The sequence below is a fragment of the Lutra lutra genome, chromosome 1, assembly GCF_902655055.1.
Source record: "Lutra lutra chromosome 1, mLutLut1.2, whole genome shotgun sequence".
NCBI classification, from domain to species: Eukaryota; Metazoa; Chordata; class Mammalia; order Carnivora; family Mustelidae; genus Lutra; species Lutra lutra.
Window position 1 is genome coordinate 148,932,705 of NC_062278.1, and position 288,358 is coordinate 149,221,062.

Consider the following 288,358-nt stretch of genomic DNA (forward strand, 5'->3'; position numbering starts at 1 on the left):
TTACTACTATAAAGAAAGGGAAAGTTTTATTCTTTTATGGAACACTTCAGCAGTACTCATGTATTAAAATAGGAATGTGAATGCTATATACTCTTCTTATATCAAATGTCTCAAGCACTTATTTTCATTCTATGCATTGTTTGTCTTTTATATAAATAAAATGTTTATTAGATGGAATAAAGCAAAAATACTCAGGTCAGCTTCCTGCCTCCTGATCCTATTTATCATAATTAAGCCATTTAAACTCACTTGGTTATTCTACAGTTTATGCTGGAAAAGTCACAGGACAGATTGTCTCCACATTTCCCATATTCATTGTCTCCATCAGCTGACAGTCTTGAGTCTTTAAAAAAAAAAAATTTGCAAAAGATCCATAATATGAGATGTACTAGTTGTCATTGGTGGCCTGGGCATGGAGTCTGTATGTCTTGTAGCCACCATCTTTCCTGTCCCAGGAACTGTTTCCATCCACATGACTGGCACAGCCAACGCTCACTGTTGCTCCTTCTTATATCTTCTTCTTCCCTCACATAGCAGGCCGATAACTGTATCTTTTTTACTTCTGTTGTGTGTCATGGTTCCTCCCTCTTCCTTTCAGTTAATCTGCATCATACATGAATGTGCCTTAGGCTGTGGGTTCCAGGTCATTGCTTTAAGGGTTTCTGGTTAAGAATGTATATGATTTGCTGCCCAAACTTCAGGCTACCTGTTTTGTAATCCTGCTTCTTCTAAGTAATCAACTGAGTTCTAAATAGTTAAGATTATACATATTTAATGTAATAATGTGGAGGTTTAGAAACAGCACTGCTGACATTCTGGATTGGATAATTCTTTGTTTGGGGAAGTGGACTTGTCCCATGCATTGCAGACAATGTTCCTGGTACCCACCCCATAGCTGTGACAACCAAAAATGTTGCCAAACACCCCCAATGTCCCCCAGGGAACAAAATCCCTCCCAAATAAGAATCACTGAACTAGAGGATATCCTATACTACTGTGGGCATGAGTTATAGTCCTTTCTTAACTAGTAGCTTGGCAATTTTAGTGGTTACCTGCTCCTCCATTTACCAGCTACATGAACTGGATAAATTTCTTATGCTCTCCATGCCTCAGTTTAATTATATATAAAATAGGATTTTACAGGCCTCAATCTATACAAGATACCATTGTGATGGGAATACATGCAAAGGTTTTTGGAATTGTCTTGAACATGGAAAGCCTGCAATGCATATTGGCCAAGACTAAGTTGGTTTAGTATGCCAATGGCTGCTTTCACAAAGAGGGAGATTTTTTTTCCAATTTGTTATTTTTTTTTCAGTGTTCCAGCATTCCTTGTTTATGCGCCACACCCAGTGCTCCATGCAACACGTGCCCTCCATAATACGCACCACCAGGTTCACCCAACCTCCCACCTCCCTCCCCTCCAAAACCCTGTTTTTTTCTCAGAGTCTCTCATCGTTTGTCTCCCCCTCCAGTTTCCCCCAACTCACTTCTCTGCTCCATCTCCCAATGTCCACAAAGAGGGAGATTTTGAGACAGACCCTAGAAAGCATTCACAACACGGAAGAGATCTGGGAACACGCTACAGACCAGTAAAACAGGAACGTTTCTGTCTCTGTGCGTTGACAGTCTAAGGGGAACTCTCTTTCACTACCTGCTGTGTCATCACATTTAATCCCCCACTAGCTCCCTGAGGTAGAACTGTGCTCATTTTGCAGGTGAGAAGTCATGCTGAGAGAACTCAAGAAAGAAGCCTAGGGTCTCACAGATATAGAATCCGTGTACAAGGCCAAATTGTCCTAGAATTTAGAATAATTTGGAATCATGCTTGGTGCTTTTCTCCACCTCATACTGTTTCCTGAGGGAACTGGCCCACCCAGTGAAATGAGAGGCCACACCATGAAGAAACGTTCTACTCCATCTACACAGGGCGTGGTCATTGTTCCCATCTCCCCACCATGGATCTGCTGGCTCAGGGGAGGTATTTCTATTGCCCACTTGCTCTCCACTCACATGATAAATGTTGTCCATAGCCTTGATGAGAATGATTGGAAGATGAATGAATGTATGTGGACAGCATTGCCTAATGGGCAAAATGTACCTTAGGACTTCAGATGACTTCAGATTACGCCAACCCTTAAAAAAAGGGTTTTAGTGGGGCTATTTTTATTTTAACATGCAATAGAGGAAGACAAAAACCCTTAAGCACGGGGTTTCACAAATATGAATCCGTATTAATCACTAACGTGTATTGAGTATTCAGAAGCATCAAACACTATTCACTGTTTTACTTTATCTGCTTTAATCTTCACCACAAACCTGCGACAGAGCCTTTTCTCCATGTTAGCGATGAGGACCCCAAGGCAGAGAGTGAGCTTTTCCCAAGAGTCCCACAGTTAACGATCTCTAGGCCAGGAGTTGAGCTGAAGCAATGAGATTCCAGAGCCCATCTTCCCACCTTGAACACGAGATAAAATCTGGTGTTAAGAGGGCACAGCCAGAGGCTCCTGAGCCTGATTCCTCAGCTTAAACTAGGGAAGAGGAAAATGTAGTGTGCACTGGAGGGGAGGAAGTCGGCCATAAGGGAGCCCAGGGAGAGAAAGTCATTCCTCAAAGGCACTTGGACTCTGGGCTCCAGCCCAAGCGCTTCAGCCAAAACAGGAGCCAAGGTCTCCTGACCCCCGTCACAGGCTCCGTTTTGCCGGGGCTATTTCAGTGCTGGCTACTGCAAGGTCAGGAGCGTTCCCTGTTGGCACTAAGTCTCCAAGTGCCCTCAGCAGGGATTCTTATACCAGTCACCAGCTTTTCGATGCAGACTTTGTTTGTGCCCAGGAGGTTCTGTGTCCAAGAGGCAACTTCTGTTTTAAGCTCCCTTTGCGGATGACACGCTAACGGTGCGGTGCTGAAGGAAATCTCTCCGCAAGGTGACAGACAGGAGGGAAACTTCATTTCAACTAGCGTGCCCATCCTTGCTCACAAAAGTCTCGACAGTTGGTATCTGCTGATGCTGTTCACTTTCTTCCTGAAATAGGCCTTCTAATCGTCGCTTATCACATTTCCAATTACTTTTCTTTTTTTTTTTTAACTTGAATAATTATAGCTCCAGACTATGGGTTTGGGGCCACAGCTCCCAGGCATTTTGCGAACTCTGCTGATAAAGATGAGATTATGAACTTTCTCACATGACATGGCCTGCCAATCAGCCTCACACAGCAGAATTTCATTCTGGTGCCCCTCCTGATCTTTGCTGCATTTCAAAATAACTTGTTAATAGTCTTGCCATCCTAATTAAGCTAAAATTGCACACTGTGAAATGCTCGCTCCCTTTCACTCAGTATGCAGGCGTGCCTGTGTGTGTGCCACATACACGCACATACTCACACAAACACACGTGGTCCTTAAAAATCACTTCTGTAGGGGTGCCTGGGTCATTAAGCATCTGCCTTCAGCTCAAGTCATGATCCCGGGGTCCTGGGATGGAGCCCCAAATCAGGCTACCTGCTCAGTAGGAAGCCTGCTTCTCCCTCTCCCACTCCCCCTGCTAGTGTTCCCTCTTTGTCTGTGTCTTTCTCTGTCAAACAAATAAAATCTTAAAAAAAAAATCACTTCTGTATGCAGTCACACAGTAAGCAACAGAATAACTATAGCCTGTATGCCATCGGGTCATCAAAAAGATGAAATGCCTTTGAATTTTCATGTTTTGTCTAGCCATTCATAACAAGATCATTAAAATCGGGACCTCTAGAGCCAGACCCTCTTGGTTCAAATCCCAGTTCTGCCACCAACTACCTATGTGACTGTGCAAGCTTCTTAACCGTTTTACTCCTTTGGCTTCCTAATGCATAAAAAGGAGGGGAGTGTTGGACCTCCCTAGAATGGTAAGAACTGCTACAAGAACAGAATTCCTATTTTAAAAGGAGTTAGAAGGGACGCCTGGGTGGCTCAGTTGGTTGGACGACTGCCTTCGGCTCAGGTCATGATCCTGGAGTCCCGGGATCGAGTCCCACATCGGGCTCCCAGCTCCACGGGGAGTCTGCTTCTCCCTCTGACCTTCTCCTCGCCCATACTCTCTCTCACTGTCTCTCTCTCAAATAAATAAATAAAAATCTTTAAAAAAAAAATAAAAAAAAATAAAAGGAGTTAGAACAGAGATTGGTGCACATTAGCACTAGTTGTTAGGATGATAATGGTCATGTTTTCCATCCTACTCGAAAATGAAGCTCTGTTGTAATATTTTGCAGACATAAGTTTTCCCCAAATTTGGGGGCAAAATAGACTATAGGGGAAAATTTGTCTGTAACTGTAAGCAGACCACCCCATATCCTGGAAGAGACTGTTTTCACTCAGTGTGCCTGTCATGGCTGTGGTGGTGAATACAGGGCTCTGGGAGACAGGCAACCTTGGGATTTAGTCTTGCTTCCCACCCATACTCTGTTCTTCCATGACTTTAGTCTCTCGCCCGTGTGCCTCACCTGAGACCTCTCCCTGTCCTACCTACATTAGGAAGCTGGAGAAAAATCAAATGACACACTAAATTAAAATGCCTGGGAAAAGTTCTAGATATCATTGATGCAAGATAGGATGTATTTTGGTGGGTGGGGGGCAATGGATAGATATGCTGAAACTTGGCTGGAACATGAGCTTCTCATTCATTAATAACATAATATATGTATATGGTAATCATCCTGGCAACCCTATGGGGTAGAGATTATTTTCTCCATTTTGCAGTTAAGAAAATTAAAATAAGTGTCTTATGCCAGTTTACAGTGTGCACCAGGATCTCTCAGTACAAACCATCCACCCCTCCAAGCTGTTGTGTCCATATTTCTTCCCTTCCTTTAGCATACGTTCATTGAATGCAAGGTGGTGTACTACCCAAGGTCTACCTGCACCTTGAAAATAGGAACTATGTGTTAACTGGTATTTTATATGGGAAGTTAGCACAGAGTGGAGCACGTAACAGTTGTCCTCTGAGGGAAGAAAAGAAGGCTCTTGACTTTGAGAATACCTATAGGAATAATATAGCCTGAGGCCAAAAATGCCTAGGTTCTGCAGAGAAATTCCATTGAGAACCTGACTGCTATCCCATACCTGCCCCTGTGGAAGTTAATGTTTCTGCCACCATGGTTACCCCTGACAGGATGGCCTTGCTCTGTCAATTTCCCCTAGAACTCTCTCCCATGGAACTTATGTTTGTTCCCTAAGGCTGCTGTGTAATTAAATAATCCTAGTGTAAATTATCACTATTTGAGCCAACAGAAATTTATCCTTTCACAGTTCTGGAGTCTAGAAGTCCAAAAAACAAGGTGTCAGCAGGACCTCATTCCCTCTGAAGTCTCCAGGGAATCATCGGGACTAGATCTTGATGTGTCCAGATCCCATTGGCTCCAGGCATTTCGTGGCAGTTCTTGGCGTCTAGCCACAACACTCCAATCTCTACCTCCATCTTCACATTACCTTCTTCTTTTCTTCTCTCTGTATGTCTTACAAGGATATTTGTCTTTTGAGTTAGGGCCCACCTGGATGACCGAGGATGATCGCATCTCGAGATTCTTAACTAAATCCCTTCTGCAAAGAGCATTTCTCCCAATAAGGTCACATTCATAGGTCTGACGATCAGGACATGGATATAACTTTTTGGGGACCATCATTCAACCCAATACAGAGCATTAGCCAATTCCTCTGGTATAAATTCTTTCAAGATGAAATGATCGCAAGTCTAAGACTCTCTCCTTTGGTCACTTGAGGCATCTGCAAAGAAGACTCTGACTTTGAAGATTTTATTTGGTTTCATTTTCTATCTTAACACACACACACACACACACACACAAGTGGTATGTCTATACTATACAAATAAAATATCATTTAGGGATTACCATTTATGTCAATAACTTCACGTTCTTTTCGTACACCTATTATTTTTCCAGCACCACATGTCCTTCAAAAATATGGGAATGCGATGAAGCTGGCATGTCTTTCCCACCCACTACACCTTCCTTGGATGCCATCCTGTGTTTAACAGCTCCTGATACCATGTCGGGAGCAGTTCATGGTACTCCAACAATATTAGGGAATTTCACACCGGTACCAAGCTTAGCAATAAACTATGACTATGTGAAAATATACATGTACCTTATTCCAGTGTCCCATCTCATTCTTTTGGAACCCAGGAAGGGTGAGAATGAGAAGTTAGATTCTAGCCTACATTCTATTTCTCAATCACTTAGTTCTATGAACTTGGGGATTCTAGTAATCATTCTAACATAGCAAATGACTGTAAAACCTAATGGCTTAAAGCAACCATTTTATCTTCCTCAAATTTTGTGAGTCAGGAATTTGGGAAAGGCTTGGACTGGACAGATCACTTGGGGGTCTCTTCTGCTATTGAACTTCCATATTGACTGGGGTTAGAATCATCTAATGGCTCTGCTGACCTGGATGACCAAGATGCCACACTTGGCAGTTCATGCTGGTTGTTGGTTGGGAGCTCAGTTGGGACAATCATCTAGAACACCAAGAACACCTACACATGGCTTTTCCAGCTGGCAGTGTCAGAGGACCAGAGTTCTTAATGGCAGCTGGCTTCCTCTAGGCAGATGTGCCAAGAGAACCAGGCAGAAACTGCATGGACATTTATGATATTTTCTTGTTAGTCTTAGAACATCACTTCTCCCACACTCTTGAACCAAACAGTTGTAAGTCACTCAAATTCACAACAAGGACACAGGGCCTTGGATCTCCCAATGGGAGAACTGATGAAGACTTTGAGGCAATGCCTAAAAACTGCCACAGGTACTTTGCAGTATGTGGGTCCCAGTCTCTCATCTGTAAAATGGAACTATATTCTCTCTAAGACTCCCCTAATACTTAGAACCTATGAAGTACTTTCCTTTCATTATCTTAATGTGCTCACATTAATATTTATTTTTTTAATTAAAGATTTTATTTATTTGACAGAGAGAGAGCTAACAACAGAGAGAGGGAGCACAAGCAGGGGGAGCAACAGGCCGAGGGAGAGGGAGGAGCATATTCCCCACTGAGCAAGGAGCACGACATGGGGCTTGATCCCAGGACTCTGGGATCATGAACTGAGCCGAAGGCAAATGCTTAACCCACTGAGCCACCCAGGTGCCCCTAATATTTATTTCATTTCCTTTCTTTTCTATTAGAAAACACCCATATTATAGAAAATTGGGGGGGGGGGAGAGAAAAGATTCCATAAACTCCTTAGACTTGTATGAATTTTTAGAGTTGTTTTCTATGTGTGTGTTTTTGTGTCTGTGTGTGAGTGTGATAAACTCACCAGTTCACCAATTTGGAATCTTTTTCTCAGAATTAAACCAGGAGGACATTCTGGAATCCTACTTTTAAGAGAAACCAGTTACCATTGTAACTAAACATGTTTCGTAGCAGGAAAAATTAATATCCCAATTCAATTATAGTGGTTATTAACCTCAGATTACAAATTCAGGCGTGTAAGAAATGTCACATGTCTTGTTTTTCTATAAATCTACTTAATTTTGATTCTGAGCCCCTATCCTGCTGGACTGGTGGGAAATTCAGCCTTTATTCTGGTGGGTTCTTTCCCTGCTAACCTCTTGAAGTTTTACCATTGTTTTGGGTTTCCTGCAATAAGAACAAGGAGTGTGGGGGACAGTTCTGGTTCCCAGATTTTCCCCTGGTGTGCCCACTATCCCACTTGCTGGCTTTGCTCAGGTCTGCCTCCTCTCCGGTCCCTTGACTTGCTGGGGACTTGGTATTTTTCTTGGGAGAAATTGGATGCCACGGCTCCAGATTTGCTTCCTGGTGCACCTGGACTATTCCCTTAAAACCTATCATATCCTCAAGTCCCTACCCAGGAGCAATATTTACAGTCACAGTCTATGATGTGTGACATTTAATTATATATGAATTAACCATCCTTGGAATATTTATTGAGATTGGAGCAGCTATCTATCTGAGGAATGTATATAAAAGTTATTTTATATAATATATGTATCTCAAATGTATGTGCTGAAGTATTGGAAAGTAAAGTGCAGACTACAATTCACTATCTGAGGTTCTTTGTGGGTAATTCCCTTTCAATTTCCCAGGGCACTCAGGAGCCCTTCAAGTTAGAGCGTGGAACTTTATACCTAGGAATATAATGGTGGTGGTATTTAGCTGAAATCCTTCCAGCTTCTCAGCCTCCACACTTGAACTTGTTTGGACTGAATGGAATCAGCTGAAAATCTTGCAAAACCAGGAAGCAGTATATTTTCTTCAGCTTTTCCTGGTTGGGGGTAGTAGACCTTATTTCTGAAACAGAACTGGTTTTGCTGGAATGCCTCCTCACTCTACCTCCCCTTTGGACCATGCTGAGTCATGATTACTGGAAGGAATGTCTCTGCCGTTGGCACAGAACAGGACAGGAAAAAAGCTGTTAATGTAAGCAATACCTTGTGGTTTTGTTTTATGAGACAAGTATTTTGTTAACAATAAAGATACTGTGTTAGGAAATTAAATCATTCATACACTAGCACTGTGTAAAGATATTAAATCACTCACAAGTTATAAATCTTCAGTAATTGATACTAAATGTGATTTCTTAAAATGCTAATACTCAGTTTAAATTCAAACATTGAACATTCAAAAATTTAACAGTCAATATTATGAAAGTGATTGAGTAAATTACAGTCAGAGGATAATCATGTAGATAAGTTCTGTAGACTGCTATGCATAACCTAATATGAAGTTGAGAAGAATCATGGAAAACAAACAACTTTTTAAAAAAAAAAGATTTTATTTACTTATTTATTTGACAGAAAGAGAGTGAGAGAGCACAAGCAGGGGGAGCAGCAGAGGGAGAGGGAGAAACAGATTCCCTGCTGAGCTAAGAGTCAGCCTTGAGGCTGGATCCCAGGACCCCAGAATCATGACCTGAGCTGAAGGCAGACCCTTAACTGACCAAGCCACCTAGAAACCCCCAAACAAACAACTTTTATCCCGTTTAATTTTTTTGTCTTCCACATATATCTATGCTTATTAATTTATCATTCTCGCATTGTTATCTGTTAAATTATTTCTCATTTTCCATTTTCCACCATTAGGAATATTGGCTTGATGAACATCTTTACATACATTAACATTTATATATTTTTCATTTCCTTAAGATAAATTACAAGAAGTTATGAATGTTTTCATGGTTCTTGTCATCTCTGTCCAAATTATTTCCCAGAATAATTGTGTCTATACATGAGAACACCAGCACTTTCACCAGCTTTACAGATTATCCCTTTTTTTAAAATTTAATATTCCGTGATTAAACATCACTGTTGATATTGTTTTTCTTCCATAAAAGGTTGAACTTTATGTTTGTTTAGAGATTGTAGTTTTATTCCTGAGAATTATCTGTCATGTCCTTTACATATTTATCTATTAGAGCTAAATGATCTTATAAGTTATAATAGTTGCCACACTTTCCCCGTTTCTTTCTCCCTTTTCATTTTGCTAATATGTATGTATGTATGTATTTAATATATCCAAAATTTAAAACATGTATGGAACTAAATCCTCACTCTATTTTCTTATGAATTCTCCAGCATTCAGATTTAGAAAATAACTGTCGTTCCAAAAATCCAAACAAATACATCCAATGCTCTTTTCTTAAAGATTTTCTGTGATACTCTCTTTTAATAATTATTTATTTACTCTAGAATGTAGTTAGGTGTATGGCATGGGCTTGAGGGAAGATCATTTATATTTTTCTAATTGCCAGATAGATATCCCAACGTCATGTAATGTGGGGTGAGGATAAGGAACTCATTAATGATTAATTTGTATTATTTCCTTCAGGACACAGTAGATTTGTCCTTGCAATAGAAACTACTTCTGGACTATTTTGCTTCATTATCCAAATTTCAGTGCAAGGCAGCTATAGATAATGTCACTTCTAATCAGTGTTTCTACTTTTCAATTCTTGGAATTTTCTTGAACACTATGGCTTTTTATTTGTTGTTGTTCATGCTTTTTTTGGTTTTCATTCATTTTTTATTAGGAAAAAAAAATTCAGCACATACCCAGGCCTATACCATATATCTAGACTTCATAAATGTACTTTGTCATATTTGATGCAGAATTTAACCTTTCATTTAGGAAGAAACAAAATATTATAAATATTTCACCACCATTTGGGTAACTATCCTTAGTTCCTAATTCCTGTTCCTACTGAGCTTCCCAGACCCCATTCCTGTTATGGATTAAACGTGGATCCTTCCATCAATGTGTGTATCTACAATCTGGAGTGTTATCCTCTGTGTACAATTTTTTTTTTAATTTATGTAAGTGTAACTCTATATGTATTGTTCTACCACCTTTTTCCTTTATTTATGATTATGTTTTTGAAATCCATCTATGTTGATACATATCTTACTCATTTTAACTGCCATGTAGTGTTTAATCCCATGTTAAACTAATCAAACAAAGATGCCAGTAGAATGATGCGGCTCAGATGCCTTGGTAGCCTAGTAAGCAAACCAAAACTCAACCCAGGGTTAATTTCTATGAAAGCCTCAAGGTTAAGAAGAACAACCAATCACAAACAGCAAACTAGTCTTTCCCAAATAATGCAATCACTTAAGTTATAGCAAATCAAATAATTTCTTTGCTCTGCTGCTGTGTCTTCTCTACCTCTAGGTCCTATTGGTAGAATACTCCTAACAACTTTTTGTTTTGTGCTGCCCAGTTCAAAATGATAGTTGTTCAAATAAACTTCAAGTTTAGCTTTTAATACACATAAATATACCAAATATACCATAAATAAATATACCACAGTCTTTTTGTTTACTTTGCTCCAAGACACTGGGGTTGTTTCTATTTTTTTTTTAAACAATTACAAAGTGTTAAGTGGACAGTATTGATCTATTTTATTAGAAAAGGAAATGATATCAAATTTAATTAAAAGAAGTCAAACAATTTCACATCATCAGAAAGTATACAGACTGAGCATAACTAGCAAAGAAATAGGATATGGAGAAATTAAATAATTATTACCTCCCCCCCACAAAGGGAGAAAAGTTCTGCCAGTTTAAATTCTAACAAAATGGGTGCAGGATCTGTATGCTAACAACTATACCAAACTAATAAAAGGAATATAAAAGACTGTTGAAGAGGAAAACATTTTACTCTGTCCTTCGAGGTTTTTTTTTTTGTTTTTTTTTTTTTTAAGATTTTATTTATTTTATTTGACAGATAGAGATCACAAGTAGGCAGAGAGGCAGGCAGAGAGAGAGAGGAGGAAGCAGGCTCCCTGCCGAGCAGAGAGCCTGATGTGGGGCTCGATCCCAGGACCCTGGGATCATGACCTGAGCCAAAGGCAGAGGCTTTAATCCACTGAGCCACCCAGGCGCCCCATGTCCTTTGAGGTTCTTCTAGCAGGTCTAAGAATCAGATGGACATGAGACAGATTAACAGGTGAAAATCAAACAAAATTTAATAACATGTATGTCTCCTGTATACATGGAAAAGACCCAGGAAAACTGAGTAACTCCCCCAAATGGCTGAAACAATCACCTTAAATACCATCTCCAGCTAAAGACAAAAGCTGGTGTTGGGGATGCAGAGTCGGCTATGGAAAGTCACCAAGACAAGCAAGGCAAACACAGGGAAGACTGTTATGTAGATCAAGTCCTTGCCTTCTCCAGAGATAAAGGTTTTGAGATTTAGAGTCATCCCGCTCTTCCTGGTACAGAGGGAGACAGGCTTACACAGCTTAGGTTCACCTGGGTGGCTCAGTCAGTTAAGCATCTGCCTTCGGCTCAGGTCATGATCTCAGGGTCCTGGAATCGAGCCCCACATTGGGCTCCCTGCTCAGTGGTGAGTCTGCTTCTCCCTCTTCTTCTGTCCCTTCCCTCCCACCTTGTAATCTCTCTCTCATTCAAACAAATAAATGAAATATTAAAACAAAACTTAATATATCAAAGAGGCATACTTTAAAATGCAAAAATGTTTCCCACAAGACCAAAATAATTGGAACACTACACTGTGATCATGAATTGGAAGACTCTGTTGTTAAGACATCATTATTCCCCAATTTGAATTGCAGATTCAACACAATCCCATAACAATCCTAGCCCCATACCTTCTTTTGTAAACATCAGCAGAAAGATTCTAAAATTTATATATAAATCCAAAGGAACTAGGACAACTCAAACAACTCTGAAAACAAACCAAGTTGAAGGGCAGACTATCTAGTTTGAAGACAGACTATAAAGCTATAGTTGTCAGAATCAGCAGCCCAGAAACAGACTATACAAATATAACTAACTGATTCTTGATAATTAATGAGGGAATCTAGTAATATAAATAAAATCTATTGCTAACCCACAAAAATTTTTCCACAGAGGCAGAAAAGAAAAAAAGAACAATTTTATTATTGAATAAGCATTAAATCAGAATATGAGGTACATCTAAGGAGATTATAAAGACAGAAAGAAATGACACCATTTTACACAGCAAAGCAGATACAATCCATTACATACATGTTAATTTTATTTTCAAAAAGGAAAAATAAAGCTTCTCACAACTTTATACCAAACAGAAAGTTACAATTTAGAGTCAAACACTGAAGCTAAAACTCCCACAGAGGCAGAAAGACAAGGTCATGCTTCTTGATCTTTGCATTTCAAAGACATGGCCCATCATTCTCAAGAAAGAAACCTCTGGAATGTAAAACTGGCAAGAGGCTCATTTAGCTCTTAAGAGGACTAAAATGCATTAAAAACAAACAAAGAGAGCATTTACATTTTCATATTTTCTAAAGGAAATGCTAAAGGGAAAGGAGATCAACAACTTTTCTTCCTCTTTTGGTATGAAGGAGAATTTATTTAAATATCTTAAAAAATATTTTAATAGAGAGCATGAGAAGTGGGAGGGTCAGAGGGAGAAGGAGACTCCCTGCCAAGCAGGGAGCCCAATGCGAGACTGGATCCCAGGACTCCAGGATCATGACCTGAGCCGAAGACTGTCGCTTAACCAACTGAGCCACCCAGGCATCCCGAGAATTTATTTATATTTGTGTTTTCCCTAACACAGTGTACAAAGTCAATTCAATGGAGAAATGACAGTCCTTTCAACAACTGGTGTTAAGAGAAACTGGGAGTAATTATGCAACATAAATGAACCTCAATATACACCACACATTTTATATAAAAATTAACACAAAATGGATCATAAATATAAATGTGAAATTGTAAAACTTCTAGAAGAACACAGTAGAAAAATCTGGGTAACTTTAAGTTTGACAATGAGTTTCTTTAAAAGTGACACCAAAGGCATGACCCATAGAAGAAAAATTGACAAACTGCCTTTGGTCAGAATTTAAACTTCTGTTTTGTGGAAGAACTGGTAAGGGAATGCAAAGATAAATCAAGCATTGGAAGAAAATATATTTTTTAAAGATTTTATTTATTTATTTATTTATTTGAGAGAGAGAGAAAGAGAGAGCACAAGTGCAGGGGAAGCAGAGAGAGGGAGAAGGAGGGAGAAAGAATCTCTAGACGACTGCATTCAGCACAGAGCCTGACTCAGGGCTCAGTCTCAGGCCCCTGAGATCATGACCCGCGCAGAAACCACGTTGGACACTCAACTGACTGAGCCACCCAGAGACCCCTGGAAGAAAATATTTTTTAAAAATCATATAATCATATTTTTTAAAGAATATTTGTATTCAGGACATATAAAGAGCACTTAACACTCAACAATAAGAAAACAAACAAAAACCTGCTCTAAAAAATGGGCAAAAAACTGAATAGCAAATTCACCAAATAAAATAGAGGGATGATAAACAAGTATATACAAAAACTTAACTTATGAATCATTAGGGAAATGCAAATCAAAACCACAAAGACACATGACTATACAAGCACCAGAATGGCTAATTGAAAAGATCAGAATATGTCACCCTAAAATATGCCACTTTGACATCAGGGTAATTTTGAGCTGAAAGCAATTAAGAAATAGCAAAGCCAGGAGGATCTCTCTACCCTTTTCCTTTCTGTCAGAAGCAGGGCATGATTTTCCCTTTTGTAAAGGAAATAGATCACCTGAAATGACTTGCGCTGTATAACAAAACTTACTGAACAATCCTTATTTACTGTATACTTCCTAGTCACCTTCCCACCAGTTACCTTCCTCCCCAAAGAGTCCAAACTCTCTTTTCCTTTGTCTAATCTCTCCCCCACAATTTATCATCCTTTGAAATATAGGCCTCTGGGTCTAACAGCCCAGCCTCTTTGGGTTTTTACTTCTTTTCTATGAAGTCCTCACAAGCAGGCAAAATAAACCTTTCTCCTGTTAATGTCTTTTTTTTTTTTTCTTTCCCCAATTAATTCACAGGTTCCCATACTGAACACAAGAGGATAAGGGAAACTTTTTTACCTCTCCCTATACACACACAAAAGCCAAACTCACTAAGTGGTAGTGAGAATATTGAGCAACAAAAAACGTTGCATACATTGCTAATTCTAACTGGGGTGTCATTGCATCTAGGACATCTCAGAAGACAGAGCTAGGAAATATATGCATATACCCTAGTCCAAGGACACACACACACACACACAGTTTATGTATATTACACACACACATGTAATGTGAATGCATTATACATTTGTGTATGATGTGTATGAACATTAATTCACATCATACACATTAATTAATTCATATTCACACTGATATCACCATTTCTAATCCAAAACTACAGGATTCTTTCTAGCATTCCCTGCCCTGCTTATCCTAATGGGATGTGAAGTGGTATAGTCATTTTGGACAACAATTTAGAAGTTTCTTGTAAAGCTAAATATATACTTAGTGTATTACCTAGCAATCCCCTCGTAAGCATTTACTTGAGAGAACTGAAAATTTATGCTCACCCAAAAGCCTGTATACAAATACTTATAGAAGCCTTATCCGTAATTGATCCCAAGTGGAAATAATCCAGATATCTTTCAACAGATAAATGCATCAACCAACTATGGTACATGCATCCAAAGGATTACTATTCAGCAATAAAAATGCATGAACTATTGGTTAACATAACAATGTGGGTGAATCTGAAGTACATTTCACCAAATGAAAGTTGCTAGACTCTGCATGCGACATTCATATGATTCCATTCATACAACATTATGGAAAAGGGAATAATATGAGATCCTTGGTTGCCAAGATTTGAATATAGAGGAACTGATGACAAAGGGAACACATAAGGAATCTTTTAGGGTGATGGAACTCTTCTCTACTACAGTTTCGGATACCTGACATATGCATTTTTTTCAAAAGCCACAGAAAAGTACACCACAAAGAGTGAATTTTACTATATACAAGTTTTAAAAACCCAAGTAGGATGACAGGACAATATTAAAGAAAAAACAATTCTGGCCCTGTTAACATGGTAAGGAAGACTTTATTTAAGACTATGGCAATAAAAATATTCAAAAGGGGAGCAATTAGGCTCAAATTTGAATTCAGAGACAGCTGTGCATTTATAGCCAATGAGCAGAGTGAGAGGAGTCAGTTCGTAGGAAGTTACTGAGAAAATCAAGGGTAGCAGCGTTCTTGCCTAGCTGACTTGGCAAAATTCGTGCTAATGGCAAGTCAAGACAGATACCAAAGGTGGGGAATGGAGAACTTGGTCATAGCAAGTCAGGGGATTCTCTGTGAACTACTTAGTGGGATTCTTACTGAAACTAGTCTTGGTAAGGATAAACACAGAAGTCCAGAGTCAAAGCCTAGTAGAGAAGAAGGCTCAGAAGTGTCTATCTAAAGTCTGCATGGAAAGAGATTCTTCGCCAGCAACCAGACAAGAACGTAGACTAGGAGAAATAAACCAAGTAGTGTTGCAAATATGTGACAATTTCACTGAAGGGGATGGGGGGAAAAGGTACTAACCTAAATGACTTTGGAGAATACATTTTTGGCTGGATAATGTAAAGCTAAGGGGAAAAAGAGCTATTCATAAATACCATACTCTAGTTGGTAAATTTGTTTCTTTCAGGGGCACTGTAATGCAGGTTAACAATTCTGAAATTAATTTATGTGTATAATACAATTGAACAAATAAGCAAATATAACTAAAGAGAGCCAGATTTCTTACTGTTAGAGAAGTTATACATAAGCAGGGCAGGGAATGCTAGAAAGAATCCTGTAGTTTTGGATTAGAAATGGTGATATCAGTGTGAATATGAATTAATTAATGTGTATGATGTGAATTAATGTTCATACACATCATACACAAATGTATAATGCATTCACATTACATGTGTGTGTGTAATATACATAAACTGTGTGTGTGTGTGTGTCCTTGGACTAGGGTATATGCATATATTTCCTAGCTCTGTCTTCTGAGATGTCCTAGATGCAATGACACCCCAGTTAGAAACAGCACCCTTAGTGTCTACATATTGGCCTCTAATGGAAAGAGCCAGGGCTCCATGGAGGAGTGGCTAACTCTAGAGCTGAGTAATGAAAGATGAGCCTAGAGTGTCTCTTTGTGCCGATGGGTAGGTAGGAGCTTTCAAGAGAGAGATAAGAACATGTCAACAAGACAGAGGAATCAACCTATGAAAGATCCCAATGGTCAAAGCTGGGACAATTTGAGCACAAGATAAATAGCAGTGGTACTAGGTTATGACTAAGAGAATACAATGAATCTCTGTGAGTCCAGACTGACATAAGTAAATGACTAAATAAATAAATGGGTGGCGGGGAGACAAACCTTTCTTACGAAAGAATTCCACTTAATAAATATGGAAAGTGTGAAGGAAATAGAAAATCATCATTAGAACTCCCAAGTAGGGGCACCTGGGTGGCTCAGTGGGTTAAGCCTCTGCCTTCGGCTCAGATTATGATCTCAGGGTCCTGGGATCCAGCGCTGCATCGGGCTCTCTGCTTAGCGGGGAGCCTGCTTCTCCCTCTCTCTCTTTCTGCCTACTTGCGATTGCTATCTCTCAAATAAATAAATAAAATCTTAAAAAAAAGAACTCCCAAGTAATAATTCTTAAAAGCAACAAGCACTGATGAATGATAAAATCAGTGTGTAAAACTTTAAGGAGAAACAGGATAGGTGCATAAACCTTAATGTATCTCCTCCCAAATATTTAGTAATCGCTGTTGGTGGTTTTAACATATGTCTACAAATTCTTTGACATTCTTTTATCCAGAAAACAGTGTTTAATTCTCTTTCATTTGAGTGGGGCCTGGAGTAAGTAACTTACTTTTAAGGACTAGTATATGAAAAGGAAGAAAAGAGACAGTCTGCATTGGGAAAGCCTGGTAGACCCCACTGTAACCAAATAATCAAGGTTAATATTACTTGGAATAAAACAGGAAACAACCCATATGTCTGGGTCTAGGACTAATTCTGTCCTATCAATGAAGCAAAGCCCTTCTGAGTATTCTACTCAGTGTCCTGTGAATCATAAGGTTTTCCAGTCTAGCTGATAGGAGGAGGCAGACTCTGTAGAAACCCTGAGTACTGTTTCCTCTAGTCCCTTAAGAGGGTCTTTCTCCAGCAACAGGCAGTTTCTTCACATGCACATCCTGATCAGTCCTCTGTCAAAATCCTCAAAGGAAAAATTTCATGGATCGCGGATCTCCAGAATTTTCTGAAGCTTTTTTCTTATCCAATGTGTTTGACCCTTGAACAACACAGGGGTTAGGGCTGCTGAATCCTGCATAGTTGAAAATCCCTTTATTACTTCTGATTCCCCAACAATCTAACTACTCATAGCCTACTGTTGACCAGAAGTCTTACCCATAACATAGTCAACTAACCTATTTTGTATATGTTTTATAGACTGTATTCTTACAATAAAGTAAGCTGGAGAAAAGAAAATGTTAACAAAATCCCAAGAGAAAATAGGTTTACAGTACTGGACTGTAAAAAAAAAAAAAAAAAAAAAAAGTCTGCATATGAGCAGTGTTCCCAGTGGTCCCATGGATCTGCCTCTTGCTTCAACAGTCTTTGGACAATTGACTGATGAATGGATGAAGACGATGTGGTGTGTGTGTAAGCATATATATATATATATATATATATATATATATATATGGAATATTAATCAACCATCAAAAAAATGAAATCTTGCCATTTTCAATGATGTGGATAGAACTAGAGTGTGTTATGCTAATCGGAATAAGGCAGTCAGAGAAAGACAAATACCATATGATCTCACTCATCTGCAGAATTTAAGAAAGAAAACAGATGAACATATAGGAAGGGGGAGAAAAAGGAGAGAGGGAAACAAACCATAAGAGACTCTTAACAATAGAGAACAAACTAGAGTTGATAGAGAGAGGTGAGTAAGTCAAATGGGTGAAGGGTGTTAAGGGGGCACTTGTGATGGGCACTGGGTGCTGTCTGTAAGTGATGAATCACTGAATTCTATTCTAGAAAACAATATTACACTGGGTATTAACTCAAATTTAAATAAAAAAGGAAAAAATTCCTCCTGAATCTGGAAAACAAATAAATATTCTAATATTTTCTTTTTAAAAAAATAGAAAACAGTGTTTAGACAGCACAGACCCTGGGACGCCCCTTCTTCCAGCATCTGACCACTCTCCAACCTCTCTTCCAGTCATAACCTCTGGGAACCATCTTCTGAGCCATCCTCTACCTTCTGGACCAGACAATACAATTTTTGAGCTTAGCTCTTTATTGCCAATCAACACTGAGTTCCTAGATTGCTCAGAACTAATGCACTGAGGTGGAGGCCACCCCTATTACCTGCTTGGTCAACCTCCATCTGCAAGACTAGGAGCCTCTGAAGCCCAGTGGCCCTGGAGGGGTCCCTCTCATGAACCCCTGGTGTCAGGGCTTCTGTTGAGCCTCTCCCTGCAGCCGTTAGGCAGCTATCTAACCACCCTGGAACCTTCTCCCAAGCCATGCACCAAATAGAAACAATAAAACTTTTTCAGAAAAACAACAACAACAACAAAAACCCCTGCTAAGTGGACCCACATAATTCAAACCCACATTGCTCAACAGTCAGCTGTAGTCTTTCCACACCTTCTAGCTCCCCACCTCTCCCTTCTCCCAAATTGGCCTTCTTTTTTTTTTTTAAAGATTTTATTTATTTATTTCTCAGAGAGAGAGAGAGAAGAGAGAGAGCACACAAGCAGGCAAAGGCAGAGAGAGAAACAGGCTCCCTGCTGAGCAAGGAGCCCGACACGGGACTCGATCCCAGGACCCCGAGATCATGACCTGAGCTGAAGGCAGCGGCTTAACCCACTGAGCCACCCAGGCGTCCCCAAATTGGCCTTCTTAACTAAGGAGTTAGCTAACTGAGCTCCACCTGGGATCCCCTTACCTGGGCTGCACTCTAAAAACTTACAGTAAGCTGAAGCAGTCTGTTGGTTGCCTGTTTCACAGGGATCCTGTCCTCCATCACCTCATTCCAGCATCTTCAAAACTGTTGTTTGGTACATTCCGTCCGGTTGTTTCGTTGTTCCATACAGAAGAGATTTACTGAATCAGTGATCCTGATGCTCCACTTCACCACTGAAACTGACTGGGCTCAACTTCTCACCAAGTGGGAAACTGATCTGTAATCTAACTCAATCTGGAGTATGCTTGAGTCCTGTCATCCAGAGCAACTATGACAGAGTTTGGTTTGATTTTCGGGATTTAATGGTGATGTTAGACAGCAAAGACAGAGAAGGGGTTTCAAGGACAATTACTCTTCAAATTAGGAAAGTCACCCACGCTCAAGCTCACAATGGGGTTCAAAGTCACCCACGCATACATCTCCTGTCCTGAATTCAGCAAAACCTTTGATGAATATACATTGGATTTTTCTTATTTTGAAAATAAGAACCAAAGGCAATCCACGTAGGTAGGATGAGGCCCAAGACTGCAAGCCATTCAATTATCATTACAGCCGACAGCATCACACAACACTCGGCATGAAATTGGAGATGGGCCACAACTGCACAAATGCCAGTCCTTGATTTCTAATTGCCAGACACTTTTTAGAAGATGGTTTGGCACCAGGGCTGGTAACCCAGTTTTCCTTCAATCTTCACAAATAATGGCAATTTGATCATTAGCTTCTTCTTTCCATTTTCTCAGTTGTATCACATTGCTCTTACTGCAAGCTACATGCTTATCCAAAATCAGATTCACCCACTTGTCAGCCAAACGAGCTCCCCTTCAAAATTCGTTGGCACTAACAACCTTTTTTTTTTTTTCATCTTCCCAGAATTGAAGACTTGCATCAATCTTCCACAAATGTCTTCATTCATAATAGTGCAGCCTGACTTTGGCCCGTTAGGATAGTACAATCCACACACACACACACATCACATACATTAAACTGCTGACTTGGAAAGGTAAAATTCAAATATCAGCTAGCATTCAGTCAGGAACATTGGTACCAATTTGATCTCATTTAGAAGTCAGGCCTTCACAGCTCTAACTATCAGTTAACTCTGCCTTCTTTTACATCGTTGGTGTCTGAGTTTTGTTATTTAGGCTTGATCTTTTCAGGATTCCATGCATGCTTTTCCCAAGGTGAAGAGGGTGTTGATGTTACCAAATCACTGCATTCCAGGTAAAATCTCCTATTCCCTTCCTGGCTTTAGAGAACCCAGTCCTGCTGCTAGCACATGACAAGCATCCTGGCCAAGGCAACCCCGGTCCTATAACCACATGCCTTCAACCTATAACCATAGAGAGAGAGAGAGAGAGAGACTAGAGGTAGAACCTTTTCCTTAAATACACTATTGAGATCTCATTTCCACGTTCCTATAACACTGACCTATACAAGTAGAAGACACTATTGCTACAGCATAAATATGCAGGATTAGGCACATGGTTGAGCTGGCCACAGGAAAGATAGAACAGACCCAAGTGCCATCTAATCTTCTTATGTGTAATTCCCAGGATCTGTTTTTCACCCTAGATTATTCCCATAAGGAGATGTGATGCAGAAATTCCCACATAGACTCTAGCATGTGGCTACAACTGTAATGGCCACATCCGGAGCCTGCAGATAGTGAAGAATCCCAAACGTATTTTTCCAATTCACACACTAAAATTAAGAGGAACCCGTGTGCTCTTGCTTGGCAGACAAGCAAGTCTCTACAATACAAATGTGAGGCCTCCCTAAAAGCCATGCAAATTGGGTTGTATAGTTCTTCCCTAGAGATGTGAGAATTACCAGAATCGATCCACAGACTCCAGGGCAACAGCCTATAAACACTACATTGAGGCTGTTGGTCTCAGGTTGAGAAAGTTCCTCTCCAGTGGAGAGAACTAGTAAACCCAAGTCTGGGAGGCCTTAACTTAGGGAAACATGTGTTTGGGTTTTTGAACACTTGACCTAATCATTCAACCAAAAGTAAAACTCATGTTGATTTCAGAATGACGTGAAAGACGTATTTTTATACTTAGCATGGGTTCTTCAGTGGGACATTATGGTCCTGTCCTAATGTCCTGCTCCCTAAGAGCAGTGAGATGAAGAGGTCATGAAGGGCCTTCAAAGTTTGCATTGCTTATCTCCTTCCTCACCCAGCCTGCTAGCGGTAGGGAACCCCACCTGCAGAGAGAGCAGCTGTGTTTCCATAATGGCGGCATAACAACCTTCTCACCCCTTGGTCTCCTGAAGAATATGGTCTGCCTCAAGAAACCTTAAAGCTTTCAACTAACAGAATAAAAATGGTTTAGGGCTCACCATTCACTTGAGCGACAGTTTTTGATTCTTTGTGTTGTACATTGTTATCAGCGATCAGGCAGCATTGTGGAATATTGCAAATACAAGCTTCTATTAGGCAGTGTCAGTGAAATGTTAACCAAGCCATAACTTGTGATGCCCTAAGGTAGATGTGATTTAGTCTCACTCTCTCGCAAGGAAATATTTAGAAATCAAAATTGTAAATTCCGGTAAGAACATTGGTCTGAGATAAGTCTAAATTCATGTTTAAGTGGAAACTTTGCTCTCTCTCTGCAGGAGCACACATACTAACACGAACACTTGACATTTTGGCTCGTAGCTTGTGTTTTAAGATTAATGGTGACTCGAGAGTTTTCTCTTAGGCACAGGTTAGTTGTTTTACATTTATGTACCCAAATGTCCCCTAAATAAAAACGCTATCTCTGAAGGCACATTGAAGCCCTTCCCTGCCCACCTTCCTTACTGCCACAATTATTTATTGAGCAATTACTATGTCCTAAGCCCCCTACGTATATCAGTCTAATTTTTAAAGCTCACAGAGATATATAATTACAAATCCATACAGTTTAAGAAAATTGTAGATTTTTTTTTTATATTGATGCAGAAAGGGAAGACATCCTTAAGAAGCTGAGAATCAAGCTGAGATTTGTATTGTGTGAAGAAATTTAGTTAGGAGGGGAACAGCATTCTGGGAAGAGAAAGAAACATCCAAAAGTTTTGACATGTGGGGTAGCATTTTAGGAAAAGAAAGTACTACTTCCAAAAGTTTTGACATGCAGGATCTGGAAGGATACTGACTTTTCTGGCTCTCAGCAGGAGGGAGGTAACACAACATAAAGCTGAAACTGTATCTGAGTTGGAAGGAGGCAGAGCCTTGGCAGCCGCTGGCAGAATTTGATCTTTATCCCGAGAATTGAAATCACTCGCCTCCGCCTCCGTGTAGCTTAACCACCAGGACAGAGAACTAAGATGACTATCATCAACATGATTTAAATGTTCATTTTAGGAGATTCTCGCTCAGAAAGTTAAGGTCATAAATCAGTCAAATACTTGGTCAAATAATAAAGTCAAAACTTTACTGTTTGCTCTAGGAAATTCCTGCCAACTAATTTATCTAGACAAACGTTTGACTCATCTCTCCCATCATGACTAAATAGTGCTCACCTGCAGAAACAGCTTGCTTATCACACTACAGTTTATTTATCAGGACTTACATCAAGACTCTCACCTTGCTGCATCCACCAATCCTAAACTGTTCCGTGATAAATGACGTCCCAATTAGTTTGCCTTGGAAGACCCGCCTTAAGCCACCTGAGCACAGACCAGAAGCTGGTAAATATCCTCCTCCAACTTCCTCCTTCTGAAACACCATTAATACCCTTTCAAGGCAGGGTTTCCTGTACTCAGCAGAGCTAAGAAACTTAGCTTTGCTTGACCAACAGGTTTTCTGAAGGTCTTTTTGCAGAGTTGGCAGTTGCCAATCCTGAGAGCAAACAAAATGAGAGATAGGATCAGTTTCATGTTCTAATCTGGTTGCAGTTTAGTTAATTAGATCAGACAAAGCCCAGAGCCCATGTGTGGTTGCAGCAAGGTGGTTATTACTATAGTCCAGAGGAGACGTGAAAGAAATTTGGAATTTGGACAAAACAATGAGATGGGATAAATGGGGGGATCAGAGACATATCTTGGAGGTATTCCCAACAAGGTTTGCTAATAGATTGGACAGAGGGTTGGGGGAGAGAGGGAGACAAGGTATCAGGCATGAATTACACACTTAGGTTTGCTACACTAGATAGGAAGTGATGTCATTCCTTGAGATGGAAACACAGGCAAAGAAACAGGTTTGAAAAGGAATGTAAGCTTGAGGTAGGAAATCATGAGTCAGTTTTGGTCACGCTGAGTTTGAGTGAGACACAGAGGGGAGATGTCAATTAGGCATTAATTAGCACAGTAGTCCTGGATCTCACAAATGTCTGAAAACAAAGTAAGGACCAAATACTCAGAAAATATTTATTTTCACCTCCGCTGTGGTCCCTGTAAAAAATTTTTTAATATTTCTTAGTATTCCAAGCCAAAATACCTTCTCTACAGCCCTCCAAGTTCAAGACAAGAAGCAGACAGGAAAATTCCTATATTCTGATCTGAGAAAGGCACCAAGACAATATGATATAATTATTGCCCTCTGAGACCAAGCTGGTTCTTGATGCTTTTGCTTGCCAAGTAGCTGTGGGATGCCAGGCCCAGTCAGATTGCTAGGACCCATCCAAGATGACTCTTTCCTCTCCGCCGTAGCTAGAGCAAAATGAAGAAAGTTTATAGCCTGGGCTCTGGGGTGAGGTAGATTTATATTTGACTGTTGGATCAGCTACTCACAGTTCGGTAATCTCAGGGAATTTTCTTACACTATTTGAGTCCAGGGTTCCTCACCTGAAAATGAGCCTAACAATAATTCCCACCACGATGACACTTCATGAGGACCGTGTGATGTACTAGCTGATATAGCCCTTGGAAGGTGGTATGGACTAAACGAATGTTAGATATTGGTGAAATCATCCTTTGTTGTCTGCATGAGGGGTTTCTCACACTTGTGGAATCTAGCCACAAGAAACACCACACCTGTAGAACTAGGACGTTAAAGAAACAGGACATCTGCGTTATTTTTTCTAATTTTTACATACACTCTTCCCTCCATGAGCCTTTATTTTCAGGGTCTGGGTAACCAGTGCTTCATTTAACCAGTCTCATCTCAATAAAGAAAGAAGTGGAACACAGAATGGAAGATAGAGAACCCTCACTTTTCCCCACATGTGACCCCAATTGAGCCTGGGGTTGTCTTTTGTGCTGTTAGGTGATTTTTCTCTGTCAAGTGTTCCTTTACTGCTATTTGAATGGGCTCCCTAAAGCCAGGAATTTCCTAAAAAGGAAGTCTTTTTATGCATCCAGTTGGATGAAGCGAGTGTAATCCAATTTTTCTTGAACTAAACCATACACGATAAATCTAAGACAAATTTGAAAAAAAAAATCTAACCACTTTTAATTTGTTAGAATGAGTCCCCACAAGATCAAGTTTACTCCAATGGAGTGTGATGGAGGTAGGGAGACATAAAATTGCTTCAGACTGGAATCAGGCTGATTTATTATTTATGTTATGTTAGGTGAGTTCTGACCAGTTTGGATTAAGAGCAATGAAGCCAGTCCTGAAGAGGTTAAATGGAATCTAAAAATTAAAAAAAAAAAAAAAAATGGTTTTCCAAGCTCAAAATTGGCTCTAATTGAGTTAAGGGGATTAAGACATTTCAGGTTGTATCAACCCCTTTGCAGCTGGATTAGATAAATGTGAATGGGGCCGAGCTACCTTGCTCAGCTACAACCAGCCAGTCCAGATTCCAGTGTGAACGGAATTAAACTTTACTAACTTAATTTCTGACCTGTCTGGAAAAATCATGTTTTCAGAACTGGTGTCACTCAACGCATGTGCCACAGTGGCAAAAGCTACAAGTTGCCTGCCAGTATGCATTCTCCTTTTTTCTTTACCATGAGCAGAACTACTTGTATGATTGTGGGCAGCAACATATCTTGCTTTGAAAAAAACCTACAAAAGGGCCACCTGGGTGGCTCAGTCGGTTAAGCATCTTCCTTTGGCTCAGGTCATGATCCCAGGGTCCTGGGGATGGAGCCCCACTTCGGGCTTCCTGTTCAGCAGAGAGCCAGCTTCTCTCTCTCTCCCCTGCTCATGTTCTCTCTGTCTCTCCAATAAGTAAGTAAAATCTTCTATAAATGAAAAATCCCAGAAAAACAGACAGACAAAAAAAAAAAAATACTAAATTTCCCTTTCTTTCCTGAAGAGAAAGTATGGCCAATGAAGGGGTGGTAGGTAGCTTCTGGGAAAGTTCCTTTTTATTTCTCGCTGCCTAAAATGCAGAGGAGATGCCAAGAGCCACTGTGCTCAGATGACACCCATGAGTAAGGTTTGATGATTGAATCCATTTTTAAGGATGGCAGAGCAAGAATATGGAAGGATCTGGGATCCCTGACAATAGTGGGGAAGTACCACGGTCTGTTACAAAAGCCGTCAGCACCTTCCCAAATCTCCTCAACATTTACCAATCCTGCTCTAGGCTTTGGTCACAAGCACCTGTATTCTCTGCTTGAGACCCTCTCCTAAGGCCGTGGAAGCATGATTAAGATGGTCAGGGAACTAATGCTCCTGGGATCAGCTCTCATCCAATTAATTCACCAATGTGCCAAATACGCCTCCTCCTTATCCCTTAGATGGGACATCTCTGAAGTATGTTCTACATTCTTTCCCAGAGGTCATGGGCAGGGTTGAGCCTCAGTTGTCACAGTATTAATTTACTCACTAATGTTCACTATTCTGGTTTTCTTCCCTTCTGTCACTCCACTACCTCCCGAACAGTTTTCCTGGGACTACCAAGTGAACAGGCTGCTTGCTCTCAAATCCTAGTCCATGTCTGCTCTTGTGGTAACCAAATATAAGACACCGTCTCCAGAATTTCTATGTTGGTAACTCTTTAGAACAGAAAAAAATAACCCCCTGCAAAGAAACCACAGTTAATTGGGTTTTCTGTTATATGTTGCTACATCTCATCTTCTTTGATGAAGTTCGCAATGTGATAATTCTTTAAGTTCAAATCCTTTCATGTTATAGATCTTTTTCTAATAAAGAACTGCTGTTAAAAATCAAAAGCCAAAAGAAGAATTTAAAAGTATTTTGATTGAATAAAGTTCTGCTGACTGCTAGAAGAAATATTGAAAATTATATTTTAAATGCCTATATTTGGCAAATAAAATTTCAGTGAATAAATGGCCTCTACATTGCCAACTTCAGAGGGAATCTCATTTTTCACTAGACCCATCCCCAACATTTGATATGGTTGGTCACTCCCTCCTTCTCCAAAACTGTTTTTTTTACTTAGTCTGTGGGTGACCACTCTCTTGGTTCTTTCTCTGCCTAATTGGCTGATTCTTTGAAGTCTTCATTGCCAGTCCTCTCCATCTTGAGCTGAAGTCCCAGGGCTCAGTCCTTGTCCTGCTTCTCCTTTATATCCATGGAACTCTCTGGATGATCTCATCCAATCCCATAATTTGAAATAACATCCCTATGTTGATGGCTGTCAAATTAATAACTTCAGCTTCAACTTCCCCCCTGAAATCAAGATTCAAACATAATTACTTACATCTAATCTGGTTGGCTGGTGGAGACAATTCAAATTTTACAGAGCCAAACTGAGTAAAACTACTTTTTGCAGTCCTTACCTCAGTGGATGGAATTCCTTTCTTATGGTTGCCCAGGACAAAATTATATGACATTCTCCTGAATTCCTCATTTCCTGGAGCACTCTGCTTCTTCAGGCAATCCTGTCAACTCTGCATTTATTTATTTATTTATTTATTTAGAGAGAACATAAGTTGGGGCAAGGGGAGGAATTGGGGAGAGGAAGAGAGAGAGAGAGAATTGTAAGCAAGCTCCATGTCAAGTATGTGAGCCCAATGTAGGGTTCTATCTTACAACCCTGAGATCATGACCTGAGTTGAAATCAAGAGTTGGAATCACAACCAGCTGAGCCACTCAGGTGCCCCTCAATTCTACATTGAAGTGCTTCTACAATTGGACCTCTTTTCATCACTTCCCTCACTGGGACTTCAGTATAAACAAACTGTCACCATTTTCTGCTTGAACTATTGCAGTTGCCTCCCATTTGGTATCCCTGAATCCATGATCACTCATGGACACTCTAATCTCCAAAGAGTAATCAGAATGATCCTTCTAAAATATAAGTTGAATCACATCTATATCCTGTTCAGGTTCTCCAGTGTATTTTTGTCTAAACCCAAGTCTCCACCCACAAGGCCCAGTGTACAGACTTCCAGATACTTCTGACTTCATCATCTGCCCCTTATCCTGAGATTCCCTCTGTTCCAGCCTTGCTTGCCTCCATTTTGGGCCTTGAACATACCATGGATGCAGCTCCTCAACCCTTTCATTTACCATACCCTCTATCAGGAACGCCCTTCCCCCAGAAGCCCACATGGTTCCCCACCCCCCACTGGCCTCCTTAATCTCCCCTCAAATATCATCTCATTCAAAAGGCTTCACCCCAACCAACTTTTCTCCAATGGCCCACCCCTCTCTCCTTTCCATCTTCTTTCCCTTTATTCTCCTTGATTTTTCTTCAAAATACTTATTGCCACATGACTTGTTACCTACTTACTTGTGGATTGCCTACCTCAACTAGACTGAAAGCTTCCGAAGAGCAGGGACTTTGTCTCATTCACTGCACTTCCCTGGCACCTGGGTAACTGCCTAGGACATGGTAGGGACACCATCAATATGTTCAATGTGAGAATGAATTACGATTAACTTTTTATCAAAAAGCTATTCTTGACCATCCAAATACCTGATTGGGTGTGGTATAACTGGACATCTGAAGGAAAAAAGAAAGGAATCTTCAAAGTGTCTGTTAATAGTTGTTCTCTTCATTCATTAAGAACTATCATCTCTCAAGAAGAGGCCCAACAGAAGCTGATATGCGTCTATTGGTTTCCCGAGGCTTTGCCAAGTGGAGGACGAAAAACTAAATAAGGCAAATCCCTCCTTTGCTAAAACTGTTTTTTCCAGTTTTTTCAAGGTGTTACCTCAAAAATAGATAACTCCCAACATGCTCCCTCGATTATTTAGCTAAAATGCCAAAGGAACTCAATTGCTTCTAAAATGTCTTGAGACAACCCGGTAATGAGGAGATGATGGGAAAAGAAAAGTCAGTAACACGAATCGTGTGCCAATGTTGCTTTTTATTTCATGAAACCAGAATTGTTACAAACATCAATTTCAGGCACATTTTATGTAGACATTAAAACAAAAAGCAACAAAGTATGTAAAACAAATGCCCGCACAAACATTTATAACCAGAGAAGAAAGTAATTAAGAAAAAGATTAAAATATTCTTTGACCAATAGAGATACTGAGAAACCACATACCCTAAGGTGAAAATATGGAATAAAAGCAAAGAGTACACATGGGCTTTTTACTCTTCAAATTTTAATCAACAGAAGTTAGTGATATCGTATGAAAGATTGTTGAATATGCTAGTCTAACACTTAAACACTCTTCCATCATTTGCCTTCCAAATCAGAGTTCTAATTAGATTCACAATCTTACCCTGTTGAACTCTGCATCCACACCTCTGAATTCTGTTTATTTCTTAGTCAAATAGAGTTCTCCAGAACTTCGGTAGTTCAGAGCTCTCCAGAGTTCTCCAGAAATCCAGGACCAGGATCAGAGTTAGAATTACAATCATCCACTCCCAGGAGAAATGGAGGAGGTGTTCACACTGAAAGACCTCTAATTCTCAGATTCTCTGCCTAATATGAACCACTTAATTGTCTACACTGACGTTTCAAAGCTTGAGAAAGGGAATGTTGTATAACCCTGGACTTCATTCTGGTTATTTCCTGTAAGCAGAGAACAAGATAAGAAATGGGCCCCTCATGCTGAAACAGGTACACAGCGACATCTACATCTACTGTCTACACCAAGCTATGACAAAAGTGCTTTGGGAAGTGAATTAGGACTATTGCTTTGATTGAAAGGACCATGCTACAAAGTGTTTGCTTTTATCCTCACCTCTATTTTAGGTAATTTAGAATAGATAATAGTTAATTTTATCTTCTTTGAGAATAAATACTCAGCTGCATAAAAGATATATCTTTATAAAGTAAACATCTTAAATAGTTCCTCCTTTTAAAAATCGTTTTTGATGGACTTCTGCTGCCCCTAAACATTCATGCTTCAGGTGCCACAGCCATATTTTCAGACACTGGCTCAGGGACTGCTGAAATAGTGGATATCTCTTTGCTGGTAAATATCAGAGCTATTACTCAGTCTTTGTAAGATTTCACTAAACCACCAGTTCTCAGATTTTACCTTGCCTCTGAATGACCTGGAAAGCGATTTAAAATATGTTGAATGGCGCACGCAGTGTGTCTGATTCGGTAGGTCTGGGGCTGGGCTGAGAATTCATTTTTTAATGAATTCCCAGGCAATGTTGATGCTGCTTGTCTAGGGACTGCCATTTTGAGAATCACTGCTTTCAGCTATTAATTTATACGTTCTTTAGAGAGCAACGGAAGCTTAGAATCCAGGCCCTGTCTGGTACTTACTAAACTCTCTTCAAGTCTGTGTCCTAAAGACAGTTCTTACGAAAATCCACTTTTCACTTCCTCCTTGAATAGCAAACAGTAATGCCCAGGCAGCTAACGAGTCCTACCCACTATTTGCTTAGCATTTCCCTTTAGCCACACCAGGCCAAGGCGTCTTTCCTATTTTTCCCCAGAAGGGCTGCAGTCTCTTCTGTGTCCCCAGATGCCCTGGATCTGGAAGCCTCCTCAGGGTAGGACTCATGCCTCTGGGGAACCAAAAGCCACAGCTACATGTCTCTCCCCAGGAGGTCTATCTCATCCAGGAGGAAGTCCATGTCCTCCCGGCTCACTTGAGGGCTGATCACCACCTGGCGGAAGAAGTTGACCTTCCCCCGATGGGGCTGGTAGCCCAGCATCAGGCTTCCCTTCTTCATCATCCGCTCCTTAATGGCTGGGGCCACCTGCACCGGGCGAGAAGAGGGAAACAGTGAAAGACCAGAGCACATTCTGGCAGCGTTCCAGCCAGTCACGTGATACCCACTGGCCTCCAATGGGATCCCACTCCCTTGCACACATCAAGGTCAATATTAAGCATAATCTACTGAGAAGTCACAGCATATGAAGACTGATCCAAGGGCTTTAGATAAATGTAATTCATCTAATCTTCACAGTGACCTCAGAAAAGAGACAGAGATATCCCTATTCGTGGATGAAGAAATTGAAGTGCAAGTTGGAGATCAGACAGTCTGAGGTCCCATGCTTGGGAAAGGTGAGTGAGAAGAGCCGGCAGCCTTGCCAAGCACACACTCTGAAACCTAAACCATTATGTGGTGCTGTCTCCTTCAAAACAAATCAGGTGTCCTCGGGGGGCACAGTCGTGAAAGTGTCAAATGGTACATTCCCCAACTTTGAACTAAAAAATGCTCCAGTTCAGGCATCTTAAGTAAAGAAAATTAGTTTGGGTGAGACAAAAACACAGACACAAAATAACAGCCTTCCATTGATAGTCTAACAAGGAAAACACTCATACAGATATTATGCGCAGTTCTGTTTTGAAGACTAATAGTTTATTAGTTTATTAATAGGACACATGAAACAAAAATACTCTTTCATGAAGAGGTATAAAGGTTGGAATAAAATAAGAAGCCCCGTATTTTAAAGATCTGCAGATAACCTGGGGAGATGGGACCTGATCATCCAAATGCACAAATTTTTCTAGAAGTTCGATGTTTGAAGAAATTAGTCCAACTTAGGAACCACCTGGGAACATCAGTCTGTTTTCCTATTGGGAGCGTGACCACCCAAGAACTGGGTTATAAACTTTTAAAATAGTGAAGCTGATCTTTGAAACACCAAGTTAAAAAAATAGAGTGCAATCTTACTGGCTCAGAAAGGTGAGCCAAGATTTTCCATTTTCTTTTTAGTTTAACTCTTCCAAAATTTCTGAGCGTGTCCTATGTGAACATAAGATGAGAATATCATGTATTTCTGTCCTCATCTTCTCAGAAAGATGAGACTTGGTTAATCCAGAAGGGAAGAATGCCTACATAAATAACATCAAGCATGGTGTGCTTTGAAATTCCTTAGGTGGGTGCCTGGGTGGCTCAGTGGGTTAAGCCTCTGTCTTCGGCTCAGGTCATGATCCCAGGATCCTGGGATCGAGCCCCACATCGGGCTCTCTGCTCAGCAGGGAACCTACTTCCCTCTCTCTCTCTGCCTGCCTCTCTGCCTACTTGTATCTCTGTCAAATAAATAAACAAAATCTTAAAAAAAAAAAAAAAAAGAAAGAAAAGAAAGAAAGAAAGAAATTCCTTAGGTGAGGGGAATACATCTCGGTTTCCACGAGCCTGTCTTGGGGTGTGACCTCTTCAGCCTTTAAGCATACCTATGTCTTGCCAGATACCCCCCTGAAAACAAGCCAAACTACTTCATCAGACACTCAACATAATCTTAATCAGTGGCAAAGCTTATGGGAAAACTGGGTGCTTCAGACTTCTAGACGTTTGATGTGCTGGATTCAGCCACAGAGCCTGATTCTCAAGGGACATGCGAGAATGATTTTAACTATGTACTTTTTTCCTTATGTGCTAATTTTAGAACCTAAATTTTGCATAACACTGACTACACTGTGCCTACAACAGCAACGACAAACATCCATTAAGCTCAACCACATTGCCGTTCTAGCAAAATATTGGAGTTCTTGCAGGGTATAATTAAACGTAGAAAAGAAAATTCATGAGCATAAAAAAAATATGTAGAAAAAGAAGATGAAGTTAGAAGTCAAGTTAATGAAAAAATACAGACCATCGCATTCTACAGATTTCTGGAAGCATGTTACAAATTTTGTTCTGAGCTCTTTAGAGATGAGAAAAGCAAGGTTAAATAATTATCTCCAATCTGCTAGCAAGATTTAGTGATAAGTGGTCCGTGGAAGCAAAAAGGAAGCAAATAGGTGAGTCTCTACATACCTAAGCTCCAGGAATATCTGTCTGTAACCCTTACATTTGAAGGTTCCAAGCATCTACTAAGTTTTCTTCCAAAGCTCTTTAATTAGGTATCATTTGTTATAGGAATCATAAAAATCGAGTGAAATGATACACGAGCAAATGAAAGGTGAGTGTAAAAAGAGAATGCTTTTCATAAAAATGAAGCTGAATTCTTGAAAAGACTGGATAGACGGGGACTGCTAAACATGGCTGCAAGTTGGGTGTGGGAAGAGAACTGGAAAAACTTCAGGCAGAATCTAGAGTCCAGACTGGTTCTTCACGCAGATGGCCACAGAAGCCCTCAGCTTACAGAAACCCGGCGGGACAGGACAGATGATTCTGGAAGAGAGTAGTTACCGCAAGCACAGGAGAGGCCCTTTGATCATCAGACCCCTACTCAAGAAAAACCTCACTTACTTTGGGAAAGCGTTTAGAAGTCCTCCCTTGGTGGGGCAAGAAAAACAACAACTTTCCACCGAGAGATGGGGAAATAAATGCGCGTAGATATATTTTAAGTTAAAATGTTTCAGTTACGTGTTTGTTCCATTTTTTCTAGGGCTGTTTGCTTTAACTGACCTCTCCTCATCACTGTGGGTGGGAGGTTCTGCTGTGACTGGATGTGAAGGGCACATGTGCACTTACGTATGTGTATATGTACAATTTATATACATGTAATATACATGTAAAATACACACGTAATTTAAACTTTTAAGGCACCATTTGTTATGCACTGCTCTTAAAATGTTCCTTTTTAAAAAAATTTTTAAGGATTTTTAAAATTTATTTGATAGACAGAGATCACAAGTAGGCAGAGAGGCAGGCAGAGAGAGAGGGAGAAGCAGGCTCCCCGCTGAACAGAGAGCCCCATGTGGGGCTTGATCCCAATACCCTGGGAGCATGACCTGAGTCAAATGCAGACACTTAACCAACTGAGCCACCTAGGTGCCTGTAAAATCTTCCTATTTAGTGACAAAGCAACGTGGAACCATGTTTGACTTAGGCTCGTGACAAAAGCACATTTAATTCTAATTCAAAGAAAAGTGCACTCTTGAAGGTAAACTGAAGATCTGAGAGAAAGACAGAAGAGTGCCATTGCCGATACATATAGGAAAACCCGGTTTGCGTAAGACAAATGTCTGGCCAGGAGAGTCGAAAACTATCAATTGTAAAGCTCACAGATTGAGGGTCTACAAACTTTTTTTTTTAAATAAAAATTCCTTTCATATTTATCTCCATCTTCCTCTAGGTATGCAGGGTATAACCAGCTCTGGATTATAGTCAAATTTAAATTTAAAACAGGCAGATGCTTGGCTCAAGCCTAATTTGCATTGTCTATTCCTGTTTCCTTTTCAATAACCTTATTTCCCCCTCCCCAAATGATATTTTCTGCCTTACCTTTGGAGACCATTAGAATCTTGATTCCGGCTCATTAAGTGTCAGAGGCTCACATGAGGCAGTTATCAAAATCAAACTGTCAGCTTTGCATTTCTTGTAAGTAAACCAAAAATATGTTCTAATGGGAGCGAGAAAGGTAAAAGAGGACCCCTCGGACATTTTAATATAAAGATATTTGTGATCTCTAAAATCCTTGCTGCTGTAGAATGTGCTTCCATGGCAAACACGTGTCATGGGAACCAAACTTCTAAGCCAAAATTCTGCCACTGACTTTCAAAAATTATAAGTAAATGACCACATATCTATGGGACTCAGAGAACAAACTAAGCAAGGGTTTAGCAGGACAATACACATTTTATTTATGTATCCATGAATATATAATTCATTGGTAGAGGTAATTATTCCTAGGCAAGAGAGGAAGACCTCTTTAATCCGTAAATCCTCCAGGGGAAAACCAAGCCATAATCACACCAGGGCTGGTAGTCATTAAATCTCCATCACAAATTACAACTGTTGTAGTTGTACTGGTTCTTCTTGTTGACAAATATGTTACCAACCCTTTACAATTTGCAGTGAACTTTCACATAGCCAATTCCCACGAACTCAGGTTAAAGCTTGTTTATGAAAGGAACCCACGCTTGCAACTTAGGGACCAAGAACGTTCTCATTAACAGCCAGCTTATCACATCTGCATCTAAAAAAATCAAGCATTTTCTATTTCTAAAACTCCAGGCACAGTCCAGTGCTGGGCAACCTGGTTATTCTCTTTTGCTGATCGAAGCAGAGAAACAGTCCTAATCCGACAGGATGGAACATTCACAGGGGACAGAAAATATGCACAAGCTAAATGTATGTATCTGAATATCACCCCTAAATGGAGCATGCATGGAGGAAAGCAATTTGGCAGGAGTGAGATTGCTTTCCAACTCTCAATTATTTTACTGCTGGTTTTCCTTCAAATTGTAAATCAAATTCTTTTTGCATGCCTCAGTGCCCTGGTCCCTGCATCTTAAGTGGGGGAAGATCCTGACATTTCTATTTGGTTGCACAGAAACTTAATTGACACGTTTCTGTAGGATTGCTTTCCCCCCACCTTAAATTATGTTCCAGCGATGATTTAGTCATTTAAACAGAATTGTTGTCACACTCCTGCAGCATAAAATAGCATTTGATACTTACAAGTTGCTTAAACGCAACGGAAAAACAAAACAAAATAAAACTGTCTCATTCTGGCCAAGTACGGTGATTTGATAACAAGTAACTGACCGGACACCAGCATAACCTTTTCTGAAAACAAAATTTTAACATCCATCAAATGAAATTTCTTTTTAAATATGTGTAAACATATTTAAGGTTGACAACAACACATTTGTTTTCAATATGCAGACTGTTTCTCGAACTCTCTGAGAGGAAGTGTATTTTTACCAGTGCATTACAGAAATATTTTTGTGAACTACAATAAAAGTGAACTATTGATTGAAAAGGAATTACTGAATAAAAATTAAACTAAAAAGAATAATTATAAGCCTATTTTTAGAAAACGTTAAATTTAGCAGTAAAGTTAATCTGTTAAATTGTCGTAAAAGTTTCTAAACAGTAGCTCTTGAGTTCCATGTTTTTCTTATTGCAGAATGGTAATAATCAGTTTATGGGTCTGGAGACCACATTTCGAAGACCGCTGCTCTATTTTAACTCCCATGGCTCCTTATGGGTGCATATCATTTTAATTATGAATCTTGATGTTCTTGCATATTTTTTCATGCTTCTTGCCAAGGTCTCCATACCACTTTGAATGGTGTCTTGTATTCCATCATAGCACACTACCTTAGTTTACCTAAATCATTTCCCCATTGTTAAAGCTTAGACCTTCTACAGTTACAATGACATGTCAGTGAAACCATGGACCCAATCACGAAACCTCTAAATTAGTCCTTCAAAAGTTAGTCCAGAGATGATAACAGTAAATGGTTCAAAATGGTCTAGACTTTAAGATCTATTTGCAACTTTTCCCATTATTTGCTGTGCAGGTGAAATCAAGTCCCATTTTTTTTACCTGTCAAATATGGAACATCACAACACCTACGGGGTTGTGAAGACAAACCCATAACTAAAAGAGGGGATCCTTTTGCAACAAATTTGAGGGACAAACCCTGTATAAGCATCTACTCTCACTCTAGCCTGCAATACCATTCAGAGCTTCTAATAAATCCAGACGGACTCATATTTTGCTAAATTATCCCATAAATCATGAACAAATCAATGCTCCTCCAACTCCAGATTTTAGAGTTATCATCTCAATTTCAATTGAATTAATCTGCATTTCATTTTCTCCAAGGAAGCAAAGATTCTTTGGGGGTAGGAGGCCAAACTCATAATAATTTGCAGATATTGTGGGTAGAGCATAGAGTGGGCAGGCAGGCTAATAAGCTGAAGAGTAAATTATGAGAGTTATATTGTAATTAGCATCTTGTTCTAAGATTATCTTGCTTAAGAGAAACTTATATCAAATGTAGAAAATAATCTATGATATTTTTTCTCTCTATGAAAAGTACTTTGAAAGAGTTTTAAATTTCCCTATATCGACACTCCACTCATACTCCTTCAGTATTCTCCAGAATAGTTTATAGACATAGGAAGACTATACATTTCCATGACTGGTCAAGCAAATAAACACTGAAAAAGGAATAAAATGGGGCTCAATGCAGCTGCTATACTTTACTGTTACTCTAGATCTGAGGGACAAAGCTCTCTTCTTAAAGAGTCATATAATAACTCTTTCAGGTTTTGTAAGCCAACGATCTCTGTTGCCAATACTCACCTCTGTCATCGTAGCATGAAAGCAGCCCTAGACAATATGTACACAAACGAGCAAGGCTGTGTTCTAATAAAACTTTATTTAAGGACTGTGACATTTAATATGTGATTTTCACATATCAAGAAATACTAAGCTGTTCTTGATCATTTTTCAACCACTGAAAAATGGCAAGCCCATTTAGAGCTCCTAGGCTATAAATAAGTAGGTAATAAGTTAGATTTTGTTTTGGGCATATGTATGGACTCCCTGGTTAAAGCAGACAGATACATTACAACATGTAGAATCTACCCCTTCAAGGGAAAAAGCACATAGAGAGTTATGTTCATTGGCTTTTTTCAGAAATTCTACATCGAGTCAGGAGATGCTCACAGTCTTCTTGACCCTCCTTTGCCAGCCGAGCGAGAAACCAGGACACAGACTGGCAGACAGTCACTGTGACTTTCTTCTAGCCGTCGTTTTTGAGGAATCACAAACAATACTTTGCTTTATACTTTCTTCTAAGTAATCTGGGTTCCAAATAATGTGGGTTCAAGTGTAAAGCTTTGCCAGTACTAATGTTATGCACTTATCAAAACTGATAGAACTATATACCTTAAGAGGTGAATTTTACCTGTGTGTAAATTTTGAAGTGAATAAACAAAGTCATTGAAAAAATAAAGGCAGGTCCAAGAGGATATGTAGCTACAAGAGATCAGGCAAATGCCTTTCATTCCCAGAGCCCCCGTCCCCTCATCTTTAGGCAGGAGATGATAATAGTATGGTACCCCTTCATACAATTAAATAAAACATGGACTATGATATTACAGATGCAGCCTGTAATGCTGTGAACAGATAATACACAATGGAAATGAATATTCTCATTCAGGAAAAGTTGAGAGCACAAACTCCCGAAAGGAAATGGAACTCTAAATTAGGATGTTTCCTCCCAGTTCTATTACTCACTTCATGTCCTACAGCAAATCACTTCATTTCTCTGTAGGCCTGAAATAAGAAAGTTCATGGTAACCACTTTTAGGTGCAAAAGATAGAAAGCTATTTTGGACATAGTGGCACTTGAATCTTTTCTTCACGGTGTGGGTTTTTTTGAAGGCTCATTTGATCAAACATTTAAATGTACCCACCATCCTTGGGGTGCCTGGATGGCACATTCGGTTAAGCATCTGACTCTTGGGCTCAGCTCAGGTCATGATCTCAGGGTCCTGGGGTCCAATACCTAGTCAGCATTTCTGTGCTCAGTGAGGAACCTGCTTGTGGATTCTCTGTCTCTGCCCCTCCCCAAGCTAGTGCTTGCTCTCTCGCTCTCTCTCTTTCAAATAAATAAATAAATCCTAAAAAAATAAAATGAATGTACCCACCATGCTTATTAAGTGTAATTCACATATGATTACGGATGATTTCAGGTGAGTTGTGGGTGACTAAGCTAACATCATCTCTCGAGTTTGTACTTCTTTTGTGTTTTTAGGCCATTTTTATATGGCCACCAAATAGTTTTATATGTCCCTATTCAGTTCCTCTGTCCCTCATGCTGATTTTGTCTGAGGGCTAAATAAACTAGCTCTGTTTACTAGAGGAATCAATTATCCAGTTTCCTCACAACAGATCAATTTAAACCTGTAATTATCAGCAGCATCCCTTTCATTGTTACAAGTGAGTCTAGATGTTAATTTACAGGTTTAGAATAACCATTCAGAGACCAACAGACTAGTTTAGACTGACCTGAGACCCAATTCATGAAATTCTATGTGAGTTTGAACAAATATTTAACTGCTCTGGGACTCATCAAGACCTGATATCCCTTAGGATTGTTATGTGGACTAAATGAAATAATATATATGAATGCACCAAGCACAGAATTTGGCATTCACTGGACACTCAATAATATGAACTAGTCTTATTAATATCTTAGAATGAATTTGTTTTTAATCAATTTATATTCATACCTGGTCTTTTATTACACTATTTCATGACTCTCTCTTGAGAGATGAGCATTTGAAAGTTCTGTGAAAACATGATTTGTAATTTATTCTTTCTCCCCAAAGCAACTAAACTGTATTTAAATAATTCGGAGAGGTGGCGAGTTAGCAGTTTTAGAAATTAAATCTTATACCTCATGTATGCCACTTCTATATTAATTACTATTTAAGGTCCAATTTTTTTTTTTTCTAACATAGGCAAAGTAAACTCTTTTTTCCTTTAAAAAGTGAGACAGTGGTTGATCATCTCGAGTTTGGTGGTGGGGTGGGAGGCAGGGAAAGAAGCTTCCCACTGAAATGTACTGTGGGCAGGGATGAGCTCCTGTTGTATGTTAGCAATGTCTCTGTGTCGTGTAAGTAAAGGTCATATACTGAAAAGGTCATTTGTCCCCATATTCCCGAGCTCGTGTCCAAAATTAAACAGTCTCTTCGTGCTATCCCGCCGCTTATATTTTTATCAAAGGAAGACTGAAGAGTAGTATTAGGAGCTCCCCAAATATGCCTGAAGATACAAATCACCAGGACTGGGCGGAGGGGAGGGGGGGAGGGGAGGCGGGGGGGGGGGGGGGGGAAGCACCAATCCAGAGCACCTGGCTTTGAATCTCAGGGTTAGACCTGGTAACCTGGTGGTCTTCACATTTACCAGGCACTTCAAACACTTGTTTTTTGGTTTTGTTTTCTTCTAAAGATTTTATTTATTTATTTGAGAGAAAGAGAGAGAATGAGTGGGAGGGAGGGGCAGACGGAGAGGGAGACGAAGACTCCCCACTGAGCAAGGAGCCAGACAAGGGGCTCGATCCCAGGACCCCAAGATCATGACCGGAGCTGAAGACAGATGCTTCACTGACCGAGCCACCCAGGCGTCCCACTTCAAATGCTTGTTATCACCATGCAAGTATGGGAACATGGCCAGTGACAGTCCTTTAAGCAGGACCTCAGGAGAGATAAAGGTAGGGTGAGAGGTGAGAGATGTTTTGGACCGGGAAAGACAGTTTGGAAAGAGAAGGGGAGAGGAGATTAGGAATCTTCCCTTCTTGAATTTCTTATGTCAATTCCGTAGTAAAGTAAGACTTAGCTGATTGTGAAAAAATGAAAAATAAAAAAATAAGAAATAGACCAGTGACCTTCAAAGAAATTGCTGCCCAACTTTTCTATTAATCATAAAACCTGATAAAGTGTTGAAAACACTGAACCATGGCCCAGGAAACAATAAAGCTCTTTCTTTTGATTGCTTGGAGAATCAATTTGCCTCTTTCCATATATTTTCTGCCATTCCTTACCTGTCCAATTCTCTTCTTATGTCTGTGCACAACGCTCACTCATTCCCCTGGTATTTGCCCCCCTATAATTTGGAGCTGAGCCGCATTGGTATAAGTCTCCTGAGCTTAAATTATGTAAAATTGGTGGTCTATAGCCCATGAAATCAGATGCATCTAAAAGATCATTTCAGCTTGGCAGAACATGGAGAAATAGGCCATACTTAGACTGGACATACCTCTTTTCAAATATGGATTTTTTTTTTACCCTGATTTTCCTCCAGAGTATCTCTCAAAATCAGACATGCACAAAATAAAAAAAGGATCTCAACTTAAAAGAACTGTCCAGTTTATGCCCTTTCCTATACAGAGGAGCTAAGCCACAAAAACAGAGGTCAGCATCGCGGAAAGAATGAAGAACACAGTCAGCTTCACATTTGGTGTTTACAACGTGGAAATGACAATGACAGCAATTCCAATAAACCTAATGTCAGTCATATATTCAAGGCAGCTGAAATGAACAGTCATAAAAATAAACCAAACTGAACTGAAAGCATTAGCTGAAGAATGGACACAATAAACATTTTACACACTCTATAAAGCAAAAACTTAATCCTCGATGTGTCACAGCCGTCATCTGAGCTAATAGGTGCTCAGTAACTGTTGTGGGCCAGCTCCAAAGTTTTCGCCCATTTGGGGAGGTCCCTATAGTGTTCCTTCATTTGACAAGCTGTTCGGGAATTCTTTCCTTAAAATGACAACCACCCTGGGGTGGTCCCACCTGTCTAGGAGCATCCGTGTCTAAGGTTTTGGGTTATGGCAAAGACTATTTGTGTTTAATGTCTGAAGGTCAAGGGCGCTGAATGCTTCACAGAGCTTCGACTAGACCTGCCCAAGGAAGAGTCACGGTGCCCAAAATGCTAGCAATGCCTCTCCTGAGAAACATGGATCGTGAGCCCCATGTGCTCCAGGGATCCCTCCCACCCTCTGTCTTGACTCCTCTGGATTCTCCCAGTTTCTCTCAAGACCTAGGAACCTTCCTTTGGTCCAAAACAGAGGACTCAGTTGATAGGTCAGCAAAGTGAATCCCCACCAAATGGGATCTTCAAAAGACAACAGTCCCTTTGGTCGTTGCCTTTAGATTCTCTCCTTGTTTTAAGTTTTTCTGGCTTGATCGAGGTATAATTGACAACTAAAAATGGGGGATAATTACAGTGTACAATATGATGTCTTGATACACACGTACATTGAGAAGTGATGGCTCCCGGATTCTTTACATATTCCAAGAGTTTCACTCCACATGAGAGGAGAAAAGGAGTACAGTCCAGGTTTCTCTCCGGGTCCTCCGGGCAGTGGTGCCTATTTCTAAATACTGCCTCTGGTTCTCTGAGCAGGGACACAGCTTAAAGACTGCCTTCTCCAGTAGGTGACTCAGACTCCCTGGGTTTTAGCCCCAGGGAGGCTCATTCTCATCTCTCCTACACACTCAAGCCAGGTAAGGAGTACCGGTTAAGCATTCCAAAGCCAATCAGAGACTGGTTCCTTTTCCCCAGGGTAACTTTCCCCAAGAATTCTTTTCCCTTTAGACATTTGGCAAAGGGCAATTAGCAGCTGACATTCTGTCTTTTGATTCAGCCCTGCCAACAAGACACAAAGAGCCCATGGGGCTGTCTGGGGCTTAACCGCCAAAGCCCTACCTGGGGGTCCCGGCACAGGTGTGGCAGGTGGGGCTGTGTTGGCACAGCAATATTTTTAAGGTGCAGAACCTGCATTTAGGCTTGGGAGGCTTAGCTTCCTGAATAGCAAAATTATTGGTTTTTATCGCAGATTCTGGGCCTGACAGATGGAGTAAAATAGGAAGCGATCCCATGATGTTACGCTGCTCTGAACCGAGAGACATCTTACTCTGCCCAGCCTGCCAATGCGTGCGAATTATGCCTCAGTGAGTGCCCACTGGCCTCAATCACCCATCTGCAACCACTCACCAGCATCCTTATCTGGTTTATAGATTGGGGGAGGGTTTGGTGGGTTGTTTTTTTTTTTTTTGGGGTATGTGTGTGTTTTGCTTTTGTTTTTGATTTTGCACTGCTATTCGCTTCCAGAGTAAACTGAAATCCAAATTGTCTTTTTTTTTTTTTTAAAGATTTTTATTTATTTATTTGACAGAGAGAGATCACAAGCAGGCAGAGAGGCAGGTAGAGAGAGAGGAGGAAGCAGGCTCCCCGCTGAGCAGAGAGCCCGATGCGGGGCTCGATCCCAAGACCCTGAGATCATGACCTGAGCCGAAGGCAGCGGCTTAACCCACTGAGCCACCCAGGTGCCCCCAAATTGTCTTTTTGATCTTTTTTTGGGATCCGGTGGAGTACAGATGGCCATTGTCCATCCTGAAGTTAGTAGCACACACAAGACACACCCCCACCTCTTCCCAGGTCTTTTCTTTGCAGGTCTATTTATAAGTGGTTTTTGCAGGATTTCACTGTACTTCATTAATTAAGCTCAAGTGCATCCTAAAATTCTTGGTGTTTCAACCTCAGAGGCAAAACCTCAACTTTTAAAGACAGGTGTTTTATGTACCTTACTTTTCTTCTTTTCCTTTTTCTCTCTTTTTTCTTTTTTTTACTAAATCAAAGAGAGGTACCATGAGGAGATTTAAAAATAATTATTGTTCCTGTATTACTCATAAAAATATTTAGAAAATAAGTGTTAGGTGTTCTTCACTGAAGTCTTTCTAAATGCTCCTAGAGGATTTCTTTTTTTACAATTAATGCTGTAAATATTAAGCAATAGCTTTTCACAGCAACCCAGACAGTTTTCTTAAGTAACAAAATGCTCTAGGTTTGTGTATTTTGTGTAAATTGACGGAAGTGATTATCCATTCTTCTCTATGGAGCTCACTCAACACTCTTTAATTAGCGCTTAACATTGGAATTGCCCTTTCCTTAAAGTCATGGAGGTCCAGGAATTCCTGGGGGCTCCAGGCTACAAAGTAATGCAGAGAGGGGAGCGGGGCTGCTCCAGGGGCCAGAATGAAGTAGAGCAAAAAGGGCCCTTTGTGTCCTAAACCGACCTCCACTTGACATGTCTCATATATTGGAGTTTTGTGCAAGAATCTGTTTGACAAGAATGCTTCACCATTAAAAAAAGACCAAGTCTGAATCTGACTGGCAATGTATTTATTATTATTATTCAAGATCAATTATTTTGAGATATCTGAAAAATACCCCTCTGGATGTTGGCTAAGGGAATTCTTCCTATGTGCTGAATCTAAGAGGAGAGGGGATTTCTTGGTCTGACATTCATGACCAAGTCGGGGAGATGGAGGGAAGTCACAGAGAAACAGGTTGCTTTGCCCAAACCAAGCTTCTTTTGCTTGAGAGTTAAGGTTAAGTCATACATGGTCAAGCTTTGTTAGAATAAAGTCATACTGCATAAAAACTGGGCATTTCGTATAACTGAACCTCAAGTATGTCCTAGCATGGCTGCGTAACAAAGCCGTATCACCTTCCCATCCAAGAGCTGTTTTGCTTCTCGAAGGTGATCGTTATTCCATTCCTGTGTTTTTATTCTCCCATCATCACCCTGGAGTTTCAACGTATCCATTTGCCATTTGAATGGCTTTTTTTGGAAAACTGCTTGTTCACATTCCTTGATCATTTTGGGTGATCATCTTTACCTTACTGATTTAGAAGAACACTTTGTTACTAGGAACATTGGCTATCTGATTGCTTGACATGTTGCAAGTTATTTACCTTCTTTTAATTTTATTTTAGTTATTTCATGTACAGTCTTTTAACTTATATAATCAGACTGATCAGCTATATATGTATGTATTCCAACATTGGTTTTGTACTTAGAAAACGTTCTACACCAGTTAAATAAGTATTTTTTTTCTGATTTGATTTTGACACTTAAAACCTTTAATCCACTTGAACATTCCATTGGTACCTTGCATAAATTAGAGAAACACTCCCTGTGTTTAACCAGGAGTCTCCACACCGCTAATAGGATAAGTCTGCCTTTTCCCAGCATACACTGGGAATGCCTATGATGCATTTTCCTATGAATACTCGGGTCTGAGCTTTCTGTTCTGCAAGATTGATATGTCTATTCTTAGAGTAATCAAGCTGTTTTATTTATTGCAGTCTATAAAATATTGAACTCCCCTTTCAGTATTCACGCTTCTCAAAACATTCTTACCTATTACCACCTACTTGGTCTCTTAGGTGGTATCAAAAAACACCATGACAAGTTAAAATAAAAAGAAAAAAAAAAGCTTTCCGTTAACACGATTAGACTTATATTCATCTTGCATATTATTTAGGGAAGATTAATCTTATTTAGAATTTTGGTGTTTTTCAATTTTGAAAAATATGGCTGCCTATTCTTTGGCATTCTTTTCAAAGAGATTTCCTGAGTTGGAAAGGATTTGTGGCAGGCTGGTTACTTACCAATAGGAGGCAGTAGATGCAGCATGGCCTCCAAGGTGAGATTAGGAGAGGTAGAACAGTGTCCAGCTGGTTCTCAGGGACACCCACTTCTTTAAGTCCAACTATCCTGAGCCCACCACCCTATTATAAATCCCAGGCCACCTGGAGAGGCCTCAGGTAGGTGCTCTGGTTGATAGCCCAAATGAAGTCCCAGCCAAGGGCTAGCATTAACTTTCAAATAGTGAGTGAAGATGCTTCCAGAATATTCCATGGAATCACCCTCAGCTATTTCAGCCTTTCTGGATGAGGGTCCAGACATCCCACTCCCTCTGTGCTCTGTCTGAATTCTTAACCCACAAAAGCCATAAGCATAATAAAATGGCTCTTTAAAGCTGTTGCATTTGGAATAATTTATAAAACAGAAATTGTTACTGGAACATTGAGGTTTTTTGGAGGGGGTCCCTAAAGTTTTACAGTTTTCTTCCATAAGTACTATAATTCATTTAACTCTCAGTTATTAAATGTATTTTATGCTATTGTGGTTGATAAAATTATTCTGACTAAAATGGTGCCTGGGTGGCTCAGTCGGTTAAGCATCCACCTTTGGCTCAGGTCAGGATCCCAGAGTCCCTGGATAAAGCCCCACATCGGGCTCCCTGCTCAGAGGGGGGTTTGCTTCTCCCTCTCCCTCTGCCCCCCACCTCGTGCTCTCTTTTACACTCTCTCCTTCACGTAAATAAATAAAATATTTATTTTTAAAAAGAATAAAATTAAATAAAATGCTGTCTTCTGATAAAAATTTCAATTTTCCAGGTCGTAGATTCTTACTCTTTGTGTAAGAAAAAGCTTTTTTTTTTTTTGGATATTTAACTTTATATACCTACTATAGCCATTTCTAAAAGCTTTTTATGTGATGCCCTTGGGTTTTGTAGATGTATAATCACACAATCTAAAATGAACACATTTGGGGCTCATCTCTGAAATATTTTAAAGCCCAAGTCTTTGTCTGGACATCGCGTTGGTTAGCACTCCCAGAACAACATTAATGTACAACAGTGAGGCAGATGTTCCTCATTCACTACTGAGTTTAATGAGAAGGCCTTTCATGTTGAGGATATATTAATCTAATACATCATATAAGCAAACAAAGGATATCACCGTGAGCTAACCTGTCAGACTCAATATTAATTTTGGTCATTCAACCTACATATTTTTTTTTTCAATTTCTAAGGATTCTTTTCCTGCTTCATTTTAAGTGGGAGAAATAATTTTGGAATGCTTTCTTGATTTACTAGTTCAGAGATAGGTAGAAAATGATGAAATTGCTTTTTTAAAGGCTGCTTTTGCTTAGCTTTTGAAATAATGGAGTTCTGCTGAATGGAGCAGTAAAAACGGGACGTGTGCGGCATCCCGGCGTGCAACGCTGGCTGCCTAATCCATCTCCTCAGACAGTTTTTGGGGATCCAAAAAACACGACATAAATTAAGTTTTTCAACCTGTGTGAGTGGATTATTGTATAGCTCCCTGAAATAATCCTCTCATCTTTTAACACTGTTCTGACCCAGTTTGGGGAAGTATCTTTAATATCTTGTTCTACTTCACTGACCTCCAGGCAGAATAGCCAGAAATATCTGCATTTAACAGGCAACTTTCATCTTCAGGCTCACAAAAGGGTCAGCTTTCTTTAAAAAGGAAATTGAAACTTATATCACAAGGCAGGTTTTGAGGTGATTTTACTCTCTCTTTTATAACCCCAACAAATAGAAGGCAGGGCTGTGGAATAACCGAAGGGCTTCAGAAGAGCGCATACCTCTGGATGGAAATAAATCAAAATCTGTTGACCGGACCGGCTTGTACCTCACCATTGATTATTTGTCAAGTCACGGGCACTCACCCCAGAAAGGGAAGCAGAAGCACATGTGGGGAAGAAGAGATAAGGCTGGGTTGCTAGAACAAAACCCAGAACAATAACCCACCCACCCGGACGAGGAGTGGGAGAGTGAAGGGCTCCCAGGAAGCAGTAAGTCTGAGGTTTCACCGTGCACTCTGGTTACCTAAGCGATGGCTGGGAGAATGGACGCGCTTCGGATGGCCAATGGGGGATTGACTGGTGGGGTCTGTGGTAGATTTTATTATTGTTCTTAATTATTCACACGCCCTGCCCTGCTCAGAGAGGAGGCGTCCTTGCCTCTGCCTAGAAACCTGCAGTGTCTCCCCATAACAGAAGTATTGGTCGCTATTCCATTATTATCTGGTCAAGTCGGAGCTGAAACTTTAAGAATGCATAAGTGTTTCCACCAGCCCTCGCCTCCTTTCCCTTTGCTGTGAGGAGAAGGGAGCTCCTCTTCCGGCATGGGTGCAGAGATCAAGACCATGGGGCAGAACAGAACTGCCACTGACCCACAGCAGACATGATATGTGATCAAGAAATGAGTCTTAGTTACTAGAACCCCTGAGATTGGAGGTGGGGGCTCCTTTGTTGCAGTTGTATGATCAAGTTAAACCATATTAACACAGCTCACAGTAGATGTATTAGGTTAGATCCAGGATAAATCCCTCTTTAGACGAAGCGAGGTACCTCTTCTCTGGCTCTAATTTTCCCTGCGTTAGACATGGCTGACTTAAAGCCCTCGAACCCTGAGAATACCACACATTTAGATTTCCATAGGCAAAGTCAAGGCAACAACTGGATGATTCTAAACTACTGTTCAATGAGTATCCGCCATCCTAAAAGTGATTTAGACATATGGAGAGGCAGTATCTATTTATAGCGTGGAGGTTGGCAAACGTTTTCTTTCTTTCTTTTTTTTTAAGATTTTACTTCTTTATTTGAGAGAGAGGGTGCCTATAAGCAGGGCAGAGGGGCAGAGTGAGAAGGAGAAACAGACTCCCCTGCAGGGACCCAGACATGGGGCTCAATACCAGGACTTAGGGATCATGACCTGAGCCAAAGGCAGACGCCCAGCTGAGGAGAATGTTTTTTTTTTTTTTTTTATTAAAGATTTTATTTATTTACTTGACAGACAAGTAGGCAAAGAGGCAGGCAGAGACAGAGAGAGGAGGAAGCAGGCTCCCCACTGAGCAGAGAGCCTGATGTGGGGCTTGATCCCAGGACCCTGGGATCATGACCTGAGCTGAAGGCAGAGTCTTTAACCCACTGAGCCACTCAGGCGCCCCGAGAATGTTTTATGTGAAGAGCCAGAGAGTAAAACTGTCGGTTTTGTAGGCCATGCAGTTTCTGTCAGTTACTCAGGTTGTAGGTGAAAGCAGCCACAGGTAACAGAAAACACACGAGTGTGGTTGTTCCAATGAAACTTAGTTTACAAAACCGGGCCTTGGGCTGGATTTGGTCTGTAGGCTGACCCTGCTATAGCATAAGAAAACTTCAAAGGACACATAAGGAAGCAAAAGCATCTTAAAGCAAAACTAATGTTTCACAGTCATGTTTATATTGGTTAATATTAAAAGCTACCCAGTGATCACTAAAGGACATGGATAAATCCTTGGCTTTCCCACATTTACAATAGAGATGATATAAGGCACTTCACAAAGTTTTTATGGAAATTAATTGAGATAACATAAAGTGCCAGTGAATAGGCACTCAATGAATTTCAGTTTTTTTCATCTTTCATTTCTTTTTTTCACCTTTGTCCATGCAGAGTGGATTCTCATTGAAGGCCTATTTACTGCATGCCGGGTTAAAGAAAGAAATCAAACAGTAATGAGGTGAAGCAGAGAATCTTTAAGTCGACATCTGCATTTGGTTTCATAAGATAAAGGTATGATAAAGAAGAGTAAGTATTGGGGCACCTGGGTGGCTCAGTGGGTTGGGCCACTGCCTTCGGCTCAGGTCATGATCTCAGAGTCCTGGGATCGAGCCCCGCATTGGGCTCTCTGCTCTGCAGGGACCCTGCTTTCCCTTTTCTCTCTCTCTGCCTGCCTCTCTGCCTATTTGTGATCTCTCTCTCTGTGTCAAATAAATAAATAAAATCTTAAAAAAAAAAAAAGGAAAAGTAAGTATTAATACATGTCATAATTGCATGTTCATTAATTAGGCTTCTAATGATATTGACCTGACATGAAAATGCTTTCTTCTCAATTCAGGAATATATTTTGAATGACAGATAATAATTCTGTGTTTTGTACCAAGGTCATGCAATTCTGAAAGCCTTGCATTAGAGCTCTGCCCTACATGGACAAGGGTAGAAAACAAAATCTCAGTGCTATCTGCTCAATTAAACACAAGTCAGTTTTGCGATTTCTCAAACTCAGACTAGGGGGTCAAGTTTTCTTTTTAAAAAGCAATGAATCTTGGGGTGCCTGGATGGCTCAGTGGGTTAAAGCATCCAACTTTTAATTTCAGCTCACATCATGACCTCAGGGTTGTGAGATCGAGCCCCAGTTTGTGCTCTACCCTGAGCATGGAGCCTGCTTAAGATTCTCTCTCCCTTTCCCTCTGCCCCTTCCCCCCTTAAAAAAGAGCAATGAATCTTAATATGTTGCTCTATGATCTGTTCAATACCCTTGATCATAAATAATTAGGGTCAAATGTGCTCAGGAGCCCATGGCCAATATCCACTATCTTTGGCGCATGGGCTACAATGACAACTGTGAGATAGTCGAACCACACTTTTCTCCCTGTAAATTTAAATGCCATCAGAGGAAAGTATATTAATTTCTCCAATACATTTTCTGCCTGACTTAACATTTTAAATTTATCTTCCAATCCTCTTGGCATTCACCCTGTTTCCAAATAAAATCCCTTTTCCTTCTTTCTTTGTACCTCTTCTGCTGCCAAAATAATGACCAACATCATTAACAACTATACTGCATCTGTTCTACCCATGAGATAGATAATCTGACATGCCTCTTATCTGTCACAGCTGCCTCCCAAGACACCAAGGCTGGTATGAATACCTTCCTCCTCAAATGGTATAAAACAAAAGGTGGAAATATTCTTCTGTAAAATGTGAGTATATGTTTAAGGAGACTTCTACCTTATTCATAGAGGAGATTTTGAAGGTAAGTGAAATTGCTCTGAACCGACAATATGATTCCATGCTTGAATAAGCATGGGACAGGGAGTATCGTACATGAAAATAGCTTAATATTCATTTACTCCTGATGTTAACATAATTCAAGTACAGAGATGGGTGGAGAGAGTAGCATCTGTACCAGGCCTTACATCACCCTTCTTCATATGTCTAAGATGTGCAGAAATTGCCTTAGAATCATCTGGAGATGCTTGTTCAAAATAGAGACTTTAGGGCACCCCTCACTGTAGACCTCATAAACCTCCATTCTTTAAGAAATTGAGCCTGGAAAACTGACTTTTGCCAAAACTTCCCTATGATTTCCATGTAAAGCCAAGTAAAGGGACAGGTAGATCATGAGAAATGCAAAAAGTCATCACCATCAGTGAAAATAGCACCAGGGCATTTCCCACTGGGCAATAAGGTGAAGGGTGGGCTATCATTCCCCCTGAGAAGCTTCTTTCTCTCCCTACTTTGTGCTTCTCTCTCAGCTGACAATAATATCAAAGCCTGCATCATTGGTCATCTCAAACTGAGGAACATCAATCCAAAAAACCAGGTTTATTTGGGAGATACAAGACAGAAAACTGTCATCCAAATAATTGTCAATAAAAATCGCCATTAGAGTATTTGAAAAAAATGAGCCAGCTCTATCATGGAACAAAAATCATTTTCTACAAATTCAGTGTTGTGTTTCGGTGTTTCTGTGGGTCACTGATGCAGAGGAATAAAACTGAAATAGTGTGGAGTTTGGGTGTTTAAGGGCAGAAGAGTCCAGAAAATTCCCTCAGTGCAAGAAGGCAATTTAAGTCAGGAGTTCTCTCCATCCTTCACCCCCACAGGCCCTTTCCGGTACCTCGTGACACTGTAGCAGCTATGTAAGGAAGTCTCTACAACATGGCACCTTTCAGGTTCTGACCCTGTTCTCTTTGTCCCTCACGTGATTTTCATTACCATTGGCCCGAGCCAAGCCTTCCACATGAAGCATCTCATCAGACCAATCAGTCAGAATCCAGCTCTGCTGCTTGTATTGACAGCCAGCTGATCCCACGTGGAGCCCAGCCATTGTCCCCTCCCAGGGATTTCAGGATCCAATTCACTGGCTTGTCTAAAAGTTCTTTTTTTCCACAAATCTGGCTCCAGACCTCAAAACATATCATGAAAAAATTCAGTCTCCTTGACTACTGACAACAATGAATCGACTGCTATCTAGCTGTCAGAATGATGGTGTGTTTAGCTATCTGAATAATCGAGCAGGGAGAGAAGGGGGAGGGGGCGCTGTGGAGCTAAGTAGAATCTGAAACTAACCACACTTAATAATTCTGGAAACGGTGGATTCCTATCTACGAATACAACCCATTGGGCAGTTTTTACAGAATCCTCAAATCCAGTTGCTTTTTGAAAGATAGTCTCCACTGTCTTCAGTGAATCAAATGAATGATCCAGTCTTTAAAAAAACAAAACAAAAGAAAAACAAAACAAAAACAAAAAACAGTAATTTATCATTTCCTTTGAAGTGAAGGTTCTAGACATGGCCCTATCTCAGGGAACATGGACTGAAGACTTACATACAAGGGCACTGGGATTATGAGTTTCCACTGGCCTATCACAGTCTATATTTTCTCTTCATTATCTATCTGTCCACCCACTCTCCAAACTTGGATTTCAGCTCTGTCAGGATTGTGGCCTGTGGTTTGACCTGTCTTCACCAGGGAGTTAAAATGAGTTTGCTCCTGATTCACCGGACCAGCTAGATCCCTGGGGCCACTAATGATGGAGCCGGCAAAGCTTCCTGCCAATCACGAAAAATGCTTCCTGTCAGAACCACCCCCAAAATATTGACAGGTGTGGCCTGCAAAAGGACCTCATCACTTATCAGATAATGGGGAAAGTTGCAGTTATCCTTGAAGCCAGAGGAAGGCGGTTAGGTTAGTCGCAGAAGGCTTTGTGTACTTCCCTTTCCTCCGGGACTGAAGAAAAGGTGTGGAGACTATGGATTGATTTGGGACACCATCTAGTGAGGGATTTGAGGAAGTGCAGGAACACAGGAAGAAAAACTCCCAAGCCAAATTATGTTTCAATTGCTTAAGTGTTTTCTTTCAGACTACTTTAAGTGGTCCCACAGTGAACTATGCTGTGATTTTTTTTTCTAAATTAGGGCAAAAACAAAACAGAATGACCAGTGACTCCAGCACAGACCGGATTTGTCTGATTATCCCCCCTGCCTCTTGAGAAAGAAGGGACAATATCCCCTCTTAGCCCTTGCCCACCGTCCATGGTAAGGACATAAGAAATGCTCCCGCAGAATCCGTTCAATCGATAGTCTACTTCTGCCAGGAAGTCAGCATCTGGGAATGGCACCAGAGGGTCTGGGAAGAATGATGCCGGGGCCCCAGATTTTCAAACACACATCTATCCACTGCAGTGTTTTTCAGTTAAGCTGTATATATGTCAGAGGCTTTAGCGATCAAAAAATTAAGTTTTTTTCTAGAACTCAATAGCTTTTATCACCAGAAAATCAGTACCAACAGTACCTATTTCACAGTGCGCTGCACACCAAAAGCTCTCCATAAATATAACATTGTTCAATAACTAAAATTGGCAGCTAGGATTTTTAACTGGTGAAGAAAGCTGAATATAATTCAAGTATTACATTCTGAAGTCTTCTATATAACACCGTGCTCTTGGTGTGGAACAAATGTTCTGTGATTGCCTCTAAATTTCCCATGGGTCTCGGGGAGGAGAAATAAAGCAAAATGTCGGCAAACCTCCCCAGTTCAATATTGTGGTCCTTTTTACTATAACTAGCAACTGTTTCTAGCAAATCCTCACCCATCTTACTCTGCCTTTCAGAGAACCCCACTTTACCATTCTCGATTGGGTGCATGTTCTGTCGTTTTTCTAGCTGTTGCTCTGAAGCTCCATGGTCAGATTGCCATTGGGACATCACTGTTTCTGAGTAACCAACTGTAGCTGCTCTCCGTGGAAACAAATGCTGCACTTATGCTCCTCGTGTTGCTGGGTTTTCCTTTCTAGCTGAAGAAGGCATGCCTCCAAGAGGTCTCTGAGCCTCAATGGGAGGCCACACCGAACCTTGGTCTTGGTCTTCCCTCTCCAATCAGAAGAAAAGAAGAGTGTCCCTCTCACTTTCCCCTTTCCAAATCGTCCACTGTTTGACAAATGGCTAAGTAGCTATTAGTATCTGAATCCAGCCAAGCATTGCCTAAACCATGCTTATTTTCAGCAACAGGTGACTCTTGGGACATTTCTTCAAGAAGTCAACATTTGCAGTCAATTAGTATTAACTTTGAACTTGGAGAATAGAGGAGTTTTCCAACACTGCAACTGGGCTTCCCTTGTATTTATTTGTGGTCCTTTAACTAATGGGAGGGAGCTTTTTTTTTTTTTTTTTTAACTTGGCAATAAATTCTCAATCTGTAAGACAATACTGGAAAAGCACATGTGGGCAGGCAGAATGGGGGAAACACTGGCACAGTGGTTTAGAACTACAAGGCTCACTATCACTGGGTCTAGGTCAGCACCCCACAAAGACAAGCCACTGAGGGACTCTTATAAGGAATGGCTAGAATAACACATCCCCTCTCAGGGATGGGTCAGAAAACGTGAAAATGACTATCATGAGAAACAAAATGGGTTGAATAGCATGAACTGGGATGGAGAGGTAAGTCAAAGTGTTTTCTAGCCAGCGATCAAGGATGGGGGAGGGTAAAGCTTTGGGTAGGAGATTTGTGTACTTTTGACAAGGGTCTAGAGCTATTACTAGCACTCAGCTGGGTGATGTGTGGGCAATTTAATATTAATTGGGATAGAGTACAAGGGTCCTACTCTTTCTTCAAAGCCAGTTAAGAGCATTTCAGATTATTTCATATACCATGCATCTCACTCTTGCTCTGATGTGCTTTCATGAATGAGAAGAGTGAAAATTACAATCAAAAGAGCATACAACTAGGGTTGCTGGTTTGCTCAGGACTAGAGGAGTCCTGATTTATGTATGTTCTTCCTGGTATAATTATTAATAGTATCCACTTCACTTTCAAAGGTGTCCTGAGTTGGGCAATGCATTCTCTGGTCACCAGACACATACCAACTGTCTATCTCATAAAGGTTGCATAAGTGGATGGGGGGAGGGCGAGAGGGCTCATACATTATCAGCGTGCCCTGGCTTAGGCTTCCAAAATGCTATGTCTACTGAGATCCGAGAATGACATTCCAAAGGTGAGGCAACAAGAAATGGCCATGTGGCCATGGAATGGTTCCTAATGTGTTTTCAAATGATGGAAACACCCATTGGAGATAAATTCCCATCTCCCTCCCTTTTACCCCTGAGGCCAATTATTGGCCACAATTTCCACAACCAGTTGTCAATATTAGCAACACATACACACACACACAAAATATACAGATGCATATTTGTAATTCTTTCTGTGGTTTCTTATTGCTTGATTTAAATTAGCATGTTCTTCAAGCTAATTTATTTTCAGCTGACTCAAAATAAGTGCTAATTCATTTCCCTGACTTAGAAGCTCTTTTTTTTTTTTTTTTTTTAATTTACAATGAACATCAGGACCTGGTAGAGCCTATAATAAACAGGACATTATATATTTTGCATATTTTTGGAAGACACAGGACATCATCTCCAAAACAATGTGGAAATGTAAAAAATGTAAAATGTAAAAATGTATTTGCCAGGTAGAATGGCAAAAATTGACAAGGCAAGAAACAACAAATGTTAGAGAAGTCGTGGAGAAAGGAGAAACCTCTTACACTGTTGGTGAGAATACAAGGTGATATAGCCACTTTGGAAAACAGTGTAGAGTTTCCTCAAAAAGTTAAAAAACAGGGGCGCCTGGGTGGCTCAGTGGTTAAGCCGCTGCCTTCGGCTCAGCTCAGGTCATGATCTCAGGGTCCTGGGATTGAGCCCCGAATCGGGCTCTCTGCTCTGCGGGGAGCCTGCTTCCTCCCCTCTCTCTGCCTGCCTCTCTGCCTGCTTGTGATCTCTCTCTCTCTGTCAAATAAATAAATAAAATCTTTAAAAAAAAAAAAAGTTAAAAAACAGAGCTACCCTATGACCCAGCAATTGCATTACTGGGTATTTACCCCAAAGATACAGATGTGAAAAGAAGGGCCATATGCACCCCAATGTTCTAGCAGCAATGTCCACAATAGCCAAACTGTGGAAAGAGCCAAGATTCCCTTCAACAGACGAACGGATAAAGAAGATATGGTCCATACATACAATGGAGTATTACTCAGTCATCAGAAAGGATGAATATCCAACTTTTGAATCAACATGGACAGAACTGGACATTATGCTAAGTGAAATAAGTCAAGCAGAGAGAGTCAATTACCACATGGTTTCACTTATTTGTGGAATATAAGGAATAGCATGGAGGACATTAAGAAAAGGAAGGGGAAAATGAAGGGGGAGGAAATCAGAGGAAAAGAAGAACCATGAGAGACTGTGGACTCAGGGAAACAAACTGAGAGTTTTAGAGGGGAGGGCGGTGGGGGGATGGGTGAGCCTGGTGGTGGGTATTAAGGAGGGCACATATTGCATGGAGCACTGGGTGTTATACACAAACAATGAATCTGGAACACTACATCAGAAATTAATGATGTACTGTATGGGGACTAACATAACATAATTTAAAAAAAAAAAAGAACATGTATTTGGTAGAGAAGGAAGTAAAAAGCTCTTTCTTAGGCAAACCAAATATACCAAGCAGAACAGGGGGAAAAAAAAAATCCCTCCAGATTTACAATGGAGGTATCTATGGAAAATGGGCTAGTAGGAAAATTTTAAAAGAAATGGTATAAAAAATTATCTTCTGCCCCTCCCCAATCTATTTTATTACAGTTGTGTCCCACGGACAATGAGAGATGGACTGAGAAACTCAAATAGATTTCTGCTGCACTGGCGCCCCCCAATGGTCTTACCATTTCACCGTTCATAGTTTCAGAGGACCGCCCCACGGAGACTTTTCACAGGTTTTTTTGTCAAAGGCTGGAGGAGGACTAAGTGGCAGGGCTAAATCCAGCTTTCCTCTTTATCCCCAACCAATTTTGTTCCCCTCTCTTTCCAACAAGTCAATGGCAAAGGGTAATGAGGCCAAGGATAAAAAGGTGGGGGGCGGGGGAGGCTTCCCAGTGGCCGTGGGAATAAGAGAGGCTGAGATTCTGAAATTAAACCCAGCAGGCAGAAGGATTTCCAAAGGCCGCCCAGCCTGTCTGCTGAAACCCATTTCATTAAAGCGCTGTTATGGTTTCTCACTCGACACGCAAAAAGGGACCTGACTGAGTACTTCTCTGAGAAGCTTGAGCAAAGATAGAGTACTGATGTGGCACTGCTCACTGGGTTTTCTCACGTAATTTCGGGGTTATTACCACTGGCTTTTTTTCCTCATTTCCATTTAATGGAGGCAGATTCACAAACCGAGTACTAGCCCAGGCTGGCATGAGACAAAGCTTTACTTTCTTTCATTTCAGACACTGTGGGCCCACCTCTGCCTAGCTAACAGTCAGGAGCTGCCGTTTAAGCACAAAATCCATTCAAGTGGAGCACTCTGCATGGAGGCGTAGAAATTTATGGTTAAAGATGACGGGAATAACAGTGGACTCTGTGTCCCAGCCAACCTCGGCTTTTAGATAATGCGCTGCATCTAATAGCTACAATAGCTCCCATAAATTTACCATAGCCCTGGAGGTGAGGATGACAAGGGACACTATTTGCTTCTTTAAATCACCAGAACCACTCAGAAACCCAGTCTCAAGGAGTCATAAGTGACTCTTTCCCTGCCCCCTTTTCTCTCAACTTCTTCCCCCTGAAACATCTGACACTTGCAGGGAAGCAATCCTTGAAGCCCACACCACAGCAGGATGACAGAAGTGAAAAGGCAGCGTGGATCGTTCTAGAAGAAACTACCTCCATCTCTCAGTTCATTTGTGGGCTTCTAGAGAGTATTGGAGTCCAAAGATGGGTTTGTTAATGCTTAAAAGATGGTAATTATGAGGGAAGGCAGAATATGTCACCCCAAAATATGTCTCTTTGGCATAGGAATTGGTTTAGGCTGAGTATTAAATAAAACAAAATAAAACAAAACAAAAAACAGCCAACATAGGAAAAGCTCTGAGAACCAGTAGGCAGTTAGAAGTTGCCTTGCATAAAAAATACTTAAGCTTAAAGGGAAATCTCCATTTGTAAAGATGTCTTCCTCTCTGTATCAGGAAAAGAAAGGTGACTCTAAATCTCTAGAATTCTTATCAATAGAGAAGCGAGGACTTAACTCTGTAACAACCTTACCCTTGTTTACTGTGCTTTTCCTGGTAATTTCCCATAACTGGCCTCCCTGACCCCTAAACATCTTTGGTCTTTCACCAAAGATAGTACTTAAGATGATGGTTTGGGCCATTTCAGAGAGTTACTTGGTTTTGGGCCTCTCTCATATATACAAGAAGTATATATGAGAGAATCACATGTATCACAACATGTGATTACAGTTCTACTTGCTTTTGTCCTACTAATGTCTTTATGTCAAGGGTGTCTCAACCAAGAACCCAGAAGGTAGAGGGAAAATTATTTTCCCCCTTCACAATGATATGTTACAGTGATCCAATGATTCGGAGATTAGTCTTTGTTCTATTTAACTTTTAATAGGATAATTATTTCTTAAAGTATCAGAACAAATGACTGCTAAAAAAGGTAGATGGGAATCAAACCAGTGGAAGTGGGTCACAACAAACTGGGAGAAACTCCTAGTTTGAACTGAACTTGAACTCAGTTGAAAATTAAGAATCTTAATTTGTCACCAACTTCGATCAGTTAAGAAGTCCCCATTAATGGCAGGTATTAATTAAGTATTAAATTTTAGGCACATTCAGATTTCTAAAGGAAAGCGCAATAAGCATCTTCTAAAATCAACTTCCCTTTAAAAACCACTGTTACTGCCAACAGACAAATGCAATGTTTTCTCTTATTGGTGAGATGGTGATTTATTGCCTGTGGGATATCGATCTGCTAAGTTACCTTCTGAAATATTAATCAGATCCCAAAGATCCCACCCATGACTGCATGTGAGAGAAGACAATTGTCTTCAGACTGTGTGAATGGAGACAGTCCAATTTACGTTACATGCCTATACACAGCAGCATTTCTTTCTTTGACATTCCTTCGATTCAGAAGTCCTTCCTCAAAGCAGCCTTCTTAGTTCCAATACATCTTTAAAAACACCAGTGACAGGTTTGCATACAGTACTTTGCATATTTATCTTGGTTACTTGGGAGGTTTTATTATTATTTTAAAATTTCCTTAATTTTAGTTTTTAGGGGAAAAAAATATAATACTCTCTCAGGTAGTCATTTTTACAAAGAAACCAAACAACTGTTAAGGAAGGATGATTTCTTACAGAAGGGTGATTAACCAGACATGTTTTTGCCTATCCACCACCACAGAGCTTGTCTAACAGAACAACCAAAGACCAACAGACCTTAAAGGACAACATGTTCACCCTTTTCTTTGGCAATACTTAAATGCACCCTGTTAACCTGTGGGATGAGGCTTACAAAAGTTTCCAACTGACATGTGGTTAATAATATGAGGGAACCAATGTGAATCTAGTAGCCCAAATATAAACTACCCCTCATTTGCTTCTTAACAATCAAAACTGTAAGGGCTTTGGCTAATTCATCAACTGGAAGACAGGCCGGTTTCCTTATACATTCTAGTCCACTTATGAGGTTCCTTACCCAGCACCTAATTTTATCTGACCCCATGAAAAAGGTAAGTAGAACCTTGACTAATTAATGAAGAGGGAGCAATTGTTTAAAATGACATTATTACACTGATAGGAACACACTAAAGTCATGGCCACCTGCAGAATTTCTCCAGGGGAACTGAGGGACACTTACATCACTAATTTTGTTCTGTACCTTAACCTTCAAGTAACAAACTCAATTATTGACCCAGAGGTCCTTGTAAATAATCAGGCTGATATGTGGACTTCAGATAGGCAAAGATCCTTTATTTATTTATTTATTTTTATTTATTTTTTTAAAAAGATTTTATTTATTTATTTGACAAACAAAGATCATAAGTAGGCAGAGAGGCAGCAGAGAGAGAGAATGGAGGAAGCAGGCTCCCTGCAGAGCAGAGAGCCCAATGCAGGGCTCAGGACCCCGAGATCATGACCTGACCTGAAGGCAGAGGCTTAAACCACTGAGCCACCCAGATGCCCCAAGATCCTTTAAAAAAAAAAAAAAAAAAAAAAAAGATTTTATTTATTTAGTTGACAGAGAGAGAAAGAGCACAAGTGTGGGGGGTGGGGGGGGGGGGCAGGAGAGGGAGAAGCAAGACTCCTTGCCGAACAGGGAGCCTGATCCGGGGTTCAATTCCAGGACCTTGGGGTCATGACCTGAACTGAAGGCAGACGCTTAACTGACTGTGCCACCCAGCCGCCCCTGTAAAGATCCTTTTAATAAAAAGATAAAAAGGGTATCCTAGTTTGCTTTTAAAGGATGACTCCAACTTTTTTTGCTTTGTCCATGGGTGACAATTTCAGTATAGGATAACAGGCAGGAAGTCCACCATTAATTTCTATCAAGAGGGACCCACATGCAAGCCTCTTGGGGAACAAATGATAATTTTGTCTAACGGATGAAACGGAAGATATCGAGTAATATTATCTGACAGATTCCTTTAGGAAAGAAAAATGGATTAAGTTGTGACTATATTTTGAGAATAGATTCAGCCACAACGAGAAGCATAATAAAGCCTAAATCCTAGAGGGATATGGAAAAGGATAGCTCCACAGGAATGCCAATGACAAACTTTTGATTCTACAGGAGCCCGGGAGCATCAAGAATATGAAGGCCAGTTTCTACAGCTAAGCTGACAGATGATAAAGAGTGTATTACCTCAACGGCTAAATATTTAAGCTTCATGGAGTGGAAGATAGTTGACTGTAAATGAGCCAAGAATACAAAATTGGGGGGTGAGGAGGAAGAGAAAAAACTGGCCTGTGAAATTATACTGCAGACATAAAATCTCAACTGCGTGAGAGCTCCAATTTTTTTTTTTTTTAAAGCCGTGGTTGACAGAGCAAATTAAGCAGTGAGATGTTTACTATGTTTAACAGAGATAAACTGGCAAATGTAGGAGACGTAATTACCAGCGTGTTTTTCTAAAAATGAAGCTTCGCTCTGTGCTGTGAGGGGGTAAGAGTGCGGGGCACTGGGTTCTCTTCTTTTCTTTTTTCTTTTCTTTCTTTCTTTCTTTCTTTCTTTCTTTCTCTTTCTTTCTTTCTTTCTTTCTTTCTTTCTTTCTTTTTTCTAAAAACAGAAAGTCTCTCCCATGCTTGGGAAGGATTAAAAAAATGTCTTCAGTAGCGAATAAGATGGTCAAAAAAGCCCGGAGAAAGCAGACAAAAGGGGAAGCACTTCCACATTCCAGCATCTCTGAAGAGCATTTCCTGCCGGAAGAATACAGTTTGATCTGGCAAGACGGCTCAAGGATTCCTGTTGGTACCAAGAAAGAACCCTCACCTTACTGTAAATTTTATCCCAACTAGATTTGTCTTGTATAGAATAGGAGATAATGATTATTTATTAGCCTGAAAGCAGTAGATAGAGACATTCCCATGCTGAAACCACCAGCCTGATTTATTAAAAAATCTGGATGTTTCTTCTTGTTGTTGAATAGTAACAATAAAAGAGGACAGTCCCAATCCAGCCCTTCGAAGGAGATAACCACTATAAATAATTCTACAGGGTAAAACTTTAAATCAGTCAAAAATGTCTTTAAGCCACCACTGGAATAAACACGAAGATGATTATTCACACATTAAAAAAATATGTTAAGCTGAAAGATAGGTTAAGATTCTTGCTCTCTTTAGGGCGGTTCTTGGGCCTGTCCTGGGAGGGCAATCTTAACAATACTGTTCGGCCGGACATCGTCAGGGATTTTGTTTTTGTTAGGGCATGGCAGTTCCTGAGAATATATGCCTGCAGAATGATGGTAATGTTAGAGTTACTTACATGTTTAACTGTATACTTCTATGCATTTATAGGTGCATATTATATATACAAATGAGGAATTGAAAGAAAAGCTGAATGTTCAGACATAGATGTTGTCCCAGAAAATGATTTAAATGTATGCCAAAACACTCTTTTCCTACTAAAAGACAGAGGTGATCATCTGAAAACCCAACATTCATACACATAATCCCAAGTCAGCCTGAAGTGGTCAACAGCTTTGTATGAGTCAGTGCTATATCACAGGTAGACTTCCACAAGACTTCTCCTGTCTGTGTTGAAGACCTCAGCTTCTAGATCACTCCGGGTGGCCTCACCAAGGCCTGCCAGCAAGGACTTGAAACCATTTGCAAGGCACTTGCAAGTCCTCCTGCCCCACCCCCCGCCCAACCTCTGCCGCCAACTCACTGAGCAAGAAGGAGCTTTACCAACTGCCTTTGGCTCAGGTCATGAACCTGGAGTCCCAGGATTGAGTCCACATTGGGCTCCCTGCTCAGTGGGAAGCCTGCTTCTTCCTCTGACTTTTCCCTTTTCATCCTCTTTTATTTTTCTCTCTCAAATAAAATTTAAAAAACAAAACAAAACAAAAACAACAACAACAAAATCTTTCTTTTCACTTCACCCTTTGATATAACCATCTTTATGGGGGCCATGAAAACAATATGGGGCTTGGTGATCGTAAGAATTACAGTGAAGTCCTGATTCCACTGAAACTCTACCTAATGAACTGAACTGAGCCTCCTTTTTTCTTAAAATGCGGATGGTCATAAGAATAAACTTGACCTTGGAGGAGGGATTCTTCGGCAAGTCAGGTGAAACTGTGATTGTGGAAACACTTATCAAGCCTTAAGACACTCTGTGATGTATGTTACAGTGAGGAGTATCTTTGTGGGAAGATGGCAAATAGAGGACTCATTCTCTGTACTGCTACAAGTCTTTGCAAATGTGACTTTGAAGTTCTTCCGGTCCAAAGTCTATTGCTCCACCATGCCTCCTCTCCAGTCTGGCTGGTCTTGCAATTTGCTCTGGTCTACAAGAAACAGCAGAAGGGATGGTGGCCTACTTTTGAGCCTAGGCCTCAAATAGTCTTTCATACTTTGTTTGCTGTCTTGGAACCCCAGCCCTGCCATGAGAATGAGCACAGAACAACCTGGTGGAGAACTGGAGACCATGTAGAATGTTGCTCAGTTGCCCCACCTGGGCTATCCCAGTCTAGTCTATGACAGCAAACATGACCATGATCAGCAGAGCTGCCTACCTGATCCAAAGATGACTGCAGGTTTAAGACTGAGCTCATTCAGGACCAGCAGAACCACCCAGGTAATCTGTAGATTCATGAGGTTTGGGGAAGAGGGGCGGTTGTTATGTAGCAATAGCTAACTGACACAGCACGATAGCCTCCTACTGGAGTCCTTGGGGGAAATGTCCAGAAAGAAGAGCTACCAGAGCCAGACAATATGAGATCTTCTTGTAAATTGATGACAATTCTATCCTTCAGCTTTTCCCTTCAACTTCCTTCAGCATTTCCAAAATAGTTTTAACCACAATTCCTAGCTGACTACAAGACTGAGGCTGAGAGCTTCTGCTCTTAGCAAAAAGGCTGCCCTTAATTCACAGAACACCATGTGAATGTCTGTGTTTCTGCTTCCAAGACATGATCTAAAAGGAAAATAAGAAATGGCTTCCTGGAGCCTATCAAATCCCTCTTTACGTCTGCCATTCCAATAAAGAGCCAAATATACAGGCAGGTCTCTTTTTAAATATAGCTTCTGAAATCAACCTACCCAGTCTGACATTTAAAAATCAGCTGATACAAGAAAGCAGAAAGGGATTAGTTAGCAAAAGTGGAAAAGGGAATAGATCAGAGGCTAGATCACCAGAAGTCTATAAAAACCATAAATGCTCAGGAAAAACTGCATGGAAAGCAGAAAGATAATTTACAAAGACATGAAAAGGTAACCCATCAAAGTCTTCTTTGTGACCAAGTAGTCTTTGATCACAGGGCTCTGGCCATGTACAACTAAGACTATGTTATACTAGTACTGAATATTCTGAGGGTAATTAAACAGCCCATGAATTAATGTTTCCCTTTATTTCTGCTTTGTGGTTTCCATTTTGCATAGTTCTCAGGGCTTAACCCCTCCCACAGAGTGGCAGAGGATGATGCCATAGACTCCACAATCATCCAAATATTTTTCATGACGAATAGATCAGATTCACAACATTATGAGAACTTGAAGGAATTCACAACTCCTACAAATATACTCCCACCCTTGCTCAAAGGGTTCTCTGTTTATAGCATACCTTCTGGAAGCCCAGCCTTCTTCTTCAGTCCTATTAACAGAATACACAGCAGCAAAGCTGCCCAAACTATCAGCAGATCAGCAGAAACCAAGAAAAAGCATCTGAGCTTCAGATGGGAAGGCCAAGTGTGCATCCATAATGACCACAATAACATTGATCGAGCCCTTAATTCCATACTGTGCACCCTGGTATTTATTCATGATCTCAAGTTTGTCCTCTCAACAATGCCATGAGTCAGGTGTTATGGAACCCATTCTGCACACGAGGTTGGGCAGGATGCAGGAATTTGTCCTCAAAGCTCATCATGGCTGGTTACTGGCAGAGCCAGGAGCAAAACTAAGTCTGGATAATACCAGAGAACTTCGGTCTCCACAACCACTGGAACCTAAGCTTTGGCTCCACCGCCACATTCTTTGTTTTTGAAGGTAATGCTTGTACCACATGTCACAATCTGCCAAGTGCTGTCACACGTACAATTGCATAAACCAGATGTCTCCCACCTTTCTAAGTCCTTTTTCTTGGCACGGCTTGGTCCTTCCTTCTGTGGCATCCATCCTAGGCTGACGGTATTTCTCCTGGCCACTCTCTGCAGCCTCTCCGGGCTCTGCCCTGTGTCAGCTCTCCATTACCTACACTATTCCTTTCATCCTTTCTCCTTCCTTCCCCTTACAGAGAACCACAATGCCTGGGCTCTGCCACTAACTGACTAGTAATTAATATGAAATGTTGGGCAACTAATTTACCCTCTCTGAGGGTAATAATAGAATCTGCTTCATAGAGAGAACTAAATAAGATTATGTATGTACTGGGCTTAGCATAGAGCCAGGTAATATAGTAAATGCTCAAAATGTTTTATGAGAAAATAAATACAGTCCCTTCCATGAACATATGGATTTGGCGAAGGGAAAAAGTTGAAACCATTCGGAGATTCTCATTACTGAGAAAAAGGTCTCCATGATGACCCTAGTCAGGAGGACTCCATCGAATGTCCATAAAGTAAGACTTTATATTCGTTTTCTGCTTTACGATTTATAAAACATTTTCATAAACAGAATCCTATGCCATCCTTGCCCTAAGGCAACTCACTCCCTTTTCCTTCCTTCCTACCTTCCTAGCTTCCTTCCTTCCTTCCTTTATTTACAAGATTTAATGGTTTATTTTGAGAGAAAGAGAGAGCACACAGGGGGAGGAGAAGAGGGAAAGAATCTCAAGCAGACTCCCCGCTGAGCACAGAGCCTGATGCAGGGCTCTATCTCAAGACCCTGAGATCATGACCTGAGCCGAACTCAAGAGTCAGATGCTCAACTGACTGAGCCACCCAGGCACCCCAAAGGCATCACTTTCTAAGACCTGGTGCAAATGTCTGCCTTTTTAAAAAAGATTTATTTATTTATTTATTTGACAGAGAAAGAGATCACAAATAGTCAGAAAGGCAGGCAGAGAGAGGGGGAAGCAGGCTCCCTGCCCAGCAGATCAAGCAGATTGAGTCGGGCTTGATCCCAGGGCCCTGAGACCAAGACCTGAGCCGAAGGCAGAGGCTTAACTCACTGAGCCACCCAGGCACCCCAAATGTCTGCCTCTTGAGGGAAGTCTTCCTTGGGTTTCTACAGAAGACAGTAGGGATTGATTCAACATCAGTCCAACCCTTCTAAATATAGCCCCTTCCTATATTGCAGAGGCTAATGCATTTCCAAGGCTCCCTTGCAGCTAAGATGTCTGATGTGACTGAGAGTTAACAGGTTTAATGCACCTGAATGAGTTATGATTTCAGAGCTGAGGTCAGTGGGAGAAGTGGTTTAGTGACGGAATCCATTTTTGCCGGGCAGATTGTGGTAGAGGCAGCCGATTCTAGTGTGGGCATCTCTTAGGTCAGATTCACAATTAGACAGGCTACATCAGACAGGGGCAGGGGCAGCAGCACCCTGGGCAGCTCTGTCCTGGGGCAATGGCTTTGAAACATCTGTCTTTTTAGCCCTACAGTGAGTATTCTCCATAAATTCTTTTCTTCTTAAATTAGCCACAGCATATTCTATGTCCTCCACTTGACCCCCAAGCAGTCACTTAGAAGAGGAATTCTTCCTGCCCTTCTTTCTATACCCAACATACTTTGCCCTGCCCTAATTCTTGTTACACTTGACTTTTCATTGTCAGTAACTTTTAGATGTTTCTCTCTTCTTCAGATTGAAAACCGCTTGGTGGAAGATGTGATGTCATTTTCATCTTTGATTTTTCCCACAGTGCTTTGCAAAATATGTGCTGAACTGAACTGAGACAGGTTCCCATAGTAACACTGTGGCAGGTGAAAGACTGATTTTGAATTATCACTGGATTTTATTATTCTATATTCTCTCTTTTGTTACATTACCTCTAAATTGCTAGATTCCAAGTAACCATCAGTGTTTGTGATAGATCAGGTAGCTCTTCAGGAACAGGTATGCTCACCTTTTCACTTCCACAGGAGTAGTATATTTTCCTGCCCCACTGGTCTTGATTTTGGCCATATGGCTTGATTTGGATTTGCAGTGGGGTGGAGGATTGTCTCCACCATTGTTAACATTGGGTTCAGTTCTGCGATCTGCTTTGGCCAATCCTATGTTAGCAAACATAGTGTGATAGAGACTCCTAAAATGTTCTCGCACACTTGAGCTTGTGCTCTTGGGTCTCTGTCATTGTCATAAGAACATGCCTCAGGTAATCCATGGTTCAAGGGAGAGAACAAGAGACTGGAGCAGAGCCCACCCTAACTGAGTTCAGCCTAAATTAACCACCCAACAGCTCCCCCTTCCCCGGCTGACTCCCAGATGCGCAAACAGTAAATGTCTAATGTTTTATATCACTAAGGTTTGTGATTATTTGTTACACAGTATTATTGTAGCAATAAATCATGTCCCTGGAAAGGCAAAAAGGAAATTCTCCCTTTCAGAGAAAATTGGATATATAAGAAAAGGCAGATGCATCTTGAATGAAGTTTAATACCTCCGGAACACATTCCCCATCCCCTGAAAGCCCTCTTGAAGGCTCCTTTCCTTCCTTTCCATATCAGTATACATTGCTAGGACTCTAGCTACTTTCTGACTGCAGCTTGCCACCCCACCTTGTGTCTTCTCAATAGACATTACTCAAAATGGTGCTTCTCTTCATGAAGTCCTCTTCTCTCCTATAAATATCATATTCAAGGACTTGTATCTCTCTCTGTGGGAAATGCCCACACTCTACCCCCAATTGTGAAATTCTCCTTGGATCATAGCCACTGAGTTCTAGCTGCCCATGGAGTGTGTCTGGTGGGCATTCCCCAAATACCTCTCACACAGGACTCCCAAAACAATGGCCAGCAACTTCTTCAAACTTACTCTGCTCTTTCTTCTCTCTTTTCTTAACCATCTTCTGGGCCATCCATACTCAAAAATCTCAGGCTTAGGGCACCTAAGGCTTAGGTGACTTGGGGGTTAAAGCTTCTGCCTTCGCCTCGGGTCATGATCTCGGGGTCCTGGGATCGAGCCCCACATCGGGTTCTCTGCTCAGTGGGGAGCCTGCTTCCCGTTCTCTCTCTCTGCTTGCCTCTCTGACTACTTGTGATCTCTCTCTCTGTCAAATAAATAGATAAAATCTTTTTTTAAAAAATCCCAGGCTTAAATAATTATCTTTCTCTCATCATAGCATACTCCAGATTTAATAACGCCGAATACTTGCAGGTGAAATAGACATGGCTTGGATAAGCACTCAAAGAGAGTTATTTAGGGTCATGGAGCTTCTAATTTAAAGGGATACTACCTGGAATAATTTTGTAAAGGAAAGAGTGACTTTGATAATGTGACTTTGCCCTGAACGTGTCCCCTAATTTCAGAATTTTTTAAAGGTCTCAGTTATTTATTTATTTATTTATTTGAGAGAGAGAGAGCGCTCATGAATAAGGGGAGGGGCAGGGAAAGGGGGAGAGAGAGAATCTTAAGCTGACTCCCTGCTGAGCGCAGAGTCCACTAGGACCTCAATTTCACAACCCTGACATCATGAGCTGAGCTGAACTCAAGGGCTGGACACTTTACCCACTAAGCCACCCAGGCGCCCCTCTAATTTCAGAATTTTTAGTATACATATTTTTCTTGAATTGGGAGCAGGGCAGTGATGGACAGAAGGTGGAGCCTCGGTTACATAAAGATTAAGGGAATCAGGGAGGGTTTTGTGGAGGGAAAAGCACATAGGAAAACTGCAGTCATTCCCGCTTTGATTATCAAAATTAAAGGCTATCTGCTATCCTGTGCCACCATTCAAAAATCAATGACTAATAAAAAATAAAAGCAGTATCAATGCAGACTCGCAAAACAAGTATTAAAATTTACCATGCAGAACACAGCCCATAAAATTGTTGCAATTAGATTTCTTTCTCTCCTTAAAAAGGGGTCACACACAACCAGTTTTCATATAGGCATTTAATGAAGGCCCTTCGAAGAGACCCTGGGTGTCACTCTTGTACTCGGTGCTTTATTTACTTATTTAATAAAATTCCAGGTTTCCTTCAAATCCCAGTGAATTTCTGTCACATTGTACGTTATTGAGAAATGTTCTATCATGGATGGCAATGAAAATTCTGAGCACCGCCTCCAGGGAGAAGGCAGCTAGAACCTATCAGAGCCCCTAACCAAGGTCTCGAGTTAAAATTGACTCAGAATATTTATTTGGTAAATTCTAGAAATGAGTGGTGACTATGTTTACAGAGTGTGTGGAGGGTTTATTGACAGAACAAGCAGCGAAGTCTTCTTCCAGGCACCCAGTGGCAGCAGCGCACACACATTTTCACATTCCATTAACTGCAGAATCTGGGGTTTTATATGTTTATTTTTACTGCGTGGTATATTTTAGCTCCTACGCTAGCCAAGTCTTTTGTGCAAATGGAAATTGGTTAAGCTTTCTTCCTGACTCTTCTCCCAACGGGTTGCCTCTGGTTTGTTACCCAAAAAAAGTCTTTGAGTCTAGACCGAACTTTATTTATTCAAACATACCAATATTTATCTGACATTAATACTGATGGGGAATGGTAGGCGATGTTCAGAAGTGTATATGGGGGAATGGGCAGAGGGAAAATGACTTGAAATGAGAAGCATTAAGTTGAAAAATCATAGTGGAACCATTACTCTCTACACATAATAGAGCACCCTCCCTCACATACCAACTGGGGTCAGACCTAAGGCCAATATTTTTAAGACAGTATTGAAACTGTACATGACACCAATTATCTCATATTTTACATTATAAATAATATGAAATTTATATATGTGTATATACACACACATATATATGTATACCTGTGTAATATTGGGAAAGGCAGAGCCAGGAGAAGAGAGAGATTCTAAGAAAAGAGAGCACCTGGAACTAAGGTACAAAGGAGAGGGATGAGACTGAGCACTGGGCTCTTGGGGATCTGAAGGAAGCTTCTATGGCCTGGACACTTGAGAGGTATAGGTGCAGAAGGAGGCACACCGCGAGTTGCCAGGTGCCTTGACTGTCCTGCTGGGGAACCCGCATTTTGTAGAGAAGGTAATGAGAAGCTCTTTACACGGTGGAACAAAACGACCCAAGGGCTGTTTCTATGGGGCCCTCAAACGTGTGAAGAGAAAGACTGGATGTATGCACAATGCTAGAAACAAGCAGATCAGTCTGAGACATCTGTGGCAGGCATCTAGGTAAGAAAAGAAGAATGATCCGGGAATTCCATCTGGGTGTTTACCCAGAGAACATGAAAACACTTGTTGGAATAGATGTATGCCCACTTTTGTTTGTTGCATATTTGCAATAGCCAAGTTATGGAAGCAACCTAATTGTCCATCAGCAGATGCATGGATAAAGATGATGTATGCTTACAGGGGACTCTTACTCAGCCACGAAAAGGAGATCTTGCCATTTGTGACAACATGGATGGGAATTATGCTATGTGAAATAAGTCAGACAGAGAAAGACAAATGCCATATGATTTGGCTTATGTGTGGAACCTAAAGAACAGAACAAACAAACAAAAAGCAGAAAGGACCAATAAACACAGAGAACAAACTAGAGGCTGCCGGAGAGGAGGGGTTGGGGCTGGTCAAAATGGGTGAAGGAGAGTGGGAGGTACTGGGAGGCAAGGTAGGGAACAGGGAATCTAGTCAATGGTATTGTAATAGAGCTTTATGGTGACAGATGGGAGCTACCCTTGTGATGAGTTGAACATATAGAGCCATGGAATCACCATGTTGTGTCCTTAAAACAAAAGTAACATTGTATGCCAACTATAGCTCAATCAAAAAAAAAAAAAAAAAAAGCTGACTGGTTGATTATTTGTGGGAGGGATACAATGTACCAATTCCAGTTGGTTTTATTTTCCTGTGATTTAATATATTTAAGATTTTTATTATTTTTATTATGTTATGTTAGTCACCATACAGTACATCATAAGACTTAAAAAAAAAAAAAAAAACTTCCCTTTTCTACCCAGTATTTCAAGACAAGTTTCCTTTGGAAAGCTATATTTAAAGGTTTCATGTGATTCTACTGAATTGCCATTACATAAAAAAATACATGAAGTATATGGGAGTCCTTTACAACCTCTGACTTATATTAAAAATCTCCCTATATATCTGTGTGTATATGTGTGTGTGTGTGTGTGTGTATACATATATATATATGTGTGTGTGTATATATATATATATATATATATGCGTATGTAAGCATAGATGTCTATGTGTGTGCTTAAATGTGTGTATACATATAAGATCTTTAATCAGCTTTTGACCAGAAATTTTTAAATTATGTGATAAAAGTTAATATACCTATGAAATGAAGAAAAGTACACGTGTGAGAAAATACCTTTTTTGAAATGATGTAGAATGTGGCTATCTATAGAATAAATGAAACAAGATGGGATTGGGAGGGAGACAAACCATAAGTGACTCTTAATCTCACAAAACAAACTGAGGGTTGATGGGGGGAGGGGGGTTGGGAGAGGCGGGGTGGGGTTATGGATATTGGGGAGGGTATGTGCTATGGGGAGTGCTGTGAAGTGTGTAAACCTGGTGATTCGCAGACCTGTACCCCTGGGGATAAAAATATATGTTTATAGAATGTGGCTATCTATAGTTGGAAAATATAGCTTCATAAATAAGTTCAATATGAAAGACAGTATCCGTCCATCGTTGTTGGTTTTTTTTTTTGGTTATAAAAAGAACAAAAATTTTATAGGGTATTCCTATTAAATTAATTTTAAACCTTGAAGGAGAGTATTAGGCAATAAATATTTTATTTAATATTACTTTATGATAATAGCATAGACCACTTTATTATATGAAATATTTTGCAAAGTTGGAAATTTCTATATAACATATGCATTTATATTTTATATTTATATTTAATATATTCATATTTGTCTTTAATAAAATAACTAGTAAAGCCATCTTATATTTAACTTCATACCAAAAAATAAATTAAAAAAATAAACTGCTTAAAGAAATTCTCAAAATTTAATTCTCTTAAATAACTGAGGATGTGAAGGAGGGCAAATCTCTTAATAGAGTTATAGATGAGATTTGAGATCCAAGGCATTTTCTCTGTTCAAATCAGAAGAAGATACACAGTAGAAGCTAGTTGCCAAGACATGGTCTGATAGATTCTAGTGTTTAGAGTACAACAGAATCATAACTCAGTTTTGCAACATAGATTACACTTACAATGTAGGAGTGTAAGAAAAATAAAACCGCAGGACCATAGCATTGCAAATTAAAGACAGAGCAGAGCTTCTTCTGTACAAACTGAGAAGCGATTCCCGGTTAGTCATTGCTTAATCTTTCCTGTTCTCTTTCATAAAAACCCCAGTCTCTAATTGCCATTTCTCTAAGCCCCTTGGTCAACACATTAACTAGGGAAATAAAAAAGAAGCACCTTGAGCACCCAGGTGACTGTTGGGCACATAGTAGGTGATCCATATACATTTTTAAATGAATGAGCAAATTCAAATGAGAATTCTGGCTCCCCTCTTCTCCAACTACAATATTCTGATGCACCTTGGTACCACCTGGCCATCGTCTCCCCCCGGGGTGGCAGACGGAAGACAAGTCTCCATCCTGAGTTAGGCAGGTGATACTACAATCCACTGAAGCCAGTTCTGCTGCCTTACTTCCAGCATTTGAATGATTCTGGCCCGTCCCTCCCCCACTTCCCGGAACAGCAGGATGCTATCATTTCTATGATATCCTAGATAGGGAGACACTTGCCTAAGAACCAGAGCCTGAGTCAAAGATAAACAGTAGGAAAAGTTGCAATGAAACCAAGAGAGGTTTTGCCATCTGGATTCAGACCTGTAAATGTTGACTTTACATTTTTTTTCTGCCTTCTGAATTGATGATGATTTGGCCGACAGAACACAATTAGACAACACCAGCTCTGCTAGACTTACACAGAGACAGAGGAGGTGGCCTCCTCCAGGACAAAGCTAGAAGAGCAATTAAAATGTCCATCTTCCCTAAAATGTCTTCCTTAACAAGATGCCCTCATCCTGAGAAAACCCCATAGGGATCGTCACTCATGGATGTGATGACTCTCCGTCCCTCCTATACATCAGAAGTCAGATAAGAAAGACGGTCCCAGAGTGACTGCGTGGCTTAGTCAGTTTAACATCTGCCTTCTGCTCTGCTCAGGTTTTGATCACAGGGTCCTGGGATCAAGTCCTGTATCAGGCTACCTGCACAGCGGGGAGTCTGCTTCTCCCTCCAATCCCCCCCGCAACTTGTGTGCTCACTCTTTCTCACAAGCATGTGCAAAAATAAGTAAAATCTAAAACAAAACAAAACAAAACAAAACAAAAAACACCAGATGATCCAAGACATCACTCTAGACAAGCCCAATCAAACACTCAGGGAGAGCAGTTATTTAAAAAAACTTCTGTGGGTGTGTTGATGGGTAAAGCAGGTAAGAACAACTATGTCTTTAGGAAACCACTCTAAGTGTGGAAGTAAGTCACCCAAGAGGGTAACACATTAGTTCACACCTTTATTCTCTGATCCATTCATTCAGCAAACATTTATTTGCATCTACTATGTGGTAGTAGCAATGTGAGAAGATGCAAAGAAATAAGGATATTAACAATCGCCCTCTCCCCCTCATTTAACATCCAGCAGAGTACCAGGGCTGGCTTGGTGGGTAGGCAACCTGTGCAGGTACATGGGGGCCCTGAGCTTCGAAGAGCCTCACACTTGGCTTTATACTGTGCCATCACCACCCTGAAATTCTTGACAATTTCTGAACAAAGGGATTATCATTTTTATTTCATATTGGGCTCTCCACTAGCCAGGCCTGGGATATCAAAGCTCAAATATGGCTGACCCCAATGGAACACCCTGCCTCATTTTGTGCTTCTCCCCATCCACCAACAGCACCATTAACACGAGAGAGGGAATCTTAGGTGATAACAGGGAGTTTCAGTGTATCATGCCTGTGCTAAAATTCATCAGCTGTTTCTTCCTATGGGGAAATTCTCTTACCTGCTCCTCTCTTCCCAAGATTGCCACCATCTTTTCCACCCTCAAAAAAGTCACTACCTTATAGCAGTGGCCAAGGTGGGGGGAGGTGGATGGGCTGGGGGATGGGGCAAAGGTGTCATAAGAGTATTTGGGAAGTATTCCCATACTCATGTGCCAGGAAATGCTTCCTGGGCAAGCTGAGGGGCTGACAGGCCTAATTTTAAGATGGGTTCATACACAAAATTCCCTATATCTTAAGCCAAAAAGCTAGAAGTGGCTAGAGAAGACTAGATCCTAGCCATAGTCCTTCAAAGGAGGAAACAAGCATATACCTCTGGGGCTTCCGGGATGAGACTGAGCATGAGGTAAGCTACAGAGGAGGAAGGACGTAAGAGCAAGATACCAGAGACAGAGGGAGCAGTGTGAGAAAATGCAAGAAATCAGAATACTGAAGTTTAGCTCCATTATCAAACACGGAGTCCTGGGGCTGGCTTCAAGAAGTCACACAGGGCCCCACACTTGAGAAGGGCCTCATACTTAGTTTAATGCTCTACTGTTACTGTCTTGAAATTCTTAATAATTCTGAACAAGGGAGCCCCGTATTTTCATTTGCACTGGGATCAGCGCTGTGCAAAATGGCTTGCATGCGCTCTTTCATTTAATCCACGAAAATCCATAATATATTATTTTAGTGTGATTCTTGAAAGCAGAGTACCTGAGGAAGATGAGCAGCAGACAGAACAATAAGGTTGAAATAAATTGGACCACTGCAGTCCCTGAATGATTATGGGCTCTTTTCCTTTGGGACAAAGAAAATGTGAAGGAGTAACAGGATGATCAGGGTTGTATTTTGGAAAGTTTATTATTATAAGAGCATATAAGCTCATTTGGAGAGGGGCAAACAGGCATTAAGAAGACATTTAAGGTTCATACTTCAAACATGGGGTAACAGGATTAATAACGGAAATCAACGTTTAACAAGCACTTATTATGGTAAGTGGTATAATCCAGGTATTATACTATCCAATCCCTGTCAAAACCTTTTAAGGGAGATATTTTTATTATCCCTATGCTGTTGATGAAAGAGAAGAGGCAAGGGGACCAGGCACTTTCAGTAACTTGTCCATGGTCACACAGCCAATGAGCAGTAAGGCATTGTTTATTTAGCTCCAGATCTAGTGACATAAGTGACAATAAAAATCTTAACAAAGATGTCTTTTTAACTTAAAAAAAAAGTTCTGAAATACATTTGGAAAAATTTCAAATATAGTATTAAAAAAATGGCGTTTTAAAGAAAAATCAAAAGGGGGGGCGTTTTAGCCACTTTGGGAGAGCATTATGAAGCAACGCCTCTTGACACCTTTGTTCCTGGCTCAAAAACAGATATACAGTCAATACAAACGACTGAAAAATCCAGCAGTAGAAGAAAGTGTTTTTTTTTTTTTTTTTTTTAAGATTTTATTTGTTATTTGATAGAGAGATCACAAGTAGACAGAGAGGCAGGCACAGAGAGAGAGAGAGAGAGAGAGAGAAGCAGGCTCCCCGCCGAGCAGAGAGCCCAATGTGGGACTCGATCCCAGGACCCTGAGATCATGACCTGAGCTGAAGGCAGCGGCTTAACCCACTGAGCCACCCAGGCGCCCCGAAGAAAGTGTTTTTAAAAATGTAACATATGACAACATGAGCTTTCTGTAATAAAAAGTGGTAAGAAAAATTACTTAATAAATCAAATGAGAAGAATTATATAATAATTTGGGGAACTGTCCAGGTTAGAGTCGTAGTTTACACTGTATACAAAATAACCTCCACCTGGGTTAAGGAGTTAAATACAAAAAAAAAAAAAAAAAAAAAAAAAAAAAGAATGACAGAAAAACCAGCAGGAGATGGAATGGAATATTTATCAGATTTGTGAAAGACAGTAACTTTAGTTTTGAAGAAGTGGAATAAATCATGAAGGAAAAGACTGACAGATTTGAATACATAAAAAATTTAAAACTTCTGTACAATGAAAAAAAACAGCAAGACTAAATAAAAAGGACATTATACCAAAGACAATATTTGTATTCTATCTGACAAAAAGGGTCTTAAAACTCAAACTATATAAACCCTCATTCAAATTCATAAGGAAAACATCAGACCTCGAAATATAAATATGGAAGATATGGGGGAGGGGAGGAAACAATGAATACAACGAGAAGTAGAATCCGTAAGGAAAAAAAAATTAGAACATCTTCAGCCCACCAACAATTAATACAATAAAGGTAAGCAAATTTAAGATAGGATTTAAGCAAATTTAAGATACCTTCTCCGAATAGCATTCTCCACCCTCTCCCCACCCCCCGCCCATTAGCTGGAAACCTGTGAACTCATTCCTTGCTGGTGGCACTGTAAATGGTTACAACCTTCTTTAAAAGACAGTATCACAACACACAGCCAGAATCAGGCTGAAAACCACATTGATTTTTATCATCAGCAATGACATACTGAGCACTCTGTCTCCTGACATAATAAAAGCAAGAGTGAGTTTGACCCTGGACATGTTCATCCATTACCATTCACGATGACAAAAACACTATAAGCAACCTGAACGCCCAAAATTATGGGAATGGTTTTATAAACTGTGACACAGCATGCTGACCAGAGTCAGCCCCTTTATGCTTTTCTTCTCAGAAGTTTAGACCAGAGGGATGGAGAAAGAGACAGGAAGTTGTGTGAGGGGAAGCGATGCTCTATGAAAATCATAAAATGATTTCCTTCAAGGTTGTCAGAGCTTGTACGTGTTTTTTGATTGAGGGCAGCAATAGCTGAGAGAAAATGAATGCAAATCTGAGAAGGAGGGAGAGTGAGGAGAGAGGGGAGAGGGTAGAAGAGAAGGGAAGTATAGGGGTAGAGAGATTGCCCATTGGATGAAATCCAGGATGGGAGCCCCAAAGGTAAACATGGAAGAGTTTGCTCTGGAAAGAGGAACTCCTTCCTCTGGAGTAAAGATGAAAATAGGACCAGAAACGCATTTAAAGTGAAGACAATGGCCAATTTGATTTCTTACTCAGGTGAGCCTTTCTGGGTCTGGCAGAATCTAGAAGCACGGAGGCTGAAATTCTAACCATGTTGCAACAGCCTTTCCTAGGTCCGTGTTCACTGGAGCTCTTCCCAGCTCTGAACGGGGAAAATGAGCAAAAAGGCCACCAGGGGGCAGGTTTGGTTCTGGCAAAGGACTTCAAAGATCCTTTGCAAAAAAAAAAAAAATAATAATAATAATAATTATTAAAATAATAATAATAATTTCTTTCAGCTCTGGGTCCACTCTTTGTTTTGCATCAAAAACTACAGCATCAAGTCCAGAGCAATTTCCTTAATGGTTGTGTTGTGGGTATGAATTTTGCTCCATAAACTCCGGTGTGCACAAAATGTCACCGTACTTTATAGCCTTTGAATAAAATTAAATCGCGCCTCAAGCCAAGGTCCTACCAGGCTGGACTGAAACTCAGTCTCTGCCATTATTACAGCTCCCACAGTCCCCAAGGGTCCTGGAGAGGTTCAGTGTCCGCGTCTAGGTGACTGCTCCAGTATATGATATGCTTAGAATCTGAACCAGCATGATCCCTTGTTCCGTGGTATCTGTGCCATGTCCCTTACCTTTAAGAATGAGCAGACATTCCAATATCAGGAAAACACACACACACACACACACACACATGCACCTCCTTAGGATGCTCACAGAGGGGAGCGGGAAGTCATCCCTACTTGGGGAACTCACTCTTAGTACCCCTCCTTCAGCCTCTTACTCTCCTGGGCCTGCCCCCCTGCTTCCAAACTCCTTGCCTCCTCTCTGGGTCTCTTCACCGGCCAGCTGAAGCTTTCAGAAAACCTAGGAAGACAGACACCTCATGGCTCCACAAGTCTCAAGAGAGGCCCCCATCTAGTTCTCAGGATGGGGAACAGAGAAGACACAACAGAACTCACCCATATATCCTAAGTATGCTTGTCACATTTGCCTCAAGATTGCCATACCAAAAACCTTCTTGTTGATACATCCAAAAGCACAACGGCCATGAGATTTCTTTTTCTGGTAGATGACACAGAACTTGGGCATCCCTCATAGTTCATGGCGGGCTGAGGACTGACCATCATACTAGCTGCTGTGAAAGGACAAAGACCAGGATGGGACATGGCCTCATCCAAGGAGCTTCCAGGGACACTCACACAGAAACAGGTAGCTAAGGCCTGACGAATGTAGGTAAGATTTTCAGACGAAAAGCCAGAAGGCCAGAACACAGACAGGTACATTGCAAATTTTTAAATCATGTGCCAACACACAAACCATCAAAGCAAAGGAGGGTTCAAGGAAGGATCTGTGGATCTAGCATCTGTTGAACAATGAGACGTGGGGCCCAGCTCTGCATTCCCGCCCCGGCCATCATCATTAGAAGCTGAGTAGACACTGCCGTCTTTACCTGAGGCCGCTGCTCCCTCCTCCGTCACACCTGCCCTATCGGATTATGGCCAGTCTACCTCCCTTACTTGGGCTACTTGTCTAGCTTCTGGGGGTGCTTGAGTGGCCACCTCTGACCCCAGTAATGAAATAAAATTATACTCAGGACATAGCGATGCGTCCTGGACTGATGAAGCTTCTGCATTTCCTCAGTGCGCACCCCTGACCTAGTCGGAAATTCAGAATATTTCAGGTGCCTTAGGATTTGAGCAGAGACTAAAGAAACTGGCATGTTTCAGCTACCGAACTGGTTCATACGCAGTTGCTGTAGACAAGGCCCGTGCTGCTGCCAGGACACAGCAGAGTACACCGTGCTTGTGTGCTGAACCGGAAACCCAAGCTACCAAAAGATGTTTGGAAATGCAGCTTTCACTCTTTCGTTTGGCTTCAGTCTCCATCACTGTTATCGAGATTGCCAAAAAAATAAAATAAATTCCCAGTGGATCGGCCAGTCCCAAGGAGCCACACATACGCCCATTCTTCTTTCAGAACCCGTCTTGTCCTGACCGCAGGCACGTGAGCTCAGCCTCGGCCCGCAGAGACACCTAGCTTCATTTTGCTCAATTTTAATTTTCAACAGATAGGCCCAGCTCCAAGTTTCTTCCACAGTAACTGAGAAGAGTCCATGAAAAGAAGAGTAAATGAGAAGAAACAAGAGAGCGGAGCCTCATAAACTTAGGAGAGGAAACTAAAAGGAAAGAAAAAATATTTTTTTTAATGAGGACATCTGTACGTGTCAAGCTTTCCTGGGGAGTTTAGATCACTAGCCTTAAAAATTCTGCTGCATGCATCTAAAAATAATGCTTAAAGTCCCAAAGACCAAAAAGCAATATAAGTAAATAAATTAATAAGAACAATAATCTAAAAATATGTGTTTGTGTGTTGAAATATGTTATTGAATACAAGGGAAAGCTCACTGGGAACTCGCCCATTGAGCATGCATAGCCAACAAGAATGCTGTTAGGATCTTTTGTTGGTTGAAATTGTTTAAATACAAAGGGGTAGAGCTATCTAGAAAGACTATGACTTAAACTAGGGAAGAGCAATGAGCATAAACCCATGAAACATTCAGAGTATCCCATGCCTTTTAGCAGAACAAACACCCCAAATTCCCCAGCTGATTTATTGTTTTGTTTTGTTTTTTAAATATTTACCTGTTTATTTAAGAGAGAGAGAGAGAGAGCAGGAACAGAAGGAAGAGGCAGAGGAAGAGGGAGGAGCAGGCTCTACACTGAGCAGGGAGCCTGATGCAGGACTCGATCCCAGGATGCCAGGATCATGACCCAAGTGGAAAGCAGATCGCTTAACCCACTGAGCCACCAAGGTGCGCCCACAAGCTGATTTTTGAAGAAGGCCATGCTTACACCTGATGCCCCCAAGTGGTTCCTTGGCCCTGAGCCACAGAATGACACAACCAAGAACAAACGACTACAACTAGTAGGGTATCAGACAAATTGTAGATAACACAGCTCTGTCTGGGAGGACACTTAAAAGGACAGCATTTCACCTCAGTCTTTAACCCACTGAGCCACCCAGGCCCCCCATCCCCTCAGTCTTAATAGTTTGGGAGAAGAAAATACAGTATCTACTAGACATAGGAAATTCATTAGTGAAGCATTTTTAAAATCTACATTCCAGCCACTATCAGAGCAAGAGTCTCCCAAGTCGCATTCAGAAATACTTCATGTAAAGGGCACGTCTATATTAGATTCTCCTTAAATATAAATTTTAAAGAAAGCGCAGCTTTAAAATGAGTTCCATCCACAAGGAAACAAGACTTTTTTTTTAATAATAGACGAATCTATTATAAATGTCGTATCACATTGTTAAAAGAGAGACTCATCCTTGAAAATTAAAAACAAAACACTGTTGTATCTTTAAAGAAAGCTGTTTTTAGTTCGAAATCCAAAATGAGTTGGCTATACAAACATCACAGATGGTGATGGAAAGAAAATTAGAATCAGAATCCTCAAAAATATACAGAAGCTCTCAAAATGCGTATGAACTCTGATGTGAATACACGAACACACGTGCAGGAAATAAATGGAGCAGAGCGGTGGGGGGGGGACTGAAGCCCCACCAGCACCCCCAGAAAGTGGCCTCTTGGGTGTCTTCCCCATGAGGCTCCCAAGGAAGCCCAACACCCACCCAGATTATGCAGTCTCATCTTCAAGTGCTGTTAATCAGAAACCTGCCAGGGAGAATAGTAAATTCCCTCTAAAGATATCTGGAATAGCCTATCAAGCTATATCACCAAATAAGCAAAACAACACACCCATCAAGTAGGTTCTAAAAGATTTATTTTTTCTCCTGTTGAGGAGAAAGGCGCCTGTAATAAATGACTAACATTAGTCAAATCTGCAGGTCAGCAAACAACCACAACAAAATAAAGTTGAAATGACCACATATGAGTACAACAAGACAACTTGTTAATTACTGTTAAGGATGTAAATTCGTTTGGCGCAATGCAGAATTATTTATGAAATGTTGACCAAGGAGGAAATCTGCATCAGAATATTGAGTAAAGATGAGACAAAGCAAACTAATGGAATGTTCAAGTACATTCTCTGGGCCTTACCCTTCCGGGTTTGTCTCTGCAGAATCTCCCTAACTCCTTCACCCTCCATGTCTAATCACTGACATGAGGCTTCTGAAGAAACACACAGACAGAAACTTATTTGGGGCAGTCACTTTAGAGAGCAAAGCAGAATCTACCATGATGCTGGGAGCCCTGGAATCCTGTTGAAGATCTCAACATAGACCACCAGTGGCAATGCCTCTGAGCCTAAAATCAGTGCAGATAGTGTGGGTGTTTTCGTAAGTAAAGAAAGAGAGATGGGAAGGGAAGACAAATTATATACTGCATCTGGAAACAAGTCATGAGAGAAAATAGTTTGCGAACTAATTGAAAATATGGTATAATCATCATCTCCAAACAAGGCAATCCCCTGGGGTGTAAGAAGAAGAGATTAGAACAACTCTAAATAATTAAAATTTCAAAACTCATCCTTAAAAGTGAGTATGTGCATTTTTAAATGTACGTATTATATTTAAAAGTAATACATGTAGACAATTTCAAAACAATAAACACATATTGGGGTGAATGCTCAATTATTTTTTAAATTTATTTTTTTAACTGTTAGCAGATTGTAGTTGATACCTGGGTAGCCTCTGCGGAGGTAAACACTCAAGGAACCCAATGGTTTCATGAGGTCAATAACTCCATACTTCACTTTATTATTATTGTCATTGCTGTTACTAGTATTTTGACGAAAGCAATACATGTTAATTGTAGAGAATCAAGAGGTTGAGGAAGAATACTAAAGAAAGGAAAAGTCTATCTCTAGAATCTAAAATAAATCTATCTCTAAAATATTTTGACGTCTGTTGTCTGCCCCTTATCGAACCATATAAACCATAGTTCATATGTACATAAGCATCTGTGCACATAAAAACACATAATTTTTTCAAAATTGGCATTATACTATAGTGGCTGTTTGTATAACTCATTTTTTCAATTAATAATAACTTATGAATATGTTATTTTGGAATAGAATTGTCTAGGCCATAGAAATTTGCATATAAATTATGTACTATAATTTAACCAATTTTCTATAGTTGCATACTTAGATTCTTTTCAATCTCTTGCTATTTTAATATTTGATGATCAGACATGAAGGCCCTTGGATGCCAAGAAGAATGGACTCGATTTTATCCCGTGGACCAGTCACCCTCCAGGGAGGAACTGTGGGCAGATGTTTTAGTTTTCAGGGTGTGTGTGGATTGCTATTGGCATTTAGTGGGGACACAGAGATGTCACCTGCCTTGGAATGTGTAGAGTAGTCCTAAGCAATTAAGCCTTGTCCTGTGTCTTGCCCAACTTTTCAATATCCTACTGGAAATGAATGACGTGAGAAGCCTGATTTGTCATTATCCAAGCCCATTTTCTAACCCCATTTTACCTACACATGCAAAATATTCTGCACCCATTTTTAACAAACACTAGGTTTTCTACTACCCTGTAAATCAAAGAGAAAAATTGTTTTCTTCAAAGCTTTGCCAAGAGTTGTGTGTCCCTTCTGAAAATGGTATCGCTAATAGCACTCCACGCCTGTTACTTGAAACAGCAACATCACTGACAAAACACGGTGCTGTGGGCAGGTTACACTCCCTGTGGTTCTGAGGGCATGTGTGAGAATCTTACCACTCGCTTCCTCATGTCTTCCAGGGCCGTCCTGCCCACGCATGGTGTAGAGAAATGCAAATCCGTATTACAAAGATCAGTTCTCCTTCATGTTTTATGCAAGGACTTGTATTGCCTTTTACAAAATTAGGTGGACTTAGGTCACCTTTCTTATTGGTCTCATTGGGGGAGAGTAAAGGAACGTCAAGGATGTGTATTATGAACAACGGTCGTTGGGTGCAGGGGGTTGGAAACTGCTCCTGAAAAGAGCAGGAGGCCATCAGAGGCTTCCAGAAGAGCGACGTGAGGAAGCAGAGCTGGAGGTATGGAAATGCAGAGAGCAAAGAAAACACATGGGGCAATGGGGATGGCATCAGGCAAGGAAACCAGAAAGGAAGCAAACGCGATGTGGGCAGGGAACGCTGGCAGACCTAGAATATCCGAAGCTTGCGAACATCAAAAGAAAGCGCATCTTAAACAGAGAAGTGTGGAACTCGGTGACCGAATGTAGTCTCGCCGAGCGACTGCAGAGGGGCTGTGCTCGCAAAAGTAGTTTCACACACGTGCACATACATTGGCCAGCACACACACTGACACACTCACATGCTCTGACACTCCGCATTTGTTATCAAGGAATCCCTCTCCCTTCCCACTGCCAAAGGGAAGACTCAGCGCCACTGATCCTGCCATCTGACAGCTCAGCCTGATGCTAGCCTGAATCAGAGGGGCAAACCCTTATTCGGTTTATTTATTTGTTTGTGATTCTCCATCCAGGATAAACCCCAAAATAAATTTTTTTTTAAGATTTTATTCATTTATTTGACAGAGAGAGATCACAAGTAGATGGAGAGGCAGGCAGAGAGAGAGAGAGGGAAGCAGGCTTCTCGCTGAGCAGAGAGCCCGATGCGGGACTCGATCCTAGGACCCTGAGATCATGACCTGAGCCGAAGGCAGCAGCTTAACCCACTGAGCCACCCAGGCGCCCCCGAAATAAATTTTAAGTGTGCTTCAAGAGCACTCTGGGTTATAAATCACATACTTACATTCCCATATAAAGTAAGCAGGAAAGCACAAGAATCAGATATATATATATATGTGTGTGTGTGTGTACATATATATATGTACACACATATTGTCTCCACACACCTTCCTTCCTTGTCAAATCCATGCATACACCCCACACAAAGACAATAAAAGGAAACTAAGAATCTGTGAACCGATGATTATGTGTTAGCAGCATACATGCTTACTAATCAGAAGTGACCCTAACAATTAAAATAGTATGACGTTAGACGGGACAAGGAGACCATGGTTCTAAATGACAGCAAAACATTCCAAAAGGAAGGCATAGAGAGTCATGGATATTCATCATAAGAGAATCAGTGCTGGAAAATATTGGGGATAGAACAGAATGTCCTGATTCACACTCAATTTCAGTTAAGATGAAAAGGTTATTATCCGATTAATAATCTGATTTAGCATGTATATCTGCCTTCAAGTTCAAACTTTTTTGAGAATGGGTAATAGAACTATTTCTTCACATAAAGGAAGAGTGAGTCAAGAAGAAGCCCAAATATACTGGGACTGTTTAGTTTTCCTGACGCATATCCACACGACAGTACTCAGTCAGTAAAACACAAAGAACACATTCTTGGTTGCTTCTTAACAATGAAAAGTGAGAAGAAATGGCAACCAGATCTTCCTCAACCCTGAGCAATTATTCCTCCATGTCACACACACACACAAAAAGTCAGTTGTAGACCATCAAAGTACACAATGTCCCTAGAAGCCTCACCATTACATTTCACACTGTCCTTTTTTTCCCTCTTTTTCTCTTTTATGGGTTACTTACCATCTGAAATGCATTCTTTAGCACTGTTCGTTGCTTAGTATGACAAAAATGCAAGACAAAGCCCAAGACAAGCCAGGACTATTAACTGCCTGGCATGGGTAATGAAGGGTTTTTCTAGGCAAAGGAACAGATAGCAGCACCTCTCTTCCCTCCTCTGCTGCCGGATCTCGGGTTTGACAATGGGTAGAATATGTATATATTGGGTATATTATGCTACAGTGTAGGAGGTTTAATGAGCCATGAAGAAACAGAAAATGACTTGAAGCTAAGAGGAGATGCTGCAGGTGAGGTTAGAGCTGGTTAGGGCTTCAAGGCCATGGTCTTCCATCTTTCTCTTAATTAGCCACAAATTCCAAGCTCTTTGTCATGAAAGACAAGGACCCCGTGACTGCCCCATAGCACCCCTGGGATCTTTGAATCACACCCTGTTCTCTTGTGTCTCTAGGTCATCATGCAATGATTCTTTCTGGAATCTACTTCTCTAAAACTGTCCACAACAGGCTTCTCCTGATCGTTTAAGACTTAGCTAATATGTCACACAGAGAGGTAGATAACCTTTCTCTCGGCAATCAGTGCAAACAGGGTTCATTTCCATCCAGGCCCTTACTAGTTACCTTGGGATACCCCCTTACTCCTGTGTCTCCCCACTTACGACCTATTCAAGGGCAGGGACCAAGTCTTGTTGATGTCCGGGTCTCCAGTTCACAGCATGGCAAGCACTAATAAATGTTTGTTGCTTGCCTGACTGGGAAGTAGAAGTGCTGCTAATTGCTTATGAAAGCTATTAATGGGATCTCTGATTTTCTCACAGAGGATAGGGAGAGGTTTGCATGTTAGACTTTTTACAAACCAGGGCCATGGAGGTAGCTGAGCTTGAGGGAAGACTCAAGGGGTAGAGCATGCCCCAACTTTGACGGTCCTAACCGGTTGTGAATTCCCGCTCTCTGTATCACGGCCCCAGAATCCTCAGGGCAAACTTCCACTGGCTCATTTCAATACCCACCATGTCCACGCAGCAGGGGGGGGGAGCAAGTAGTGTTGGGCTCATGAGACTTCACAGTTCTTGGAACTGGTGTAGCGGCAGGGATTTAACTGGTAGGACCATGCCGGGAGGGTGCAGGGGAGAGAAAAAACAAGTCCTAGAGCCTGGGGCTTCTCCCCACTCAGACTCTCAGCCCTCACCAGCTGTGTGTGGAGACAATGTCAAGCCCGTTTGGTTCTACGATCAGTTGAAACCCATTACTGGCATCTCTTTCTTTTCTCTCTTTCTTTTTTAATCACATAAGCCCCTTGGGCAGAAGATGCTTCTGTCAGTGGAAAGAACAGAAGAGCTCACACTCACAAGGGTACCAGATTAAGGTTTTTAACGTTATCTCTAAGTGAGGCGATGCAAGCAGTCACAGACACACACGGGTGTAGTTGTACAAAGAAGCCATTCATGACGGAACTTTAACCTTGTGTCCTGTTATCAGATCACACTTTCTGAAGTACGCTGGGAATGAGCACTTCTAATGAATCCTATGACGATCTTGCAAACAGCACCATTATTTGGAATTCATGTGTGGATCAAGTAAGTTACATTGTTCAGTATAAACAGTGTTGCAACTGTTTGGGGTGTCATTACCTTTCAGGACACTAGGAGCCACTTCTCTCCATCTTCCAGAGGTCTTCCAAGTACAGAGTTAGTCATAGGATCAATAGACAATGGAAACAGAATCATTTCATCAAAAGGAAAAATGTGATTTACTTATTACTTACTAAATTGAGTTTTTCCCAGAATTCAGGTCCTTCCTCCATCTCTCTAAGGCTCGGTGGAATGTACCAAAAGCAAATATTGGCATATTCAGGCTGAGGATTAAAAAAAAAAAAAAATTGAGAGTTGTTTTCTTAACCTAAGATTAATCTTAGAGCGTAATTAAGCTCTTAGCTACTTTCTTTAAGAGTTGTCATGTGTGTATCACATTGATAACAAATGAGAATCTGATAGACTTAGACATTCATTCCTCTTTGCTTCTGATAACAGCCTATTGGGAAATTTTCTTATCAGTTGGGTGTACCTAGAAGGTGCTCGTTCCTCCAGGTAAGGGATGAACACAAGATTGGGGATAAGCATAATAAAATTTGAAGTTGCCTCAGCCAAGCTCTCACCATTAGTTACCACCTGATACACATATGCCCAGAGATGCCCTGGTTTCTCCTCCTTCAACCCTCATCCTTAACATATTTCTTATACCACCATATCCTGCCAATAAGTCCGTGTCTATGTAAGGTAGCCAAAGGTGCCTTCCATTACCTGCTATCCCTGACAAATGGGAAATCCCCACTTGTCCATGAGTTGATAACATACGCCATACTTGGACTTCACTTAACCAGCCCTGCTATGACCCTAGCCAATACTGTTTTGGGAAAAAGAACATCACTTTGACTCTTGGCTCTCAAGTCTCAGTGGCAGCCTCAAATATCATTTAAGATGTGAATCAGCTAGGGGCTCATTCAAATCAGATTCTCAGACCCTGTGCTCAGAATGCCCAGAGTCTGTTATAGTCCATCATAGAAAAGGCTGGAGAACTGGCATTTTACGATGCAGCTCAGGCGATTCTGAAATAAGTAGTGCATGGTGGACATTGGAGAAACTTTGATCTAAAGTGGCCATAGTCCAATCACCATCTCCAGTAATCTGTTTTGGTTAAACATGGGATAAATCTTCCGGAACAGACTTTAGTCTAGCTGTTGTCACATAGACAAAATTTTCTCCACTACACATTCATCCTCATTGGACAAAAACATAGGCTTGTCATCGGCAATCACAGGACTTATATGCAGTGACCAGGTGCTTTGGAAAATTATGGTAGGGGCTTACAAATAAGATACACAGGAGAGATTAGTTTTTGGAAAGATTATAGGTCATGCCTGCCCGTTCAACAGCTTCCTCATTTGATTCTTAGCAGTGACAGTATTTGAAATAACTTCCATTTTTCCCCACAAACACAGTTGTAGGTAATGACCAATGTTATAATAGTTCTCAGTAGCCGTCGGAATTATACTCCAGTATCACTATAAAGTTTCCAAGTATTTCAGAAAGATGAAATAGCTACCATCTTATATCTTAAAATCAAGACCAGTACTATAGTTCTGATTCTAGTGGATTTTAAATCAAAAGTGAATGCCCAGGATCATTACCAGCTCAACAAGAAGTCCTTTAACCTCTGAAATTTGAAACACGCTTATTAGATTCGACCCCCCCAAAAAAAGGAAAAAGAGCCAAAATCTTCAAAATACAGCGTAATTCAAAATGGAGTACTATTTAATTCAACTCAATTTCTGCAAACATTTATCATAAGACTACAGTAGCCTGTACAAATCCACACAATTTATACTTGGATTTCTGATATAATTGATTTGGTTTCTCTAGGAAATAAATGTACTGGTCTTTGAAATTCTTTACTCACTTAATGTGAATAAATCTTTTCAAAAAGTAACTAGGGTTGATTAGAAAGTAGAAGAAAAAAACAGTTATTACCATCACTGGGTTTTAGGAATTCGTGTCTTTATATCAGTGACGATTTTCTTCCAGATCCCATTTATGTTAGCTATTAATTTACTGCCGCTCAGCTCAAATCCACACTCCGTGCTATCAAAATGGAAGTAGACTCGATAAATATTTTTCCTTGCCATCTGGTCCAATCTTAGACTTTATCAGCAGAGGGTGCTGGAGGGACACTGAGAAAGGAAGAGGTAGCTCTTCGGGTTCCGGTATGCTAACCTCATGGATCTTCATCCAGTGTGTGTGGCTTTTTCAGCAACATGGTGCCCAGCCACAACTAGACCCCCTGATAGCTTCCACCTGGGACCACCCCCCTACAGAGTGGCTTCAGAGGAGACTGATAGGTACCTAAATGGCTTCTTCTGGCACACTCCCCTCAAGGGGTGCCAGCAAGGCACCTTGCTTTGGATGGCTTCTCTGACCCCCTTGTGGGTAGCTTGAGTAAGTTCAAGGTGCAGCTCTGAAAATGGCTTCCTCTAGCACTCGGAAGGTAGATTCGGGCAAATCCGGGAGGGGGAACGTCTCTGTGAATTCTCTGCCCTCCAGTGAGACACACTGTGCCTAGCTCCAACTATGACTGGATCTCAGCCTGGGAGGGAGTAGCCTCTTGGCCAGGTGCTCTCGTCGCCAGTTCTAGAGTGTGGCTGTTTTCTACATCTGCTATAGTTCTGTATTTTTTATCGAAATATATTTTCTGTTTTCCCTTATGAAGCAATCACCTTTAATACTACTACTACTACTACTACTACTACTACTACTACTTCGTTCTTCTTTTAAATATGAAATGCTCACAAATTTGTGTGTTATCCTTGCACAGGGCCATGTCTAATATCTCTGTATCATTCTAATTTTCAGTAGCATGTGCTGGCTGAAGCATGTACAATAATTCTTATATTACTGTACTTTCCACTTCAATGTGCAGTTTTTGTCTTCTTATTGGACCCTGACTAAATACATCATTAACTCATTATTTCATTACATGGCAACATCACAAGTCATTTTGCAGTTAGTTTTTACCTACTACCGTATCTGTCCTATGTTTCATAAGTTAGGACCAAGCCTTTTAAGTCAGCTTTTAAATTTGTTTTCCTTAGTTTCTGTTTTGATGTTTTTGAAGTGACATATCTAGGAATCCTTTTGCCTGGTGTCTTTGAGAAGGGTGTGGCTTCAGTGCCTTGGCATTTGAAAACTGGTTAAAGTCTTTCACTCATTGTTTTTTTTTTTGTTTTGTTTTGTTATGTTTTTTGTTTTTTAAAGATTTTATTTATTTATTTAACAGACAGAGATCACAAGTAGGCAGAGAGGCAGGCAGAGGGAGAGGAGGGAGCAGGCTCCCTGCTGAGCAGAGAGCCTGATGCGGGGGCTCGATCCCAGGATCCTGGGATCATGACCTGAGCCGAAGGCAGAGGCTTAACCCACTGAGACACCCAGCTGCCCCTTGTTTTGTTTTTAAGATTTTATTTATTTATTTAACAGAAAGAGAGAGAGCACAAGCAGGGGCAGCAGCAAAGGGAGAGGGAGAGATAAGCAGGCTCCCTGCTGAGCAGGGATCCCAACAAGGGGCTCTATCCCAGGACCCCAGGATTGTGACCATGAGCCATCCAGGCACCCCCGGGGCAGTCCTTTTGATGCATCATCTGATTGGAGGAAATTTGATCTTCCTTTGGTGGAATACCTTTTACTGTCATCATTTCCAAAATTATTAAGATTTGGAAAAAATATCCCCTTGAATATTCATAAGGAACATATTTGAGTTTTTCCCTCTCTCTTTGCCAGCTTGAATTTGATATAAGTGACTTTCTTCCAAGAGCCTTAAGAGTACTAAGGAGTATTTTCAGAGTAGAACTGTTCATATGCTACTTCATTCCCCCTGTATAGGAAAGCCTGTACCTCTTGGGTGTTTAGGACACTTGAGTCTATGTATTCTAACACCGTAAAATTGAGAAGGCATAAAAAGGATATCCAAGTGTCTACAGAAGACAAATGATATTGAAGGGTACAAAAACACTGTAGACGTGAAAATATTGTCACACCTTTTAAAAATTCATGGAGGGGCGCCTGGGTGTTCAGTGGGTTAAAGCCTCTGCCTTCGGCTCAGGTCATGGTCTCGGGGTCCTGGGATCGAGCCCCACATCGGGCTCTCTGTTCAGTGGGGAGGCCTGCTTCTCCCTCTCTCTCTGCCGCCTCTCTGCCTGCTTGTGATCTCTCTCTCTGTCAAAATAAATAAATAAAATTTAAAAAATTCATGGAGAAGTACAGAAGTGTCACTAAAAAAGATGGACACATTCTATCTTGATTTTCAAAGAGAAAAAATAGATACAGTCTAAGCAATAAAGCAGGCTGCTTTGAGGTCAATTCCAGCAAGGATTACTGAGCAAGTGATAGGAGACCCCTTGGGGAAAAATGTCAAAGGTCACCAAGACATCGCAGCTGGCATTTCTAAAAACTGTGTCACGTCAAAAGAAATCATCTCCTTTGCTTACAACATCTTTAGATCACAATAATAATAATAAAAGACAAGCTAGCACTAGGCATTTTAATAAGTAGAAATGCAGAATCTAGCAGATAGAGCGATTGTATCATGTAAGTATAGAAGAAGAAAGGGGCCATGGTGAATTTTAATGGACTTTAAGCTTTTTGATTTTAAATATCTGATGAAACTACTAAAAAATTCAAAGGCAGAACTGGGAGCCACAAAACTCTGGGTCTTAGAGTCACTCGGATTTGGTTTGAATCCCATTTCAGTAGGTCTTTGCTTAGACAAGTGTTGAACACGTTAATCTCCAGCTTCCTAACTCTGTGAAATGGATGATCCTATCAGCTACGCACAGAGGCGGTTTGATGAGCACAGAGATTATTTCCAATATTACTACTATATCTGGCACCACAGCAGGCACCCATATTCGCGTAGCGACTATTATCTGGAGCTATTTTGGTAGAAAGAGATGTCCTTTTCAGGTAGATGAATAGTTCCATTTAAATCTGTACTAGGTTGAGACACGTCACTATTTCTGCATACAGTATTTGAGGGGGAATGTTCAAGAATTATAGTCTGTCTATAGAAGGATAACTGAAATGTTCAATTCAATAAGCAGAATTTTCTATGTTCTAGATACTGGACCAGACGTGATGATGAGAAAAATGACTTACACTGTATGCTCATCTCTGGGAACTGAGCAACTAGTAATAGAACTAGGTACCGGAATGAGAATTACAAAAGAAATTCTCGGAATAAGAAACATTTCTGGCAGCAGGAATAGTGCACATGTAGAAGTCCATGTATACAGAGGGATGGCAAGGATTTGGAATGGATAGAGGACAAGATGAAGAGAGGTGAGGATGGACATGGGAATGAGCGTTACTTCACGAAAGGCTTCCTCATCTGCCATGCTTGGGAGTTTAGGCTTGAGGTAATGTGGACTCATGGGAGAGTTTCAATCTAGGGAGGAGATTTCATTTTAGAAAGGCCCCAGCGTGGCTGCCATGTGGAGATGGGTAGGAGGGGCATCTGAGACTGGAAGGGAATGAGTTATGAGACAGGGCAACCTGAGGAGTGACAGGAGCCTGGACTGAGGCAGTGGCTTCAGGAGTGGAGAAAGGGCTCAAGATACATTTAAGAGAAGGGGAAGGGAGATAGTGAAGACAATATCAAGATTTTTGTTTGGATGGATCATAGTTCCAGCTTTGAGAATGGCTACACTTCAGCTTTAGAAATGTGAATTTGAGGGGTGCCTGGATGGTACAGTCGGTTGAGGGTCTGATCTTGGTTCTAGCTGAGGTCATGAGATGGAGCCCCATGTCAGGTCTCACTGAGGCACAGGGTTTGCTTGAGATTCTTTCTCTCCGTCTGCCTCTCCCCACAGTAAATGAATAATCTTAAAATAAAAAAAAAATACTGAAGTTGGGGTGCCTGTGGGAGTCTAATTGAAAAATTTCGGACATGCCTAGTAAAAAGGACCAGAGTTTAGAAGAAAGACAAGGATAGAGCCATTATTGAAGTCAATGATAACAAAGTTTAGAAATGGATTAAACATTTCAGGGGGAGTATGTGGACACGAGTGAAGAACTAAAGACAGAAGAGTGGAAAATATTATCTAACCAGGTACCCAGATGAAAGACCTCCTTCACATAGAGACTGAGGGAAAAAAAAAAGAAAAGTCACATGGAAAGGAGAAAAACTGGGAGAGAAATTCAAAGAAACCAAAACAAAGAGGCATTTCAAGAGGGAAGGAATCGATAATGGTGTAAGATGCTACAGAAGTCCAACAAGATGGAGATTTTAGAATGTGCATTGGATTTTGTAATTAGAAGAGTGCTGCAATCTAATAAAAAGTAGATAAAAAGATAACTATAAATTGCAAAATGCTTGATACATATTAATAGTAGGGGTCAAAAAGTAATAGAATATGAATAATTAGAGGTCGGGGGAGGAGGACTGAGCTGTGAATTGTCTGACACAGGAAGTGTTCAGGAAGAGGTTGACTTTCTGTTATGGTTACTGTCAAGATAAGTTTCCTGCCTTGAGCCAGAAGGTGACTAGATGTCCTTGAAGCTCCTTGATAATCTGGCAAGTCTGTGAAACCTAAATAATTCTTCCCAATGTGAAACTCAGGAAGAGAAAAACAAACAGGTTGAATAATTAGGACTCTCCCAAGAGATCAAAATAAAATATGTGAATGATAGTAAAGGAATGAATGTACCTCTAGGAAAACATCTATCAGATCTTAGTTTTTCACACAGAAAAACAGAGAGATGATTTTCAGGGGCCTATGAATAATGTAGATTCATTTGAAGTGATAACTTTCAATCATCTTCAAGAAGATAATGCATTACTTTTGCTCTTTTCAGGAAAAGATATTCAAGTATTGGATACTCGATTTTATTGTGTTCATTTCCTGTTTTCAATATTCCACTTAACATTCTATCTGCTAAAAAAGTGAGTGAATAGATATATTCATTATAAATCTATTTATTACATATAATATAAGGTAAAATTTTATATGTACAAAAATATATAAATATATATATATAATTATAGGCTTTCATTTTTCCTAAACTGAAAGATCTAGTTTCACAGACTATAATCAAATCTCTCTCCTCTTAAGTATGCATTTAGGGTTATATTTAATCAATCCAAAGTAAGCATTTGTTAACAAAAGGGGTATTGCCTTGACACTTATATGCAAGATTCAAGGTCCTAAATTTACATTATTTCTCCAAATGGAACACGAAGAAGAGAGGCAAATGCAGTATCACATACAAATACCCTTGTAAGAAGGAGTTCTGGAGTACCGTTGAGAAAGCCACCTTCACTGTTTTGGGGCCATCTGGCTCCCATAGATAAAATAGCCAGGACAGGAGGGCTGCCTGAGGATGAAAACCCAGCTTCACTTGCATTACAAGGTTGTGAATTATTGCAATTCCCTAAAGATGATGGTGCGAGTTTCCTCCCTTCATTTTTAAGCCTTTAGGAAGAATATATAAATAGCTTCTAAACAGTTCACCTTTTTTTTTCGTCACTTTTCTTTCAGCTCTATCAAAAGATTGTAGTTCCAAGGTATACAGCACTTTCCATAAGCACCATGGCCCCCCGCAGCCAGAGAAATAAAGAAAGTAATTCAAACTTGTAAAAATAGAGGGAAACCTCAACCTCAGGGAAATAAAGAAGGGCAACTCAAACTCAAGAATATTTAAAAAGTCACTCGGACTCCAACTCCCAGTCATCCTAGAGCTGTTGTTTACCCCCTATGTGCTTAAGTGTGCATCTCTTAAAATACACACATTTTCTTATGTAGTCATAATGCTATTGTCAGACCTAACACCATTATCAGTAATCCCTTGGTATTATCCAATAGCCATTTTCACATTAGAAATTTCCCAGCTGTTTCAAAATTTACTGTTCACAGGGCGCCTGGGTGGGCTCAGTGGATTAAGCCTCTGCCTTCGGCTTAGGTCATGATCCCAGGGTCCTGGGATCGAGCCCCGAGCCCCGAGCTGAGCCGGGCTCCTCTGCTCAGCAGGGAGCCTGCTTCCTCCTCTCTCTCTGCCTGCCTCTCTGCCTACTTGTGATCTCTGCCTGTTCAAATAAATAAATAAAATCTTTAAAAAAAAATCTACTATTCACAATCGCTCCAACTGGGATTCCATCAGCCCCACATGTTGCACGTGGTTAGTGAGCCTCTTCAGTCTCTATGAATCCCCGTGATCGTCACTCCCTCCTCCTTAATGTTTCTTCACACCACGGAATGTTGAAGAAACCAGGTCAGCTATCCTGTAGAATGTCCATCCTCTAAATTTCTTTTTGCTTCTTGGGATGTTACCAGAAAGTCATTTAAATATGGGTTTTCTGTTATCTTTGCAAGTTCCTTCATGTCCCTGTTTTTAGGACTTTGGACTCTTTGTAGATAGTGATAGAAGGACTGTCACCATACCTCACCTGGGCCACTGCAACGGCATCTCAGTTGGTCTGATTTTGTCCTTTCTTGGCCGCCCTTCACATCCTCCCTCCTGCCCCATTCCTCTCTTTCCAGGACACCCAGCATCATCTTTAAAATGGAATTCGGTGGGGAGTGTGGGGGGTGTTGGGGTGGGGGAGAGGTTCCTGGGTGTCTCAGTCAGTTAAGCATCTGACTCTTGAGTTCAGATCAGGACATGATCTCAGGATCCTGAGATCAAGGCCCATGTCGGGCTCCACTCTCTCTGCCCCTTTTCTCTCTCTCTCTCTCTCTTTTCCTCTTAAACAAATAAAGTTTTAAAAAAAAGTTTAAAAAATAAATAAATAAAATGGAATTCAGACTCCTGTCTCCATAAAACTTCTTTAATGGTACACTTAGAATAAAAGCCAAAACCAGGACCCGCCTGACTCCACCAGCTCCGGTCTCTGCCCACCTCTCCACCTGCACCCCTGCCCCTCGTTTAATATTTCTTCTTCTGGTTCCTCAAACACATAAAATTCTTTTCAGCTGGAAGCCTTTGTAGTTGTTTATTGATTTCTAGAACATCTTTCCCTCAGACGTCCACATGACATACCTGTTTACCATTAGTCAGGTTCGGCTTTAAAAAAAGACCTCAGAGAGCCCTAGCTGCATGCGCCAAATGAAACAGGCTACCCCCCACCACCCCACCTGTCATTCCAGTATCTCACCCCTGTCTCTATTACAGAACTTGCCACATCTATAACTCTCTCTTATTTGTATACTCAATTCTCTCCCATGAACCTGCTTTATTGTTTTCTTAGCACATCTCACTACCTGAAATTTGCTAGGTATTAATTTGCTTGTTTATTCCCTGTCACTTGCCATTTGAGTATAAGCACCACCAGAGCAGGGAATTTCCCTGTCTTACATTTGCAGTACCTAGAACTGTGCCTGGCACATAGTAATTGCTCAATAAATCTTGCTGAATAAATGAATGACCAAAGTTAGGCAGATTGCTTACATATGAAAAAGTTCCTAAGGTTGTAATCTCTAGCTGATGTTTACATTAGGTTAAAAATTGCTATATAGGGGCACCTGGGGGCTCAGTGGATTAAGCCTCCGCCTTTGGCGTGGGTCGTGGTCTCGGGGTCCTGGGATTGGGCCCCGCATCGGGCTCTCTGCTCATTGGGGAGCCTGCTTCTCCCTCTCTCTCTGCCTGCCTCTCTGTCTACTTGTGATCTCTCTCTCTGTCAAATAAACAAATAAAATGTTTTTTAAAAATTGCTATAAAATATATGCTATAAGGAGATCTAAGAGAACATCCCACACTTCATATTCTTAAAAATCAGAATTAAAGAAGATTCTTCATAATTTCTATATATTTAGGGAAAAAACCCAATATTCTCTATCTTTGCAACCATTTTATTTTTATATAATAGCAAACAGTCCAACCACGAAATGACTTATTTTCCCATTGCTCCAAAGCTAATATGCTCTCATTATTTTATAAAAAGAGGAAACTATATGCATTATTGTACATTCACTTAATTGATTTTTCAAATGTAGGCACCACTATTGCAGAGTTGAATATTCACAGTACAATCATCATGCAATTTATATATTTATTCAGTATTATCCTTGGTAATTATTATTGAGCACTTTAATTTTCAATACTTAGATGCAAGTGTGTTCTTTGCGAATCCAACAAAGGCAAAATACTCACTAATAGAGTAAAGTAACATAATGGACTCCATGAATTAAGCTAATGACTTGTTTCTAAGTCTGCAACACAAAACCAATGAAATATAACAGATTTGAAAATTGCCACCTTCATCCCTGTTGACTGACAAAATCACGAGCACAATTCCATAATCACTATCTTCCAGCAATAGCTTGAATCCTTCTCTTTTCTTGATTTCTTCTACGATGGTACCTAAAAATGAAAGACACAATAATATTTATACCCCAGCCATCCAACAATTCCATGAGAACAAGTGCAACACAAAAATACTGTTATTTCAGAATGCAGAGATAAGGCTTAGAAATACAGGCCTTAGAAATAAGGAAGGGCAGGGGGATGGGGATAAACACGGATTTAGACAGATATCTCTGAACCCACAGCAGACCCCAAGGGCCCAAGTAAAAGATACATCTTTTGGATGAGGTGACATTTATCCCTCATGTTAGCATCAGACTTTAACCCCAGTATGAAAACCACCTGAAATAGATTGGAGATACATCTCTGACCATGTGGGTTTCACATTCATGTCCTAGACGGGGATTTAACACATGTACTTATATTACCTAGCTGGCTTTTGGTGTATAGTCTTACTTGTAAGCTCACTTAAGATCAAGGAAGCTCAATATTGTCTATTCCAAGGCCAGGACAGAGGCAAAAGGACTGATCATTAGCATCATGTTAAAGTAAGTGGGCTGTGGCCACTGACAGAATGTCTATGAAGTCATCTCTAATGTCAAGGAAAAAAGAATTGTTATGCCATAAACAAAAGGCACAGATACAGGAGATGCAGAATATGACTAAGGAAAGATGAAAAGAACTTTGAGAACATAGAGTAAAAGCAACATGGGCACCTCTCCTCTGGGCTTGGTTATAGTCTATATGAAACGAGGAGCCTTTCAAATAACTGGTTTTAAATGATTTGATCATGAGCCTTGAAAGGTTCATAACCCTAAGACCTAGTATTTCAGATTTGGGGGTAAATGTAAGAAATGATCAAGGGTATTGACAAAATATACTTGCCAAAATAATTTTTGTGATTTATAAGTAACAGTGAAAGAAAGAAAGAAGGAAGAAAAGAAGAAAGTCGGAGGAAGGAAGGAAGCAAGGAAAGGAGAGAGGGAGGGTGGGAAAGGGGATGGAGGGAGGAAGGAAGGAAAGAAAGAAAGAAAAAACATAACACCCAGGAATGAGGATTGGCTTTGAAAATTAGGATCCATTCATCATATGAAATTATGGTATAATTATCAGGAAAGGGCAATGGCTCGGTGGTTGAGCATCTTACTCTTGATAATAGCTCAGGTCATGATTTCGGGTTGTAAGATCGAGCCCCGACCAGGCTCTGCACTCAGCATGGAGACTACTTTAGATCTCTCTCTATAGCTCCCTCTGCTCCTCCCTCCCTCTAAAAAATAAATAAAAATAAATCTTTAAAAAAATTACATGCAATATGATCATGTCACTAAACAATATTTATTAAATTAATATTTAAAGACAACAAAAATGTTTTTCTTGGGCCTCAATTTCAAGAAAACTGAAACAACACAATTTGCTCTTCTAACCACAAATGTTATTTCAGAAGAATTTAGTAAATCATGCATATATGTAATTCTACCTAAATCTATGTGTAAATATGTGTGCATGTATTTCATACAAAATAACCAGAAACAAGACTAAAATCTAGAAATTGGCAAATGGTAAAATAAAACATATTATAGCAACACAATGTCATATGACACAGCTATTAAAAAGAATGAATTACATCTACTTCAATTAAACCACAGGGATGCTCATGATGTATTAGCAAGAGATGAAAGCAAGGTATTGAGAAATGTCAATAATATGATTTTGCTTTTTAAGAAATTATCAAAAAGAATGCAGAAGTAATTCTTATCCCTGTATCCATATATAGATAGATAAATAGATAGATATCTCTATATCTATCTATTTATCTCCATATATATCCCCCCCCACAGAGTAAAGAATGGAAGGGTACACAATAAATTCTTAGTGTTTACCTGGGGAAGGGACATATAGAATACAATGGGGTAGTTAACAACTCTTTTCTTATATTTCTTTGCAAAGTTGCAGAGATGCTGGTTACTTGTGTAATTTTTTTTAAAGGTTTATTTATTTATTTATTTGACAGACAGAGATCACAAGTAGGCAGAGAGGCAGGCAGAGAGAGAGAGGAGGAAGCAGGTTCCCTGCTGAGCAGAGAGCCCGATGGTGGGACTCGATCCCAGGACCCTGAGATCATGACCTGGGCCAAAGGCAGAGGCTTAACCCACTGAGTCACCCAGGTCCCCCCCTGTAATTTTTGAAAGGAACTAAAAAAGAAAAATGTAAAGCACAAATGTAATAGTTGAATACAATCCCTGTCAATACAAGGAAAGCTTGGGAACCATATTTTTTCAGCTTCTCAGCCACAAACACATACAGGCAATCTGTAAACTCCAAAGCAATACCACTTCCTGAGGAAGCCTATGTAATCCTGGACACCAGGAGGCTATGGAAAAGCCTTTGCACCTCCAGAAATCCTGGGACTGGTTCTCGAAGATTCTAATTGTGCAGCTCATCAACTTTGTGACTCATAGGCAAATTCCTTAGCTTCCCTGAGCCTGCCTCAGTTTCCTCTTGTATGCAATAGAAATGTGGGACTAGGTGAGTCAAATCCTTCCCCAACAGATGATGGCTGTGGGAAACTTACACAAAGTCTCAATTTAGGCTATTTCTGTCAAATTGGCTAATGCTGCTCCCAAGAGAAAGGCATCCTAAAACAGAGCTGTATCATTTCAGTTAAAACTATGCTTTTTGCTACTTATGGGGACCCAGGCTTTGTGTCAGGGCCATTGTCCTACTGAAGCCACTCTCAGAGCACAGATGTAGCACTTGAGGTGAGTTGAGAGTAGAGGTGATTCGGGTGAAGGGTTGCTATTATAACTACAATAAAAGACTTACACGGGAACCCCCGACTATGCTCCATGCCAACCCATGTTCATAAGTCTCCCACATAAAAACGTTCAACGTGCCAATAAATGTGAGCAATGCTGGGCATGCCAGTTCGATTATTTTGTCTACAATTAGTAGAGTACTTGGCTTAATTCATAAGGATTTTTTTTTAAGATTTTATTTATTTATTTGACAGAGAGAGAGATCACAAGTAAGCATAGAGGCAGCACAGAGAGGTGGGGGGGGAAGCAGGCTCCCCTCTGAGCAAAGAGCCCAATGCGGGGTCCATCCCAGGACCCTGAGACCATGACCCTGGGACCATTGGGCCCAAGACAGAGGCCCAACCCACTGAGCCACCCAGGCACCCCACATAAGGATGTTTATTGAACTGGTTGGATGGTTCAATGCTGTCATCAAGAAACCAGGCATTTTCTACCATTTCAGCCTGCCTTGCTCAGAGTGTTAATGACTTGCCTCATGTTCTCAAGATGGGTGCCATACTCCAAGCATCAGAGCCTTCAACGCGTGTTTCAAAAAGGGGGGCTGGAGCAAAAGCCTTTCCTCTCCCTTTCTCTCTACTGAGGTAAGAGTATTTTCCCCAGAAGCCTTCAAAGAATTCTTCCTCAATCTTCTGGACTGAGGCTGAGTCATATACTTACCCCTAAACTCATTACAGGCAATGGAGATTGGCTTAGACCACTGTTCCCAGCTATACTATTGCTACCTAAATAAAATCAAGGTCTCTCACTAAGAAAAAGGGGGAGAATAGCTGTTGGGTGAATAATAAACGTGTCTGCATGTTAAAAATGTTAAAAACAAAGTTAAAAAGGTTTCTCTATTACAGGCCCCCTCAGGAAAGCTGTAGCTCTGAGAGAGAAATAACATAGTAGTTAGCACTTTCCAAACATATTTGAGCATGGAAACATTTTTTGGAAGAACATTCATTAAGATCTTCTGGAAGTCTATTATCCCACAGAGAGCAGTTCGGAGATGGTAGCTGAGAAGTGCTTTTTCAATAAGGTACCTTCCTCTCTTCTTAAATAAAAGTTTAAGTGCAAGGAGTTTGGGGGAGGGAATCCAAATGAGGTTTGAGTCACTTCTGCCCACATTCATAGGAATGATTTGTTCCTCACAATTTTTCTTTTCAATACTGAAAACAGACTAAAGATAAAATACATTTCCAAAAAACCAAAAAAACCTCTTCTTATCTGATACAAACCAGAAAAGATGTACATTTGAGTTTGGAGATATAATGCAGGAACCAGGAACCACTTCTACCAAAAGGCATCCAGGTAAATGGGTTCAAAAACAACAATAGCTTTTAAAAACTTTGCTTCCTGCCAAGCTTAGCAAAAGAGAGAAGGGAGGGCGAAAAATTACACATTAGCAAGAATTTTCACCAATCCTACCGGGTACAAAAACTCATCGTATGAAGATTCTGGCTTGATTTTAAAGCAGATATTAATGCTAATCTTGTTCCCAAACACTTCCCTTTCCTTTGCTTACAAATAGGCTTCCAACCCGAAGACTCTCAATTCTCTGATTTGCTCGGTGATTAGGTCTGTTTTGCCTTTAATTTGTCCTTTTGTAGGATATTCTTTCCTTTCTGGAAGCAGCCTTTCCAGCTCCTTCCTCAGCTACTCGGAGTCTCCCTGGAACACTCTGGACCAACCTTCTCTCCCAGTCTCACCTCCTCATTTGAAATTTCTTTCTGATGCACGGAGCCTCCAGAACTCCTGAGAGGTTTCTCCATCTGCTTTCCGCATGCTCTGCATATATTAGAACATATTGCACGACGCGTGTGATTCATCACAGACACCTACATGCTACGTTCTCCTGCAATTGTGGTTTTTGAAAATTACCTATATAAAGATAAAATGAAAACACTGGCCCTTCCGTAGCCCTCTAGACTCCCCTCTTCCGTCACCTAGAGAAATACACAAGCACGGAAGTGCCATTGGGTAACTGTTCACCTTTTCCATACTGAAAACAATAAATCCCTCAGTATTCATGCAAGTCGGTGAAATGAATGCCATCTGAGAGATTACAGAGATTGTGTGTCAAGGGACTAGATAAATGATACACTAGAGATCTAACCAAGTAGCCGAATGGGAACTCTTGAGCTGTTTGTTGTTGTTGAAAAGATTTACACACATGACTTTTCTCGGCTTGCTTGAAAAATTACCTCTTACTGAATAACCATTTAACCTGAGGGCCATAGCAGAGGCCTACAAGGTGCCCCCGGCAACAGGTAGCCCTGGGCATTGGGAAACATTTTCAACTTTCCTAAGCAGATACCAGGGGTACACGGTCACCTGCCTGGTGCCCGAGGTGGTTTTAAACCCCAGCTGTCTGTGTTTCAGTTATGCTTCATAATTGCCTGCTGTTTTTTCAGTTCCCGATGTCACTGGTTTTCAAACAACCCAAGGAGAAAGCAAGCTTTTAGTCATTAATATTTCTTGAGATAAGAGTTCTCTCGGCAATTGGAATGATGAGGGTCAAATGGTAATTAGTAAAGGCTTTAGAGCTCTTCCAGGCACTAATTTTCCCCTTCTTTTCTAGATTTCTGACAACTTATTAAATAGGAATCTTTGTCCTTTAAAATCTGCTTTGCATTCCCAAGGGAAAAGAGCAAGATCTCTGATCAGGGGGATGGCAAACCATCATTCCATCAAACTCCAGTCCTTCGGTCTTAAGGTCAATATACAAATTTCAAAACTAAGCTCCATTTAGACACAGAAACATGGAAATACTCTTTCTATGCAGTCAGAGCAATTTTTCCTGCAAGGTCATGTGGGAAAGAGCTGCCCAGCCTGTCCAGTATTTGAGAGATCTGACAGAGGGTCCTAGGGATGGGTGTCTTGGCTATACAGGCTGCTGGTAATAGGTGCGCAGCTCAAATAGTAACACAACTCTCATGTGTGGCTTTACTTTGTTATTCTTATCTGCTGAAGGAAATTATACTCTTTGGAAACAAAACAATGTTAATTCTGAGATTATAGACATTATGCCATCTGGACACGAATGAGAATCATTTTTCAAGTCAGTGGCCTACAGTCAGTTCCCAGTGGAGCTTGAACTCTCAAGAGTCAGTGGTTTGAACTGATTACACCGGCTCACTTAATCATGGTGTTCCAGAGCTACTATGGACTGGCTAGTGAGAGCCCATTGTTAATATTTAGGAATTTCATAAATCAAACTGTTGATAGCTTGCAATTTTACACAGTGGGAATATTTACACCATGGGATTGACAGACGTAACAAACTGGGGCTTCTGTGTCTTCCTCCTGAGAGCCAGTTTTCCAGACACTGCCGTACATGGGTTCAAACAGAGTAGATCCCCGCGCTAAGAAAACATTTCTCTTTTTCTAAAGAGCAGAACCACAAACCAATTAGCCAATCTGAAAATAAATAAAATCATAAAATACTTATGTTGCCAACTTGATATAGTTCTTAATCCTAGAGAAACTGTCTCTAAGTTTATAATTTCATATTCTCTCCAAGTGGCATGTCTAAAAGGGCTCAGCCAAAAATAAAATAAAAATAGGGGCACCTGGGCAGCTCAGTTGTTTAAGCGTCTGACTCTAGATTTTGGCTCATCTCATTCTCTCAGGGTTGTGAGATTGAGCCCCACACCAGGCTCTGCACTGGGCATGAAGCCTGCTTAAAATTCTCTCTCTCTTTCCTTCTGCCCCACTCTTCCCATGCTCTGTCTTTCTGTTTCTCTCAGAAAGAAAGAAAGAAGAAGAAAAAAGGAAAAGAAAAGAATAAAAGAAAAGAAAAAGAAAAGGACTCAACATTTGCTTGGCATTGGGGGTAGGAGAATAGGATGACCTTGCCCACCCCAGGAAGAGAGGGCTGGGTAATAAAAACTGTGAAAAATTAAGGCAAAAAAAAAAAAAAAAAAAACAACTATGATGAGTAATAGCATGAAAGAGGAGGTATTATTTTTCCAAATATTTAGATATAGGTCACAGAGTCTGCAGTGATGCTCGCTGAAATGTTAATTCAATTCAATTCAACTTGACAAACATTACAAACAATAAGTGTTTGTTGAATTGAATTGAAGTGTTAACATTTATCCTCCTGTGATATTTCTCTGCAAAAATTAGAAAGCATCCTTAGACTATAAATTAAATTCTACCCTGAGATGAATGCTAACTTTATAACAAATATGATCATCAAATATTTATATCTAGCCTTCTTTCAAGACACCTGTCAATGAATTACTTAGCAGCTTAGATAAAATAATGCAGAGACTCTACCACACTTAAGTAGTATGAGAAAATACAAAAAAAGGAAACAGAGCTTTCTGAACGTTTATTTTAACTGAACAGAAACTATGAATAATTATGGTGGATAGTTTCATTTTTCTTACCATTGGGTAATTATATCCCTAATTCTGATGGAAGTACATTAACCTTACTTCTAATAAAGATATAGTCCTCACCTAGTTTCAGGATATTTTCCATAGGAGGAATTGACGTTGTCCAATGCCAAGGGATGGCATGTGACTGAGAGTGATCAGTGAGAGTAACACATTTCCCTGACAATAGTGACTGATGACAGATGGACATTTGGCTCATTCAGATATGAAAACTTTCTTTAGGATTGTTGAGAGAGGAGCACACTTTCATTTGGACCTTGAACCTGAACCTGAAATGACAGAAGCTAGAGATCTTACACTCCAGGTAGCCATGTTCCTCCATAGGAATAAACCAACATAAAAAAGAGCAACCCTGAAAGATGGAGAAAGATTGAGGCCTGGTGATATCGTTTAAGCCCCTAGATAAGTCATTCCAGAAGTCATCATTATACTAGCTTATAAGGAACATGGCATAATAAATTACATTTCTTTGTTCATAGTATCTTGAATTACTGTTTCTGTTGCTTGCCACCTAAAGAGTCCTAAATGATATGTATTTATAGATTTTTTAAACTACTTTTTAAACCACAATCACTAGAATTGCCAACTTCTCTAACAATCTTCTGAAAATACCAAAGCCTGTTCTTTACCTGTCCTTATATCCAAGCCATAATGAAAAAGAATAAAGGAAACCTCATTTGAAATGGACTCAGGAAGCCCTGAAGATGAAGTTTTCATGCCCCACCAACTCGACATCAATTGCAGACCTCAACAGGAAGAGGCATATCTTGGATTTTCCAACAGGAAGAAGCCTATTTAACTACCACAGCAAATGGGAAGATTTTCTCTTTGTCTAGCAAAAGGCTCAGCCAATGAGAAGCTATACTACCAGCCAATGAGAAGCCATCACTCTCTGTCTTATCCAATGGACTTATGCCTAAAGCAACCCCTCTGGATGTTCCCCTTTCCCCTTCATAAGTGAGCTCATCTCCCTTGTTCTCCAGACTTGCTTATAGTTTGCCGTAGTTTGCATGTCCCGAATTGCAATTCCTCTGCCATTCCCAAGTAAGCCCATTTTGCTCATAAAAAACTGGCTGTATCATTTTCAAGTTCAATACTGTGTAACTTTACAGTTCTTCCTGCTAAAAGGCAGATGGTATTCCCTGCCTCTTGACATGGAGGCTGGCCAGGTGATTTGCTTTGGCCATTGGATTGCCAATAGATATGATACAATCAGGCTTTCAAAGTCAGCTTGCATAATGGGGTTTGCCTTCTTGATCTTCTGTTATCTCCATCACAAAAACACATTCTGGATTCCTGTCAATCCGAAGAAGAGGAAAAGCATGTGGGGAGTAGATGGCCCACCCCTACAGCCACCATAGTTTGGGATAAAGACCCTCCGGCCCACTTGTAGATGTCTGAGAATAAATAATTGCTGTTTTAAGACACTGAGTTTTCAGACAGCTGTTGCATGGAGCACCCCTACAACTCCCAGTCTGGAAAAAGAAAACTGCCTTAAATCTCTGAGGAGGGACTTCAGGATTTTGCCAGTGAAATGTGCACAGGAAGTATGAAGGAGAGAGAATCCAAACCAGAGACCATAGTGGTCATGCCTACAGTGGTCAAGCAGGTAAGAAAAACCAAAACTCATAAAGCACATAGCACAGGCCAGGCACTGCTCTTAGTGTTTTTGCATATATCAATTCATTTAATCCTCATAGCAACTATTTGAACGACACACCATTTGATCTCCGTTTTACTGGGACGAAACTGGGATACAGAGAGGTTTAGAAACTTGCCCAAATCACCTCACTTGTAATTGGTAGAGCTAGGTTTTGAGTCCATGTTGGCTGCAAATAATAGGAGGAAGTACAGGGAGTGTGATTCTCTAGATGCCATCACACGTTCAGTGGTTTGTCACCATGTGGGATTGAGAGCATTCTGATCCTTCCAGAGAAGCCAAAAATCCAGATTTTGACAAATCTCCCTATTTTTAAGTATTTTACATCTTTAAATGTTTGACTTTTTTTTTTTTTAAACACAGATAAGATTAAACCTATGTAGTTCAGGCTCAACAAATCACATTTCAAACTAAATCTGTTGGCGGCCTGCCCATGTGCACCCACTGATCCACACTTAGCGAAAGAGACTTGTTTGGTTGGCAAGTGTCCACCACCTGTGTCTTAAGGGCTTCTGTAATGTCTCAGAAAGTGGCTTCAAAAGCTTTGTCTCTAATGTTACAATGAGACAAGTACCCATAACATTTCCATATTGCCTTTACCTTCGAGTCTTTAACCTAGCCCTGCGTTCTCACACACCTGTTTTTCAGGTCTTTGAAGTCACATAATTTGGACTTGGTGCTCCCTCTGCCTGCACCATTCTTCTCCACTTTGTTTCCTGGGTCTTAGCTAAATTTCAGTTCCTCCAGGGCTTCTGCCAATGCCCCTCAAGAACACTAGGGAACGGGTGCCTGGGTGGCTCAGTCGTTCAGCGTCTGCCTTCAGCTGAGGTCATGATCCCAGGGTCCTGGGATTGAGCCCTGCAACCGGCTCCCTGCCCAGCCAGAAGCCTGCTTCTCCCTCTCCCACTCCCTCTGCTTCTATTCCCTCTCTCGTTGTGTCTCTCTCTGTCAAACAAATAAATAAAAATCTTTAAAAAAAACCAAAACACTAGGGTACCCTCCTGAGTGCTCCTGGAGCACCATGTTCCCACACTTACAAAAACTGGTTCACTCATATTTTAACAGCTTTGCCACCTAAATGTGTCCTTACTGGGCTGGGATCCCAGGGGGTGGGTGTAGGACTGCTTGGTTCACAATTGCTAACCTGTAGTAGGTACTGAGAAAACGGTCATTAGGTGAAAGGAGAAATGACAAAAGAAAGAACATGTACAGACTTTGCAAATGTTATGTCCATCAAGTCTTTGTTACAGATGTACACACACACATACACACACAGGCAAGTACCTAGATAAAGCAAGTGCACGATTAACTCTCTCTTCAAGGCCTAATGTGCCCAGGGCCTTCCAAGTCATCCAGAACTTGAATGCATCTGGTCTCCTGCTGCATTGGATAGACTTGTCTCCTGTGTCGTAGCTGACATCATAGAATTTATCCTGCTGGAAGAGGTAAGATGCCTTGGCAGAGTAGCATTTCTTAAGAAGGTCCTTTTGAAAAGAGAGAGAGAGAGAAAGAAAGAGAGAGAGAAAGGCTGTAAAACTGTCCATTTTTAGAATACACTTGATTTTAAAAACACACACCCACAAACAAAACCTGTAGGATGTTCTACCACCTTGTGCCAAAGCACCTGCTCTCACTCTGACAGCCCTGCATGGGAAGCAATATGTGTATATTAACTTTAAGACACATGTTACCTATTTTGTTTGGGGGAAAAAAAACAACCTCCAAGTTGAGAATGTCAAGTGCATCTTCACAATCTTATTGATGAGTACTTGGAAGCTTGGAGGTGACCATGTCATCACCTGTACAATATCAAAGTGGATCAATTTCTCAAGATGAAAAAAAATCTGTCTATAACCCTTTCAAGGCTCCATACTGGGAAAAAAATACCTAACATATTTTACATACTTTATATAATTTCGTAGATGAAAGACTAGGCACTTGTAGGCCCTTCTTTTAAGTCATATTCATATTAACAAGGCCAGAAGTGATAATAACTCAAGGATAAAAATCCTGAAGAAAGAGCTGTGAAAGAGTTCAGTGAAAGCCAGCAAGTTATGACCACCACAAACATCACCCACAAATCCAAAGGGTTTTTTGGGTTGGTTTGGCATGGGTTTTATTTGCAATCAAATTTAATTCGCATTTACTGAGTGGTTACTTCTCTCTAAGCAGTAAGTGACAATTTACCCTGTTTATTACCATTCTAAATTCTTCACCTTGACCTCAAATTTTGCATTCAGGGTCATCTAGTATTTACATATTCCCAGATTTCCCATCTCAAGATATGCTTTACCTTCAACTTTCTTCCTGCCCATCCCATTGTACTTTGCAGTCCCCACAATGGTGTGAGCATCCTCATTGTTACAGAATACCTAGTAAAATCCTCTGCTTCCCCAACAGAACCAAACTACTCAAAGTCCTTTAACCACCATATCAGGCCCCATGTGTATCTTTTGCTCAGACCATTTGCTTGACCTTACCTCTATTTTAGTATAATATTTGACACATTCAAAAAATACATGCAGCATAATTACAAGTTCTGAAGTTTACTAATACCAAACAAGGTCTTTCCTCGTTATCTAGGTCTGCCTTCTTTTGGGTCCCATCTCGAGTTATGTTTTTCCCTTCAGCTTCTTTCCTGCCCTTCCCATTGGACTCACGTCTTCCTATTATATTTGGCTGCATTTGCTGGCTTTGCTCTGTGCTTTCCCTACTCAGTATGCAGTCTGCATGTATTTTCTCTTTGTGTAGTCAAGCAAGTTCTTGAGGGCAGGAATCATTTCATATTTATGTCCATGTCCATAGAGCTTAACACTGTACTGGGCATTCAGGACCCTCCCTAAGCAATTATGGGTGATGATGCCACTCCCCATAATCCACATGTCCTCACATTCCCCTGACACGTAGTATGAACAGAAGAAACTCAGATATGTGAACTTCTCATTTGGAGCATCTTCTAAATCTTAACAATACAAAAGGATCAGTACTATACAGGAAGCCACAGAGAAACTCCCCAATGGTCACAGAGGTCCTAGAAAGTGATCTCTTCTGAACAGAGAAGGTATTCATTTGACTAATCAACTCAGTACCTTCCAAACGAAACCATGCATTTGCTGTCTTAATAGTAACATTGTTATAGATGGATACCAATCTGGATATAATGTGTGCCATTACCAGAAGGCATGATTTTATGTTATGTAAAAAATTATAGACCGAGGCGCCTGGGTGGCTCAGTGGGTTAGGCCTCGGCCGTCAGCTCGGGTCATGATCTCAGGGTCCTGGGATCGAGCCCCACATTGGGCTCTCTGCTCGGCGGGGGGCGTGCTTCCCTCTCTCTCTGCCTGCCTCTCTGCCTACTTGTGATCTCTCTCTCTCTCCCCGTCAAATAAATAAATAAATAAAATCTTTAAAAAAAATTATAGACCAACTATAATCAAGAACTCCAAAACTCCATTCATCCAGGTTCGAAAATAAATAGTATAAAGATAATAACCAAAGGAATACTGGAAGTCTTCAGTCTTGTTCTGATGGATATTGTTGGTAGACACAGGGGAAGAATAGATTGCTCTCATCTGAACATTAAGGTATAAAGAGCCCCTTTCTCTTTAATCTCTACTTTCATTCTATCAGTAATCCTCGGCTCTGATCGCTGCTGCCACCACTGCATCTCCCTACCCTCAAAGGTCAGACAATTTGGTTATTGTTTCCATAGCAACTGCAGCCTGACCATATATTATAACATTAAAACGCCACTGCATACATTTTAAGGACAAAGCACACACACCATCTTTTACTTGCATCATGACTATAAATTTCTTTTCATCAACCATGAAAGACTCAAAAAAAGTCCCCCACGCAGATGAACTTTGGACATTTCTTGAGCAAGTTTCAGTACTTCACGCTAGTGATTGAAAGGGAAAGGAAGCCCATCCATTATCAGGAGACAAATTGCATCATCATAGGCAAATGGAGAAGAGAAGAGCCAAAAAAGCATACAGCAGAATGAGTGATTGTCCTCCAGTCATGACACCATTAATTTCATTACACTGAAAAATCCTCCTGCCTTGGGAAGGCTTCATAAAGAACAACTGGAGGCATGGGATTTACTTTATCGAAAATAAATGAAAACTTTCACCAGAAAGTTCCTGCTTTGCATTTTAGTTTGTATCCTTGTATTAAAATGGATGAGATGTCTTTAGTTTTAAGATACACTTCTACTAAGAGAAGATGTTCGGCTTTCCAGAGAAGAGAACATTTTGGAATAAGTAGAGTGAAAGTTAATGTTTTTGAAAATAATTAGTCATTATTGTACCATCAAAGAGAAGCACTGTGTTTATCTTGCTCATCTTTATAATCTTAATGCTAGCAGGACAATAAATACTGGGTATATGATTTCCAAAGACATAGATGCAATGAGAATACAAATTGCCTTATACTGTGATATCATCTCAGTTTTCAGGAATTAGTAGTTATTGTACTAGCACTCACACAGTGGCAAATAAAGGAAAAGCAATCAAAGTAGCTTAAGTAGAAAGGGGAAGATTTTATAGGCTCATATATTTAAAACTTCAACATGGCAAGCTTCAGTTAATTACCCAAGATCAGGTAGCTTTTAGGTGGTGGGGCTGGGTTTCAAACCAAGGCTGCTGGGATGAAGGGCATGAACTCTGTATCCATGACATTTCGCTCTTTCTACAGCAGACCCTTAAATACGTGTCATTAAGAATCCTCAGAGAGGCAGGTGAGACGGAAGACGGCCCATCAAGAGCACATTGAACTGGAGATCAAAACAACTACAGTCCTGTTGCCGACCCTTAATCTGTTCCCATAAATATGACTTCTGTCCTCTTAGTGGTGGCATCTTGTCTACAGCATTTTGATATTTTTCTGAATATCAAATGAAACATGGTGATACTTAAGGGCATAACTTCAAATATAGAATGAGCCAGTAGGTTGCATATTTTTCTTGTTGAGATGAGTCAAGCCATTTTTATTTCCAGAGGCTACATCAGATTCTGCTTTCTCTTTCCTAGGAGTCAGCGATTACATGGGGCTCCTTTAAGTCCTCACTCCTTGCAATCCTGTTTTTTAGCTTAGCCAAAGAAATAGCTTACCCCAAATTATTCCCATATGGCTCTTTCCATATTCTGTCCCATATCATCATTACTTACATGTAAGACAATTGTCTAAATGCCTTAGGAAATTGGTATATTAATCATCTTTGTACTAGTTCATTACAAAATTATGTAATGAGGACCTTTTATATGACAAGCACTATGAGAAACCTGGGTATACAACCCAACCCCATAGAGGCACTAAGCATCTTGGCTAACATTTGTTGATTGGATGCACAAAACTGAATTTAGGTTATCAGTAGCAGAAGGGCTTGGTTGTAATCTAAAATGTAATAGAGAATTTTTAAAATGATCCTACCTTCTGATCTTGGCTTGATTGATTGACTGATAAAACACTTGGGAGGCTCTGTATAGGCCAAAAGCTGGGCTTGGCACAGGGGATATAATGCTTAGTGAGAAAATCACTCTCCCTAAGAAGTTTAAAATGTACATAAGGATAGAAAAACAGGCAGTTACAGAATGGTGCTAGACTAGGGCTAAGAACAAAGTCTACAGAGCACAAAGGAGGGTCAACTTTCATTGACTCAGAGATGTTAGATAGAGCTCTTCGGGAGAAGAAATATGTCCCAGAGGGCTGAAAGATAGGGAGCATCGAGGTAGAAGAGAAGATGGAATGAATTCAGTATGACTGTAGCTTGTTAACTGGCAGGAGATGAGCTAGGAAGCCTGGAAAGGTAAAGAGTGGGCAGGTCACCGCGGTCTTAAGTGCCATAATAAGAATGACTGGTCAGAGAATTTTCACAGGTTCTTACATATACTTCAACTTCAACTTCATTATTGCTCTGGCAGAAAAGAGTGAGAATCAGGAGATGTGGTCTCTACTTTTGATTCAGTCCCCCGGTGTCAGAGCTCAAAGCAAGTCACTTAACATCTTGGGCTTCATTTTCTCATCAACGTAATGGAGATAGTGAGAAGTGTTCTACCCACCTTCACAAAGACCGTGAAAATCTAATGAACTAATGTCACTCGGGAACACCTCTCAGTCTTTGGCCAAAATCCTGCTCATCACTCCCTTCCTCCTACAAATTCTCATACCCCCGACCCCCAGCTGTCACCACCCATTCTTTCTTCACTTTCCTTCTCTCCCCAAGCAAGCTGAAGAACAAGATGTCAACTCCAGACACCCTCACTGCTTATGCAGTGAGCATATTATACCTCTCATCCACCTCCCCTTTTTAATGATATGCATCTGCCAGTAGCTACAGAAAACCAAGTTGAGAGGCACCTGGCTGGCTCAATCCGTTAAGCGTTTGCCTTCAGGTCAGGTAGTGATCCCAGGGTACAGGGATCGAGCCCCATGTCCAGCTCCTTGCTTAGCGAAGAACCTGCTTCTCCCTGTCCTTCTGCCTCCAGCTCTCCCTGCTTGGGCCCTCTCTTCTCGCTCTCTCTCTGTCAAATAAATAAATAAAATAATAGTATCATTCAAGCCTTCAAGTACAGGGGAACCCCAGTTTCTTGTTATATGGGGTGTTTGAAATCTGTGGAAACCGGACCATTCAGTTGTCTAAATAGCATTTGATCTACAAAGTAGGAAAGTGAGAATATAACCCTTCATCTTCACTTCTTTCAGGGCAATGTCCATCCATGATTTCTGACTTTCTCTGTTTTTTTCTTCAGTCCCACGTGTGTTCCTGTTCTGACTTTCAAAGGAGTAGAACACTTTACAAATCTTTATGGGAAGAATGAGATCTGGTCATCAAAATCACTTGCGACACGAAAAATCTTTGCATTTGCCTTCACTGGAGTCCTCACTCTGTCTCTCTGTGTATGTTCCACCTGATTCCCTTAGTCTCATGCAGTTACTGACTGACAGCAGAGTGTGGGTTTCATACAGTCAACTCTGCTATAGGATCTGCTCATAGACTGGCCTTCAACTTTAATCAGGGAGGCCTCAACTTTCTGGGCTTCTGTGGACAGTATTTCCGCCTTTTGCCCTGGTCACATCATCTATATCCAAAACATGTACTGTTTCTTTTGCAGATTCTTTGGATGGACATCTTTTATTTCTCTCATGGTATGCCTTTGACCCCTCTTATTTGGACTGATTTATTTAATTCATTTTCCTTTCTGTTGTATGAGGCTTTTTCATGGCTGTCAGAGCAGAAAATTGTTAAAAAACAATCTGGTGTTGTATCCTGCTCGAGAGAAAGCTTATTATTTTTAATGAAGGGCCATAGTTCTCCCCCACAAACTCCCCACCAGATCAGAGTTCTTACTTGCCTTTTCCTTGCCATCTGAAGGCTAGTTCAGACACGTCGTGGTTCACTGGCCCTCTCAGTATCTCCAGAAGGTTCACATCCAGTCTTAAAGGCTTCTGTTGGCAGCTCTGAATTATTTTTTGATCAATTGATTTAGCCCTCCTTTTATCTCATTTTTGAGACATTAGTATCATCCCTAGATCAACCCCTGCCTAGATCTTCAATTAATTCTCCAATTCTCACTCCCCTCCGTCATTGTGTGTTTTCTGGAAGATATTTGGTGTGGAAGTTTGCTCATATTTAAGATGTCTGTGCTTGAATTCCGGAAAGAATTCATGAACAACACTGCCCTCCTCTCTTCTGCCCTGTGGTGAAACACTTGAGCGTATTGTCATGCAGACAACAAGGTTGGGAGGAGCAGTCCCTTCTCCCAGGGGTGGGGCCAGTGAAGCCAGAAACTCCCCAGTCTTCTTGATAAGGTTTCTACATTTCCATCATGTGAATGGTTAAAACCACTCATTATCCTGAAATATCTGGGCACTTAGTGTTGTTAATACCAAAGCTCCATTTCCCCTTCGAGAAAGCCTCCTGGAAGATTCCAGAAAATTTTGTTGAAGTGCTATGCCTACCGTCCTGATGGGGATCTTTAGAGAACTGATAGAATAATTTAGTGCCAGACTGGAGATCCTCGATTTACTAATGAAGTGTAACTCTCCCGTAAATACCCCTAACTAAGGGTCAGGATGAGCTGATTTTAAAATGAGGAGACTGAGCTAGAAGATTTTTTTTTAAGAAATGCAACTTAATAATTTTAAGCAGCAAGGGTGACTACAGGAGAGCTGAAAGTTGGGCTCAGTGTCTTGGAGAATCTGTAAGTGCTTCTATAAATAGGTAAAAAAACATTTGATAGTGCAGAGATCGCTTGGCCATACCTCTGGGTGTCCTACAAGCATTTAAAAATAGTGCAATTGGGCTTCTCTCTTAGGACAGAGGAAGATTTTCTGATCTTCCCTAGGCAGCTATCAACACACTTTCTCCGTTAAAGATAATCCAAAGCAGTGTTTTTCAAACATTGATGATGGTCCACAGTAAGAAATTATTTTTTAAATAGTGACACTATCCACCTTATACATGAAACTGAAACAGGAATTTCATGGAATAGTACCCATCATTACTACATGAACGGCATACTGGTATCTGCTATTCTATGCTGACTATTCATTAAAAAGGAAAATAAAAAGCTGGGGAGACTTAAAATCTACTGTATAACTCAAAAGCTATTAGTATAGCAGTTCTCAATCCTAGCTAACATTAGAATTCTGTGAGGAGTTTTTTGGGGTTTTCTTTTGTGTTTCGTTTTTGTTTTTGTTTTTAACATCAGTGCAGGCTCTTGACTCCAGACCCCAAAATCAGAACTTTTGGTGTGGGTAAGAGCAACGGTTATTTTTTTTAAGCTTCTCAGGTGATCCTAATATGCAACTAGGATTAAAAAACATTGTTCTGATGGCTCTTGATCTCATGTTGAAAATTCTTGATCTAGGGGCACCTGGGTGGCTCAGTGGGTTAATCCTCTGCTTTCGGCTCAGGTCATGATCCCAGGGTTCCGGGATAGAGCCCCACATCAGGCTCCCTGCTCAGCAGGGAACCTGCTTCCCCCTCTCTCTCTCTGCCTGCCTCTCTGTCTGCTTGTGACCTCTCTCTCTCTCTGTGTGTCAAATAAATTAAAAAAAAAAAGAAAATTCTTGATCTAGAAATTTCAGTCCACATTACACTTGTATTGAGTTCAGAGAACTCTGTGAAGTGTTTTTACAAGGGGAAAGAAACCAGGGTGATTATCTGACTACGTTGGGAGCTATTTGTGCTCATTATCGAAGTTTTATTTTGAATACAAGTGAAGAATCACTTTATTCTATGCACTTAAATAAAGAAAATATAGGTTGATATGAATAATGCTGGACTCTTAATCAAAGTGGGGGAGGGGAAAAGCTCTAAGATATGAAGCATATGTCCACAGACTATAGCTTGCATGTGTTGCGCAAAACCATACCCCCACAACCTTAATCTATTCCACTTTTTGATTTGCCATGCTTTTGTGATATAGAACGAAGCCCTATTGGTTTGGAGAAGTTTAATCATATCAATGTGACTATGTAAATTTGGCTCACTTAGCTCTGGTAGGAGGAACGGTGGTCCTTGATCTTCTTCCATTACTTCAAACTATGAGTTTCTGTGATTCTTTCTGATACGTATTTACTTAAGAGCCTGCTTTGTTGCAAGAGAGATTTAAGGCAGCTTACAAAAACACAATATGGTAGGATAAGGAGAGAAAAGGAAGAAGGCAAGAAAAGAGAGATGAGTGAGGTGGCGAAAGGAAAGGAGGAGAGATGAGGTCAACACCAAGGGAAAGGTCATGGGGAAACTCAGTGCAACAGGAGTGATATGTGTGCGCAGAAGTTGTGCTGGATGGAGGGGGAAGGGCATAGACTATTTGCCAATTTCTTGGCATACCTGGTAATGTGCGCACAGCAAAAGCATCCAGTAGTCACTGGCTGCGTCTGAGTTCTGAGTATTTACTATGACTGTCAAATGCTTCACTTTGCTCCATCATTTCACATTTTCATTCATCTGTAAATTGAGGATAATGAGGCTGCATGGAAGCCCACCTCCTGGGGATAAGTATTTGTGCCATAATGTTGAAGTGAAATGTCTGGGAAAAAGTATTTAACACAAGCCTTATTTCATCAGTCTAGAGGGCTTGCTTGCACTTCTCCAAAACAGGTGGGCAGGTACCTATAGAGATGGTGTCTTTCATCTTGGACAAAATAGATGCAAAGCAAGAGTGTTTCCCTGGACTGAGGCTAGAAAAGTGATTCCACACCAGGAGCACGGTATTTAACAAAATCAGTGATGTTGTAAACGAGGGCCCGGTTCCTTCTCAAATGGAATTTTACACGTTCAGCAGCAAGGCCACTGGCCTACATTTCTTGGAGTGGGAGCATCCTCGAGAGGTCTGGCCTCTGAGGCCTGGAGTATAGGTAAGAGATTGATTTTATACAGGGGAAAATGCTGTGCAGCAAGGCAATTTCCAAAACACAAGTTCCCTGCTCTTCATTGCATAAATCCCATTAAAGTGTTGTTGGAAATCATTGATAATTGTAATGACCATGGGCAATCCTACTTAAAACTGGCCTTAAATAATAGTTTGAAATGAATCAGGAAGTACTTGGTAAAACCTGCGAATAGGACCCAAGGTGTAGTGGACAAAGCATTTTTTTCCCCAAAGACTCGTGATAAAATACAGAAATGTGCGAAAATGACAAAGAATTTTTCCATTACACAAATGATCATTTGTCCAGACAGAAGAATCTGTACCTTCATATGCAGCTCACTCCTCAATTTGGACATAACAAGGAAAAAAACTGTATTCACTAAGGTTCCATTATATGGCTGGCAACACGCTACACACTTTGAAACTTTGTCCTATTTAATGGCATAGTAGTTCTTCACAGTAAAAAGTGCCTTCATTTTACAGATAAAATAACTGAGTTTTGGAAAAGCTAAGCAACTTGTCACTGGCACGCAGGGTAGTCCCAAACAAAGATGGAATTTGAACATAGGTCTTACTGGGCTTCGAGGTCCATAAGTGAATTTTCCCATTAACAAATCATATATAATCCCAGAACTTCCTAGTTCAAACTGTGGTCTCCAACACTAAGGAAAGCAAAGCCCTCTTCTTTGGATGTTCTAAAATAGAGAAGGGCAAACAATTTCTGTAAAGGACCAGAGACTAAACTTTCTCAGCTTCATAAACCATCCAATCTCTGTCATAGCTAGTCAACTCTGTAGTTGCAGCATGAAAGCAGCTATATAGGATACTAAAATGAAGGGGTGTGGCTGTGTCCCAATAAAACTTTATTTATAAAAACAAGTGTTTATAAAAACAAGTATCAAGCTGGATTTAGTCCAGGCGTCATAATTTTCAGACCCATGTGAAAAACATATTGTTAAAACAATATGTCCTATTTTAAGACATACCCAATGAGGAGATACACTCAGTAAGACAATCATTTCCGAATGTGTCGAGGTAAGAAGAGTTAAACATTTGTATGAAGGCTCCAACCCATTGTCTTTCATTTTCATTTGAGGCAATTTTTTTTTAAAGATTTTATTTATTTATTTGACACAGAGAGAGATCACAAGTAGGCAGAGAGGCAGGCAGAAAGAGAGTAAGAGAAGCAGACTCTCCACTGAGCAGAGAGCCCAATGGGGGCTCGATTCCAGGACCCTGGGATCAGGACCTGAGCCTAAGACAGAGACTTTAACCCACTGAGCCACCCAGGTGCCCCAATTGAGGCAAATTTTTAATTGCTTTTACAACAAACCATAAATATATTGCTTCTAAAAGAGAATATTTAATTTAAAATAAATTAGAATAACACTGTCATGGTTTATTTTTCTTTTCGTTTTGGAGAAATGTTTTATGCAATTTCCATAGAGAATGGTATTTGACTATCCAGACACATACCAGCTTATAATTTCTAATTTCCTTTGTTTCCCCAAAACCCCAAGGGAAAAAAAAAAGTACTCTGTAATAAAACTGGTTGAGTCTGGGTTTGTTTTCTGTTTCATTTTAAGATTGTATTTTGACATTTATGATAGGTCTTTGCTGAAATAATGCAGCAGAAAGAGCTATGAATATCAACCTGGAAACTCATATGCAAACAGCAAGTAGAACCCACAACTGAGCATGGAGCAAGAAAAGAGGGAGGGACGGAAGGTAGAGAGAAGGGCTCTCTGATGGGTCTGAAGCAGGGAGATCAGGTGACTTCTAGGATTCTCTGGCTCAATTGGTAAGAGAATTTTATTTTCTAAACCAAACTCTTGTTTAATGAACAGCAAGTCTCCAAGGTGACTGTTAGACCAGGGTATTTAGAAGATCCCTAACTGTAAATGCTGGGGAGAGTGACCTCTACAGAATCATAGGCTGAAAGAGAAAAAGCAGATGAGAAAAACCTACATGCCACGTCTGGGCACCAGAGCTAGGAAGAGATTTACAGGTCAGCTTCACCAGCCTGGCTGAGCATGTGAAGAGTTAGAATAAGCAAAATCACTAGCAATAGTATTTCACTTTGTATTGGTTCTAAGAGGATTGAACATTCAAATCTTATCTTCCCAAATCAATATTTTCTATTTCTGTATGTCATGGTGGCTTCAGAATTTACAGTTTCAGGTAGGATATTAGGTTGATCCATTACCTGTCATTTTGATTTAGGGTCACAGAAGCTGTGTGATTAAAATCACGGATTGTGGAGTGAAGCATCACCGGTCCTGAATCCCAGGGCCAAACTTTACCAGCCTGGGAGCCGTGGGCATGTGATTTATGTTTTCTGTACTCAGTTTCCTCATCTGACCAATGGTCAGAGGGATAATCCCTACCTTATTAGATTGATATGGGGATGAAATGGATTAGTAAATTTATCCACTCATCTATCCATCCATCACACTCATGCAAGACCTTATTGGGCACGAGCACAGTTAAGGAGCCTCTTTTTAAGTACAGGTGGCAGGATAATGATTAGTTAGATCACAGAGGACTTTGCAATACATGCTAAACAAATGTTTGGATACAGAAGAGACCTGCAAAGATGCCAGGGAAGCCAGCAGTCTTTCTGGAAAGTTGATGCTTGAGCAGAACACTGTGAGAGATAGAACAGGACTCAGGGTGGCAAAGAAGTGTCTGGTTTCCACATAGAGGGAACCACTTGCCTGAGAGAAAAATGAATGTGTTCTTAACGTGATGTCCAGATGTCCCTCTAAACCTCAGATTGTTCCCTAGCCCCCTCTCCAGCACATCCCTCCCGAGGGTGTGATGAATTGCCTGGCTCTACCCCAGACCCCATATTCTCAATTTCTGTCTGTTCAGGGAATAACTATACTATAGAACATCATGGGGTGAAGGCTGTACCCCTCCTTCAGCCCCAAATCCTATCACATCCCTAAAACCTCACACCACTCGGTGTACCCTCTAGAAAGGCACTGTGGGCTGGCAGGGACAGTGCCCCAGATCCACAATGACCTAAGATGAACCATCGCTGTGTTCCTTTTCTCCCGCTTCTCAAAATCCATAAAATTGGCACAATGACGAGAGACAATGTCTTCCCTGAGCTCACCTAGCCTGGCACAGGTGAATGTCATTTTTGATTCTGAACAATTATGATAAATGCCTTGAATATGAGTGAGGAGCTTTCTGAAGAATGCTCAAAGTAACAGAGGCATTAGGGAGGGGGGCGATCCCATATAGGGAAAGAGAAACCCCTTGGGCTCACAGTAATTCACTGTTAATCTGTAAAACCAATATCAGGCTCTAGAGTACATTTAAGACTCTTGACTCCATGAAATTAACCTCACCACCAATCATGAGTGAGTCGTTTTCCCAGTCATAGTCTTGTGAAATTAAGGAGACAGATAAGGAACTCCACTTCCCGGGAGAATTTGCTCTTGGATTTCAACTGAACCCCTTAAGTGAAGGGGACCCTACAACTTTCATAATTGGGAAATAAAACTTCTTAGAGAGATTAAACCTTCTAATGCTTGCTGTGGCTACCTCACAGGCAGAAAACAATCTTTTCCTTGTTATATATAAATTCCCGATTCTCGCTAGCTCTGGAAAAAGCTATGTATTTCATTGCATTTCACTTACATCTCAGGCAAGCTGGATATTGAAAGGGCACGAAGATTCTGACAGTACTCTAAATGAATGCATCAGTATTTCTGTAACTGAATGTCAAGGGTTTAATCTGCACTATGGTGCTGTCTAAAACTGGTAATAAAACAGAGGAATAATATGTCAAGATAAGATCCAAAGGACATATAATAGTGACATGTGCTACTCCATGACAAGGGCATAATGAAATGTACTGGGAAGAGAGTAGCCTCATAAAAAAGAAGCCATGAACTTTTTTTTCTGACAACTGGTCTCGAGCCAGAAATGGGAAAGATAAAAATTCATCCTCCTCATTTCTTTTCAGTTTCTGGACCAAGTTTAAAGCTCAGTAACCCATTAGCAAGTTGTCACAGCAAGAGATGGAAGACATTTATAGGACACACAATTTAGGCTCTCTGCTGGTCCATATGACCCCTTACTTCCCTTCTCCCCCATAGAGATGGTCACATTACACCACTCTCACTCTGGTTTCTAGATGATTGGACCAGAGATGGAGAAGACTAGGAATATGGAATTAACACTGAGAGATCCTAGTTTAGTTCGTGCGGGTCTCTTGAACAGAGATATAGACATCATACTGTTAAGTACCATATTTTACCTGTCGCGTGAACTTAAAAACAAAAAACATTGTTATGAATTTCAATGCATAACAATTGCCTCACTTTGGAAGTGCAAAATGACAATTTATTTTTCTTTAACTGAAAATGTTTCTGATTTGGAGCCACATTTATTTCTGATGCAAAATATTTAATCTCGTCCCTTTCAGAAAACCTCAAAATTCTAACTGAGTGATATCTCAGATCATTCAGACATAAAACCTGGACAATCAAGATTTTTTCTCTGAGAGTTTTCTTCCTCTTGCTCTTTATTTAACATTGTTGGGATATTCACAAATGTCATCGAGGACAGTTGCCAGATAAGATAGAAAATATCCTACTCAGTTTGAATTCTGTAAAAATTTCACATAAATTCATAACAACCAACAGTTTCAGTAAAAGTATATCCCGTGCAAAATTGGGGACATACTTATACTAAAATATTATCTGCTGTTTATCTGGTATTCAAACTTGACTGAGCATCCTGTATTTTACTTTGCCAGATTTGGCAACTCCATACTGAAGTTGGGGAGTGAACATCTGCTTCATCAGTGTGATCACTGCTGTCCTTGTGCTGACCACCTGCCCCATCTCTAGCTCATCCACATATGATCCTTCCATCTCCCTGCTTAAATCTTAAGACCTGCCATGGTCTCTGGTTGTCCGATCACAGCCATGCTTCTTGTCTTTCGCCCTTATTTCCAGACTCCCTTGTGTCTTCTTGTTTATGTTTAGTCAATTTGGAAAAGCTAGCTCCCTGCCAGCGACTCTGAAACTTATTGGGGGCTCTCTCAGGCACTCTTTCATTTTAATAAGCCCCCTACCATGCCTATTTAATTTCTACTTTCCAAACTGACATGAGGGGTAGGGGAGAGAAGAGGCTTCCCAACTCTCTGAGCCTCGCCTAAAACCTGAGCCAAGAGAGGAAAGGACATTTATATCCTGTATTTACAGGAAAATTCTGTTCTTCCTTGGTTCTCTTGGGCCTGCACATTCATATTTAATACTTGGTTCCTCTTTAAACCCTTTCCTCCCTGCCCCAATCCCTTAAGTCTGTTTATCTATTTGAGAAAGAAAATACAAACTAAAAATGGATTCTGTATGATAAGATATCCTTTCAAGAGTAACTTTTGAGTTGAAAAGGTAAAAATTTGTCACTCTTGATCTCTGCTTTCATTTTGATTATTTTCTGACTACAATAAAACATTGGAATTTCATAACATATCTGAAGCTTTCAGGAAGTTAAAATCTCTTTTATAAACCATTCATGACTAGAAGAGGAAATCAACACTGTTATTATGGATTAATTGGAAAATAATTTAAATGAGAACACTCAAAACAAAACTTAAGGAACTGAACCAAAACAGCCTTCAAATGTAAAATAACATTCCTACAGAACAAAAATGTAAAGAAGCAGGGGAAAATAACAATTAAATAAATTTAATAAATATGAGAATTGAAAAATAAATGCAATTAGTCATTCCTTATGGAGAGAAGATAAATTAAATCAGGAAAAATATTTTAAAAATTAAGACTTCTGGCAAATCTATAAGGCAAAAATTAAATGAAAATGACAAAAGGGTATTATATATTCTGCTCACATATTTGAAAATCTCAGTAAAATGTATTAATATTTAAGAAAATATAAGTTCTTAAAATTGATCAGTAGAGTGGGAAATTCTAAATAAAAATGGGAAAAATAAACACTAGATCAATGAATTATCTCCCTCAAAATTTCTAACCATTTTTATGACTGGCTTTTCTGAACATTTCTAAAAAACTGATGATCTCTGTGTTATTGTAATTATCCTAAAATGAAGACAGTTCAAAACGCACTCAAGAATACAATCCAACAGGGGCGCCTGGGTGGCTCAGTGGGTTAAAGCCTCTGCCTTGGGCTCAGGTCATGATCCCAGGGTCCTGGGATCGAGCCCCACATCGGGCTCTCTGCTCTGCGGGGAGCCTGCTTCCTCCTCTCTCTCTGCCTGCCTCTCTGCCTACTTGTGATCTCTGTCTGTCAAATTAAAAAAAAAAAAAAATCTTAAAAAAAAAAAAAGATACAATCCAACCAAGATCTCACACACACACACACAGTTCAATCATACGTAGACAGAAGCAAAAATCGAAATACATCATTAGCCATCAGGGAGATTCAAATTAAAACCACATTGAGATACCACCTTACACCAGTTAGAATGGCCAAAATTAGCAAGACAGGAAACAATATGTGTTGGAGGGGATGTGGAGAAAGGGGAACCCTCTTACACTGTTGGTGGGAATGCAAGTTGGTGCAGCCACTTTGGAGAACAGTGTGGGAGATTCCTGAAGAAATTAAAAAATAGAGCTTCCCTATGGCCCTGCAATTGCACTACTGGGTATTTACCCCAAAGATATAGACGTAGTAAAAAGAAGGGCCATCTGTACCCAATGTTTATAGCAGCAATGGCCACGGTTGCCAAACTGTGGAAAGAACCAAAGTGCCCTTCAACGGACAAATGGATAAGGAAGATGTGGTCCATATACACTATGGAGTATTATGCCTCCATCAGAAAGGATGAATACCCACCCAACTTTTGTAGCAACATGGATGGGACTGGAAGAGATTATGCTGAGTGAAATAAGTCAAGCAGGGAGAGTCAATTTTCATATGGTTTCACTTATTTGTGGAGCATAACAAATAGCATGGAGGACAAGGGGAGATGGAGAGGAGAAGGGAGTCGGGGGAAACTGGAAGGGGAGGTGAACCATGAGAGACTATGGACTCTGAAAAACAATCTGAGGGTTTTGAAGGGGCGGGAGGTGGGAGGTGGGAGGTTGTGGGAACCAGGTGATGGGTATTAGAGAGGGCATGGATTTCATGGAGCACTGGGTGTGGTGCAAAAAAAAATGAATACTGTTACGCTGAAAATAAATAAAAAATTATTTTAAAAAAATTGAAATACAAAATCCATCATACATTAAAGCAAATCACTGCAATAAAATGAAGTAAACCAGTAATGTAGAAAATCTATTAAGGCACCGTTAACTTTGTTCAAGGAGTAAAATGATAGAACTACCTTATTAGATAATAAAAAAGAATATGGTAAAATTCAGTACTCATCTCTATATTATTTCTCAAGAGGATTTATAAAGCATATACATTTTAAGTCACCTTTAATAAAATCACAGAGAAGACAAAAATGACTTCTATTAACTGTTATTACTGAATATATTTTTGGAAATCCTATCAGTACATTATAATTGCTGATAACTGATATGAAGACTACATATTAGAAAGAAAACAAAATTACAGTTATATACTGATCTAATTCTATATTTAGAAAATATAAGAAAATATGCTTAAATTTCCTCAGAATAATTAGAAATCTGGTAAAGTAGTTATATATAAATAATTTAAAGTTTTCTTTTATAACAGAATTTGCAGTTAGAAGATTTTTAAAGATTCTATCTATAATAATAATCAATATAAAAATTTATAAATAACCTTAATAATATAGCATATTTGAGTCTTCTATGGAAAAAAAAATCAAAATTCTGTGACATTAATTTTTTTTTTCCAATCATACTGGAAAAAGTAGAAAGGAGTAGGTATGAAACTAGATTAGCCATGAATTGATCTTTATTGACGTTATGCCATCAGTACCTAGGCACTCATCTCCACTCTTGGATATATTTGAAACCTAGGCACTCATCTCCACTCTTGGATATGTTTGAAATTTCCACAATAAAACTTTAAAGAAGAGGGACGCCTGGGTGACTCTGCTGGTTAAGCCTCTGCCTTCAGCTCAGGTCATGATCCCAGGGTCCTAGAATCAAGTCCTGCATCGGTCTCCCTGCTCAGCATGGAGCCTGCTTCTCTCTCTGCCTCTGCCCCACTGTTTGTGATCTCAATTTCTCTGTCAAATAAATAAATACAATCTTGAAAAAAAATTTTTAATAATCTTTGCATGAAATAAAAAATAATCTGAATAAATGGAAAGATATACTATGTTCCTGGCTAAAATTTTGCAAAGATGTTAAATTTCAAATTAATCCAAGGGGTTAATATAATTCTAAATAAAGTCCCAGGGCATGGGGCTCCTGGGTGGCTCAGTTTCTGCCTTTGGCTCAAGTCATGGTCCCTGGGTCCTGGGTTTGAGCCCCACATCAGGCTCCCTGATCAAATAAATAAATAAAATCTTTAAAAAAATATCCCAGGGCAAAGTTTTTATATTAAAGAAAAATATTTCCAACATCCATTCGGAAGAATAAATAGATAAGAACAGGTCATTTTGTTGGAGAGTGAATGATGACCTGTCCCCCTAGATGAAACATATTTTGAAGCTATGATAATTATATCATTATATAATTTACCAACTGTTATATAGTTTGCCAATGTGGATCTGGCGAACAATCAACAACAGTCTGACCCAAAGAATGGGTTCCTCCAAAAATGGAATCAAATTAGATCCTTGACTCATCCTATCTTTCAGACCCTTAATTGACATTTTCTATCCTCCAGTTTATCCACTGAGAGAATTCTGCAATTCCTTATGTTTTAAAGAATGTGTTTTCACCTGAGACAATTTCCCATTTCCCCTAGTTGATATTTAGGCTTTGTGCAATACTGGGTCTCACCTGGTGCTTCCAATGGCATTACTTGCTCTTATGAAAGTCTGGTGTCTCTTGAAAATCTCGTTCTGGATATCAAGAGGCATTACGTGTCAGGAAAAGTTGTCAACAGAGTAGAAAAAGAATATAGATGGCTGAATTGAGATTTACTAATATCACCCAGATGAAGATGGTAACCCCAGCAAATTTGGCTTCCCTATCTTTCCAACAAAGTCAATGATAACATAAGCAATTACGATTACAAGAGGTGCTTGAATAGGATAGGGGAAAGAGATACTGTAAATCTGGCAATGGAAGAGAATCTTCTTAAAACATGCTCTATAGGGGCGCCTGGGTGGCTCAGTGGGTTAAAGCCTCTGCCTTCGGCTCAGGACATGATCCCAGGGTTCTGGGATCGAGCCCCGCATCGGGCTCTCTGCTCAGCAGGGAGCCTGCTTCCTCCTTTCTCTCTGCCGGCCTCTCTGCCTACTTGTGATCTCTGTCTGTCAAATAAATAAAAAAATATTAAAAAAAAAAAACATGCTCTATACATCATCAATGCATGCTTCTGAGCTGGACTTCAGATGCCTAATCAGCAGCTTCCATGATGACGGTAACCATCATTAAAGAAGTATCCTCGGGGGGGAGGAGTCAAGATGGCGGAGAAGTAGCAGGCTGAGACTACTTCAGGTAGCGGGAGATCAGCTAAATAGCTTATCTAAAGATTGCAAACACCTACAAATCAAACGGGAGATTGAAGAGAAGAAGAACAGCAATTTTAGAAACAGAAAATCAACCACTTTCTGCAAGGTAGGACTGGCGGAGAAGTGAATCCAAAGCGACGGGAAGATAGACCGCGGGGGGAGGGGCCGGCTCCCGGCGAGCGGCGGAGCAACGGAGCAAAATCAGGACTTTTAAAAGTCTGTTCCGCTGAGGGACATCGCTCCAGAGGCTTAACTGGGGTGAAGCCCAGGCGGGGACAGCGCGGCCTCAGGTCCCGCAGGGTCGCAGAAGGATCGGGGGTGTCTGAGTGTCGCAGAGCTTACCGGTATTAGAACGGGGAAGCCGGCTGCAGAGACAGAGCCGAGGAGTGACTCTCAGCTCGGGGTTGCCTTGGACCGGTCGCAGGCTCGGTCAGCTCGGAGCACGGCCGGAGGCCAGGGTGACGGGAGTCATTGGGCGCTGTTCTCTGAGGGCGCACTGAGGAGTGGGGCCCCGGGCTCTCAGCTCCTCCAGGCCGGAGACCGGGAGGCCGCCATCTTCATTCCCGTCTTCCGGAACTCTACGGAAAGCGCTCAGGGAACAAAAGCTCGCGAAAGCAAACCCGAGCAGATTACTCAGCGCGGCCCCGAGTAAGGGCGGTGCAACTCCGCCTGGGGCAAAGACGCTTGAGAATCACTACAACAGGCCCCTCCCCCAGAAGATCAACGGGAAACCCAGCCAGGACCAAGTTCACCTACCGAGGAGTGCAGTTTCAATACCAAGGAGAGCGGCGGAATTCCAGAGGAGAAGAAAGCAAAGCACGGAACTCATGGCTTTCTCCCCATGATTTTTTAGCCTTGCAGTTAATTTAATTTTTTTTTTTCAATTTTTTTTTCTTTTTCTCTTCTTCTGCTAAATTTTTTTTAACTTTTACCGTTTTCTTTTTTAACGTTTTTTAAATAGTTTATCTAATATATATATGTTTTTTCCTCTTTTTATATTTTTTCTTTATCGGCTTTCTTTTTTTTAATAGTTTCTTTTTTTTTTTTTTTCTTTTTGAACCCATTTTTATCCCCTTTCTCCCCCCTCACGATTTGGGATCTCTTCTGATTTGGCTAAAGCATATTTTCCTGGGGTTGTTGCCATCCTTTTAGTATTTTACTTGCTCCTTCATAAACTCTTATCTGGACAAAATGACAAGGCGGAAAAATTCACAACAAAAAAAAAGAACAAGAGGCAGTACCAAAGGCTAGGGACCTAATCAATACAGACATTGGTAATATGTCAGATACAGAGTTCAGAATGACGATTCTCAAGGTTCTAGCCGGGCTTGAAAAAGGCATGGAAGATATTAAAGCAACCCTCTCGGGAGATATAAAAGCCCTTTCTGGAGAAATAAAAGAACTAAAATCTAACCAAGTTGAAATCAAAAAAGCTATTAATGAGGTGCAATCAAACATGGAGGCTCTCACTGCTAGGATAAATGAGGCAGAAGAAAGAATTAGCGATATAGAAGACCAAATGACAGAAAATAAAGAAGCTGAGTAAAAGAGGGACAAACAGCTACTGGACCACGAGGGGAGAATTCGAGAGCTAAGTGACACCATAAGACGAAACAACATTAGAATAATTGGGATTCCAGAAGAAGAGGAAACAGAGAGGGGAGCAGAAGGTATATTGGAGAGAATTATTGGAGAGAATTTCCCCAATATGGCAAAGGGAACAAGCATCAAAATTCAAGAGGTTCAGAGAACCCCCCTCAAAATCAATAAGAATAGGTCCACACCCCGTCACCTAATAGTAAAATTTACAAGTCTTAGTGACAAAGAAAAGATCCTGAAAGCAGCCCGGGAAAAGAAGTCTGTAACGTACAATGGTAAAAATATTAGATTGGCAGCAGACTTATCCACAGAGACCTGGCAGGCCAGAAAGAGCTGGCATGATATATTCAGAGTACTAAATGAGAAAAACACGCAGCCAAGAATACTATATCCAGCTAGGCTATCATTGAAAATAGAAGGAGAGATTAAAAGCTTCCAGGACAAACAAAAACTGAAAGAATTTGCAAATACCAAACCAGCTCTACAGGAAATATTGAAAGGGGTCCTCTAAGCAAAGAGAGACCCTCAAAGTAGTAGATCAGAAAGAAACAGAGACAATATACAATAACAGTCACCTTACAGGCAATACAATGGCACTAAATTCATATCTCTCAATACTTACCCTGAATGTGAATGGGCTAAATGCCCCAATCAAAAGACACAGGGTATCAGAATGGATCAAAAAACAAAACCCATCTATATGTTGCCTACAAGAAACTCATCTTAAACCCGAAGACACCTCCAGGTTTAAAGTGAGGGGGTGGAAAAGAATTTACCATGCTAATGGACATCAGAAGAAAGCAGGAGTGGCAATCCTTATAGCAGATCAATTAGATTTTAAGCCAAAGACTATAATAAGAGATGAGGAAGGACACTATATCATACTCAAAGGAACTGTCCAACAAGAAGATCTAACAATTTTAAATATCTATGCCCCTAACGTGGGAGCAGCCAACTATATAAACCAATTGATAACAAAATCAAAGAAACACATCGACAAGAATACAATAATAGTAGGGGATTTTAACACTCCCCTCACTGAAATGGACAGATCATCCAAGCAAAAGATCAACAAGGAAATCAAGGCCTTAAATGAAACACTGGACCAGATGGACATCACAGATATATTCAGAACATTTCATCCCAAAGCAACAGAATACACATTCTTCTCTAGTGCACATGGAACATTCTCCAGAATAGATCACATCCTGGGTCCTAAATCAAGTCTCAACCGGTATCAAAAGATTGGGATCATTCCCTGCATATTTTCAGACCACAATGCTCTAAAGCTAGAACTCAATCACAAGAGGAAATTTGGAAAGAACCCAAATACATGGAGACTAAACAGCATCCTTCTAAAGAATGAATGGGTCAACCAGGAAATTAAAGAAGAATTGAAAAAATTTATGGAAACAAATGATAATGAAAACACAACGGTTCAGAATCTGTGGGACACAACAAAGGCAGTCCTGAGAGGAAAATATATAGCGGTACAAGCCTTTCTCAAGAAACAAGAAAGGTCTCAGGTACACAACCTAACCCTACACCTAAAGGAGCTGGAGAAAGAACAAGAAAGAAACCCTAAACCCAGAAGGAGAAGAGAAATCATAAAGATTAGAGCAGAAATCAATGAAATAGAAACCAAAAAAACAATAGAACAAATCAACGAAACTAGGAGCTGGTTCTTTGAAAGAATTAATAGGATTGATAAACCCCTGGCCAGACTTATCAAAAAGAAAAGAGAAAGGACCCAAATAAATAAAATCATGAATGAAAGAGGAGAGATCACAACGAACACCAAAGAAATACAGACAATTATAAGAACATACTATGAGCAACTCTACGCCAACAAATTTGACAATCTGGAAGAAATGGATGCATTCCTAGAGACATATAAACTACCACAACTGAACCAGGAAGAAATAGAAAGCCTCAACAGACCCATAACCAGTAAGGAGATTGAAACAGTCATCAAAAATCTCCAAACAAACAAAAGCCCAGGGCCAGACGGCTTCCAGGGGGAATTCTACCAAACATTTAAAGAAGAACTAATTCCTATTCTCCTGAAACTGTTCCAAAAAATAGAAATAGAAGGAAAACTTCCAAACTCATTTTATGAGGCCAGCATCACCTTGGTCCCAAAACCAGACAAGGATCCCAACAAAAAAGAGAACTACAGACCAATATCCTTGATGAACACAGATGCAAAAATTCTCGCCAAAATACTAGCCAATAGGATTCAACAGTACATTAAAAGGATTATTCACCACGACCAAGTGGGATTTATTCCAGGGCTGCAAGGTTGGTTCAACATCCGCAAATCAATCAATGTGATACAACACATTAATAAAAGAAAGAACAAGAACCATATGATACTCTCCATAGATGCTGAAAAAGCATTTGACAAAGTATAGCATCCCTTCCTGATCAAAACTCTTCAAAGTGTAGGGATAGACGGCACATACCTCAATATTATCAAAGCCATCTATGAAAACCCACCGCAAATATCATTTTCAATGGAGAAAAACTGAAAGCTTTTCCGCTCAGGTCAGGAACACGGCAGGGATGTCCGTTATCACCACTGCTATTCAACATAGTACTAGAAGTCCTAGCCTCAGCAATCAGACAACAAAAGGAAATTAAAGGCATCCAAATCGGCAAAGAAGAAGTCAAACTATCACTCTTTCAGATGATATGATACTATATGTGGAAAACCCAAAAGACTCCACTCCAAAACTGCTAGAACTTGTACGGGAATTCAGTAAAGTGTCAGGATATAAAATCAATGCACAGAAATCAGTTGCATTTCTCTACACCAACCACAAGTCAGAAGAAAGAGAAATTAAGGAGTCCATCCCATTTACAATTGCACCCAAAACTATAAGATACCTAGGAATAAACCTAACCAAAGAGACTAAGAATCTATACTCAGAAAACTATAAAGTACGCATGAAAGAAATTGAGGAAGACACAAAGAAATGGAAAAATGTTCCATGCTCCTGGATTGGAAGAATAAATATTGTGAAAATGTCTATGCTACCTAAAGCAATCTACACATTTAATGCAATTCCTATCAAAGTACCATCCATTTTTTTCAAAGAAATGGAACAAATAATCCTAAAATTTATATGGAACCAGAAAAGACCTCGAATAGCCAAAGGAATATTGAAACAGAAAGCCAAAGTTGGTGTCATCACAATTCCGGACTTCAAGCTCTATTACAAAGCTGTCATCATCAAGACAGCATGGTACTGGCACAAAAACAGACACATAGATCAATGGAACAGAATAGAGAGCCCAGAAATGGACCCTCAACTCTATGGTCAACTCATCTTCGACAAAGCAGGAAAGAATGTCCAATGGAAAAAAGACAGCCTCTTCAATAAATGGTGTTGGGAAAATTGGACAGCCACATGCAGAAAAATGAAATTGGATCATTTCCTTACACCACACACGAAAATAGACTCAAAATGGATGAAGGATCTCAATGTGAGAAAGGAATCCATCAAAATCCTTGAGGAGAACACAGGCAGCAACCTCTTCGACCTCAGCCGCAGCAACATCTTCCTAGGAACATCACCAAAGGCAAGGGAAGCAAGGGCAAAAATGAACTATTGGGATTTTATCAAGATCAAAAGCTTTTGCACAGCAAAGGAAACAGTGAAAAAAACCAAAAGACAACTGACAGAATGGGAGAAGATATTTGCAAATGACATATCAGATAAAGGGCTAGTGTCCAAAATCTATAAAGAACTTAGCAAACTCAACACCCAAAGAACAAATAATCCAATCAAGAAATGGGCAGAGGATATGAACAGACATTTCTGCAAAGAAGACATCCAGATGGCCAACAGACACATGAAAAAGTGCTCCATATCACTCGGCATCAGGGAAATACAAATCAAAACCACCATGAGATATCACCTCACACCAGTCAGAATGGCTAAAATGAACAAGTCAGGAAATGACAGATGCTGGCGAGGATGTGGAGAAAGGGGAACCCTCCTACACTGTTGGTGGGAATGCAAGCTGGTGCAACCACTCTGGAAAACAGCATGGAGGTTCCTCAAAATGTTGAAAATAGAACTACCCTATGACCCTGCAATTGCACTGCTGGGTAATTACCCTAAAGATACAAACGTAGTGATCTTAAGGGGCACGTGCACCCGAATGTTTATAGCAGCAATGTCTACAATAGCCAAACTATGGAAAGAACCTAGATGTCCATCAACAGACAAATGGATAAAGAAGATGTGGTATATATACACAATGGAATACTATGCAGCCATCAAAAGAAATGAAATCTTGCCATTTGCGACGACGTGGATGGAACTAGAGGGTATCATGCTTAGCGAAATAAGTCAATCGGAGAAAGACAACTATCATATGATCTCCCTGATATGAGGGAGAGGAGATGCAACATGGGGGGTTGAGGGGGTAGGAGAAGAGTAAATGAAACAAGATGGGATTGGGAGGGAGACAAACCATAAGTGACTCTTTATCTCACAAAACAAACTGAGGGTTGATGGGGGGCGGGGGTTGGGAGAGGGGGGGTGGGGTTATGGATATTGGGGAGGGTATGTGCTATGGTGAGTGCTGTGAAGTGTGTAAACCTGGCGATTCGCAGACCTGTACCCCTGGGGATAAAAATATATGTTTATAAAGCTGTAAAAAAAAAAAAAAGAAAAAGAAAAAAGAAAGGATGAATACCCAAGTTTTGTAGCTACATGGACTGGACTGGAAGAGATGATGCTGAGTGAAATAAGTCAAGCAGAGAGAGTCAATTATCATATGGTTTCACTTATTTGTGGAGCATAACAAATAGCATGGAGGACAAGGGGAGATGGAGAGGAGAAGGGAGTTGAGGGAAATTGGAAGGGGAGGTGAACCATGAGAGACTATGGACTCTGAAAAACGATCTGAGAATTTTGAAGGGGTGGGGGGTGGGAGGTTGGGGGCACCAGGTGGTGGGTATGGTAGAGGGCACGGATTGCATGGAGCACTGGGTATGGTGCAAAAATAATGAATACTGTTATGCTGAAAAAATAAAAAATTAATTAAAAAAAATTGAAAAAAAAAAAAAAAAAGAAGTATCCTCAAGACTCTATAAGCCTAACTGTCTCTGTTTCTTATATCAAAGAAGGGGTTAGGAATGGACAAAGAAAAGAAGATGCTAGTTATAGCAAAACAGATTAATCTACATCAGCAGAGATACAGTAATACATAATATTCATCTATCTACAAATTTTAAATGATTTAACTTGGCTAGTGGGTTACAAGTGGTTTGTATGTTCCTCATTACACTTGATCATATATTTCTCAAAAAATGGAAAGAAGGGAGCCTTGATGGCACAATAGGTTAAGCGTCTGCCTTCGGCACAGGTCATGATCCCAGAGTCACAGAATCAAGTCCCACGTCTGGCTCCCTGCTCAGTGAGGAGTCTGCTTCTCCCTCATGCCCTGCTTCCCGCCCCCCTGCCCCGGCTTGTACTCTCTTTCTCTCTCTCTTTTTAAAATCTTAAAAAGTATAATAAAAGAAATAGATAGATAAATAAGTAAATAAATAAATAAAATGGAAAGAAAATATGAATATTATTTTAAGCCACTTCTGCTGCAACTAACTTTTCTAGACCAGCCTTATCAGCAGGGTTCTTCTCTTATCTGATCTGCTTTCCCCAAACACCTCCTTTTTACTCCATTACTCCATTATAAAACTCTAATACTTACATTACATATCATATTTTAATCATCTGCTTGAATCTGTTTTCCCTACTAGCCTTTGAGTTCACCTAGGGCAGGGATCATGTCTTACCTAATGCATAAGAGGCTGCACACATTTGCTGGTTGAATGAAACGATGAGTAAGCTAACAGATGCCTATCCCTGCTGACAGCATGAAACAGCAGCTGATTATTAAAAACCTAAAGCCTGGGAGCACCTGACTCTTAGTTTTTTGGCACAGGTCACAATCTCAGGGTCATGGGATTGAGCCCCGCATGGGGCTCCACGCTCAGTGCAGAGTCTGCTTGTCCCTCTCCCTCTGCTCCTCCCCTCACTCGAAAGCTCGCTCTCTCTCTCTCTCTCAAATAAATAAATAAATAAAATATTTTTAAAAATAAAAAAAATAAAAAGCTAAAGCCTAGTCTATATCAACTCTGGTAATAAAGGACGAGATAAGTTGGCAATGCTCCTGCTGTAGAAAATAGAATATGCTTGAAACAGAACATAAAAACTGCATCTAATGAAAAGCATCACGACATGCACAAGACAGGAATAAACTACTGGGAGGTCCAAGGAGAGGAATGGAACTCCAGAAAGTCAGTCAGAAATGTCTCCACCCGAGGGAAAATTTCCGTCTGAGGGAGGCGGCTAAGGCAAGAGCCAGAAGAGTGAGAAGTGAGGGAACAGAGACTGTGACCCACAGGTGTGTGGAGACCTGTTATGTCACCATTCCATCTCACATTCTCACCATCTCACACTTCAAGTACTTCCAGGGAACAGTTCATAGGTGCTCAGTGTCTCTAAGGGCAATTCTTTTTCTTGTTCAGGATTCAAAGGTCTCTACCCTGAAATGGTGATCTAGGGTATACTCTAGAGATCCAGAAAAATGTCAAGCCTTCTTCCTAGACTGCTGATTGTCCCAGATGCCCAGAAGAATGGAAATAAAATCTTCTCTCAGGGAACATAACTCCACTCTTCATTTTAAGTTATCCTAAAGATAATTTCTCAAACAAAATATTCAGCAAACCACCAAAAATTTTAAGGTGCCTCTCTAGACAATATGAGAGCCAGGAACCACAGATGTAGGAATCGACAGGAATAGCACTCAAGGGAATTTAGATATCAGAGTTTACAGAAGTAGACTGTAAATCTATGGTTACTATGTTCATGGACATAAAGGCTGATCTTGCAAATGTCAAGAAGAACCTAGAGGCACTATATACGTGAAAAAGACTCAGTTAAAATAATAGAACTAGAAAGACAATAAAAAAGTAAATGCTGAATGGATGACTTTGACAGTTCAGACAAAGCTGAAGGCAGCATTCATGAATTTTGAGATAGGTCATCAAAACTCTCCATAACAAAGCATGAAAGGACACAATTAGGAAACCTACAAAATGCAGAGGAAACAGGAGTTCCAGGCTGGCTCAGTCTGTGGAGCCTGTGAATCTTGATCTCAGGGTTGTGTGTTTAAGCCCTACACTGGCTATAGAGATTACTTAAAATAAAATCTTAAAACACACACACACACACACACACACACACACGAACCAGTAAGAAGGTCTAATATATGTTTAATTGCAGTGCCAGAGAAAGAGAGAGAGGAGGCAGAGTTGATAATTAAATGGATAGTTTTCAAAACTTAGGAAACCTATCAATCCCCAGATAAAACAAGCCCAATGAAGCCAAAGCAAGATAAAACCAACAAAATACATGTTTACAACATCACAGATAAATAGCAGAAACTTAAAGAAAGCTTGAAAATCTTAAGGGAAGCCTAATTAAAAAGTAATTTTGTCATCAAATAAATGACAGGGGCTCCTGGCTTCTCAGTTGGAAGGGCGGATGACTCTTGATCTCTGGGTCATGAGTTCAAGCCTCATGTGGGATGTAAAGATTACTTAAATAAGTATATAAAGTGGGGGAAAAAAGAGAGTTAACTTTCTAACACTAAAAAGGAAAAAAAAAGAGAAGGGGACAGTAAAGTGTAAAAGAAAATTACCAACAGAGTTCTATCTCCAGAAAAAATGAAATAAAGACATTTTCAAAGAAGCAAAGTCTAACAGAATATGCCACCTTTTGATCCACTAAGAAATTCCTAAATATGGTCTTCAAGAAGGAAAATTAGACCAGATGGAACCTCAGAGATGTAGTGAGCAATGAAGATATGTGCAAAAAAGGGTTCATAGCCACTTTTTGTAAAATCCCCAAATGGGAATAACGCAAATATCCATCAACAGTAAAAAGGATAAATAAATTGTGCTATGATCATACAGAATAGTATAAAACAGAGAAAACGAAGAATCATCATATTGTGTCAAAATATAGATGAGTCTTATGGACATGACGTAAATCTGAGCAACAGCAGCAACCGTGCCCAACCAAATATATATATATACATTGCACGATTCCTTCAGAAGGGAAAAGTAAACTATATTATTTGAGGATCCACACTGCAGAGCAAAACTAAAAAGAAAAGCAAGAAAGTCAAGAATAGGAAGGAGCCCATGAGGGTTTTCTGGGTTTCTGGCTATGTTCTTTGTTGGAATCTGTATGGGAACTACTTGATTATTCTTTTTACAACAATGAACTAAGCCATTTATTTACATCTTATGCACATTTTTGTAATTTTCTTATAGTTCGTAACAATTCATTGAAAAAAAAAAAAAAAAAGACCAACATCTTCCAACCTCCAAAAAAGCCCTCAGAAAGAACTGGCAGAGAAGGTATTGAATTATTTTTGCAATTAACAAAACTCCCTAAATTCTAATTTCCCATCAATATCATTATGGTTTAAGGGCAGGTATGTTTGCCGTGTGAATGTATGTGCATAAGTGCTTGCACACATGGTTGTACACACCTTGAATTTAAAGATACAGTGACTCTTTTACAGAGTTTCCATCTTCCTATTCAGCCTACAATTTATTTCTTCATTATATGCCATTTACAATTTTCCTACAACTTAGGGTCTAAGTACAATTACTAAAAGCCTATATAAAATAAATCTACATTTACCACCACTGAATTACAAAATCAGAATAAATCTCATCACATGGACTCATATTGACACTTTGAATTGTCATAGAAGAAAAACCTAGGAAAAAATTAACTCCCTGAAAGTTTTTGTCCTGAAACAACAAAGCTGGAAAGCCTAATTAGGAATGTCAGGTATGTTTTTAGATATATTTGTTGGAAAACAACATACATGACAACCAGAATTGTACAAAGGAAAGCAAATAGAACAATTTATTCCAAGAAGTCATCATACCAGAGAGTAGAAATAGAAAAAAAAATCTTGTTGCAATGAGTTCATAGTAAAATAAAGGGTAAAGGGAAAAAAAAAAGGCAGATGCTTGGAATCCATTAAAAATGCAAAAACCAACTTTTATCGACCTGAGGCAGATATAGCATGCTAATTATGGCAAGAATTTTTCCATTAGCTTCATTCCAGGTTTCCTTTTTTGCCCTTACCCTATGTTTCTCGTTTTTCTTGGATTTTAGCTTATGTAATTCTCCCAGATTATGAGACCCTAATCAGTTTTTTGTTTGTTTGTTTGTTTTCAGGTAGGACAGAAAAAGAAAAAAAATCAATCTGTTAATAGAATCCTCCTTCTCAGGCATTTTCAACTGCGAGGACACAAAGGTAGAATTTCTTTTTTTTTTTTCCTTTTTCATCATTTCTTAACAAATCTGCAGTCTTCTGTGATGATTGGCAGAGAAGCAAAAGTTGGGGTCCCCTACTGAAATGGGAGGGCTGCCATGAAGAATGAATTCTTTACCTGGAAGGATATCAGAGAGATTCCCACACTCTTAGGGTTCTCCAGAAATAGACAGGCAGAAGATATCAAATCCCATAGTGGGCAACACCCCAACTCATCTAAGTCAAACTGATGAAATTAATGTAGCTTACTCAATAGGACCAGGTGGCAGTCACCCAAAGGTTTGAAGGAACTCAAGGATGAAATTGGGAAGCTGCTGGCCAAGATACTGGATCCAACATTACAAACAGCCACATCCAGCAAACCGGCAGATTGTGAATGTCATTCTGTCCATTAGAAAGGGTCAAGAGAGGACGCAGGGAACCTTAGAAAAGTAAGTATGTCTTCCGTTTGTCCAGTCGCCAATAGAGAACAGCATCATTAGACACTAAAACGAAAATAAGTCCTAAGGGAAAGACAATATGGTTTCTGAAAAAGGAAAGCATGAGTCACTGATTTATTATTGGTCTCTGAGGCATGTAGATAAAAGGCCAAATGTTGGCACAGTTTAGAGTAAAGACATTTTTTAAAAGCCAACATGAAATGGGATGTGAGGAGGTAATGGATATGGCAAACCATATGGTTAAGACAAACAATTTCTACACCCTGTCCAATGTACCAGCAGGAAGGACACTTTTTAAGACTTGAAAGAGATCAGGATGTGATGATAAAGGGCATGCTACTTCATCCTACAGGTAACACATTTAAAACACCATTTGATGGTATTGGAAAAAGACACAAATTTCACTTCAGGAAACATTTCACTGAGCATTGAGTGTCAGACTTTGTACTAAGTAGGGTGACTACAGCAGTGAATAAGACCCCTTCTGCCCTCCTGGAGTCGAGTCTGCTACATACACGATTCCAAGAACCATGGGATACGTTCTACGTTAAGACTTACACTCATTTATGACATGTTGGTAACTACTGATTGAAATCAGGTAGTACAACCACAATTATGCAGTAACTCATTGCTTGGAGCCACAGTGCACAGAGGAGTTAATATATTAGGCTATGTGAAACATAGATCTAGGGGCACCTGGGTGGCTCAGTGGGTTAAAGCCTCTGCCTTCAGCTCAGGTCATGATCCTAGGGTCCTGGGATCGAGCCCCACATTGGGCTCTCTGCTTGCCATGGAGCCTGCTTCCTCATCTCTCTACCTGCCTCTCTGTCTACTTGTGATCTTTGTTTGTCAAGTAAATAAATAAAATCTTAAAAAAAAGAAAGATACATAGATCTAAAACAAAGTGCAAATCCTTTGTTAAAATTAATGACAATTTGGGCGCCTGGGTGGCTCAGTGGGTTAAGCCGCTGCCTTCGGCTCAGGTCATGATCTCAGGGTCCTGGGATCGAGTCCCACATCGGGCTCTCTGCTCAGCAGGGAGCCTGCTTCCCTCTCTCTCTCTCTCTCTGCCTGCCTCTCTGTCTACTTGTGATCTCTCTCTGTCAAATAAATAAATAAAATCTTTAAAAAAATAAAAAATAAATAAATAAAATTAATGACAATTTCAGTACCAACACAAAAACTCTAAAACCCAATATTACTGGTCTGTTTGGTGGAAAAAGACATAATGGATTTTGAAAATGTGCAATTCTAACATTAATTATTATATCCCTTTACTTCACAAAGAAGGAAAGCAGACATGGAAACAGTGTTTGTCATGACTGATAACACCACATGAGGGTTTTTTTGTATTTGATGTGATACACATCAATACACGCATAAGCACACATTTCCAAAAGCCTCCTGAAAAGAAAATCAACTTTGGTTTATTATAATTTTTAAAAAAAGACTTTAAAAAGGAAAGGGCTAATGACCAACCATGTATTTGATGAATTCTGCCAGTTTTATGCAATCTCAACCCTGCTGAAAAATCTAAAACTTTTCTCTGTTCAGCAAGAACATCCAAGACACAGAGAATAATTTTGGCAGCTTCAAGCACGGGAGATTGATGTCTCTCCTACAAGTGAAATGCTCCTTTTTTTCTAATCAGTTTTAAACACCTACCTTCCCCTTTTTCTGCCGCATTACCTAGGAGGCTGTCATTCCACGGAAGCTTATAATAATATGGGTGTACAGGGGAAGTGTGAGTGTTCTCTGGCATGAAAAGAAAAGAACTTCTTTGACGATCGGATTGTTCATATTTTCAAACCGCCCAATAGCACTTCCATAGGAACTCCGTGAAGAAAAACAAGAGCTAAAAAAGAAATCTTCACAAAATCAGGCACAGTGTGTTCCAGTTTCTCTGATAAATCTACTTTCTCTCCTTTCTTTTCTTGCACAATTTTTTTTAAATGACATAGAGTAATTGTCATTTGCAATATCAGTTGCCACTCAGAATAAAAATATAAATGGGGCTGAAAACTCTGCCTTCTTCTAGGGAACCATACTGGGAAATGATATTACACTTCCTTTTCTCATTTTCTCTCTGCATCACAGGACCTGACCTATAGTATACTTGCGGTGATTGTGTTGAATGAATTTTCTATCCTCTTTTTCCCACTACTCTTTCTCCTAGTGAATAACTGGACTACATTCTGTGTCCTCTAGAATGGAGAAAACAATTGCAGGCTTATGGGCCTCACATTTCAAACCTAGCCCAGAGTCGCATGTCAATACCTCTGTCTGAAGAAGATCCCTCAGAAGGAGCTATGTCAATAGATAAAATTAGAAGGAAAATGTTTACGTGTGCCTCTAAGTGTGGGTGTACAGATGTCTTGCCTACTAAACTGACAAAGCTAAAAACCCCTGTGATGTCAGAGATGAACACACATACTCAGTTAGTGAGAAGGTCAACAGTATTTTAAGATTTACTAATTTACTTAAGAGAGACAGAGGGAGAAGATGAGCAGGGGGGAGAGGCAGAGAGAGAGGGAAAGAGAGAATCGAAGCAGACTCCCCACTGAGCACAGATCCTGATGTGGGGCTCCATCTCACGACCCTGAGATCATGATCTGAGCTGAAATCAAGAGTCGGCCCTTAACACACTGAGCCACCCAGGCATGATGTAAGAGGTATTTTACAAGGAAAATTGGGAAATAAGTATAAAAAGGCATCATGAAAGCTGATCATGGCTCTTCTATGTCTAGGAATTTACTATAAGGAAAGAATATAGGATGTACATGAAGATTTAGTCTCAAAGATGGCAGCCAAATCTCTAATGGCCAAACATTAAAATGACATAATTGAGCGCTTACCTTGGCAGCACATATCCTGAAACAATCTAATGGGACAACAATAACAAGATCCTCAAGTTAATTATAATATGTCAAAATGATAGACCACTACACAGCTATTAAAACTGTATAGAATGGGATGCCTGAGTGGCTCAGTTCCGTTAAGTGTCTCCCTTCAGCTCCGGTCATGATCCCAGGGTCCTGAGATCGAGTCCCTCATCAGGCTCCCTGCTCCTGCTTCTCCCTCTGCCTGATGCTCCCCAGGCTTGTGGTCTTTTTCTCTCTGACGAATAAATACCTAAAATCTGTTTTTTAAAAAATGTATAGGTTAAACAAAAACCATTTGGTTAAACAAAAAGAGCATGCTAAAAGCAAACTATGTTGTAATTTTTTTAGATTAGGTAGGTGCATATATATACATTTCAATGTATATATGCAGGAGAAAATATATAAAAGGGCATCTTCAGGTATCTGTATCCTGTCACTCTTTCTTAATTTTTCTCCATATTTAAATTTTCTAATTCTTCTATGATGCATCTAAATTACTACTGAAATTAACATATAAAAATGGACATAAAAAACATCTGTAGGATCAACACAGTCTATTAAAAAAAATTGTTCAGTGATATCGTTCAGTGAAACAGGAAGTGCCTGTGAGTTAATATCAGGTGATAATGGTCGGTAGAAATGGAGAGGAAAATCTATACTCAGAAAGTCATCTGATTAGCAAGTTTCTCATTTTCATGTATCTGTTGTTGTTGTTTTTTTTTAATAAGAATTCTTTCCAATAAACACTAAAAATAAAAAAACCAATACCAAGATTTCCCCCATCCACGTAACTGATTCTTAGAATACATTGCCTTTTCTTTTAGATCAAAGCATCAAAATTGTCTTTGATCCAAAACAGCCATGTAGTGCCAGCATTTACATCTGAAGTCAACCTATATATAATCACAGTGGGTTGTTGTTGTTTTTTTTATAAACGTCTGATTTTCTTTTTATCCCTATGTTGCATAGACAGTTAGTGAGAGTACAACTCTGAGAGCAGCAGCTCTGTTTGTTTTGGTAGTAGTCTTCTTTACTAATACAGGGCATTAAAAATGCAAACACCACAGCTAGTCAATCAGGAAAATAGCATTGTGAATGTCAGGGCTTTGAGGGTACAAATTAGGGAATTAGTTTTTCCCCTTAACAAAAGTATATTCACTAAGTAATTTGCTTTCTTTTAACTAGAGTTATCCCCTTCCATTAACTGGAGGAGTAGGTCCAAATTAAAACCACTATTCGTCAATTACCTCTGGAGGCACGCTAAGGCCCTGTTTTAGGATGGAGGCAACGTAAATTCATCAATTGTAATTTTCATCATTGTTATCTCAGAGTTGTCAAAAGAAATAATTTGGGGTAGGGGAAAAACTGGGAACTCCCAGTTTCTGCTGACATGATGGCAAATATTTCTGAGGCTTTTCCATTCATTTAAATGTTACATTTTTCAGTGAATTTTAATTTTGTGCTCATTCAGTGAATCCTTGCTAGGCACTGCGGATACAGCGGCAAATACAATGGCATAGTCCCTGTCCTCATACAGCTTATGTTCTAGAGGGAAGGGAAGTTAATACATGAGAAATCATAATGACGAATCCTGATTGGCACTTAGGGAAAGGGCATGAGGTTTGAGAAAGAATAAATGGGAGATGCCAGTCCAGCTGGAGAGTCTGGGATCTCTTCCTTAAGGAGTGACATTTCAGCTTCAACACAAAGGGTGACAGTCTTGCACACTCCTCATAATACTCCTCCCTCAAAGAATATTTCATTAGTGACACTCTTTCCTGATCTTCTTCCTTTCTCCCCGGCCGTTCCGACGACCTCAGCTTTCACAGACTCTGAAGTTCCTCAGGGCTAGGTTCTATACCCTCTTCTCTTCTCACTCCCAAGGTTCTCCCAAGGCAATCCATTGGACCTCTAGGACCCTGGAGAACATCTATGTGTCAGCACTCCCAATATGCTTTTCCAGCCCAGATCACTTTTCCTAGCTCTGGATCTATGTGCCAACTGCCTACTTGAACCCTTCACTTGAAAACTTCATAGGAATCCCAAATTTGATGATAGCCAATGCTAAAACCAAGACATTTCACTCTCAAGTCTTCTCCTCCTCCAGCAGTCTCCATCTGCCTACAGATGAACGTTCGCTTAGTTGCCATATCACTAAGCAGGGAGTCAACTATGACACTTGCTTCTTCCTCATCTCCCACATATAACTGGTAATGCAGCCCTGTCTAGTGGCTTGGTAAAACAGAGCTTGAATTTCATCACAGTTTTCCGACTCCCCTGCCATCAACTCTTGCTTGGACGCGGCCAGCTTCTTCTGACTCTTGCATCCATTCCTGCCCACCTCCATTTCTTTGTCTTAAATAAAAATCTTTTCAGATAACTCCCTGGGTTTTAAAATTCTTTCTTTGTCCTGAAGATCAAGGCTAAAATCACTAAAATGGTGAAGACTCCACTTCACCATCCACTGTTCCATCCACTGCCTCATCTCATGTCAGTCTTAGCATTATTCTCTGGATCAGCTACAACAGACTTTTTTTGGTTTCTAAAATGAAGGGGATATTCCTGGGGATGCCTGGGTGTCTGAGTCAATTAAACATCTGCCTTCAACTCAGGTCATGAGTTCAGGGTCCTGGGGTTGAACCCTGCATAGGGCTCCCTGCTCAGAGGGAGGCCTGCTTGTCCCTCTGCCCCTCCCCCTCTTCATGTGTTCTCTCTCTCTCGCTCTCTCAAGTAAATAAAATCTTTAAAAACAATTAAAAATAAAATAAAACAAAATGAAAAGGACCTTCCTTCCTTAAAAACTTGATCCACATTGTTTCTTCTACCTGAAATATCTCAGGTCTCCCTGCTCTGTTTTCTCTGAGTCCCACACTCTTTTCTCTATCAGCTAGGAGTGCATTTGGCTGCAAGAGACAGATTACCCAATCGAAGTGGTTTCAGCAATAATGACATTTAATGACCTCATACCACAGAATGTTTACAACTCATCACTTCCGGGATTCATGCAACATTTCAAAATCTTTATTCAAGGCCATGACTTGTCCCCTTTCTGTTCTGCCATTCTGTGCACATTCACCTTTTAATTTAGGGGCATCATATTGTGGTTGCTCTGTGGCTATCAAGCCCTGGGCCTCATGCTCTGAATCAACCACATTCAAGGCAGAAGTAAGGGAAAGGATGCTCTCCTCTTGTGTGTATCACCTTTAGCTGCAAGTAACACCTTTCTCAAGAGCCTCTTCACATTTCCTCTATAACGTACCGACCATTAACTGTGTCATTTGGTAGCTCCCAGTACAAGGGAGGGAGAAGGGAAGGAGATTGGAATGGCTATGGAATACATGATGAACAGCGTCTGACACATTCTGCAAACCACTTATCAAAATAATAATTAAGTAGGAACATTTTGTTCTTTGTGTCCTCTGTAAGATTATGAGCTCTTTGACTACAGGGAATGTGTCTGTTTCATAAGCCCAGAATTAGCACAGCACCTGGCCTACACAGGAAGTCAGTTAGTGTTGCTTGAATGATGAATGAATGAGTGTGAAAGAGAACAGAGGCAGAAAATAGGTATAAAAGAGACAGAAAACTGCCAGTGTAAAACTTCTTAAGCTGATTGTAATATCTCACCTCTCATGGTTCAGCTCCCCATTCCAATTAATTTAAAAACAATATTTTATTTAAAGAAAAATGGTAACTTTTAAAAGTGTTCAGTCCTTTGCATGATGCATGCAATTTTCCTAACTTCTTAACTCTGCCATGTGAGTCGACACGGGTATTGTTTTTACTGAGATCCAGGAATGAATACTTTTAAAAAAATAAAATTATCACCTCTATAATAGAGTTAGATGATCCAGAAAATTTTGAATTGTCGCAAGTACATAAGTGCAAATCAATTCTTGGCGAAATCACGCAAATATCATTTGACAAGAAAAACATATAAAAGCTAGAATGTTATTTAAAAGAATAGTCATAAAACTTGGGGTCTGAATTTTCCGACACACCAACAGTTAAGGAAGTCATTCAGATCAGCCAACTGGGGAGAAGGCAGATGTCGAATGCCTGGCACATAAGGGATACTTGACATATTTTTGTTCTTATATCTAAAGCAAGGGAAAACCTGGGTTTATTCCTAACTCTGTCATGTCCTAAATACGTTAAGTACAGATAACGCTGAGGATGTTCCTTGGTTCACATGTGATATAGTAATCCTAAACTACCTTTCCATTTTAAAATGAAGTCATAACTTAAGGAGTTAAGTGCAAAAAAGTGAAATGATGTTGAATATAGCCAACAGTAGCCAACCTCATAAAATATTAGAGAATCAATTTCTATTTCCCAAAGTGTCTCTATCTCTAAATGCAGAATCTGTTCATAGTTTCTGATGGATCCTGAAGGGGAAGAGGAAATGTTTCTTTGTCCTAGGTTCTTCTACCTGGACTAAGAATTAATTTACATGAAGACAGATTGACAGGGGGAAAAAAAGAAGTTAAAGTTTTATGATGTGCACATGGAGGCCAAATAATGAGATTGAGACCCAAACAAACGACCGAGGCAGTTTTTATACATTTCAGACGGCAAGACAATTAGTTTGTGAGGAGTGGACAGGGTAAAGAAAACAGATGTTTGAGAGCTTTAATTAGTAAAAAATTCTAAGCAGAATTTGGGCTGAGGTAGTGATTAGTAAAAAAGTAACAGCTTTGTTTTTACAGCTCTCTTGGCTTTCAAGTTCCTGTCCCCAGTGGTAGGATGTGTTCCTACTTCTTACTACACGGAGGGTATCTTTATATGGGACATTTGTTTCTGGCTTTCAGGAGGACAGAGGGGGCCCGAATGTCATCGCACTAGCTAATTCCCATTCAAAGTAATCAATATGCCTTTGGAGTACATTTTGGGTGGCCTGCCCTTGGCCCATACAGTATTCCCTTTGGACATCTCAAAACACAAAGGGCTCCGACCTACAAATATCACAATTCATTTTTAAAGAGAGTTGTAACTATCTGCACATGCAAGACTAGGTTTTAATTTTAAATATGGCTTTCATTTGAAATAAAATTCCTTAAAAAGAGAAAATGACTTTAGCATTGGCAAAGGGAGTCCCCTAAGAAGAAAATGTAAACAGATGGCTGAGAAAAATCACCCACATGCTGCACACATATCTTGAGGAGGCATTTCTAAGAATGAAGTGGCACTTCCCAGCCTGGGCCACTTCCCACAAGAATCCTTATTTTACCCAGAAAAAAAACATGGGTTTGACACCTGTGGCCAGGAGGAAACTCAGCAACCCCTTCCCACTTCCCCACCGTGATTCTGACTGGTTTCCAAACTCCCCGCAATGTTCCCAAAGAAGCTAATAAATCCGTGTTCGGCGGTCAGCCGCGAGCTAACATATTCCTCTATAAATGTGCTGTGAAGCCCTAGCTAAGCATATTAGGCATTCAATTTAATGTATGACACACATCTGTTCCACTTTCTCAGCAAGCAGAAGTTTCAAGATAACTTAAATCCCAGACTTAATCAAGGAGAACAAAATCTTGGCAATGTTTAAAACTGAGGTTTAAAATATAATCCAAATGAGGGCAAGAGAGACCATTTTGCTGTAACTAATGAGGTTATATAATACCGAGATCTAATCCACAAAATCACCTGAGCAGAAACACTAGATTTTTTTTTTCATCTGAGTCTATTTATTTTTCCTTTCCATGCCACCAACATTTACCAAAGACCTTCATCTATATCGGTCCGAAAGCATCAAAATGTAAGCAAAAGCAAGTCCTCTGCAAACACGGTAGTTTAACCCCCTCAGAAGCCCAAAGGCCAGAAGAGGAAAACTCACAGATTTGTCTTTTACGAGGAGAGCACAGCACTGAATTCCAGCCATCAGCATCTTGTGGGGGTTCCAGGCCACGGAGTCAGCTCTGTTACGCAAAAGAAAAAGGACAAGGGAAGGAGGGAACTTAATAAGCTTCTACTGGGGGAAAAAATACTTTCCTTAGCAGCACATGTATTCAAGCGCTCAACTGGTTTGCTGATTTGAGTTCTCTGGGGAGCTTGGAGTTTTCAAGTAGAACAGTCACTTCATCTCTGGGTTGTCACAGTGTCACTTAAGTATGCAAGACCCAGAGAGTTTCCCTTATCTAAATAAGAGGTGCTGGGCCCCAAAACATTTACCTGTGGATGCCCTGCAGAAGCTTCCGATACTTTCTGGACATCAAAGCTGAGCCACCCCAAGAAGCCTGTTGAGAAATTTACATAAATGCAACAATGTTATTTCACTGTTATGTGTTCCCCAGTTCATTGTCATAGAAAAGTCTGAGGGACAACCTTAATACTTTGTTGTAAACCCACGTTAAGCCATGAACACTCCAAACACTTGTGCTCACTGCCTGTCACTCAGGCCAACAGAGCCGCATCACGGTAGATGGCCTCCCACAGACGCTTAGAATTTAAATTCACACAGCATAAAGAAATTGGTGTATTAGGCTGTTGGCAGGTGTGTGGACAAAAAAGTGACTTGAAAGACACAGTCCATTCCTTCTCCAATCTAGAATCTGAAATAGACAATCTCCTTTGTTTTTACTTTTCAGTGTCATTATTGAAACATAGCTGACTTACCATCTTCTATTAGTTTCAAATGTACAACATAGTAATTTGACACTTCCGTACATTACCACGGGCTTACCAAGATAAGTGTAGTCACCATCTGTCACCACATCGTCAGTACAATATTATTGACTACGGTCAATATGCTGTACTCTGCATCTCTGTGATTTATTTTTTTTTAATTTTTTTATTTTTTCTGCATAACAGTATTCATTATTTTTGCACCACACCCAGTGCTCCATGCAATCCGTGCCCTCTACAATACCCACCACCTGGTGCCCCCAACCTCCCACCCCCCACCCCTTCAAAATTCTCAGATCGTTTTTCAGAGTCCATAGTCTCTCATGGTTCACCTCCCCTTCCAATTTCCCTCAATTCCCTTCTCCTCTCCATCTCCCCTTGTCCTCCATGCTATTTGTTACGCTCCACAAATAAGTGAAACCATATGATAATTGACTCTCTCTGCTTGACTTATTTCACTCAGTATCATCTCTTCCAGTCCCGTCCATGTAGCTACAAAACTTGGGTATTCATCCTCTTTTTTTTTTTTTTTTACAGCTTTATAAACATATATTTTTATCCCCAGGGGTACAGGTCTGCGAATCACCAGGTTTACACACTTCACAGCACTCACCATAGCACATACCCTCCCCAATATCCATAACCCCACCCCCCTCTCCCAACCCCTCCCCCCATCAACCCTCAGTTTGTTTTGTGAGATTAAGAGTCACTTATGGTTTGTCTCCCTCCCAATCCCATCTTGTTTCATTTACTCTTCTCCTACCCCCTCAACCCCCCATGTTGCATCTCCTCTCCCTCATATCAGGGAGATCATATGATAGTTGTCTTTCTCCGATTGACTTATTTCGCTAAGCATGATACCCTCTAGTTCCATCCACGTCATCGCAAATGGCAAGATTTCATTTCTTTGGATGGCTGCATAGTATTCCATTGTGTATATATACCACATCTTCTTTATCCATTTGTCTGTTGATGGACATCTAGGTTCTTTCCATAGTTTGGCTATTGTAGACATTGCTGCTATAAACATTCGGGTGCACGTGCCCCTTCGGATCACTACGTTTGTATCTTTAGGGTAAATACCCAGCAGTGCAATTGCTGGGTCATAGGGTAGTTCTATTTTCAACATTTTGAGGAACCTCCATGCTGTTTTCCAGAGTGGTTGCACCAGCTTGCATTCCCACCAACAGTGTAGGAGGGTTCCCCTTTCTCCGCATCCTCGCCAGCATCTGTCATTTCCTGACTTGTTCATTTTAGCCATTCTGACTGGTGTGAGGTGATATCTCATGGTGGTTTTGATTTGTATTTCCCTGATGCCGAGTGATATGGAGCACTTTTTCATGTGTCTGTTGGCCATCTGGATGTCTTCTTTGCAGAAATGTCTGTTCCTGTCCTCTGCCCATTTCTTGATTGGATTATTTGTTCTTTGGGTGTTGAGTTTGCTAAGTTCTTTATAGATTTTGGACACTAGCCCTTTATCTGATATGTCATTTGCAAATATCTTCTCCCATTCTGTCAGTTGTCTTTTGGTTTTGTTAACTGTTTCCTTTGCTGTGCAAAAGCTTTTGATCTTGATAAAATCCCAATAGTTCATTTTTGCCCTTGCTTCCCTTGCCTTTGGGGATGTTCCTAGGAAGATGTTGCTGCGGCTGACGTCGAAGAGGTTGCTGCCTGTGTTCTCCTCGAGGATTTTGATGGATTCCTTTCTCACATTGAGATCCTTCATCCATTTTGAGTCTATTTTCGTGTGTGGTGTAAGGAAATGATCCACTTTCATTTTTCTGCATGTGGCTGTCCAATTTTCCCAACACCATTTATTGAAGAGGCTGTCTTTTTTCCATTGGACATTCTTTCCTGCTTTGTCGAAGATGAGTTGACCATAGAGTTGAGGGTCCATTTCTGGGCTCTCTATTCTGTTCCATTGATCTATGTGTCTGTTTTTGTGCCAGTACCATGCTGTCTTGATGATGACAGCTTTGTAATAGAGCTTGAAGTCCGGAATTGTGATGCCACCAACTTTGGCTTTCTGTTTCAATATTCCTTTGGCTATTCGAGGTCTTTTCTGGTTCCATATAAATTTTAGGATTATTTGTTCCATTTCTTTGAAAAAAATGGATGGTACTTTGATAGGAATTGCATTAAATGTGTAGATTGCTTTAGGTAGCATAGACATTTTCACAATATTTATTCTTCCAATCCAGGAGCATGGAACATTTTTCCATTTCTTTGTGTCTTCCTCAATTTCTTTCATGCGTACTTTATAGTTTTCTGAGTATAGATTCTTAGTCTCTTTGGTTAGGTTTATTCCTAGGTATCTTATAGTTTTGGGTGCAATTGTAAATGGGATGGACTCCTTAATTTCTCTTTCTTCTGTCTTGTTGTTGGTGTAGAGAAATGCAACTGATTTCTGTGCATTGATTTTATATCCTGACACTTTACTGAATTCCTGTACAAGTTCTAGCAGTTTTGGAGTGGAGTCTTTTGGGTTTTCCACATATAGTATCATATCATCTGCAAAGAGTGATAGTTTGACTTCTTCTTTGCCGATTTGGATGCCTTTAATTTCCTTTTGTTGTCTGATTGCTGAGGCTAGGACCTCTAGTACTATGTTGAATAGCAGTGGTGATAACGGACATCCCTGCCGTGTTCCTGACCTGAGCGGAAAAGCTTTCAGTTTTTCTCCATTGAAAATGATATTTGCGGTGGGTTTTTCATATGGTTTGATAATATTGAGGTATGTGCCGTCTATCCCTACACTTTGAAGAGTTTTGATCAGGAAGGGATGCTGTACTTTGTCAAATGCTTTTTCAGCATCTATGGAGAGTATCATATGATTCTTGTTCTTTCTTTTATTAATGTGTTGTATCACATTGATTGATTTGTGGATGTTGAACCAACCTTGCAGCCCTGGAATAAATCCCACTTGGTCGTGGTGAATAATCCTTTTAATGTACTGTTGAATCCTATTGGCTAGTATTTTGGCGAGAATTTTTGCATCTGTGTTCATCAAGGATACTGGTCTGTAGTTCTCTTTTTTGTTGGGATCCTTGTCTGGTTTTGGGATCAAGGTGATGCTGGCCTCATAAAATGAGTTTGGAAGTTTTCCTTCTATTTCTATTTTTTGGAACAGTTTCAGGAGAATAGGAATTAGTTCTTCTTTAAATGTTTGGTAGAATTCCCCCGGGAAGCCGTCTGGCCCTGGGCTTTTGTTTGTTTGGAGATTTTTGATGACTGTTTCAATCTCCTTACTGGTTATGGGTCTGTTCAGGCTTTCTATTTCTTCCTGGTTCAGTTGTGGTAGTTTATATGTCTCTAGGAATGCATCCATTTCTTCCAGATTGTCAAATTTGTTGGCGTAGAGTTGCTCATAGTATGTTCTTATAATTGTCTGTATTTTTTTGTTGTTCGTTGTGATCTCTCCTCTTTCATTCATGATTTTATTTATTTGGGTCCTTTCTCTTTTCTTTTTGATAAGTCTGGCCAGGGGTTTATCAATCTTATTAATTCTTTCAAAGAACCAGCTCCTAGTTTCATTGATTTGTTCTATTGTTTTTTTGGTTTCTATTTCATTGATTTCTGCTCTAATCTTTATGATTTCCCTTCTCCTTCTGGGTTTAGGGTTTCTTTCTTGTTCTTTCTCCAGCTCCTTTAGGTGTAGGGTTAGGTTGTGTACCTGAGACCTTTCTTGTTTCTTGAGAAAGGCTTGTACCGCTATATATTTTCCTCTCAGGACTGCCTTTGTTGTGTCCCACAGATTCTGAACCGTTGTGTTTTCATTATCATTTGTTTCCATAAATTTTTTCAATTCTTCTTTAATTTCCTGGTTGACCCATTCATTCTTTAGAAGGATGCTGTTTAGTCTCCATGTATTTGGGTTCTTTCCAAATTTCCTCTTGTGATTGAGTTCTACCTTCAGAGCATTATGGTCTGAAAATATGCAGGGAATGATCCCAATCTTTTGATACCGGTTGAGACTTGATTTAGGACCCAGGATGTGATCTATTCTGGAGAATGTTCCATGTGCACTAGAGAAGAATGTGTATTCTGTTGCTTTGGGATGAAATGTTCTGAATATATCTGTGATGTCCATCTGGTCCAGTGTGTCATTTAAGGCCTTGATTTCCTTGTTGATCTTTTGCTTGGATGATCTGTCCATTTCAGTGAGGGGAATTTTAAAATCCCCTACTATTATTGTATTCTTGTCGATGTGTTTCTTTGATTTTGTTATTAATTGGTTTATATAGTTGGCTGCTCCCACGTTAGGGGCATAGATATTTAACATTGTTAGATCTTCTTGTTGGACAGTTCCTTTGAGTATGATATAGTGTCCTTCCTCATCTCTTATTATAGTCTTTGGCTTAAAATCTAATTGATCTGATATAAGGATTGCCACTCCTGCTTTCTTCTGATGTCCATTAGCATGGTAAATTCTTTTCCACCCCCTCACTTTAAACCTGGAGGTGTCTTCGGGTTTAAGATGAGTTTCTTGTAGGCAACATATAGATGGGTTTTGTTTTTTGATCCATTCTGATACCCTGTGTCTTTTGATTGGGGCATTTAGCCCATTAACATTCAGGGTAAGTATTGAGAGATATGAATTTAGTGCCATTGTATTGCCTGTAAGGTGACTGTTATTGTATATTGTCTCTGTTTCTTTCTGTTCTACTACTTTGAGGGTCTCTCTTTGCTTAGAGGACCCCTTTCAATATTTCCTGTAGAGCTGGTTTGGTATTTGCAAATTCTTTCAGTTTTTGTTTGTCCTGGAAGCTTTTAATCTCTCCTTCTATTTTCAATGATAGCCTAGTTGGATATAGTATTCTTGGCTGCGTGTTTTTCTCATTTAGTACTCTGAATATATCATGCCAGCTCTTTCTGGCCTGCCAGGTCTCTGTGGATAAGTCTGCTGCCAATCTAATATTTTTACCATTGTACGTTACAGACTTCTTTTCCCGGGCTGCTTTCAGGATCTTTTCTTTGTCACTAAGACTTGTAAATTTTACTATTAGGTGACGGGGTGTGGACCTATTCTTATTGATTTTGAGGGGGGTTCTCTGAACCTCTTGAATTTTGATGCTTGTTCCCTTTGCCATATTGGGGAAATTCTCTCCAATAATTCTCTCCAATATACCTTCTGCTCCCCTCTCTGTTTCCTCTTCTTCTGGAATCCCAATTATTCTAATGTTGTTTCGTCTTATGGTGTCACTTATCTCTCGAATTCTCCCCTCGTGGTCCAGTACCTGTTTGTCCCTCTTTTGCTCAGCTTCTTTATTCTCTGTCATTTGGTCTTCTATATCGCTAATTCTTTCTTCTGCCTCATTTATCCTAGCAGTGAGAGCCTCCATTTTTGATTGCACCTCATTAATAGCTTTTTTGATTTCAACTTGGTTAGATTTTAGTTCTTTTATTTCTCCAGAAAGGGCTTTTATATCTCCCGAGAGGGTTGCTTTAATATCTTCCATGCCTTTTTCAAGCCCGGCTAGAACCTTGAGAATCGTCATTCTGAACTCTGTATCTGACATATTACCAATATCTGTATTGATTAGGTCCCTAGCCTTTGGTACTGCCTCTTGTTCTTTTTTTTGTTGTGAATTTTTCCGCCTTGTCATTTTGTCCAGATAAGAGTTTATGAAGGAGCAAGTAAAATACTAAAAGGGTGGCAACAACCCCAGGAAAATATGCTTTAGCCAAATCAGAAGAGATCCCAAATCGTGAGGGGGGAGAAAGGGGATAAAAATGGGTTCAAAAAGAAAAAAAAAAAAGAAACTATTTAAAAAAAGAAAGCTGATAAAGAAAAAATATAAAAAGAGGAAAAAACATATATATATTAGATAAACTATTTAAAAAACGTTAAAAAAGAAAACGGTAAAAGTTAAAAAAAATTTAGCAGAAGAGAAAAAGAAAAAAAAATTAAATTAACTGCAAGGCTAAAAAATCATGGGGAGAAAGCCATGAGTTCCATGCTTTGCTTTCTTCTCCTCTGGAATTCCGCCGCTCTCCTTGGTATTGAAACTGCACTCCTCCGTAGGTGAACTTGGTCCTGGCTGGGTTTCCCGTTGATCTTCTGGGGAGGGGCCTGTTGTAGTGATTCTCAAGCGTCTTTGCCCCAGGCGGAGTTGCACCGCCCTTACCCGGGGCCGCGCTGAGTAATCCGCTCAGGTTTGCTTTCGGGAGCTTTTGTTCCCTGAGCGCTTTCCGTAGAGTTCCGGAGGACGAGAATGAAGATGGCGGCCTCCCGGTCTCCGGCCTGGAGGCGCCGAGAGCCCGGGGCCCCACTCCTCAGTGTGCCCTCAGAGAACAGCGCCCAATGACTCCCGTCACCCTGGCCTCCGGCCGTGCTCCGAGCTGACCGAGCCTGCGACCGGTTCAAGGCAACCCCGAGCTGAGAGTCACTCCTCGGCTCTGTCTCTGTAGCCGGCTTCCCCGTTCTAATACCGGTAAGCTCTGCGACACTCAGACACCCCCGATCCTTCTGCGACCCTGCGGGACCTGAGGCCGCGCTGTCCCCGCCTGGGCTTCACCCCAGTTAAGCCTCTGGAGCGATGTCCCTCAGCGGAACAGACTTTTAAAAGTCCTGATTTTGCTCCGTTGCTCCGCCGCTCGCCGGGAGCCGGCCCCTCCCCCCGCAGTCTATCTTCCCGTCGCTTTGGATTCACTTCTCCACCAGTCCTACCTTTCAGATAGTGGTTGATTTTCTGTTTCTAGAATTGCTGTTCTTCTTCTCTTCAATCTCCCGTTGGATTTGTAGGTGTTTGCAATCTTTAGATAAGCTATTTAGCTGATATCCCGCTACCCGAAGTAGTCTCAGCCTGCTACTTCTCCTCCATCTTGAGTCTGTGTGATTTATTTTTTAACAGGAATTCTGTGCCTCTTAATCCCTTTCACCTATTTCACCTCCCTGCACCCACCTGTGTGGCAACCACCAGTTTGTTCTCTGTATTTGAGAATAAAATAGACAATATCCTTTGCAATGCTGACTGTCATTCTCACAGACACAGCGTGCAAATGCTGATAACGAGGCATGGGCTGGGGGGTGGCCTTCTGAATAATGAATGAGCACATGCTTGACAGGGTGGGTAGAAGGGTACAGAGGAACTCTTGGCCCACGAGGAAGGGCCTAGATGGATCCTATTAATTGGATCTTTTCAGCCAAATAGCTTTCAGAAATATTCGCAAATCAAAAAGCTAAGAATGAGAGAAAAGAAGCCTGGCACTTGGGGAAGATGTCCACTAGAGACTTATACATTATGAACAAAGGACAAAATGGCTGAGAATAGGAAATGCAAGGAAACCCCATGGTCAGGAAGTCTGGAGGGAAGGGAGGGGGCATCAATGTGAGTAATCAGGAAGTCAGACTGGTCCTTGCAATTGAGCAGACTTCTAAGTTTCATTCTGTAGGACCAGAAAGGGTGATGGCTGTGAGGGGATATGAGGGGACCAGCTTGGGCTGTGTTGAACACCTCCACGGTTATTGAACCCATACAATGTTACATTGGGAATGGAGCCATTATTACCTCAAATTTTTGGTAGAAAAACTAATGTTCAAAGGTGGAAGGTGACTTGTCCGAGGTCTCAGAGGCATTAAGTATTAGATCTGGGAGCCAAAGCCCATTCCTACTTCAGGATAACATCATAGCTTAGGGCCACATGGTAGAAGGCAGCGTGGGAGCTGAGGGTGATGGAAAGAGAGGAGCTCAGGAGTCTCACACACCATACTCTCACACCTTCCCTTCTTCTGCACCACTTTCTGCCTCCTCTTCCTCCCAAAAAAGCAAACAAATGCTCCCAATGCTGGTGCATGCAAGTTTTTCAAATCATGTCAACTCTTTCAAGGCATTAGCTCCCTAGTTTAGAGGAGCATGGCAGAGTCAGCTCCATCACAGACTTAGTCCTCAAAAGAGTCCTCAAAAGAGCAAACCAATTACCTAAATGTTGAAGAATCAAGGTTTTTCACCTCAGGGAGGGCCGTCATTTATAGAGCTATGACTACCTGTTGGGCACTGCACAGGTTACTTAACATATTTCTCTTTAATTCGTTAGTTAAGAAATAAATCAGGGGTGCCTGGGTGGCTCAGTGGGTTAAAGCCACTGCCTTCGGCTCAGGTCATGATCCCAGGGTCCTGGGATCCAGCCCCGCATTGCTCTCTGCTCAGCAGGGTGCCTGGTTCCCTTCTCTCTCTCTGCCTGCCTCTCTGCCTACTTGTGATCTCTGTCTGTCAAATAAATAAATAGAATCTTTAAAAAAAAAAAAAAAAAAACAGAAGAAGAAATAAATCATAAGCCCAGTCCACACAAGGAAGTGGAAGCAAGGGTGGAATGGAGATCTAGCAACTTCTAAAGCCCCAGACTTTAAATACAGCATTTGCTACCTCCCCTGGGTGCCTGAGGCATGTCAGGACGCTCCCCTGGGAGCGCCAAGCTTTGCAGCAGCCACAGCCTCTACCTCAGAGAAGAGCCAGACAAGCCAGAGCTTTCTAGTCTGAGGCAGAGGCTGAAGTCACATCTGCCCTCCCGGAGAAAAAAGGAAACTAAAGTTCTCCTTATGCAGTTGTGTAAATATGCATTGTAATTAACCAAATATAAGACACCATCCAATGGAAGAGTCACCATTTTTGTGTACCCCAAAGAAAGAAAAAAAAAGACATCAACATACCACCTTCAACTATGTTAAAATGTAAACAAAATCAGTGTATCTTAGAATTAATAAAATGTTTACTATGCCCGGCAACTCAGTTTTATGAAATGTCCATGAGGATCAGTAACCGTAATTACATTTTAAAAAAACAAAGTAGATGCCAGTTTTTTAAAGGATTTTTAAAGTATTTTATAGAAAATTTCAAGCAGGCCAAGGTGACTACTGCAATTTTGTTGATTTTTATCTTTAAAGTTAATGAACTATATGTGGTGTATGAAGTTTCTTTAAGATAAGCTGCATGCCCCTTTATCAAATGTTATCAGCAGATTCAATATTATTATTATAATAATATAATGTAATATTACCTTATATCCAGCCTGTAATATTAAAGCATGCGTGAATATTACCTCAATGTGAGAGCTAATTTCTTTACCAGGTCAGCTAAACTGTTGTCCCATTTTGTCTAATACTACTAGATGCCTACTGTGTGCAAATCTTTAATAATTTGTGTGGCTTAAACATTTCCTTATAAAAGTGTTTCCTTCAAAAATTCCACCTTCAGTTTTTTTTTAAGAAAATCTAAGGAGGTTTTCATTCATACTTCTAAGTCACAATTCTCTCTGAGCCTCTCTTAAGTCTCTTAATCTCACTCCCAATTTAGAAACTGCTGTACTTGGTCTGCTTTGCATAAACTATATAATCCATATTTGATGTTTCTTTTATGAGAATGGAATTTTTCAGTACAACTGCTGATAGATTTGATTTTTCCTCCTTATTTCCACAGTCACAAAGTACTCACTTCATATTATCTTTTAGGACATAATGTATTATTATGCTCCAAAATCTATAAAAATCAATAAGATAAAAGTTGAAATGTGAAAAGATACAAATGCTACAATCCCATTTAAAGTCACAAATAATCTACCTGAAGGATTGCCACTGGCATACTAATAGAGCCTATAACTCGAGGGAGCTTTATATCATGGCGGCTTTTACCGAGTATTAGCATATGCTTAATGAGAGCCTTGAGCTGCTGAAAAATTCTCTCTGTAACACACTTTACTTTGAAAGCATAAGATCATACAAACTATAAAAGTATGTGCAGGTATATCCCCCAAGTGCCGTTACCTTCCGTTCAAAAAGTCAAAAATAGTGTTCTTTCTTTTTCTGCTAAGGAGGCTATGAATCACTCACTTACCAGAAGAAAGTTCCCTATACTGTCAACCGTCCCTTCTATTGGGTTAAATCAAACTAATTAATTCCTGGTTTTACCAAAAGAAAAGAAAGAAAAAAAAAAACCCAAAAGCTCAACAAGTATTCATAACTGTCTGAAAGCAAATTTTTAACTCTAGATGAGTAGAATTTGAATAGTTACCTTTAATTAAGGAAAAAATTATTATGAACCACCCCAGGACTTACAAAATTAATTAGGGAAAAAAAAACCAATTCTTAAAGTCAGAAAATTATGAAGAATGTAAGTTATCCCAATGTCTCTCAAATAATTATCTATCATGGATCCAGATAAAACCTGCTTTAATTATAACAGGCAATTATGTAATGCAGCTGTTTGCATTTTCCAGCTGATTGGAATCATGTAACGTCAGAGCTAGAAGACACTCCTCTCTTTATAAGTGAAACTAAAGCCTGAACAGCTAAAGTTGCAATGAAGAAGAGGCCAATTGGAGCCCAAAGTCAAGGTCTCTTGATTTTGTAGTTCATTGTGTCCCTGCCTCAATGACAGTAGATTCAAGGGACCAAAGAGAATGGTTCGCGAGAGAAGAGGAAATAAAATGGAATCTGGAGAACAAAACCAAAATTTACATTAAGTCTTGGGATCCTCTTCTTTATTACCTTATGGAAAATGGCGGATTTATTTCCCTTGATTAGAAATACACGCTTAAATAAAAGTAGCCAGGGACCTCGTGTCTAGTTTCTGAGAACACAAAGGACTTCCCAGCAAAGCTACAAATAGACTAGAAAGTTAAACCAAAGTGTACATACAAATGCACTTACGTCTACATGAAGCCAGAGGCCGTGTCTCTCACAGATGTCTGCTATTTCATCCAGAGGATCAAAGGCTCCCAAAACAGTTGTACCAGACGTGGCACAGACGAGAAATGGAGCTGCTCCCTGTGAGGAGGACCCACACACAAGAACCATCAGCATTAGCACTAAGTTTGTCCTGTAATAGGTGGATAAACATAACGGTTAAGCAGCCAGAAATTTATCTGGTTCCTTTGGAGGTAATGACTCAGATAGGGTGTTTTTCAGCTTCTCCACAATATGGCCGCTTGTCTATTCCAAGTGGTCTAGGAAACCTAGACAATGCTGTGACAAGAGTCCTTTGTCCCAACTCCATATGCACTGTTAACTGATTTTGCTTTCATTTTCTTCCTGATGTGTTTTCTGTTCTTTATATTTCTCACATACAAAGTGAGTAACCTCCGCTGCAATGACAAAATGGCCTTCTGTGTGATTCCTACCTCCTTTTGGGGGTGATTCACTGAGGCCTGAGCGCCAGCATTGTTACACCTCTGCGAAATAAAAGCAAGGATGATTGGAAAATAAACAGCTCCAGGTGCAAACCGTGGAGGCCTGTTTGCCTGTCTCCTTAACAGGTAAGTGCAGTTACAAAACAAAGAGAATGATAAGTACAAATTGACATTAAACTGGGATAGTGTAACCTCATTGGGATACACTCTGCAAAATGGTACCCCAACAGAGAAATCCATTAGAATGTTCTAGAAAAGAGAACCTGCATCACTCCTACCATGATTCTGCCTCTTCACACAGCTGATGGCTGGAGCTTATAAAGTGCACAGGTGCCAGAGGGCAATGGAGGTGAAGGGTGGGGGAGAAGGGATACTGTGGGAACACACAGAGGTGGACGGTAATTCCGGCCAAGCTAGCCAAGCACCTTGGCCCCCGTAAGAAACTTTATAGCAGCCAGGTAGATGGAAGTACATGAGATTGCTTGCCCACAGATTTGCCCCAGTATGTCAGCAAAGATGCATTGCTCACCGTGGAAGTGCCTTGGAGCAACAATTTGCAGATGAAGGTAGAGGTGGGGGAAGGGATGAGAATCCTAAGACTCTAGAGCCCTTGAGGACTAAGTGACAAGAACGTTCCCTGCCTATAAAAGTCATTTTACCTTCCATTTAAGATGGAGTCATTTTGTTCTCTCAGTTTTATTTTAAAGCGCAGTTGTTCTTGCAATATATTTTTATGTCCCACTTAATGCCAGAAGTTATTCCTTTTGAACCAGACTCCTTCCCATTTAGCTGACCTTTGACAGAAAGAAGTTATTTCTCAGTGGAATGTGGGGCAGAGCAAAGACACTTGGGCCCCATCTTTAAATCAAGATGCACAGGAAACAAAGCGACAGTACCCAGTGAATCCATTTGCCTTCTGGGGAGATGGTTGTGACCTATGGAATCCAGTCCACCGGAACCTGTTAAAGCAGGGCCAGTGGGTGGATAGAGCTCCTGGGGAACCACCTGCTTTGGGAATTCTTCCCTGTATTCAACTGTCCACAGATTACATCTTTATCATGCAAGCAACCAAAATAAAATGAGACTGGATTTACAGCAATCATTAAAAGGAAGAGAAAAAGCAATTTCCTAAAAACATGGAAGGTGTCTTTAATGTTTGGACTGTTCCTCGTAAACGATGTGACACCTTGGTGGTGGTGAGAAAATACTTTTGCAAGCTATTATAGCTTATTAATGAGTTTTCCTCACCTTTTTAACAATCTAGCTATAAATATCAGGCCTCAGAAATCAAACTTTTGCGATCTGGATTTAACCTTCCAATTTTTTTTTCCCTTTTAGTATCTCCTGCTATTAATGAGAAAATTCAGTGGAAACAGTATTGATTGTGGGCTGCTGATGAGCTGTATTCCCTAAGAAAGTTTGTCATCTGAAACACTCATACACAAAAGTACTTTCAAACATTCAGTGGTTATACGAGTCTGATCTTTTCATGAGATCTTTAGAATCTCTGAAGCTTCCGTGGTTTTCACCATCTTTGGAATGGCATCAAGTAAAGGTCACTGCTCAACAGATTTTTAATGGATTGCGCTGGGCCAGGGAACTGAATCACAGCAGAAAAAAAAAAATTGATGTACTATCCCCACATCTATAACAATATGAGTTCAAAGCTTGAAACAAAAGAGCTAGGTCTGAAACTACTGGAAAAAAAAAAAAAGCAAAACAAAAACAAAACTTAATCACCAGGTATTATCTCAGTACAGATGCAAGATCTGTCCTTGGAAAATCCAGGCTCAAGTTTTAACTAACTTGAAAGAACACTGAGGAGACTCCATGTCCCTACTTTTAAATGTGCCTAGAGCAATTTTCACTTTTTCAAAACTTCTCTTTTCAAGTTCTCAACTTCATGATATGTCAGTTTCATGGTCTTTCATTGTCAAAACAAACAAACATTTGAACAATGAAAATAACAATGACTGCAGCGGAATAAAACCCATCAAATATGCTAGATTATCCCTAATGATTCTAAAAAAGAAAAATGGTTTTGGCTATCTTTAGGAGATGCTAGGCAACTAACGCACTATTCTGAAAACTGGTACACAAGCGGGAAGAATCAAACATTTATCCTGCCCTGGTTGTGCAAACAGTTTCCCTCGGGAAACCAAGTAAGAATGAGGGAAACTTTTCCTTTACGGTTGTAAGCCTACCAATAAATTAAGGAGGAATGAGAGAACAAATGAGAACATCACCTAATTAAATAATGAGTCTAGACGATGATCATCAATGGGAGCAAAATTCATGAGGTAAGAGGTTGATGCGGAGCTCTGTAACAGATGGACCCATAATGCCAGAACCAACGCAAAACGAGATAGGAGATGTATCCTGAGTAAAGGACAGAAAGCCACCTGTGAGGCCTTCCTGAGTCTCAAGATCCTACTGCCAAATTACAGGAAATCCAGAGAACAGATGAGGTGTACAGTGGAGGGAGCACCTAGATTCTCAAATTCTTGACATAATCTATGAAATCTACAATGTGGAAAACTCGACAGCATAAAAGACTTGGTTTCTTTAACAGATCAATTGCAGGGAGAGAAAAAAAGGAGGCGGGAGAAGCTACAGATCAGAAAAGATTGGTGTGATGAATCAACCAAACGCAACATATGGACCTTGAATTTTTAATTGAAACAAGCCAACTATTAAAAAAAAGCAGTAGGAAAATTTTAATATAGAATGAAAATTTGATGATACTAAGAATTTATTTCTTGTAATGGTGTGTGGGTTTTTTTTTTAAATAAAGAGAGTACATACCTTTTGACAGATATACTGAACTATTTATAGATCAGACAGTATGATGTGTGAGATTGGCTTCAAACTAATCTAGTGGTGGTGGGAGGGGATGGGGTATAGACAGAACAGAGCAGAAGCTCAGTTACTGAAGTTGCATGATGGGTATATAGAGGTTCATTATATTGGTTTTTATATATTTGAAATTTTCCAAGATGAAAAGATCATAATTCAAGAAGGACAGAAAGAGAGAAAAAGAGAGGGGGGCGAGAGGAAGGAATCATATGAACCATACAGAAAGAACAATAAAAACTTCCTCCCCACCCATGGCCACCAATAAGAATTCATGACATAAACAAAGTTCCCTTTGATAGGAATTTCTGTAGAAGATAAAACCAGAAAAAAAAAGAGATAAAGTTAGAACACGATATCCGTGGTTCACAGCAGAACAAACAGGTTATAACAGAATTTTACCCAAGAATGAATGAAATCTGATAATCTGTCTCACCAGACAGCTTTCAAATCCTCTCATCATTGGAATGTTAAAAAAAAAAAGAAAGAGAAAAAAGATAAGTATAGATCTAAAGACACACAACTGAAGCCAGTACACCTGTAATAAAGGCAGAATTTTTAAGTACAGAATTTCAAACCAGATACAGTGAACTGGCATGCTCTGGTGACAAGGTGATTTTTATGAAAAATTAAAAAACATAAAGACTAAAATAGCAGAAATGTATTAAAACAAAAAATAAAAATAAAAGAGTCTATCCTTCTTAGGGTGTGAAATCCTGTAAGGAGAATATACTTCCGGGGGCCTGGGTTGTTCAGTCAGTTAAGCATATGGCCTTGATTCAGGTCATGAACCCAGGGTCCTGGATCAAGTCATGCATCAGGCTCCCTGCTCAGCGGGGAGTCTGCTTCTCCCTCTGTCCACCTCTCCCCCTGCTTGTATTCTCTTTCTCTCTCTCACTCTCTCATATATATATATATATATATATATATATATATATATATATATATATTTTTTTTTTTTTTTTTTTAGGGAGAAATATACTTCTATCCCAGCTCAAAACTGGGATTTTCAGTTTTCAGCAGTTTTAGCAGTTTCACACCCAACTCTGTTGCTACCTACTAGAAACCTGTGCGGAATAGTCTGATGCTCCAAAACCTGTGGAGGAATAGTCTGATGCTCCAAAAGCAGTGAGAGCTGTGGTGGGATTGGAGGGAAGCAGTAAAGCAGGCGCACCTAATCCAGCAGGCTTTTGGTCCAAGAATCAAGATGGCTGCCACCAAAGCAATGGCGCACCCACAAGCAGATGTCGGGGCCTGCCTTGGCTGGAGTATAGCAGGTAGGTGGGGCAAGACCTTGCCTCCCCCACCAATGGACATGCCAGCTTTACTATATCGTGGTAGCTATGGAAGAGCAGACATTCTGTCAGAGATGACATACTAGACACAGACCCAAGACAGGATGATGGTTTCTGTGATGGACTTTGGGTGGAAGCAACCTGGAGCATAGATTGATCAGAAATTGAGAGCATTTTGAACGCGACCCAGAGACAATTGGCCTGACCTCCAGAACTCTCAGCCCAGTGTTAGGTAAGGAAGTGGATACAGGCGCCCTGCTGGAGAGGCTGGGCTCATCTTTTAAAGCTAATTCTAGGCAAGAATTGGGAATATGGTGATGTCAGTGTTTTAATAGGCTCCAGCCACCTGGGAATGAGAACATCTGAGAAACTGCACAGAACATGGAGAGCCAAGCACCTGGAAATAGAACATCTGTAAATGAGTTTCCCTATTTTAATTCTAACAGGCTCTCTTCTCTCTCCCACACACAGAAACGGGTCTGGCTGCTTGCATTCCTTCCCTTATGTCCAGATGCATGCCTACTTTTTTCTTCCCCTCTCTTTCTCCCCTCTCACCTCTTTGCTGGCTTGCCAGATTTGCCTCTCCAGTTCCGCAGGTATCATTTTACCTCTAGGAGACACAGATTTGAGGCACTCAGTTATGTTTAGTCGTGAACAGACACTGGTACTGTTTTTTTAAAAAGTATGAATTCCCCCTCCGCCCACCAGGCTTCCGGATCCTGTCCCCATTACCTTCCATCTGTTTCCACAAAGCAAACATTTTCTGTACCAATCCCAAGAAAGGAGGCTGCTTTCTTCATAGAGTAATGACACTAAATTAAAAGGGACAAGGGGGAAAAGGAAAACATGAATACAAAGCTTGAAAAAACTACTGCTTATTATCTAAAGTCATATGGCTAAGCCCAATCTTTGGAACGTTTTTGCATAAAAGAAAAAGAAAGTAATAATTCAAATGAGCTCCTTAACATACCAGTTGAAAACACTGACTTTGGTTGGGCTCAGAGAGACCAGGCTTTAATTTCACGTTTTCCCCCTGTTGCAGCTATGGAATCTTGAGAAATAATGTACACTCTCCAAGCCTCAATTTGCTAATTGGAGGTGGGTGTGTCGGGGCCTAGTCCATCTGCTTTTCATAGAATTAAATGGGTTAATGTACGGAAAGGGCTTAGCACAGAGTCTGGCCTAGGGAACAAACATGGCCCCTGGAGGCTGTTGTTTTTCCCTAACATTGAGAGAAGTTTTCTCCTGATGCTACTAATAAGATTCACCATTAATGGAAACAGAAGCTAGTCCACTGCTGACTCAAAACCCTCCAAGGAGGGAGCGAGACTCCATCTCAAAATTTGCAGTCGCAAACTACAGAAGAATTTAATTATTTTCAAGAGCGAATAATGGGTTATAAATGCTGATCAGACACTTGACCGATCTTATTTAATACTGAATGTTAGACTGAAATTAGACACAGAGGAAGGTGGCTAAAATTGTAATAACAAAAGTAATAATAATTTATGGGCACCTTACTTAATGCAGCCCTGGCATGAACAGGAGGCTAATAGAAGGTTTTGGAATTAGGTCTGGTTTAGTTTTTACTGGAAACGGTAGTATATGCCTGAGATTTTAGGGCCTTTTCTTCTCTACTACATAAAGCCTATAAAATAATTAGCATTCAAACATTGGAGATGCCACTCTTTATACATCAGTGTGGACAGGTGGTCAATTAATTCTTTCTCGTGCCAGAAAAATGAAGGTGCTAAAGGACATTATTGTACCAAAAACCCTTAGTAATTTAATTTGTAGGTATGAATACATTAAGAGAGTAGAGTCATGCCTTCACACTTAACTTGATATATTCCCTCAAATGTGGTAACTTTTTTTCTTCTTTTGTCAAGAGAGTTTTATTAGAAGCTCTTTTTTTTTTAACTGTGTAAAAATAAATGCAGAAGTAATACCATCAGGAAAAATGAAACCATCCTAAATAATTAATTTCAAGTATCAAATAGGACACGGCCAAATGCCTGTAGGATGCATTCATTCCAAGTTGGTACAAGAACATATGCATATTGAGGAGTAATCGTGTACATGAAAATGTAATTAGTTCTCTACTTGCTACATCAGCCCACCATAGCTAGGGTGACATTGCCAAGGTGAATTATTTCTCACCAGAGACTTGGACTTCAACAATCAACTATTGATCTCACAGTGAGAAGTAGTAGCCTATCCCACTGGCATCTGTCATTAAGGAAAAGCACATTGCTTAGACATGGAAAACAGCAAAGTGTCCCCAACCAATGGGTCTGCTGAATTTAAAAACCAGTAATCTCATGAAAAAGTAGCCTCAGTGAAGCTGTCTTTGGTTACCTCAGGGCAAAGTAGAGTCCAATGTCAATCTCAAATGGATAGGGACAGATTAAAAAAAAAAAAATGTGTGCAAAACTGAAGTCTAAATATCTAAAGGCATCAGAGGGGAAAAGAGCCCTGGAGGAGAGAAAAAGAAGAAGAAGAAAAGAAAGAAGGTAATGTTTCAGATGTGCTGAGTAGTTTCAAGGAGAGAAATAACCTAGAAAACCGGAGTTCAGAAGCAATGGCTGCCTTTCGAAACAAATGGTGTTTGCTCCCATCTCTGGCAAAAGATAAGTCAGTTGTTCATTCTAAGACCCAGTCTTCCCCCGACGGGTTTCATTCGTCTACAGAAGACACAAACATTTCAGTGGGAATTTATTCCTATGACCATGAAACGGCAAGTGCCTCTTTGAAAGACAGACGTGCACTGATATTTTCCTTTCCGGTTCCTGCAAGGATTTTTTCTGTGACCTTGGGTTTCCCAGGGAACCATGGCTTTCCCCTCCCGTAGACAGTGTGCTGGGCACTTGGACTAATCTGACGCTCAAATGAGCTCCAGGTGGTGTGGAAACCAGGGTCTGTGAGTGTACCCTGTCAGGGAGTGAAGAAAAGGAATGCAGTCCAGGGACCTCTCCAAGAGCACACAGCTGGCTCTGTTCCCAAAGCAGATGGGCTACTCTATGCTCGGCCTGAGGTCCTAAAAAGCACCTGCTCACTGGTGAAGAACACCCCCATTAGCATCCAAACTCCGGTCAGACTCGCCGAGACAGAAGGGCCACAAACAGGGTGAGTGAATGAGGTATTCGAGGAGGCACGACCTTGAGAACTGTACCCTGGTCTCTCCCACCCCATCCCAGCCTCCATCCTGTTAGAGGGGAACTAGGCCAATTGCTGGCTGGCCTGGGACGTCAGGGTTTCTCTTCTCCCTTCGCTTTTTAGTAGCAGACCATGATCACTACTTTATGCTGATTCTCAAAATAACTTGAATTCTAAACTACAATTTCTTTAAATTCAAGGAATTCATATTTAACTGCTAATTAAGCCACAGATTATTACTTTTATTACTTTTCTCCAAAGTCCCTTTTCTTTTTGGTTCCTACTCAGACTGGGGAGGTTACTGTGGATACACAGACAGCGTAGGGAGCTCTAGCATGATGTTCCAAGTCTCCGTGGACGGTTAAATTATAATCAAAACCTCAAGCATGCAAATACACCCCCAGTGGTAAGGGCAGATACTCTGTGTTTGATGGTACAAGTCGGGGATGCAGTGGTTACTCTAGAAGCCACCCAAAAACAGGGGAAAAAAAAAAGGCCACACAATAAATAGTACTGGAAAACAACCACAGGGTCATTGCCAACAACTAAGAGCAAATAAGGGAGGCATAGCAAAAAGCCTAACAGGGTTTAAGACCACTGAAGAAACACAACCTTCTAAAATTCTTTTTTTTTTTTAATTTTAACCAATGAGTTGATTTGTTGTAATAAGTGATGAAGGTGATTGCCAAAATAGTAATGAAAATAATGCAAATATTATGACCTCCATCTCTTTACCAGAGCAGGAAAAGGAATGAACAAGGTAGAGTCTGGATGAATGGGGTAAAAATCTGTATTTGGAGCTATAGTGCGTTCGAAGATATGGAGTTTCTCTGTGGCAGTCACATTGTTACGAGCTGAATGCTTATGTTCCCTCAAAATTCATGTGTTTAATCCCTAACGCCCAATGTGATGGGATTAGGTTGGCATGAGGTCACAAGGGTGAGACTGTCATAGGATTACTGCCCTAATAGGGGGAGAAGATAGAGACCTCAGCATCTGTCCACAATCAGGAGCTGAGGAAAGGCCACATGAGCACACAGTGGTCCCCAAACCAGGAAGCAGGCTCCCACCAGATACCAAATCTACCACCATCTTGAACTTGAACTTTCCAGCCTCCAGAAAAAATGAGGAATAAGCGTCAGCTGTTTAAGACAGTTGGTCTATGATATTTTGTTACCATGGCTCAAGTAAATCAAGATGTTCTTGGTTTTCTGGCTCCATCTTCTGCTGCCATGTTACCCAGGCTTATATTTTACCTCTTTTTGCACATATATCTCCACTGGAGATTAAAAAAATAAAACTAGCTCTGTTTTTCCGACTGCGTGAGGTTTCAGTTTCTTTACACTCCCCATTTACCATCTACACCTATGTCTCTGATCTCTCCCAGGCATGATCTTTATTCTAGGCTCCCATAGAATTCTTTCCCTCTTCCCAGAGCGATTATTCCAGAAAAGACCACTAGTGAATTTTAAAACAAAGAATGAAGAAGACAAAAGGAAAAGCACTGAGCTGATAGCAGGGGACCTCCTGAATCAGCTTTCACAGGCAAGGGAGGTACAATTCAAAAGAAGGGATTTTGCATTTCGGATATGGGGCTTCCTCCAATTGAAAGTTTGGAGCCCAGAAACGGAAACTCCGCAACAATCCCAAGGGACGAAGTGTTCTCCCCAGATGTCCCCATTCCCAAACATTCTTCGCTTGCTCCAGAAGAAGTTTTCAAAAAGAAGGGCCTTGGGTGGCTGAGTTAGGAATCTCAGTTTAGATGATTCCTTCTAGACGCTGGCTCACACTCAGCGCCCTCTTGGCACGTGGCATTGGACTAACCAGAACAAGGGTCAGCCAGGACAGGTGGAAAACATGGGAGGGATGGCCAGGTTTTCTTCCACTGTCCAAGTCTTCGTCCACAATTTACCCTTTGGCAATAATAATAAAGGAAATCATGCTCTTTAAAGAAAATGACAGATACAGGAAAGCTGGAAATGACAGAACTTTTAGAGTTTGCCAGCCTCGTGTGTTTCACAGGTGACCCTGGATTATCACAGAAGGTAGGGAAGCTAAACTCTTCCTGCCAGGAATGGGGGGCGGAAGCAGTGGTGGGATGGACAGAGGCACCCACTGAGATTGCACAAGAAGAAAAAAGGGAAAAAAGACTCTCTTTCAGATAAGACTACTTCAACTGTGCTATCTATTCTACCCACATTATGATAGCTCAGTAATTCTCCTCCTCCTAAGAAAACTAGCTATCATTTTTGTGTATCTATAATGTGCCAGCTGCTACTCTCCAACTTTCCATGCATTAGCTCATTCAGTCTCTGCAACAACCCACTTAGCCATGACTACTAAGCTCATGTGACTGGCTGCTGGGTGGCTATCATGGCCCCAAATGGTTCCTTTCTCCCTGTGTTCATGCCCTTTGCCAGAGGACTTCACAGCAAGTCTACCTATGAGATAAAGTCGGTTTCTCTACTTCTTGGATCTTTGCTCATTGACACCACTTGCTTCACTGAGGAAATGAGGTAGAAATGACGATGTGCCAGCTCTGAGCCCAGACTCAAGAGGATCAGTGGGTGTCCATATTGTTTTTCCCATGGACCCCCACCATGACTACACACCTGGACCAGCCTGCTGGAGGATGAGAGACAAGCAGAGGGAACTCACTGGATTCATCCCTATCGGGGCCACTTCCACCTCAGCCATTGGGCAGCTGACACCAGATACATAATGGAGCCCCACCAAGAGAGGCAGAACTGTCCTGGCTATCCCAAGACTTGTAAGCAATGATATCTAGCTCTAGTTGGACACCACTGGGCTTTGGGGTAATTTGTTAGAGACCACAGTTAACTGCTACTTATTTTAACAAATTGGGAAACTGAGGCACAGAGGAGTTAATTAACTTACCCAGGGTCACTCAGCTAATTAGTAGGGGAGACAAGAACTGAATGCAGGCAGCTTAGCTCAAAGCCGATGTACTTACCCACAATCAGACCTCCTACAGTGAGGAGAAAAAGGACATAGAGGATTGTGGCAACATGCAATGTGGGGGGTGGGGGGCGTGTGTGTGATGTTCACTATTTCAGAATAGCTCCCTTTCCTCTTGAAAACCTTTGTGTTAGTCATTCAAAGCAATCGGTTTTTATAAGGAAATGTGAGTCTACTGACAGAGTTAAACGATCATCTAAGTTTTAATAAATAAGGCACTCAAAGAAGAGATTCTCAGAAAGAGGTAGCAGTTTCAAATTGAATGTTCTCTTTTTTCAAAGAAAAATGTTATAGACTATAAATTTTTAAATAAAGATGATGTACAAAATTGAGTGGTCAGGGGTTACAACATCAAACTCATCAGAATTTCCTTTGGAATGAAATATGACGTTATACTTAGGCATATTAGTCATACACGGATAGGATAAAAGCATATCAGAAGACCCAAACAAACAAACCCCCTTAAATAATACATTCTCATAAAATCTGTATCTGATATCAAAAATAATTTTTTACCTCTGCTGATGTGAAAAGGATTAATCTTGGCAACCCAGACAGCCCCTTTTCCTTAATCTCAGGACAATATTTGTATCTAGCTAAATTCATTGCATACATATTGGACACTGAACCACCTGCAAAAAACAAAATTGAAATGGCATATTTATAGCATGAAAGTATAGCTCCCTAAGTGCCAACCACAGGGGAAGATGTGAATGGCTATGGCTGCTCTAGCTTAATGACAGATCCCCGGAAATCATCTGAGCCCCATGCCCGACCCATGACTCTTACCCACTTCCTAACCCCCAATTACAGCAATTTCCAATCTCAGCAAAGACCGAAGTTTTAGTCTCTTCTCTCATTCCAGAGTTTTTTCAAACTAAATGTTTCCCTCTACTTACGAGGGCCAGTTCCCAAGTCTTCATAGTTAACGATATTCTGTCTGTCACCTGACCAAGAAAATGGCAATACATGCTCATCCCTGGTCCCAAGAAAGGACTGTAGGATGCACTACATGATTCAGAAAACTTCTCGAGTAAAATTGATTGATAAACATATAGCCCTTCCAAATTCCCAGCAGCAGAGAATTTCATTTGTAAGCTATAAATCCCAAATTGTATGCATCTCCTTGGTTTAACATTTACATCAGTTGCTTGGCATTTATGCAAAATGTTGCCACTCCAGAGAAAGGAACGAGCTAGATTCTCAAGTAGCATTATTCCTACCCAACTTTTTGGAATGTGTAATTCTTCAAGGAGCTGTTCCTCATATAACACACGAATAAACGTTTGAGTGTTTGCAGTGGAAGGGAGATGGCAATAACTAGCTGTACTTACCTGGGTTAAATATTCCATCCCCTTCTTTCCAGCCAATAAATTCAATCATTTTCTTCAGAACCGCTTCTTCCACTAACAGAAACACTGGGGACACCTCATACGTATAACTAGATAGATATAAAAAACACTTCACTTCTATGACTAGAGTCAAACCATCCCTTTGGTGTCCCAAGAAAAATGCACATAGAGTTTTTTCAACCAAGTGGCTATGGAAGTGTAGGTAGAGTCTTTGGAAATTTATCCAGTTGGAAATAGAGAAACATAGTCTGTGATCGTGCTAGTCATGGTTTGATAGATGCCAATATCTGGGGGCCTTCGGGATACACAAGGCTACTTCAGCAGTCATAATTTACAGGAACAATTTGGGTCCACTGGGAGCCATAAAGACAGAACATCTAGATTTTTCGTATTAGCCATAAACCACGGCCATTTCATTCTTTGGATGCTGCTTTGGATACTGGTTAAAGAAGAACCATTGCCAGGTGCCTGGGTGGCTCAACCAGTTGAGCATCTGCCTTTGGCTTGGGTCATGATCTCGGGGTCTTGGGATCAAGCCCCACATTGAGCTCCTTGCTCAGTGGGGAGTCTGCTTCTCCCTTTCCTTCTGTACCCCCACCCCCGCTTGTGTGAGTGCACTCTCTCTCTCTCTCTCATTCTCTCAAATAAATAAATACATTCTTAGAAAAAAAGAAGGAAAACCATTGTCATGGTAACCAGGTTTTATTAGGTTCCTATCACGTGTACCCTAAGTCAGTTCTAGCTATTCTCCAGGGAAACTACTTATCCTGAACTAGGGTTTTCTCCACTATATTCCTGTGCTGGCACAAATGGGAAGTGCTCTGTGGGGCCTCTCTTATTATGCGATGATTTTATTGCAAAGCACTGCCCAAATCCCCTGTCATTGAAGGTTTTGTTGCTCCAGGCTGGACTAAGTTAGCCCCTTGGGGAAGGCTTCCGTGGCAGGGAGCTACCTTTCCCAAGGTCACAACCAGGTATAAAGGCCTGGCCATATGGGCCCAACTCCAGACCACTCTGAAGGGCCATTATAGCTCTAAAAATCTCCACTAAGTCAGCCATTTGAGCCGGCAGAACAGCTTGGCTTCTGGTTCTGCCCACTCCTGCTGCCTTTCTCATCACCCATGTGGATCCCAAGGGCGTTCCTTAATAAACACCCTGCTCACTAAACTCATCTAGAGCAGCTTCCCAGGGAACCCCACCTGGGAGGGTTACCATGCCTTGTTTCATAATATTTGAGTCTCTTTTTTCTGTAGATAACTCGAGGGTGACTAAATTACCTATAATCTCCTCTAACAATTAAGCCATTGCATTAAAGTGTATCTGAATAAATACATATTCCAAATATGTAAGCCAAGCAGACACACTTAGCTTTGCAGTCACAGAATTGAATGCGAATATTTTAACACCTTCAAGGGAAAACTTTGGACATGAGGCAAAACAAAAACAAAAACACAAGATGAAATGAAACAAAGAAATGGAACACCTACTATGTGTCACCTCCCTACCTCCCTACATGCCAAGCTCTCTATAGACAGCATGTCATTTTGCAAACACTCCAGGTTCTATTTTCAACCATGCAAGGAAGCCAGTTCACACATTTCAAAAGTGTGGGGGGAAAGTCTATGTGTTTGTGTGCACCTGCAAATATAAGTGAAATAATTGTTCACTTAAAAAAAATTAATATATAGCCTGCCTACAAAATCTGGCTCAACAGTAAACCTGGCGAGAGGCATGGAGGTGGAGGAGAGGACAATATGGGATGCTCTCATAGCTTGCTCACATTTTCAGTGGATTGTTCAGCTTAGCAACAATTTAATACTTTGCAATCCGCTCTATGTTTCAGCTAAAAGAACCCAGACGAGAAGTTAGATATCACAGGACATAGAATGAAAGGTTTAGAGAGTTGGGTAATTTTACTGTGTCTTCTGGCCCACCTACCACTTAACACTTCTACTCACTGTAAACTGGTATCATCTCTCATCACCCCACCGAGATTTCTCTAACTGAAGTCACCAGTGACATCGTGTTGCCAACTCAAGGGACAATTTTTAGTCTCTGTCTTAGTTAAATACTGAACAAGCTTATGATTCTAGACATACTTTCCTCTAGGGTTTCCATGACTTCCTGGTTGATTTTCTCCTTCTTCTCTGTCTCTCCACTGTCGGCTGGTCTTCCTTCCTCCTAACTATGAGATATTATTAGATGTCCTCAAGCCCCAGTCCTATGCTTCTGTCCTCACTCTACAGTCTGTCCTGCAGACACCACTTCTCCATCTTCTGGATTGTTTTTGTTCAAAGTGTCTTCAGCCTGCTCATCAAAACCAATTGTTTGGCTTTGAAAATATATCAGTGCTTGGGAGACCACCACAGAAATTCAGATTAATTTAACTGGTCTGAGTTGGGACCCAGGCCTCAATATATTTTTTGGAAATGTCCCAGGTTGATTCTGATGAACAGGAGGAGTTGAGCATCACTGACTTAAGGAATCCCATCTGTGCCCACCTTTTCAATTACCATCATTCCCCAGTAACTCCTTATTGACACCTTTTAAAGAGATATTAGAATTCCAGGACTGTATATCTCTCAGCTTGGCTGATAAAAACTCTTAAATAGCTCAGAGTCACTGTAAACTCAAATTTTTGCAACTGAAAATTAAATTCTTCTCTTGCCTTTTTCATCATATCCCTGAAAACTGATCCCCTCTTCTGATGCTTTTTATATCAATGAATGACATGACCAGCAACCCAGCTACAGAAGCCAGAAACCCCAGCATCATTGTTTAGACCTCCTTCTTGTCTTCATTCCCAAGGTCCAATATATTACCCAGACCTTTCTGTTTTATCCTCTAACCAGCCCTCCTGATCAGTCCCCTCCAATCCACTCTCCATATGTCTAGTGATCTTTTCAATAAACAAATGGCATATAATGATTTAGAAACCTTTAAAAGCTTTCTTTTGTACTTAGAATAACTCATAAACATGGCCCACTGGGTCTTGCATATCTGGTCCCTCTCCATTTCTCCAATCATATCCTCCGTTATGCTCCCCATAGGTTTCTACAACCTCACTGACCTTTCAGTTCATAAAGTACATCATGCTCTCTCCTGCCACAAAACCTTTGTGCATGCTGTTTCCTCTGTTTGAAACTCTTCTCTCCTCTTTTCACCTAGTTAACTCTTATTCTTCAGCTCTTCGTTTCACTTCCTCAGAGAAGACTTTCTTGAGCTCCCAACTTGGAAAAATTGTCCCATTTATATTTATAGCAGCATGCACCTCTTCATATGTGAATTAAAATTTTACATTAATTTGTGAGGATAATTTTTTCATGAATTTGCATGGAGCATCTCTATCTCACTAGACTTTTTGCTTCATGAAGGCCAAGTCAAGTTTTGCTTCTATTCAAAGTATCTCTCTGGCACTTAGCAGAGACATGGCTTTTCATGCAGGAATGAATGACAAGTTGCTTAATCAATTTTTTCATCTAGTAAGTGGAGATAACCATGCCTGCATGAAACATCTCACAGTACTTCTATCAAATCAAACAGCTCTTTAAAATATTGCTAAGTGTCATTCCATTATTTATGATGACACTATACCAATGAAACCATGAAACAGAAGTTCATGAAATAAAACTTTGTCTACTTAAAAAACATCTCTAATGCATGCTCTATGTAAGAGTCCAGTAATATGGTACTTACACACTTGGGTTTAATGCTTCTGTCATAAATCGGGCCACCAAGGAGTAGTAATCAAGTCCAGCATACAACTGGTTGAAAAATCTTGGATGGTCTGTAAATTTAAGCAGAGCATTCATCTACAAAGCAATAAAAACGAAAAAGACTCTCCATATAACAGTAACATAAATCAATCTTTCAGACAAGAAATCCAGCCAGATACAAAAGAGTATATACTGCATGAATCCACTTATAGGACATTCAATATAAGGCAAAACTGATCTATGGAGACTGAGGTTAGAATTCTGGGTACCTTTGGGAAGGCGATATTGACTAGGAAGGGACTCGAAGAAGGCTCTGGAGTGCTGGGAAGGGTCTACATCTTGATCTGGGTGATGGTTACTCATACACAGTTATGGGCAAATTCACAGAGCACTTGAGATCCGTCCACTTTACTTACTGACTGTAAATTACGCCTCAGTTTTTAAAAGAATTCAAAATCTAATCAGGTACAAAGGGACCAAATGTTGAAAACCCACCTCATAACTCTCTCTACTAAACAATCATGCTTCTCAGCAACACTTGGGCACCATCTTAGGATCTCTGGTTTATTTGTTCCCTTTTTTCACCCCACGCCCCAGATCCAAACCAGAACCCTTGAGAAATGGATTACTATCCATTGAACTATCTGTCCAAGTATCAAAGCCTGCTACCTTTATCTTCAGAAGATATGGATCTTAACTTCCCTATCTTTAAACATATTTCACTCACCAACAGGGTTCACTTCAGGCTAACGGCAGTGAGTGGCCTTTTCATTTTTCAGATTGGACCATTTTTCATAGTGCAACTGGCATTATGTAGATGGAAGTAAGATGTGACTCATCATAGGGCTTACATAAACTTTCTAATTCAACTTACTTCAAAGGCAGTAGCCTTTAAGACTCAACTTCAGTTCCAACTTTCTATTTTTTTTCCCCTCCTATAAAAGGTCTCATAAAGGTTCTTAGCTTTCCACAGTGTGAATATTCACACCAAACACCAGGCTAACTGACTTGACATTCTCAATCATAGGAAGCCCAGCATGACAAAGAACAAGGAGGCAGGAGGTCTGTTTCTAAATTTGAGTATTTGGGAACCTTTTTATTTAGTGACTTCTCATTACAGCTCACAGCATTTGGTTTTAGGGTATTTTTCTCTTTAAGCTAGGAGTTTAATAAAAAACAAAAGCTCAAGAAAATGTTCTTTTAAATAAAATACGGAAAACTTCCTCTAATCTGGCAAAGGAAACCAGACATTGCTACAAGTAATTTTAATAAGATTTTTTTTTTTAGTTCCATGTTAATTTATGATTGATTTCCATGGTAACATTATGGAAAATATCCAGTAAACTGAAAAGTCTCCTGCATTAAATGTCATTCTACATTTCTGACATGCACTATAATAATAAGATATGTATCTCTGCTTTTGAAATGCTAACTGGGTTTTTGATACATACACCAGACTTTCCCAAGGGAATATAAACCAATTATTTTTAGCCAGGATTTTATTATCTTCTTTCCACTAAATTTAGTTTAGTGTCAGTATTCACAAAGCATAATGCCTGCATGGTCTTAAGCACCAGATTACCTTCACAGCACACTGCGAAATGCATATTTTGGAAAGTTACTTCCTTACTTCTGGAACTTGTTCCCTGGGTGTGTGGGATATTAACAGTTGGACTAGTACATCAGCACAAGACCAATACCATACTACTGGTTTGACAAAATATCATAGCAGTTAAGCATTATGGCAAAGCTATCACAGCAGAAACTTACCATGTATTCATTTTTTTACGCTTTCTTAAAGATTTTTATTTTTGATCCTGTTAGATTTGATAAAATAATTTAACAATTACCAACTGCCAAGACTTCATTAGTATCTTCCCAATATACTCCTGTTTATAGTAAAGACAACCTCCTAAGCAATTTTTTTTTTTTTGCATATTGTGGACCATGAAGATTTAAAATCCCTTTACAAGTTCTATCATCAAACTATGCTTTGCCAGTTTAGACCAACGTAAGAAATAATAAGTAGAGTCATCATGTATGGTCTTGATTATAAATGGAGGATGGGGATTGCCAAGAAGCAGATCATATTTCTATACGAGCACTAACACTAATGGTTTTTCTACCCATTTATCTTTGGCCTTGACAAAAAAAAAAAAAAAAAAAAAAAACTGTATTACGAATTAAGTGGCCCATTGTAAAAATAACAGAACCACTATTTTTTGATCCATCTTTCTTATTGCATAAACATTGTCATACTCAGCTTTACTATCAGGTAAATACATGCTTAAGAAAATATAAGAACTTGTTAGGGATACGGATCAAGGAAGGAAATGAAAGTCTTACTTGTTTTGACGCTGTAGCGTATGACATCCTGGCAGAGCTCCAACAGCCTGTGGTGTGGCTCTCCCGTGTCTCTCATCTCCAAATCAAGAAGTTGTTTCAGCTGCTCGGGGGGCCGCCACTCACAAACCTAGACATTCAGCAATGGCAGTTAATTGAGCTCCTACTGGAGTCAGGTATCGAGAGGGTGTTAGCATCATGGGCCCTACCCTCACAAAGCTTCCAGACAAGTGGGATTCCAGACAAGTGGGACTGAGATTTAAATGTACAACCTTAGTCCAGGATGAAAAGATGGGATGGTGACCCAGGTGTTACTGGAACAAATGAGGGGCCCTACTTTCAAATGGAAGGTCAAAGATTCTCTGGAGGAAATGATTTCTAACCAAGCAAAGATTAGGGGATGGGGAAGGCAAGAGGGCACTCTAGGTAGAAGGAACCAGGGTCTTAAAGGCTAAAATATAAGGGCACATCTGAAGAATGAAGTTAGTTTAGTGTGGCCAGAATATGAGGTTGGAGGAAGGAGAGGCAAGAAGGGAAGCTGGAATCCCATAATAACTTCCTCACTAGTCTCTCTGTTTGTACCCTTACACTTGACCCATACATTCTATCAGCCTGGCAGCCAGAAACCGAAATGATCCTCTTAAACCCAAGCCATGGCCATTCCTTTGCTAAAATATCTCAGTGGCTCACTTCCTTCAAAGTAAAGCCAAGTCCTCACAATGACTTCAAATGATCCTGTATAATGTGCTTCCCTTCACTGTGTTTCTTCTCAAGTCTAGCTCTGCTTTCCTCCTGGCTGACATTTCCCCACCACCTGGACCTCTTTGCTGTTCCTTAAACATGCCAGGCACTCTCCACCCTGAGAGTCTTCATACTGGCTGTGCTCTCTGCCAGGGTATTCCTGCCCCACACGTCCGCATGGCTAACCTCCTCAGTTCTTTCAAAGCTTTGCTCAAAAGTCCCTTTCTCAATGACAACAATCCTGATTCCTTTATTTAAAATCACAAGGTTCACCTTACCCCAGCCTTATCAGCCCCTTAACATTTCCTGCTCTTCTTTTTCCCATTGTACTTCTCATCTTTAAACATACCATGTAATTCATTTATTTTGTCCCACATAGTCTCCATGAAAGCAGAGATGTCCATCTGTTTGCTCACTGCTCCCAAGTAACTAACACAGTACCTACCACACAAAGAGAGCTCTACAGCCTTGTGGTGAATGAAAGGATGAATGAATGAATGAAATGAGACTCCAGATCATGACAGATTTTCTGTGGCATGTTACAGAGTTTGAACTTGGCTCTAGGGCAGCCATTAAAATGTTTTGGACCGGGGAATGATACGAACATATTTGTGTTTTGGCCAATAGCTTTAGTTGCTATGTGGAGATTCCAAGTAAAATCAGAAAGAAGACGTGGCTGTAACAAACCAGGCAAGAGAAGGTGGTTTCTGAATGAAGTAGATACTACTGGAATGAAGTATTTCCAGAGATATTTAAAATGCAGAAACAACAGAACTCAGAAATCAGTTACACAGCAAGGGTGAGGGAGAGGGATGAGCCAGGGACAACTCTGAGGTCTGTTATGTTCATGGGTTGATGGTGGTGATGAGCAAAAGAATCTGCTTTGGGATGGGGTCAGGATGATGAGTTTGGGGCATATGTAGCCTGAGGCCTCTCAGCACATCCAAAAGGGGTGCAAGAGTTGGTCTGAAGCTCTTGTGAAAGGCCAAGAACAGAGTTCCATACATCCACCATGATAATACACCATGGGGGACATACTCAGAGAGAATCTAAGGAAAGGCATGGGATCTCCCCTGGGCACCACCATCCCTTAAAGTGGAGGACAAGCCAGAGAATCAGGGAAAATCTGAGAAGAGTTCAGGGCTCCTAAAACAAAGAAAACAGAATGCTTTAAGGAAAAGATGGTCATCACCATCAAATCCTGTTGAGAAGCCCAATTTGATAAAGACTGAGAAGTGCTCATGGGATTTATCAACAAGGAGGTGTTCTTGGCAAGAGCCATTTGACAGAGAGGTGGGAGTGGAGGCCAGATTGCCATGAAGTGAGGGTGTGGGAGGTGAGGAAAGAGAGGGAGGGAGGGAGCATAGACAATCTTTAAAAAGTTTGGCTGTGGAGGGGAGGAGAGAGACAGGGGAGTAGCCAGGAAGTCAGGAGACTAGGAGGTGGGAGGCTGGGGAAAGCATGAAAAAATACTGAGTTGTACAAGGGGCATGGAATTAAACTCTGATGTGAGAACCATAATAGGCAGGGGTAATTCAAAAGTGACTGAGACAATCCAAAGGAATGACTACTCATAGAAACACATCTCAGAGATACTGCAGGTTTAGTTCAGAATGGGAATATTGAAATAAAGTGGGTCAAACAAAGATTTGGGTTTCCCAGGGCATATAAAAGTTATGTTTACACTGGACCAGCTAGTCTATTAGGTGTGCAATAACATGATCTAAAAAATGTACATACCTGAATTTAAAAAAAAATAGTTGTTGGGGGAGGTCATCAAGAAGAGGTGACCATCAGATGACCCATGAGCTGATCTTGGCCCTTGGAGGCACCTCACCCCTCCCCAGTCCTTGGAATGTGGGTTCTGCTTGTGTCTCCTGTTCCCAGAGGCTGCTCCAAGGACACAGCCTTGAGACAATGATGTGGTGTTGAGAACAGTTGCATAGTATATCGGATTAAACACAGTTAAGGCCCCTATATGTCTGTATGTCTATCTATCTATCAAACCTTTTAAGGTTTGGAGGGCAGGTGTGGGGATCCACTCATTTTGCTGCTGCCCAAGATACGTTTCCTACGTAAGTTCCCTTTGCATATTAAAACTGCCACATGTCAACCTGGAGTGGTCTGTATATTTCTTTGGTCTCTCCCTGCTCTCTCCAGGAGCCAGTTTCAGATTTCACCCAGGAAACTCCTGAGGAGATTAGGAGCCCATGTTATTTTAATGCTAAAAAATGCAAACTATCATCTGAGCCTTCAATGAGTCATAATCTTTTTGCTGGTGGAGGGTCTTGCCTCCATGCTGATTGGCCATGGACTGATCAACGTGGTGGCTGCTGAAGGCTGGGGTGGCTATGGTGACATCTTAAAAAATAAAGTTTGCTGCATTCCTCAACTCTTCCTTTCATGAACAATTTCTCTGTAGCATGTGCTGCTGTTTAATAGCATTTCACCCACAGTAGGACTTCTTTCAAAATCAAAGTCAATCTTCTCAAACCCTGCTGCCTCTTTGTCAACTAAGTTTATGTACTATGCTCAATCCTTTGTGGTCATTTCAACAGTCTTCACAGCATCTGCACCAGGAGTAGTTTCCATCTCAAGAAACCACTTTCTTTGCTCATCCATCAGAAGCAACTCCTCAGCCGGTCAAGTTTGATCATGAGATTGCCGCAATTCAGCCCATCTGTAGGCTCCTCTTCTAAGTCTAGTTCTTTTGCTATTTCTACCACATCTGCAGTGACTTCTCCACCAAAGTCTTGAACCCTCAAAGTCATCCACAACAGCTGGAATCAACTTCTTCCAAACTCCTGTTCATGTTGATATTTTGACTTCTTCCCATGTATCTCAAATGTTATTTATGGCACCTAGAATGGTGAATCCTTTCCAGAAGGTTTCCAATTGACTTTGCCCAGATCCATCGGAAGAATGACTTTCTAGGGTAGCTATAACCTTATCAAATGTCTTTTTAAAATGGTAAGACCTGAGAGTCAAAATTACTCCTTGATCCATGGGCTACAGAATGGACATCACGTTAATGATTCCATTAATCTTACACATCTCTACAGAGCTCTGGGGTGACAACGTGCATTGTCAAAAGTGGCAATATTTTGAAAGGAATCTTTATTTTCCTAGCAGTAGGTCTCAACTGGGGGCTTGAAATATTCAGTAAACCTTGTTGTAAACAGATGTGCTGTCACCCAGGCTTTGTCTTTCCATTTGCAGAGCACAGACAGAATACATTTAGCATCACTCTTAAAGGCCCTTGAGTTTTCAGAAAAGCCAATGAGCACTGGCTGCAGCTTCAAGTCACCAGCTGCATTAGCCCCTAACAAGAGAGTCAGCCTGCTGAAGCTTCGAAGCCAGGCACTGGCCTCTCCTCTCTAGCTCTGAAAGGCCTAGATGGCGCCTTCTTCGGGCAGAAGGTTGTATCATCTATACTGAAACATCCGATGTTTAGTGTAGGTCTTCTGGATCACTTTCTGCAGCTTCTACATCAGCCCTTGCTGCTTCGCTCTGAACTTTTATGTTACAGGGACGGCTTCTTCCCTTAAACCTCATGAACCATCCTCTGCTAGCTTCATCCTTCTCTTCTGTGGCTTCCTCACCTCTCTCAGGTTTCCTAGACTAGAGGAGAGTGAGGGCCTTGCTCTGGATGAGGCTTTGGTTGAAGGGAGTGTTGTGGCTGGTTTGACCTTCTATCCAGACCACTAAATCTTTCTCCAGATCAACAGTAAGTTTGTTTTACTTCCCTGTCATTCATGTGTTCACTGGAGTAGCGCTTTTAATTTCCTTCAAGAACTTTTCCTTTTGTAGTCACAATGTGGCTGGCTGTCTGGGGCAAAAGGCCTAGCTGTTGGCCTGTCTCGGCTTTCCGAGTGCCTTCCTCACTAAGCTGCATCATTCCTGGCTTTTGATTTAAACTGAGAGACATGCACCTCTTCCTTTCAGATGAATACTTAGAGGTCATTACAGGGTTATTCATTGGCCTTATTTCAATCTTCTTGTGTCTCAGAATAGGGAGACCCAAGGAGGGGGCAAGAGACGGGAACTGACAACGAGTAGAATAGTCAGAACACACACAACATTATCAGTAAGCTCACTGTCCTATATGGGTGTGGTTTGTGGTCCCTCAAAACAATTACAAGAGTAACACCAGAGATCCCTGATTATAACAAACTATAAAAATACCATTATATTTTATGATATGATGTTATAATATATATAATATGTTTTATAATATGTTATAACATGTAACAAGTACAACAACGAAAAAGTTTGAAATATTGTCAGAATTATGGAAAGGTGACACAGAGATGCAAAGTAAGCAAATGTTGTTGGAAAAATGACCCCAATAGTCTTGCTGGATGCAAGGATGCCACAAACCTCCAAACTGTAGAAAACATGCTATTCACAAAGTGCAGTAAAGTGCAATGCAGTAAAATTAGGTATTCTGATTTACACAACATGATTAAATCTCAAATGCATTTAGCGGATGGAAAATTGCATGACTCAGAAGGCCCCTTGTGATTGGATTCCACCTGTCTCACATTCTGGAAAAGGCAAAAAATACAGACTTAGCGAACTCATGTAACTCTACACTCAAGAGGGAGCAAATTTTACTAGATGTAAATTATAACTCAATTTTTTAAAAAGTGTCTGAGAAAGAATGTCTACAAGAGAAGACACTAGAAGTAATCATCTCAGAGTGCGGGGATGTATCTGAGTGGTGCCCTGTTGGATCTCTGACAAAGCTAGATTAAGTTAATGACATAAAGTCTCCACCTCCTTCCCCCCAACTACAGCATAGTTTTCAGCCCAGCTTCAGGTGGATAGCTTGTAGGGCTAATGTATTACGGTCAACATGGGGCATCCTTCATTGATGACTTCAGATCTTAAGCTTTCCCTTCTTGTCTTACCTTCCATTAGTCACCTATATGAGCCCTTCTTTCTAGACACTAAGTTCCCTTTTGCAGTGCTCTTTCCATCCTTTACCTTCCTACTTTCCTTAACACACATGGATCAACTTCTCCCTGCCCATCAAAATCTTGCTTGACCTTCACATCCCACAACAAAGTTCAGAAGACCCACTCTTCTATGAAACCCCTGAAGTCTGCCCCCATTACACACATTTATCACATTCTTATTGGGACCCCCTGTTCTCCTTTCCAATGAAAACCTATCCTTCCAATTAGACTGTAAATTCTGTTCAAAGCTGAGCCTTTATCTTATTTGTCTTTATATCTTCCAGGGCCAAATATAATGGCTTACCTGTAGCTAACACTCAATTAATATTTAATGACTGAATAAAGGCCAATTAAAAAAAAAAAAAAAGCTTACCAGAAAAGCAGTGTGCTCCAAAGTAAAGCAGGTCCAAAATATTTCACAAGTACAGATAAGGCCAGAAAATATGCAATTATAAATATATAATCAAGAAATACCATCAGACATCTTGCCTTGAATATAGGTATTCTAAGTTCACAGGACATTTCGATCTATTTTCCTATTAGTTCGTCCAAATGTGTGTGATCAAAAATTCAGAATAAATACAATTTCACATTCAAAATCTTTTTTAAAATGACATTTACTTTTGACTAACAGAATTGGAATAAAAATCCCTTCTCTACCTCTATTTTTTGATAATTCAATTTCAATATGAAAGATAATCAATGTAATAAAGGATAATTTAGCAATTGTAAGAGACATACAGAGAACAAGTGAAAGGCCCAGACTGAAAGCCAGACTGCCTGAATTTTAGTGCTAGCTCTGATATTAACATGGGATCTTGGGCAAAGTACTTGACCTCCTTGTGCCTCACTTCTTTACTCATCCCTAAAATAGAGTTAACATATAGCCCCTGCTTATTAGTGCTTTTGTAAGAAGTGAATACAAAAATTCATATGGAGTAATCCTGACCACATCACCTGGCACATAGCAAGTACTCTTAAGAGTAGAATTCACTAGTAAAAATTGTGGTATCCATTTGAAGCTGAACTTGAGCCTGACTCTGAGTCTTAGAACCAGCAACTGGTGCCAGTCAGAAGTCAGACTTAACAATCCAGGTTTTCTAGGCTAAGCGCAGACCAGCTCCTGGAAGGACCCTCAGATAAACTTAAAATCTTTTCATACACTTTTCGACATTAAGCTTATTTTTTCCTAGAAACAAAAAGAAGGCTCCCAAGAAGATGGAGAGCAGAGTATGTTTCAGAGAGTGTATACATCAAGATCCTCCAGTTATCTATAACCTATATGGTTATAGGGCAGAAGGCTCCATCCTTGTGCTTTATGCTCTCAAGGCCTGAGGTCTCAGCCAATCTCCCAACAAGTGATGGCTGGCAAAGTTAACAGCCAATGCCTCCAGGAAAAGAGATACTGGGTGGGGGGTGAGGGGCACCTTCTTTGGTGGCTGGGATCCCTTTGAAACAAAAGTACAGAGGTCATCATAACATGAGCTTCCCATTTCCCTTACATCTAACCATCAGACTTGGAAAGAACCATCTTTCCCATTCTGGGGGTTTCTCATAGATTGTCTTTTCTTTTTACCTTCTCACTGACATCTGTAGCCTTCAAAACCACCTCTTCCATTATTAGCCTACAGGCCTCTTCAACAAACTTTTCTCCTGCTCTTGCGTCTGTCATGGGGCCATTCAGTACAACCCCATCCACAAGAACAGCGCTCTTCTTACTTGGAATCATGTCTTGTGGATGCGTATCTCCTGGAAGCACACAGAAAAATCACATTTGAGACATAACCTAATTAGATCACAACAAAACACAAGGGGAGGCAGGACCACTATCCCAGCTTCAAATGGTCTATCTTCTTTTAATACATTCGGGGCATTGAAGCTGACAGTTGTTTATGGTTTCCAATGGCATCATAGAGTTAAGGAAAGACAGTTCTATTTAACATTCCTGTAGAATCTTGTTTGACATCAGAAAGTGTAGAAGGGCTCAAGAAATGTAAATTCAACTCATTTTACTCGCTCTTCCAAATACCTTTCAAACACATGCACAGAAAGATCATTGTAGACATGAGCCCGTGTCTGTTTTGTGCACACACGCTCTTTTGAATTTGCTAAGGATTGCCATATATTCTCTTTGTAGGAATAAGTCATTCCTAAAGAAGAAGAAGTTATTAACATATCACCTCTCTTCATTTTACATTTTAAGCCCATGTTTAAATGACCCTTTATATCAAAGACACTGCTTTGTCCCTGAGATCCCCTCCGTCCATGTACTCAGCCACTCTCTTATGAATGGAGAATAAAAGAAAGTGAATTGAGTGATAGTTGGTGTACCCACATTTGATACCCTCAAACTTGCAGCCTAGGCACAGGCAGAAGGATGGAACAGAACACCTTCAGGAGTATGCAATTGTCACTCAGTAACTAAAGGTTAAAAGTCAACATGGAAATCTATATCTGAGAAGAAAGGTTACTGCCTACCCAAAATAGCCTTCCCCAAAAATAATTCTGGCAACTGAATCCAAATATTCCACCAATATCTGCCACAAGCTTGGATTCAATTTTATTCTTTCTCGAATCAGTGTCTCTCTCTCTCCTCCCTATAAGGTATATACATATTCACTGGGCTGTGGAAATGTACAGAAACAGTTTTAAAAACTATCTTTTTTTAAAAAATAAGATTTTATTTATTTATTTGACAGAGAAAGACACAGTCAAAGAGGGAAGAGGGAGAAGCAGGTTTTCCATTGAGAAGTAGCCCAACATGGGGCTCGATCCCAGGACCCTGGGATCATGACCTGAGCCGAAGGCAGACATTTAACCCACTGAGCCACCCAGGCACTCCTTACTTATATTTTTTAAATCTACCATAAATATGCTGATGGTCCATAGGTATTTCAAATATTTTTATGCTTACCAAGGGCTCTAGAAGTATTAACATTTATTATGCCCTAAGTCTGTCTTTTCCTCAGAGGAATACATTTTGGTAAAATTCTGTGGCTTTATAAACCTTTTATTTCTATTATTGGTGAACTCAAATGGTATCCATGGAGGCAGATAAAATATGGCACAGGCTGATTCCCCAATTTGGGAAAGACGGGGTCTGCAGCGAAGGATCAATCCTTTATCCTCACCCTGAAGGCTGAACCATCCAGAGCTCCAATGACGAATTTTAGTTCCATCCTTCACTTTTACTTATCTTTCACTTGAAAGGATGCATTCAACATGGTTTAGGGCCAAATGGTGAAGCCTTGGAATTGAGCTTTTAGATGGAAAGGCTGTACACCTAGAGGCACTTTCCTCCCCCAAATTTTAATCCTAAAAATAAGCTGGAAAAAGAGGGCAATTATTCAGGGAACCCTGGTTATGTCAGTAGGCTGTGCTATTATTAGGCACACAGAAAAAGTTAGGTTTCTTAACCTCATTAGTAGAATTTCAAGATTTTATTGTTCAGGGAATAGCAGCCACTCTCTAGCTCTCTCCGAATCAATCTCTCTCTCTCTCTCTGTGTGTGTCTCTCTCTCACTCACACTAAAAAATGTCAAACACCCACTTGCAACCAGAAAAGTAGTGAAATTGAAATTTAAGTCATCTTGCTCTCCACAGCAATCAATTTAAGAAATCCCCATATTTCATGCAATTATCTATGAAAAAATACAATTAAAAAAACAATGAAGAATTGGATATAGGTGGTGCCTCTTCCTGATAGATATATTCTAATTCTATTGCCAGATGTGAATATGTGCCTCTTTCTCCCCCATCTTTTCCCGGGTTGGAAAAGATCCTCTGGAGACTGTATAGTAGGCCATACTCTGACCTTCTGAGATGCATACCCAGGACTTCCAATCTAACCACTAGATTACTTAATCGCTGGGTTAATAATGAAGTCTTTCAATAGGAAGACTCTTCCATGAAGGATATATCCAGAATCTATTTTTCATGACCCACTCCCCTACTGCCTTAGTCCAAACCAGCATCAAACACTTGGGTTAGTGCAGTAGCCTCCCAACTAACCCCCTACCACCACACACACACAAACAGCTCCCACCCTTGTCCTGCATGCTGTGTGGACTGTGCTCAACATCATAGCTCCTATGTACCTTCAAAGAGATAAGTCAGTTCACAGGATGACTTAAACCATCCAATGGCTTTTTATCTCATCAAACAAAAACTCAAAGTCATAATGAGCTCAAGACCCTAAATGATCCCCTGTCCCCATGATCTATTGGACATCAAACCTCAACTCTTATTACTGTCCTCCAAGCTCATGAAGTCTTATCCACTTTGGCTTCTTCACTTCTCCTCACTCTTTCTTAAACATGAGCTTCTCAAAGAGGCCTCCTTAACAACCTTATTTCAAACTGTAACCCCTTCTCACCCCACCTTCTTACTCTGCTTTATATGACTCAAAACCAGTGACCACCATGTGACAGATCATATACATTTCCCATTTACTTGTTTGATCATCTGTCTCTCCAGTAGAGGTTTGGCTCTCTAAGAGTGTAAGCTTGTGCCTGTGGGTTTCACTTTTGTTTCTGTAGCACCCAGAAAGAAAGTGACCGACAGCTTATAGGAGTTTGATACAAATGCATTGGCTACTAAATAAAAGAAGCCCTCCCTGGTCCTTCAACCAACCAGTGATGATGTCCCCCCTTTTCCGAGATACTATTGCAGGTTACCTGACCTAACTGAGCAAGAGACACATTTAGCTAGGGATGGGCTAGATGTAGAGTACAGTTCTTACAATTCATGGCCTACAGAAGATGCTGTAGGGACCAGAAGAACCTGGGAACAGGGTCAACAGGCAAAGACGAGTTGTGGTCTCTGAACTGTGAAAGGAAACTGCAAATGAAGACTCCCACTTTCCTCTCCTCGCTATACTTTTGTTGCAGCCACTGTCTTTCTATGCTCTCTCCTTCCCTTTCTGGTAGGTACTTGACCTCTGAAAGTCAGCCCGTCCAGCCTCACCCTGGGAACCACACTTCCAAGCGTGAAAGGCAGCCAACCTCTAAACTCTCGGACTTCTGAATTTCCACCAATTCATCAATCCTGTGCCTTCCAAAGCTCTGTATAAGTTCAACTTTTGCTTTGCTCAAAGAGATGTTCAGATTTCCTTGATGAAAACAATAAAATCAGCTTCAAACTGTTTCAGATACAGAGCAGTGGCCTCTTCCTTTCACATAGGACTAAGTGAGTTAACAAAGACAAAGACTTAAAGCACTGTCTGCTACGTAGTGGGCACTTAGTAAATGTTATTAATATTAGCTAACTCAATACATTTTAGTTGGCAGTAACGAGAAATCAGCACTACTTATTAAATACATGAGTGCACAGAGCATTAAGTGAAACTCAGTAGAAAGGGAGTTCTCCTCAGAGTGGCCAAATGACCTGGGTAATGAACTCTAGACCAAGGGGCCAGTGAGTTACTCCCTGTGGAAGAGTCAAAAGAGGGGCCATGGGGGCGCCTGGGTGGCTCAGTGGGTTAAAGCCTCTGCCTTCGGCCCAGGTCATGATCCCAGGGTTCTGGGATCGAGCCCCGCATCAGGCTTTCTGCTCAGCAGGGAGCCTGCTTCCTCCTCTCTCTCTGCCTGCCTCTCTGACTATTGTGATCTCTGTCTGTCAAATAAATAAATAAAAATCTTTAAAAAAAAAAAAAAAAGAGGGGCCATGGTGTAGGGAACTGCCCCTGTGAAGGGAGCAAAATGTCCTGCCATGATGCTCAGGATATAAGATGGTGGTTAAGGAGTTCAGCCCCCACTGGGTGGACAGTTGTCTAGACCTCTTTCCTTTTCACTTTCCATCTTACACTGTGGTTTCTGTGCAAAGGCCTTATTTTTTGCACCAGAATCTAAAGTCCTCCAGGAAAAGGAAAAGGATGCCTGTCTTATTTTTCTGGATATCCCAGAAACCTGTTAGGCAGCTGGCATGGGTAGGCACTCAACAATTCTGAGGACCGCCTGGCTAACAGTAGAGGTATCTGGGAAGTCATCCTATCTAACCTCTTCACAGAATCCAAAGACCCCTACACAACCCAGTGGCCAAGATGTCATGTAAGCTGAGTTCTAGTCTCACTTAACTTCTCCCAAGCTCCTTGATCCTGGGATAACACAACCTCTCTGTGCCTCAATTTCCTTATCCATAAAATAGGAGACAATTGAAGGAAAGTGCTGGGCTGGCTGCCAGAAAATCTTTAGGAAAGCCTAGTAAGATTCAGATTTCTGAGTTGGTACTAAAGATTTTATTCAGGCTGGGGTCCAGAATCTGGAAACCAGCATGTGCTCTAACTTACACCAACATGCAGGTGGACTTAGGATTCACTGTTCTGGGTGACCCCCTAAGGTCCTCTCTAACTCTAACATCTTCAGTTGTCAAGGCTTTCCTCCCCTTTTCCTACTTAGGCATTCATTTCAACAAGCATATAGCAATCACCTACCATGTGCCACACATCAGTTTGGGGCCAAACAGATGAAGTGGGTCATGTCCTCAAGAATCTCAGTCTCCCTGGGGAGTTAGGATCTCAAAATTTACAGCAACACAAGACATGTCTACAGGCTCTGTTCCAGAATCTGTCCTCAAAGTTTTACAGATTTAACACATTTGATTGTCACAAAAACTCCAGTTAGTTATTCAGTGTTATGGCTGAAGAAACGGAGACACAGAGGCTGGAAATGGCTTGCCCAATGTCGCAGAGCTAGCAGGTAGTGAAGCCGAGGTAAATAACATTGAAGTTCTCTGAAGGAACAATAAGATGCTACTCTGCAGGCATCTACAGTTTCTAAAGCCATATTAGGAAGGTAATAATGACCATGAGATGAAGTAAACTCAATTCCTATCCTTAGTAACGGACACCCTTGGAGGACTGAATAAGCATGCTAGAAGGCAGCAGGTGCCAAGTGCCATGAGAAGGACACTAATAAGGTGTTTGAAACATAAACAGTGCAGACATTTGGGGTTAAGGCTTAGGATTATAGGAGAAGTTGAGTAATGAGGGAAAACTTCTGAATTAGAGGACTTACCTTCTCTTTGAATATCTGTAATAATGAATAATAATAATTCTTAAACTTCTGAAAGCTGGAATGGTCACAAAAATTCTCCTTACAGTGACTTCTAATAGGCATTTATGTCATTACCACAGGCTTTGCAGCAAATGAGTAGAGAGTGGAAGTCTAATTTCTCTTCCACAGGACTCTAGGTCAAATATGGGAAAACTTCTATCAACTCTCATCTAAATCCCTCTTTCAATCTCTCTCTCTCTCTTTCTTTTTTCCTAGTTAGAACTGCTCCAGTTTCTTAATGGTTTCTGATTAGCCCATGGTCACTAGTCTAGGTCAGTTTATTTCTATCTTATAAAATGAGTCTGAGCACAAAACTCCAGGTGTGGTATCCCCAGCTCTAAATAGAATGAATTCATATTTCCCATGCTCTGGTTACCACGAGTCCATTCATCATCTAGTAGCACCCTAATTGATCTCAAAGCTTAAGCTTCGAAGCCAGGTAGATCCTGGCCCAAATTTTAATTGTGCTTCTGTGATTTCATCCTTGTTATTTAAGTTCCATGTGATTCAGATTTCTTATCTGACGAATGGGGAAAATAGCCATGTCTATTTTATTGAGTCATTGGAAGGGTTAAATGTGGCAAAGCATGTAAGCTGCTGAGCCAAGTGCCAGGAACAGAGTAAAGAGAACAGTAACTAGTAACTATTAATGAAACCGAGTCTATATGAACTCTTTCTTGGCACCCACATTATACTGTTGGCTCAGATAAAGTTTAGAATTAATAACCTTAGGTCTTTGTCAGAAAGTCTGCCAGTTAGAGCCAGTCTTGTCCCATCCAAGACTCTTTAATTGTTAAGAGAAAATTAGCAATAGAAAATAATGCTTGCTTCCAAAGGATAAGAAGGAGAAATGTCAGATCAAAAAAGGAATTCAGGCAACTAGTTGGAAACTAAGGAACTCTTCAAACCTTGTGCAAAAGACAGTGAGGACCGGGACGCCTGGGTGGCTCAGTTGGTTAAGCAGCTGCCTTCAGCTCAGGTCATGATCCCAGCGTCCTGGGATCGAGTCCCACATCGGGCTCCTTGCTCATCAGGGAGCCTGCTTCTCCCTCTGCCTCTGCCTGCCATTCTGTCTGCCTGTGCTTGCTCTCTCCCTCTCTCTCTCTGGCAAAAAAAAAAAAAAAAAAAAAAAAAAAAAAAAAAAAAAAATTTAAAAAAAAAAAAAGACAGTGAGGACCAAGGGAATGAGTAGGGTCAAGACTTGGAAACCCCAGTAAGTCAGTCCAAGATAGGCATGACAGTCAAAGCCTGCAAAAGAGGATAGCATTAATTAATAAATTAATAAGGGACTATTATGTGCCAAGCACCCAACCTGGTGCCTGGGGATAGAGACATGAACAATGCAGAGTCTCTGTTCTCAAGTTGCTAAACATCTGGAAAGAAAATATGTAGGGAGACAGAGTGAAGGAAAACACAGCTGAAAGAGGAAGTTGAAGAGATACCCTTCTGTTCTGGAGTTTTCTATGTCAGGTATATCTTCTAACCTCAAAAAAGTGGATGCTTAATTTAGTTGAATACCTGGCTGGTATTGCCAGGTACCAAATTGTTTCACATCCCTTTCAAACTTCACACCATTTTAAGCCATTTTGTTGCCTTAAAAAAACAGATTAGGGGCGCCTGGGTGGCTCAGTGGGTTAAAGCCTCTGCCTTCGGCTCGGGTCATGATCTCAGGGTCCTGGGATCGAGCCCCACATCAGGTTCTCTGCTCAGCAGGGAGCCTGCTCCCCCCACCACTTTCTCTCTGCCTGCCTCTCTGCCTACTTGTGATCTCTCACTGTCAAATAAATAAATAGAATCTTTAAAAAAAAAATACAGATCAATGAGAGGATAACTATGGGCAACCTACAAGGGAGAAGACTAAAGGAAATAAACAAAGATTAAGAAATAACAATGAGGGGCGCCTGGGTGGCTCAGTGGGTTAAAGCCTCTGCCTTCGGCTCAGGTCATGATCCCAGGGTCCTGGGATCGAGCCCCACATCGGGCTCTGCTCACTAGGGGGCCTGCTTCCTCCTCTCTCTCTGCCTGCCTCTCTGCCTATTGTGATCTCTGTCTGTCAAATGAATAAATAAAATCTTTAAAAAAATTTAAAAAAAAAGAAAGAACAATGATATAAGGGAGTGGGCACAAAATCTCTGAAGATTTGGGCAACAGTAAGAAATGGAGCTATTTAGTTTCTGAAACTATCTCTGTGAGTCTGTAGAATCATAAAGCCTACTTATGGATTGAATAATTTCCATGGTGCAACCCACAAATATGAAATCATAAGAGTAAAAGACAAAGCTATGCTTCAGTTTTAGTCTACTGAAGATGGGTACCCCTAAGCAAAGAAGGAAGGAAGGAAGGAAGGGAAAGGAGGGAAGGAGGAAGAGAAGAAGAAAGGGGAAAAAAGTAAAGAAAATTTAAATAATTGGTTTAGTCTCATTTTGGGGTTAAATTCTCCTTAGTTGAATAGTGAGTTGGTACATCTTCTATTTATACTGTGTGAAGTATTTATTGAAAACTGTGTGCAAGACATTGGGGTAGGCATTGTAGGTACTCAAAGATGAATCAGACACACCTCAAAATCTACTAAGAAAAATTAGACATGTTTATGAATACCTGGAATCCCATCCAGAAGGTATAAAGTATGATGCTTGATGTCAGACAAAACACATCAAAGTCTAGAGAAGAGCTTCTGAATGTGAGAGGCAGAAAGTCCTCCTGGATTTGACGTAGTTAAGAAGGCCCTTCATTCAACCATTCAGCAAATACTTACTTAGTGCCTGTCATGTTCAGGATGAACAGGAAGATGTAAATTTACATTTATTTGGGGAAAACGGGAGATGTAGTCAATAAATAAGCAAAGAGATAGCTAATTAAAATAATTGCAGACTCTAATAAATGGTCTAAAGGAAATTAACTGAATAGAAGATGGAGCAGGAGGTATATTAGACCTGGTCATCAGGAAATATTTCTGAGGAAGAGACATTTGTATCGACATGTGAAAAAGGAAGAGTCAGATGTAAAAAGATGTGGAAAGAGAATCGCCTAGTAGGAAGGAACAGAAAATGCAAATAATCTGCAAATTGGCCTCTGAAAGAAATAGAAAAAGATCCTGCAGTTTAACAGTTTAAGTGTAAGGAAAAGAGGAAGGAAGGAATAAAGCAAGCTTTGGAAAGACTGACGGGGCAGATCAGGTAAGGGATTCTATTCTGAAAGCAATAGGAAACCTTTTAAGGGTTTTAAACAGAGGAGTAACATGATCTGGTTTACATTTATAAATGATTACTCTCATTCTATGCTGAGGCCCATGTGGAAATGGGAGATTACTGAAGAAGCTGGAGAGAAGTCCAGGCAACGAATAATGGTGACTTTGATGTGGAAGATAGCAGTGGCGATGTAGTAAAGTATTACAACGTGGGGGACATTTTGGTGGTAAAGCCAATAGTACTTGCTAGTGAATTGGATGTAGGGGGTCAAGAAAACAATAGAATCTAAGAGGTGGCTCTTGGGTTTGGCACCTGAGCCACCAGGTAAATGGTGGAGCTCTACCCTGTCATGGGGACCACTGAAAAACAGCAAATTAGGCAAGAGTATGGTGGGGCAGGCATGAAAAATTAAGGTATTTGACTGATTAGCAGGAACTGGTTATGATGGGGGAGAAATGAAGATCATGGCCATATCATTCATATAAAAAAGCAACATGAACTAGGCAAAAAAAAAAAAAAATTAGTGTGTATGTTGGTGACCAGGAAATCTTCGTAATCTTTTTGTCCAAAGGGCAGGGATATGTAAATGGGAGAAGTGAGTGTTGGGAGGGTGGCATGGGGAACGATCTTGCAGTAACTTGAATAGAAAGTAAAAAAAATTAGGTGTTACTTGATGGACATTAGGAAGACATTGTGAACATCAAATGGTATAGGAAGAGAGCTTTTGAAAAATTTAGGGGATACAGGTGTAGAGGTCAGATGGCAGATCAAGAGTTGGAGGTGCAGAGATATGATGGCGGTAATCCAGGCCAGGGAGAGAGGGAACATGAACTAGACAGTGGACAGGATGATAGATTTATATTTTTTTAACCTCTCCCCTACAATAGTGTTGCTTCAAACTTAAAGCCAAGAATCCCATATCTTTCTCATGAGCCCTACAGCTGTCCAAAGATAAGGTAGTTTCCTATGCTCCAGCAAGTCTATGTTCTAGTCATCTTTGGATGAAAAGATGACAGAATAAGACAGGAAAAAATCATTTGTGCATCCATGCATCAGCTCCTGTCTTGCAAACATTGGCGAACATATAACATTTCTTGGAGGTGACATTTTCCCATCACCCAGGATTTTGTTTTATGAGATCCTGTGTGTTAGCATCTGGGATGCTAGGCAAATGATTCAGACACTACTGAGACACCAAGGCACCCCATTTAATGAGAGAGTTCAGACCTTAAACACCATCCATTTTCTGAGAAGACAAGTTCCTCACAAGGGAGTCTCTAAAGCATTAAAAAAAAAAAAAAAATCTGTCGAGCCTGCCAATGGCCAATAAATGCATGATGTACCACAAATCCCATCTCTCATCTATCTACCTATCTATCATTTAATTTTTTCTAGATAGAGTTGTAAATGGTGCCATTTAGAACGTGCAGTGTACAAGCTGCACAACTGTAAGCATCAGCCCAGGCCGTTCTGCTCCTCAAACAGGCCTTGGTTGGTGTTGTCACTTTTTTGTTTGTTTTCTTTTTGTCTTTTGACCCCCTTCACTTATTTCTCCCACACTGACTCCCCATCTCAGACAACCACCAATCTGTTCTCTGCTTCTATGAGCCTGTGTGTGTGTGTGTGTGTGTGTGTGTTTTAGATTCTGTATATGAGAAATCATACAATATTTGTCTTTCTCTGACTTATTTCACTTAGCATAATGGTCTTGAAGTCCAACTGCATTGCTTCAGATGGCAAGATTTCATTCTTTCTTATGGCTGAATGATGTTCCACTACATATATATGTATATATATATGCATGACATAAAAATACCATAATTTTTTATCCATTCGTCCATCAATAAGCATTTGGGCTGCTTACATATCTTGGCTACTGTAAATAATGCTGCAATAAGCATAGGGATGCACATATTTTTTCCAAGCCACTGGTTTTATTTTCTTCAGATAAGTACCCAAAAGTGGAACCATTGGATCATGTGATAGTTCTATTGTTAATTTTTTGAGGTATCTCCATACTGTTTTCCAAGTGGCAGCACCAGTTTGCATTCCCACCAATAGTGCACAAACATTGCTTTTTCTCCACATCCTCACCAACATTTGTTATTTCTAGTCTTTTTGATACTAGCCATTCTAACAAGTGTGAGGTGATATCTCAGTGAGATTTTGGTTTGCATTTCTCTGATGATGAGTGATGCTGAGCTTCTTTTCATGCACTTGTTGGCCATCTGTATGTCTTCTTTGGAAAGATGTCTGTACAGATCTTCTGTTCATTTTTTAATCAGATTGTTTAATCTGATTGTTTGCTTCTTTGCTATCGAGTTATGTGTTCTTTATATATTTTAGATATTAGCTCCTTATCAGATATACAATTTGCAAGTATATTCTCCCATTCAGCGGGTTACTCTTTCATTTTGCCAATGATTTCCTTTGCTGTGCAAACTTTTATTTATATTTGCTTTTATTGCTCTTAGTTTTTGTTTTCAGATGATTTAAAAACATCATCTTGAAGACTTATGTTAAAGAGCTTAGGGCCTTTGTTTTCTTCTAAGAATTTTATGGTTTCAGGCCTTATGTTCAAATTTTTAATCCATTTTGAGTTAATTTTTGTGTATGCTATAAGATAGTACTTGAGTTTCATTCTTTTGCATATGATTATTTAGTTTTCCCAATGCCATTTATTAAAGCAACTGCCCTTTCCATATTGTATATTCTTGGTTCCTTTGTCATAAATTAATTGACTATATATGTGTGGGTTTATTTCTGGTCTCTGTTCTGTTCCATTGATCTATGCATCTGTTTTTGTTGTTGTTGTTTTTAGATTTTATTTATTTATTTGAAAGAGAGAAAGAATGAGCAGAAGCAGGCAGAGTGGCAGGCAGAGGGAAAGGGAGTAGGCTCTCTGCTGAGCAGAGAACAGGATGTGGGGCTCAAGCCGAGGACTCTGGGATCATGACCTTAGCTGAAGGCAGATGCTTAACCAGCTGAGTGACAAGTGCTCCTATGTGTCTGTTTTAATGCCAATAGTATACTGTTTTGATTATGATAGCTTTGTAATATAGTTTGAAATCATGGAACATGATGCTTCCAGCTTTGTTCTTTCTCAAAGTTGCCTTGGCTTTTAGGTATGTGTGTGTGTGTGTGTGTGTGTGTGTGTGTGTGTGTCTGTGTGTGTCTGTGGTCCCCTACAAATTTTATGATTATTTGTTCTATTTTTTTAGAAATACACCATTGGAATTTTGATAGTGATTGCATTGAATCTGTACATTGTTTTGGGTAGTATGGACATTTTAACAATATTAATTCTTCCAACCCATGAACATGGAATATATTTGCATTTATTTGTGTCTTCTTCAATTTTTTTCTTAATGTCTTATAGTTTTCAATATACATGTCTTTCACTCACTTGGTTAAATTTATCCCTATGTATTTTATTCCTTTTTGATGAAGTTGTAAATGGAATTGTTTTCTCTTTCTGATGGTTTGTTATTATTAGGTAGAAATTCAGCATATTTTGTGTATTGATTTTTTATCTTGCAACTTTACTAAATTCATTTATAAGTTCTAACAACTTTTTGATGAAATCTTTAAAGTTTTTTATTTATATTATCACGTCATCTGTAAATAGTGACTTCTCCTTTTTCAATTCAGATGTCTTTAATTTTTTTTTTTTGCCTAATTTCTCCTGCTATGAACTCTTAATACTATGTTGAATAAAAGCAGTAAGAGTAAGCATCCTTGTCTTGTTCTTGATCTTGGAAGAAAGGCTTTCTACTTTTGAGGATGATATTAGTTGTGGGCTTGTCATTTATGGCTTTTATGATGTTGAAGTTTATGACTTTTATACCCGCTTTGTTGATATTGAATATTGGATAATGGGTATTGATAATTATTTTAATTTCAGGAAGGTTTTCCTTTCACTGAACATTAAGCCAGGAATTGGTTAAACTTCTGATATTTTCAGGAGAGTAGGTTTTCCAGAGTCATTTCTTCCTATTGTTTGAGTAAACATTACTTGATAAGCTATATACACTGCTGTTGTATGTCTTAGCTTGTCATATTGATAGGGAGCTCTTGAAACTACCCCCACCCACCCACCATCCCAGCTCTAAAACTTAGGAACTTTTCTGATGGGTACAACTTTACCTTGCAAGGACTTGAATGTAGACAGACTCTATGAGAAAACTGAATTTGTCATACCCACATAGTAAATTTCAGACCCATTTTTCAGCTCCAGGCTAGAGAACTTGGTTTTGGAGGATATGTTTTTGTTTGGCTCAGTGGGAGCTACAGCACCAAGGTGCAATATATTCCCCAGGAGCTGTTCTCACTGTGTGTCCCCTCTCCTTCATTAGCCACTGCCACCCTTGTAGTCACAGTTTGTGCCATCATTTTTTCCCCTTGCCACCTTGGCTCCTTGTCCTCTCTGACTCTCCGTCTTGCTTCTTGTCTACATATATTTATGAAACATCAGATTTGACTCCTTGCTGTGTCAATGTCTCATGTTTTCTGAGATAAAACTGAGTAGCAAGAATATCCATTTTTAGTCTGATTGTTTGCTTAGGGCATTTGGGAACTAACAAGCATCCCAACTTGGACCACCCTTCCCACCAGACATGGTCTTGGCATGACTGCCAATTAAGGTTGTGCTCTTTTGTGGGTATCTTAGGTACCTAAAGTAGCAGGCATTTTAGATGCCCAGAGTTGCCTTCGTTTCTGTCTTTTTTTTTTTTTTAAGATTTTATTTATTTATTTGACAGAGAGAGATTACAAGTAGACAGAGAGGCAGGAAGAGAGAGAGAGGGAAGCAGGCTCCCCGCTGAGCAGAGAGCCCGATGCGGGACTCGATCCCAGGACTCCGAGATCATGACCTGAGCCAAAGGCAACGGCTTAACCCACTGAGCCACCCAGGCGCCCAGTTTCTGTCTTTTTGAAGCCCTAATTATTCACCTCTCTTTCCAATTCTGTGAGTTCCAAAATCCTTTCAGTAAACTCCCCCAAAAAGTGAGCAAGAGTCATTCTGTGTTCTGTGAAACAAGACAACCATAACTCATACTCTGAATAACTTAGCTTCTGTAGCCATTTCCAGGTAAGGAAAGCTAAAACCAACTAGACACACCTTACTCTGTATAACTCTGGACCTTCAGAATTCCCCATCTATCTTTTTATTATTCTCTAAAACTCGGAGATCATCCAGTTACTGTCAGAAAATAAGCCTGCTGTTTTATTTTCTCTTTTTAAAAATATTCTTCTTAAATACAAGTCTGGATGACTGAGGTCAATGGGTAGAGTACTGTCTTAGCAAAAAGAGTTTAGTACAACACTGCCAAAAAGAAATATAATGCAAGCCACAGATGGAGCCACTTGTGTGATTTTATCTTTTCTAGTAGCAGATGCCATAATTACTTATAAAATAGTACCAGTAGTTAACATAAAATATTTACAATGGATCAGGTACTGAGCTAGGCACCTTGTACAAATTATTTCATTTAGGCCTCATAATAACCTTGTGAGGAAAATATCTTTATTAACTCCATTTAACAATAGAGTAACTGAGGCCAGAGAGATTACAAAAAACTGCCCAGACACCAATAAGTGGTAGAAGCAGAATTCAAAGCCAGATACCCTGAGTTCAGGCACCATGTTGATAATTACCACATCCTACTTTTTTCAAAAAAGGCAAACAAGAAAACACTGCTTCTTGTGTCTCATCAACCACACTAAACTATTTGGACATATATTTTGTACTCCTAAAACAATAAGCAATTATCCTGGAACTATGCATTAAATTATAATGTGCTACAATTTAATATATAGTTTTAAAACCAATTTGCTCAAGTGTTGACTTCAGAATTTTAAATGTGTTCCATTTAACCAGCAATTTAAATGAAAATTTAAATAAATGCTATAAATGGGTGCCTCATTTGCATGATCTGTTGATTAACTCCGATACAAAGCTCATCTGTGCCCTGGGTTCTGCCTCCTAGCTTAGGCCTTTGGCAGATCATTTTCTAGATGACTAGAGGACAGTAACTCTCAGCTCCTTACCATCTCAACACACATGTTGTGACAGTCATATGAAGCCAACCTCAAATGCAGGAAACCTTACTTATCAAAACTTTTTTATTGAGTTTCTAACATGTGATTATAAGGAATATACTGAGAAGCTGCTTAGAATGACAGACCTTTCCAAGAAGCATCTTAAAGTAAAAATAGATGGTCTAAACTGCCTACTATGGAGGGAGGACTCTGTCACTTGCAGGGCAAATGCATTGCTGAGTGGAGTATGCACATTTAGGGACAGAAATGAACTGCTCAGTGAAGTACGAAAGAAGTTGAGGCTGCCACCAGCATCTTCCTTCTCATCCTTTACATACACAGAATCAGCCTCACTCCCATATAAAATCAGAGCAAATATTCTAAAAAAATTTGAACCTACCTGGGAGCCAACACAGTCACATAAAATGCACTATAGATGGTATCCCTGATCTATGGTCAACATGTTTGTTCTGGGGAATACCCACATGTCTCATTGCTACTCTGATGTCGATAAATGAAGTACTCATGGAATGGTGTGTAACAGATCATCAAGACACTGGCATGGGTTAGTCCCTAGCTGAGACCCACTGAGGCATGAGTTTGGATCCATCTAGAATATAAGCCAAGGTTTGTCTAAGGCCAATTTTATGTGAGAACATGGGATCTTAGAGCTTGACAATCACTTACAGATAATTTAGCAAATGTCCTCATTTTGAATTTGAGAAAACTAGGATTTAGTGGCACACAGATTGTTTGGTCTACCCCCTTCTATAGGTCTACCAGAGCCTCTAAGAGCTGTCTGTACTTCATCCTTCATAAGCATCTGGAATTGATATAATAGTACTCATATAACATTCATATAATAGTAGCTAGCATTTATCTAGCACTCACTCTGTGCCTGGTTTTTCGTAAGTCCTTTACAAATAATGGTATATTTATCCCACACAGCAAACCTGGGAAAATACAAACAACTAAAACTCACTCTGGTTAAGTTAAGCATAAAAATGATTTATTGGAAGGATGTATCAGTTAGCTACAGTTGCATAACAAATGACCCCAAAACTTAAGAAAACAATGATACATTGTTTCTCATGATTCTGTGGCTTGGCTGGGTGACTCTGCTGGTCTTGCCTGGGCTCACTCACACAACTTCATCAGTTTGTGCATTGGCTGGGATCTGAGCTCATCTGGAAGGATTGGGATAGCTGGACCTTGTTCTCCACATAAGGTTTCATTTTCAAAGAGATTAGACTGTTCTTCCTCACAAGGTGACAGCAGGTTTGAAAACAATGAAGGTAAAAGCTGAAAAGCCTCTTGAGGCCTTGGATTTTATGTCACATAACAGCACCTCTGCCATGCTCTGTTGATCAAAGCAAGTCACAAGAACATTTGGATTCAAAGAAATTTTTTTAAAAGTCCACCTCTTGAACACCAAAGGTAATGTCACATTGCAAAGTGGTATGCATACTAAGGACTTTGAAGACATTTTTTCCTAATCTACTGGAGCCTATCCTCTTATCAAAAATTATTCATATTCCTTTAATTCACAGAATAGGCTTGTTCCCATCCCCAAACCTTACCCCCAATCTCATCCTGTTATAGAAACAGGCTTGTAGTCCAGGATCTCGTGATTTGTATCAGGTCTGTAAGTATACAAGGTTCTAGTTGCAGCTGTTCTAGGTTCAGAGACCCATAAACTAAAAACAAAGTATCAGACACTACACTCAACATAAAATAGTGAGAAGGATGGGATTACTATCACACACACTCCCAGGAAAGAAAGGCAGGCATAGGGCCAGTCTCTGGTCCATAGCAGTTCTGAAATCTAACCAAAGACATATTTCACATATTGAATGGGGTCTGCTTCTGCCCTCTGGGGTGGTTTCCTAATCTATTATTCTCTGAGACTCTTGGATTTTCGCTCAGAAGTGAAGCAGTGGCCCAGCCTCTCGAACAGTCTTTGATATCAGATGCAGTAATGAACATTTCCAGATTCCTCTATAGTCTCCAACTAACCCATTCTTGCCAGTGTTTCAAGAAGGCTAGTTACTGACTTTTATCTGATTTCCAATTCCTCTTTATGGAATTTTCCATCCTCTGCCTCTCCCACAATTATATAAGTTTTAATTTCTATAATAAGTACCTGGTTCCAGAGTACTCTTTGCATACAATATGTTATTGCATTTCATCTTCACCACAGCTGTACAATTTATATACATACCCATTTTACAGATAAGGATACTGAGGCCCACAGATGTTAGGTGACTTGTCCATAGTTACACAGCCAAAAGGTGTCAGAGCTCAGATTTTGAACTCAGGGCTATCTGATTCCTGAGCCTATGATGTAATTCCTGTTCTCCATTTACTAGGAGAAGAGTGATGAGGACAATGGTGTGCTAGAAAGCTGGTTTCTGATTGGTAGCACTTAATCTATTTTTGTGGTGTAAAAACTCCCCTGAACTAATCTCAAGATACTAACAGTTTAATAATTGGCTTACAACATTTCTGAATATTTAACACTCTTATGACCTGGTATGAAGTGGCTTCGGCACACTACAGGATAAGGAGTTAGGAAAACAAAAGTCCTTCAATAAGGAAATGTAATAACAGTTAATAAAAATGGAGTAGAGCAGTTCTTCTTGTGTGTATCTGTGCTCAAGCCATCTGATTTCCAAGTCAATCATCTTTATCTCTTTGCCTGCAGCTTTTCTATTTTGGCAAAAACTGCTCTACCCACTTACATGGCAAGTCTGACGTTTTGAAAAATTAATACTCATATCTCAGCATCCTTCAACCAACCACTGATAGAAATTAATATATAAATATCCAGCTCTTTTGTTTTTCATATGGGATAACTCTAAGGTATGGATTCTTCGCTAACATCCTGCGTTCTCCAGCAGAATTAAGCTTCGATTACCCACAGTGATACCTTGCTTTATAACGTGTTCTCGATTGGCTAGCTCTGAAACCACCTTCCAAAGAAACTATTTGTGCTCTAATGGTTGACTTAAGGTCTGCTCCTGGAAAATTCAGATCAAGACAAATGAGCATCATTTCTTGAATGCCTGTGTCCCAGACACTGTACTAAACACTTATATTTTTTATGCAACTCTTAATGACATTAACAAGTATCATCCCCGATTCTACAAATAGAAAATTGAGGTCCTTTTGTGGGGGTCACATTGCTGGTATAGTAAATAACAGAACTGATATTCAAACTATGATTGATTGCAATGACTCTTGTCTTTTCACTAAACGATGCTGCCTCTCTCATAGGGGAGACTGGATGAACACTCATGAAACAATAAAAGAACAATTAACTGCTAAACTGACATATTGTATTGAACACTTCTGGACAAAACTGTCATCGTACATATGTTCCACAATTACTTTTTGAAATCTCTTTTGCTGTACCATCAACTTGAAAAATAAGGCCACGGACAAATATTAGGAAATTCAATTTTTCATAGATTTTCTTTCTCCTCCATCACTGCTTCACACAAATTAGGTACTGAAATAAAACTGAGCTGATGGCACAACAGAATATACCATGATGAAAATGCATATGAAAAAAATATGTTCCCTGGATGTATTTTTTGGCCTGCATAGCATTTGAAAGAACAGATAAGATATGTCATAAAATACCAACTAAGTCTCTATTGATTTTGAAAGTCGATGCAGAGCATTAGGAGATCAAACAACACAACATCCAGAGTGCTGAATTGGGAATAGTCTTATCAGCAAGAAACTCAAACAAAAGAAGGACTTAGCAATATATTTAATAGGCAAAAACTGGAGTGTGGAAATTTAAAATTTGTCAATGCTGCAGCTAAATCACCGAAACAGATTTTAATATTTAACAATGGCTTGCTGACATTAAGTAATTTAGAAAGTTGCTTTGTATTATTTCCCATTAAAAAACTCCTGAATGCTGAAATTCTCAGCACTGCACCTCAGACACTGGTGGAAACAAACATAAAATTTAACTGCTTTAACAGTATTTTATAGTGTTGATTTCTTACTTTTAATTATCTGCTCTGACAATATGCACAGAAAGAACATTCTGAAGTTTGGGATGGGGGAGTTCTAGCTCCAACTCTAGCCCTACCTAGTTCTGTGACTGCAGGTAGTACTTTCCTCTGGTTAAATGATGCTGTCGGTTAAATGAGGCTCTATAAGATATCTTGCCACTCTACCTGTCAATGATTCTTGGGCTAACGTCATCTTACAGTTAAAATCCTATTCATGTAATGAACACAGATCACATCCCAGCTTTTCTAAAAGAGGTCCGCATCAATGCTCGGCACTACTGAGAATTCCTTAAAATATTCAGGACCACCATGGTGGTGTTCATGGGAGGAAATGGTGGTGTTCATGGGAGGAAATGGTGAAGAAGGTGGTCTTTTAGAGCCCTGGGGATGACGTCAGGCACAACAAAGCTGGTTTATGTCCCAAACCTTTCTATATTATTTTGCCTGTAAGAGACTGTAAGCATGAATGAATGAAGTAATACTTGAGCTTTAAATTATAGGATGACTTGACAGACATTTGCTACTCATTGCTTTTCCCTCTTTAAAAAACAAATAACTTTACTGCTAAGCCTCACTTACTATGGGACTTTATCATCACAGACGTGAGACCCAGATTTGTGCATATTTACCTTTGGCAACTGCACTCCCCAAAGACACTGCCACTGGTGTCAATGGCAGTGGCTGAAGCAGCCAATTTCATTTGTGCCAAGTTTGTTTGTGGCATCATTACCTTTATGATACACAGGTATAGCAAGAAACTTTAAGTGTTTTTATTTTGGTTCTTAATTAATCTTGTCTTCCCCAGGAGGCCCCATTGCTAGAAAGAGTAACAAAATTTACCTTACTTGGTACAATCTGGTTAAAATTTGGTCAAATATAATAAACAGTCTCTTTAGATGATGCTCAGTTCTACTGTGTAAAAATGCTTGCTCTCCTAGATTCCCATTTCCCTTTCTCCTTAATACTCTCCTCGATGACTTTGAGCTATTTTTTGCAAGTGACTCAACTTCAAGATGGTGGAAGAATGATAAGATCCTTGGATCAGCATAGCGTCCACTGGCACCTTTGTCTCTCAGTAATCTCACTTTCTACATCCTTTCTCACCTAGCCATCATGGCTGAGGAACATTCATAGACTCTTTCCCTCACCTTCATCAGATACTGGGGGTGCTCCATGACTGGGGTGACCTCGCCTTGGCTGTTGATAATGGTATAAACCTTCCAGGTTTATGCCACACCCTTCATCACCTCCCCAGTAGAGCAGGCCCATCACATGATTTCTGCCTTCATCTTTATCAGAGAGGGACCCTTGGGAGGACCAAGGGTACTTGATCCAACCACCTTCCTCAGAAAGAGCCATGCTCACATCATAAAAGGCTAAATCCAGCTTCTTCCTCCACATCCAACTTCAGGGAGCCATCCTTTTTGCTGTGAAGAGATTGCAAGGTGGCCTCCTCCAAGAGAAGCTGGTAAAGGTCTCTGTTATTGCCTTCAATATTTCTATAAACCTGCCATGATCCCAAGTAATGAGAAATAGATATCATGTCTTTCAACACTTCCCTCCCTTGCTTCAATCTCTTTTTCCCTCCCCATTATCATCTTGTGTCAGAAATGGAGATTTTTCATTGACTTTTCTTACATTAAATAGTCCCTTTTTCCTCCTAGCTTTAAAAGTGCACAAAGGTTATCTTCTCTGTGCTATAGACAGACTCCATGATTTTGTCTCCTAAGCCTAGGAGGTCATGTTAAAGGGGAAATAAAAAGAATTGAGAGAGCCCTGTCTCAAGGCAATAGCCTGACTTGTAAAACTACCATTTTCCTTTGAAATTCTTATTTTGACCATGGAATCTAACTAGTAATTATCTTTCTCTTTGCATTCTACCTGTAAGGATCGTCATCTCTCTTAGGCAGACAGCTATTTGCAGAGAAGAGTGGGTACTCAGACATAGCAGGGAAAAAGCATGGTAATATTTTTTTTGAAATATCATATGCATGAAATGCTCTAAAATTGGATTGTGCTGAGAGTTGCACCACTCTGTAAATTTGCTAAAAATTGAATTGCACATTCAAACAGGTAAATTTTATGATATGTAAATCATACCTCAATAAAGCTCTTAAAAATCATGTGCACAGTATAAAAGAGTGAGCACAGTTGCTCAGCCTCCTGTAGGCTATGCTATGGGCCTCTTAGTTGCACTGCCAATGAGAGCATCAGAAACAGAGCAAACAAGGAAAGCACGTGCAGGCATTGTCCTCTCCATAAGGGTTAGGGATCAATCATACTCCCAGTACAGTTCAGCGAGCAGAAAGCTATAATTTTCCTTTAAACTGAGACTTACTTGCCCAATCTGTTTACATGGGTATCTCTCCAGCTATAAAATGTTATCAGTTTCTTCAGATCGTGAGCTTGAACTGTAATTATGCATGTATGTGTTTACATAAAAATATTTTTTCACTGGCACATACTCTCTATGGAAGCGTCTTATCTGGCAACATCAAATATCCAGAACTTACACAAAAATACAAAAGAATGCAAAATAAATAAATAGAACAATGTTACTGTAATAGATACCTATACACCTAGTCAGATTTCATTCAGAGGCAATCTACCCATCAGCTACAATTCCAACCTTTTGTGGGCTAGAAAACCAAGAATATGAGACAATAACCAAGCTTGTTAAAAGCAGTAAATTGGAGGAAGTGTGGCAAGTGGTGACTAAAGATACTATTAGGATTTATGAGAAGAAAGACAAAGGAGCAGACACTCATGGGAGACCATGATGAAGGAGACAGAAACAGTACAAAAGAAGCTACAAGAATTCAAAAACAGCAGGGGCACCTGGGTGGCTCAGTGGTTAAGCCTCTGCCTTCAGCTCAGGTCACGATCCCCTGAGATCAAGCCCTGTATCGGGCTCTCTGCTCAGCAGGGAGCCTGCTTCCCCCTCTCTCTCTGCCTGCCTCTCTCCCTACTTGTGATCTCTCTCTGTCAAATAAATAAATTAAATCTTTAAAAAAAAAGAATTAAAAAACAGCAATCTGCCCCTCATTCAATGAAGGGACAAACAGCTGGATACATCTCAACTCCCAGAAATGTTACATTATTCAGTGTTCACAATGGTAACTCCAAGATACACAGAAGAGGCTTAAACTTGTTGAGTGAGGCAAGTAGGTTTTACAATTATTTTATAAATTACTCTATTCTTAAAAGCCTGTTTTGCTTATTTTTAAATTAGGTATCCCTTTTTTATTTACCACTTAAACTATTTTAACATAAGATAAAATTTACCATTTTAACTATTGTTAAGTATATAGTTCACTATGTTGAAGTATATTCACGTTGTTGTGAAACAGATCTCCAGTACTTTTTCATCTTGTCAAAATGAAACTCTATAACCACTAAATACTTTTCCTCCTCCCTTATTCTCCTACCCCCTGGTAACCACCATTCTACTTTATGTTTTTATGAATTTGATTGCTTTAGTTACCTCATTTAAGTGGATCATGTAATATTCATCTGATCATACAATGTGGTGATGTCTGGCATATTTCATTTAACATAATGTCCTCAAGGTTCATCCACAGGGTAGCATGTGACAGGATTTCTACCCACTCCATTGTATATAAAAACCACATTTTGTTTATCTACTCATCCACTGATGGACATTTGGGTTGCTTCTATCTCTTGGCTATTGTGAATAGTGCTGCTATGAACATGGATGAGCAAATACCTTTTCAAGACCCTGTTTTCAATTCTTTTGGATACTTATCCAGAAATGTTTTTGTTGTTGTTGTTGTTGTTGTTTTTTGTTCGTTTTTTTTTTTTAAATAAGCTCCATGCCCAGATCAAGACCTGAGCTGAGATCAAGAGTCAGACGCTTAACCTCTGAGACACCCAGGTGCCCCTTATTTTTAACTTTTTGAGGAACCTCTATACTATGTTTCATAGCAATTACACCATTTCACAAGCCCACCAATCATCTACAGGTGTTTCCATTTCTCCATATCCTCCTCAACACTTTTTATTTATTTATTTTTAAAGATTTTATTTTTTTGACAGACAGAGATCACAAGTAGGCAGAGAGGCAGACAGAGAGAGAGGGGGAAGCAGGCTCCCTGCTGAGCAGAGAGCCTGATTCGGGGCTCGATCCCAGGACCCTGGGATCATGACCTGAGCCAAAGGCAGAGGTTTTAACACACTGAGCCACCCAGGCACCCCGAGCATCTTTTCATATACTGTTTAGTCACTTGTATATCATCTTTGAAGAAATATTTCTTCAGGTCTTTTGTCTAGTTTTTAATAAGGTTATTTAATTTTTTTTTTTTTTTTTTGTAATGGAGTGTAGGAGTACTTTATATAGTCTGGATATTAGCTCCTTATCAGATATATGATTTGCAAATATTTTCTTCCACTTCACAGGTTGCTTTTTCATTCTGTTGGTTGTGTCCTTTGATGCACAAAAGCTTTTTAGGTTGATGAAGTCTCCGGTGTCTATTTTTGGTTTTGTCTCCCATGCTTTTTGTGTAATACCCAAGAAAACATTGCCAAATCAAATGTCATAAAAATTTCCCCTGTGTTTCCTCCTAGGAATTTTGTAGTTTGGGGTATTAAGTTTAGGCCTTTAATTCATTTTTCAGTTATTTTGTATATTGTGTCAAATAAGAGTCCAACTTTATTCTTTCATATGTGGGTGTCTAGTTTTCTCAACATCATTTGTTAAATAGATTGTCCTTTCCCCATTGAGTGGTCTTAAGTTGGAAATCATTTGACCACATACATCAGGGTTTATCTCTTGACTCTCTATTCTATTCCATTGGTCTATTTATCTGTCTGCATGCAAGTATCACACTTTTGATTATTGTAGCTTTGCAATATGTTTTGAAATCAGGAAGTGTGGGTCTTCCAAGTTTGTTATTTTTCAAAAATTTTTGGCTATTTAGGGTCCCTTGAGATTACATATGAATTTTAATGGTGAAATTTTCTATTTCTGCAGAAAATTCTCTTGGAATTTTGGTAAGGATTGTATTGAATCTATAGTTCACTTTGGGTGGTATAAACATCTTAACCATATTAAGTCTTCCAATCAATGAACATGGGATGTCTTTTCATTTACTGGTGTGTTCTTTAATTTCTTTCAGTAATGTTTGCAATTTTCAGTGTAGAAACTGATCATCTCCCTGATTAGATTATATGTAAGACTTATTTGTGATGCTATTTTAAATCCTAAAATGTTTTTTATACAAACTTTAAGTGTAGGTCTTTTAAAGAGATTATCAGTGAGACAGTTAGATGTAGAATAGACAACAGATATCCTATTGGTCTAAATCCTTCAACTCTAAATATCCTATTTGTTCAACAAAATCCACACCCTTTCAAGTCTGAGTCTATAAAATTTAGCCATCCCACCACCAATAAGAAGCAGGAAAGGAACAGCAAAGATGCATCCTATGGTGTCTTCTTGAGTTTGGGGACCAACACTTATTGGCACTCACTCCTAACTGAAAGGGACCCTACCACAGAAGCACAGTCAAAACAACTTTAAGTAAAGTATTTCAACCGCATCTGCAAATGTGCAATGAAGCGGAGCTAAGGCAGGAAAAGTCCTGCTCTATAATAACTCCATTGCATGAGAATTTTGTGCTGTATTATTCATAAAAGGAGTATCAGGTGAAACCCCACATTTAAGGTCTCTGTGATTCATTTTGTGTCCAAATCTGCAACTTCTATTGAAGAGATGGTCCTTAAAGCTGTGATGACCAAGGAAGCAGACCAACTACAGCTCCTTAAATCCAGCAGAGAAAGGCTTTGTCCTTGCACAAACCCAGGAAAATGTTGAGCTCAACCATCATAATTTAATCATTAGCAAAAACAGAAACAAACAAACAAAGGAAACCTATCTCCTTGCTATAGTTTTCTATTATATTCTCTATGTGTGCTGCTTTAGTTCTGTGTAGGAAAACTATTAAAAATCACTGCCCCCCCCCCCAAACACACACACACAAAAGTCACTGTCCCTTTTTCAATGACTCTCTTAGGAGTGGTAGAGGTCAAAGGTCTCCTTCCTCATATTACAATGCACTTGCTATTTGCTTTGAGGGTTCTATTTAGACTAAATCTTCTTTTAAGACATACTCCCCATAGAGTTCCATACATATTTATCCATATAATTCAATGTTGTAAATATTTATTGAGGGATGAAGGTAGGACATACTAATCTTCAATGTTCCAGGTACCTAACATACATTCTCACAAAATCCATGAGGTTAGTAGTGTTATTTGCTATCATCTCCATTGTACTGGGAAGTGAACTGATGCTCAGAAAGAGGTCTCACTGTTATTAGTGTCAGAAACTGAGCTTTGGTCCATAAAAAGCAAAACTCAAACCCTGTCCTTCCCTAGCACTGTCTTGACTGAGTGCAAATTGGTCAGGATGAACATTTGTCAAAAAAATAAATATTTTCGATAACTGGATCTTTGGATTTTCAAGAATTGGTAATCTTGATGCACTCCTATGCAAATTTTCATCTCTATATTATGCCTTAATATATTATTAATCATTTTTTGGATTTGTAGGGTTCTCTGTGTGTGTGTGTGTGTGTGTGTTTCTATATTTTAATTAGATTTCAGCCAATTATTTCTCTTCTAACTTATTTGTGATTAAAAAAATATTGGAACAACTTGACTATTCAACAATTGAGGATTAATAAGAACACATTTGGATTCCAATACAAGGATTTGTTTGAACAATAGAAATGACATTCATGCTTGTGTAAGAAAATAGAAAACAGGGGCGCCTAGGTGGCTCAGTGGGTTAAAGCCTCTACCTTTGACTCAGGTCATGATCCCAGGGTGCTGGGATCGAGCCCCACATAGGGCTCTCTGCCCAGCAGGGAGCCTGCTTCCTACCCCTCTCTCTCTGTCTGCCTCTCTGCCTACTTGTGATCTCTGTCAAATAAATTAAAAAATATATATATTTAAAAAAAAAAAAGAAAAGAAAATAGAAAACAAACCAGAGTAATACAATTGGAAAGCCTGGCCAAAAATGAATGAGAAAAACATCTAAGCAAACAAAAACCCCATCTCCACCCCTCTTTCTTATCAAATTAATTTTTTTCTTTTTTTCTGTCAGAAGCAATGCAGACACACTACAGAAAATACAGACAAGCAGAAGAACATAAGGAAAAATCCATTCTCCACCCATTCATATCCAACTACTTTTTATCTGCAAGTATAAATTCTTTCTGTTCCAGTTCCATATGTATAAATGAATTATTATTTTTCAACAAAATGTACTCTTATTGAAGAAACTATCTTGCAACCTACTACAATTTCAGCAACTCAACATATATATTTTTCAAATTAAACCCTATTGCTCATCCCACATTTTACTCTTACCAGTGATAGAAGAAATAATTGCCTGAATATTAATTATAAGACCAAAAACAGCACAGAAGAAATTGTGAAAAATTCTGAAAATAGGTCACAAAATGACTTAAAACATAAAACTTTGCAAAAGTGCCCATGGTGCTCCCAAATCACTAGTCTTTGAAATAATTAGTAAGTGAGAGCATCAATTTTCAATCAACTTATTATAATGCTTAATGAAATTAATTTAAGAATTGAGGGCTCAATATGAGAAGCTCAATAAAATCCTTTATTGCCTAATAGATAAAATGGCATCATAGGTTGTTTCTATAAGTCAAGGATTAAACTAAAAAATGTAACTTAACCAAGAGAATGTAGAAGGAGGAAGGGCTGGGGTGGTATAAAGGAGCTCAAAAGAAGGTGATCTTCAAGGAAAACATTGAACTGTGAGCACAATTGCTGAAAAATCCAGATCATGGAGAGCTCTATAAGCCAAATAATCCAGGCTCTTTAACAGATAAATGACAAGAATAGAAAAGGACAGGAGGGTAAATCTATAAACTAAAAGACATATTACAGGTTCTTCTTAATGGGTAATACTAAATTGCTGTGTCTAGGAATGCATAATTAGATAGTTAAACTATAAAAAAGTGCAAGAAAGTAATTAACTACCCAAGTCAGTCACGGTAGTGATCACTTAAATGGGGGAAGGAAGGCGCTATAGTTGAAAGGGGGTACACAGGACATGTGCCCCCAAAATGATAGCAAAATTCTACTTCTTCACCTGTGTGGTGATTGCAAGGGTACAAAATAATAGCTAGGGTACAGAATAGTCCCTCATAAACCAAAAAGAAGTTTAATGAACACTGAAACTAATCCCCATGGAGATCTGGTCTCTCAGTGAAAGGAAAATGGGGAGGAGAGAGAAGGGGACGGTGCCAGAATCCATGAGAGGGTCAGGAACAAATTTAATGGGGAAGGGTTCTATCTTTGTGATATTATTTTCTTTGAGGTGTTTTCCCATTTCCATATCCATGCTACCACAGTGCTATGGAACAAGGGTCCCACCCTCAAATCAAGAGATTCAGACTTCTAGAGAAGACATATGACAGGGCTGAAGAGCCAGGAGGGGATGGGGTCACAAGGACACTCAGTGAGGTTACCAGAGTGCCTATGAGGGCAAATCTAAAAAAAAAAAAAAAAAAAATGATCATGATTTCCTTCAGAAGCAAAAAGCAATTCCCCACTTGGAAGAGAAAAGTGGTGCTATTGGCAAACCCTAGAAAAAGAGGCCCGGGATCCCACTTCTCAACTAGAAAACTGAAAAAGCAGCAAGAAATTAAAAAGAAAACAATGTCATGATGTCCCCAGGGATGGTGTTGAAGCAACATTATAATTTCTGCTAAGTATATAAATAAATCAGGTTAAAGATTATTCATTCACCCTTCCATTCCCCAAAAACAGTGATTTTTAAAAAGGGCAGGGTTGGGGGGTGCAGAATTGAATAGGAGAGGGCTACCTAGCTTTATAAAGGTTCACAAAGGTTCTTGTTCCTGGAGCTAACTCTACAAACAAAAGATAAATAAAAGATACTCAACTTCCATGCACTTGAAAGCACCTCAAGTATATATGTAAAACAATTAGGGAACACTTACAAATTAGATATTCATGTACTGTCATAACATCCTTATATAACAAAGCAGGGAAAACCAAGGGCAGAGGGGAGATCAAAAGTTAGCTTAACAATGATTTGCAAGAAAGCAGTGTACTCAACATGACAACATGTTGGAAAATTAGTATCTTTTGTCATTTTCTTTGAGTCAGAAAGAGGGCACTAAACAAATTACTCAAAATTTTGTTCCTGGAAATCAGAGTTTCAATTTCATTAAAATATACCAGACTTTTAACATTAAGTCAGCTTTTCAAGAGAAAAAAATAATCTACAACGCTCCCCCATTAGAACTTAAAATTTGCTTCCATTTTCAAAGTGTTTCCGTTAAGAATCAAAGGCTGAATAAAATAAAAAGAATGAATTTGCAGGTTGATTTATGTGGAAGGTTTGTGGTTTGTATTATTATTTTTTTAAAAGATTTTATTTATTTATTTGAGAGAGAGACAGCGAGAGAGAGAGCATGAGAGAGAAGGTCAGAGGAAGAAGCAGACTCCCCATGGAGCAGGGAGCCTGATGCAGGACTCGATTCCAGGACTCTGGGATCATGACCTGAGCTAAAGGCAGTCGCTTAACCAACTAAGCCACCCAGGTACCCTGTGGTTTGTATTATCATCCACAGGGGAAAATATCATTTGAGTCCAAAGAACTGTTAATTTTTTATGGAATTAAAATTTCAATTTGATGTAATCAATTGCCTAAACTCCTCTTGGATGTACTACGGCAACATCACAAACTGTATTCAAGCATGAACAACTCTGTATCTACAAAGGGGTTCCCTAGGATATTCTTCCATAATGTATAGGTCTGTAACAGTCAATAAGAGTTTGTTTAACACAGGCATATCATTTAACATACTCATCAAATGTCACCTTGCTCAATCTGGTCATACATACTTAGAAATTTACTAAGTCTGACAGATATATATATCCTGTGCTCTTTTAAGGTGTCATAGCCAACATTTGGCACAATTGTTTGTTATCAGACATGTTATCGCCTTATCACCTGCTCAACGATGACCAGACACATAGCCTAAGCCTTCTGGTATTCTCTGGAATTCAAATTTAAGGTTAAACTTTGTGCTTCACTATTCAAACATGACAACTATTGATGTCATCACAAGACATGTCCAGTGACAAGGATGCATGTTTAATTTAGGAAGAAAAGATACTTTTTTTTAAAAGTTCCTATCAGAGTTCTAAAGGGTGTACAGCTTTGAAACAAGAATAAAGATTAAAAACAAACAAACAAAAACAGAACAGTGCAGGGCTCAGGTAGTCAGATACAATTATCCTGCTCATCCTTGCCTCCCATAAAGAAGCTTGCCATATTATCAGTAATTTTTTAAACCAATGGTCTACTTTATACTTCTCAATCATTTCTCAAATAGCCAGGTGTCTTAAGTGACAGTGTGTGCTGACCCTAAAAACACAAACACAATAGTTTTACACAAAGCTCCAGTGGTTTCAAGCACTAGTTTACCACACAATGAAATACAATTATAATGCAACTTGAAAAAAAATTTTTTTTTTGAACAGGATCCGGGGTAATGATGCTGGGAACTTTGGGGGGACAATAAAAGGAACAAACGAAAAATGTTTCTTGTAGTACAATGGTTCTTGTCTTGCCAACTACTATGCAAAATCCCCCACCCTGAAAATGATCCGCAGGCAACACAAGCCAGGGTACCGACAGGAAGCACCTGTGGAGCCCAACCCCCAGAGAGCTTCAGCTTAACGCAGCTTCATTAAGTCGTGTTCTGGTACAATCCGAAAGGGTATTGATGCAAAGAGGAGTTATTCCTGGAGGAGCGCTCCTCCTAAAAGGTCAACAACTAAGTAGTTAGTGAAAATGCCTAAATAGCTGTAGTCATGACCTTTCGAAGGAGGGGCTCTTCCCCAGCGGGGATAGACAAGGGCGGGTAAGGGGTCTACATTGATATCATCAGCAAACATCCAAACGTTCTGGCTGAGTTTTCCCGGGAGCAGAGTTCAGAGTATTTCATCACGCGTTCAAAGCAATCTCAGACCCCTCCCTCGCTAAAGCAGGGAACCATGCCATTACAGGAGAACTAAATGACATCCGCGTTATAAGTCAGCTTGGGGAATTCTGCTGCACAACACTTTCCTTAAACAACGAACATCCAGTCCCCTGCCCCCCACCCCCACCCCGGCTCCCATCCGAAGCACGTCAGGGCATCACTCTCTCTATGTAGCAGGGTGGAGGTGGGAGGGGTGGTGCTCTGCTTGTCCCAAAGCGGAAGCAAAATCAGCTTTCTTTCAGGGAAGGCACTTTTACGGGGTCTAAGGACACCCGCAGCAGCGCGCCAAGCAGTGAAACCCTGACCTGCGTTTCAATGAACAGCCCTGCACAATATCCATTGCGCTGCAAGCGCGGTTCTTCGCGCTTTATAAAAGTTAACTTGTTTAATTCTAAAAAATAACCCCTAAAGGTGCAGAAAGGGATGCAAAAAATCCATGAAGATGGGGACTTCCTACCCACTCCAGCCGCCTTACAGAGAAATAACCCTCCTCCTCGTTTCCCTCTAGGTCCACCAGCATCCGCGAGATAAAAACCCGCGTGGGGAGCGATTAAGGGCTAAACTCGCAGCCGCGCGGAGGCCAGTCGTTACCGTCCAGCGGGCACTCGCGGTCCGGGTGGCTGCTCATCGCTGCTCCCCGACTCCAGGCTGTCCCCCGCGCGGCTCGCTCAGTCTAGGCGGCGGCTGCAGTGGCAGAGGCAGCGCCCCCCTTGGGGCCCCGCAGGTGCGCCCGGCAGGAGCTGGGCGCGCGCCACTGCAGAGGGAGAGACAAGGACACAAGCCTGGCGCTCCTTTCTCTTTGCAACCCGAGGCTCTAGCGCCGGTCCCCTGCAGCCCAAGGCTCTCTATTAATACTTGGTGTGCGGCTGGCTGCATGCCATCGACTTGACCCATGGCCAGGTTCCTTTGACCTTGCTAGGAAGGGGTGGGGAACACTGTGTAGGAGCTTAGGTGATTTAACTGGGTAGGAGGAGGCAGAGAACAACCCCCAGCTGCTCTCCCAGGCAAGGCCCGTGAATGAGCCTCGGCCCGTGACTTTCCCCAGAGTCCAGCGTTTTGGAGCAACTATCTCGCAGCGTCCGATCTGGCCCCAGAAGCCCTCAGCTAAATATGATGCCTGCTCCAAGCCAGCAGCTCAGGGAACCTATTTTGGGGCCGCTGCCGCGAGCAAGATCCACTACCCATTCATTCAGAGCCGCCTTGACATTTCAGAGTTCTGCAGGCGAATCCCTTTTCCCCTATCCGATTTCAGCCTCTTGCTTCTGCAAAATTCCAAGTTGGAGAAGGGAAAGGCAGGGGGCTAGTGAACAAAAGGAGGTGGTGAATTAGAAAGGCCCAATAGACTAAAACGTTCTCAACGCCGTATTTCTTCCAGCAAGCGCATGGAAGTTGGGTTGCGGCCATGTTCCTATTGTAAATTTAAATTTAATCAGCAAATGCTGCTTTTTTGTCGTTACTCTAACAAGCTTTATGTTTAAAGTTAAATTCCCTTGGGAGCTCTAACTTAGGCTGTTGATATGATAGGAGCAATCAGTTAATGCCATTTCAAAGCACATTTATGACAACTACATTAAGGAACTGCATTTATAATCTAGATCTTTCAACAGGCTTAAAAAAAAAATTCCTGGTTTATTTTTACACAGAGTCTGGTATGTCTCCTTAGCAGGTGAATTCTTTCCTCTGCTTTCCTAGCATACTTTTAACTCTTCCTCCTTTCCTAACATAGTTTACGTCCCTATCCGTGAAGACATGGCAAACCTTTGCTCTCAAGTAAGAATTGATTATTCCTAATATACCTACAACTAGGGTTATTAAAAATAGTAAAGTTAAGACCCTGCAGACAAGTTTTATGAAGTCTCTGAGACCCCTTCCCCCCCATTTACTCTCTTGTATCCGTTTTCAGCAGATAAAGGACTGAAATCTAGTGATGAAAACATAAATGAGAACTTCAGAAGTTAACCTTTGGTAACTCAATTTAAAAAATACTGAAAGAAGTATACACTCCAGCAAGTTTTTCTTTTTGCTTTTAGCATTGTATATAAGTGAACCCTCTCTATTCCAGCTTGGAACAGTGACCAGTGTCCACCACTGCTAAATTATGTATCTCTCTGTGAGAGACAAACCAGGACCAACTGGGCCACAGTGGATTGCAGAAATGTCCATTTTTGCACCTGAACCAGGGAGCCCTCCCATACTCTCCTCTTCCCTGCTCCCACCAGGGAATATACCGTTCAGAATTTCTTAGATTGAAAACCAGAAATTGCTCTATGAGCTTACCTGGTAATCTCAACTCTCACATGTATTCTTATAACAAAGGCATTGTTATTATTCAATGTTATGTCAGTATTCAATGTTATACTGTTATATTATCATATTCTTTTGTTCTTTTATTCTTCAGTTACTGAGCACTTCTCCCTGTTCCTGTTCCTAGTAATTTCAGGAAAAATCCCACCCTCAGTCAGAATACTTTAGTGTGGGTAAGACAGGCTTAGAACCAGCTAAACTTTCTTAGATATTTTATGTTCTTTGAAAGATATGGGGCATCAAGGAGCCACGGCCAAGGAGATGGCTAATTCTACTTGAAGGATTAGGAAATGTTTCCAACCAGAAGTAAGTATTTTCACTAGTGATAGTTGCTATCATGTTTAAACAAGCACTGTGAACTAGGCACTCTGCTAAATGCTTTTCATACATTCCCTCCTATAATCCTGATAAAAACAGGAATTATTATTGTGCCCTTTTTATGGATGGACAAGTGGAGTAACTTGCTGGCAAATACAGAGGTGAGGAATTCTAGAACTGCGACTGGAATGTAGCTTCTATGATCACAGAACCTCTCCCCAGTTTTTACTCCGGATTGCATTAGTTAGCAAAAACTCTTTCCACAATCTGTAATAAGAGCTTTTCACCAAAACCTTTCAGAAAAAAAGTGGGTCCTTAGAGAGTACTAAGAAAGGTCAGTTGTTATTGTAGGAACCAGACTGCGCTTAGGCAGTCAGGATTCCTCACAAAGAAGCTTCTACTTCTCCACAACAAGTGGCTCTTAAAACACACACACACACACACACACACACACACACGCACAGCTCATAAGAAAGAGCTTGGGAATCAGTTTCCCAGGGAGAACCACAGTGAGGACAGCATTCCTTAATTCGTAAATCCATTTAACTTTTATTGAGCCCTTGCTATGTCACACACACTTTACTGGAAGTTGATTTCATCTCAACAGCAGATTCCTCCTAGGAAATCTCTAAGGAATTAGAAATTTACATTCAGAGAACAGAAAAAGAAATATCTTTTTTTAAAAGATTTTTATTTATTTATTTGACAGAGAGCTGTCACAAGTAGGCAGAGAGGCAGGCAGAGAGAGAAGGGGGAAACAGGCTCCCTGCTGAGCAGAGAGCCTGATGCAGGGCTGGATTCCAGAACCCCGGGATCATGACCTGAGCCAAAGGCAGAGGCTTAACCCACTGAGCCATCCAGGTGCCCCGAGAAATATCTCTTCCATACAAAGTTGGTCACTGAGCCAATTTAGTGGTAGGTGTAAAACATGCCTTAGCTGGACAGGACATGAAAGAGAAGAAAGAGCATCTTGAGGATCTGTTCCAATAAGAAAATTTGCAGCAGTAACAACTACCCAAAAAGGTCTACAAATTCCACTGGTCTAAAATTCTACAGGCATGCTCAACGCAGAGACAGTGAAATGTAATGATTAGGTACCTAGCCTTTGTTCTCAAATCAACCCTGCTTTCAAATACTGATTCGTGTGGTCCTGGGTCAATCCAGATCTGTCCAATGAATGAGTAACTCAGGCAAGTTATGTAACTAGCTAGCCTAAGACTTCCCATCCTGTAACATGGACAAAAGGACAAGCTCTATAGGATTTTTGCATGATTATCTATGTACTGGCAAAGGAGTGTTTTCAGTTGCTAGTAGCAAAGACCAAATTAGCAGAAATTTAAATAAATTAGTTTTTTTTCTCTTCACTTAACATTAAGATGGTTGAGGTAGATGGTCTATAGTTGGTACCGCAGCTCCATGTTTTCATCTGTGATCCAGCAGCCTTTTCATTTTTTGCTCCACTATCCTTAATATAGGCTTTCAGTTTCGGGACTTCCTTATGGTCACAAAATGGCTGCCAGAACTCTGGACTGACTCATGTTTAAAGAGGAGAAAGAAGGGGGAAAGGGCAAAAGTAGCTGAGTCAGGCCCCTTAAAATAACTCTCTTGGAAGCTTTATCCAAAATCTTCCATGTAAAATGCAGTAGAAGTGCCCTTTTCAAAGAAGCTGGTGTGTGTGTGTGTGTGTGTGTGTGTGTGTGTGTGTGTGTGTGTGTGTTAACTTGGGCACGTTAGAGGTTCTGCTGTTGAGGAAAAGGGAGAGAATAGGGTATTGGGTGGGCAGCTAGCAATCTCTGGCACACTTAGAAAAACATTTGACACAGTGCCTGACTCAAAGTAAATACCTACCCACCTACCCCCAAAAAAGAGAGAGAGAAAGAAGCTATGTTAGAGAGTCAAGAAAACCACAAATAAATAGAAAATAATTGGACTGGTCTAATTGTGTGTGCATTTTGGGGAGGGGAAAGAGGAAGAATTTGAGTCAAGAGGGTATTGTATATAAAAGAACATTCATTCATGTTATAAATTTCAAGCAGAGCTCAGGAAACATTTAGATTATAAACAGTACACTTTGGTGCAAAAAAACTTGAGAAGGAACCCGATTTAGATACTTCACAGAAGAATTTTAGGCCAAGAGAAACAAAGTATACAGTAATTCATAGAAACAAAAATGGAGAGGTGGGAGAGAAAAAAAAAATGAGCAAGGGATCTAACATTTATTGTTTTCAAGCAACCTAAATGGCATCTAGCTATCTTCAAAAAAAAATTTATAAGCACTTAATTAGGAGGATACCAAGAGTACACAGACTTGAACTGGAGGCTGGAAAATCAGATTTGGAAGTCAAGCAAGAACCAAGCCAGTCTGGGAAGTTCAATAAGTAGCAAGCCCAGCGAGCACCCTTTTGCAGGGACAAGTCTGGCTAAGGATGTCCCTTCACCCTGAAAGCCCCATTGCCACCATCAGACCCTACTTCAGGTACCCTGAGAGAATACGGTGTCTTATTTTTGTATTGCTTAATCCTATCAATCACATGTGTGCCCCTGATTGGTCTGCCCAGATTCAATGAGGGAGACAGACTGATCTCCTTTTCTTTGGCTTCCCCAGGTGCTAAAGTGCCTCCAACCATTAACATACTCAACGAGAGGACCCCCTCCTACACATACACATAGGAATGAGGGATGGATACAGGATCGCCAAAAAAAGAGATAAATATCAATTCCAGTGCTCCAGTGATCCAAGCTGTGCTTAAAATTAGTTGTTTGTTTAAGGCTACAATAGTAAGCAATGGAGCTGAGATTCAAACTCGTGGCTTCCGAAAGCGCTTCATTTTTGCAACATGTGGCATGAATTCCATGTTTTATTTTTCCTGGGTTTGGCATTGTAGGAAACATCTGCGTCACTGAGTCCGGGGAAGGTCTTGGACGATGACACGGAGAAATTAAAAGCCATTTGACATTGGATGTGATTCTTGTTGCTCCAAACAATGACGACACTTGATAATGATTTGACTACTAATCAGTCATTCACTCTAACTCTTTTCAAGGGATTTTTTCATGTTTTGTTTTTAGTTTTTAAAATTCAAGAAAGTTAAAAATACCATTCTATGTCTCCCCATGTACATAGGACTTAAACAAGAAAAGTTCAGATACACCTGACATAATAGCGTCTAAAAAGACAGAGACTCTTCCTCACTATGCTTCTGTCCCCGGACAGGACGATATGTTATCTGAAAAGTACCATAATGGAAGTTGATGAATTTACAATCTTAGATTTATTTTTAACCATCCGCCATTCGAACCCCTAGATAGTACACTAAGTTTTCTGGAAATCCCATTATTGGCTTATGCTTTGGGTTTGATCAGAAAAGCTATTGGCAATGCTACATGCTGGAGTATCATCTATAGACCAGTGCCAGTCAGGGAAGTGCTCATAACTGGTCCACATAAAGGCAAAGACAAAAAAGGAGGGAGTCATTTAGAAACTATAATGGAAACAACCTTGGTACTATTGACTATTTTTTAAGTAGGCTCCACACCCAGCATGGACCCCAGCACGGAGCTTGAACTCACGACCCTGAGATCAAGAGTCGGACGCTCACAGATCCAGCTACCAGGCACCCCTGCACTATTGGCTTCTTAGGCCTGGTGACTGGGGTGGGCGGTTCTGGACATTCTGGGATGTTTATCAGCATTGCTAACATCTACTTTTCCATGCCAATAGCACCCTTTTCCCAGTTTCGATAGCCAAAACGTCTCCAGACATTGACAAATGTCCCCATGAGACAAATGCTCTTGGTTGAGGACCACTGCTTTATTGCAATTTGACAGACTAATTCTATGTCCATTGTATCTAATAATATAAAATTGGAGCTTTGCATTGTGTATGTCTTGTTACTTCACTCATCCTAGTAATTTGTTATTATCATATTTTACCTTTACTTCATGACAGATTTTAAAAATGGTTCTTCCAGGGGTGCCTGGGTGGCTCAGTGGGTGAAGCCTCTGCCTTTGGCTCAGGTCATGGTCCCAGGGTCCTGGGATTGAGTCTCGCGTCCAGCTCTCTGCTCAGTGGGGAGCTTGCTTCCCCCTCTCTCTCTGCCTCTCTGCCTACTTGTGATCTCTGTCTGTCAAATAAATAAATAAAATCTTAAAAAAAAAATGGTTTTTCCTCATGGAGAGCTTAAAACATACCAATACAGAAGGTCACTGTTCAAATATAAAAGTCGTCCTTAGAAGAAAGGGAACAGGGACTCCTGGGTGGCTCAGTTGGTTAAGCGGCTGCCTTCGGCTCAGGTCATGATCTCAGGGTCCTGGGATCGAGTCCTGCATCGGGCTCCTTGCTCCTCAGGGAGCCTGCTTCTCCCTCTACCACTCTGTCTGCCTGTGCTCACTCTCTCTCTCTCTCTCTCTCTCTGACAAATAAATAAATAAAATCTTAAAAAAAAAAAAGAAGAAGAAGAAGAAAGGGAACAACCTTGGGCTACCCATGCTCTCCCTGACATAATAACCAAACAGAGCAAGGCAACTTACAAAGATACCAGACACCTTTATTTTCTATGTGCGACCTCCTGGGGCCCACCATGGAAAAGTCTATGAAGTACCCACCATTGCCAGAAAGAGAGAAGCTGCCAGCACTGGATTCTACAACTTGATTTCAGAAGTTCTCTGAACTGCATTAAGCAGTTTTCTTGTATTTCCCAGGGCAGAAGAAGATTTGCTAGCAGGGGAGGGCCGACGTAGAGACAAATCCTAAAATTCTTATGACGGAAAAGCCTGGGTCACAGGTCAAAACTGCCCAGACATCAACTGAATCTGGCCTACAAACAGGTTTTATTTGGCTTCTACAATGATGTTTTTAAAAATCAACTGCCACATTATTTCCTCAAAATCCCATTCCCAGCATCTCTCAAAAGATTCAAAAGAGCCCTTTGGCCATCCCGGGTGACCTTCCCTCATGTTGTCAATTAGCTGCAACTGAAAAGCAGCCACCATCCTCAGCCCTCTTCTGCTGTCCCCTTACATGGCCCACTTCGGTGTGAGTGCCTGGCTTACGCCTACTGAGCTATTAATCCAGATTTTTGGAGAAACAAAGAGGATAGAGAACTTGACCCTTGAGGGCGGAAGAAGATGAGGCCGGCCAGGGAATCCTCAGCCCTGGGTGAGGGCAGGTCAGGGGTTCACATGGTTATAGTAACTAGATCTTAGCCTAGGTCCTGGACCTTGGAGACAGGCAGGCTTCAGAAGGATCTGGCAGTATTGACACCTCTATAGATGGTACAGATTGCATGGTCCTAATCTTCCTGACTGTTCCATTGCAAGTGCAGCCATGACTCTAGTCTGCCTGGGCAATGATGACCCTCTCAAGCCAGCATGCAGGACACCAGCTAATCATCAATGGCTTGGTCCTGTAAGGCTCAAAATTCCTCTGCACAAGACTTCCACTGGCAAGTGAGCACTGGAGCCAAACTTAATGGAGCTTAGGAAGATAAGCAACTGTGACATTGATTGCCCTCTGAATTCCAGGGAGCAATTGCCATCTGTTAGAATAACACTTAGTGAGTATCCACTGTGTACAGGCTCTGAGGCTACGGAGACAGATCCAACAAATCAGTGGTCTTTCCCTACAATGCTCTCAGCTGAGGGATGAGGACAGATGTGTGAGAAAGTAATTCAGACACATTGGGGGAATCAAATCCTGGAGCAGCCGGAGTGTGAGGAACTTGGTCTCTGCTTGGAGGAATGGGGGCTTCACAGACAAGATGACATTCAACTGGGTTTAGAAAACAAGGCCGAGTCTAACCAAATGAAGAAATCAAAAAAGGCATTAGAGGAGTCGGTTTGTGCAAATCAAGACCGTGGAGGCTCGCTGAAGTGGAGAGTGGCAGGAACAGAGTGGGAGTGGAAGGAGAGAAGGGGCTGGCATGAAGCCATAGTTTTAAGTCAAGGGGTTCGGATTGATCTTCCAGTTGAATGTGGATGCAACAGAGATGTGTTATCAACCTTGTGTCTTTGGGAGTCAAATCTGGTGACATGTTAAAGATAGACTAGGAGCCCAGTTCTGAGGTCATCTGTCAACCTTGAACTACAGCAGTAGAGAGGCACTTTCTAGAAAGTTCAAGACTTGCATTAAATGGGGGGAGGGGGAGGGACTTGAGGATGAATCAACTTTCTGACTTGGGAAACTGGGTAGATGATGAAAGTATTCACAGAAATTTTTTTTAAAATACGGAGCTAGGGGCACCTGGGTGGCTCAATGGGTTAAAGCCTCTGCCTTCTGCTCAGGTCATGATCTCAAGGTCCTGGGATCAAGCCCCACATCGGGCTCTCAGCTCAGCGGGGAGCCTGCTTCCTCCTCTCTCTCTCTGCCTGCCTCTCTGCCTACTTGTGATCTCTGTCTGTCAAATAAATAAAAAAAATCTTAAAAAAAAAATACAGAGCTAAAAACCTGTTTGGGGAAGATACAGAAATGAGTTGTTTGGGATGAGACTGTAACAACTATGGGGACTTCAAATAGGTTTATCCAAAAGATGCTTAAAAATAAAGTACAAGACTTCCAAAGAGCAAGAGAATGAGAAAGAAATATCAAGACAAGGATTTCATAGATGATTACTGAAGCCACATGAAAGGCCAACATTGCCCGAAGAAGGAGAAAAGAACGCCCCAGGGCAGAACATCAGGGAGCCCTTGGAGGTGAAGAGCAGATGAGAGGATCCAGGAATAGCAGAAAGAAAATTGGGGAATGGGTCAACGGCAGCCCAGCGGGAAGGGGGTGTCAGGAAGGAGGGAGCCCTGATACACTGTGCAAAGGATGTTCTGGAAAATGTCCATCTGGGGCCATGCGAGAGAGGCCACCTGAGACCTTAGTTAGAGCCCCAGTCAAGGGCACAGAGGTGGAAGCCAGAGGTCGTGGGCTGGGAAGGGAACTGAGGGTCGGCCCAGAAAGGAGGACGATTAATTCCAAACGTTTGATGTTAAAACCAAGAAGGGCAGCTGGAGGTATGAGGTAGCCTGGGGTTGCCTTTAAGCTTTGCCCAGCGTTTCTGGCTGGGGACGTCTTGAACATATTTGTAGGGAGAGGGAAACATCTAGTGGAAGGGAGGCTGACCATACGTGAGGGAGGGGTTCTGGGTCCTGCCCCAAGTGAGGCCTGTGTCTAGGTGGGAAAAGTCTCGAGGACCTTCTTGTGATAAATCTAGTACGTGAATGTGTGACCAGAGGAAGCAGAGGAGTGCTCCCCAGGATACTTGTTAAGCCCCAGCAGGCTAATGGGGCTCCCCTGAGGACCCCCGCAAATTTGAATCTTTGGGACATGGGCCCCAGGGCCTATATTTTAAACCAGCACCCTGGCAGATAACCATGGAAGAAAGCCCCAAAGTAAGAGCAAGAGTGGCCTCTGAAGCCAACATGCTCGAGTTTGGTTCTCATTTGGCTGCTAATCAGGCATATATATTGTTAAGGGCCTATTCAGCCAGAGCGGCCCCACCTCGGTTGAACAGCCATTTTGTTGTTTATGCAGTTAAATTGACACTGCCCGCCTCCTGGGAACTTACTTAAAAGCAAGTCTGGGAAACCAGTCCCAGGTAATAAAGCCCAAATAAAAGGGTGGGTCAGGTCAGGTGGAGATCACAGCCCGAATACAGGGGTGAGTCGGGTCAGGTGGAGACATCCAATCAGTAAAGCCGCATACTGTCTCTCTAGCTACCAAGGAATGTGGGCCCCTCCCTTTGGGTGCCCTTTGGGTGCCAATTCTGACCAAGGTGATAGGCTAATTCAAATATCTACTATAGGGTAAACTCTAATTCAATTGGTCACTTATGTGTGACCTAGCAGGACTGTGCAGCTTTCTCTGTGTTACAATCTCATTGGTCACCTGTGTGTGGCCAGGCTCAACCACATGGTCTTTGCCCTTAAAAGCTAGTCTGTATGCTGGCAAGGATGCGGAGAAAGGGGAACCCTCCTACACTGTTGGTGGGAATGCAAGCTGGTGCAACCACTCTGGAAAACAGCATGGAGGTTCCTCAAAATGTTGAAAATAGAACTACCCTATGACCCTGCAATTGCACTGCTGGGTATTTACCCTAAAGATACAAACGTAGTGATCCGAAGGGGCACGTGCACCCGAATGTTTATAGCAGCAATGTCCACAATAGCCAAACTATGGAAAGAACCTAGATGTCCATCAACAGACGAATGGATAAAGAAGATGTGGTATATATACACAATGGAATACTATGCAGCCATCAAAAGAAATGAAATCTTGCCATTTGCGACGACGTGGATGGAACTAGAGGGTATCATGCTTAGCGAAATAAGTCAATCGGAGAAAGAAAACTATCATAAGATCTCCCTGATATGAGGGAGAGGAGATGCAACATGGGGGGGTTAAGGGGGTAGGAGAAGAGTAAATGAAACAAGATGGGATTGGGAGGGAGACAAACCATAAGTGACTCTTAATCTCACAAAACAAACTGAGGATTGATCGGGGGAGGGGGGTTGGGAGGGGGGGTGGGGTTATGGACATTGGGGAGGGTATGTGCTATGGTGAGTGTTGTGAAGTGTGTAAACCTGGCGATTCGCAGACCTGTACCCCTGGGGATAAAAATATATGTTTATAAAGCTGTAAAAAAAAAAAAAAAAAGAAAAGAAAAAAGAAAGGATGAATACCCAAGTTTTGTAGCAACATGGACGGGACTGGAAGAGATTATGCTGAGTGAAATAAGTCAAGCAGAGAGAGTCAATTATCATATGGTTTCACTTATTTGTGGAGCATAACAAATAGCATGGAGGACAAGGGGAGATGGAGAGGAGAAGGGAGTTGAGGGAAATTGGAAGGGGAGGTGAACCATGAGAGACTATGGACTGTGAAAAACGATCTGAGAATTTTGAAGGGGTGGGGGGTGGGAGGTTGGGGGCACCAGGTCGTGGGTATTGTAGAGGGCACGGATTGCATGGAGCACTGGGTGTGGTGCAAAAATAATGAATATTGTTATGCCGAAAAAATAAAAAAATTAAAAAAAAATTAAACAAACAAACAAAAAGCTAGTCTGTAAAGAAGAGAGAGGTCACCCTCTCTGTAAGGCACGTCCCCGACCGGTGTGTTCAACGGTCGGTTTGATTCTTGATGCTTGGCACGAAATAAAGCTTTGCTTGACCTTCGCTTTGTGTCAGTCTCGCTCCTTTGACCATGGACCCATTATTGGGGGACCCAACAATATTATCTTGGGAAATTTATGAAATCTCTCTGTGCCTCAGTTTCCTCTTCTGGAAATGAGATTGGGAGCAGCTATGTCAATGGGGTTATTTCTTGGTTCCCAACCCTCTTGGGAGCTTCCTAGATAGAATCTGATACTGGCCCCCAAGCTTAGATCCAGGTGATAAAGAGAGGCTGGCGATTCCAGGTTGGTAGGGGGTAGGTTTAATAAGCAAAGGGAACTTAAACACGAGGTTTTCCTTGGGCCGCAGCAAGACAGTGGATCCTGACACCCGCCCACCAAATCTTAAAAGTTTACATACAGGCCTTCACTGGGTTCAGTCATATTTGCCATACAGGTGTTCTCAACCCCACATCAGCATCTCAAGGCTGTGTCCTGTGTCCTTGCCTCTGCAAGCCAGAAAGCCAAGCTAAAGCCACCTTACAAGGACAGAGAAGGGGATGGGGAGTTGCAAGTGCTTGGGTCCAGCTCATGGGTTAACTGGCAGTCATGTCTTCTCGATGACCTTCCGCAACGGTATTGGTGAGGCACAGAGGAGCAAGCCTATGGAAGGCAAGGATAGCAGTGCCCAGCACAGAGGAAATGGACATGAAATGTGAGCTTACTGTTTTTTATCCCACGCCTCTGTTGTAACAGCTCTCAGTTTACAACCGATCACCTAGGGAAGCTTGTCACAGTGCCAATTTCCACTCAAACTCTAGAGATTCTGATGGAACTGGTCTGGGGTAGGGGTGGGGGGGTGCAAACTCTGCATTTTAGAGGAGTACCTCCTCTTCCCAGGTAATTCTGGTGCAGGGGGGCACAAAAGACACTTCCAGAATCATTGCTCTGTAGGATTAAGCCCAAGAGACCTGCTGTGCCTTGTTCCCTGCTCTGCCCACATATGGCAGGGTCAAGATGGCCAAGAGTTCTCTTGAAACCTTCACAATGGTGCAAGATGAGAAGAAAAAGGGCTGCCAATTAGAGCTGATTGTGAAGATTTTTTAAAATAACTTGTGCTTTTAAAAACCCTTGACTCTCAAACTACTTACACCTGAATGAGTCCTTTGTCTGCCTTAATTGCTGCTGCTGATATTTTCTCGGGTGGGGAGGAGCACTTTGAAAAGAGATACAAGTAGATACACAGGGACTAACTTTCAGAGACATGGAGCCCCTTTTTGATGTATTTATAACACAGCCATTAGTGTGTATGTTGGTTTCAAACCCCACCGTTATGAAAAACAGGGACTGTAAGAAATGTAAATGGGCTCAGCAAACTAAACATTTTCTTCCAGTCGGTAGTGCTTCTACAATTTCATCCCGTACTCAGCACAAGGAATGGCTATTTATTTTCCTAAATAAAAGTAATGGAAAAATGATTGGAGGTGAAATTAGATTCCTCCAGGCAACTCTTCTTTTTTTTTTTTTAATTTGACAGGCAGAGATCACAAGCAGGCAGAGATCACAAGCAGGCAGAGAGGCAGGCAGAGAGAGAGGAGGAAGCAGGCTCCCTGAGAGCAGAGAGCCCGATGCGGGGCTCGATCCCAGGACTCCGAGATCACGACCTGAGCAGAAGGCAGCGGCCCAACCCACTGAGCCACCCAGGCACCCCCAGGCAACTCTTTGTAAAAGAAGGGTAATTGAAAGGGAGAAGCCAGGTGTCTGGCCTCCTGCGGGCAATGCAAATGAAACTCACTTGTTTGTTTGTTTATTTATTTATTTATTTATTTATTTATTTCCTGGATGACTTTTAGTTAACTGTGAGAGCTGCCTTTCAAGTAGTTCCTGGATGGCAAGGTTGGGGGGAGGGGCAAGTCCTGGAGCCTTCTGTTGAGGACAAGCTGTGACCTCCAGGGGCAACTTCCTTTCTTCTCATAGATTCGTGATAATTTATCAGGGTTCTCTGTACTTTTGACTTAAAACATTTGAGCTTTGCTGCTTGAAAGGCTTCTAGAATCATTGACCTAAGGTTGCAATGGGGCTGTTCAAAGCCCTAGCTGATCGGTGGAGTTACTTTCTTTGGCCTGCACAATATTTTTAAAAATTTCTAAATAATTGCCAGTTTTTTCTTAATTAGGAGAGTTCACATTAAACTCAGATTTCAAGCTCTTAAAAGATAGAGGGTCATGATCCGTATTCCTGCCTGATTACAGTGAAGAGCCAAGTACCGACTGCTCCCCTTATACAGGAAATTTATTCCATGTCTCAATTTCCTCTGAAAAAACAGAGGTAATAATTATGCTTGTCTCATAGAATTGTGATGAGTGAAGAAGCTGATAAATTTAAAACACTTAGTGCCTGGCATATAGTAAGTGTCAGAGTCTCCACTCAGCTCAATTTATTTAAACTCCTAATTCAGGCCCTTATATTCATTTGCATTTGTGACCCTTGCTATAAGCCACGAAAAAGATAATAGACCTAGAACTTTCTGGAAAGCAAAGAAGTTGGAGGGAGCTAGCACCTTCCTGCCAAAAATTGCTGGCCTAAGGGAATTTAAGGTCCGAGGCAGACCAAAACTCATCCACTGAGGAAAAGAAATAAAGAGGCTAAATCTGGAATGCGTTACAGACTTCAGAGCACTTTGTTTTTTCATTATTGTAGTATAAGTTTGAAGCTTGGGGATTTCCCCTTCTGCTTATTCTCTATCTCCTCTGGACTGGGAATAGTAAAAATCCTTGGAAAATCTCAAACAATTTTGGATGTGTTTAAGAGGAAGTAAATAAAAGGTTCAAGACAAGACCGTGCCCCTGAAAAGTCCCCCAATAAGACCTAGTAATACCATTAACCATGGGAAAGTATTTTGGGCCCAAGCAACTTACCAAGGGAGAGAGGCCGGGGGAAGAGGTATGTGCCAACAGGGTGTTGGGTCCATGGTCAAAGGAGCGAGACTGATACAAAGCGAAGGTCAAGCAAAGCTTTATTTCACGCCAAGCATCAAGAATCAAACTGACCAGCCAGGGACGTCTCTTGCAAAGAGGTGACGACCCTCTGCCTTACGGACTAGCTTTTAAGGGCAAAGGCCATGTGGTTGGGCTTGGCCACGCACAGGTGACCCATGAGATTATAACACAGAGAAAGCTGCACAGTCCTGCTAAGTCACACATAAGTGACCAACTGAATTACAATTTACCCTATAGTAACTATTTGAACCAGCCTATCACCTTGGTCAGAATGAGCACCCAAAAGACACCCAAAGGGCGGGGCCCATACTCCTTGGTAGCTAGGAGACAGTACGTGCCCCCACTGATTGAATGCCTCCACCTGGCCTGACCCACCATTGTATTTGGGCTTTGTTACCTGGGACTGGTTTCCGGGACTTGTTTTTAGGTAAGTTCCCTAAAGGGGGAGAGGCAGGGCCAGGATGGAGTTGCTCTGGCTAAATTGGCCCTTACAAGGGTAGTAGTGCCTCATCGCCAAGGATTGATCCATCTTCCTATGCTGGATAGTTTCCATTCTCTTCCCATATCCTGTCTCCCTGCAGCTTTACCACCTGGGAGTCTGAACCATAGGGACCTGCATTGGGCTTTCTTGCCCTCCAGTGCCCAGTTGGATTCAGCTAATGAGGGGCTTCAGCAGGAAGTCAGAGAGAGGGGACATATGAGGTCTTATGCTCCCTTTCTGTTAGTTACAGCCACCAGTTATGTTTCCTCCTGTATGTCCCATGGTGGCTCCTGACACGTGGCTCTCTCCAAACAGTTGTTCTCTTTAAGTTCCAGGAACAGCTCTCCCACCTTTGCCTCTTCAGGCAGGTCAAGGGATGATGACAAAGAGCCCCCATGTTGCCAGCCCAAGTATAGAACATCATTCTTCACTGGTTTCCCCAAAGCCTGGGGCACCATTGATATAATCCCTTTGTTAAACTCTTAATTGTTCCAGTGTGAATATGGCATTGGTTTCTTGCCAGAACGCTGACGGATAAACTTGTCGGCTTTGAAATTCCCATTACCACTTATATCTTGCATGCGTTTGAGAACAGTCCTTTCCAGCTTTTCTGAACCAAATCCTTATGGGTAAGTTATCAGGTTGGAGTGCATCATTGTCTGGTAAGCAATGCTTTGTCAGTTGTACTGATGTTTACATATGGGCAGTTCTGATAGTCTATACACAGTCTCAGCAAGGAAGTTTATGCCCTTAATCCCAGCCCTGAAATCAACCACTGCAAGTAGCAGATTTTAAATTTTAAATTTTAAATTTCATTCATTCACTCATTCGTTCATTCTTCCATTCAATCATTCCATTCATTCCTTGTTCTTCAGTCAGTAGACATTTGTAATGGCCCTACTATGTTCCAGGCACTGTGCTGGGAATCGAGTAAAATATGTTTCATGCCCTGAAGAGGATTATGATGGTGGGTGGTAGGAGAAGAGGGTCAGGCAAGTAAGCCAAAGAAATAGTATGTTTAGGTGCTGCTACAACAGAAGTATGACATACAGTGAGAGGGGTAGTCTGTCCTCCTTTTGAAGAAGGGTGGTCTGAAGGTAGACCACTTCCTTTGCAAAGGAAGTGACACTCTGGGTGTTGAAAGATGACCTGACATTTGCCAAGCAAAATGCGTGGAAAAGGCAGCAACATTGAAAGTCCTGGTGTTTTTGGTGAAATAAATATCAACTATTCTCGATAACTAGAGCAATGTTTATATTATTTGACTCTACACTAGATTCCTGTGAGATTGGGAGCATTATCAAATACGTATAGCTCAGTTCTATCCCAGACACTGTGATCTCATTGGTCTGGGCTAAGGCTGGGCCATTAGGATTTTTTACATCTCCCCAGGTGATTGTAAAGTGAAGCCAGGTTTGAGAACTGTTGGGTCGGTGGTTCCGGGAATGCAGGAGGAACAATAGAAATGACAACCGGGCCACCATTTCCAGTCCCCTCCCCGCCTTCCTTAACCCTAAACTCTCCCGCCAAAAGGGTGTACGCCCAGGTCAAGTCTCCATAGGTAACCCGATACCTATGGAGGAAACAGGAGTATCAGGAGCCCTCACCCCAGACCTTCCGATCACCAAATATGGATATGAGCCCTTGCCCTGCCTTGGCCCACTTAAAGACCCCTGCTGCCTCCCTCCCAGTGTGACTTCCCCCATTCCCCTTTCTGGAGTTGAGGAACCTAGCCCGAGGGTGCCCACTTCCTCCGGTGTGACTTTCCTGGCTCCCCTTCTCCTGAGCCCTGAAACTTCGCCAGAGAGTGCCTTTAATAAATCTTGCCTTGCACCCACCTTGCCTGGTGTTGTTTACCTCGCCTGCAAAACTTTACAAGAACCACTAACCAAAACCACAGTGATGAGTAAAACAGGAGTCAGGTGGGGGAGTGGAGGTTAGGCAGGGGTCCTCACAGAGAAGGATCTGTGCCCTCCTCAGGAGAAGTCAATGGAAATAGTTTTGTTTTCTGGTGGAGATTTCCAACATCTTCTGATTTTACCCTTCCTTTACTGCATCTGCCTCAAGGCTCTCTTGGCTTCTCCTGCAGTATAGACAAAAGCATTAGAAATTATTAGAATTTAATGCAGTTATCTAGATGGCTAGAAGTCAGGATGGCTACACTGTGGACGCCACCCCTGGCTAAAGGTGAGCTCTTAAACAGATTATTTTCTACGCTGTTCCATCACCTGCAAAAGGGAGATAAATATGTAGTAATTCACAGGATGCTGGGAGAGAGAAAACAGTAGGGCAGTCAGTGCCCGGCACACTGTAAGCTCTCAGGAATAGTCATGCTGTTATTATTATCTGAACCTGCTACTTAAAGGGAACCTGGGGAATTGTCGGGCACTCACCCACAAATATACACTTCCGCAGAACAGTGACACTCAAATTTGTTTGCTCTTGTAGCCACTGGCCTCCAAAGATGACCCCTTCTGATTCTAGGGTATGGCAGAAGCAGTACTACAGGACTCCCGAGGCTCCATCAAAAGAAGTCTTGCAGCTTCCTCTTGCGGCTTTTGGCATCTCAGTCCAAGTTCAGCTCCCCTGAAATATCCATACTGTGAAGATGCCCGCATTCGCCACCAGAAAGACAGCATGGGGAGACAGAGATGCCCAGCCAGCCTCTCCTTCTTCCAGCCAGCGGGGTGAGGTGCCAGGCATGTGCTGGAGGAAGCCATCTTGGACATCTGGTGCAGTTGAGTCTTCCAATGATGCCAGCCTTGATGTCCATATTTGACTATGACCCTGTGAGAGTCCCCAGGCAAGAACTGCCCCTCTGAGTCTGGCCAACAGACTGGACTGTCAAAAAACATTGTTTTAAATCATTAAGTTTTGGAGTAGTTCATTGTGCATCAACAGGTAACCAGAATATAACAAAAACAGGTCTCTTCACTCAGCATTGGGACAAAGGTCATCTTACTCTGAAGTATATCGCTAAGGAGTCCTCAAGTCAGGTCTCAGGGGCATTGAACTTCTTAGATGATGACTGGCTTCCCTCAGAATAATCATTTCAAGAGTCCCAGGTGGAAGCTGCAAAACTTTGACCTTCTGCTACATTCTTTTTTTTTTTTCATATATTTATTTAAATTCTCATCAGTTATCATACAGGGCAATATTGGCTTCAGGAGTAGAATTCAGTGATTCTTCACTTACAGGCAATCCCCCGTGCTCATCATAACAAGTGCCCTCCTAGTCCGCATGACCCCAGCTACATTCTTTAGTCAGAACTGAATCACAGGGTTGGCCCACATTCACTGGGAGGGGATGACTTCAGGGTTTGCATACGGAGGCCTGGTTCATTGGGGGCCATCTTTGGAGACCAGAGCAGATGAAAGCAGAGTGCCACGGCCCCTCTGTGTAAGGCTAGCTTTTTACCTGGCTGTCCAATTGTTACATCTTGCAGTCAAATTATTTTATCCATTCTGTTCATTGAATTCTATTCACAGAGAGACACTGAGAGCTGCCAACTCAGATGACTAAAGAACAAACTGAATAATCTGTTGGCAGCTTGCCAGGGCTGAAGGACCCTCAACCATGGATATCCCTCAGTTTGTCTGCACTGTAGCCAATTATGATCCTGCCTTAGATTCTGATTAACATTAAGGACAACTAGATATGCATCAGTATAGCAAACTATTATTATTTCTTCTATCATTATTTTTAAAGAAAAAGTAAGGCCTTGAAAGAGAAAATAAGTATCTGCCTCTGTTTTTGTTTTGCCTTGTGGAACTGGGTGATGGTGTGTTTTGTAATTGCATTAAGCTATATAAATAGAATGAAATCCGTGCTTATCAAAACTTTATGCAAAGACATTCACATTCTGGTTAACCTTGCCTGTTTTCCTGGCTTAAGATTATTCCCACCATACCCACCATACCCATACATTTTAAGATTGGTGTAATAATTACTGTATTTTCTTTAGTCTAACACACATTTCTTTCTTTAAAAAAAATTAATTGACTTTATTTTTTTAAAGCAGTTTAAGTTTACAGTAATACAGAAAGTATTTTGAGCAGAATGAGTTCCCCTATATCTTTTCTCCTCCACCTCTCAACACACACACACACACACACACACACACACACACACACACACACACAGTAGTCCCTGTTAGTAACATCTTGTGTTGGTATGGTACATTTGTTACCATGGATGAACCAATATTGATACCTTATCATTAACTAAAGTGCATAAAAGAAGATTCTCTCTTCTTGTTATACATTCTTTGGGTTTTGACAACTGTATCATTTTTTGATTATTTGACAACTGCGTCATTAAGTATCCACCATTACAGTACCATACCGAATAGTTTTATTGCCTTGGAAATCCTTGCTCAGTCTTGTGTATCTGTTTTTTTATTTTAATGTCTCAGAAATGGGGATATCCAAGTACCACTGATAGCTATAATGAATGCAATATGCGATTTTCTTCCATCCTTCTTTCCATCTTCCTTTCCTCCTCCCATCCTACCTTTCTACTTCCTTCTTGCACTTGAAAGACTGATGTTAAATTGACAGCACATTTTGCAAGTGATGGAATCCTAGTATAAGGAAATACGGTAGTAAAAAAGGCTTTGATTGAAGCCTGATATATCCTCCCTTCTCCTCTGTTGCATGTGGCTGAGAATACCGAATAGCACCCATTCCATTCTCCTTTCTAGCCAGAAAAGTGGGTGAGGTTTCTTGAGGTAGCAGAAACTTTGTCTCCCTGCAGCTCCCCTGTGCACACGTCGTATTCTTCCCTGCAAATTCAGCCCGGTTTTGTGTTCTGAGGCATGGCGGGTTTCCTGTTTTCTTCTGCAGATCGACCTCCACCATCTTTCTTCACTCTGCTCTCTGCTGCCAGGGGCTGACCTGTTTGGACTGCATCAACAATCTCCTCTTGCTCCCTTTTGGCTTCCCCCTATGTTGTATCCATGAGGAATCCAACAATAGAACAGAGGGAGGGAGAGGGGTGGTTTTGTATGGATCTTGATCTGAATGAAACATTTTTTTTTAAGATTTTATTCATTTATTTGACAGACAGAGATCACAAGTAGGCATAGAGGCAGGCAGAGAGAGAGGAAGGGAAGCAGGCTCCCTGCTGAGCAGAGAGCCCCATGCGGGGCTCAATCCCAGGACCTTGAGACTATGACCTGGGCCAAAGGCAGAGGCTTTAACCCACTGAGCCACCCAGGCGCCCCTTAATGAAACAATTTTGAAAAAAACCATTTGGTAACAAAACAGAAAAAAAAAAAAAAGAAAAAGAAGAAAACCCTCCAAAAACAACAAAAAAAGAAAAGAATAGAAAATAAAAGAAATATTTGAAACAATTTGGGAAAATTAAATATAGACTCAGTGTTAGATGATAGAAATACACTATTATCAATTTTTTGTATGATAACTACCTCTGGTTATTTCTAAAGAAATTGTTCCTATCTTCTAGTAATACATATATATTTACAGATGAAAATTATATGACTATGGGATTTACTTTAAAATAACCCAGGAAAAAAATGGGCAGTGGATAAATGAAACCCATGAAATGGCAATGCTGAAGCTTGGTGGTGGGTACAAGGGGGAGAAGTTCTGCTCTGGGGGCTGATTGCTACCTACCTCTCTGATTACATTTGGTAGATAGGTCTCAGGTTGTCAAGACAAAAAGTCTTGCTTTTTTCTTAGCAAGGAAAATACTCATAGTGGGTAGTATCACCCAGAAGAGTGGTTTGTATTTAGAAGGCCCTCAGGTGAATAGGCCACTGGGGTCTCCAAGGGGTGCAGCCAACCTTCTGTCCAGTCCATCCTGTACTAGCCAATGGTTAATGTTTTCCAGTTTGTGTGTGTGTGTGTGTGTGTGTGTGTGTGTGTGCGCGCGTGTGTATACGTGCATGTTAGGTCCGTTATTAAACAAAACAAGACTGAGACAAAGTGAAAGTTATTTAAAGCTTTATTCTATGATAAGTATTAGAAATCAGACTGATTGATCAGGGGAACGAGACTGAAACAAAGTTAAAGTTATGCAAAGCTCTATTCTATGCTAAGCATTAGAAGTCAGACTGACTGGCCAGGGCCGTCTCTGAAGAGAGCGACCACCCCCAGCTTACAGGCTCAAGAATTGACTGACTGACCGGTCAGGGCTGTCTCCAAAGAGGGCGACCCCTCCCCATCTTACAGACTACCTTTTATAGAGCAAAAGTCTGGCCACACATAGGTGGCCAATGAGATTGTAGTCTCACGCAGGTTAGGTCACACGCAGGTTGGCCAATTAAATTACAATTTACCCTATAGTAGCTGTTTGAACTAACCTATTACTCTGGTCAGAATTGGTGCTCAAGGTTGGTGTCCAAATGGCAGGGTTTACATTCTTTGGTGGTTAGGGGAAAAGTATGTGTGTTTCTTACTGATTGGATGTCTCCACCTGGCCAGACTCATCCTTGTATTCTGGTCTCTGTTATCAAGAACTGGCCGATCTGGCCTTTTATTCTGGGATCTGTTATTAGGAACTAGCTGACCACATTTTACTGGTTTCCCAGACTTGCTTCTAAGTAAGTTTCTCTGGGGGGTGGGGGAGGGTCAGTTTAAGTTTTATTGCACAAACAACAAAATGGCTTTTAACCAAGATGGAGTCGCTCTGGCTAAATAGGTCCTTACAGTGCACATATATTGAAGGAGGGGAAGGATTAGACCTGAGGGAGAGACCACCTTCTCATGGTCCTTCTAGAAAGTTCAATAAGTCAGCCATCATCTACTTGGTATTCCTACAGACTACTCATTTCTTCAGCAGAGCCATGCAGGATGTCTCCTCTCATATCATAGTCTGCTGTTCAATTGAGAAAATTCTAAAACAGCGCCGCCTGCCCAGTATTCTCATCGTGGGGTGATCCCTGTGGCAAGCTGCAAGCTCTCAGAGACTCCCTTTCAGAAGGATATAAGCTCAGCCTGGGTGACCAAGTGTCAAGGAGTTTATCCATCCGTCTGAATCTGTCTTCTATCCCTAATGGTTCATGAACTATGGTAAGTTTTTTGGAAAGTCTTTAGGTAAAAGGAACTATGTTCTCACCTTAATGTTATCAAATAATGATGCTGTGCTTCAGAAGAGTCAGCCGTAGCTCATACCTTATAAAACATTTATCAAAGAAGGACAAGAACATCACAGTATTAACTGAAGAGGCAGAAATGCGGGGGAGGCAAGTGCAAATGACCTGCTCGGGTAAGAAAGTAAATACATCAAGAGTAGAGGAACCTAATGGGAGGGTAGAGAATTCTGAAAATTATGGCTGAGAAACACGTTTAGTAATTAAATCAACACTCAGTCAACCTACCTAATTATCGTGACATTGAGGGGGTGCCTCATACTCAGAACTGTTCAGAAAGCAAATTGTACATTTTGTAAATCCCTCTCCAAATTAATAGGTGGAACTGCACAACTGAAAGCTCATCTAATCCAATGAAGGGGAAACTGAGGATAGGGAGGTGAAGTGACAAAATCACAGAGTTAATTAGAGTCAGGACACAAATTAGGATCCAGATCTTTGAACTCTTGATTACTTTGTTACTGTTTTGTTTTGTTTTGTTTTGTTTTGTTTTGTTTTGTTTCTCAAACAGATTAAGACACAGAAAGAGCCAGGAGCATGCAACCTACAGAACCTCAGAGTTCTACAAAGCCAGTAAAGCTCATTCCTTAGCTAGAGTTTGGAGTTCCATTTTAATTTCACTGTTATCTTTAAGTACCTTCTACATACAAATGAGATCAGTAGAATCAGATTTCCTATCAGGTAAGAGTTTTTCCCTAGAGTAAGCAGTAGTCAGAATCAGTTCCCCATGGGAAAGACAGTGGTGGCCATGGTGGGGAATGGGAAAGGTAGTGAGCTGAAATTCTCAGCTGGTACATTTCAGGCCCAAAGATCTAGTGTCAGAGCAATGACTGTCTCAGGCTCAATGCCGCCTGGGCAGACTCAGGCATCAGGAGGAATTCTCTCGGGTTCTCTAACCTATGAAACATTTTTGCCCATAGTCAGGTGCCCAAAATCTTCCTTCTGGCTTCTTTTCCTTTGGCTTTTCTCTGTGCTTCTCCAGGATTGCAGAGGGTACAATCACACAAAATTACAAAACCACGAAGATCAATGCATCTCTTGCTAATCCCAGAGCTGGTGTATTTTTATAATTTGGGATGGGATCATTGGATTAAGGACTATGTACCTGTTAGCCTCTAAACTCCTCAGGAGCCCCACCCACGTCAATCTCCACTCACCACTGCTCGTAGAACTCAGCCGAATATGGGCACAGAGTAGACTCTAATTAAGCATACACCAAGAGAATGAGTGACCTCACCTTCCCATTGTCAGCTGCCAAATGTGTCTGAATCTCTTCCCAGCTTTTCTGCCTCTCCTCCTGTTATTGTAGAAGAGGCATCGGTCCTCGCTCCGATTAATCCTTCTGCCCTATTCCAGGTTACAGCCTTTTCTACCTTCTCACAAATCTTACTCTTGACTATTCCTAATCCTATCTGCATCTTTAAACTTTCCCGGCCTATTGGCTCCTTCCCATTAGAATTTAAAGACACTCAAGGCCCTATCACTTTTTAAAGGTTATTTATTTATTTGACACAGAGAGAGAGAGCGAGAGAGAGAGATCACAAGTAGGCAGAGAGGCAGGCAGAGAGAGAAGGGGAAGCAGGCCCCCCACTGATCAGAGAGCCTGATGTGGGGCTTGATCCCAGGACCCTGAGATCATGACCTGAGCCAAAGGCAGAGGCTTAACCCACTGAGCCACCCAGGCGCCCCATGGCCCTATCGCTTTTTAAAGAAACATGTTCCTATTGCCACACTTCCCCCACTTACCTTTTTGCTGGTAAACTTGTCGACACCTGTCCACACTCTTTGTTTGCTCTTCTTCACCACTTACCACTCTTCAGGCTCCCAGCACTTCACTGAACATTGTTTTTGCCAAGATTACCAATGACCTCCTTATCACCAAACCCAATGGTTACTTTCAAGTACTCCAATACTTTATCTCTCCACAGTATTTGGCAGTATTGATGATACTTACTGAAACTTGTTTCCTTTACCTTACAGGAAACCACACCCACCTGTGTACCCCTCTCCCTTACTTACTTCTCAGCCTCTTTCGTAAGTTCATTCATTTAATAGTTATTTACTGACCACTTACTGTGTGCCGGGCAATGTCCTAGGTGCTGAAGATGGAGTGGTGAATGAGACATGGAGCTTACTATATTTGGGGAGTGAGGACAAATAAGTAAATAAATAAACTAATAAGATGACATAAAAAATAAAGGCAGAGTTGGCCAGTAGTGCCACCCTAGATTTAACTTCTGCTTATGCAGTGAACTTGACCATCTTCCTTATGCTTTCCTACTTCTCTATTTGGAAAAAATTATTAGAAAAAAGAAAACAAGGATGAGAATGGAATGGCAGCTAGCCTCCTGCATTTCCACTACTTAGAAAACTGAGGAATAACAGGTGCCAGTCAAGGGAATGTTAGTGACTATGACCACACTTGCGCCATCCTGACAAAGCTCCCTTCAAGATGGGTGAATCACCAGTCACGGGCAAATCGATAGCATGAAGATGAAGGTTTACTGCCAGAGGCTGAAGTTGAGGATGGGTGTGCATGTCAGGAGAGGCTGAACTGGGTTAGATCTCCCACATCAGAAAACTTCTCTGGGGAAGGTATCCCTCCCCTGAGAGGACCCCACAGAAACTTACACTGTGGTCATATAAGAATGACTCAGTCTCCTCAAACATATCTCGCACTTACAAGATTCTAGTAAGTGGGAATAAAGTAGTTCTTAACCCAGATCAAGACATTCCCCAGAGCCAGGCCAGGACTGGTCACAGACCATAGCCCTCAGTTACTTCTAGTGCAACAAAGTTGGCCATCAAATGGAAAGCTGAAACCACCCATGTGTAGTCTCCTTGTGCCTAGAAGTCACTCAGCATGTGTAAGAAATATGTGACGATGTGTGCCACACCCATCATTTGCCTTTTACCCTGACATTTGCTCTCCTCCTTGCCTTCTTTTGCTTTGAATTGCAGAGGACCGACTCTTGAAAACTACATTTCCCAGGTGCCCCCACCTCTTGGTTTTTTCCTTGGCTTCATTGGTGAGAGACCCTGACAGAAGACTGCAGTGTGTTTGGAAGAAGAAACCAAAATATTTTACATCTTTTCTTTCTTTGCTTTGGTTTGTGTGTCCAGCAGTAGCTGTATGGTTCCAGTTCCTACCACACAGACCCCAAGGTGAATACAGCCCCTGCTGGGTGGCCACAACTCCTGGAATCTGGTAATAATGCCCTCTCCCCTTGTCCTGCTGTCCCTAAAGATATAGGCAGTTTCTTGCAGTTACTGTTCTTCAAGAATTCCTTACCTTCTTCCTCTATTTCTTGAGTCTTCCAAGACTTTAGTTACCAGGTCATTACAGTAATTTCTTTCCATCAAACTACCTAGAATAGGTTCTGTTTTCTGGCTGAACTCTGATTGGTACTCAGCCCTGGGCAGGTTCCCAAAATGTAAAGAAATTGATCTACTTCATGACCAATCTCAGCAGAGTTACAAGCATAAGAAACAGAAATCCAATTATTAAAAACAAACAAACAAGCAAACAAACAAAAAACCTGACTAAAATCTCGAGGAGGTTACAAAGAGCTGAGAACACCTTACCTAGCATGCAACAATGTCTCCTTCAAATCTCCTTACCTGTAATATTCACCCCTGCTGCTTGTCTTACCAAATCTCTGTTGATCTCCTGTCATCTTAAAAGCAGACTAAAACTACCAAAAATGTTTTCAAAATACAGAAACAAAACAAATAAAAATCCATTATTTTTATTGAGATTCATTGATATTAGATATTAAGAGTGTGTTTTTAATGGAAGAATAATTGTCATTTGCAGTTAATAATTAAAAACCTCCCATTAAAAATAATTAGTCCCCAAATAAGTTGTGATACCATAAAATAATTTAAAATTTGTATTCATCTTTAAAAAAAAGCAAAAAGAAGAGAAAATATTAGGTCAAAATAAGTAGTAATTGAAGATAGTTTATTAAATCCCAATATATCAATAATTATGTTACATACAAAAAGGCTACTCTAGATGATGATTTGAATTGTTCAACTGGATAAATAAATGAAAATGAAAAATATGTACTGCTTATTAAACAAATACAACCACCAGAGTAAAATAAATTTAATACAAAATGTGCAACAGATGTACACTGAAGTCTGCAAGACCGAGATTAATTACTAAATATCTACATTAATGGATAGACATACCATCTACAAGGATCGAAAATAATCAGTATTATACAGATACTAATGGTCCCCTAACCTGTAGAAGCCTTCACGGTTCTAATGCTATCAGATAATGAACTCAAATGAACTTACTCTAAGGTCATGTCTGACCTGGCACAATAGAGAACCAGCTCTGGAAGAATCTAGAGGTACAATCTTGGAAAGCATAGGACTAGAAGTGGCAGTCTCCATTAAACATTCTTCCTAGGGAAAAGGTAGGAAACTTGGAATAGAAAAGTGTCCTAGAAGAAAGAATGCAACAAGTGGTAGAAATTAAGGTACTTATGGGACAAATGAGCATAACAGGTTCAAAATACAGGTCAGTCCTCCACTTCCTCCAAAGATGCCACATATTGAAGAATATGCACTTCTCAGCCCCAGCAGAAGAGGGCACTCTTATAGTAAGAAACCTGCTGGACCACCAAAACCCTTTGGTTGCTGAAATTTTTATTGGTCAGCCAGTTAAATTCCAGAGATTTAAAAACAGAACACAGAACACAGAACATCCATATAAATCTATTATAATATGATAAAAATGGGCATCAGTGAAAACACTCTAAGAAGAGAAAAGCAGGATCAAACTACACACATTTCAGCATGAATTACATGCCATTAACAAGTACTTGCAGATATGGGTGAAGATCTCAAATAAGCAGCGTAGAAGAGATAAGGCAGAAAACAAGAATATGTGAAGCAGGTAACCAAACTTAGGAAATAATTTTAATAAAAAGGAACCCTATTTCAGAAATGGAGACTAAATTACAAAGTCTCTAAGGGAAAATCAACTTGATTAAAAATAAAATAAGAAACATTGAGAGAGTAAAAGAAACAGTTTAGATAAAGGAAGAGAAACAAAGGTTCAGAGACAGTGTTAAGTCTTCGCAGAATAATAATAAGCAAAAACTGTGATGGAGAAAGAAAAACCATGGGATGTTACTAATATTTAAAAGTGTAATCCAAACTTGGGGCACCTGGGTGGCTCAGTGGGTTAAAACCTCTGCCTTCGGCTCAGGTCATGATCCCAGGGTCCTGGGATCAAGTCCTGAATCAGGCTCTCTGCTCAGCAGGGAGCCTGCTTCCTCCTCTCTCTCTGCCTGCCTCTCTGCCTACTTGTGACCTCTGTCTGTAAAATAAATAAATTAATTAAATCCTTAAAAAAAAAAAGTATAATCCAAGAAAATACTCCAGAAGAAAAAAAATTCTGGAATCTACATATTGAAAAGTTCCACCATGTACCCAGGGCTATCAACTCCAAGCCATAATCTAGAAAAAGTTTTAGACTTGAAGAGATACAGAAAAAAATAACATGAGCTTCTCATTAAAGTAGCCAAGTCACTTGCAAAAATGGAGAATCAGGTTTGTATCAGACTTCTCAACACTAACATGCAAAGCAAAAAAAATTGGAACAACATTTTCTTAAAACTCAAAGAAATAAATTATGAACCAAGGATTTTTTTCTTTAATCCAGAAAAATTTATGTAATCAAAGCTATTGAAAAACAAGTTCAAATGCGTAAGAACTTGAGGATATTATATTCACATGTTCTTGAAAAATCTTCTAGAAGTTGACCAAGAAATGACTGGGAAAATATCAAAATTACTATGTTATCTGTGGATATGTTTGGATATCCAAAATGTTATGGATATCTATGGATATGTTTGGAGATGTTACATATTATGTTATGTTATGTTATGTTATGTCTATCTGTATGTATGTTATAATATGTATCTATCTTATGTATATCTACATACATAATGAATGCCTACACACATTATATTTGTAGATCAGATACAAAAATAAAGGTAGTAGTAGTAAGGGTAGGAGAGTAGCTTGCAAATGTTAAATGTTTTGCTAAAGTTGAAATAGCAAAACTAGAGAATGGAAAAGAAGGGAGGGAGACGGGAAAGCAGAATGAGCTCATTTATTGTCATATAGGTAATAGGTAAGCTATTAAGTCATCACTGAAAGATGACAAATCAAATAGTAGAGGCCTAAGTAAGAAAAAGAAAAAATTAGGAGCATAATAAAAGATATTAATAAGTAGGTAAATACTAGAACAAAAATACAAACCCTTTCTTTTTTTTAATTTTTAATTTAATTTTATTTATTTATTTGACAGAGAAAGATCACAAGTAGGCAGAGAGGCAGGCAGAGAGAGAGGGGGAAGCAGGCTCCCTGCTGAACAGAGAGCCCCATGTGGGGCTTGATCCCAGGACCCTGGGCTGAAGGCAGAGGATTAACCCACCTAGCCACCCAGGTGCCCCCAAATACAAACCCTTTCTAAACATCAAAAAAGGAATTGTTTTTTTTATTTAAAGTTTTTTTTTTTTTTTTTAACTTGAGACAGAGAGTGAGCAAGAGAGAGCACAAGCTGGGGAAGGGGCAGAGGGAGAGGGAGGAACAGACTCCCCGCTGAGCAGGGAACCCAACGCGGGACTCGATTCCAGGACCCCAGGATCAGGACCCGAGCCGAAGGCAGATGCCCAACCGACTGAGCCACCCAGGTGCCCAACGATAATTATTTTGTTAAAAAAAAAAAAGCAAGACAGTGATTCAACACGACGATTAAATTCAACACATATACTGAGAGGGTCTCAGGAGTCCCAAAATTGTGCTAAGTATTAAAAGGGATGAAGAAAGAAAGAAATACCCTGTAGGAGATCCACCTTTGGCAAAATACAAATACAAATAAAAAATAAAATAAAATGATAAAGTTTTTTAAAAATTAAAAAATTATAAAAGCATACAAACACATAAAATGAATAATAAAACAAATGAGAATGTAATTAACCACCAGAATGAAGGTGTGAGGAATTAAGGCCAACCACCAAGTTAAAGGGAATGGCCCCTGCAAGGATTGCCCTCGCTTCTGACCAATTACCAATTCTGGGGGTCCCTGGTTCAGGCTGCTGTCACAAAAGTAGCACAGACTGGACGATTCAAATAAGCCTTTATTTCTCACAGTTTGGGAGGCTGGGAAGTCCAAGACCAAGTTGCTGGCAGGTTCTGCATCTTCTGATGAAGGTGAGGGCTCTCTTCTTGGGTTGTAGACTGCTGTCTTCTCACTGGGTCCTCGCATGACAGAAGGGGTGAGGGAGCGCCCTGGAGATGTTTTCTAAAGGGCATTACCCCCATTCGTGCTCATGATATAATAACCCCTCAAATATCCCAGCTCCTTATATCAATACTTGGGGATTAGGATTTTAACATATGAATTCTGGAGGGATACAAATATTCAGTCCATAAAAGGGGACTGCCCCAAAGCCACTCTCAGTTTTAATAATTCACTAAACGGACTAAGGGAACTTCAGTGAAAGCTGTTATACTCATGGTTATGCTTAATTATAGGGAAAGGATGCAAATTAAAATCAGCCAAGGGAAGGGACACATAGGGCAGAGGCTGGGAAACTTCCAAATGCAAAGCTTCCGGTCATTGGTCATCACTTCCCTGTGGGGTCATGGATAAGGTTAACTCATCCCAGTCACTGTGGGTGACAATACACAGAGAGTACCACCAACCTGGGAAGAAGTTTAGCCCAGCCTTTGGTGTCCAGAGTCTTTATCAAGACTCGGGGCACCTGGGTGGCTCAGCCGGCCGGGCAACTGCCTTCGGCTCAGGTCATGATCCCGGAGTCCCAGGATCAAGCCCCACATCGGGCCCTCCGCTCATCGGGGAGCTGGCTTCTCCCTCTGCCCCTCGCCCCTTTCATGCTCTCCCTCTCTCTCTCTCAAATATAATTTTTTTTATTTTTTTCAGCATAACAGTATTCATTATTTTTGCACCACACCCAGTGCTCCATGCAATCCGTGCCCTCTACAATACCCACCACCTGGTGCCCCCAACCTCCCACCCCCACCCCTTCAAAATTCTCAGATCGTTTTCAGAGTCCATAGTCTCTCATGGTTCACCTCCCCTTCCAATTTCCCTCAACTCCCTTCTCCTCTCCATCTCCCCTTGTCCTCCATGCTATTTGTTATGCTCCACAAATAAGTGAAACCATATGATAATTGATCTCTCTGCTTGACTTATTTCACTCAGCATAATCTCTTCCAGTCCCGTCCATGTTGCTACAAAACTTGGGTATTCATCCTTTCTTTTTTCTTTTTTTTTTTTTTTACAGCTTTATAAACATATATTTTTACCCCAGGGGTACAGGTCTGCGAATCGCCAGGTTTACACACTTCACAACACTCACCATAGCACATACCCTCCCCAATATCCATAACCCCACCCCCTCTCCCAACCCCCTCCCCCCATCAACCCTCAGTTTGTTTTGTGAGATTAAGAGTCACTTATGGTTTGTCTCCCTCCCAATCCCATCTTGTTTCATTTACTCTGCTCCTACCCCCTCAACCCCCCATGTTGCATCTCCTCTCCCTCATATCAGGGAGATCATATGATAGTTGTCTTTCTCCGATTGACTTATTTCGCTAAGCATGATACCCTCTAGTTCCATCCACATCGTCGCAAATGGCAAGATTTCATTTCTTTTGATGGCTGCATAGTATTCCATTGTGTATATATACCACATCTTCTTTATCCATTCGTCTGTAGATGGACATCTAGGTTCCTTCCATAGTTTGGCTATTGTAGACATTGCTGCTATAAACATTCGGGTGCATGTGCCCCTTCGGATCACTACGTTTGTATCTTTAGGGTAAATACCCAGCAGTGCAATTGCTGGGTCATAGGGTAGTTCTATTTTCAACATTTTGAGGAACTCCATGCTGTTTTCCAGAGTGGTTGCACCAGCTTGCATTCCCACCAACAGTGTAGGAGGGTTCCCCTTTCTCCGCATCCTCGCCAGCATCTGTCATTTTCTGACTTGTTCATTTTAGCCATTCTGACTGGTGTGAGGTGATATCTCATGGTGGTTTTGATTTGTATTTCCCTGATGCCGAGTGATATGGAGCACTTTTTCATGTGTCTGTTGGCCATCTGGATGTCTTCTTTGCAGAAATGTCTGTTCATGTCCTCTGCCCATTTCTTGATTGGATTATTTGTTCTTTGGGTGTTGAGTTTGCTAAGTTCTTTATAGATTTTGGACACTAGCCCTTTATCTGATATGTCATTTGCAAATATCTTCTCCCATTCTGTCAGTTGTCTTTTGGTTTTGTTCACTGTTTCCTTTGCTGTGCAAAAGCTTTTGATCTTGATAAAATCCCAAAAGTTCATTTTTGCCCTTGCTTCCCTTGCCTTTGGTGATGTTCTAGGAAGATGTTGCTGCGGCTGACGTCGAAGAGGTTGCTGCCTGTGTTCTCCTCGAGGATTTTGATGGATTCCTTTCTCACATTGAGATCCTTCATCCATTTTGAGTCTATTTTCGTGTGTGGTGTAAGGAAATGATCCAATTTCATTTTTCTGCATGTGGCTGTCCAATTTTCCCAACACCATTTATTGAAGAGGATGTCTTTTTTCCATTGGACATTCTTTCCTGCTTTGTCGAAGATGAGTTGACCATAGAGTCGAGGGTCCATTTCTGGGCTCTCTATTCTGTTCCATTGATCTATGTGTCTGTTTTTGTGCCAGTACCATGCTGTCTTGATGATGACAGCTTTGTAATAGAGCTTGAAGTCCGGAATTGTGATGCCACCAACTTTGGCTTTCTTTTTCAATATTCCTTTGGCTATTCGAGGTCTTTTCTGGTTCCATATACATTTTAGGATTATTTGTTCCATTTCTTTGAAAAAAATGGATGGTACTTTGATAGGAATTGCATTAAATGTGTAGATTGCTTTAGGTAGCATAGACATTTTCACAATATTTATTCTTCCAATCCAGGAGCATGGAACATTTTTCCATTTCTTTGTGTCTTCCTCAATTTCTTTCATGAGTACTTTATAGTTTTCTGAGTATAGATTCTTAGTCTCTTTGGTTAGGTTTATTCCTAGGTATCTTATAGTTTTGGGTGCTATTGTAAATGGGATGGACTCCTTAATTTCTCTTTCTTCTGTCTTGTTGTTGGTGTAGAGAAATGCAACTGATTTCTGTGCATTGATTTTATATCCTGACACATTACTGAATTCCTGTACAAGTTCTAGCAGTTTTGGAGTGGAGTCTTTTGGGTTTTCCACATAGAGTATCATATCATCTGTGAAGAGTGATAGTTTGACTTCTTCTTTGCCGATTTGGATGCCTTTAATTTCCTTTTGTTGTCTGATTGCTGAGGCTAGGACTTCTAGTACTATGTTGAATAGCAGTGGTGATAACAGACATCCCTGCCGTGTTCCTGACCTTAGCGGAAAAACTTTCAGTTTTTCTCCATTGAGAATGATATTTGCGGTGGGTTTTTCATAGATGGCTTTGATAATATTGAGGTATGTGCCGTCTATCCCTACACTTTGAAGAGTTTTGATCAGGAAGGGATGCTGTACTTTGTCAAATGCTTTTTCAGCATCTATGGAGAGTATCATATGGTTCTTGTTCTTTCTTTTATTAATGTGTTGTATCACATTGATTGATTTGCGGATGTTGAACCAACCTTGCAGCCCTGGAATAAATCCCACTTGGTCGTGGTGAATAATCCTTTTAATGTACTGTTGAATCCTATTGGCTAGTATTTTGGCGAGAATTTTTGCATCTGTGTTCATCAAGGATATTGGTCTGTAGTTCTCTTTTTTGTTGGGATCCTTGTCTGGTTTTGGGACCAAGGTGATGCTGGCCTCATAAAATGAGTTTGGAAGTTTTCCTTCTATTTCTATTTTTTGGAACAGTTTCAGGAGAATAGGAATTAGTTCTTCTTTAAATGTTTGGTAGAATTCCCCCGGGAAGCCGTCTGGCCCTGGGCTTTTGTTTGTTTGGAGATTTTTGATGAGTGTTTCAATCTCCTTACTGGTTATGGGTCTGTTCAGGCTTTCTATTTCTTCCTGGTTCAGTTGTGGTAGTTTATATGTCTCTAGGAATGCATCCATTTCTTCCAGATTGTCAAATTTGTTGGCGTAGAGTTGCTCATAGTATGTTCTTATAATTGTCTGTATTTTTTTGTTGTTCGTTGTGATCTCTCCTCTTTCATTCATGATTTTATTTATTTGGGTCCTTTCTCTTTTCTTTTGGATAAGTCTGGCCAGGGGTTTATCAATCCTATTAATTCTTTCAAAGAACCAGCTCCTAGTTTCATTGATTTGTTCTATTGTTTTTTTGGTTTCTATTTCATTGATTTCTGCTCTAATCTTTATGATTTCTCTTCTCCTTCTGGGTTTAGGGTTTCTTTCTTGTTCTTTCTCCAGCTCCTTTAGGTGTAGGGTTAGGTTGTGTACCTGAGACCTTTCTTGTTTCTTGAGAAAGGCTTGTACCGCTATATATTTTCCTCTCAGGACTGCCTTTGTTGTGTCCCACAGATTCTGAACCGTTGTGTTTTCATTATCATTTGTTTCCATAAATTTTTTCAATTCTTCTTTAATTTCCTGGTTGACCCATTCATTCTTTAGAAGGATGCTGTTTAGTCTCCATGTATTTGGGTTCTTTCCAAATTTCCTCTTGTGATTGAGTTCTAGCTTTAGAGCATTGTGGTCTGAAAATATGCAGGGAATGATCCCAATCTTTTGATACCGGTTGAGACTTGATTTAGGACCCAGGATGTGATCTATTCTGGAGAATGTTCCATGTGCACTAGAGAAGAATGTGTATTCTGTTGCTTTGGGATGAAATGTTCTGAATATATCTGTGATGTCCATCTGGTCCAGTGTTTCATTTAAGGCCTTGATTTCCTTGTTGATCTTTTGCTTGGATGATCTGTCCATTTCAGTGAGGGGAGTGTTAAAATCCCCTACTATTATTGTATTCTTGTCGATGTGTTTCTTTGATTTTGTTATCAATTGGTTTATATAGTTGGCTGCTCCCACGTTAGGGGCATAGATATTTAAAATTGTTAGATCTTCTTGTTGGACAGTTCCTTTGAGTATGATATAGTGTCCTTCCTCATCTCTTATTATAGTCTTTGGCTTAAAATCTAATTGATCTGATATAAGGATTGCCACTCCTGCTTTCTTCTGATGTCCATTAGCATGGTAAATTCTTTTCCACCCCCTCACTTTAAACCTGGAGGTGTCTTCGGGTTTAAGATGAGTTTCTTGTAGGCAACATATAGATGGGTTTTGTTTTTTGATCCATTCTGATACCCTGTGTCTTTTGATTGGGGCATTTAACCCATTCACATTCAGGGTAAGTATTGAGAGATATGAATTTAGTGCCATTGTATTGCCTGTAAGGTGACTGTTATTGTATATTGTCTCTGTTTCTTTCTGATCTACTACTTTGAGGGTCTCTCTTTGCTTAGAGGACCCCTTTCAATATTTCCTGTAGAGCTGGTTTGGTATTTGCAAATTCTTTCAGTTTTTGTTTGTCCTGGAAGCTTTTAATCTCTCCTTCTATTTTCAATGATAGCCTAGCTGGATATAGTATTCTTGGCTGCGTGTTTTTCTCATTTAGTACTCTGAATATATCATGCCAGCTCTTTCTGGCCTGCCAGGTCTCTGTGGATAAGTCTGCTGCCAATCTAATATTTTTACCATTGTACGTTACAGACTTCTTTTCCCGGGCTGCTTTCAGGATCTTTTCTTTGTCACTAAGACTTGTCAATTTTACTATTAGGTGATGGGGTGTGGACCTATTCTTATTGATTTTGAGGGGGGTTCTCTGAACCTCTTGAATTTTGATGCTTGTTCCCTTTGCCATATTGGGGAAATTCTCTCCAATAATTCTCTACAATATACCTTCTGCTCCCCTCTCTGTTTCCTCTTCTTCTGGAATCCCAATTATTCTAATGTTGTTTCGTCTTATGGTGTCACTTATCTCTCGAATTCTCCCCTCGTGGTCCAGTAGCTGTTTGTCCCTCTTTTACTCAGCTTCTTTATTCTCTGTCATTTGGTCTTCTATATCGCTAATTCTTTCTTCTGCCTCATTTATCCTAGCAGTGAGAGCCTCCATTTTTGATTGCACCTCATTAATAGCTTTTTTTATTTCAACTTGGTTAGATTTTAGTTCTTTTATTTCTCCAGAAAGGGCTTTTATATCTCCCGAGAGGGTTGCTTTAATATCTTCCATGCCTTTTTCAAGCCGGCTAGAACCTTGAGAATCGTCATTCTGAACTCTGTATCTGACATATTACCAATGTCTGTATTGATTAGTTCCCTAGCCTTTGGTACTGCCTCTTGTTCTTTTTTTTGTTGTGAATTTTTCCGCCTTGTCATTTTGTCCAGATAAGAGTTTATGAAGGAGCAAGTAAAATACTAAAAGGATGGCAACAACCCCAGGAAAATATGCTTTAGCCAAATCAGAAGAGATCCCAAATCGTGAGGGGGGAGAAAGGGGATAAAAATGGGTTCAAAAAGAAAAAAAAAAAAAAGAAACTATTAAAAAAAAGAAAGCCGATAAAGAAAAAATATAAAAAGAGGAAAAAACATATATATATTAGATAAACTATTTAAAAAACGTTAAAAAAGAAAACGGTAAAAGTTAAAAAAAAAATTAGCAGAAGAAGAGAAAAAGAAAAAAAAATTGAAAAAGAAAAAAAAAATTAAATTAACTGCAAGGCTAAAAAATCATGGGGAGAAAGCCATGAGTTCCGTGCTTTGCTTTCTTCTCCTCTGGAATTCCGCCGCTCTCCTTGGTATTGAAACTGCACTCCTCGGTAGGTGAACTTGGTCCTGGCTGGGTTTCCCGTTGATCTTCTGGGGGAGGGGCCTGTTGTAGTGATTCTCAAGCGTCTTTGCCCCAGGCGGAGTTGCACCGCCCTTACCCGGGGCCGCGCTGAGTAATCTGCTCGGGTTTGCTTTCGCGAGCTTTTGTTCCCTGAGCGCTTTCCATAGAGTTCCGGAAGACGGGAATGAAGATGGCGGCCTCCCAGTCTCCGGCCTGGAGGAGCTGAGAGGCCGAGACCCCACTCCTCAGTGCACCCTCAGAGAACAGCGCCCAATGACTCCCGTCACCCTGGCCTCCGGCCGTGCTCCGAGCTGACCGAGCCTGCGACCGGTCCAAGGCAACCCCGAGCTGAGAGTCACTCCTCGGCTCTGTCTCTGCAGCCGGCTTCCCCGTTCTAATACCGGTAAGCTCTGCGACACTCAGACACCCCCGATCCTTCTGCGACCCTGCGGGACCTGAGGCCGCGCTGTCCCCGCCTGGGCTTCACCCCAGTTAAGCCTCTGGAGCGATGTCCCTCAGCGGAACAGACTTTTAAAAGTCCTGATTTTGCTCCGTTGCTCCGCCGCTCGCCGGGAGCCGGCCCCTCCCCCCGCAGTCTATCTTCCAGTCGCTTTGGATTCACTTCTCCGCCAGTCCTACCTTTCAGAAAGTGGTTGATTTTCTGTTTCTAGAATTGCTGTTCTTCTTCTCTTCAATCTCCCGTTGGATTTGTAGGTGTTTGCAATCTTTAGATAAGCTATTTAGCTGATCTCCCGCTACCCGAAGTAGTCTCAGCCTGCTACTTCTCTGCCATCTTGACTCCTCCCCAAATTAAGGGTTTCTAAACAAAACAATGGCAATACTAGCTGCATATTGTGGGGTGAAATTGATAATGATCATAATAATAACAAAAATGATAATAGTTGGTATTTCTTGAGCACTTGATACTTCATATGAGAAGCATACATTTTTCCATATATCTAGTTATACACATACCTACACATAAAAATAGCTACATAAAAATGTTCAGGTGTGATAATGTATCAGTTGGGTAGTGCTTCCATAACAAAGTAGCACAGAGTGGGTGACTGAAACAACAAGAATTTATTTCCTCTCTGGAGGCTGGAGTCCAAGATCAAGGTGTTAGCAGGATTGATCTCTTCTGCTGCCTCTCTACTTGGCTTGTAAAGATGGCCACCTTCCAATGTCTTCACCTGGTCTTCCTTATGTGTGTGTCATTTAACAGAATACACTCTAGCTCCATCGATGTCCCTGAAAGTGGCAAGATTTTGTCTTTTTGATAGTTGAATAATATTTCATTGTGTATATATACCACATCTTCTTTATCCATTCATCTGTCAGTGGACATTTGGGCTCTCTCCATAGTTCAGCCATTGTTAATAATGCTGCTATAAATATCGGTATTTTTGTGTCTCTTGGGTAAATACCTAGTATTTCCATTGCTGGATCATAGGGAAGCTCTATTTTAACATTGTGAGGAGACTTCATACTGTTTTCCAGAGTGGCTGTACCAGTTCACATTCCCACCAACAGTGCAAGTGGGTCCTCCTTTCTCTGTATCTTCGCCAACATCTATTGTTTCTTGTGTTGTTAAGTTTAGCCATTCTGATGGGTGTGAGGTGGTATCTCATTGTGGTTTTGATTTGTATTTCCCTGATGATGAATGATGTTGAGCCATCTGGATGTCTTTAAAAAAGTGTCTATTCATGTCTTCCGCCCATTTCTTAACTGGGTTATTTGTTTCTTGGGTGTTGAGTTTGATAAGTTCTTTGTAGATTTTGGATACTCTTTATCAGATACGTTGTTTGCAAAATCTCCCATTCCATAGGCTGCCTTTAGTTTTGTTGATTTTTTTCCTTACAAAGCAAGAAAAAATATCCAATGGAAAAAAGACAGTCTTTTCAACAAATTGTGTTGGGAAAACTAGACAGCAACATGTGGAAGAATAAAACTGGACCACTTTCTTACACCACACACAAAAATAAATTCAAAGTAGATGAAAGACCTTAACGTGAAACAGGAATCCATCAAAATCCTAGAGGATAGCACAGGCAGCAACCTCTTCGACCTTGGCTGCAGCAACTTCTTACTAGACATGTCACCACGGGCAAGGAAAATAAAAGAAAAATGAACTATTGGGGGTTCATCAAGATAAAAAGTTCTGCACAGCAAAGGAAACAATCTTTCCTCTTTTTTCTTAATTCCCTACTCTGTTTTTCATTCCTACATCCTCCCAGCTCACCCCTCCCTCGAAGTAAGCCATGCATGCGCATTTCCATCTCCATATCTTTCCATATTATTCATATCAAATGTAAACACACATAACATTAATCCATACACACGCATGGACAAAAATCCATACACAAGCATATAGAAGGGCTTTTAAAATCATATATATGATTTACTTCTTTCTGCATTTTATTTTTCTTCTTCAAGCAAACCTTATGAAAATACCTCCGTGAAAACTCATTCATCCCGAGGGCTGCATAATGTTCCAGGGGGTCGATGTTCCAATTCATTCATCTGTACAAACACCCGAGTACACACGGCCTTGTGCACTGGAGCTTTTATTTCTATGGGATAAATTCCAGAAGTGCGGCTTCTAGTTTGAAGAATGCACATATTTTTAATTTCCACAGACGCTGCCAGACTGGTTTGCCAAAATGGCTGTAACACTTCACATTCCCATGAGGCTAGAACCTCACCTCCTTTTTAAAGCACAAGAAGCTAACGTGCAGAGGTCGGGATTGCGTTCAGACTCATCCGCGGCACAGCTGGGAGGCAAACCCTACCCATTTGCTGTCCAAACCCGGGCTCTTTCCACCCGGAAGACTCCGCCTCCCGAAGTGAGGGGCCCCTGTCCTTCAGCAACCAGGTCTGCGCATTTCAAGGCAAAGAGCTGGTTTTCTCTTGAGCCTCCCGTCCAGTCAGTGCGCAATGCCCCCCGTACAATTAGGCCGCAGCTGTTGGGTTCGTACTATTTACAAGGTATAATAGCCCTCCTGTAAAAGTATAATGATGTACAATTTGTAGGAATAATGATACTCCAGGAGCAGAAGTGGCTACTAGAGCTTGATGCCACTAAATTTTAATCGGAGAGGTCACACGAGATGGTGACCGTACTGTGGTAAGAAATATAGGGACTCTTCCAGCCGACTAAACACATGGCCCAAATAAACACACTGTGAAAATGGAAGTGGGGAGAGGCAGGGATTGGGGTCACTTTTGTTACCACATCTCTACTCCTGTAGTTAGGATTTCTTGGTAAATAACTAACAAATCTGCATTCGCTAAGTCTTCCTTACTTAGTGGATTTCTGAGAGAGTGAGAGTGGATTTTGAGAGAGAGAAAGACAGAGAGAGAAGGAATGAAAGCAACATTAATTTTAGGAGTAAACAAGCCGAAGCATCCTTCTGTAGCTGTTGTCAAGGCAGTTCATTTTGGGAATCCAATTATGCCTCTGGACATGTGCACTAGAAAAGGTTAGCTATAATAATTCAAACAGCATTGCTGTAACAACATCCTTTCCAAATAAATCTGAGAGAAAACAAATAAGTTTCTGTTTTGACCACAGGGGGAACAATCAGCATGGCGTTTGAATGCTCTCGCGGTACACTGGAAAGAAGTTGTGCTGGTTGGTGAGTTCCGGCAGGAGAGGCGTGAATAATCACATTTCACTTTCTCCTTGGAAGAACAGACTGGAGAGTGGTCAGGCTGACATGGGAATGGTCAAACAGGGCCAAGCCATAAAATGCAACGGGTCTAATTTAGAGGACTTCACCGTGAACAATGGAATAGGAGTTGCCGGGTCTCCAGGGCAGACGAGGAGCTTGTTGGAAAATGAAAAGCAGGAAATATCAGAAATCTGAGAGTTCTGCATGATGGGGCAGTATTATTTAATATTGTATAATACCTCTAACTGCCAGATTTCTTTTAAACACTCCTTGATAGCTGAGCTTTGGGGGTTTTTTCCCCCCTTTAGTAACAATGACAATCATCGGAATGAACGCTTTGGTTTGAATTTAAAAATACCCAGAGAGAGGAAATGAGGAACAAACAAAACACAGAATCTATCCTTGTACTTTGAATCTATAGATCATCTTCAATTAATCTCATATTTGCTCCATTTAATGCTATGACTTGTAGCTTTCTACCCAGTAAAGACATGAATGACAGATATTTGTATAACATCTTTGACTTTTTAAAAGATTTATTTATTTATTTGAGAGACAGACAGCACAGAGGGAGAGGGAGAAGCAGACTCCCTGCTGAGCAGGGAGCCCAATGTAGGGCTCAATCCCAGGACCCTGGGATCATGACCTGAGCCCAAGGCTAACTGACTGAGCCACCCAGGTGCCCCTGACTTTTTTCTAAGACCAGTCTTCTACAACCTCCCAGTGGTTAGCAAAGTAGATGCAATTATCCCCAATTTGCAAGTGTACAGATCAATTAAGTCACCTACACAGGAGCACTTAGCTAGGAATAGACATACAAAGGACCTACACCTCCGGATGCCATTCCAGCCACTTTCCATTATAACACACTTTGCACAAACAGCAGCGTATAGTCCAAATCAGTGTTTATCACTTTCTGTACAAAATACCCAAGTTCTGGGATAACTGCACACCAATAAGCAATGCTGTTTGAAAAGGATCATGAAACCATCAATGCCGTGACAGATCGGTCATGTCTGTTGTGGGTGGGGAGAAGGATGTGTATTTCCCAATACAGGCTGTGTATTTCCCAACCCATAAGCCCCAGGGTTCTATTCCCCATTTTGACCATGATTATCACTTGCACCCAATTCCATCAACCTAATAACAGGGTCACTTTCTGGACCATACTTCTTGGGATTGAACCCTGTTTAACATCACCTACCTTTTTTTTTTTTTTAAGCTTTGTCTACAGCCTCCTCTTCTTCCATGTTCCTCCATTTTTGCTCCCCCACTTTTGTTCATTCACTTTGCGAACACCCCCAACTCCTTGACCACTTTCTTACCAGGCTGCCTGACTCCAGGATCCATGAATTTAATCCACCTTCTAAGATGCTAAACTCTCTTGCTCCTCTGTCTTTTTCCTAACTCTATTGGCCAATATCTTACTGTGAATCCATCCAACCAGCCTACTTTTAGGTGTGAGCCCCATGGAAGTAAATGTCACCCCATATAAATCTTAGTGCCATTAAAATTTTTGGATGTTCAGTTCAGCTGGCCTACTTGTGTTGTTCTTCAAACCGTTTCCACATTGATCGGCAGAGTGTGACACTGCACAGCATTATGTGAATGATGCCCCTTGGGTTGTACAATGCAGCAGGACTGTTGGCCACCTTCCCTTCCCATTCCCCTGACTCATTATCTCAGCCCTTCAGAACTTGTCTCAAGTTACCTAACAAATATGCAATTCCCTCCCTCATTGAAAAGATGGCTGCAGAGTACATTAATGATTTGAAACCATGACATAGGGTAGACCTCAGGTCTCAACCCCCAATCTAAGGAAGTGTCTACACGCACCTCCATCCTACTCTCCTTCCTCCCCACCTCTAAATATGGGCCGTCTATTCTATAGCTGTTCCATCCTCCCAGCGAAGCTCAAGATGTCACTTCGTTTTCATGCCCCACGAGTCAGTTTCTCTTTTTCCTAAGTCTTACACCTCTTGCTCTTTATGGACTCCTTGACTTATAAACATGTAAAGGTTGCCATGCCCCAAAACAAAACAGAACACACCCTTGTGTCACAGACGGTGGGAGCGTGCCACCCATATGTCCTTAACTTCTTCCATTTGGGAGCATGACTTCTGCGGCTTTTTGTCTGAGGGCCACTTTGGCCCTTTCATTCAGCAAGCTGAGAAGTTCCATGGAATTAATGAACTGCCCCCTATCTCCAAAGCAGCCTTCCACTGGGGACTGGCAGTATTGGTGTATAAACAGCCCAGCTTCTTAAGCCATTAGGTAGGAAGAACCCTAAAGCACATGTTGTATATTGTTACTGAGACTTCTCTATAGGATTAAGTTCCAGTTGCCCCCAATAATAATTTGCTTGAAAATGACTTTTTTTTTTTTTTTGACAGACAGAGATCACAAGTAGACAGAGAGAGAGGGGGAAGGAGGCTCCCCACCGAGAAGACAGCCTGATGCGGGGCTCGATCCCAGAATGCCGGGATCATGACCTGAACCAAAGGCAGAGGCTTTAACCCACTGAGCCACCCAGGTGCCCCTGAAAATAACATTCTTTTTCAGTGCTTCCTTTCTTCCCCATCTCACTTTAGTACTTATCTAGAAATATTTTCCAGGATTTCCTCCCAAATAAACTCCTTGCACCTGAATCCGTGTTTCAAAGTCAGCCTCTGCGAAAACCTGAAACAAGACACCCACCTTTGATCCTCTTTCTACATTTAGTTACCACATACCTTCTCATTCTTTCAGTGTTAAGGTTCTTGAAAAGTAATACCATGAAGAAGTTGTGTTTTGCTACTAGCACATAGAACCCAAAATGGCTTAAACAAATAAGGGTTTCCCCTTTCTCATGGAATGATGAATTTGGAGCTGTGAATTTCTGGGGTGATATGGCAGCTTCACAGTGTCACTGGGGATCTGGGAACCTTCTGCTTTTCCATTTAAGGTTTCAGGAAGGAAGACAGAGATGGATAAGCAAGAGGCAACATGCGCACGCTAGCTGAGTCAGTCCTTATATCAAGGAGTGTTCCTCAAAGGACCATTCAATAATTGACCAGAACTTGGACCACCCTTAAACTGAAGGGAGACTGAAAGAGTTTTTTGGTTTTGTTTCTTGTTTTTGAACATGGACTTTTTGTTTCCTCTAACCATACCAGGGTTCTCTTACAAAAAGGAAGAGGGGATGTTGGGGAGATAAACAGCCATCTCTGCCATAAGAGTCCATGTAACCAGTTGCAATTTCCTGACTCCTGTCCTCTGGCTTCTACCGCTCTATGGAAAAATCCCTAAGTGAGCAATGACTGCCTACCTGTTGTACACAATAGACAACTTTCAGTCCATTTCTTAATGACTTCCCTGATTTCTCATTGACTGTCCCTATTTTATTTACTACATTTGTACACATTTCCCTTTGTCGAGTTGAATTGAAGGTTTTATTTATTTATTTGACAGAGAGAGATCACAGGTATACAGAGAGTCAGGCAGAGAGGGACGGGGGAGCAGGCTCCCTGTTGAGCAGAGAGCCCGATGTGGGGCAAAATCCCAGGACCCTGAGATCATGACCTGGGCCAAAGGCAAAGGCTTGACCCACTGAGCCACCCAGGTGCCCCTATCGAGTTGAATTGAAAAGTCCTTATCAAACCCTTCAGTTTTCCAAGGTCGATAGTTTTATGTGACAGCTAGTCAAGAAGGCATGGAAGGCAAAGAGAAAATGGCAGAGAGGCTGATGTCACACTCTGCGTAGATTCCCTCAAATCTGGAGCTATGAACGTTTACTTCTCGAGCATTTATTTGTTTATTTTGTATGTGTGCACATGTGCCTGTCCTCATCCCCAGACACTGGTGTGCCTTCACATCCGAAGTTTTTATTTCTGAGGACTCCTCTCAACTACTGGAAGCCACTTGGCTGCACGAACAGGGAATTGGAGGTGGTAGAAGAACATGCCTCCTCCTACAGATGTCGGAGAATAAATGCTCCAGCTCCCTTCCCTCAGAAACTGACAACTCTGAAACATGACATAACCCAGGGTTTCATGGGGGATCGGGCTAAGGCTGCCATGTGTGGGACTTTCCCTGGGATCACACCTCTGCTTGGCTTCCTTCCCATCTCTGTCCTGCGTCCCAGCTCTCTTACTTGTTCTCACTGAGAGCACTTCCTTAATAAATCGCTTTTACACTTCTGGGGAATCAATGTTAAGGCAATTGGGCAACAAATATTGGTTGGTCAGGAGGGACTGAACAAAACCCAACAAGTCTTTCCAGATGTGTTACTGCATTAAGATCGCTTTTGAGGTTTTTCTATTATTACCTTTTTAAAAATTAAAATGTTGTTTCTGGAAAGTAAGTTTTTGCTACAGTTCATTAGGGCTAAAAATTCCAATTGCAATCGTTTGCTTAAATGCATAGTTTTTTTGACACTATCCATAAACTGTAGATAAAACTGTGTAAATAATTTTAATACGAAAATGGTGCTCTGTACTAGCATTGTTAAGCATTGTTAAGATGGTAAGCATACTTATCATCTCATGAGAATTATTCATTCAAGTTATAGAAATTATATAAGCAGTTTTTGAGAATTCTCTTTGGAGATACAAGAAGATGTAGATATGTTATCTCTGTACAACCACATCATTTCTTTCCTGGAGAAGACAAAGCAAATGGGGCTATAGGACTGAATTCTCAAATATCTCTCCTGCCCGCCATGTGGCTGTGCCAGTCTTCAGTATATTTTCTTTCAGCTCCAACGTCACCCATTTTGCTTGTTCTGTGATAAGGGAAGTGGAGCTTAGGAATATTCCTCCTACGATGGTCAGGACGATGTTAAGCCTGGTCAACAGAGGGCACTGAAGCAATGCTGGAAAAGAGAGATTCTGGTGTGTCCCTCTAGCTGGCCTAGTCGTGTTCCTGCAAACTGGGTGTCTTTTGGTGGCAGTGTCCCCGTAGACTGCCATGAGAGTCACCGGCTCATGTGGAGTTTAGCAGCACTCGTAAAGACAGTGAATGAATTCCCCAAGCACCCAGCTTACTTTCTGGCAAAGCAAAGTAAGACAGCTCTGAAGACAGCTTCTTCCCCAGGAGGGAACGGTATCCTACCACAATTTTAGGGGGTTTCTCAGAAATATTTTAGCAAATCCATTGGAGGTCCCAGTTAGCTTTTTAAAAAGCCAACAGCACCCATCTCTATTGCCCTTGGAAGCTTCCTGGTGAGTTCTCTTCGCATCCCAGCAGGTGGCTTTCTACCTGCCAGCCTCAGCATCATCCCACTGACTTTGGACACCAGAGCACAGCCAACTTCTCCACTGCAGCCTTGCCAACAAGGCCTGAATCCTAGCTTTGAGAAGATACTCCCCTCCCAAGTTTGTTCCTTCCTTGGGTACCATCCCTTGGCCCTAGGGTATCCTTAGGAGTGTTTTTTTTTTCTCTCCTCTTAACCAACTCCCTATTACTCCATTCCCCTATTAATAGTAGACTTCTCTTGTTCTGTCTTCTGATAGGACCCTGACTAATAGAGTAGCTAAGGAATGCAAAACCCCTAAATCTTAAAAGTTAAAAGTTCTTTACATGTGTGAGTTCTTTGAGGAAGATCTTTTTCTAAGAGATATTTAAATAGGTCACGCCCTTGAAATCTCTTTTTCTAAAGTTGTTCTTGGGTTCTTTAAAAGATTTGCGGTTTGAGACGAAAGAAGTTGCCAGTCCTAAGTCCCTACATAGGGATCCAAAGCCTTTCCCATATCTTCCATGGCTTCTCATGTAGGCATGTAGGCATGAAATAAAACTTTCCAGATCATTACTAATTAGTTTTTTCATCCTTTCTCCTGTATTAGTTGAATATATGCAATGCTTCAGGTTCTGTAACTCATGCCCGGTAAATAAAAATGTTAAAGAGCCAGAGTACTTACCTCAAGTGCTTTTGTTTTAAAAGCACTCTTCCTGGGAGCACCTGGGTGGCTTAGTTGGTGAACAGCTAACCCTTGATTTCGTCTCAGGTCATGATCTTAGAGTCTTGAGATCGAGCCCCACATCGCACTCTAAGCTCAGCGTGGAGTCTGCTTGAGATTCTTTCTCTCTCTCTCCTTCACACACACCTTTTCTCTCTGAAAATAAATAAATAAAATATTTTTTAAAAATAGAAAACTTCTTAAAAAGCACTTTTTCCATCTGTACGGTCTTGACCATAAATTCCCAACAAGTCAATAGCAGGAGGGGCACTTTCCCAAAGTTGCTGTGGGCTACCTCCTGCTTGCATGCTAATGCTCTGTATTCGATTTGCCTGCTTCATCTGCTGCGTTTCACGTCTCTGTGCCTCAGCACTAAGCCTCAGCCTCTCTCTTGAGTGCTGGTGCATTGGGGGCTGCTTGTTCCTCTTCTGACTTTCACCACTTCCCCTTCTCCATCTGAGCTTCTGGAACCAGTCTCAAGACTGTCCCTGATGTTCCACATTCTATGACCCGTCACCGGCACTTCTGAACCAGTCAGGGGTATGAGTTTTTTCTCGGTGGAAAATGTCGGTGTCATCAGGACTCAGGTTTGGCGGCAGCTCTGATCTACCTGGGCACAAGGAGGCCACATCTTTGCAGAGACAGCTCTCTGTTCTCTTCGTATGGGCCTCAAATAGTACATGCTATATACTCTTTCTCAAATGCCCTTCCTTTCCTATCTTGAGTCTTCTTCTGTTCCCCACAAAGCAAACCTTGGCTCCAGCTACCTAGATAGATTCTACTCATCTACCATCTTCAATTTTAGCATGAACTTTTCCCCACACCCTCTCTCTGTCAAGCTCAAGGACATGGGCTTTCACTGTGCTCCCCTTGGTCATTGGAACATAATGGTTGATTCCCTGCATCTCTTCACAGGATTTGGGAGCATCTGGAGTGCAGGGACTGTGTTTTATTTGTATGCATCCCAGGGTCCAGTGTTGTGCTGCGTGGTAGGGACTTAATAAATATTTCAGGATAAGAGCAGGTAGCAGGAGAGGAAGAAAACAGGAAAGAAGATGGGAAGGGAGAGAAAAAGGAAGGAGGAAAATAGAAAGAAAGGAAAAGAAGGAAATAGAGTCTCTGTCTCTCTTTTAGCCACTTGCATGGCATTTTATCATTAGAATTAAATTAAGTTTATCATCTGGCATTTAGGATACCACCAAAAACATAGCTCTAGGTACTCCTGGCTGAGGAGGTTCTGTCCCAGTTGATGACCTCACTCAAAGACAGAAGGAAGAATCCACCACTGTCACCACCACCACAACAGAAATGACGTCAAACCGTGGCCAACATTCAGTGAGCTTCCATTGTATACCAGGCCCCACGCTCAGCATCTTCTGTGTATGATATCATAAATCACTGCAACTAGCCAATAAGTAGACACTGTCCCTGTCTCCATATAAGGACCCTGAAGCTCAGGGGCACAAAGGGACTTGCCAAGGTCACACTGCCCTTAAATAGCAGTGCTGGGATAGTTAATCAGGCCTTTGAACACCCAAGCCAACCACCGAACTCTCAAACTATGCTGTGTCTCTAGAGAAGTTCTGTACCTTTTCATGTCCAGGAGACACACGAGATAGTAGCATGGCTCCTAAGGAGAGACATCTGTCAACTTTGATCAATAAAAGGTATTTAAAAATCCACAAAACCAAAAGCGAGTCAATCTGTAATGACAATTTCTTTTAGAAAGTAAAAATCACCCCCAGGATGAAATCTTGGGTAGGGGGGTAGGAGGGAAGTAAAACAGGAAAGGAAGAAGTGAATGGCATTATTTGCACAATTTCCCACTAAATTGAAGTACAAAATAATAAAACGCCCATTGCACTCAATTGGGAGACATCAAATAGACCATCATAAAGAAAATATTCCAATAGGGAAGTTCTTGGGCAGAATCAATTCCCCAAAAGCCAGGAGGGATTTTGTCTCAGATCATAATGCATTCCTCTAGTAAACAAGTCCCCCATACACTAAGTGGGGCAAAAAGGAAAAAAACAAAACAAAACAAAAACCAAAAACATTACATGGAGAAGGTACTTTCAAAAGGAGGGCAATTGAATCTTGAATAGCAATGAAACAAGCTTCACAAGCATTGATTTCAAAATGAAATGGCTTGGATGATGTTCACTTTGACTCCTGGCGCATCAAAATGTAAAATGCTGCTTTGCATGCATTTCAACAGCCCGTTTCTCTGCAATACTGTACTGCTTTGACAAGCATGTTATGTTAGAAGGAAATAACACACAAAGGGAGGTGGGCTGCCTGGGGACCTATCATACGGGAGTCCTTGTGACTTGCTTCAAATTATTCAAAGATCAATGCAAGAAGACGTGTCTTGCATCTCTCCTCTAACCGTTGTCTGGGATCTCCTGGAGATGCCAGAACAAGAATCTTCAGCTTTGAGTCCTCAGCTTCGGAAACTCTCCACCTTGGTTCTACACATATTAAATTTCAGAATGGTCCATTCTCAAATGCTTCATCCTCAGGGTGATTGGTCTGGTGTTGGCTGACAGGTCATTTATTTACGGAGATGCAGACAGAAGGCAGTAAAATACCAGAAGAAGGATTTACTTCTAGCCTTCCATTCTCAGATAGGACCACATATAAACCACTCACAGTACATCCTTTGCCAGAATGGCCACAATCCTTTGGCCCTCCCTATATGCATGCCCCTTGCCCTGTGGCTTTTTAGCAGCTCCTGTAAAGACACAGAGTTGGGAGCACCTGAGTGTCTCAGTGGGTTTAGTGTCTGCTTTTGGCTCAGGTTATGATCCCAGGGTCTTGGGATCGAGCCCCACATTGGGTTCTCTGCTCAGTGGGGAGCCTGCTTCTCCCTTGCTCTCTGCCGCTCTCTCTTGCTGTCAAATAAATAAATGAAATCTTAAAAAAAAAAAAAAGAGGCAAAGTTGACTTCACCTCTCTTTGGGTTTTGTGTCTGACTTCGACAAATAAAATGTGGTAGAAGCAACAATGTGGGGGTTCTGAGCCCGAGTCTCAAGAACCTTGTCATCTTCCATGCACTTTCTTGGCATCTGACGGTGCCATGAAAATAAGACCAAGCTGACCCACTGGAGGATGAAAGACCATGTGGACCAGAGCTACGTGAGCCCAGTTGTAGAAATTAAGCCTGAAAGATATGAGAAAGCCCGGCCAACATCAGCAAACCTCTCCACCTGGCCTGCAGCTAACACAGCTGCACAAAGGAACCCTGCCAAAACCAGAGCTACCCAGCTAAGCCTCAGTGAAGTGCTGACCCATAGAATCAATAAGTCAAAGACATGATTGCTGTTTTAAAGCCCTATGGTGGGTGGGGTGTTTTTTCAGCAATAGGTGACTGATATACCATCTCAGAATTAATTCTGGTTTTGGTAGCAAGGTCTGATAACAACCTCTCCCCCAACACTGAGACCTGGGAGAGTCCGAATTACCATGGGATCAAATTCTGTAGCTCTTGAACTAAAATTGGAGCCTCTCCAGGAGGGGGCTTGGAATGTTCTGCAAACAAGCTCACACTCAGATGCAGAACATAAGTCATAAGCATGGTATCTGAACACCAAATAGCAATGACGATTCCAGAGAGCAGGGAGGAATCACGAGTGGGAAACAGGTGGAAGGTGGGAGACCAGGCAAGGCAAGCCCTTCAGTAGCTGCCTTCTGGGCTGGCTGTGTGCTCCATGAGAAGATGCCACAATGCTGGCCTTTCTCACCAGGATCTGGCACACAGGAGGAGCTCAAGAAAGATTTATAGAGTGAATAAATAGCCTGACAACTCATAGTGGTGACTTGCCTCTCTGTATCTGTTGTTGAGTAAACAGGAAGCATAGAGCTTCCTTCCTAGAGGGAATATGTCCAAATGATCACAGGATCCACTACTTTTTTTTTTAAGATTTTATTTATTTATTTGACAGAGATAGAGATCACAAGTAGGCAGAGAGGCAGGCAGGGAGAGAGAGGGGGAAGCAGGCTCCCCGCTGAGCAGACAGCCTGATGCAGGGCTCGATCCCAGGACCCTGAGATCATGACCCAAAACGAAGGCAGAGGCCTAATCCACTGAGCCACCCAGGCACCCCAAGAATCCACTACTTTTTTAAAAAATTAAGAACTATTTATATGGCATTGTCTATTGGTTAGAACCAAATTGTCTTAAAAGGCATATGAGGTAAGCATGAACCTTATCCCTTCCTTTTCCATGAAGAACAGAGGCAGGGAGCATTAGAGAGCTTGCTTGAGGACATGAAGCTGGAAAATGGCAGAACTAGCAGTCTGGCTCTTGAGCTTATGAATTAACATCTCCTTCTGCTTCCTCTCTTGAAATCATCACAACTAACATAGAGGACTTGGAGAGTGCTTAGGACATCCCCTTCTTTCTATATGTGAGGATGTTGGGACCCAAGAAATGTACATGACTTTCTCAAAATCACACAATTAATGGCAGTGTCCTGGCACACAGCACAGTATTTTCTCCTCTCTACCACACTGATGATGTAAAAAGCTATTTCATGGGCATCTTTATTTCCAAAGAGGTTCAGAATGTTGAGACCCATGAACTCTGAGTTTCAAAACCAAGGAGTATCCACTAATAGGAAGAACTGTAGGGAGGAGAAAGGAACAATGAATAGACCTTCCAGCCCATAAGCTGGTCGAGCTATGTCACAATAGAATGCAGGTCCCACTCACAGACTGAAATCTATCAGAGATGCCTAAAGCCTCAAGGACTCGAGGATTTTGTTTAGCATGTATGTGGAAGGATCTAGCATATTAGTACAGAACTTCTAAAATGTTACTCTGTCTATGAATCCCCAGGGGATCTTATGAAAACGCAGACTGTGGTTCGGCAGTTCTAGGTAGGGCAGGAGGTTCTGCATGCTAGCACACTCCTGGGGATGCCCACACAGCTCCTTTGTGCACCACACTTTGAGTAACAAGGATCTAGAACACTAAGCTGGGTTCTTCAAATACGATTAAAAAAAAATCCCGATACAGACAATTCCACTCAAGATCTGAGAAAAACCTGAAAGTAAAACCCTGAAGTGTGGTCAGAGGTCATTCAGAGATCTAGGTTCATGAGATACACAAATATAAATGTAAATATGAATATAAAATGTGGTGCAAGTTTTCAGAAGGGAGAAATTATCCTGAAGATTCTAATATGATATAAAGCAAGACAACCAGGCAGAAAGTGTCTGGTGAGAGGATAGAGGACCATTGCTATTCCTAGCACCATCTATGGAATATTCTTGCTGAAGATGGTACTTGACTCAGGGTAGACCTCTAAGCCAAACTATCCATTTAGAGGAAATATGGGGGACCAGAGGAACACGTTAAACACCAAAGGGGTGCAAAAAAAATCCAGAATGTGAGAAATTCTACATGACAAGTGACCTGATTTCTTCAACAAAATTTACCCAAAGGGTAAAATAGGAGAGACCTAGAAATCTCTTAAGAGACTTATGAGACTTACTGGCCAAATGTAATGTGAGGCCATCATTAGGATCCTGATTCAAATAAACAGAAAGAGGGAAGAACGGAAGGAAGGAAGGAAGGAAGGAAGGAAGGAAGGGAGGGAGGGAGGGGAGGGGAGGGAGAGAGAAAGGTTCAGAGAGGGCAGTATCTCCTCCAAGTTCTCTTCAAAATGAGTAGATGTGGCAAACTGATAATTCCAATTGCAATACCAGGTAAGATTCTAGGACATATTATTGAAATGGCGAAAGTTAAATTTAAAGAAAAGAAGACAAAGAAAGCTGAGATCACCAAGCTCTGCTAAGGGTGGGTTGTTCAAGACTCTTCCTTTTTATTATGGCTTCTTGACAGGCCTGTCACAGGGATCCTGTAGATATAAGGCCCCCGGATTCAGCAGAACATTTGTCAAAGTCTCTCTTGTCTTTAGAAAAAGGGGGAAATTGTGGCTCAGGTGATAGCACAGCGAGATGGATTTATGACTGGTGGAACGTGCATCCCCGGAGGGTGGGGTTAGGTGTCCGCATCAGGCTGATGGTCGCTCTTTAGCAGAAGCCTGAAGGACTCCTGTTCAGCATGCTGTTGTTTTCCATCGATGACACAGGAAGATATACAAGATATGTCAGTCATGTTGAAGAAGACATAAAGTCCAAAGGAGTATCTTTGAATACTCTTGATGACAGAATTATGATCTAAAGATACTTCAATGTGCTACCGCAAAGCCAGTGCTAGCAGGCTGAAATTTAACAGTGGTGATTATTAGTCAACCAGGAGAGCCAAGAGGAGGAAAATCTAAAACCTGTGGCTGATGAAAAAGCGTGTAAGGAAAAGACATGCCCGGGGACCAAGGACACTTGCGCACTTTAAGATACAGATGGCTGGGACTCTTGCCTCTGGGCTCTGTCATCGTCCTCTCCTGGTTGGAGAAGCACAGCCTTAAAGATTTCCCCTTACTGTAAATTTCATATGAATCAATGACATAAGTGGTTGCCAAGCTAATTCGATCTGCTAATTTGATTTTAGGGTACATTAAAACAATTACTTTTCCAGAAGAGAAGAGGGAATGCGGGGGCGCCTGGGTGGCTCAGTGGTTAAAGCCTCTGCCTTCAGCTGGGGTCATGATCTCAGGGTCCTGGGATCGAGTCCCGCATCGGGCTCTCTGCTCAGCAGGGAGCCTGCTTCCCCCTCTCCCTCTCTGCCTGCCTCTGCCTACTTGTGATCTGTCTGTCAAATAAAAAAATAAAAAATAAAATCTTTAAAAATAAATAAATAAATAAATAAATAAGAAGAGGGAATGTGAAAAATAACCACGTCTACCGTGTAGTAAACATTTGCTGTGGGGAGGCATCAGGCCAGGTAGTTTACATACATTAGCTCATTTAATCACCACATTATCCTTTCTCTGTGAATGCTATTAACCTCATTTCATCCATGGGGAAACTGGGGTCCAGAGAGGTTCAGGGACTAGGCTGAAGTCACACAGTTGGTGACATCAGAGCCAGGATGCCAGTGGAACCCACACTGTGCTGGTGTAGCTTTGGAACAAAAAGATGGGCTCTCCAGCTATCTGGGCTGGTCCAACTAAGTGCTAAGTGTAGGGTTTAGTTCAGCAAAAATTTTGCCTGTGTCCAAAAATGTAGCCAATGTCATTCATCAGGGCAGTGAGAGGACCACATCCAATTCATCACATGAGGTCAGACTAAGAAGAGGCAACTTAGGGAAGCTGGTTGAGTCAGTCAATAGAGCATGCAACTCTTGATGTCAGGGTCATGAGTTCAAGCCCTATTTTGGGGGTAGAGTTCACTGGGGGGAAAAAAAGGAAAAAAAAACAACAACAACAGGCAATTGAGCCTGTCACAGTGGTGCCTAACAAATGTTTGCTAAAAGACTGACTTCAGTTTGAAAAAAAGAGTTTCATGGTATCGGCTCTTTTGGTGTCTTGCAGCATAACAAACCACTCCACCGCCACTGGCTTGAAACAATAATGCTCACTTATTACTGTTCCCTCTCAGGGTCTTGGGAGCTGACTGGGCTTCTCTAAGTGATCCCTACTCAGGGTTTCCTCAAGTGGTTGCAGTCAGAAGGTGGTGGAAGCTGGAATCCTCTCAAAAGCTCCTTTGATCACATGTCTGGGGCCTGAATTGGGAAAACACCAGCAGCGGGGGCTCCTCAGGCATCTTTCTCTCTTTCTAGGTGCTTTCTCCACATGGTCTCTTCAGAAGGGTGGCTTCTGGGCACCCACCACTTAGGTGGTGGTTCGGGGCTTTGAAGGTAAAGACCCCATGATAGATAGAGTCTTGTGATAACTGTATTGCTTTTCCTTACTCACCCAGCAAGTCACAGTGGGATTTCCCTTACATTCATGTCAAGTTAGTCACAGAGATCCACCCAGTTTCAAGGGTACACAGACTCTATCTCTTGAAGTGGGAAGGGAAATATTCTAGGAGAGCTCCCAGGACCAGTAATGTTGTTGCAGCCATTATTACAAAACACAGACTGCCGCACCCACCTAAGAATATTCGGGAGGGGGTGAGGGGCTAGAATAGTTTTTCGAGGACAGAGAGGGTAGAGCTAGGTCAGGTTATGAAAAGAAGTAAAATGGAGACAGATTTTGGTCCAGTGAAGGAAGATACTATAAAAGTGTCAGATGGCCTTAATAGGGGATAAATTTTCTACGACTGAAATGTTAAGCATGGACTGTCAGAGTGGTTTCAGGGGGTTGATATCATAAGGCATCCGATCCCTCTAAATGAGTGTATCTGGAAATCTGCTAAAGGTGCCAATTAGGGGCCAGTGCCTAGAGCAGGAAATCTTCATGAGAACCAGAAAAGCCAGAGGATGGGGCAAAGCCAAAAGGTGAAAGTAGGAAAAAAAAATATTTAAGAGCATGAGGCCCAGGCTGCCAGGAGTGGGGTTAGGAGGTTTACTGAATCCAGCAGAGGCTGGAAGTGGACGTTCACATTGGGAGCTGGAAACAAGAACTGGAGACCAGAGAGAAGCAAAGAAAGAGAGGAGGAGCAAACCTTGTTGATCTGAATGCAAAGGTTTGAAGGAGGGGGTGAAGGATGGAAGAAGTGACAGAGCAATGGAAACCCCTGGAGCAGTTAAAGCATTTTTCCAACACGAGCTAGGGGGTGGGCATGGTGGCCAGGGGGAGGGGAGCACGGGAAAGAGCCCAGCCTGGCCTGCAATGTGACGGAGACAGGAAGACTTCAGCATCCCATGGAGGATTTGGAATAGGATGGAGAGTGAGGTGCCTTCTGAAACTAAAACTATTCGATGCTCACGATACCAGAGCGACAAAGTAAATGATCACCAGTGACCAGGCATTTATAAATCAAACGTGCTACCCAGGCTCCTCTGGGTGCCATAGGAATTTTGACAGGGTGAGTCTTTTCTGCCTGCTGATAACATCTAATGAACAAAGTCCCTGCATACCAGTTCAGGCTGGAAAAGAGCCCTTGCAGGGAATCAGTGGCCTTACACATCAACTCACAACCCGATGCAGAGAAGGCTCATTTCACGGTCAAAATCCATGTCTGATGAATAGCCCAGCACACTGTGTCTCCTGCAGTCCCAGTAAAAGTCTTTTCTCAAACTAGATTGGTACACAAAGGAGAAATGACAATTTTATTACATTCATCTATCATCTATCTATCTATCTATCACCTATCTATGCAGGCTTCTGGGAAAGTTAGATAACTTTAGATAAAATAACACAGAGATAAGATATTGAGATAAATTTGAAGATGAGCCAATGCAGATCTGAATCAACAAAGGACACTTCCTCCAGAGCACCAAAAAGACAAGGGCACTGGCTGGCTTTTGTCACAGGCCACTGAGTCAAGTCAAGCCATTGGCCTCGTGGGGTGAAGGAAAAATGGATGGAACAGATGGAACTCCAGTGATCTTCCAGAGACCCAGAATGACACACAGTTGGGCTCATAAGCCAGCAGCTCCATATCGCACATGAAGAAACATGCCACACCACATCCTCAGGCCTGGGACACCCACCGTAAACAATTAATTAGTCTCTGGTCCTTCCCCAGGGTTTATGGAGTGGGCCGCTGTGCAGGACCTCTCAGTTACAGAGCACATCAATCTAGAAGCAGATCCATGAATTTAAATCTATATTTAGATACAGTTCAGTAGGTGGGGAGCATGCCTCATGGCTTTAGCTTGAAACCTCTCTGCAGCAACAGAGCAGCTAGATGATGGAATCCATTCTCCTTTACTCTTCGATGCTCACCATCCCGAAGAGGGGATGGTGCTGTTATGCTGTGGGTGGAGAAACTGAATGAAGTCCCAATTTGAAACAGTGGCCCAAAGGATCAAAGAAGAGATGTAGATGGAAACCAAAATTCCCATCCCCGTTTTGAATTAATAGAACTTTGTAGTCAAAAGTGTCTATAGAAATTTATCTAAACCAATTTCTCATCTTATAGTTGGGAAACTGATGCCATAGAGGAAAACTTATCTATCCTTCATCTATCTTTTTTGATGAGAGACTATGGCTCCAATGTGCCCAATGAAAAGTAATGGGAAAAATAGAATCTGGGTTTGCGGAATTTTATTCTCCAAGTCCCGCCATCTTGAATGAGTGCTGTGTCACTTTGCCACCCTCATAGCATGACCTGGTAGGAAAGAAGAGCACGCTGGCTCAGAAATTGTGTGATCTGATCCCCATTGCCTCTTAACTGTCTCTGGAACCTTCTTTAAGGTCCCTTTCTGCTTATATCTCATTATCCCAGAACCTAGCAGAGGGCAGAGCACATGGTTGATGCTATAGATATAGTTGATGAATGAGTAAATGCACTTAAGCTCTAAAATTCCATGCTTTTCTGTATAGTAATAAAAAAAAATAAGAAGGGAAGTTGCTTCATCTATCATAAAAATGGATATATTCAAATTCCTGGATTTGTGAGAAGATAAATGCACAGTAATTCTGCTTAAAATGCTATCAAAAAAGCAATTAACTTCAGGGCACATTGATGCCCCAGAGATGTTCCTTCATCTCATTCATTTTAGGAAGATGAGCACTTCATTTTGTTCACTGGAGAGTCAAGACCCCTGGGGACAGCTTTAAAAATGGATCTCCCTTTAAGCTGCCTAGACTCTTCCTTCTCAGAGTGGGGTCTCTGGACCATCAGCATCAGCATCAATATTGCCTGAGAGCTTGTTAAAATTGCAGAAGTGCAGGCTAACCCCGAGTTTGAATCTGCATTTTAAGGAGGAGCCCAGGTGATTTGTGTGTGTGATGGAGTTCGAGAAATGCTGCCATAGATCAGTCCAGCAGGATGAGATCTTCAGCAAGAAGAAAGCATCATTCCACTCCACAGTTTAGAGTTCCCTCTACCTCTTTCAAAGAAACTGCCAGGTCCATCACCTATGAACCACTCAAGGACAAATACCCAGGACAACACACTTCAAGAAGCTTTCAGAATTATTTCCTTAAATTATGAGATTGGACCATGTGAAATTATTGCTACTGGATGTTTTCAAGCTACAAAAGTTGCCATTTCATTTCCCTCAGCATAATATAATAGCTACCATTTAGGGAGTGCTCCTAAGGCACCAGGCTTTGGGTTAAATACTTCTGCCATGTTTATTCTAGCCTGCAAAATATTTTGTGAGACGGGTGTTAAGTCCCTTTTACAGTTGAAGAAATTAAGGTCTAGAAAGGTTATGTTTCCAAGGTTGCATAGCCAGTGATGAAAAGCTCCCCATCCAGGCCCTGACTCCAAGGCCTGGTGTTTGTCAAGATGTGAACTCAGAGCATCACATGGCAAGTGTGTTAAAATATCTATTTCTAGGTACCATACCAGACATGGTGAATCTCAGTCTCTGGTGTTAAGACTTAGGAACCTGTATTTTAGTAGAATTAGACATGCCTTATTTGAGAACAAATTGAACCCTACTATTTTCAGACACCGCTTCTTTTCTGAGTAAGTGATGGAAGGCCAACTGGCATAAAAATGTAACTCACCCCAGGGCAGAGGGACCGTATATCCAATTTCCCTAGGACAGTCCTGGTTTATGAACATCGTCATAGTTGTTTACTAAGAGCTTCTCCTTCGATTGTCAGAAGTGTTCTGGTCTGGATGATAAATAATATGATCACCCTGTGTTGGGTAGAAAACTGGACTGAGTTGCCCAGTGAGAGCATCAGAGGTTCTATCCCCCATAGGGCAGCTCACCTGAGCTTCTTGGGAAGCTGAGCAAGTCTAGGTCTCCCCCTGGAATGCCCAGTGCCTTAAGCCCCACTTTCTCCCTTCTCTACTCTGGACTCTGTGGACAGGCAACCCCAGGCCCTTAGGGGCATGCAGGATTCCAGATGTACCCAAGGGATTTGCACAGGCATGCCCACGGTGGGACTCTCTGGAAATTCTTGTTAGAAACCTTCGAGGAGTCGTGATCTGTGCTCTACTGAAAGCTGTAACTCTTTTCCACTTCTCATCCTCCTTGCCACTGGGGAAGCCTTGCCTGAATCCCCTTCTCCCTGACAATATTGGCTGGCAAGGTCTGACTCTTCTCTGGATCCTAGCAGGTGACAGAACAAGGTACCAGGTGAAATTCTAACAGATGCCTGCTGAGGATCTCAATGAACACATTAAGTAATTATCAGATTATTGCCCCTAAAGGAGGTTTGACAAATGGGGAAGAAAGAACAAGAACACCAGTGGGCAGAGAACTAATGACATCAAGCCCATGAGGGAGCTCAGGAAAGAAAAAGCCTATTAGGTGTCTGCAGAATCAGGACACCAAAAATTAACTTATCTTTAGAGAATGCATTAGCTTGGTCTTCAGATAATATGCTCAACATATTCTCCTTCAACCTCTAGACACCTTTTCAAAGAAAGTGCTCCTAAATTTAAAGCAATATGTCTAATTATAAATGTCATAGATTATCTAAAAAGTCAGGAAACAGGAAGAAAATTATGTATTCATTATATCCTTTCTGGGTGAACATTTTGGCTCATTGCTTTAAATTTATGGTTTTTTAAAAATCTGTATGTATGTCCAGGGATTGAAGACAAGGTACCTTATGTACTGCTTAAAAATAAGTTTATCCTATGTGCGATGGTTAATCTTGTGTCAACTTGACTGACACAGTGGTGCCCAGACATTTGGTCAAATATTCTTCTGGGTGTGTGTGTGGGTGTTTCTGAATGAGATTAACATGCAAGTCAGTAAACCGAGTAAAGCAAACAATTCTCTTTAGTGTGGGTGGGCCACATCTAATCAGTTGAAGACCCCACATAGAACAAGAAAGGTTGCATAAGAAGGAACTCTTCCTGCCTGTTTGAGCTGTGACATCAGACTTCTTTTGCCTTTGAACTAGAACTTACAGTATCAAGTCACCTTGTTTTTAAGCCTTTGTACTCGAGCTAGCCCTACACCCCTGGCTGGGTAGGGGGTGAGGTAGATTTTTACACTAGTGTCCTTCTATCACCTATTGGAAAGAAGGCAGTGCATTCATCCTGTCAGGTCCAAGGCAGAATTCAGAGTACATTTCAGCCTTTTTCAATGTTTATTTGGTCCATCACCGTATTACCTACCCACCTCCAAAAAGTTTTAGTGGTCAAATAAATGAGGGAAACACTAGATAAAGGGAAAAAAAAAAAAAGCTTGGAATCAGAGGCTTGCATGCATTACATGCCTCCAACAGAGCAATGTAACACACAACTTTTCTGTTTTTGATCACGTATTTCTCATTCCTCCACTACCCTATTTTTATTCTTGCAAGACGGGTATTCAAAGACACGTACTGGGGAAAGGCTGTGCCCAGTCTATTCAAGGTGGCCAGTTGTGATCATAAAGAAGCCAGTGGCAGGCAGGGCTTTTGAGGAGTTTTCCATGGATGGTAACTTGGGACCTCCCTGACTCTTTGTATTTGAATTGTAAAGATCTTGAACTTATCTACTGGCTCCAATTTGTCATCATAAAAGAAGGTTTTGTCTTGTCCTATAAAACCTGGTTCATTTGGAACTGAAGATCAGTATAAAGTATAATGTCTATGAGTCCTAGTTCTGATGCTTATTAGCTGTGTGACCTCAAACAAATTGCCAACCTCTCTGTGCCTCAGTTCCCCATCTACAAAATGGAAATGGCATAGCATAAGGATTAAAGACGTTAACACACATAAAGCCTTAATATAGAGTTATGTTGTCTAAGAGTGTAGCCACTAGCCCCATGTGGCTATTTCTACTGAAATGAAATTAAGTAATATTAAAATTCAGTCACAATTCAAGTGTTTGACAACCATGGGTGATTGGTGGCTACCGTACTGGTCAGTACAAAAGAAATATTTCCATTGCCACAGAAAGTTCTAGAGTCTGAGCACTTAGCAAGTGATGAATCAGAGCTGTATTTTATTTTCCAAGGCCTAAATAAATTCAGGGGCACTGACCAGATCTTTAATCCTTCAGTCAGATCTCCTCTAGGAGACAACTATGAATTGTAGATTCCCTCTTCACCCTCTCTTCCTTTTATCCTCCCTTCCTTCTTCCCTCCCTTCCTTCCTTCCATCTCCTTCCTTCCCTCCCTCCCTCCTTTCCTATATCCCTTTCCTCCTGTCTCCCTTTCTCCCTCCCTTCCTTCTTTCCTACCTCCCTACCCTCTTTCCTGTCTTCTTTCTCCTCCCCTTCTTTTTCTTGATGCTTGTCTTTCGCTCCAATAGAAGGATCACCAGCAAAGTTCTTGCCCTTTATATTTGATACCTGAATCTTTGCTGTTGTGTTTTCCTAGTAAAACACCCTGGGTCTCTAAGCTCAATCTTCCAGAGTCACTGTTACATATGAGCCTGAGGGGTCATGTTACCCTCATACCACCCTCTGGAGAGGCCCCAATTTTGTGAGTCAGAGAGCTGAGCCTGTCTTTCCACCGACTTCGTCCTTCCTCTCTGTCAAAGTGAAAGATTTTGACATAGATAAATGTGCACATGCTAAATTATTTGTAGTAGCAAATGTCGCTGTAATGAGATCAACCAAGCTACTGCCATGGGCAGCTGCTAGGCCTTGGAGAAACAGGCTGGAGGGAATTTTCTGTGGCTAATACTCTTTGCAACAAGATATGACCACCATTCCTTTCTAAAAGGATCATAATGGACATTGATTTTTAGTTTTGGAGTTTGGCCCATTAAAATACCAAACAGAATTCCACGGGGGAATGAGCTATATTGATTGGTTCATTTTGTTTTATGGCTTTGTTTCCTATGTAACATGTAATTGTATTTTATAGCTGCTATAATATGCAAGAATTAAAGACCTAATTTGGCTAAACAAGAATTGGCTTATAAATTATGAAACACTCTTTCTCATCAAACTCCTGGGTAATTAAACAAAATCTTAGCAAATGCTTTCTTCGTAGATTGTTTTGCATTGGTGAAGGAGATGGAGGAGTGGGAAAAACATTTTTTTTTTCTTTCGTTGCTTTTTAACTTTCTTATCACCATCAACCACCAGTAGTGAGGTTAGGGATTCCTGACAAGGCTATTAAATTTTTTGCTAAGGCTTATTAAGCTGTCTTCTCTTTCACGTTATTTTGCTTCTGTAATCACAAGAAGAGTTACCATCAGTGGTGTGGTGGAGAGAGCACAGGTTACCGAAGGAAGTCCTCAGACTGAGACGAAAGCTCTGCCTCTTCCCTGTTATTGAACTTGGGCGAGCCATTGAACAGGATGTTTTGTGATTTTAGAAAGTTGTTTTTCTCCATGTAGGTAGAGTAAAAGCCACTCTTTATCCTCCTTCCCCATTTCAGCAGCTAGATCATACTTCCAGGCACTCTGATTTTGCACACGGCCACCTAACATGCTTTGGTGGTTGGGAAATTGGCAGACATGATGCCAGCAACAGCTTGAAAAATACTTGAAATATTTCATCACAAAGCACTCAGCTGGTGAATTGAGTGCTACCCTCAATACACGCAACAATATGGATCAATCTCAAAAACATTATGCTGAGTGAGAGAAGCCAGGCCCAAGAGTACGGACTGTATTGATTCATTTTGCCACTGTTTTTCTAAACTGTACATATGTGATTCATATACTCTAATAGTACAATGCATTTCCCAATTTGAACAATTCTGGAGGTTCACTCTTGCAATATTTCTGGAAGATAATTCTTCTACCTAAAAAAGTCCCCTATCCACAGAGGTCATTAACATTTGCTGAAACCCTACTATGCTATAGCTACTTTATATATATAATCATCTCAAAATTGAAAGTAACACTGAGTGGGAGCACCTGGGTGGCTCAGTCGGTTAAGCATCTGCCTTTGGCTGGGGTCATGATCTCAGGGTCCTGGGATCGAGCTCTGCGTTGGTCTCCCTGTTCAGTGGGGAGCCTGTCTCTCCCTCTCCTCCACTTGTGCTCTCGCTCACTATCTGCTAAAAACAAGAAAAAAAAAAAAAAAGAAAGAAAGTAAGTAACGCTTAATGGGTTACCATTGTTTTAAATCAAAGATTAGAAATTTGAGACTCTGAGAGGTGATAAAACTTGGCCTATGGCCTAGACACACCTGCAGATCTATTGGACTCCAGGGTCCCTGCTCTTTTGACATCATCAGATTGTGGCTAATTCTGTCCTGTTATCTTAAGAGGCATTTCTAAGAGGAAACAGAAGATGATTTGGAGTTGCATGCAGGGTATTTTCAGGAAAGGCAGTTAAACCTTTTACTCCTTGGGAGTCTAGAGGAGATGGGTTGTGGTGTCTCTTTGTTACCAAATGGCTATCGCTTCCCTGGAGGACAACTTAGAATCTACTTTAGCATCTCTGTCTCCTGTCATCTCTCTCTCTTCTGGATAATTCTGTGCCCTGATGTTTCAAGAAGTCCCATCCTAGAAATTAAGTCCATCCATGATACAGAAACATTTATCTTTCCTGGTGGGACAGTAAATGAGAAAACAACTGATCAATGAGGAGAAGAAGCTGAAAACTAACAAAACTTGGAAATGATGGTTCAACCTGCTGGATGCATCAGATGAATTATAGGATATTTCTAATGAGTTGCATTAGAATTTGACTCTTGCCAAAGAAAGTAAGTAGAACCTTGGTGATTTATTTAAGACACTGTCTAAATTCACTTGATCAATGGTCAGGGCTCCAGAGGTGAGACGACCTAGCCAGAATCGCTCCTCTTACTGGAGGAATAAATGAATAAAAGGAGAGAGACATAACTCAAGTTCCATTCTGATCACAAAAGAATGTCTCACCCTGATTCCTTTAGAAATCTCTTTAGGTTGGATAAATGGCAGAATACAGAATCAGCCCTCATTCCGGCCAGTTTTATTATAAAAAGCATCAAAATGAAGCCTTTAAAAGGAAGATAAGTACTGCCGCAGACAGCTGCAAACAATTACTTCTTAAAAACAAAACTGAAAAAGGCTAATTAATTTACAAAGTGCAGAGTGTGCCAAGAGTGCAATAAAAATCCATCCCACTTAGCGTCCACTCATGTTTCAACAAAACAGAGCATTTGCAAAGTGCTGTAAATTAAATTATAAGGCAAAATTAGGGCTGCATAATTCTCAGATGCTCAAATACATATGTAGGGACAACTGAACTAAAATCATTCTTAATGTAACATATTCCTCAATATCTGATTGGTAAACATCTTCATTAGCCCATATGACTAGGCTTATATCTGTAAAAGTCTTGGTAGCTGGGCTGTAGTTAGTAGGAGGCGCTCAGACCAGAGTGATTACAGGGGGATAGTGTGACGAAGTCAGATTCTGGAACTGTGTTGAAGATAGAACGTACCAGATTTCCTGATAAATTCATATGAGAAAGAGAAAAGCTTGTAGGATGACTCTCAGGATTTCTGACTTCAAGGAACTAGAAGATGGAGTCACCATAAAGTGAGATAATGGGCGGAGCAGATCTATGGGGAGAGGGAAGCTCAGTTTGGACATGTTGAGTGTGAATTCCTCACTAGACCTGCAAGTCTAGAGTGGACAGTTGAATATACGAAGAAAGGGGGAAGGACCCAATACAGTTCACATGTCTACTTGGTTGTGGGACTTTCTAGGCATTACTTGATTAAATTCTGTCGAGGCCTATGTGTAAGATATTGTACCTCTGTTTTGTTTTGTATTAGAAAATATAATTATTATATATAATACTATATAAAATATAAAATATTATATATAATATATTATATATAAAATATTATATATTTTTATTGATAAATATTGAGTCAAAGAATTTTAGTAACTCTATCAAGGTCATGCTGCTGGTAGGAGAGGCTGGAATTCAAATCCGGGTTCTCTGATATGCAACCGAAGTCTGTGCATTTTTCACCGAAGCCATGCTGCCCAGACAAATGCTGTCTGTTTCCTTTCACAATTTGGAGAAGTGAATATTTTATATACTTTCATAGACTGTAGCTTAGATTATAGGGTGCATGTTCTAAAGACTTCAAATGGTTTGGTCTTCCCTAAAGACCCCAGGGGTTTAAACAAAACCGTGGAATCTAGTTCTCTTTTTGTGTAACACATTGGAGGCAGGCCACACAGGGCTGTTGGCAACAGCTCTGCTAGAGAGCATCACTGTGGGACCGAGGCTCCTTCCATCTTCTGGCTCCACCATTCCCATGATATTTCCCTTTTCCCAGTGGATCAAAATAGCTGACTTCCATGACTATAATCCAAACAACAGGATAGAGGAAGAGAGAAAGATAGACCTACTCTGGAATTTGTATACATCATTTGTATTGACATTCCACTGGCCAAAACTTTTTATCATGTGGCCATTTCTAGCTGCAAGGAAGGATGGGAAATATTATCTTTATTTCAGGCAATCAAATGCCAAGGTAAAAAACTAGAGCTTCTAGTACTTAGAGAGAAGGAGAATTAGAGATCAGAGGACAGCAAGTGTTATCACAAGTTGGGCTAAGTCTCTTCTTGAATGTCATGAAACAAGTCCACTTTACATAAGTTTGAATTTTAAAATATTATTAAAATCTTAATGTATTTGTGAGTTTTTAAAGTGCTAATCTCTTCATATAAAATATAAGGGAATGTGATATTTCAAAGGATGGTGTGAAATAATAGAAAATATATACATTGGTCTCTGCCCCTGGTTCCTGGCACAGATCTCTTAACACCCTTGTCATTTCCTAAGTAATAAGAGCATTAGGAGTCTCTCTTGTTAATCTTTGGCCTCTGACCCCAGTTCATGACACAGAGCTACTAAATTCATTATGATTTCCTGGGTGATAGCAAGGTCTTTTGTTCTAAGGAGGCAACTCTTGGCAGGCTCCTGGATGGGGGGCTGGTCACCAGAATTACCGAGCCATGATTAGAAGCTTGGAAATTTCAGCCTCAGCTGCAGCTGGGAAGAGGGACTAGAGATTGAGTTAATGACCAATCATGCCTACGTGATGGAAGCCTCCATAAAAATTCCAAAATATGAGGTTTGGAAAGTTTCTATGTCAGGTGAACACATCCATGTGCCAAGAGGCTGGGGCACCCCAACAGCACAGGGACAGAAACTCCTGTGTTCAGGATCCTTCCAGACCTCACCACCTTATATATCTCTTCATGTGGTTGTTCATTTGTATCCTTCCTCATTTCCTTCGTTATATAATAAGCCAGTAAACACAAGTATGTGTCTCTTTGAATTCTGTGACCTGTTCTAACAAATGATAGAAACTGAAGAGGGAGTTTCAAGAACCTCTCTGATTTATAGCTTGCAGGTCAGAAGCACAGGTGACAAGATGGGCGATGTCACCGGCATCTGAGGTGGGGGAACACAATCTTGTGGGAGGGAGCCCTTAATCTGTGGGGTCCACACTAGCTCCAGTGGGTGTTAGAACTATACTGACTGGGAGGACGTGGGCTGGGGTGGCCAATTGCTCAGTGTGGGGAAAACCCACCCAGCTGGGGTCAGAAGTGCTAATAAGAGTGTTGTCGTGATGTGTCAAGGACACACATAGGAGACCTTCTTCTGTACAGATGGGGACCATGTGAAATGTAACCTGTATTCACACTATTGCTGCACAGAGACACCATTGGAGCTGGTAAACCAATATTCCTGTCATTCTTGGCTGGGATGCCTTCAATGACATAAATTTTGAATTATCTTTTAGCTTTTGGCATGGCCATGCAACAATTCTCATTTCCCTTTCCACAATCCAATATCAAGACAGTTCTTTCATAGCAAAGCAACTCTTGTCAAAATAGCTGTTACCTCTCCCATCAAACTGCCAGTTTGAAGAAGCTGGGGTCAAAGAAAACAAGATTTCTCCTCTACTTCTCTCCACTTCTAATATGAAGTAGAATAACAATGAGAGTGGTGATCATGAGGGATGAAAGAAAAAAATGTGAAAATGTAAATCCCAAATTTACATTTCTAGCTTAGATGTCCAACCCAAACTGAACTCCAAATTTATATTTATATAACCACTTCCACTTGGAAGTCTAAGAGGTATTGGAATCTCAAAATGTCCAAAACTGAATCCTTAAAATATTTACACTGTGTACCCTTCTCTGATGATGGCAATTCCATCCTTCCAATTTTCCAATCCTTCCACAGGACAACAACTGCGGACTTTTCTCATTCTCTCTTACCCTCATCCAATCTGTCAGAAAACACTTTTGGTTCCATCTTTAGGATATATTCATAATCTGACAACTTCTCACCATATCCACCATTCCTATCATAGCATCGACCACCAAATTCTTTCTCCTGGGCTATTGCCATATACCTCCTCCCCTCTTCCACCTGTGCCCCCTACAGTCTACTCTCAGCAAAACAGCCAGGCGATGCTTTTAAAACATGACTCAGATCATCTTCCCCTGCTCCAAAGCTGCCAGTGGCTTCTCATTTACCTGACAGTAACCTCCAAAATCTTCACAGTGGTCTCCACGGCTCTGGGGACCTCATCTCCTACTATTCTACCTACTACTACTACTTCTACTACTCTCTCCCTTGTCACTTGGGGCCTACCGGCTGTTCCTGGAATAGGCAAGGCATTTCTGCCTGAAAATGCCCTGCCTAAAATGCCCTTTCCTCCTTACTCCCTTGACTCACTTCCTCACCTCCTTTAAATCTTTGTTCAAATCTCACCTCTTCAGTGAGGCTGACCTTCCCTTATTTAATATCTCAACTCCCCACCTTGACACTCTAGATTCTTGTTTCTTCTATTCTAGTTTTTTTTTCACTTCTTTCTTTCTTTCTCTCTCTCTTTCTTTCTTCCTTTCTTTCTTTTTACAGTGTTCAGTAGCTTTACTCATCTGCCATGCTTATTCTCTCTACCCACTCGAATGCCAGCTGCATGTGGACAGGAATCTGCCTTGTTCATGGCTGTATGCCCAACCCCAGAACAGTATAAACACACAGCAGACCCTCAACACGTATTTGTTGGCCAAAGAATTTTAAGTTAAGTAAAGGCAGCTCATCAAGCCAACCATTTTGCCCAGGGTGAAACATTTCACCAGCAGATCCTTTCGGTTTTGAGAACAGAAGCATAATAATGCCAAGTATCTCTGCTGAGTCCCAACCATGAACGTGATCTTATGTCCCTAGTTCTTCTGACTCTCCCACCAGTTAAGCTGTCCTTCTCCATAAGTTCTCAGCAGCATAATAGTTCCTTTGATATTTTGTAAGATTTCAGTTTAACCCACTGAGCCACCCAGGCACCCCAGGATTTCAGTTTAAATCTCTGTTGATGGCATCTTACTTGAACTGGAGGTATCTTTATATTTGTCACCTGCCCCCACTTTAGAGTTTTTGAACTCTGGATAGCACCCCATTAGTGAGTCATGAAATCATTAGTGTTCATGATCAGAATTCTTAAAATATGGAAGAGAAAAAGATTAGAAATTGAAGATAATAGAAATGAAACATTAATAAACTAAAATAAAAAATACCCAGTCAATTACATATAATAGGGGCAAAAATTTACTTAATGATACTTTTTGTTTCATATGTTATATCCATATATTGACTTGTGATATAAATAGTATTTGTGACATTGGATTTCTGTCAAAAACAGTTTGAAAAACATTCTTCCTTTTTACATCCATGTCCATGAAGGCAAAGAAAGATCTCCCTCATCTTTCTATTATTTATTGGGCGAACCTACTGCCTTATGAGTAGCCTAAGCATATGATTTGAATTGAATTGATCCTCTGGATTTCAAAACTTTTCTTTCCATTAAGAAATATTTATATAATAATATATGGCTGACATAATATCCATTTAAATGAAGTTACCACCCCAAAAGTGATGATGTAGAGGTAATCCCAGATACCAGCCTGTTACTAGAAATCCTTGAGTCCTGTATACAATGGCTGCTCTAAATGTCGTGGTGAACCAATCACGGTGTGCAAACATTTTTGTCATTAGTCTATAAAGAGATCATTGAGGGTAAACATTTAGAGACTTCCATACAATTTGACATAGTAACTGTATGTCTGTTAAATCTAATGATAAAAAATATAGATATTGTATTTTTAAATTTTCATTTCATTTTTCTGGTAATTTTTTTTTAAGATTTTATTTATTTATTTGACAGAGAGAAATCACAAGTAGGCAGAGAGGCAGGCAGAGAGAGAGGAGGAAGCAGGCTCCCCGCTGAGCAGAAAGCCCGATGTGGGGCTCGAACCCAGGACCTGGGATCATGACCTGAGCCGAAGGCAGCAGCTTAACCCACTGAGCCACCCAGGCGCCCCATCTGGTAATTTTTTTTTAATAATTTGCCAGCAAGTACGTTTTTTGGTAATTCATTTTTATTGTGTTTACAAAATCATGGGTTATGGCAGTTGTGAAATTAACAAAAAACCTGATCTTTCACAAACACAGTTTGAGAAGTGCTGTTCTAAAATATAAGTGCAAGTTGTTCATTTTCAGAGTAAAACACAGATTTCTTCCTAAAGTTCTCTGAATGCTGTTCTGGCAGAAAGTACCTTATGTAGCCTGGCCCTGGTTGAAGTCACAATGTATATTTGTTATCATTTTGTATCTTATATTCATGTGTTTTACCTGGAACATCCATGTCTCCTGCTTATTGGCCTTCAGATCTATATGACCATGGCCCCTGTACTAGCAAATTCCTTTGAGAATGTGCTTCCATATATGTATTTATTGATATAAATCACATACATATTTATTGTGCTTAAATAGGAGGTATAAGACACACATTAAAAATAAAAATTAGAAAGATTGAGATAAAAAATAAATATTCATGGAAGCTCTGGTTCAATATTTTCCTCTTGTCCCTTTACTGTGCCTATACTCCCATGTCAGAGATCCCTACTCTATACCTCTGGCAGCCGATGTTTTCTGGAAAGGTCCGCATAGTAAATATTTTCAACATTCAGCCTCTGTTGCAACTACTCAGCTCTCCCTTTGTATATGAAAGCAGGCCTAGGCAGTATATTACCAGATGGATTTGACTGTGTTTTGAAAATCTGTATAAAAAGAGGTGGCAAACCAGAATTGACTCAAGGGCCACAGTTTGCTGATCTTTGTTCTGGACTTGAGAGAAAACTGCAAATCCAGATCCACTCTCCCAGGAAGTATAATCTGCTCTGTATAGAGCAGCAGGAGAAATCGAGTCCCAATTTCTGTATCACTTTGTTTTAAATCCAAACAGAAGCATTTTATAGATGAGGAAGCTAAGGCCCAGAGAGATGACACTCCCTATGATCCCAACAAGGAAATTTTGTTGCGTATAACTACAAGGTATGCCCACTAACCAGATCATCTTGCACTTATCACAAAGCTATCACATTTCATAGTAACCATATTACATTGTTTTCTTGAGAAAGACCATCCTACCTCAGCAAATTGTAGTATCCTATTGATCGTACTTTCCTCGGATTTTACATCATTTCGTTAGAAAATATTACATTTATGGCTCAGAAAGCCGAGCTGAATTATTTCTAACTAGTCGGATGGTTGAAAGAACTTAAAGAGAGAGGTAAAATGAACACTGGCCATTTGCTTTCAGGAAAGGCTCAAAAACTGGCAAGAATTCAGATTACAAAGGGAAGAAATTCTCAAGAGTTTCATTTCAGTAACTGTACCAGGAATTAATGATCCACCTAGGTGTTGTTTAAGCATGCGCGGTCAATACATTATGCAAACAACACCCGGCCATCAGCAGAGGGCTTTCACACGCACTGCACTGAAGACACAAAGTCATGGTTAATTCATGGCCAAGGATACCACTTATGTGAGCAGTAAATAAAGGCTTGCCCGAGGGTCAGCAGATCAAGGAGGATGTTGCTACACTAGATGTGCCCAAGGACAAAGCTTGCACCTCTTTATTTGTTCTGCTTCTGAACTTAGGCCAAACTCTGGCAAAGGATGGCCAGTCAATGTTTGCAGAGTGAATGAACGAATACCAGTGCTGATAAAGAGGATTTCTTAAAGTTGTTCTCATTGCCGTCACTTTTTCATTTCTCCTATTTCATTAAGGTGATGGAAGAAGACAGTGAGAAAGAATCTCAGGTGAGCAGTCGAGATAATCACTGGTTTCATGGAAAAGGAAGTAAAGTCCAGAGATACACAATTACTGGGCCAAGACCATGTAGCGACTGGTAAAGACTTTATGAATAAATAAATTTACAGGTGTTTTCTCATATTTTTTGCCGTATCTTTTCAAAAACAAACTCATTATTCTAACAATGCATCCAGACTAGGGAAGATTTCCAAATTACTCTATCTTTAAAACCAAAACTAGGAGGCTTTGCTTTGTAACTTTATTCAAATTCCAAGAGGATGTGCAGTACAATTCATGGGTGACCCATCCCCCAAGAGCTCGTAGACAGTCCTGCTGGAGTACCCCATTTTCACCCTTCTGTGACCCTAAAGGACTCCACAATGAGAATTGATTTTGAGTGGGGGGGGGGGGAACAGAAAGACTCATTTTTTCCTTATCCCCAATTTCTCTACTAAGGATAGTTCTTGAAATTCCTTTTAATAAGGGACCCCAACTTTTATTCCATAAAAATACTTAAAATACAAATATCTCTGGAAGAGAAAAAACAAAAACTGTTGACTTAGAGTCACACTAAGGGGTAAATAGCTTATCAGATCTTTTCCAGAGTGTAGGTTCTCATAGCTATAGACTCCATGGAGAGAAAAAGGCACTGGGGAAAAGTAAAACAAATGTTGCCTAATTTACATTTTTTCCTTGAGGTTGCCCTGCCTCTGAATTTAGTGGAATCTCTACCAGATCAATTTCCAGGGATTTGTTCTGAACACTTTCAACCCCAATGCCGTTTCCATTTCTGGGATCCACTTCCTGAAATCCTCCCTTCTCTATCAGCTTGCTTCATGCTCTGAGAAATCACTCACCAAACGCAATTCTGCTTTCTCACCATCCATCTCAATGAAACTCCTTTGTGGATGGGATAAAATACTAACAAGAATCTTTTTAGGCAACTATAATCCAGGCTGACTAGGAAAGGACTCAGATTTTCACTAAGACATTCTACCAGTTGGTTGCACTTGCAGTAGGCTCTGAGACAAATACCTTTGGCAGGAATTTATCAGAGAGTATTCTCAGAGTCATCACCTCTGGGAGGTGGAGGAGAGCAGGGTTGGGCAGAGAGGGAAGTTGAACTGCAGCGCAATTATAGCAAAGGTCTCGGCCAACCCAACAGAGAGATCCAGAACAGGGATGGCCCTTCAGAGTTGTCCTGAATTCAGGAAGGAGAACTGCCTCACTCATAATCCACCATTGACCAGCCATTGAATGAAGTCTGTGCCCAAGAAGGAGCATGATGTTGGGGAGATCCTGTGCAACACAATTCTCTTCAGCAGAAGGTTAAGTCCAAAGAGACCTATCAGCTGAGGGACATTAGCAGTCAGCGGTCCCAGCAGCTGGAGAAGTAAGTGCTTCAGTCCTGGAGGGGAATCTTCATGGAGAGCCATGGCATCTATTAAAATAAGTCACTGCCCTTTTAATTACATGCTTTGAACCAGGGCTCAGCAAAATGGAAAGTTGTTCATTGTTTTATTAGAATTTTTACCAAGATCTGTTCTCTTCAGAAAAATTACATCATTCACAGGAATGTCATCCATGGTGTTTGGGTTACCAATCCAGCACACCGGGATCAATCTGCATTTTGCAACTGACATGTTGATTATAACTCAATGCAAGCATCTGCCTGCTTCACGTAAATGTAGTCAGACCCACAAATTAAAATGTTTGAAATGCATATTATCATAAATTATTTTCTGTTCTTTCTATTTTATATTTCAGTTAAAAGTATGTGCTGTGAATAATAATATTCATATAAATTTTATTTCAGGATAGTAAAGGAAGCATTATATTTTATACGAAAGGAGAGAATTAGGTTTGAAAAAGTAATTTAGGATGAGAACTTGCCCTAGAGGAATTCTCAAGCCTGGCTACCCATTAAAATCATCTAGGAAGCTGAAAAACATCATGATGTCCAGGCCATACCCGAGAGCAATTAAATCAGAACCCCCAGAGGTAAAATCCAGGCGTATCTCATTTTTGAAACTCTCCAAAGAAACGCAATGTACAAACAGAGATTGAAAATTCTGTGTCCTAGCACAGTGGTTCCCAAACTTGAGATGTTTCACAATCATTTAGGGAGTTCCTTAAACTACCAACTGCTGGATCCCACCTCCAGAGTTTCTGATCCAATAGCTCTGGGATGGAGTTAATAATTTGCATTTCTAATCAGTTCCTGGGTGATGCTGATGCTGCTGGTTCTGGGACCACACTTTGAGAAACAGGGCTCTGGAGGCTTTGTCTGTCTGACCAGAGTCCCCCACCACATTTAGCAACTCTCCTTCTATTTCTCCCTGGTCCCCTGCCCTCCCCCCACTCTACTAAACATGTTATAAAATATTTTTTAAAATTTCCCTTTATCAACATTTGGAAACATACTTTTTCTCCTCTACACAGTTATTTCCAAATCCTATATCTCTCCATCTGCCTGAGTAGCATCCACCAACCATCAGGTAAGATGGCTCTAACTTCTTCCATTATTTTTTCATCTGCTTTCATCTTGAATCTCCTTATGATTATAGGCATGATTCTACAGATTATGGGACTAGAAACATTCCTTTGAAACAGCAAACTAGTTGCTTCTATTGCACACGTCAATGCCATTTACGCTGTTGGAAAGCTGTGTCTTTTCACATTTGCTGTTTTTTATGCTCAGATGGTCCAGTTGCAGCTGTTTTTCTCTGCTATAAAGCATTTGCTGTCAGGACCTAGAAATGCATCACATTTATCATGACTCACATCAAGCAATGTCAGTAAATAACACAAAGATGGGCAGGGGTAATTAGGTACAGTCCCTTTCTTGGTTCTCCTTAAAATCAGATATTTCACAAGTGGATTTAAATAAGATTTGTTTAATCTCTGCCTCCATGCAATCCTTTCAATAGGGACAGAGAGTTTCTAAAACTTGTATTAATACTTGCTAAATATATATATATACATATATATATATATATATATTTACATATATAAAACCCAAATGGAGTCACTGCATTAAGACCCAGATCAGCAAGCCAAGACTTAATACCTAACCTAATTTCAATTCAGCCTCTCTCAGGAATGTGACCTTCAACCAGTCAATCGGGAACTACCTGGTCAGCCCTAATGAGATAAATCTGCCTGATGGACACCTGCTCCCACCCTCCAGTTCTCAAAGGATGGTGAGCTTGCCACAAATGATTCACTCTTTGTCTCACCCCCCTTTCCATCCATAAAAGCTTTCCATTTTCAATACCTCCTTGGAGTTCCTTTTCATCTGTTAGATAGGATGCTGGCCAATTCATGAATTGTTGAATAAAGCCAATAATATCTTTACACTTCAGTCAGTTGAATTTGTTTTTTAACCAGTTCATACCCTCAACTCCAAACACTAAATCTCAAAAGACAGTTTGGACTTTCCAATAAAAACTAACCTTCCTTCTTAAGAAAGCCTGAAGAAAAAGGAGACCAAAAAAGCCCTCATTTTCTCTAGTAAAAGAAAAATATTCACACAATTTTTCAGTTTGGCTAAGATTAATAACTCATAATCTGAAGATATTGGCTTCTGTTGAAGTGAATATCAAGATTTATTGACCCGTGGAGTAAATATTAACGGAGGTGAAACTGAGGTTAATAACAAACCTCAAGGGATAATACATCTTTATATTTGCTGAAATAAAAAGTCAGCTCATATATTGCTCATACATACATTCAAAAACCTCTTTAACCAAAAAGCTCTGGAAATCTCTTCACTGTGACAGGTTGTTTAATATATGGCCAAATTTCCATTTGTATTAACGTTCTCTGGGTATGGAAGCAGCCAGAAAACAAAACATTAATCATTTCATCTAAGGATTATCAGTAGCCAATCAAAGGACAGTCACTTATTTATATATTAGATTTAATTGGAAGAAACTGATTCTAACTAGTGTCTCATTCTCTTCAATCTTATTAACATGGTCTATATGTTGATCTGACCCACATTAATATTTGGTCACCTGATAAGCCCATCTTTCCCCCTACATACAAAATAAAAATAGTCTAAACTCCTAACTTTGTACAAATCCAAATAAATATGCTTGTTGTCAACAACAAATTTTGTAAATATGGTGGAGTTGGAGGGTGCTAGGGTTACTTCTTCCCATGGATACAACTAGATGTCACTCTTGTCAGTGTAAATAACCCAGGAAATGACCTGAAGGCTGGCAGAATAAACTCCACAACCAAATGTGGAGACATGGCCACACTGAAAAGGGCAGGAGAGATAGGGATGTGATCAGGAACTACATGGAATCACAGGACTGCCCATAGGAGCAGGGGGTTGCATGCTGTAGGCATGGATAGGGGAGGGAAACAGAGTCCTGTGCTGGGGAGCCTGCTAGGGAGCCTGCTCAGGGAAAATGAACATTTGGCTTTGAAAACCAGAGGGGCTGAATTTCATGAGTTCTTACAACCAGCAGGACTTAAAACCCGGAATTAAACTTCAATGGGTCCAGTTCTTCAAGAGCAAAGAGGAAGGGAAAGTGAGTCTCTGCTCTTAAAGAGACAGCACAATAAATAAATAGCCATGAGATATAGCATAGAAGCAGCAGTTGAAGATGCTTGAGGCACATGAAAGAGCGTTATTTACTGAGTACAATATCCTAGAAGGACAGAAATCACAGGAGAACTCTTCAGGAGTAAAGGAACTGGCAGGCACCATTTCCTTTTCCACTCCCCAGCGTAAACACATGTCCACTTGCAGGAACTCACTACCTAAGTCACTAGCACTTCTGCCCCGCACTGCCCCTCAATTCCCTGCTGTGCTTCTGCCAATCCACCCCTTAGACATCAGTCTGAGCATTGCAGGGCCCCTCTCACAGAGGAAACAATGCACCCAACACTTGCTAGCACCACCATCCCACTGCATCATGCCCTGTGCTGTGCTTCCTTGGACTCACCCCTTTAAATGGTACTGCAGTGGCCAGGCACTGCAGTGGCCCTGCAGCAAAGGAACCAGAAATGGCAGTTCACAAACCTTGCTAACTCTATGGCCCAACCCCCCTTCTGTGCTTCTTGGGACTTCACCCTTCCAAGAGGATCTTGGTCAGAGCTCATACAGGGTGGTGCCATAGACCTGGCAGTGTGTAAGCAGCCCCCACAGTGGGCAGCATCTCTCCAAAGTGACTCCTACCCCAGAGAGAGGGTAAGATAACCTCATACACCAGTCAGATGGAGGACCCAGCAGTGGGCTGAGGGCAGACAACTGGTCTGATTGTAGGGCCCATCCACCAAGGAAAGCTATGTATTGGACAATGAAAGGAAAGTGCCCTGAAGGTCTGTGCTATAACATCTTGGGAAAATGCCTGATCTGAATCAACTCAAACCCCAAATGTCTACAGACTGGCTCACTAAGAGCACAGGAACAAAGCATTGTTCACTACGGGGGTGTGTAGGGGGGAGTCTTTGCAGATAATAGGATTGAAGGAAAAAGCAGCTCAGCCACAACAGCAGTGTGTTCATATAAAAACAAAGGAGACACCCCTGAGGCACCAGGTGTCTCATTGCACTGCAGGGCACTACAGGACTTCTTCTTCAAAGACAATTACTTTCAAGTGCAGGAGATATAGCTATCTTTCCTAACACATATATATAGACACAGAGAGTTATACAAAATTAGGACACAGAAGAATATGTCCCAAATGAAAGAATAAGACAAAACCAAAGCAAGAGACTAAAGTGAAATGGAGATAAGTTATATACCTGAAAGAAAATGTAATGATCATAAAGATACTCACTGGACTTGAGAAAAGAGTGGAGGACATCAGTGAGACCCTTAACCAAGAGATAAAAAAGAACCAACCAGAGATGGAAAACACAATAAATGAAATTAAAAATACACTACATGGATTAAATAGTAGACTAGATGAACCAGAAGAATGAATCAGCAACCTGGAGAACAAAGAAAAGTAACCAAGCTGAAGAGGCCAAAAAAAAAAAAAAAAAAAGACAAAATGACACTTAGTGAAAAGAGGGCAGAAGATTATCTGAAGAAATAATAGCTGAAATCTTCTCAATCTGGGAAGGAAACAAAAATCCAGATCCAGAGGCAAAGAGATTCCCCAATAAAATCATCTGAGGAGGTCTATACAAAGATAAACAGTAATGACGATGGCAAAAAGTAGTGGTAAAGAGAGAATTTTAAAAAGCAGCAAGAGTAAAGAAAGCAGTCATATATAAGGGAAACTCCATGAGGCTATTAGCTGATTTTTTTTTTAAAGATTTTATTTATTTATTTGACAGAGAGATCACAAGTAGGCAGAGAGGCAGGCAGAGAGAGAGGAAGGGAAGCAGGCTCCCTGCTGTGCAGACAGCCCAATGCGGGGCTCGATCCCAGGACCCTGGGATCATGACCTGAGCCGAAGGCAGCAGCTTAACCCACTGAGCCACCCAGGCGCCCCTATTAGCTGATTTTTTAGCAGAAATTTAGTAGTCCAGAAAGGCGTGCCATGATATATTCAAAGTGCTGAAAGGAAAAAATCCGCAGCCAAGAATACTCTATCCAGCAAGGCTATCATCCAGAATAGAAGGAGAGATAAAGACTTTCCCAGACAAAGGAAAGTTAAAGGAATTCATGACCACTAGACCACATGACCACTAGCCTTACAAGAAATGTTAAAGGGGACTCTATGGAAAGGAAAGACCATAAGCAAGAGTAAGGAAAGTAGAAGCAGTAAGTGGTAAAAATAAGTGTATCTGTAGAAATCAGTCAAGGGACTCACAAACTAAAAGGATGTAAAATATGAGAATATATACCTAAACATGGGAAGGAGAAGAGTAAAGAATGAATTCAAACTTAAGCAACCATCAATTTAATATAGGCTGCTATATACAGAAGATGTTATATTACAAACTTAATGTAACCACAAATAAAAAATCAATAATAGATATGCAAAAAATAAAGAGAAGGGAATCCAATCATATCACTAAAGAAAGCCAGCTAATCATGAGAGAAGAGAGCAACAGAAGAAAAGAACAGAGAAAAACTTAAAAAAAAAAGAAAACAAATAAAATGGAAATGAATACATATCTCTCAATAATTACCTTGAATGTAAATGGACTAAATACTCCAATCAAAAGACATAGGTGACAGAATGGATTTAAAAAAAAAAAGACCCATTTATATGCTGCCCACAAGAGACTCATTTCAGACCTAAAGATGGATGCAGATTGAAAGTGAAGGGATGGAAGGGCATTTATGCAACTGGAAGTGAAAAGAAAGCTGTGTAGCAATACTTACATTGGACAAATAGACTTTAAAACAAAGATTATAACAAGAGACAAAGAAGAACACTATAGAATCATTAAGGGGACAATCCAACAAGAAGACATAACGATTATAAATACCTGTGTACCCAACATGGGAGCACCAAAACACTTAAAGCAATTAATAACATACATAAAAGAAGCAATTGATAGTAATACAATAATAATAGGGGACTTTAACACCCCACTTACATCAATGGGTAGATCATCCAAACAGAAAATCAACAAGTAAACAGTGGCTTTGAATGACACATTGGACCAGATGGATTTAACAGATATATTCAGAACATTTCATCCTAAAACAGCAGAATACACATTCTCTTCAAGTGCATGTGGATAATTCTCTAGAATAAATAATGTTTTAGGCCACAAAACTTGTCACAATATATTTAAAAAGATCAAAATAATCCCATGCATCTTTTTCTGATCAAAATGCTTGAAACTAAAGATCAACAACAAGAAAAACTTTAGAAAGAGCACAAGTACCTGGAGGTCAAATAACATGCTGTTAAACAATGATGGGTCATTCAAGAAATCAAAGAAGAAATGAAAAAAATACATGGAGACTAATGAAAATGAAACCATAACAGTCCAAGATCTTTGGGATACAGCAAAAGCTGTTCTAAGAGAAAAGTTTACAGCAACACAGGCCTACCTCAAGAAGCAGGAAAAATCTCAGATAAACACCCTAATCTTACACCTAAAGGAGCTAGAAAAAGAACAAACAAAACCCCAAACCAATAGAAAACGGGAAATAATAAATATTACAGCAGAAAAAAAAATTTTTTTTTAAATACAGTAGATCAATGAAACCAGGGGCTAGTTCTTTGAAAGATCAACAGGATTGATAAACTTTAGGAAGACTCATCAAAAAAGGAGAGAGGATGCAAATAAACAAAATCAGAAATGAAAGAGGAGAAATAACAACCAATACCACAGAAATACAAAGGATTATAAGAGAATATTATGAAAAATTATATGCCAACAAATTGGACAACCTAGAAGAAATAGATAAGCTCCTAGAAGCATATAACCTCCTGAAACTGAACCAGGAAGAAGTAGAAAATTTGAACAGACTGAATACCAGCAATGAAATTGAATCAGTAATCAAAAACCAAAATTTCAGGACCAAATGGCTTGGCAGGTTAATTTTATGAAACATTTCAAAAAAAAGTTCATACCTATTCTTCTCAAACTAGTTCAAAATATAGATCAGGAAGGAAAATTTCCAAATTCA

General features: G+C 40.7%; 1 protein-coding gene across 3 annotated transcripts; it reads right to left on the bottom strand.

Moving 5' to 3' along the window:
• Positions 1 to 28,503: 28,503 nt before the first annotated feature.
• Positions 28,504 to 210,893, bottom strand: GADL1 (glutamate decarboxylase like 1). Of its 3 annotated transcripts, none has more exons than XM_047738962.1 (15): positions 210,672 to 210,893; positions 180,275 to 180,447; positions 173,000 to 173,126; positions 170,634 to 170,724; positions 166,920 to 167,026; positions 166,102 to 166,217; positions 160,183 to 160,262; positions 160,006 to 160,060; positions 154,824 to 154,940; positions 143,726 to 143,790; positions 143,391 to 143,472; positions 104,579 to 104,792; positions 94,434 to 94,504; positions 84,370 to 84,459; positions 28,504 to 30,328 (listed from the first exon to the last, which is right to left on the bottom strand). In XM_047738962.1, the coding sequence occupies exons 1-15, from the start codon at positions 210,706 to 210,708 to the stop codon at positions 30,155 to 30,157; spliced, it is 1,599 nt and encodes a 532-aa protein (XP_047594918.1). In that variant the 5' UTR covers positions 210,709 to 210,893; the 3' UTR covers positions 28,504 to 30,154. The 3 variants fall into 3 exon arrangements, 1 of the variants encoding a protein (XP_047594918.1); XR_007128906.1 differs by having other exon boundaries at positions 30,284 to 30,328; positions 94,452 to 94,504; positions 104,593 to 104,792; XR_007128908.1 differs by lacking the exon at positions 210,672 to 210,893 and adding an exon at positions 210,538 to 210,556 and having other exon boundaries at positions 30,284 to 30,328; positions 94,452 to 94,504; positions 104,593 to 104,792.
• Between the last annotated feature and the right edge of the window lie 77,465 nt (positions 210,894 to 288,358).

Bases quoted from the DNA above. Each gene is read 5' to 3' on its own strand.
- GADL1 (XM_047738962.1), bottom strand. From the start codon at position 210,708: ATGAGCAGCCACCCGGACCGCGAGTGCCCGCTGGACG. The intron at 143,791-154,823 runs GTAAGTGCATTT...ATTTCTCAACAG, and splicing joins GCCTCTGGCTTCATGTAGAC to GCTTCTTGGGGTGGCTCAGC. The intron at 143,473-143,725 runs GTAAATGTTTTG...TTTGCGTAACAG, and splicing joins CTTCTGCAGGGCATCCACAG to AGCTGACTCCGTGGCCTGGA.